The sequence below is a fragment of the Cyprinodon tularosa genome, unplaced genomic scaffold (genome assembly GCF_016077235.1).
Source record: "Cyprinodon tularosa strain WSP-4 unplaced genomic scaffold, ASM1607723v1 ctg8, whole genome shotgun sequence".
Classification (NCBI taxonomy): Eukaryota; Metazoa; Chordata; class Actinopteri; order Cyprinodontiformes; family Cyprinodontidae; genus Cyprinodon; species Cyprinodon tularosa.
Genome location: NW_024039562.1, coordinates 883,507 through 1,118,153, shown reverse-complemented (window position 1 = coordinate 1,118,153; position 234,647 = coordinate 883,507). Strand labels below are relative to the sequence as shown.

At 37.8% G+C, this 234,647-nt stretch overlaps 3 protein-coding genes across 3 annotated transcripts; 2 read left to right on the top strand and 1 right to left on the bottom strand.

The window, feature by feature from the left end:
* Positions 1–55,743: 55,743 nt before the first annotated feature.
* On the top strand, positions 55,744–72,027 carry LOC119774114 (EMILIN-3). Its single transcript, XM_038271475.1, has 6 exons — positions 55,744–56,415; positions 68,447–68,569; positions 69,407–69,663; positions 69,736–70,061; positions 70,160–70,510; positions 70,611–72,027. Exons 1-6 carry the CDS (start codon positions 56,231–56,233, stop codon positions 71,751–71,753), a joined length of 2,385 nt encoding a protein of 794 aa, XP_038127403.1. The 5' UTR covers positions 55,744–56,230; the 3' UTR covers positions 71,754–72,027.
* An 11,034-nt stretch (positions 72,028–83,061) lies between these two features.
* Positions 83,062–127,281, bottom strand: b4galt5 (UDP-Gal:betaGlcNAc beta 1,4- galactosyltransferase, polypeptide 5). The gene is made up of 9 exons (XM_038271482.1): positions 126,655–127,281; positions 95,113–95,232; positions 92,442–92,555; positions 92,062–92,189; positions 90,253–90,369; positions 89,929–90,116; positions 89,725–89,847; positions 89,259–89,360; positions 83,062–88,127 (listed from the first exon to the last, which is right to left on the bottom strand). The coding sequence occupies exons 1-9, from the start codon at positions 126,761–126,763 to the stop codon at positions 87,980–87,982; spliced, it is 1,149 nt and encodes a 382-aa protein (XP_038127410.1). The 5' UTR covers positions 126,764–127,281; the 3' UTR covers positions 83,062–87,979.
* Positions 127,282–129,557: 2,276 nt separating this feature from the next.
* On the top strand, positions 129,558–166,104 carry slc9a8 (solute carrier family 9 member 8). Its single transcript, XM_038271483.1, has 16 exons — positions 129,558–129,871; positions 131,837–132,021; positions 136,900–136,980; positions 140,314–140,372; positions 148,794–148,877; positions 151,228–151,329; positions 151,441–151,475; positions 152,212–152,355; positions 155,768–155,909; positions 156,003–156,108; positions 156,198–156,314; positions 156,404–156,486; positions 156,561–156,672; positions 158,391–158,611; positions 159,263–159,409; positions 164,854–166,104. Exons 1-16 carry the CDS (start codon positions 129,678–129,680, stop codon positions 164,965–164,967), a joined length of 1,926 nt encoding a protein of 641 aa, XP_038127411.1. The 5' UTR covers positions 129,558–129,677; the 3' UTR covers positions 164,968–166,104.
* The last annotated feature ends 68,543 nt before the right edge of the window (positions 166,105–234,647 follow it).

The following is a 234,647-nucleotide window of genomic DNA, read 5'->3' as shown; positions in this document are numbered from 1 at the left end:
GAGCTGATTATTCAGGTGAGACAAAAACAGAAACAGAAAGTCTAGAGAATCGATAGCAGGAAGCCCACTTACAAGAGGAAAAGAGGCAGGTCTGAGGTCCAGGCTTGGGTCATACACGACTGGCAGAGCAAGCCAGATGCGGGAAGAGGCATAATGACTTGGTCATGAAGCAAGGTAGGATGTTGATGTCCAAAGATCAGAAATCAGGAGTATCCAACAGGGGCAAGGCAGGAGAAAACAGAAACCAGACAGGTTGGGATCAGGAGATCTAAACAAGGATCGCTGGATGCTCTACTCGTGCGATTTGCTTTCAAGAATCTGTCGATTACCAACTGGGAGGGCCAGAAATATATAGTTTTCCTCCAGTGGTAGAAGCTGCCGCAGGTGTAATTGCTCATTCCTGATTTCCAGTGCAGCAGAGGGAGTGATGTCATGGACCTGTACACAGCAGCTTTTCAGGTAGAAACAGACCGGAATTATTGCACTTTATCCACCTTTGTCTGGTTCCAAAAATGGTGGATAAATGTAAACTGGATAAAAATGTTATTGAATATATTTAAAAAAATGGATGGTTATATGTTAAAAGGTACACTCTGATACAAGATTTTATCCATTTCCTTATAGTAGGTTGTTAGAGACATTCAGCTAATGAACAAGATCACTTCAGATCAAGGCCCAGTGAATAAGAGAAGGGGCCTGACATCTCAGGGTTGAAGCTCTTTATGAGGTGGCTGACGAGCTTCAACGCATTGCACCTGTAACAGCTAGGGAGACCTGAAACACAAACAGAGAGCTCTCTCATGAAGAGAGCTCCTAGAGGTCAGTGACCGTAACATAGGTCTAATTCAAGAGTTCTTCTAATGAGCAGCAGAATTATTATATAATGTGAGATGCTCACAATCAAAGAAAATTATTGTGAAATGGTTTTAATAAACTGTGCTGATATAAAAAAGGAATATTTACCCTTCTCCAGACATATTTTGCTGATGTGAAGGACAGTTGCAGTTGGTTGGGACAAAAATGAAAGCAGTACTATCCTCAAAATAAACCCACGTTTTGCTTTGGTGGGCTTTGTTTCTTGTATCCACAGGTGCTCTTGCTTTTCTGCTGTCATTTTCCTGCTCCTTCAACTTTTTTTTGCCCTAAATCCCTGTAAAAATGTTTGATCTTCTTTTGGAATCACGTTTTTACAATAATCTGCACCACATTTTAGTTTGTTAATGTCATGCAATGCAGTGCTTCTCAACATTTCCATTTGGACACCATCTTGCAGCCTGGCGGCATCCCTTCAAACAGTGACCTAAATCCAATAGGGATGCGATCACATTAAATCTGCAATGAGAATCATTTTCACACAACCCTCTGAGGCAGTTTGGTCGGCCTACTCCCTTAAGTGGTGACTGATTGCAGCTCTCTCTGTATTTACTGTTGCAGTGTTGATTCCAGCATTATTCAAAGAACCGAATGCTCTGCAGACCTCTGCACATCAGCCTCCAGTGAGCACTTATGTTGTTGCTGGTTTTTGCTCAACATTTTCCAACCAGCTCAATTTTCTTTCTCATTTGCACGGTCAAATACACGAAAACAAATGCTTGAACAGAAAATGTTTCCAACAGATGCTCTTTTTGTATTAAACCTAATTACACAAAATGCAAACAGGTTTGAATAAAGTATCTTGTTTTGGCATTGTGCTTCCAGCAGGAAGCTGATACAAACTTGTGTTGATTTTGTTCAGTGGAGCACTTACTTTTAATTTCCATTAGTTCCATATCTAAGGAGATTAGTTTCTAAGCTGTCTTTTTTGTCTACAATTACAGAGATAAGGGGAAGCATAACAAAAAACTTTAATTTGGGACTTTTAATAACTTCCTGTGTGAAGGGAGACTGCACAAAATTGCAACTTTAATGAGAGATTGTGTTTTGCAAGATAAAGGCAAATAAAAAAAAATTGATTACTCTTACCGGTACTTCAAAAAATAGCATGCTGAAGATTTATATCTTATCCCAGAAATATTTTTCAAAGTAGAACAGGGGTGTCAGAGCAGGACTAGTCTCTATGACTCCTGGTTGGTAAGTTTCAGATGATTTCCACTCCTCCATCAATTAGATTCAATAGTGGAGAACACATCTGTATATGGTTAGTTTGCTGGGCACTACAATATATTCTACCATCTGCTATTGTTTTATTAGGGTGCTGAAGGGGCTTTGTTAAAACTGGGTTGTAAAGCAGCATTAAGTACAATGAGCAAAAGTTAATCTGAATGTACTGTGTACATAAAATGTAAAATGAACTGTGTACTTACAATGTGACTGCAAAGATATCCAACATCACAGCATGAGATTTCATCAGTGATTAGAATGTTTACAATGTTGGGTTTTAAAACAATTCAAACTACATATTTAACCATTCAGTCTGACTTGTAAATGAAGTTTATTTTATTAGAATAGCTTTTATGGCCTCACTTCATTATAGTGAAATATGTGGGAAAGGTTTTCCCGGTATGTCAAAAATAAAAACAGCTGCTTTATGAACTTGACTGTAGTTGGACCATTAATGAAGGAACAGCAACTTGCTTAGTTGATGGCAAAAAAGTGAAATATAGAAGCAAAGTACCTTGACTCCTTGACTCCTGCGCCGTTTGCAGATACAAAGCTGCAAAGCAGGTTGCTCTTACTAAAGTTATGTGTTGAACACCAAAAAACAGTTTTAAATTGTGTGCAGCCAATTTAAGCCTGTTTTGTGGTTCCCATGACCCTATGATGTGGCATGATGTGTTATATAGTTTGCTTTTGTCCTTAAAATAAATATTTTGGATCTCATTGGGTATTTGGTCTTCATAGAAAGATTATGATTTGATAAAAGTGACATCAGTGATTGAAAGTCAGGTGAGATATGACCAAAGATGGAAAAGATTAAATTGTGTATAGGAGATATATAGGTGAAATAACCAGCAAAAGATTTATTTAATCGAAACAACCATGGTGAAAAGTTTAACATTATTTTTGAAAACTCATTTGGCATTCTGGTTCACCATTCTTATATTTCTTTTGCCAGAACTGACCAAAGACAGTCAAACTGATGAGTGTTTCTAATGAAAAGCACATAGTCTTTGATACTAGATTTCCAGAAAAAAACCTGATAAAGATGACAGATTGTCATTACCCTGTGTTTTAAAGACCCTTTGCACAGTTAACAGCGCAGGACTAAGCCCTCTTTCTACACCCTGTGGTAAAATATAGATTGGGATGACAACTGCTCTTAGCACATTTTAATGGCTTTATGGCTTGCCTTTGACTGAAAATTAACCCTGACGTTTTGTATGCTATGTTGTAATTTATGAGCATTATTGCATCTACACAGCAATTTTTAGTCTCCATCTAAAGCCAGCTTTGGCGGAGGGCCTATTAGTGAATACATGGCAATATTTTCCCATGACAATTGCAGAGCACAACATGAAAGATTTAATTAGGACCACTCTTCTTGGACCTGTAATGGTCATTGGCCATTACATGTACTGTTGTGTATAGGTAATTAACCAAATTCTTTTTATTTGGTATATGCTTGTCATGATTTATGGTGCTGATGGCTGGCTTGATTGCTCATTTCCTTCACCTGTCTAGCTCTGCCCTGTTCCCCATCAAATCCACCTCTTCCGGTTTCCTATTTAAGCTCCCTGCTTCTCATCCACCTGCACCAGATTATTCTTGAACCTTTTGTGAAGAGAGTTTTGTTGCGTCCTTTAGTGTTCTGATTATCCGATCCGTTTTTGCCTTTGGACCTTTGAGCCTGCCTGCCCTTGTTCTATTAGGTTGCCTGCCTGTCTCCGTCTCCTGTCAGTTCTGCAGCCTTCCATGTCTGGAAGTCTCTGGCAGCGCCTGCTGCCTCTATTCAGTCGACCGGCTGAACCACCCCTATTCTTTGGACACAGTACTGTACTGTTAAACCAGGTTAGTGACTCGCACATACATAATCATCCTCCATCAGATTATCACAGTCACTAACCTGTGTTTCTCTCCAACAGAACTTCAGTCATAGACGCCCTAGCCCCTGATACCATGGATCCATAGCCGACTCTTGTGTTTAATATGAACTCCTTTAAGTATTCCATTTCCATCTCGCCTGAATTCTGGGTCTTACGTTCTTAGCTTATTACCATACTAGAGTAATGGTTTAAATTGTTGCTTTCTCTTCACAAACCTCATAGTAGTTTTTCTGGGATCTTTGGCTGTTTTCTCACACAACATATATAGATGAGTAAGGTTTGTAGGCCACCTTTCTGAAGCATCTTTTAAGTGTTGCTTTAAAAAGATTCAATGTGAGACTTTGACAGAAAAATATTATACATTTTTTTATTTGTATGGGTGGTCCTCTCAGGCACTTTAAATCTGAAAACACAATTGTTTTCTCTCTAATGTACTTGCTTTCTTAATAAGAAATTTAACAGGTTAAATTCATTATTAATATATAGTTTGTGCAAAGAGAGGGTAGGTATATTTTCTCCGCCCAAAAATTACAATTCACTGAAGAAAAACAGCCAAGAGGTTACAATACAATTTAGTTCCAAAAAGTTTTTTGTGCAGCTTATATAACAACCCGGTCAGCAGCTGTACTTAGATCAGCAGCAGCAGCAGGACAGCAACATCCAAAAAGTTGCAAGCACAGCTGAAATCACAAAACCCACCACATGTTATTGGATTACACAGCCTAAATGGTGCTTGACATCTTTTTAGGATCATCTTGATGCTTTAGTGTTTAGTGGGGATTCTTTCATTTGGCCGTGTTGTCCATCAGATGGACCAATAGATTCACAACACAGGACTTATGTTTGGCTTGTGGTGGTTATGTGTTGTCTTGCTAACGATGGTCTGAACTAAACTCACAGATGGGAGGTAAATTAGCTGGAAGTCCATGGCACAGATGTTGGGTGAGGTTAGGAAAATTTATGAGGGAATAAAAGAGATAGCCAGAAAGGCGTGCAGCTAAGTTTGGACCTCCCATTAGCCTCTGAGTTTGACGTCAAACGCTGCTATTTATCTATTCAGTTTGCCTCACTTTTGCCTATAAACATTCATCTCAAATAATTTAACTTTCAAATGCCATTTGCTGCAGTAGGTCAAATAGCATTGTGGCTGAACAAACCAAAGTGTAAATATTAATGATGAGATTAAACAATTTTAGACCAACAAACTCATTTATATAGTCCTGCTGATTACTTTTCACCTGTAACCCCACCATAATGCTGGTTGTCAGAACAAATTTTTTTCATGCATTTGCACACTTAATGTTCTTAATTTTGCTGTTTAACTGCAGATCAAATGTGTTAGCTGTTGAATCTCATTTGTAATTTCAATTGCTTTGCATTTAACAGATATGATCAGATGTGTTGTAATCTTCTGATAGATTTTTTTTCATAAAATCATACGTTTTTCTTTCTCAGAATTTAAACCATTCATCTTTTAAAAGTCACACTCAAATTAAAACTTGGAAAACGATATAAAAACACAAAAAAAAACAGCCTTTTGATATATAGTGGTGATGCCTTACTGTATTTATTGTATCATAGGCCAACATTTTTCATCTTATGAAAACTATTGTCAGATTTTTTTCATCTGGTAATGTTCGTAAATATGTCAACCTCTTGAGTACTGATACTTAAATACTAGAGCTGTGATGTAAATTTCATCTGTCAGGGTTTAGTGATTAGCCAATGGGTGGTGGCTTTGTCACACACACATCCTTTAAGGACATCTGCTTTAGGATGGATTGCTTTAGCACACAATGACCAATTGATTTTAGCCACTTTTAATAAAGTCAAGTTTAAAACACTTCCTTGGAGAGAGTGTCAGAGTGCCAACAAAAGGAATATTGTGTCACCTCTGCTCTAAATACACTTGCACTTCTTACAGATTGAATTTGTGCAGACCCTGAATGTAAATACTTCTTCGTTGCACTGTGGAATTAAATGATATTATTATTGATTAGATTTGATTGATTTCTGATACAGATGTCCTTTATTTGCTGATCAAATAACAAGTATTGCATGCAAAACAAGTAGAGAAAAAAATGTAGATGTGTTGAAACCTCCAGGTGTGAAACAAAGTAAGGATAAACTAACACAAAACAGTCAGGTTGGAGATCAAACTGGCTTTGGAAACTTGGCAATCTAGCAGATGAACTGGGGTTTTCGTCTTTAAGGTCAGCTCTATTTGCTGAGATACCCAACTTGACATATGGCATCTATGGGTCAGAGAATGGTTATAGATGAGTTGCAGTTTGCATTGCTGGGGTGAGCAGTGAAAAAAGAGAAAACACCTGAGCATGTCACGGGTTGTTTATGAGTAAGTGAGCTGTGTGACAGTGAGTGTAACAGCAGCTCCACAGGATACACCTCCACATGTGACTGTGATATTGCAGCAGTGCTGAACTGGATACTGTCAAAAGGAGTCCTGTGACCTAATACACACAAATGCAAGAGCAGAGCGAGTAAGAAAAACACTGGGAGCGAAAAAAAACATGAAGAACTCCTGCATTCCAGCATTTCTGGACTCCCTGCTGTGACTCGGAAGCTGCAGGAAACAGCTTGGCTCAAAATCACTGGTTAGTGCAAAGTTCACTTCCTAAAAGGATATGCACCCATGCAAATAAGGTGGTGTGATTTTTTTTTTTGTGCAAAGTTCACTAAATAAGTTGTGTACTTTACTGTTATACAACAGTTTCCTGGGAGGTTTTCCAATATTTTTAACTGAGAACATATTTGTTGAAATGTTCTTTTATTTTAAACATCTGCTTGGGTGTTTCCCATTGATAATACTCAGGAGCTTTTCACAGCAAACATTGATAGATTTGGCCATGTAACCATTGGAGATGAAATGGTATGAGGAAAAAAAGTAAAAACAAATACCAATAACACATATATCTAAATAGGCAAATTACTCATTAGTAAAATTATGAAATACTTGAATATTGTGGAACTGTCTTTATTGCCCTTTGATGTTTTATGTGAGTCGCTCACTAAAATTAGCAAGTCACTTAGTGGTACTGGCTCACAAAAGATCATTGCAGGTTTTAACTGTTTTTACTCTCAGAACATAAGCAATGAAATTACTGCAAGAGGCTATTCATTAAGTCGCTTTAAAGTAAAAAAATGTATTGGTTGAAGTTAAAAGAGCATGAACACAAGAACAGGTCTTTTACAAATCCTAACTGCAAAAAATTTTTTTATTAGATCCAATCCAACTTGACTCATTTCAGATTAATTAGACTAAACTCAATTTATTTAAATACATTTCATGTATTTTATTTATCTCAAAGAAAAATATAATTCCATAAATCTTTGTCGTTTTTCAATAAGTCTTTGTAGATGTTGATGGCTTTATGCAGGAAGGATTTTCTGTAGCAGTCAGTCTTGCATCTGGAGAAGTCTTTGACTGAAGACACTCTGTTGGGATTGGGGGGATCATCTCCAAAGGTTCTAGGGGAGTTTCTTGAACAGAGATGATCTGCTTTGTCCCTTCTTGAGAACGGCTTTGTTTGTCCAGATAAACAGCAAAGTATTTATAGTCCTCTACTACTTCCCATGATGTTAATGGGTTTCAACTTATTTCTGTTTATTCCAAAATCTAAAGTCCTCTTTTTTGTTTTGTCTAAATTCAGGATCAGTTTCCATACAATGACACAAAGTTGTTCACCAGTTCCCCATACTCAGCTTCTTGTCAATATCGGATGAATCCAACTATTGAATATTCATCCAAGTATTTCTAAACATGACAGAAATCTGTCTTTTATTGAAGTCAGAGCTGTATAGTGTAAAATAAACGGTGAGAGTAGGATCCCCTGTGGTGCTCCTGTGCTGCTCAGTACTTGATTGGACAAGTACTGAGCCTTCAGTCTTCCCAAAAATGAGATCTGTTTTTGAGGTAGTCTTTGTTTCAGGAAATTGTTGATGCATCTAATTGAGTCTTCTAGAGTCTCTGGGCAGGAGAGAAGGATGCTGAGCTGGTTCCTGAACTAAACCAATTGAATGATGTATTCAAATCATTGAATCTGTCCAAACTTACATCTGTCTGATCCTTCTGAAGCCTGTAATCTTCACCGCTAACCCCAAATATCTTATATGGTGCTCTGCTGGAGCTTTCTTTCCAGCCTATTACTGTATTCCTCATTATTTTCTCTTATTTTGACCTTATGTTGCTTCTGTATACTCCTTAATCAATTAGCAAAATTGTGATCTAAACAGATTGCACGAGTGTTTAAGAAAAAAAGACATACATCACTTAAATTGTTTTTTTTTTAGTTCCAATTACGTCAAAGGGTTTTTAAGGAATCTAATAAATAAAATAATAATACAGCTCAATATGACTATCCCAAATATTTTGTTGTCAGTGAAAGAATACAAAAATATGTAGAATTTTGGAAAAAAAGAACAACAGAATCAAAAATATTCTTCTTCTAGCATCAGATCAGAAGCATGAAATTAGCTTATTTCATTTGTTTGTACCCCCCACCCCCCAATGGAGTCCATCATGTTCAAAACCATCATTGGAATTTTATCAGAAAGTAAATAATCACACATAAATCAATTGTGGTATCAATTTTGAAATCACGTTTAAATGTATCTCAAACAGTTTGAATTTTGCCCATGTTTCTTGCTGTTTGGGGAATCTTCCGAGCATATGGGAGCATGATGTGAGTTAAAGTATTTCTGAATGTTGGCGAGACATGAAAAGAAGTATGAGGGAAAAAATGTGAGACACTAAAAAAGGTTTAAATTCCTTTAAAAAAGGTCACTAGGTTTAACACACTCACCTTGGTCTAGGATGGCAGTGTCATGTTTTTACACCACCACCACAGCATAAAATATCAATCCAAAAGAACTTTAAAACATTATATTAAAAATTGGCTCTAAAGTTCAAATGCAAAAAACTTAAATCTGGTTTGTGCTTGGGCTTTCATATTGGGAGAGGTTGTGTTTTTATTATGTACAGTACAAGAAGCATGAACTTTTGGAATCAGTGTTCCTGGGTGGATCCTGATTTTTGAAAGCAATGATGAAATTGTTCTCTTTAACACTGACAGTTATCAAAATACATTTAAACCACCTTCATTTCCTCAAAGGATATGTGGAAAAGGTTGCTGCTGTCTTGTTTTGTTATTGTCAGACATGCAGAGAAATGTTCAGGGAAAGATAAAAAATCTTTCACAATCAGCATTATTTATGTTAACTGTTTTGTTTAAAGATATGCTGTAACAGTGACCTATATTTTAGAACAGCGAATCTCTCTTCCTTACTGCAGAGTGAAGACATTTCTCAAGATCTCCAAAAATGCCTTCAATTTTTCTCACTAATTTAATTTTCCATCCGAAAAGGCCACTCAGAAAAGGCTAAAAGGGTACAGACATGTCCAAATACCACCATCATCACTTCAGGCTCCATGTGTCAGGCCACGTTAGTGTCAGCACCCTGCACTGCACACATCTGTTCCATTGCATTAGGCTCCAATGCTAACCTGGGGCTTCCCTGGCCTGAGACAGGCCACACCTGGTTTAACCTGTCCACAGATATTGAGTCTGTTTGGATGAAGACTGAGAGGAAATCTGGTGGGATTAGACTAATTTGCTGGCTGAGCCCCCATGTTTGATTTCCTCAAACACTGAGGGAATTAATGTGCTTTAATAAAAAAAAAAAGCTAGTCTTTAATGTGAATCCCTCAGGTCTTTTCATTTAATAATGTTGGTTATATGCCGTTTCCCCCAAAGAATTTTTAAGGTGAAATCAGCCCCTTTCTCTCTGTAGGTTTGAATATCCCTAAGATACATGGAATGTTGAATTATAAAAATGACTTATAATATATATGAATATATTAAAGACTGTCAAGGTACAGAGTCTGGCAAAAGCTGTTTTGCATTTTCTCACATTATTTGTTCAAAGTTCAAAGTATTTTACTGGAATTTAATGTAATGACCTACACAACATAGTGCATAACAGCAAAGTAGAAGGAAGATGACTTTCAGTACATGGCACTGCATGGCTTTTACTTTTTAATAACAAAGAAAATAAAAAGGGAACATAGGGAACATAAATGAAGAAACAGCATAAGCAAGAGCAAGGAACTCAGTAAAACACTGAACTATAGATAGGATAGACACGCAGGGATACTGTAGATAAAAAAAAAAAACATTGATCAAAGACAAAGCCAATTTTACAGTAACTCTGGAGGAGCAGCAGAAATCCACAGTTAAGAAGGAGAATTAATGACAGGGCAACTTTTAATTGTGCACTCCACAAGTCTGGTCCTTTTTAAATTCACATCTGTCGTCAGTTTCAGAGCACCCCTGGGATGCCATTATACAGGATAATAGTCAGGAGATGAGTACAAAACATTTGGGATCCTCTGCAACATCTTTAGAAAATATGGAGCCACAATTTTCTTGCAAAATCATGTCTCCTCCAAAACTAAAAATACAGATAAGGCTCAAAAAGGCCAATGATGCTTCGAAGAAGCTGGTGGAGCTGAAGGATTTTCTGATAAATACTATTCGTGTGCAACATGTGACAAAAATTCAGGTGTTTTGTTTGTATAAAAGAGTAAACTTGAGAGACAGAAGTATTTGCCTAACTCGAAAATGTCCCACAATGTCTTTGGAAGAACTGCCCCATTGTGCAAGCCCTCCTCTATGGAAATTAAACAGCGACAAAAACAACAACAACAAAGTAACATTATACCCATAGTGAGTAAGAGCTGTGGCCATGTCATATTTTGGTTTGACTTGTTGAGCTTAGTGAAATTACTACCAGTTCCAAATACCACTCAGTTTTTATGCAGAACAGTAGTTTTACATGCATTGATCTGAGTTAAGAATTTTCAGATAAAAAATATCTGAACACTACATTGGAAAAAATCCAAATCTAAATAAATACATTTTTCTTAAATTAAGTGCATTTGTTCTCGGATTGAGGATGTAAAATAAACATTTTGCCAATGGAACAAGACGATTTACAATTAAAATAAGAAAACACAATTGCATTGTCTTATTTTAAGTGCATTATATCTAATTATCTTATTTTAAGAGTAAAAATACTTATTCCATTGGCAATCTATCTCATTTACCTACTCAAATTAAGGGTAAATACACTTGATGTAAAATTGTTTTACATATTTCTGTTTTCGTTTTTCCAGTGTATTTTTTAATCGGTGCCGAATAAGCAAATCTGATCATGGCATGTTTTTTATATGCACTAGAGTTTAGAACAGAGGCACTATGACATGTTCAGAGTTCATAAATGTGACTAAAAAACACAAGAGAAACTTTTGTACATCTATCTGTACTTTAAAAAAAGAAACAAACAACAAACATGGAAGTGTGTTGACCGTTCTGAGTGCTGATCACCCTTTTATTCAAAATGCTCCTGTCCATGTAATTATTCTTATTATGGTGTTAGCTTGAATTGCTACAGATAAAGAGATAATTTATTTTTCAGGGTCGTACTATGATAAAGCAAACATTCAAAATCTAGAAAACGAAGTTATGAAATGACCTCACAAAATCTGAAACTAGACCTGAAAACAGAAAATATGTGGGATCACCTGTCGGCATGTGGAAAAGTATTAGAGTTATTTGATAACTGTGGTATGTAGCGAGGTTTGAACAGTGATGGAGTTTCAAGCACAGCTGACTTTCTGCATAAGGGTGCATGTTCTCCCAATCCATGTTTGTATTTTTTCCTGATAATCTAACTTCCTCCCAAAGTGAGAAAACATGACTGTTTGGTTGATTAGTGTCTCTCAATCACCCTTGCATGTTTGCATGGTTGTATGTCAGTCAGTTGCACTGCCATGGACTGGCAATCTAAGAAGAAGGACTGGCCCACTGCCCAGGGTGTACCTGCCCTTTGCACATAGACTGCTGGAGATAGGCACCAGTCTCTCGTGATCCTGATGGACAGTGACACAAAATGGATAAATCAATATAGATTTACATAGAACTTTTCTAGTCCTCTAAATCAGTGGCTCTCAAACTTTTTTGACTTGTGTACCCCTTTGGGCACTCATTAAAATGAGTACCCTTAAGTAAAAAGTACTAATGACTGTCCAAAAGTGGAATATACAATAACTAGTTACATAATCAGTATTTTATTTAATCTTTTTAACTTGAGCATTCAATATTTTGGCATTTTATTATTTCTGATTCATATAAAAAAAACAACATAAATATGTTGCCCAGAACTCTTTTTCATGTACCCCTTGCAATGCAATCACAGACCACTAGGGGTACAAATACCCCCGGTTGGGAATCACTGCTCTAAACCTCTAAAGGGGGTTTCTACTATGTGATCCTACTAAAAATCCTACTCAGTTGACTGAATGCTGAAACTGAATTAAAAATTCCCTTCAACAAATATGAGTTAAAGTTTTTGTGGAGGGTTTAAAAAAAAAAATGCGTGTTCAAGAGCATGCATGAGCCCATTTCTCCTCGTGCATGCCCTAAATTAAAGTGTGCTGTTCTCATAGCTCATACAAGCTTACTGTGTCCACATACAGCAGGGACTATATAGTGGACATTATAGCAAACTCAGTTAACTGACCGTTCGGACAGAGTATCGCTAATTTGTTCCCCGTTGGTCACGTTGTTCCTCCACTGCATGGTGCCTGCGCCATCTTTATTAGTCGCCGCTGTCGGGTAGCAACGGTGGGCTGCTGTGACAGCAAATCCCCTAGTGCTTTGCAAGGAGAGCTCTCTGCGCAAAGCATTCTGGGATATATCTGCATCTTCTGTGGCCTTTCTTTTCTTCTCATACACCTCGTAGACACTTTTTTTCATATGACCCTTATAAGCCATTTTCAAAGAACCTCGGTGAGAAAGGTGAGTTTCAATGATTGTCTGAAACTGTAGCTCAACATTACATATAAAAGTGTGCATGCACAAAAAAAGATAGCTAACGGGATGATTAGATAATACAGCCTTATGTAAACATATCACCAGAATGATTCATAAATAGAAGGAGCACTTAATTAGATGATCCATCCAGAAATAAAAGATCATCCTCTATACCATTAAAGTGTGTGCATGTGTATGCAAACAGGCTTCTTTTTATTGGAACTGAATAGAATAAATGTCCCATTATATATGGAAAATATTTAAAACATTTTTATCATTGATTTGATTACGGGATGTTAATAATTTTTAGATGGTTTGATGAAGTTCTTTACAGTTTTGTTATTAAGTTTCCTCTTTACCTGCTTTTGACTGCATATATGAGCATTGTCTGAGGACAGGTCAGATATTCTCCAAACAGAACAGATCTGTTGGTCTACTGGGTTCTGATGGGTTCCAGCTGCCCTGTCCCTCCTTTCCTCATGAGTGCAATGTATCCCAGATGTCTCACAGCTGGCTCAGAGCAAAGGACAACAGAGAAAAAAAGAAAAGAACTATAATATGTGAGAGAAGGTGCGAGCAAAACCTTTTGCTTTCTGCTGGTTTGTCACATTTTAGAGATCCAGTTTATCTGCTTTAAATTCAAAGGAATCAAACACAGAACATGTCACAGCAAATAATCTTTATTTGTTGCATTATCTGCCAAAACATCTTTCAGAGATGAAGACCATATTTCAGTGCACACTCATTGTTTACATAACTGTACATTATTCAGATATATCACTTTGTAGTGGACATTATCAAGTGGTTACATCTGGTTCTACAATAACCACAAAACACATATTGTTTCTTCACCTGTCCAAAACATCTGGTTTCCTATATCTACAAATTACCTAATCAGTCATTTTCTATTTAATGTTAGAAAAAAGCTAAACTTTCAAGTATTTTTATATGTGCTGTGTCTCACCAGTTATTGCACCCACAGTGTCTGTAGCAGCTTAGGAGACACAAGACCACCTGCCTATTTAACTCACCCCCTTCCACATTTTCACTCCTCCTTATCCAGATTTCCATTCTGGGGTGTGAAACCCCTACAAACACCCACGTATGCACACAGGCAACCTCTGTCCATAGGGGTCTTTGTCTAGAGCCATATATCACCGTGCTGAACACGCCTTCAAATTGTTCCTTTGGGGAGATTCCTAATGCACATTTCATTAAATGTTTTGACATAATGTTATTTTATTTCTTGCTGCTGTCCTAGAAAAGTCTTTTTATGACATCTTTTTTCCATCTGAGAAGTGCAAATGTTGATACTGAATTTTATGGGTTTGTAGGTGAAAGAAGCAAAGACACAATTGTTGCTGTAAGCCTGCATGTTTTTCTATTTTCTCAAGCTTGACTTTAGAAATACATTATCAAAGAAAATAATTTTTACTTGCATTTCAGAGTACTCTATGGGAAAGAGATAAAAGCATGAGTATTTCATTGAACTGAGACTGGATGAGTGATGAAGTTACGGGACTTCTTTAAAGAGGGCTATTATTTCTAAGACAAACCACAAAGGAATACTTGCTCATTGCAAACTATACTATAGCGTTTAAGTTTCCTCTGTGGATTTTCTGATCAGTGCTATTTTACAACAATGCATACCTCTTCCAATGAATCATGGCGTTGCCTCTAGCCAGCTATGACTGTATTTATGTCCGATTGACCATGATAGTTTTCCCTGGGATCTACTGAGGTCTTTTAACAAAAGAAATATTCTCGGTCTGGCACAAACCAGATGGCCCTGCTATTACTTTTCACATCATAGCTGGAGGCCAGGAGATGGCAACACAGACGAGTTGCTAATGTCATGTGAATATACATCTAAGAGGGTGGAAGGCATTTTTGCAGCCATTATTTATATGTAAACCAGATCTGTTTATTGCCACATACACTTCTATTTCACTAACCTCTGCCTTTGTTACGTGAAGTTTCATTGAAATTGTAGTATGTTTTGTTTCAACAGTTATACAAGATGACACAAAACGGAATGTATATGAATATATTAGAGATCCAAATAAACATATGTAACCTACTGGCTGTCTTTTCTATTTAATTTCAAACGTTCCTGAGATCTGATGCGCATTTGGAAGTTATAATACTAGAGTACTCCAGCCTTGTTATTTACATGTAATGAAAATTAAATCCTTTAACAAGGTGACATGTGAGTTAGTGTAATGACAAGAAATGATGTTTTGTACCTGAAATGCAAAATAAATTACCTACACCACAAAACATTTGTTTCATTTATTCAGACAACCACAATCATCCATGTATTTAATTGGATATCTTTTGTGGCAGGCCAATATAAAGTTGTACAGTAATTAATTCAAGGAAAACAAAATATGGAGTAAATTTTTTTTTTCTCAAATTAAAAATCTCAAAGCTTTTTTTTTTTTTGCATAGGAGCAGTTGTAGCTTCTTACAGCCTTTTCTTATCTAAAGCCTTCTCTTATAGAGGATTTCTTATATTTCCTGGGCAGCAGTTGGCTCAAGAGTCTTAATTTGGTTGAAAAAAGTCGGTGTCTTTATCGTTATCCTCGAATGAAAATTTAGGGTGTTCACCAATTGTACTTTTTTGTCCCTCATATTAATAAATTAAGCTATTAGTATGATTTTTTTTTGTGTTTGCATGTGTGACATTTCTGAAATTGAAATTTCTGGTAAATTCTATATCAGCTCATCCTTCGTCTTTTATACTGTAATATGTTTTCTTTAACCTTAATCTATTCTAAACAATTAAATATTTCCAGATCCAGAGAGAACTGAGGTGACTGAGCCTTTTCAAAGATGGCTCCCTGTGTGGAACAACCTACTTTTGCCAGTTGGAGTTGGTGAGACTGCTGGTTTTTTATTTTTATTATTTTTTTTTATAGTTTTTAATCTAGCTGCACTAATTCCCTGTATTCAAAAAGCTATATTTTCTATGAAGCAATGATTGGTCTTGGGCTGAAAATATTTCCCAGTTATTTCTGGTCAAAACTATTTGGACCCATCAGACTATACAGTTTTTTTTATCAGTGGAATAAATGGTCAGCTAAGTTCAGCACTTTGAAGTAAAAAGTTGATGATGTGGCTTTTCCTCTTCCACATTTTGATCTCATTGCTCATCTTTTTGTCAGTTTTCAGCAGCAAGTAATGAGGCGCAGCTGCAGCTGCTAGATCTGGATATGGCAGGTAAAGCTGTGAATTGATGTGGAGAATGAGCAGATTTTGGCTGCTGACATGGTTCAGCGTGAGGTGCTTTGTCCAGTTGTTATTATTTGAACCTGCTTTGCCTCTGCAAAATAGATTTTGGCTACAGACTTTAAGTGCGTGGACAAAAGTAGCTTGAATTGTTCCACCAACACAGCTTATTTACCCACTGCTTTTATGTTAGAGAGTGACACTGAGAGTGGTAGTACTACTATATATAATACCTAACAGGTTAAATTCAGATTTGCTAAAATAAAACAGTTCAGTCATAGCACTGATCCTTATTAAAGCTAAAATCAACATGCACTGTATTTAGAAAGGATTTAATCACAACCAAAATCATTCACATCAGGTGTTTAGTCACTTTAATTATCACAGGTACAGCAACAATTCCACTAGTAAATGGAATTTTGTCACCATCACGATCAAATGTTCTGCAATCAGCTGGAAGTATTTAAAAGCATCAATATCTCAGCCATGCAGTATACTATATAATGAAGTGGCAAAGCAAGGTCAGCAGGTGCTGGTGAAGATTCTCAGTCATCCAGGTCATAGTCATTCCAAAAAAAAAGTAAAAAAAAACAATCCACTGGACTTTATTTCCAAGTTTGAAGACATTTTGCTTCCCATCCAGGAAGCTTTTTCAATTCAAAATGTCAGGAATAGCTTTGAGTTCGAGGCCAAACGACCCCATTCGTCCATTTCAATTAGCATGTTTTCGAAACAAAAACAAGGTTTTGATGGGCTACTGTATAAAACCTCAAACTTAACGCTATTCCTGACATTTGTAATTGAAAAAGCTTCCTGGATGCGAACCGAAATGCCTTAGAACTTGGAAACACAGTCCAGTGGATTGTTACCTTTTTTTTAGAAAGTCAGCAGATATTTAGATGCATTGTAAACAGAGGTCAGCCTGCTGTAGTCTATGGCTACAGCTCCCTGAACTTTATTTTCAGCTACACCCTCAGATTAGCTGATGCACAGTGCATAGGGAGCAGCTCCATCCAACCCTTACAGGCTAATGCAAAGCCTGCAATGCAGTGGTGTAAAATGATTTCCCACTTGACTTAAGAGCAGGGGAGATGTATCCTTTGGAGTGATGAATCATTCTTTTCTACCTGACCCTCCAATGGCTGCCACGTTTGACATTTGCCTAAAAAAAATCCTTTGCCTAGATACATTTTGTCTGCTGTTTGGAGCAGACAGGGATTTGTTGGTGTGGTTCTGTTTTTTAGGACTAAGCCCATCTAGTCCCTGTGAAAAGAACTATTATACTGCAACAAACTAAGATGTTTTGGACAGTTAAATACTCCCAGCTTAATAAAAACAGTTTGGAGAAGGGCCATTCAGCACCATCATGGCTTAGTGAACCAGTGCATGAAACAAGGTACATAAAGACAGAGGTGAGTGATACATTTTAAATACTATACTGTACAGAGCAGTGATCCAAACCTTATTGAACTTCGCCCCAACATCTGAGTCTGAACTATAGGAAGCTCCACCACCAGCCCACTTGTGGCGTTGTTTACTTGGGTTGAGTAAGCGACCCTTACATGAAGGTCTTAGCCCTTATCTCAGCCATCCATTTAATCCTGAATCACAGAACATTGCTGTATGTCTTCCTCCACCTTCTGCATCCCTTTGCTAAATATCTATCAAAAAATAAAGGCCACTAGAGCCACAAAAACCTAAAAAAAAAGAAGAAAAAAAAGAATGGGGAGTTCCTCACATAAGACAGACAACTTGAAACGTGTGAGTGCTATAACAGATAAGGCAGCATCTTACTAATATTTTCTGTGAGGCAAATGCTTAAAGTACCTTGTCACCTGACCTGAAGTCAAACATTTAAAACCAAACTATATACCACCTCTGCCTTTCTTCTGTTTTTAGACTATGTGATTATGAAAATATAAACAGAGAAGAAAACAGATTATTTTTCTTACAATTTTCTTTTTGTAATATTATAGGAAAATAATCCTTTGGCTGATTGTCAATTAAAGTAAATGAATTACACAAACTGAAGTATATTAATTTAATATTAGCTTGTTTTTTTTTTTTTTTGCTTACTTTATGAGAATTAATTGCAGTAATAATTGGTGGTGAGGAGAAAAAAATGGACAATCAAACATTTTTTATGAGTCCTCTGTGGAGACATACCCAGGCTGTTAAAACTCCTTGTAGAAATATCCCTCTCTCTATGTAATATATGATTGAGCCAGGATAGAAAGCTTGCTGCAGCAGGTAGGCATGCCTCTCTAGACTTTTAACAGATATGGTAACAACTGGCCTTTAATCAATAAAATTGGATGTTTATAATTAACCCATTTACACTGAAGAAGCTGTTCAGTAAATAGTTAATTTTTGGAAGCATATTACCTTGTGCAATTATAAGATATACATATTTAAAATGTAAAAAACATGGCATTAAAAAATGTTTTGTTTGTTTCATATTTTAGTAAATAAAAAAGAAACTGCAGCTTGCAGTTTGTAACTTTTACTTGATTGGATTTTATTTCATTATTATCATAATCTTTGTTTTTTGTCTTTCTGAATAAATAAAATGTTAAATTACATTTACGATAATGTCTTCTTAAGCTTAGTTGTTGTGCGTGATTTTTGGGAACACATTTCTCTAATAATAAATAACATCAAGATTAAAGAGTTTATTTCTAGCTCCAACATCAGATAGATTACTGAATCATTATGTGTTATAGATTGGCCTTTAATTGGTTATGGCATTGCTGAACCTTGGTAAACCTTTAAACCTCAAGTGCATCAGAGCTTTCATAAAATTCAGCAGCTCAGTTACAAGTACACAAAGCCTATTACTCAACAGAATAAACCATACATTTTTATTTGTTTGTCTTGTTTCGAATATTTTGATAACCTGAAAAGTCCCATGAGTTTATTTTTAAGTTTGCCTATACCAGCATTGTTTCTAGTCAGTACAATCAAAAGAAATCTGGATAATGCTAATAAGAACTTCCTGAATCTGGGTATGTTACTGGAATACCAGGTTTCTTATGTATTATTGCTCAAGGGTAAAGGAGGCTGAGAGGTGGCATTAAAAAGAAAAACTGATGTAGATTCCTTAGATCACATGGAGCTGTAATCAGGGGTTATATGTGTGAAAGAGCTCTTTGTCTGGACTCCAGGTTCTTGGGTTCAGCATATCAAATGGATTGGAGTCGGCTTTGAAAATCCGCCCATTGGAACCGACTGTCGGCACAAAAACAAACACAGAACAGTGAGTGCAGCTGTCCACTATAAAGATTGTGTCTGTTTGTGTTTTTGCCTGTTCTGATGTGGGTTTGCATACCAGCTCACTGCACGGCTGTTCCCTGAGTGTGAACCATAGATGTGGGTCCGTAAGCCTCAGGTGTTGATTAGCAGCCATATGATTGGTTGTCATTAGAAAGATGACTCTGAGAGTCATGTTGTGTTCCTTATTTGACCCAACAATATAGGGTGTGGTTTTTGTTAAATCATTTTAAGTTGTTTCAGAAGAAGGATCTCATCCTCTCATCTCTCTCTGTGATTTTAAAGATATAGAGGACGATCTTTGATTTCCGGGTGGATCATCTAAATAGGTGGTCCTCCTAATTGTCAATCATTCTAATGACATGTTTATGTAAGGTCTCCTACACGCTTGTCCCATTAGCTATCTGTTTGTGTATTTGCGCACGTTCAGGCATATATGTGAGGTGAGGTACGGTTTTAGACAGTCATTGAAGCTCACCTTTTTCACCGCAATTCTTTAAAAATGGCTGAGGGTCGTAAGAGAAAAAGTGTCTACGAAGTGTATGAGAAGAAAAGAAAGGCCTCACAAGAGATAGATATATCACGGAATGCTTTGCTCTCTTCGCTAAACATTATGGGATTTACTGTCATCTGTCCAAAGGGTAAATAGACTGAGTTTACTACTGTATATAGTCCCGGCTCTATACAGTGATTGTGGGTTTTAGAGGTTAGGGCGGACATTCGGACACAATAAGCTTGTATGAGCTATGAGAACGGCAACTTTTAAACAGGGGATGCATGAGGAGAAATGGGCTTGTGCATGCTCTCGCACGCACATTTGTTTTGATCCAAGAGGGGAGCCAATTGACTATGTTGTTCTTTCTTTGTGTCTTAAATACTTCAACAATAGTGAAGGCGTTTTCTTTTTGACATCTTTCTTACTTTTCCCCAAGTCTATATGCATTGAACCTACAATGTTGATGAAGATGTTACAGTTGAAAGGAACGAAAAACATGAGCTCCAATAGGTTTGGTCAAAGGGATAGTCGAGTGCTACTTTAGTCATACTTAGGTCATACTTAGGTATAATATTTCCTCCTTGTACTGTACAGAAATTTATTTAGACAGAAGATCTGATTTTCATGAAACTAAATTCTGAACCTATTTCTGAAACCTTTTAAGGGTTAGGGTCAGAGTACGATGTGAGGGGAGCTCTGGCTTATCAGTGAGGATACAGATTCTTTTACACTACTCCGGATCCCAAGGAATGATTATTAAGCTCTTTGAAAAAATGAAACCCTGGGACTTTCCATTTGATCCGAGCCTTGTTCGTGTGCAAATGTGTTTTTATTTTCCTCCAACGGAGGAAGAGTTTCCACTGTGTATTTTTTAAAGAGAAAAATAGGTCAGGTTATTCAGGACTCTGTTTATAGTGGTCTATCAGTCATATAATGGCAGATTTCTCTCTGCTGCTTTAAGTGAACTTTAGTCTGGAAACAGGAAAGGTTTTTGTCATGAGACTCTTCTCCACACAATCGTGATGAGCTAACCTGGACAAGGCAAGAAGTTCAGGAAAATCAGGTCTTCTATCCGAAATATGGACAGTTTTACACCATCGCTGGAAATTCCTCAAACACAACTCCTCATACTAAGAACTAATGCCAACCTAGTAACAAGCCTGTGGAAACAGACTGGACAAAACAAAAGTAAAACACAAAAAGTCTTAGCAATGTTATGATCTAATACAATAAGCTCTCTTTGTTATCAAGTTTTTTTATTAGAAGTAAAACTATAAGATGCCTGTAATGAGTCTGTTTTTTTAATTGTCGTTTTTTTTTTTTGCAATATCAGTGTTTTTGCCATGTGTCGTGCAGCTAAAGCTGTGATAATGAATCCCAGTAGATATTTCACATGTCTGTTACTCCTTTAAGTTCTTTGTATCTTCACTGGGTTAGGAAATGTAAACGTGTCACACCGCGTTCCTGTGTGACATTGTTTTTAGTCGTCTTGCTTTTCTTTTTTTCTAGTCTCTGGTCTACAGATGTGAACATTTGTTGCTGAGTATTGACACTAATATCAAAGCCAAATAATAAAAATGAAACAAGCTGACACAAAATAAAAAGACACAACAATTACATTCATTTTTTTTCTTAGTCTCTCTGAATAAGTCCAGGTTTTTCCTCTAACAGATTGCAAAATATCAGTCTTGTCCTCATCGTTTTCAGGACACCACCAAGACAACCAGTGGTTGAATGACGACATGCGGCGAAACATGTCATCACTGGTCAGATAAACAACAGTGGGGCCAGTAAATGCCTTTTACCATTTACCAGCTTCAGGCATTACTGGACAGTACCATGAGCCAGCAGCTCTAAACTGATAAGGCTTGAATAACTTGATAAGGCTGACTTTCTGGGCTCCACAAAGCCACCTTAAAAGACATATCTATGGCAATTCTACCAGTTTCTTTCTGTTTACACCACATGATTCAATACGACTGACCTAAGTTATGCTAGCTGTCACTTTCCCTCATCCTGACCTTTACCCCAACCACCCATCCCCACACCCAGCCCTCCCCCTTTGAGTCTTTGGCAGCCACCGCTTTGGTGACCTTTTTAAAATTTTGTTTTGTGGTGACTTACATTTTCAGCAGTAATGCACAGCCCTATGTGAGATTTAACAACATAGGCAGCAATTTATGACATTTAAGATGTTTATTTAAGACATTGATCTGAGACATTAAAAGATGATTACCTTGCATTCACAAAGAGCCACATATATACCTTCATATTCCAGTTTTATTCATTTCTTGCCTATATTCTTTTCTGAGCAATTCCACAGTGTCAAAGTTTTCAATGACAATGGGCTTAGTCACTGGTCACTTCCATCCAACATGTCTCTAATCCAGCAGATGTTCTGAATTATGTTGCTTTTGTCACATGTTAGGCCACCTGCGTAAAAGAAAGAAAAATATTCTCCAACTGCTTGACTCATATCTCTTTTGTTCCAGTGGCTCCTAGGACTCAGTAGCATTTAACTGGCTGAAAGAAACTGAACCTCTGGGATTCTTGATCGCCTGGATAATAACAGTTACGTAATTTTCAGCACCAACATTATATTAGATGCAGAAAGCTCTCCATCTCTGATGTCGTCACATTTTATTGTTTGAGGCAAAATGAGTTGTAAGAATGAGAGGGGTCTAGTTAGAAAGCATCCAAAACAGTTATGTTGTAGTCCAATGTGTAGACTCACACAGTGGTGAGATTTCCCCTCCCTACTCACCATTTCTACATCCACTAAAGGAGTTATTCACTTCCTGAAGGAAGAAGTTTTAAGACCTGTTTCCCAAATGGCTTTTATAGCAGCCATGGATGCAGCATGTCATGACATCACACTCTTGTAGAAGTAGATCTGCCTCTCAAGAAAACGCTATTCTCACTGCAGTGTAAGACACCTATTCACTATGATGCAGATGAAACTATGTGGCCTAATAGAGATGAACTTCTGGATGTGCATAAATTATTTACAGTGTTAATTTTCTATATGTACCATGCTCCCTGCTGCCATCAGACTCTACAATGCAATAACTACTGCAATAAGTTGTGCAATAACTATTGTGCAATCACTACTTAATACCCTTTGCAATAACCTGTGCAATAATCCTGTTAAATAAGAGACTTCAGCTGTTTTTTAAATAATTTATATATATATATATATATATTATTTAATGGAATAAGAGACTTAAATATATATAAACACTGTGTGTACCCCATGCACCTTTTCCTCCTTTTGGCACCTTCTTTTTTCATTATTGAGTCGATGTGACAAGTGAATTTCACATTAAAGTCTATCTTATCTCTTATCTTATCTTGTATATACTGGTGCCTTGAGTTTTTTCAGGCAGTGTCACCAAGGTCTGACCTTTTAGGCATAAAATAAAATTTCAAAAATGGCCCACTGGCAAGTCCTTTAATTTTCAGAAGACCCTGAGGGCACCCCATGTGGTCCTTGAGGGCCCCTTGGTCCCTGTGGCGCCACTTTGATGACCCCTGATTTAGAGGGTAAGCTGTTATAATGAAATCATGACTAAGCTGCTTGCCCATATTGTTCATAACCAATGTTGTCCGCACTTCATTGTCCGCACCGTCCATTTTGCAGTTTGTACTTATTGTTTAGGAAACTGCATCAACACCTGTGCTAATGTAAAAGGTGTGTTGAAAAATGCATGAAACAACCTGGGAAAAACAGAAAAATATCTTCTTGTTAAAAAAAACAGCTTAAGGTTTCTCACAAATTTGACATTCAGTAACTGATTCCCGCAAGAGATTGTTCTAGCTCAAATGTCCACATAGTAACAGGCAGGCCCCAGTAGTGTGGTTATATCATTTCTCACTTTACATCATTAGTTATCATAATTTCTGATGTCAAGTAGCTACAGTACATAACCCATTAATCAACTTAGCTGTGAAATATGTATGTTTTGAAAAACCCCAAAAAACAAAACTATTAAATTAAACATTGCCAACTTTTATTTCTACCTTCACACACAAACCTTGATCTTTTTTTAAGAATAGTAAATAAATAAATTTTCTTCTCTAACTTGGGCAACAATTATTCTCATGAAGGGTATTATCAGAAGAACTTTTCTGATACATAAGATCATAATTCCTAACAGACATTAATTAAAATACATTTTTGGACCTTAATTCATCTGTCTTCAGCTATTTTATGAATGCTTCTGACACAAGACAGTGGTGCTGTAAAAGCAGAAGAAAACCTGAATGAAAGCCAATAAGTCCAAGCAGAGAGTGGGGAAAGAATGCATTCCATTTGGAAAGGAGAAGTTCATAGAAATGTCATGGCACATCAATGTGCACCCTTTCAGTTCTGCTGTGTTGTGTTGTCCTGTCGTGATAGAAAAAGATTTAGGTTGGCATGTGCTTAGCTGGTATGGTGTGGTTGTTTTTTCACCTAGTCTTTCATCTTAATTGCTGCTATGATATGAAGACAGTCAATAACCTCTCAGCAGGCTCTGTTGTTGATCTTTAATAAGGCATTTTACTTTAAGCATCTATAATTTATAAGAATTTCAAGCTTTTCATCAACAAACTAAAGGGAAATGGATGCACACCGTCAGAGAACTGTACAGTGTCAGGTATCTTAGTCTCTATAACCACCATTGGATACTTTTATTTTTAGCACTGGTCTTCCATATGGTAATATTATGAAGAAAGGGCTGGAATTCGAAATAATTGCAGCATAAAATTATTCTGCAACTTAAGTAAATTCTACTAGGGGTGCCAACAAACACATCTCCTTCTATTCATCACCGACCAACAGTTTAATAGGACAGGAGTAACAGTTCCTTGCCAAAAAGAAAAGAAACAAAATAATGAAGGTGTGACCATATTTATACCAAAAGGTTCATGAAACCCTATTTTTTTATTTTTGCATAATAATCACAGTTACAAACTCTAGAATGTCTCATTACCACTTTTCTATCTTTATACATCTTGCAAAATCCTTATTTAAATGTTAACCTGTTTTGGACATTTGCGCTGCTTTTCTCCTCATCATACATGGCCAGTGGACAGATTCAATGAACCAGGGCCCCAGTTTGTCATTGCCGTGCAACCTTTATGTGCAGACTAGCACACTCTGGCCTTTGTTGTGTGTTTCTGCTGTGAGAGAGCCTGACAGTCAGGGTTTGAATGTTGATCCTCTGTGCTAATGGTAAACACCTGCAAAATGCCCCAACAAACAATAGCAAAGTAAGCAATGAGCATCCGTCTGTCTTTACTCTGTCCCTTTCCTGGTTCTATGTTTCACTATGTGTTTTGCTCTGGAAACCTTCAATGGATAGAGTGATAATAACATTAAGCAGGAGGCCAGAACTGACAGCATCCCATAGTTTATTCAAATGTCACATTGAAATGTCATTCAGCTTTGTGTAGATAATCATTTAGAACAATGGGACTCAAAACCAAAAGATTTCAGTTTGTTTCTACTTTCATTTGTTGTATTTGTAAATACATCCTTGAGTTCAAGTATTTTCCACATGTATTCCCCTTAGTGTAAAGTCACAAACAAATGAACAGAAGGACATCAAACAGAGTCAAACTGTGATGGACACTTGGTTCCATCAGCACTAATACAGCTGCGTTGGCTCTATCTTGTATCCATTTTCTTTTCCTTTCTCATGCAAGCATGCAAACAGAGGATTAGTTAAGTGCCAGCATAACTAAGCACAAACCCGGCTATGAGGTAGTTCATGGCAGCAATCCAGTAGCCCTGGTCCAAAAGGAGGCACTGCATTTTCAGTTGTGACCGCTACCGGTGATTCAGAAACCTCTGGATCTGTTACCAGATTAATGCCTTGTGGATTTGCTCTGATTGACTACAATTACCACACTCCCTACATTCCAGAGTTTGCTTGTAACCAAAACTAATCCTGTAAGGCCTAATAGATATTATCACTTTACTGTGAAACCCACATACTGTTTAATTAAACCCGGCTGCTCTGTTTTCATAGCGAAGCAGTCGTAGGGTTCAAAAGTAGTGCCAGTTAGATTTCATTGACAAATGAGCAGATATTTATCATTCAATATTTTAAACAACTTCTAAACACAGCTCTTCTTTAGATTCATTCAGTCTAAATCTTCTCTATGTTTATTTTGAGATTGCAGTGTTTATCTTCACATGAGTGTGCATGTTGTTTCAGAGGTCTGCTTTTCATTGGCTTTATTAGACCAACTGTAAATTCCTGAGTGTGTTGTGTCTCTCAGTGGACTCCATCCAGTCTTTTTCTTTTATTCCACAAAAAATGGGCCTCATTCAGTTTAACTGAGTGGCAAACACTTGCCCTGGCATTTCCTTTATGCTTTAAAATGACCCTGTCAAACCTCAAAGTATCAATAAAAGGTGATAATTATTCACTGCAGTGGATGATGGATCAGCTTTTATGGGAAATGATAGTTGCTGAGCCATTACCATTGAAGGTTTCTGGCTTCGTAAAGACATGCAGGTTTAATTTGTTTTACAGATGCAATGGAAAGACAAAAAGCCCTGACTGTATATTTTATTTCCTTTTCTGTTTCAATGATGTGCTTTTATGGTCCCGGTTATTTTCAGTGGAAAGATAAAAGATTTTCCCTTACAAAGCAGATGCTATAAAATAACAATATGCGTTAGAGAGATTATACAGTCCCTTGCATGCAATACTCCTCAAACTTAGGTAACTTATAACTACACAATAGGACAAAAACGTATTTTTTATTAGATTTTTCAAAATAAACATCATAGCTGCTAGTCTTCTATTTGTATTCAGGTTCCTTTGCTATAGCACTGCAACCCAAGTATAATGCTAATTAGTAATGTCCAACTGTGTGTAATATGACATTAGAATATATAACAATTTTACAGAAAGACTGGTAAGAAGACAGCCACTTAAAAAAAGGCACTATGTAAAACACACGGTTCTCAATTAAATAACATGAGATGCAAAAAACAAAAAAAGCCAGGTGTAGGTTAATTTAACAATGCACATCAAACTGGGAAACCACTTTCACAGCGAAACACAAAAGTAGCAGCACCATACTGTTGAAAAACCTTTTTTTCAGCAAACACAGATAAGCTGTTTAGAGTTAATGGGAAGATAGATGAGGTTAAGTGAAGGGCAATGCTAAAATAATTCTTAAAGAATGCAAAAGACTTGACACCAGTGTGGACACTCAGCTATCTTCAGGAGATGCCCTAAGCATAACATTACCACAATATTTTGAAGGCTAAAGCATATTCATATATTAGAATGGCATGATCAAAGTCCAGACCTAAATCGAAATTAGATTCTGTGGCGAGATTCTAAAACAGCTTTTCACAGAAACTCTCCATCTAATTTAACTGAGCTATCGCTGTTGGAAGGTTTTTAGCTGTACGAAGCTGGTAGCGGCACATCCAAAAAGTCTTATGGTATGTTGTGTTTGCTCAAGGTCTGGTCTTTGGGGTTCTGAATAAAAATAACAAACCATAATTGAATACTTTTCAGATTTGCATTTATAAAAAAGTTAATGTAATATTTAATGAACTTCCCAAAGTTCAAATTAAATGCTTTTGCAGGGCACCTAGTAAACATGAATTTTAAATGAGGTAGAGATCTTGCAGAGACAACTATAGGAGAGCAGCTTTTTTACAGCTAATGTCTTTTTGTCATTGAGTATCTGCATGTATGTGGCCTGTAGTTTTCAGCATTTCTGCAGAAAAGGAACTGTAAGGCACAACTTAGGAGGCTATATCACACAATAAGTTTAAGTGTGCTACAGTGAATTGGCCCAAGATCACTCTTTAGACATCTGTTAATGATTTTGTCAAAGTGTGCTGGGGACAGAGAGGGGTAAGTTTCACTGTAACAACAGAAGCTGCATTGTACTTTGTCTAAATGAAGTTGATTACATTCTTTTTTTTTAGCAGGAGAACCTTTGGCTCTTCGAGATTTCTGTATAGTTACCATCATGCAGAGTGAAATGTCAGAGCATCGTGTCAGCATGTGAACTAGCGTACAAAATCATTTATTGTTGCCTTCTTACACACAATTTTCAACGGAGACATACACATTTTAATAGCTATCCCTCATGGAAGGAAGATGCCAATTAGGTCCTAAAACAAAGTCTTCTGAAGGTGCATCTGTAACAGCTGTCTAATAGATACAAGTCAAGGGTCAGAGCAGTCCTAAAGTAGTGAGTTTGACATTTAAACTAAATCTTTCCTGCAGACACCACACTGGTTTGAATATTGAAACGATTAAACCTTGAAAAATTCCAGGTGTGATATAAAGGGTTCTATTTAATATGGTCAATTATTGCTGTTTATTGCTGTTAAACCTCCAGACAAAGAAAACCCTAACTTGGTGTTTTACAATGTTTTATTCAAGGATGCCCCCCTTCTTGTATGGGATATGCAATACAAATATAATTCAGTACAGATAAGTGATAGTCTAGCTAAGAATTTTTTTAAGGTTCTTGGGCGTTTAAAACCAGATGACTAACTCTATTAAAATCGCATATTGTGTTTGAGGCAATTGAGTGAGTGTTCAGCAGTCAGCGAATGAATGAGTGAAGGCTACCACACTTGAAGATGCCACTTAGACTGGCTAGCTTTAACCTCTCTGGACCATAGTTGAAAACAGTAGGATTTTGTTTCTGTGAGGCTACATGTTGTGCAGAATCAAGGAGGACATACAAAAATGTTGATGCTCTCAACTTTTTAGAAAACATAAATGAACAAACTTTTACTGTTTTGTTGTTCAGATTACTTTCTAAACATATACCACACTGAGTCTAAACAGGAAATTAAGGAGAGTTCATGGAACATCACACCCTGTCTTAGCTTTAACCTCTTACACCCTCAGGGGGTATAAATAAATTTCTGCCTGACAAAAACACACAAAAGTAAATCACTTATAGCCTCACTATATTAGGAAGAAAGTTTTGGTACCTCTGTAAAGGTAAGATGTCATAGAATGGTTTTCTGGTGTCAGCACCATTGTAGCTTTGACCCTGCCTGAAATATTAGGGACAAAATACAAAATATTTTGCATTTTTTGAACCTCGCCAAAATTTTCTTTGAAATAAACATTGCAAAACACTACCAAAATATTATTTATAGCACAAAAAAGTAGTACAGACTTTTAAATCTAAATGTTGTGTAAAAATATACCAAATTTGGACTCAATCAGATGAATCATATTTATTTTAGAATGGTATTAGTGAGAAATTTCTTAGGCGGAGAGGCCATTTTGGCACATTTATCCAAAAATGTCACCAAAGTGTGCCAAATGTGTTTTTTACATCAGTACTGGGAGTTTGTTAAAATTACGAGGTCACGTAGCAGCTGGACCCACCGGTGGGTCCATAGGGTTCTAGGGGTTAAGAACACGTGTTATTTTTAATGTATCTCTGTGGGGAAAATGTTGTATATGTGCCTTGGTTATGCTGTGCCATTACAGGGTTTGTTGTTTTTCCTTGACGGTGATATCTTATTCTATTGTGCAGGTTTTTATGTTGAATGTTTGACTGAATATTAACTAATTAAACTTAGTAACTTCAGTTCTGACTCACCCATAATTGAACTTTGCACCTCTGTCTCTCAAAGCACATAATCCAAATCTGCAAAGTAAACAAAAGCCATTGCTCATGGCAATGGTGACCACAGCCCACATTTCAGTGCAAGATCATGCACTCTTTAAGCCACACTAATTGGATGACTATCAGCTTTTATTTTCGCCCTTATCATACAAATGAGGGTGACAGAGGCCCCTGTATAGCAGAGATTTAGAAAAAGTGATGTTAAAAACCATAATAATAATAATAATAATAATAATAAATCCAATTTTGTACCGCACTTTTCATTAAGAAAAATCTCAAAGTGCTATCTGTGCCTATGACCGACACTTACAGTTTGACTGTTTTGTTCTTACTTAGCCCTGTGCGAATGTTGGATAAACTTTTTCATGGACTAAGAATTAAAACAAAACCCCAAAAAACAGTTTGCCAAAATTGTCCCAGATTAAGAAGTAAAATGAAAGTTGTATATGCACAGTTAGGTTTGTCATTAGTCAATTTATTTTTGCATCTAAAGAAAGATAAACCTTTTTTAAACTAAACAAAAGGCTGTACAGTAAGTGTCATTTAATGGAAATCAGCTCTTTTCTTTAACATATGGACCAAAGATGAGAAGTAAGTTAACTTCAATGGCAGATATGTATAGAAGGAAAATGGTTAAAGATAAAAGGGGACTAAATGGATGTAAGGGGCTTTGGAGAGCAATGGTATGGAATGGTCGATGGGTTGGATGATTTTGGTAAGATAACCTTAAGTCCATCATTAAGCTCGGCCTTCTTTAAGCCCAAACAAACATAGCCCACCATTCTAACGGCAGCTTTCAGAAGCACTTTCCCACCAGGATAACCTAGCCCTATCTTTAAGAAACTGTGTTTAACCACTTTCGAAACATGGGAGAGTCTTGAAATAAAGGTAATTGGCATCTCAATTGCTCAAGATTACACAACACAAACTCAAGTAATCAATTAAAACAATACAAATTAAGCATACATAAGTAAACTATATTAAAACTTAGTGTCGTCAGTATTACCATGAAAGTCTATTTGAGTATGGATAAATATGACCAGGATTAACAGGCTTTGATACTTATTTGTGCACATGCTGCTGCTGTGTAATCCTTGACTTTAAAGTTCTTAGAAAAAGAAAGGCTACAGGTGAAACTAAATGCTTTACTAACACCAGAGAAAATGCAAGGGATTGTTTCTGTATAATCGGTTAAAGAATATTTTATCCTTTCGCTTTGAACCTACACGTTGGGATAGTTGTGGAATGTAACCAATGTTGAGTTCATTTTGGGGTTAGGATTAACTTTAGCCAAGAAAAGGCTGGGAAGAGTGTTTTCTTATTCTCGATGGTCACAGTCCTGTATTTTTTTGATGTGCTTTTACTTAAGAACATTTCATCCTGAAGAAGGCTTGGTTAGCAGGCTGCTCAAAACTTTGTTTCAGCTTGAAGATAAAAACAAATCAGCCATTTAAATTAGGTGTAAAAGGACAGACATACAACTAAAGCCTGGTACCAGATGTTTTAGAATGAAGATGCCCATCTCTGGCAAACAGACCTAAAGAAATGCATTAAAATAACTGATGATTTTGACAACTTGTCAACTTCTATGTATTTTATTATGGTTTTATGTGATAGAACTAAAACATTTTAAAGTTATCACTGCAAAGTTTATTTTTAATTAGTCTTTATTTAACAAGGCAAGAAATCAGTCAAGGTTTGGAATCTCTTTTACAGGGATGTCCTTCTTCTTTACCAACAAGTAAAGAAGCACAAGGTCCAAACAAGGAATTACATGCAAATCAGCATTAATAATAAAAGTAACAGTAATGCTAAATTATTTACACACACAAAAAAAAATCATTAAACACAATAAGTGTAAAGTGTAAAAAAAAATGTAAGCAACATAACTTTACTAAAGGTTACAGGTGCAAGATGTCTTTAAAATGTCAGACAGCTGTTGTTTAAAACTAGATAAAGGAAGTGGAAGGAAAATTGGAGAAAAACATTAATATGTTTAGAAAATGGCAGGGCATGTACAGTATTGGGATAGTATTAAGATCATGTGCTCCACCTGTTCACTGCTACTCAATCAGCATCATGCCATTCACCTGTCCTTCACTTCTTATATTCAGCTCTCTGTCTGGCATTCAGTGGCAGATTATTACGAGCCACTGTATTCCTTTTACCTGCCTGATTCTGCCTCCTGACTCTCTGAGCCTGCCTGAACCCTACTGGACCTGTCATAGAGTGCTTTTTGGATATCTATAGTTTTTCTGTGCCCTGACCTCACTCTCGGATTCTCCCTTGGATTGTCTCTGGATCTTGGATCTGCTCTTGCACCCTGAACTCTGGTTTGTTCCCTTGACCATTCTGCCTGTCTCTGTTCTCACTGATCTGACACTGCGTTCCTCTGGACCAATGATTAACTATCAAAGAAAGATTCCTCCAAACCTAGCTGAACATATTCAGGAATCCTCATAGGCAAACCAGAGACATCACATGCCAACCGGCTTCTTCAGAAACTCTCAAAGTTTCTCCTCAACCTCAAAAGAAGGTTAGAGGCGTTTCTCTTTGAATTTACTCATCATCCAAGCTCACACCAGCCATTAACCAGCTTCTCATCCTCAGAGGTTCCTGATACATGGTCAATGTCTCAGTGTTCTTGGCCTGAATAAACTTTTTAACTTTACATTAACTCTTGCTGAATTCTGGGTCCTCTGTCCTGATCGTCAGAGATAGAATACAAATTCCTTTAACAATTGCAAAAAAAGAGAAAAGTTAAGAGTGGAACAGGTCATCACTGACTAAATGATACAAAAAAATGAAATTATATGAGTAAAACTCTATGACAGAAGAAAAAACTCTTCTCAGAACAAGAACAATGTTGTGCAGTTGTTAAAAAAATAGCATAGTCAGATAAAAATAACAAAACAAAACAATCAAGTTTAAAAGAGAAGAAAAAAATGGTTTGCAAAATAATTCAAACAAAGTTGTATAAAGTAAAATTATAAAAAAAAATTATATTTGTAAGAAAATTATAAATAAAACTAAATCAGAGCAGGTAAAAAAACATTGGAAACAGTCCATAACATCTGTGCAGACAAAGGCACGACGTACAAAAACACATACAGAGCAGATTCCAAACAGTTCATATAATGTTAGGCAGGAGGATTAAACAGTTTTTGGTCAAATAAAGAAACGGTGAATCTATCGTGAAAAATGTGTTTCAAATATAATTGAGAGAGAGAAAAAATATCTGTTTGCGAAGGTAGAGAATGTAGGGCACCCAGCAGAAGTTAATTTCCTAGATGTGACCAAAATACTACTGTATTTGTGGCAAGGGTAACACCATGAACACATAATCCCACTATGACACAGTGTGGCAGAATCATGCTATGGGGATCGTTTTCAGTATGCATATCGTATATTTTATGGTAAGAGTTAGAGAGAGATGGACCAAAGTAAGACACTAAATTTTGTTAGTAAGGGAAAAACCTAAACATCAGCAGAAAAACTCTAAACATACAGCTGGAGCTAAAAAAAATCATTTAAATTAAAATATTTTCATGTCTTTGGATAGTTGAGATTCATGAAGACTCAAATCCAGTTGAAATACTTAAAAGACTTGAAAATTACTATGCACAGTTTCGACAAGCACACAATGAAATACTGTACTAGTAGGACAGTATAGCATACAAACTGAAAATATAGCTTATTTCTCATTTCAAAAACAGTGTATCATTTCACTTTTATACTCACCAAGTTCCTCGTAAAACAGGCAAATAAAAAGAGAAACAGACTTTAAAACCTTTATTTCTGTTTTATTGACTGAACTAGCTACCCACAGGAAGTATAGGCTTTGACATGGAAGGACACGGTTTTATCTTTTGTGCTGAAGACTGTGATGATGAGTAATGAGCATGGTTGATAAAGTCAACAGAATAACTACCACAAATGAGAAAGGATCATGTTCAGGAAATGCTGCACAATGACACAAATAATTATCCCTTTCATCTGCTATTGGAGTTCATGCCAACATGTTAATGCTCTCCTTCTGTGCTTATTTTGTGCTGTTTGAGCCATGAATCACCCCATCTTGGTGTTTGTTTGGAGGTTTAGGAGCTTGTGTAACTTCGCTAGGTCATGACAGCTATAGTGGACTTCTGAATGCCATCTGAATGTAAAAATGAAATGCTTATAGCCTCTTGTCAACATAAATAGGATTTCTTTAGCTTAAACCACATTATTCTCTTAAAAAACACAATGACATCATTTAAAAAGAGCCCACATTTCAGGTTTTTTTTTTTTGTCATGCTATTTAATGCTTTCTCTCGCCATCCATCTGTGACGGGGCCACTTTGTGGGAAAGTTTAACATAGTTCTGGTTGGAGGCACCAGCCGGCATGGCTTCAACTTGGTTTCCTGGTTTTCTTTTATACCTAATTGCTCACCACATACGCAACAAATGATGCCAGATGCCACAATGAAGAGAAATCCAGCTCTCTGAGATTTATGAGCTGCAGTTGCCCTTATTTATAGAAGGCTTTTTACTAGACCTGGCCCCAGAGAGTCAAGAGTGACTGGTGCAAGCTGCAAATTAGACTACGGCACGTGTAATCCATTAAATATACCAGGTAGTGATGGAACTGCTTGCTCATTTTAAAGATTGGGCTCTTTTAGCTCAGATTTCTTAGTAGAACCTGTCCTTACGCATAATTAATGATTTTTGTTCATTTTGCCTAAAAATGAAAAAAACATGAATCTTTGTGTTGTTTCTTTTTTTTTCTATAGAGTTTGAAAAATCCCTTGTGTATAAACTCAAAATTCTGCAAAAATGTTTTATTAAGTAATATTTTATTAATTTTTTAGAACTAAAAAAGCTAGAAATTCAAATCTGGTTCCATTTTTCTCTATGAAATATCGTTTCAATGGACTGGGAGGTATTAGTGTGTGTATTAATGTTTCTACAGTAGATACTGTATTTGCAACCATGGGGAAACAGCAGCCATGTTTAAAGCTTACCGTTGTTAAACCAAGTAATGTGTTGTTCTCGAGGTGGCAAGAGAAACAGAAAGGGTTGTATTACCTCAGAGTATTCCTCTTTGTACAAAAGAAAGGTCCCATACACTGCATATTATGTAACTGATAGACCCACCATGATGTCAAACATGTCTTATATTAAAAAAAAAACAAAAAGATCCTCAAGACCTTGAGTAAATATTCCATTGACCAATAACACAAAAGTAGACATTTTCGGGTCTTCTGGAAATCTAATTTACAGTATCACAATAATTTTCAGTCCAATACAATTCCCTTCATTTACATAGTGCATTTAAACAGCAAAACATTTACAAAGCGCTGCACACATAACAAGGAAAGTATAAAACAATATATATATATATATATATATATATATATATATATATATATACACTATATTGCCAAAAGTATTTGCTCACCTGCCTTGACTCACATATGAGCTTAAGTGACATCCCGTTCCTAATCCATAGGGTTCAATATGACGTCGGTCCACCCTTTGCAGCTAGAACAGCTTCAACTCTTCTGGGAAGGCTGTCCACAAGGTTTAGGAGTGTGTTTATGGGAATTTTTGACCATTCTTCCAGAAGCGCATTTGTGAGGTCGCACACTGATGTTGGACGAGAAGGCCTGGCTCTCAGTCTCCGCTCTAATTCATCCCAAAGGTGTTCTATCGGGTTGAGGTCAGGACTCTGTGCAGGCCAGTCAAGTTCATCCACACCAGACTCTGTCATCCATGTCTTTATGGACCTTGCTTTGTGCACTGGTGCACAGTCATGTTGGAAGAGGAAGGGGCCAGCTCCAAACTGTTCCCACAAAGTTGGGAGCATGGAATTGTCCAAAATGTCTTGGTATGCTGAAGCATTCAGAGTTCCTTTCACTGGAACTAAGGGGCCAAGCCCAGCTCCTGAAAAACAACCCCACACCATAATCCCCCCTCCACCAAACTTTACACTTGGCACAATGCAGTCAGACAAGTACCGTTCTCCTGGCAACCGCCAAACCCAGACCCGTCCATCAGATTGCCAGATGGAGAAGCGCGATTCGTCACTCCAGAGAACGCGTCTCCACTGCTCTAGAGTCCAGTGGCGGCGTGCTTTACACCACCGCATCCGACGCTTTGCATTGCACTTGGTGATGTATGGCTTGGATGCAGCTGCTCGACCATGGAAACCCATTCCATGAAGCTCTCTGCGCACTGTTCTTGAGCTAATCTGAAGGCCACATGAAGTTTGGAGGTCTGTAGTGATTGACTCTGCAGAAAGTTGGCGACCTCTTCGCACTATGCGCGTCAGCATCCGCTGACCCCGCTCCGTCAGTTTACGTGGCCTACCACTTCGTGGCTGAGTTGCTGTCGTTCCCAAACACTTCCATTTTCTTATAATACAGCTGACAGTTGACTGTGGAATATTTAGGAGCGAGGAAATTTCACGACTGGATTTGTTGCACAGGTGGCATCCTATCACAGTTCCACGCTGGAATTCACTGAGCTCCTGAGAGCGACCCATTCTTTCACAAATGTTCGTAAAAACAGTCTGCATGCCTAGGTGCTTGAATTTATACACCTGTGGCCATGGAAGTGATTGGAACACCTGATTCCAATAATTTGGATGGGTGAGCAAATACTTTTGGCAATATAGTGTATATATATATATAGACTGGCTACGGATACCAATTCCAAAGCGGATAAATCATCAGTCACCTCCTCTACATGGATGACATCAAGCTGTATGCCAGGAGTGAGCGAGACATCGACTCACTGATCCACACTACAAGGATCTACAGCAACGACATTGGGATGTCATTCGGACTGGACAAGTGCGGTCGCATGGTCTCAAAGAGAGGGAAGATGATCAGAACCAAGCGGGTTGAACTACCAGAAGGCCACATCACAGATGTTCAGGACAGCTACAAATACCTTGGGATGCCACAGGCTAACGGAAACCACGAGAAGATGGCAAGAAAGACTGCCACAGCTAAATACCTACAAAGAGTAAGGCAGGTCCTGAAAAGTCAGCTGAATGGGAAAAACAAGAACCAAGCGATCAACACATATGCCCTACCAGTCATCAGATACCCCGCTGGTATAATAAACTTTTCAAAAGGAGTAGATAGAGGCTACTGACATCAAGACGAGAAAGCTCCTCACAATGCATGGAGGGTTCAACCCCAAATCCAGCACTCTGAGACTGTACACCAAGCGTAGCGAGGGAGGCCGAGGGCTAGTGAGTGTCAAGACCACTGTCCAGGATGAAACAACTAAGATCCAGGAGTACATCAGAAAGATGGCCCCCAAAGACAAATGGCTCGGTGAATACCTCAGGCAGGAGAAAACCGAAAGTGAGGACAAGAAAGAGGAAGGAGAACCATCATGGAGGGACAAGCCGCTGCACGGCGTCTACCACAGACAAATAGAAGAAGTGGCTGATATCAAAAAATCCTACCAGTGGCTGGAAAAGGCTGCACTGAAGGACAGCACAGAGGCACTAATCATGGCAGCACAAGAACAGGCACTCAGTACAAGATCAATAGAGGCCAGGGTCTACCACACCAGGCAGGACCCCCGATGCAGACTGTGCAAAAATGCATCTGAAACAATACAGCACATAACAGCAGGGTGTAAAATGCAGGCAGGAAGTGCATACATGGAACGCCACAACCAGTTAGCTGTCATAGTGTACAGGAACATCTGCCATGAGTATGGGCTGGAAGTCCCAAGGTCAAAATGGAAGACACCTCCTAAGGTAGTTGAGAATGACCGAGCTAAGATCCTATGGGACTTCAAGATCCAGTCTGACAAACAGGTGATGGCTAACCAACCAGACATCGTGTTGATCGACAAACAGCAGAAGAAGGCAGTAGTGATAGATGTGGCAATCCCAAGCGACAGCAACATCAAGAAGAAAGAACACGAGAAGCTTGAGAAATACCATGGACTGAAGGAGGAGCTAGAAAAGATGTGGAAAGTGAGAGCAGCAGTGGTACCATTGGTAATTGGAGCACTGGGGGCTGTGACCCCCAAACTGGGAGAGTGGCTACAGCAGATTCCAGGTAAAACATCAGAGGTCTCTGTCCAGAAGAGCGCTGTCCTAGGAACAGCTAAGACACTGCGCAGAACCCTCAAACTCCCAGGCCTCTGGTAGAGGACCCGAGCTTGAGGATGACACATACCACCCCACGAGGGGTGAGAAAACAGTTGTTATATATATATATATATATATATATATATATATTAATAATATATAATATATATTATATTAATATATAATATATATAATATATTATATATAATATATATAAATAAAACAGTTTAAAACAATAAATACAACAAAATAAATACAATGCTAAAAGCCAGAGAATAAAAGTGACTCTTAAGACGAGATTTTAAAACACTCTGCGGTGGGGACCATACGTATACTTAATGGTAGAGCATTCCATGGCTTAGGGCCGACAACAGACAATACCCAGTCCCCTCTGGTTTTTGAATTTGTATTAGGAGTCACAAGTTGGAGCTGGCCCTAAGACCCCAAAGCAAGCAGGGGATGGTAAACTTGGATGAGGTCTGTGATGTACTGATGTGCCAGTCCATTTAAGGCTTTAAAAACAAACAATATTTTAAAATCAATTCTAAACTTAACAGGGACAAGTGCAAAGACGCAAGGAAAGGGGATGATGTGTTCACTTCTTTTGATGTGAACACATCAAAAGTCATGCCGCAGCATTTTAGACTAACTGCAAGCAAGAAAAGGCTTTTGTGGCTGATGCCCAAATAAGGTGCGTTGCAGTAGTCCAGACAATTTGAACGCATGCACAACTTGCTCAAAAAGATTAAAAGACTATGAATTTGACAGTCATCTGCGTAGAAGTGGTAAGACATACCATGCTTCTTAAATATGTCCCAAACTGGGAGGAGGTATAAAGCAAAAAAGAATGGGTCCTAGGATAGATCCCCGACGGACTCCACAGTGAAGTGGGGCAGAAGATGAGGTGGAGTCTCCCAGCCTGACTGAGAAGGACCTTTCTGACAGGTAATACTTAAACCACTGCAACGCAATCCAACTGACACCTATGCAATTTCTTAGGTGGATTAAAATAATTGTGTGGTCAATTCAGTCAAAAGCAGCTTTCAGATCTAAAAGCACTAAAATGGCAGAGCCCCTTGAATCATTACAAATCTTCAGTGCAGATTCAGTACTATGTAATGCTTTGTAACCTGACTGAAATGGGTCTAAAGGGCCATTTCACCTAAAAAAGTCTGCAACAGTGCAAAAATGCAATTCTCTAAGAAATGCATTTCTTAAAGGCTTTTTAAATTCAACTTTAACATTGTTTTAGTTGAATTAACGTCTATTCTGGTTCATTTTACAATATGATGGTGGATGAGTTTTATACAATATGCAGAATAAAAAAAATGATACCATAAAAAAGTAATATGTAAATAGTTTACATATGATTTATATGAGTTTGGACTTTTGGGGTGGATTGATATTTGTTCTTTAAAGGGCCTAGCTCAGACTCTTTGTTACCTTGTATCCACATAAGATCTTATCTGGGATTCTTGTGCTAATAAAGTGCTGACTACTTACAATTATACATTATGACAAAACAACTGTCTAAAGTAAGAAATCTAACTCTGATTCCTTCTCTGTAAAACATTTTAATTAATCATATTCATTTTAGAAGATCAACTGATAATGTAGTTTCAGTTCAATTAATATGTTCTGTTTTTTTTTATGTACCTTAGCCTAGTACCAGTCTGTTTGAAGCTGCTCTTTTCTGCCCTTTAGCTCTTCACTCAGGTATTCAGGCCAGAGGTTATTGGCATCTACTGCAGCCCAGATGAGTCTCCTTATACTATGTCCGCTCTGCTCACAGGAAATTAACCAAAGTTTAAACTCAGACATTCTGTTGACAGTGCTTAAATCCAGGTTAAATAAAACTGGAGAGAAATATGTGATGAGAAAATAATGGCAATAAAAACAAAAACAAAAATGTTCAGTTTTGATTTTACTGCCAAAGATAATAGAATAATTAAAATGCCAAATGGATGAATATTGAAAGCAGCACTAAACAAGTGTGACATGAGTGTTTTAGGGGTAAATGAACCAGAATAAACATTGTTTATTCAATAAAGGGATAAAAGCCTTCGTCAAAATGCACATGGCAAAATAAAGATCCGTTTTGGCTTTCAGTTCCTTCCAAATGCTCTTATTCACTTTTGTCCTTTTCACCACTAAGTACCCCTTATAAATCATAAACTCAATACACACTCAAAGAAACAGTAAATCACAAAGTTGATACCAAAGACTTAACTTCCTTGAAGTTCTGAAATAAAACTTCTCATTAATGAGTGTTAGCAGCTTTGGTGAAAATTGTTTAGTTTATGAAATCTCTTTAGTTAACTCTTTTTATATGGAGGCAGTGCACTAAAGTTATAGCATGTTGCCTCTGTTTTTTTAAGCAGGGTTGTCTGCAACAAAAACCTATTCCTAAAATGATGTTGGTTTAAAGGAAGAAGAAGAGGACCAGCATGGAAAATGAGGTTGCGTTTAGGAACCTCAGGTGAATAGAGTACTGTGGACTTATTTTTTGAGATACAACTTTCCATCTTAGGTCTTCATAAACCACAAATCTGCGTTTAACATTTGGAAGAATCTGTCCTGCAAATGATCCAGCTTTCTATTTTTCAAGTTGTTCTTTTTCAAAGGGGCTTTGTTGCCTAAGGCAGTACAGAGAGGAGAGACAGAGAGGAAACGATTCTTTAAAATTCATAATTGCATTGTGATATGCTAAAATGAAACTCAATCTGTCCTGTCCTGCCGATTGGGGCGATTCTTGGCCAAATCTTTTGTAGTGCGTCATGCAGTACACAATGAGGTCAATAAAAGCAACTGGCACCTCAAGGCAAGCTCCCAATAAGATTGTAGGTTGCAAGAAACTCAAACCTATTTGATATTTTAGTCATGGCTCGTGACTAAATCACAAGTTAACACGTGGACACAACCAGGCTGAGAACTCTTTGGTATGAGATCTTCACATTACTCGTAAAGCATTCTTCTTCTGTTACTAGCTACATATATTTATTGCATTGCATGTCAGGATTGTTAAAGACCCCGACTTGTCTTTGAGGACATATACTGTGAGTAGTCAAATTCGCATCCGAGCGTCGGTTCGTACAGTGTGAGGACATCACAAGCTTTGAACTTTTGAACTCTTGATTTACAAAATTTTAGGTGAAACTGCGAACAATGATTATAAATATAGCACAGCGTATCCCAGGGTTTCCTGAATCAAAATTTGTAGACCCACAATTTCTTTAAAAATAAAAGGGGGACCTCTATGTCAGTCATAAATCTTTAAAGCCCCTTCAAGGTTTTTTAACTGGTTTTCCCTGATTGTTGAAAGCTGCATTAATCTTCTTAAAAACTTTGATCACCTTCCCCATCTCTGCTAAGGAATAGTAAACGTACAGTATTATGTTGGGTAATACACAGTTATGCATCAGCAAGAGGATAGTCTATTTTAAGCGATATGCAAGGCTAGAATTCTTTCACACACAATGCTTTGAATGAACACAGGACACATTTTGCTGTGTGTTTTCTGTGTTCTACAGTATACATGGCTTGTAGCCAAAAATGTCAAAAACCATACGGAAGGTTTGGGTTTTTGTGCTTCTGTTGAAACCTGTTTCTTTCTTTGCTGTTTACTGTCTTAGTGTTTACATTTAAGCTCTTCCAATTATTCAATAATTTCACAATTTCTTATTTTCTTTTTGTTTCTGTGTGTTGTGTTACATTTCGATCTTCACTATTAGATTTTTTCCACATGTGTCTCCCTTTATGCTCCTATGTTTTCCCCTTTCCCTTCCTCAGCCCCTGCTTTAATTAGCCCCAGCTGTTTCTCATACTCACCTTATTACTCTCACCTGCCCTCCCTGGCTTTTCTTCTCACCCTCGCCTGTATTTATGCAACCTTTTTTCTCCCCTTTTTTTTTTAAGAATCTGCCATGATCCTGCTTCTGTCTATTGATTTTCTTCCTTCTCCTTTCGTTACTCTGCTGGTATCCTGTCCTTGAGTTGGCATTAGTTTTTTATGGTAAGAAACAAAAATATTTTCACATTTGTTTTTTAAGTGTTTGATAAAAACAATTAATATAATCATATAATATTTGATTTGTTGCCTCAGGGCAACCTCATGTTATAAGAGTATGCTAAGATTTATGGTACTCTTTCTTGACATTTTCTGTCCATCCAGGAACGCCACCTGTGCCTCCTGTGAAACTTGCCTTAAACACCTACCATGGAAGGAAGAGTCATTCAGAAAAAAAAAAAATGCTTGAACCACCTCAACAGACTCCTCAATATGGAGACTCCTCTCAACGTAAAGGGGCAGAGACTCTAGTCCAGGGCCCTCCCAGATTGCCAAGCTCCTCATGCTATTTCTAGGGAAGACCTCAGCTATACTGGAATCTCATTTCAGCCGCTTGGATCTAGTTCTTTTGGTTATAATAAAAAAATTTCATGACCATAGATAATGGTAGGTATGTAAACCAGCGAAGCTCTCTCTCACCACAATCAACAAGGTGCAGTGTCCCCATTGTAGCAGTGGCTGCAACAATTCTTCCTTTTTACTACTGAGAATTCCATAAAACCCTTATTTGTGGAGTGTATTGGGTAGGTTTTAAGGGGTCCCCTACAGATAAGTAGTGCTCCATTAAATGTTCAGAGTTAAGGATATCACTCTTAAGGCTGGTTTATGCTCAGAAACCAGGTCGTCTGCGTGTGGGTCGTAGTTACGCAGATATGCCCCCGGTCCTCCCACAGACACGTTGGTGCGCCTCTCCAAAATTGTGGTGACCGCAGAAAGGAGGCCTGCCTGGGGCTTTGGGTCTCCCGGCGCTGGACTCAGTGCTCTGGGGGGTGTGCCTCTCCAGCTCTCCACAACCACTATTGAGTATTTTTTCTATGGATAAACTTTACATGCACAAGTTCACCCTCACAAACAATTACAGGTGCTTGGCTCCAGGTACTTAGAGATTCACTTCAATACAGAAACCCCACATTCATATCTTCAGGTAACACAGAGTACATGTCAGACTTAATAACATTACTTTAGCGATAGTTTCAAGGTGTTGCTTTATTGTATATCTCGTACCATGTCTTTCGGTTGTGCTGTTCTTCATCTCGTTACAGGTGATGAAGCAGACTGAAAATGTTTTGTCATTATCTCCTTTCTATCTCTTCTTTCTTTCATATTTTCTCTCTTTTTTTATTTTTCCTTTTCTTCTTCTGTTTTTCTCCTCTATTTACATTGCAGTGTCCATATAAACTGTAAAACTCCCTGCATAATTATAATAATAAGCAATTTATATGCATGAAACAAGTGGAGCTATATGGCAATTGCCATACTGCTACACTTGTGAAAGTAAAATCTGTTGGCCTCTTTTTGGCATCAAGACAATTATTCTTATTGCCACATTGCCAGACAGGACACTGTAAAAAAAAAAAGAAAAAAAAAAAAGAAAGGAGGCCTCTGATTGGTCAAATCTACATCCGCTCTACACTATGTGTATTTCCTGTATGGTACCTTACTGGCTTGTTTTGTTTATATGACGACCATTGAGGTACATTTGCAACAGAGCCAAATAAATATACTTGCCTAAGCTTAAATTAGCATTATAATTATTATTAATACTAATGCTTATTGAACATTGAAAATTCAATAATACATCTTCTTTTAGCTGTTATTTTCCTTCCATTTTACATTAATCCTTATCAACCCCAAAAAATTACAAGTGAAATACATTCACATTTCTAGTTGTTACACAAAAAAAAATGTATGCACATGACAACAATTCATGTAAAGAATTTGTGCTCAGCAGAGTAGCCTGATAACTAAAAGATCTGCCGCACATTCTACTTTTAGAAATTCTAGGAACCACAAGTAAAGGTGCAAATTCAGAGCTAATTGCACTGTTAAGAACATAGAGAATGAAGTTAGATGTGAGAAGGGGGATTTTAAATTTCATTCAGGATTTAACAGGAAGTCAATGAAGAGAAACTAGCATAGGAGAAATATGAGCACAACAGTAAAATGTTATCCCTTGCTGTGTACTAATCCTAACAATTTGGGGGAATAAATACAGTAAAGAGAACTGCCTCTAGCAATGATCCCTGGGGTAGTCCACAGGTAACCCTGGAGCATTTGCGGGAGGTGGCGGCATAGTGGTTAGGGCATAGGGCTTTGAATCCTGAGGTTGTGAGATCAGTCACAGACTGCCCACTCTGGGTCCCTGGGCAAGACCATTAACCCCACACTGCTCCCTGGGCGCTGCACAATGGCAGCCCACTGCCATGGGTTAAATCTCTGGGGTTATTAAAGTATAAAAAACACACACAAAAAAAACATGAGAAACATTGGTCAATGACATGAATAAACTGAGATAAATAAGATTTCAACTAGCATTCCTACAAAATGTTCCAAGTCTTTCTAAAGCAATATTATGATAGATGAAAATGAGGCACTGAGATCTAACAGGATAAGTACAGATACAAGTCCTTTATCTGAGGCCAAGAGAATCGATGATCTCTAAACCCTAAATGCAACTCTTTGAAAAGTTCATTATAGTGTTCAGTGCAGTGTATTAAGTGCTCAGACATTTGTTTAGCCACTATCTTTTCAAGAATTTTAGATGCTGTAATAAAGGAAGATTAGATATAGGTCTATAATTGATCAAATCACCTGGTTTCTTAAGGGAAGGCTTAAAAACAGCTACCTTAAAAGCCTGAGGTACATATCCCTGTTACAGAGATAGATTAATCATAGCTAAAATGGAGATATAAATGAGAGATAATACTTCCTTAAATAACTTGTTGTTGTTGTCTTTTTTCTTACAATAAGTGCATTAGTTTTTGAATTAAGAAGGGAAGTGAGACACGTTGCCAATGTAATAAGTCAATTTACTTTTAAAATAAGAAAAACTATTGCATTACATTATTTCACGTGTATGTTATCTAATTATTTTATTTCAAGAGTAAAAATACAAATTCCATTGAAAAATCATCTTATTAACCTACTCAAGTTAAGGGTAAATAACCTTAATTTAAGAAATGTTGACTTATTTCTAGATCGTTTTTGCAGGCTAAGAGCAGTAGGAATGGATGGTGAAAGGAATAGTACACCCCATGCTGAACAACACTCTGGAGTACTTTTTTGATATCTCAAATGCATCTGGAGATCTGGGAGGCTTCTTGCTGTCTGCTGACATTCAAATAATGGAGGTCTATGGCGCCCGAGGCAGAAAGGTCCATAAAAGTCCACAAAAAACGTTTCAATATTCCTCCATACTGCTCGTCCAATGTATTCCAAGTGTCCTGAGTGGGTAGCATCCAGAATTTACTCGAAACGAAGTCATTTAGAATGTTTTTAGAGCATAAACAGTACTGTATAGGATTTCCTGAAAGCGACGCTACGGAAACCGCGGCAGACCAAAGCAGATGAAAGTGCGCATTCAGCTCGGCAAAGAACTCATGCTCTTCCTCAACACTGAAGTCCTCAGACATTTTTCTTTCGTTGTTTCTTTCTTTGCACAGGTAAACAGCACATTTTTTCTTCTACGCTTGCATTATTGGCAGAGCAGACGCTGAATGCGCACTTTCATCTGGTTTGGTCTGCCGGCTTCCGTAGCATCATGAACGCGCAGGTGCGCGCTTTCAGGAAATCCTATACACTACTGTTTATGCTCTAAAAACATTCTAAATGACTTCGTTTCGAGTAAATTCTGGATGCTACCCACTCAGGACACTTTGGAATACATTGGACGAGCAGTATGGAGGAATATTGACACGTTTTTTGTGGACTTTTATGGACCTTTCTGCCTCGGGCGCCATGGACCTCCATTATTTGAATGTCAGCAGACAGCAAGAAGCCTCCAAGATCTCCAGATGCATTTGAGATATCAAAAAAGTACTCCAGAGTGTTGTTCAGCATGGGGGGTGAGTAGAAAATGAAGGCTAATCATGTTTTGGGTGTACTATTCCTTTAAGGACTATGGCTCTGTGTGAGTCTGGCAACTTCAAGGCAGACATCCAAAAATGGATCTGTGGTAACAACTGCTAGGGCATCTAAGGCAGGAAACTTTGCAGAAAGGAAACACAGGTTACTAACCTCTTAAATGTGACGGAGGATGATTATGAACCAGTGAGTCACTAACCTGGTTTTATGGTTCAGTCCATGCCCAGAGAACAAGGTTGACTGCAGCCAGTCGGCTGACAAGACGCAGTGGTTGCCGCCCCGAGAGTTCCAGATGCTGAAGCCTTGAAGACTACAGAACTGCCAGAAGATCAGATCCAACAGATGAAGGAAGGCAGGATAATCCAGAGGGAGAGGCCAAAGCCAATATCGAGGACGTGCTTAGGATTTAGAACCAGAAGATCAGAGGTCTGAAGAGATTCTGAAGGAACATGCAGGACGGTGATAGGAATCAGTTCCAGGTTAGGTTATCAGGCAGAATCCAGCAGGAGTCCAAAGACAGTTCAGGCAAACAGATCAGAACGTGGACAGGCAGGCTCAGAGGTCCAAAAGCAGAACAGGTCAGAATTAGTCAATCAGAACACAATCGGGTATGCTACAGAAATCTCACCAAAGGCTCAAGAATAATCTTGTACTGATGTCCGGTTAGAGGGCTGGTTAAATGGAAGCTGGAGCAGGTGGATGAGATGAGCGGTAAATGAGAAACTGGCGCAGCTAGGCAGGAGAATTAAACTAGTAATCATGCCAGTAATCAGCACCAAGATCATGACATTATAAAGAAAACTAGGAATATTCTTTTTCGCCTCTATTAATGAAGATTTTTATACACCTGCAGGTATGTAGTATGTAGAGCACGATATTCTCTCCAGTTTCCTAGCATTTTGCTTTAAAGTGCGCAGTTCTGTATCATACCAAGGAGCCAGCTTTCTATTTTTTAAGTTCTTCTTTTTCGAAGGGGCTATGTTGCTTAAATGAAAGATAAATGATAAATGAAGAATTTTGAAAATTATTTTTATTACTTTAGGCTTTTAAGCATTCCCAGGCATTTGAATTTTCCACTGAGCCTAAAGAAAGAAAAAAAAACATACAAATATGGAATGTACATTATCGCCACTCTTTTAGGGGTCATTGTGTTGTTTTTAACCTTGTCCTAAATGACAGACAACCAACAAAACAAGACAAAGACTCCATTGTGAGCAAGCTCTGCCTTAGACAGGGAAAGGATAATAGGAACTGAGGCCAATTTATTTGATCAATTCATTTTAGTGAGACAGTCTACTAGTCCCCATTCCATACTGCTTCCATCTAAACACCCAACCCAAACCATAGTAAGAATCTTAAACCCGCTGACCCTGAGTGAGAGAGACCTTGTTTAAATAACAGTAATCCTTCCTCATCATCTCTGTTTTGCAGTTGGAGAGATGTCAGAAGGAGCCAGGGGGAAAAAATGGTAAAGATTGTGTCTGACACACATGGAGAAAGTTACAACTGTTCCCACTCCAATCCAGCGTATAGTCACATCGGACTGGTCCCTCTATGTAAACACACAACCCTGTACTGTACATAACATTGTGAGTTGTGGAAAATGCCTGACTGGGCAGCAATAATCTTTGACTGCACAAACCTAACAGTGCGCAATTTACCTCAATAGTATTTTCTTTTGGGCCTGAGAATCATAAATATGTATTTAAATCCTTAATTCAATTTTGATGTGAGCAAAGTAAGGAAATCCTATTTTATGCTCTATCTCTAGAAGTAGGTGGTGGTATAATTTTCTTCAGTATGTAAAACCCTGTCAAACAAAAGTCCTTCATTTCTTACACCATCTTAATCCTTCTGGATGCAAAATTAATATCTTAGAGCCAGGATCTACAACATATGACATCACATAAAGAGTATATGGTCCTTAGAAAACATGAAACTGTAGACATGATTGGCCCTGTAAACTGTCATGCTGAGCAGGGTGAGAAATAATAACATACACAACCAAGAGGCCCATGGTAAGTGTATAGGGACTACAAACCAGGCCTCAGGTGGGATAATCTGCAAAAAAATAAAGCAAGTATTTGTTTGATTTAAAAATATGTGGGAAAGCGGCAAAAAGAGATGCATTTAAAAATCCAGTTTTCAATGTGCCAACATAGTGAGTGCAAACATTCCATATTACCTGAAAGAATTATAACAATAAAACTTGTTGATGGCAGCATCATACTTTGCTTTAGCAAAGGTTAGCTGCACTGAATTAACCGTAAAATAATACCTTGAATAATTCTTTAAAGGCTACAAAAGAGCGGAGGTTGACTTTCAGCAGAATTGTGACCATAAACAGGCATCCAGAGAAACAATAAAATGGTCAAAGAGTTCAAATACTTTTGAAAGGGTCTGTATCCTTGCTGTCAAAAGGTAGAAGTCAGGACTTTTGGGACAGGTTGACAGACTGCTATTGACTGTAACCATAGTGGCTTCAAATCATAATGAGAATGTGGTGCCTTTAATGAGCAGTACATTTTTATTTCTAATTAAGCTTTTTAAGACATTGAATCATACCTCTCTACAAACTGTTAGAAGGTTGCATTGATCTACAAAAAGGCAGTAGAATATCTTAAATTACAAAACACTCAAACACCTCCAGACTTTGAGGTTTCACATCTGAATTTTGTTAAGCCAGCCTGTTAATGACTTTAAATTCACACGATGTTTCTGTCACTCGTCCAAATCTGTGTGCGTTTATTTTTGTTGTTAAATTGACAGCCTCATACAGCGTAACCCCTGTGCTGCTGCTGATTTGAAGTCTTTCCCTTCTGGAAACTCTGCATGAGTCTAAATGATGTGTATATGTGCACATGCAAGCTGTACACAATCTGCACATGAGAATATGCGTGTGTGCGGGTCCATCAGTCAGTGGCTGGGCAAACCCAGAGGATTGCGTCACGTGCATGAAGCAAAAAGCAGCCCCTGCCAGTAAACTAGTCTTTAATTGCTTTGCAACTGAGAACACATTGCAGTGAAAACAAGGGGCTCATTGTAAGTCCATGTTCATCCAAACACACCTCGTATTTTCTGCAGATCACTGACCCCTTACAGCATTTACAATAAAACACAAATCCAGCAATTAAAATGTTTGTATGCACACTCACATGCAGACACCTAAAATGCATGCTTGCATCTCTATATGCTTCTATCCCCCCTACAGTAGGTAGGTTTCAAACAACATGGATTAAAGTGACTTTGGTTTGCTTGTTTTGGGATGTTTAACATAATGTTACTGTGATTTGTCCTGAAAGCTCTGCATGATGTCGTCATTTAAAATAAGGGATAGAGAAACTTGTCTGTGTTTCATGACAAATTCAGGTTCTGGTGGTGGTGGTCTAGCTATGATGTAAACCAGATGTAGTCTAAATGTAGAGTTTCTTACCGGCTTAGGGTGAAAGAGCCCTGTGTCTAAAAAAAAGTTATAGGGGAATTATTACTTTTCAAAGCATTTTATTATGATTTGGTCAAAATAATTAGTTTGAAGAAAAGATGGGGAGATTAATTTCCCTGAAAAAGCTACCTGACTATTTCCCTGAATGCTTATGGAACAGTCCCTTCACTACAAAACAATTAGCTTAATTGAATAAAAGATTTCTGCTTGATTGAGAGTTTTGCCTTTATCTGATTAACCTTTTTACAGTGTAGGTATTTTTGTCCACAATGTGGGCTGTGTTTGCGGCAGTCCAGATGTCATTCCATTCTAAACCAATGTGTCCTCTCTTAGACAGCAGGAAACGCTGCTGAAGTGAAAGAAAAGAGCCATTCAAGTGGTCAGATATTTCCAGTCGATGAAAACAAGCAAGCATGAGCTGAATAAATAGGGATCTTGAGTCTGCTCATTGGACATACAGCTTGTATTTAAAGTATGTTATCTGATCTCATTACTCTAAATTAAATTAGTTTTGTAGGACTGGACATGATAATGTCTATCTCCTCATCTGAGCCTCCATTGAAGATGAATGAAAATGTTAAAATAAGAAATTAGCTATTAATTCTTACCTGATAGAACAGATTTCATGAAGAACTTTCTGTGTTAGTAAAAAGCCAAAATACCAACACTCAACTATTGTAGAAGTATGGTATTTGGAGATAAATAATCCATTGATTTATGTATTTTAATTTAAAATTAAATGTTCTTGAGCTTGATTGCACAGTGGTATTTATGTGATTGGGCTGCTATGACTTACAGTTATGTTTACATTGTAATTTAGCTGTATACAGCATTAGTTTATACTGGAAGCAAGAGCAAGAGGCCCTCCAACATCATTATCCCTAAGCTTACACAGGATCGACTTTGCCAGTTAACATAAATATTAGTATTCATTTCTCACCACAATGTTAACGGCAAGGATAGAAATGTTACGATTTATCATGAGGCACTTATCAAACAACTTCCACAATAAAAATGACTTAACCTGCTACCAGGGATTCTCTGAAAAGAAAAGAAATTCCTGGACCCCTGGGTAATAACTAATGATCACCCTGTTTTATTTTATTTTTCTATTGCTTTTACGTATTCAGGATAACCCTTTTCTATTATTATCTATTCATCACCTATATTATGTATATAACCACCCTTGGGAGGAGGAGGGCATCACTATAGAGAACTGAAAAGTATTCATACACTTAGTCTAAAAACTGACAAATTTAATCTCTCAATATTTGACCGAAACCATAAGATGCAAGTTCTATGGAATAGCTATTCTTGTGAGTCAGACAAACCAGCCTTGTGGAATGCCACAAGAAAGAGCTGCAGTAGAGGAAGACAGGTTACCAAACATTAGACAGATGACCTATAAGAATTTCAGATAGCAAGGAATTAAGTTGAGAAGAAATTATGAAAGCAAGGTTACAGGATTAGTTCAGAGCTTTGCACTAGTGCTGTTGCAGTATTTATTTAGTAATCACAAAAGAGAAAAAGTATGGAACAAATGCAAAGCTACCAAGATGTTGCCATCGACCTAAACTAACTGGCTAAAAGGTTAAACACGGTAATAGCAAAAAAACATCGATATGCTTTTTTTTTTAGCGGCAGAAGGAATCAATTTTGCAAAATAACAATTAGAAAAGTCTCCAGATGTGCCATTTGTAAAAAAGACTAAGGTCTGTAACTGCGTCAAAAGGTGGTTCTTCGAGATATTGACTGAATACAACTAAAAGCAAGGTGCTTCAAAGGAGCAATGAGTAATAATGACACCTAGTGTTTCTAATTAGAAAGACACACAAAACTGACACCCCTTCCCCCATCCACCCCAAGAAGTAAACAAAGGCCAAACACTGCAACTAAAAGGTGGAAACTGTGGCGCAACAATGGTGGAGTAAGTGTTCTTTGTGTGTGTCAGGGCGAACACTGTGAAATGTCATTACGTTATCACACCTGCGCTTGTATGACTTCATATCCTTAAGGTCCTATTATGGAAAGAGACTGTTTCCATCACAGAAAAAGCTCCTTCGGCCACATTGAAAATAGTCCAATTTTCTCCTGTATTTATCAGATGCAGATTACTCCGGCCACAGTGGTTGTCTTTGTGGAATCTCACTGTTCATTTTCTGTGTTTCTGCTGCTTCTAAAGACCTAAACATGGTCTCTTATCACTGTCTGTTATCAATGAGCACATATTGGAAGTGTTGGCCTAGTGGTTAGAGCGGTGCGCCTGTGCTCTGAGTAGGTTGCAAGTACCTGGTTTGATCCCCACAGCCTGCACCCTGGGCGTACTCCAATGTGAGATCAATAAAGATCAATTCTTATTATCAATATAGGATCTGCCCAAAGTTTGGATCATTTTAAATTACTCCTTTCTTTTCTTTCTTACTGATGAACTAACCTTCTGACATGAAGAATCAAAGCACTGCCTGAATATATGCTTGAATGCTGAGTGCATCTTAAGTGCTTAGTTCGATTCTTTGTTATTCATTCAGTTCATATCAAATACAGTTAAAGACATAAGTTTACCTACATCAATGATTATCAGTGTCAATAGCCCCTTTTCTATTGTCACTCAAAAGCCCGGGGCTTTTGCAAGCCCAGGTAGCGTTTCCATACACATTTACCCAGACAAATTGACTTTCCCAGGGCGTTACCTTCCTAGAGCTTTGGTGCCTCTAGAGACGCACTACTATCTGGGCTGTTAGGGGTGGGGTTGTGTCCAGCTGCAGTGTTTTGTTTCACCAGCAGTAGCAGTAGTGAAGCTGTGTATAAATGATGTTTTTCATACCTACGTTTGTCACAAAATACGTTTTAAGATGTATTTAAAGAAACATTTGCAGACAGTACACCTCAAAACTTTCAAATCTGTGTCAAAGCTGCAGAACCTCTTATCTTTGGGGCAGGCTGGTGAAAGCTGCTTACTGAGCCTGGTTGTGGAGTGGAAGCGCCGGTTAACTGGTCCACAGCTGATGGGGGTATAATACAGATCACCAAGTGGATTCAGTTTGTTGGCTTGTGGCGATCCTTTTATCCTCAAATCCACTATCTGCAGCTGCTACTAGATATATGGTTTTGTGGATAAAAGGACCAACTTCAGTAATAGTATGTATTTTGACAAAAAAAAAAAAAAAAAAGCGTTTTCAGTTTGTGCTGTAGACTCCTGAAATGTACATAGTTATTATTATTAAATAACATAACAGTGAACATTATTTTGAGTGGTTATTTCAAACCAACACTGAGTAACTTTTGAACCTTCATAAAATATTTTCATAACTTTTGTGAGTATACATCAGCTTACAACTTGTTGAATGACTCCTCTGTCATGGCCCGAGGGGGTCTGTATCACTTTCACCAGCATTATGTTACTTTGAGGAGGGTGGCAGTAACCCTGCCACACAAAACAACAAATGGGCTGACTGCTTTATGGAATAAGTCACAGCCCCCTTTCACCATTCATTATAAAGATGGAAGTTGATGCAAGAAAATTTCCCTGAGCGACTGTACATTCATGCAAGGTTTGCAGGGTTTATATTCGGACAATGAGGCATCTTCCTTCTGGGATTTATGCAATTCTTTACAATTAAATTATAAAACATAACATATACATAACATATTTATCTGTTTCAAGACTCTAAAGTCAGCACAACAGTCGCTGATGAGTCAGGTACAAAACCAAAGTTAAACGTTTATTGTTTTCAGCATCGTCATATGACATTGTTTCACCACAATTAGATTCATTACCTCATCGTTATTCATCTTTCATTGCCACTGGAAACAGAGATGTAGTTTAATCCAACTGGAGGTGACTGGGAGATTAGGATTTTACCACACCATGCTCTGCTCCTCATGGGAAATGCTGTCTTCCTTTAGGCAAAACAACAGAGCTTTTGTCCAATGGGAAGAGCCAAAATCAATCAATAATTAAAGTTCTTTAAAACCCCCTTAAAAAAATTAGACTTTCAAAAAGCAACTCTGGCAAGATGCAGAATGATTAAAAAGTAAAAAATAAACTTTTTAAGCTCAGGGATTTAATTATAGCTGGTCTGCACTAAAGGTAAAGGGAGAACAACTTGTGTCTTCTTATTATTACCACTTGCTGCATTGAAGGTGTAGTGAAGTTTTTCTTAGGCTGATTGTTGTGGGTCATGAAGAGTAATGTGAGAAAATGATTCTTATTAATCTTTCTTGATATTTAAGTAAAAATCCAGAATATTTAAATTCCAGGGCTTTCAGTGCAAAGGGGGCTAATATCAATAATTGCTAAAGATTAATTTAGCAATAGTTTATATTCAGAGATGGCAAAAGTACTCACTTTCCGTACTTGAGTAAAAGTACAGATACTTGTGTTAAAAAATACTCTGGTAAAAGTGGAAGTACTGATTAAACTTCTTTACTCAAGTAAAAGTAACAAAGTACAGGCTTGTAAATTTACTTAAAGTATAAAAGTAAAAGTAGAAACCAATTTTTTCATGCCGTTGCCTACATTTTAAATGGATGTTTGCCAATAGGACTAGATCTCCGTTGTGTTCATTTTCAATCATCTCGTCGTCCATGCTACTACGCTAACGCCACCGCCACCAAGCTGCAATGACTTGCCGCCAATGAATACCGCCGAATCTGTCGATTCATCTTGTAGTGGTGCGTCAAATGCAACGTAGATTCCCATCCAATTAGATTGAATTTGGTATTGATGACGTGAAAAATAATAACGGTAACTCCATTGAAATGATTCAAAACTAAAGTAACGAGCCAATTTTTTTAAATGTAAGGAGTAGAAAGTACAGATATTTGTGTAAAAATGTAAGGAGTAGAAGTAAAAAGTCGCCATAAAAATAAGTAGTAAAGTAAAGTAAAAATATCAGAAAAATCTACTTGAGTACAGTAACGAAGTATTTGTACTTCGTTACTTCCCTTCTCTGTTTATATTATTTGGACTGCATCCCTTGAATACAGTCTCATACATTGCAAGCTTGCTACAGCTGAGGTTTACCTGTTAGTGGACTGGTAGTTGGCTTTTACACACAACATTATGCTGGCTGAAACAGACACTGCTTTGCTGCATCTGTCAGCCCTCACTACACCGCACTGCTCCTCTCCCACAGAAGGACTATCTGGCTGACCAAAAAGCAGGAGCCAGCTCTGAACAGACATTGCCCACAAATTTTCCATACCATCTTGAAGAACTATATATATATCTCAAGAAAAACTGATTCATAAGGTCCATGGTTGCCTGTTTAACATGGAACAATCATTTTAAAGGTAACTGTTAGAGATAAGAGTTTGACTTCCGAGTTCCAATTTCTAATTTTTCTAGACACTATGCACAAATATGGCCTTATATTTGAACAGTTTACATCAAGTTACCTTTGACTTGCAATGGTTGGAATTGGTCCATTGACAGCAATGCTTTCCAAATTTCTCTACAAAAACAATGAAGCCACTCTAGCCTGAATAGAAAAAAATATTAGAGTGTACCCATTCTAGTATTTTTTGAAAGGTTTTAAATCTATTTTCTAAATAATTTTTTTCTTCATCTTTTAAATGCTTCTTCTACATCTTTTAAATGCTTAAATCTGGTAAGTTTGTAACATAAGAAAAGCGATGTTCTCTCAGCTTTCTTTAGGTCAAAGTCTCTGAAATTATAGGATTGTTAATTCTAAAAGAACTATTGGGAGGTCTTTAACTGCAACCATTTTTGCATGAGTGGAAAAAATAAGAAAAAATATCACACTGGGCTGCATACTTTGGAATATCATGAAAGGAATTTGGAAGGATCTAAACATTCTACTCAAAGCTTTTGATCAGTGTTTTTTTTAACCTTTTATCTGCTATAAAACCTGTATCCACACTGTGTCAGTAGTACACAGCCATAATTATAGCTGTCTACGTTTCAGTGGCCATTGGTCAGTCATACATTCAGGAAATCAAGCACTTGTGTGATGTGTGTCTAGCAAACAGTGAAACAATTTTCTCTTTTACACTGTCCTGCAAATGAAGAGAAAATAGACCAGGTTGTCTACACAAAGTTGAGAAAGATGTTTCAGAGCAGCCATTTAACTTAGCAAACAAAAACAAAAAAAAACTAGATGCCTGCCAATTCCTCCAAGTGTTTCCCCTCAAAGCTGCACAGCAAATGATTTTTATCAAAAAACTATTTTCATAATTCTGATTTAATACTGTCAGATTGGTAAAAAAATGAAACAAAAACAAAGAACCAAAAAATTTAAAATCAAACATAAGTCACTAAATTGAAAGCAGGGGGACAGAGGTGTGAATGTTGACCAACAATATTGTAGGTATATTTAATTACTAACCAAAATAAAGCAATGAGTAGCTCCATCAAGTCCAGCTTTGGCGGGTTCTAGTGCCAAACATAGTGTTATACATTGGAATATTTCTCTCATGCACAGCAGCAGGAGATGCAGATGAAGACAACAAACTTGGCAGAGATGCAAAATCTCTTGAGAGAAAGAAGGTAGGCAAACTATGCCTTTGATAGAAGAAAGAAATACAACACAATAAGCAGTAAAGAGTAACTAAACAAGAAATCACATATTTTTCATCTGGAGTTCCCTGTATCTTTTCATGTGAAACAAACACTGAAACAATCACTTAATACTGCGACACAGCTCCTTCAGCACACAGAGGGACCAGGCTGGATTTGGGGTGGGATATGCAAATACCCGCTGTCTGTCTGCCTGCCCCTTCAGGGGCTGCAAAGCAGCATGCTGCTTCTCGTACTCACACACACACACCCTCACTCGTGCAGAGAGCAGATTGCTGGGAGGGTCGAGCCTTTTCAGCAGGTCCCAAACACTCTTGCACGTGTGTATATGGAGGCTGATTTTTAGACGGACGTCTTTACCTTATCCCATTCTTCCTTTCGTTCTTCTCCTTCTCTTCCTCTCCCCTCCTGTAGATCACCTTTTGTTTTTTTTCCTTTCCTTTCCCTCTTCATCCTCTCTACGTTTCCTATTTACATGTTCTGGGGGATGAGACCTTTTTGTATTACTTGGAAAACTGGACATGCACATGGGACAAGATGCTACAGCAGTTTGGTCTCCTTTAGGGTCTACTAAAGAAAACAAGAACTCCACTTGTGGCAGGGGATGATTTTATACCTTAAGGAACTAAAACTGCCGCTTTTTTAAACATATTTTTATCACCAGGCACCTGCTTTTTTGAGACTTCTGAATCAATTAGACTATTTTCTAAATTAAAAACAATGTGGACCAAATTGCGCCTGCTTTCTGCACAGATATTTTTCATTGGGGTGATGCTCTCTGAAGTGAGCAGCAAAGGAACTTTCTATGGAGGCCATATAAACCCTTTCTATGGAAATAGATACAATCTCTACAAAGCTGGACTCAACCCTCACTACTCACCAAACAAGCCAATGACCCGTCACAGGTATGTTTTACTTACATTTAGTAATGTACCAGTCATTTTCCCCTCCAAGCTGCTTAGACATCAGGCTTGACTAAATGCTGGAGCCAACCCATGCTGTACATCCCCTGACAAAGCCATGTCACCAAGGAGTTGCAAAGATATGGCTATTTAAGGGTTTAATTGACTTTTCTGTGGTTCAGTTTTTGGCCGGGGATGAAAAGTAACACTTTACATGCAGTGTAACAGTAAGAAAGCAGCCATTATCATATATATGAACGTTAATGACGGAGGTTAGGATCTCTCACAGTGAATGTGAACTGCAAGAGGAAAGCAGGGGGCTGAATGGCAGACTGACAGCACAGCTGGGTACTTTCTGCCAGAAGGGAGTGGCACAAAGGATTCCAGTCAATATTAAAACAATAACACTGTGGGCTTATGCTTGTTTGCCATAATGAATTCCTCCCGTATCCACATGGACTAATGAGGTTTCAGTATACAGTCTCATGTGTTCAATGGAACATTTGCTGAATAAACACCTGAGATAAATACCAAACCACGAGGGGAAGTCAACTATGAGGTTAATTACCTTTTGTGTTTGTATTTGTTTGGATAAAGGCGACTGTTTGGGCTTTTTAGGCTTTTCTTCCATTTCTCCTCCACCTTTTTTTCTTTGTGGTTGGCTTCCCATCAGAACTGTTATGTCTTTGGACAGCTCCCCTGCTACCTGCTGCTCCACTCAAAATGCCCCAGGAGACCGCTGATTGCCCAGCCTTACTTTGTTGGCTTTCTCATATTAAAAATACGGCTTCTCATCCCGTACAGCTCTATAGAAAGTTCAGCATTTTCTAAAGCAGGGTCCTGTTTAAAGATTAAAGTAGATGATATCACAACTTCAGTGTTTGCCTCTCTTGGTTTACTTATTTAGTAATTACTCACTGAAATTGAAGTTAGATTTTTTACTTAATGCTAGTACAAACATGATGCTGATACATCCCCTTTTTACAATGGGATATATCTGATGAAAATTTAGATAAACAATAAAGGCTTCAAAAGTTAAGGATTTTTACTTGGTGCTCTGTTTCAGGTTTATGAGTAGTAGATGTCTAATCTGCAGTAGATCTATCTGTGCAGTTTTATTTAGCTTATATCCTTGATGGATGGATGGATGGATGGATGGATGGATGGATGGATGGATGGATGGATGGATGGATGGACTGCCTCCTCAGCTTCTCTTCTATGTAAATAATTGTTTCTTTTTTTGCAAAAAGAGACACAATGCAAGAGTAGATATGTTTTTAAGGTCCATAAACAAGTGTATGCAGGAACTGTGATAACATATTTCCAGGTTAAAGTTGTTTTAATATGTTAAAAGTCTGCTTTGTTCGTCACCACTCTTAGATTACGACAGCCAATTAGGTTTACAGTAGCTGCCTGCATCAACTAATCTAAACTAAATGAAGGCACAACAAGAGTGATCCATTGCAGCTCATATGTTTTATCCTTGAAACAAAGCTCATGCATAGATAAATTCCAAACTACCGTTTTTTAAAGAGCTTTAACTCTTCTGCCTTTATTCTCTTTGTACAACAACATTTCCTGAATTCCTTCTGACCATAAATTTCTAATCTATACAAAAAAACTCTGATTTTAAAATGCTTTATGTCCCAAACGAAAAAAAAAAAGAATGGCTATCATGTTTTATATTAATTCTAATTGGAAAAAACTAAACAAGCACATCGCTCATCATATTGCTTTTTACAAAGTGACAGGGCTCACACAGCAGTTCACAATATAAAATATATCTCGATCAGCCAAAGCACAAGTGTCAGCAGCTTGCAAGACAACCATAGGGTACATTTTCACCCAGCTTGTAAAACAAGCAGGTTTCTTGTTGCACTTTGGGTGCTTGCAGGACTTTACTGTGAGCTCTGTGTCTTGCCTTTCATCAGCTCATAGGGAGCAGCTTCTAAATACTTGTATCTAACATAAATCACAAGGAAAAAAATCAGCTTTGACATCATGTCCATTAAACTTGAATGTAGCAAACATAAACCAAACATAAAGCATTTAAATAAATCAGAACAAAGTATTTAATACTCAATACAATGTGATTTATTTGTGATCTTCAGTCCTTTGGGTGTTTTAAACATCACTCCACACATCTGCAGCATGCCTGTGTCATAAGAGCCGAGCATCTATTAAGGGTCTGATCATGGGGCCAAACCTATTTCTGTCTTGGAAACAATTTCATGCCCAGATCTATGTATTAACTGATTAACCAGTTGCTTTAGTGTGTTCAGTAATTCATCACTAACATTTTTAATGACCAGTACACGTTAATAATTCTTTACACTTGTGTTTATAAGGTTTAACAAAGGTGTGTACAAGAGCTTATGACCTTGTCGGAACCAACAGTCCCCTGGGACTTCTTAGTGCGTGACCAACACTTCTTTTAGGTTAACTCAGACGTTGTCTGCCTCATTGCTCAGTGGAAATAGAGACTTGAAAATAAAATTTGTGCTCTGCTTTGTGCAAAACATTATTGTAAAATGTGTACTTATTTGTTTAGGTGAGCAGATTTGAGTTCAGTGGAGGAAAAGTCCAGCTTTAACCTTTTGTTTCTTGCTAAACACGTGGTCACATTTACGACACACATTCCTGCTGCTGAAGCATTTGAGAATTCTTAGCTTAGTTTGTCGTCACTTTGAATTATCATCTATGTTTTGGCAGCAAAGCGAGTGATTTGATTTCACAGTCATTTCTTTCATTCAATGTAACCACTTGCTGCTGTGAGACTGTTTATGGTCCTGTAGCCTCTGACGGTGGCACTTTTGACGGCTACAACACTGTACCCTCCCACCTTTACAGCAAATGTATTGTTTTTATTTTAAAAAAACTTTTTTTCTTCCTTTTTCTTCTTTTTACAGTGATACTAAAATGTTGCATTTAAAAACCTCTTATTCTCTCAACTATAAAACAATAGAGGATAAATACAGAAGCAATATACTGTATGGTATTTGGATGTGGGGAGTAAACACTGATCGGACTTGAGTTATATCTGTGTTTTTTTCAGTGATGTATGGGACAGAGATCAAGGGGCAAAGGTCAGCAAGATGATGGAGGTTAGAGGTTGTGGGTTGGTGTTGTAAGTTTAGGCTGAGTGCCCAATGGAGGACAGAAATGGAGCCAGTCTCCTGCTAAGAGTTACAAAGACTGGGCAGTTAACTCCTGGGCTCCCATTTACTGAGTTATTCATCAAATTTCATTATTTATCTGGTGCAATTTAAAGCTTCCAATGTATAAAAGAGAAAGGTGTAATTTTTCACTCCATGTTTGACCTCTTCATGAAAATAAGATGATCAGAATGTTCTGTGATTTTATTTTTGCTTCAGCCTAACTGAGGTTTTTGTGGGGTTTACTTGGGATTTACTGGTCTTCATGTATGAGGTGCCATCTTTGTAGGTTTTGTGTGAGAGCACAAAGGATAGTGATGAATCACCTGGATTACAAAAACAAGCATCCCGCCTTTTTTAAGCATCATTTTTCTACGTATCTATGAAGACGCAAGTCTTATTGTCCTCTTTTTAAACCAGTTATCAGGAACACTGATGTTTGATAAAGACAGCGGATCAAAGGCCGGTATCGCTAAGAGGTTTACTTTTTTATTTTGAAAGAGGGATTGCTGCAAAGTCATTTAGAAGCAGCATCCAGCTGGACTTCTTTAGATGAAAAAAATTACGATTGGTATCATATGATCCACTGACTTTGGCTGTATTACACTACGGTTTGGTCAAATTAGACTGCATGCAAGAGGACTCAATGCTAATGCATTGATCTAAACAGGGATTTTCTTGTCATACTGGATACTTGAAATGTTTTGCACGAGATCCACATTCACCCCAGCTGTACTCAAATAATACAACTCAGGGCTGAGAGTCAAGATAACCTCCTGGTATCTATTGAGGACCAAAAGTTAGCATCAAACTGAGCTCTAATGGCTCCAACCTTGTATTTCTAAGACAGGGTACATTAACAGTTAGGTGTATAGCCATCCCTGGCTTGATGTACTCCCCAGTCATAACAGTCCATTCTTGCCAGCATATGAATTGCAAATAAGCCAGTGGATATTGTTTCTGAAGGTTTAGCTGATTAGCGTGGAAATTAAGCTGTAATTATTTTGGCATTAGGCTTAGATATTTGGTTACTGTGAGCCCTTCTTCACATATGTTATCCACATTAAGTAAGTAGCCAGGGGGCTACTGTCAAGCACAAAAAAATGATTAATAATCGGCTTTATAAGCATGGCAAAACTAAATGACTTTTTTTCCTTTAAATACATGTTTTCCCTTAAATTTTGCTTCATCCTTTAGTTTTGCTTTGGTTTCACGAAACTTAGATCCTCTAATTTTAAAAACATGAAAACGGAGCTTCATTTGAAATGTGGAACTATGTATTTTTAATATTTGTTTTAGATGTGCTGAGGTTGTGGATTTAAATGAAAGGTTTGTTTCGTTCAGAGTCTCTATAATGTAGGCTGATATTTACAAACATTATTTAGTGACTCAAAAGGCGTAAACACTACACAGTAGTTGCAAGGAGTATACCTAATCTAGAATTACTTATTAAACCCTTTTCATCCAAAGGTACAAAGGCAAAGCTGATGATGTGCTTAGGGAAAGTGAAGAGATTTCTTTATATTCACCCAGGGCATCTTACTGTACCCTATTCTTCATCAACACCTACAAAAAACTGTCTAAATAAAGTAGAAAGTTCATAAGATGAAAAATAGATCCATTTTATTCAGGATAGTCAGAGTAAGGAATGTAAATAAAAAAAATGCTTTTTTGAGGTTTAATCCTAGGAGGCGACTTGTCTGAAAGTCAAATAGATTCTTCAAGGTCTTAAAGCTGAGAGTATCCTTGACCCCGATCATTAGCCAGAAGTAGCCGTAGTCAACCAGACTATGGAGCCTGAAGATATGCCAGCTGGCATCATTAAAAGCATTTATGAAAAGAGATTAGCCCTAAAGGGGATCTGTTAGCCTATAGACACAGCTGCTAAAAGCCTTATAAAAGATTGCATGGGTTGCTATCAGTCCCAAACCAGCTGTAAATCTGTCGGAGCTGACAGCGGTGGTCGGGGTTCAAACAGTCAGGAACCCCTGCAGGTGAGACAGTGGAAGATGAGCCACTGAGTGTCAGAGTATCAAAACAAGCAGAAGAGGATGGTGATGGGACAACATGGAAGCTTAGTGGAACCTCAGCCTGAAAGATAAATAATACAGCATTAGTTACGCAGGGCAAGAATGATTAGTATGTCTCAGCGTTTGCACATAAGTTGTCTGCAGAGTTTATATTTAAAAAGTGAAAGTAAGGTGAAGTGTGAAAAGAAGGGTTTAATAGTAAGTTGGTTTTAGCTGAAGAAGGATACATGATTTGTCAGACAAACAAACTTTTCAAACAAACATGAGATGGAAATTCAGGTTTTTCTTTTGGATGCTGTAAAACTGGTATTATGTGGTCTAAAATTTTTATTGTGGGAGCAGAAAGCAAGAAATAAAATTGTCAGAATACATGCATCAGTCAGGTGAGGAAAAATCAGAGACGTCAGAAGTATTCATGTTTATTACTCAACTAGAAGTAGAACTCTTAGTGTTTAAAAATTTCAACAAGCTTTCTACTCAAGTAAAAGTGTAAAAATACCATTTTTAAAACTACTTAAAGTATAAAATTATAAGTAATGCAGAAAAAATTGTTGAGGATAGATGCTCTACTGCACTAGCTTAATACAGGAAAATTTTTCCACAATGTTCCTTAAATGTTCCTACAATAATAATTTTTTTAGACTTATTTTTCTTAATTTTTTTACCTAATGGTAACACTGTCAAATTGAACTTTGAAATATCTTGAAAAATTATCAATTTTTGATATTTATTTATGGATATGTGGTGAACAACAAGTTGTTGCAGTACAGACTCCAACTACAAAAAAAAAAGAAAAAAAAAAAAAGGATTTTCTAGATAAAACTAATTATTTTGATGTTTTTTATTTTTTAAATACCAGCAGGCCATAATGAGAAAGGGCTTAAATGAAACAAAAGTAATGAGTCTATTTTTAAGATTTAAGGAGTAGAAAGTATAAATAATTGCAAGCAAATTATTACTGCAGTAAAGTATAGAGAGCCAAAATGTTTATTTTGTTACTTGATTTTGTTACTTTCTCCTCTGGGAGAAAAACAGGAGAGGTTAGAGAGTTTCAGATCAGTCATATGAGATATTGTTGGGTGGTACATCAAGGGTGTGTACCGCTGGACGGTTGTTGTTTTTTTGTGCTTTTCTGTAGATCTCAAGACAGCAAGGATATTTCTAATGACACAGGATCTAATACAAACTGATTGATGATGGGTTTATGTAACAAAACAGGGTTGTACTATTAACTTTTTAAAGCATACTTTGTTAGGCTTTCTAAAAAATTTAAGAGCATTAATTTGGAGAAAAGAATGATCATACTCACCAAATAACACTGAATCTAAACAGTATATCTTGCTATAGTATACAGTATTTATGCCAAAAAAATACAGTATTAAATGCTGGGAAATTTTCAGTTTGCTGCAAGCTACGTATGAGACACAATAATTCATGACCTTTTTGTAGGAAAACTAACATTGCACATCATCCTGAACAATCCCCACCCCAGTATAAGGCTGCCTGTTTTTTATGGAAAATAGAATGGAGGTAAATGTGGGAAAAGACTATAAAACATGGGGCCAAAAATCATCTTTCACAAAACAATAATTGCAGAACATACAGACAGAACTACAAGTGAGAATTTTAAATGAAAGTCTGAACATGTATTAGAACAGCTCCATCAAAGCCAAGGCATAAATAATCTGGAAATCAAGACTTTAAAAATGATGTTAACTGATAATCTCCATTCAGTCCAATTAAAACATCTTTATTTCAAAAGCTGGTAGAGAAATACTCCAAAACACTCCCGCCTGCCCGTTTTAGCAAAAAGAGGGTCTACATTTTTACTTTTCATTATTTGCTTCTTTGTGTTGGAAACATCCAAATAATTTGCAGTGAAATTTGGGCTGTTAGGAGACAAAATTAAGTAAATTAAAGACATTGTAAATCTCCATATTTTATAAACACTTGCAATACTGAGTTTATTTTATCAACAAACTGAACACAATAATAATTTTTTTTGGAAAAATTTCCAGTTTTTCACATGCATATAATTTTTGTGAAGGATGTATTTTAGCTAAGCGTACACAATGCTTGCATAAGCAAATTTATAAAGTGATCAAGGTTAACCATTAAAGAAATAAAAGACATAATGCTTTTGCCAAATTATTCAAACTCTGAGAACAACATGAAGACCTCCCAGAATGAGGTATTGATTCTAAAGCTTCTCTACTGTTGGTGCTGGGTCTGTTCTGGGTGACTGCTGAAACATAGTTTAGCATGGAGACTAGGAGGAAACGAAAGTAATGCCTGTTACCCCCTAAAACACACATGAGAAGTGGAAGGGAAGACTGAACCTCTGGGATTGGAAATGGATTATTTTCTTCTGTTATATAAGAGCATGCAGCTGAAGAAGTCTGTTTTATTTCACAAGATGATTTCTAAATTAGAAACATAAGTAAATCTGATCTGGGTGGGATTACTATTTCCAATTAATCCTGTGTGACCTATACTATTTCCTGTCATGCATGAGTGCATTAGAAAATACAGGAATGCATTTATATTTTTCTTCACCAGTCTGGTTCAGAGGTGAAGTAAAAAAAATCAGGGAATAAAATTTCTCATCTCAATTTTGTCACCATTGTTCTTTACATACATCTGAGATCATATGGATCAGATCTTTCTTTTTCTTTTCCCATAATGTTTAGATTAGCAATTCTCCCAGCAGTAAAGCGCACTTACAGGCTAAATTGAATCTAAAGACAGCACTCACCATGACCGTTTTTATATTCAGGCTCCATATTTTTTAAAATTGGCTTTATGTGGACTGTGCAGTCTTTGGCACATTATCAATGCCCACCATGTTAGAAGTCAAAACAAGCCATTCTCTATCACAATAAAAGGTGTAGATCTGCTGTATCCCTGCCAACAGTGCAGAGTGGAAGGACAGAATTGCTTTGTAAAATCATTCCAACTGATCTTTTTCACATGTGGTTATATAACTACCTCAAACTTGCATTTATTTCTGAAATAATGCAATTAAAACATTCATAATGAAGATTATACATGCTTTTAAAATGTTTGTATGTCTTTATACATCTCTAAAGAGCAGTTTGCATTGACTCAAACATCTTTAGCTGCAAATCCAGCAGCAAATATGTCAAAAATCTGTAGTTCCTGTGTATTTTCAAATTGGAGTTTGGTGTGAATTTGGACTGGATTTGTTTTAAAAAATGGATATTGTTTCATCTGAAAAAGCTTTATTGTAACTCTGGCTGCAATTCTATAATGCTGGAAGGTGAAGCTCTGCTTCATAAATTTTTTTCTGTTAGTTAGGGCTAGCTTTTATCTCCCTAGTAAAAGAAAACAACAACAAATCATCCACCTTAACAAAATGCTACCACTATACTAAAGTGTAATCATGGGGATGGATTGCGGAGGTCAGTCTCCATTGTGTGCAGTGATTTCCATTTATGCCTGGACGTTTAGTTTCCATCTCAACTAATCTCCCTGTTTTTCTGTGTCCTGCTAGTCTAATCCAACCTGAAATACAGGTATTGCAGAAGTGTGTGATTTAAATATATATTCAAAGGTGAAAAGGTTTTAGAGGGAGCAGTATGTTTGTTAGGAACTGTTTCCCAGCATTTTAATTTAGAAGTCAATTTTTTGTTTCTTTCTCTAGCGGATTTTTGCCATCAACTTATCATCAGATTGAACATATCTGTCTCTAACTGCCCTCCAGATGTGCACCTGTCAAACAAAAAGGTGAACAGGATCACTTTTTACTCCACCAAGCAGCTCTCTAAACATGTGTGAAAGAACAGGGTCACACACCTCCTGTGATCTATTACCACACTCACTAAGCTGCTTTCTCTCAGCTGTCACAAGTACAGTTGTCAAATTAGGCTCAGCTTTTACACTCTTCAAAATAAACTGCAACTCTTTCAAGATGTAGATTTCAATATTTTGTTCATTGTAAAATGCCCTGAAGATTAAAAACACGAGACGGCAAAAGGAAAAGAAGAAAAGTCTCTGGGTTTCTGTGTTTTCTCTGAAGTGCACTAAGCAACAGATGACAGCACAGGGAGTGATCAGTGTCAACATTTCTCAGAGACCATAAAAAAGAGCCTCCAAGGGTGGTCCAGGGAAAAAAGCAGCATGAAGGCAAACAGTTAGCAGTGCTGTAATATTGCTATACATATGTCATGCTGTTTTTTTTAGAGAACTTGACAAGAAGCTAAATATTCTATCACATTGACATTGCAATGCTATCATTGCAGCTTCTTTCTCCTGTACCATTTTGAAGGTTTTGTAAATGGTAGTGGCTTCTTTCAGATCTTTCAGACAGGAAATGTGCAGAGTAAGAAAGGGGGAAGACATCAGAAAATGTTCCAAGGTTGGGGAATAAACCCAAGATGGCTGCCGGGATCAATTGCCCCATACACCCATCAACCTCTACACTATATGCTGCCCGCTGATCTGAGCACCTATAGTAAAAAATGTTCTGACAGCCACATCATCGCAGGTTATAACCGCTGCCTCCTTAGCAACAAATGACTTAACATCAGGTGATCAGGATGTTGTGCAAGAGTTCTCTGATTCTAGTACTTGCCCTTTCCCTTTCAATGTGATTTTCTCACAACTGGCTGAGCTCCATGAACCTACTAACTTGACTCTTCTCAAACCATGGTTCCTCCACGCTACACCATGACTACTTTTCCTAAAACAGCTGTGAAGCGATGTTAAGTACCGCATGTGCTGCTAAATGCTCCCCTCTGAATGCAAGAAATTATTCACATATGAGCCTAAAGAGCTTGAATCCTTATTTCCTGAGTTTCAGCGAGTCCAGGGGAACATTCAGCAGTTGCTATAGTTGCGCTGGCAAGAAGGAAACAGAGAGGGGACAGAGAAGGCCAAGTCCTGCATCATGCAACAAGTAGTTACAGTCATATTATTATGTGTTGGATTCTAAGCCCATCTGAAGACTGGGAGAACTGAAACCCTGCTTTGATATGCATCTTGGTGATGGGTTGCCAAATCTAATAAAAAACAAGGGCATTCTCTGTTACTCCTGTTGCTGGGATTTTTTTTTTTTTGAATGGTTAAATACACAGCCAGAATTAAATTACCCAATAGAAATGCTGACATGTAGCAGAATCCTCATATAATTACAGTGGAGACGTTTTACTTTTACAAAGCCTTGAATGTATGCAGGCATCCCAACATGTATGTGCTTCTTTTAAAACAAGGGAATCTGATATTTTTAAAAGAAGAACTCAAACATTTATTGGGATTTTTCCAGACGTGCCTGTTCAGAACAGAACAAAACCTTTTACTCCAGAGAGGTACCTAAAATTTATCTAGCTCAGTACTCTGATGTGATGATGAAGATCAGAGTTCACAGTTTTCAACTCTTAAAGTACAGCTAGGCAACTTTATGTAATGTTCTATAGACTTGGATTAAAAAATAGGAGGAAAAAACATAACAGTTTAAATAAGCTTTCCTTCTCTAGTAATGCCACAGTGAGAGACTGCATTACAATTAAGGTTTGATTTAGTGGTGAATTTCTCCAGATTTGTATTTTTGTAAGTTTCTCACTATTATACACCAAGGGAAACACGGAATACACATCACTGATATTTGCATTAGATTACAGTATATGATAATTGAGGAGGTACATTTATTCTTCCTCTGTCCACATAATTGTAGCCAATTCGTTTACCGGTTGGGATTTGGATGCCGTATCTTTCCAGATTGTATCCAAACACCCTTTTCATTTACAAAATGCAAAACAAAGTAAAAACACCTAAAACTGATGAATGCCAAGGTGGTTTATAAATTACATGTTGTTGTTGGGCTATTTTAGTTAAAGTGTACTTCAACGATCTTCTTAATCTGTTCATATCTTTGGAAACATACGTTTATTTACAGTCACCCTTTTCCGAAACTGATGTAATGTTGAAAACACTAAATTAAATACCGGTACTCTTCTTAAAGAGGCGATATTTTCTCACAACCTGTTTTCTCGCAGTCTGATTTTAAATCAATTAAGGGTTTTCCCTGTTTAGACTTTGATTTCCACATGAAGCTGTTTAGGAAGGAGAAGGTGTTTAGTGTTCCAGAAAGGATCATGTTTTTCTATAAAATTCATTGATAAAGTTTGTAAAAGAAAGAAGAGAAGCATTCGACCACAAAGACAGATGGGGGTGGAGTGAAGGAAAGCCCAATTTCTTAATACATGTAGATCGGCCAAAGATTTAAAATTTTAGACAGAAATTAGTGCTCTAAGGAAAAAAATCAATATAGGGTAACAACTGAATTTGTTGCAGAGTGGCTTTAAGACAACAAAGTCATGGTCCACTAATCTGACCAGTTCTTTCAGGGGGAGTGGGAAACAACAATAATAATAGACAAAACTTACAGAAATCTAATGGGAAAAACCTATGAAAGGATAAATAAGATGTTTGAAATTTGTGAAATTTAAAAGTTAATCCTACCAAATAATGACATGTATGTTAATTTTTTGGATATCATCTTTCTCATAATTTCTCACCATTTTCCACAGAAGCATATTTCAAACACTCAAAACTCTGGAGAATCAGTTGGTTGTATTTTTATTAAACCTGACTGACCCCCCATTTACAATTCCTAACTGTATTAGAGTTACTTCAGCTGCTGAAACATTTAAAGTCTAATATGTGCAATTATATTTTCAAGCTGTGCATGTTTCCATTTTTCAGAATATGACTTAGTGACCCTTAAGAACATGTAGAGTACAACTTTACACCTTAAATGAAAAATATGAAGTTTAGTCTTTCTTTTTACTTCACTATAGCTCATATATTATTGTTGTTTTCTGTTCTCAGAAACCACTGTGCTTACATGGTCCAGAAGAACATCACCTGCATCCTGCATGATGGAGTGGAAACCTATGTGAAAGCTGAATACACCACCAAGTGCATCTGGGGACAGAAATGCCCTGTAGTCATGTAGGCTTTCTTGCTGTTATTAGCAAAATGCTAAACTTTTTAAAGTGATTCTGTCTTGTACTTTCAGTCTAATTTCGTAGGGTTTGACTTCATCATTTGAAATATGTAGATAAGCCTTTGGGTTTAAAAACGCATCAGGGAGCTATCAGCTCCCTGACAAACTATTTGCAAGTGCTGCCCTCTAGTGACCAAATCATATTGTGCTTTACAGGTGGAGGCAAGGGTTTTGTGTGTTTGAGGTTTCTTTTCTAATGTGTTACAAGGAAAATGTAGGAAATTTGCTCTTAATTTGCTTACTTTTTTCATTTAGAATGTAACTAGCATTTTTTAAGTGTTTACCAAACTATTAATCAGGCTATAAGTAAAAACTGCAAAAGGTGGATATTTCAATAAAAGATTGATGTTTTGCAACAGATGTTCAAAAATTTACTTTATCTTCTTTAATATTCCATGATATTCATTTCAAAAACCTACACACAAAGAAAAATAGCTGAATTTAAACTTTAAACAATGTCAGTTCAATTTGTGATTGCATCAAAATAATAGAGTGGGTTTGATTTCAAACAAGATAATATTAAAGTGGAGGGATGACCTGAACCCAATGCTCTGATGCCACACAATTTACATCGGAATTTATCTTAATCTCTTAATCTTATTTTAATCCTTGTTTAATACCCCAGAAAACAACTTCCTGCATTATTTGACTCTGTGCCATCTTTTTATCCTACATCCATGCTCCAAGCTGAATTGCTTGACAAAGAAAGAAGTTTCATCAGCCTGAAACATCTGTATATAACACTAACAGAAAGAAATCTGTTTCTGTCTTGATTCATTCAGGTATAGAACTTTTCACAGGCCAACATACAAGGTAGGGTACAAGACTGTGACTGAACTCGAGTGGAAATGTTGCCCTGGTTTCTCGGGTGAAGCTTGTCATGATGGTCCTACAACACTACCTGACATCATAGGCCCCCATCGCCCAGGTATTAAAGGGTTCCCTCATGGACCTAGACCCCCAGTGGACCAGAAGCCTGAAGGAGCACCACTGGATCCAGGCAAATTCTTCCCTGGTGGAGGTGGAAAGCCTAACTATGGTAAAAATTGACTTTGTTGTCTTGTACTCATAAATCTTGTGAATCTCTCTAAATAAGAAGTCGGCTTTTCAGGAGTTACAGGTGAACGCTTAGACCGCATGGAGCAGGACTTGCGTCGCCTCACCCTGGGTCTAGAAACCCTCACTGGGGTAGTGAATGGCCTTGAGGAGCGACTTCGAACATCCCTTCGTGAAGAAACCAACAAGCTTCTGGTGTCACTACTGCCTAACCCTCCAAGAGCTCCAGACTCCACGGTGGGATTTGGAGAGATCCCAGATGGGTCCCCTGATGGACTGGATGGAGGAGGAATCCTAACTGGATTTGGAGACTTAGTAGGAAGAGTGACAGAGGTGAAAGATGAGCTTCGAGCTAAGACTCACATTTTGGAAGAGATTCAGGTGCCCCATCTTGATTCTGTAAAAAGATCCCTTGCTATTTAGTATTTATAAACTCTTTTAAAATATTCCACCTTTTTTCTGTGTATGTGTGCCATTAGGGTATGGTCATCGGTCACGATGGCCAGCTGAAGAAGCTGTTGGAAGGAGCCGATGGTAAGCCTATCACTGGTCCAGGTGCAACGACTTATCTGGATGAGATCCTGGATATCAAGCTAGCTGGTGTGAGAGCTGAGATCCTCGATGGCTTTGAACAACGTCTCAATGGCATGGAGAATCATTGTGATGAGAAGATTGGGGAGGTACAGCGGCAGTGCCAAAGGGAGCACTTGGACGGCCAGGAGCAGATGCAGCAGTCTCTGCAGGGCAGAGAAACTGGGCTGAGGGAGGAGCTGGGCTCCTTGCAAGCTCAGATCCAAGGTCTCACCCTTACCGAGAGCTGCTGTGGACAGGTAAGAGTGGCTTCAATAAAGTTGGACATCAAAAAATATTCTTGATAAATAAATGCTTTGTCATTAAGGAGCTAATGAAATAAATTGTTGATAATTCCAGGTAAACAGCCTGTCTGACCGGATGTTGCAGTTGGAAGAATCAGTAAAATATTTAACAGAATCCCAGAGACAGCTGCAGACAGCCCTCACTGACCAAACCCTTCAAATAGAGACCCTAGTGGAGACACGCCTAATCGAAATGGAGGGTAGAGTCAATGCTACCAACGGTGGACTTGGTGGGGGTGAAGGGCCTCCAATTGGTTTGGATGGTTTCAAAACATTGCTTGAAGACAAGCTGAAGACTCTAGAGGAGAAACTGTTTGTGGCAGTGGAAGAACTGAGTAATGCAACTACTCCAGCCATTCTGGAGGGCCAGGTGGTTCCTGCTCTAGAAACAGAAATACAGTCTGTGAGGAGGAGATTGGACGGAGACCTAAGTGGCATTCAGACACAGCTATCAGAACTGAAAATCCTTTGCTCCACTTGTTCACAATCCACTCCACAAGAGGGAGCTGTCATTGACCCCTTAGTAGATGAGGAATGCAAAGGAATGGACAAGAAGATGACAAACCGTCTGGACTCACATTCTTACAGACTGGACCACCTTAACAGCACCTTGAATAACCTGTTAGTCCGCCTTTCTCAGATGGAAACAGAGGGCTCCATTCAGGGAGAGATCACTCTGCTTAAGGTCAACATAAACTCTGTGAACCGAACTCTGAAGGGCCTAAAGGACTCCATCAGCTTTATCGCAACTGAAGTAGGCCATGCTAACTCCACATGGGAGCAAAGGGAACATCAAATCGTCAACCAGATGCAAGGAATCACTAAACTGATGGGACATCAGTCTTCCCTTCTTGGAACTAGTGAAAGGAGACTGGCAGAGCTTAGGGTTGAGCTAGCAGCTCTAAAAAGACAGTTGTCCGGGGGGCTACAGGGCTGCCGCAGCACAGCAAAGGAGGTGCAGAAAGAGGTAAAGGACGTTGACAGCAGGGTAAGCCAGGTTGAGAGCCAATGCAGCAGCCTTGGGAAACTTGCAGAGGACTTGGAAAGGATCAGAGCAGAGCTAGAGAAACACTCTGTCGACATCCTGAGCCAGGTTAACAGCACCTTGACCACTCATTCGGAACAGCTAAATGACCACAAAGGCAAAGTCCAAGACTTGGCACTGAAGGATTCCCACAACCAAAACGACGACCAGTAGCATTTAAGCTACAGTGATTGTAAAAAAGACTCACTGTATTTGTGCTTCTTATTAGGCCCAGGAGACAAAAGTTTTGCTTGCTTTGCCTCTCTCGTATAAAAAATATCTATCCATATTTAAATTGATGCAACCCACAACATTTAATTGACATAAACTTTTATTTCTAGTATTTCATTTAAGCATAGCACCGAAAGAAAATACCTAAAAAAAAAAAACTTCCCAGAGCTTTTTGTTTTGTAGGGCATTTATTTTTATATTTTTTTCTCATAATTATAAGTGTTTATCCTTCTATTATTTTAACTTATATAAAGTGAAAGTATAATAATGATGTTGAAATGTTGTTTTATGGAGAGATGCCAAGAGAAGAAAAATTGCTGCTACAGGTTTCTGCTGACAAGCGTACCGGTGTAGGTACCAGATTGACTCGGGCTGCCAGATTGACTCGGGGGCCTGCGCCTTTTGAGATGCGTCAGAGCGTCCGCCATCTTAAATGTGGCAAATCTGCAGTTTCTCAGTCACTTAAACAGTATCAGAGGGACTTTAATCTCTGAATATACTTTGTATTCGTAGTATTTTTGGTTTTGTAATATTACAAGTTTATTTTTTGTATCCCTTTAGCTTCATTCTCCTGAATTTATTCTCGTTACAAATGCAGACCGCGGGCTCAATGTAGTTTGTTTGAGTGGCATTGCCATAATGTCACGTCATCGGGAGGCGCAAGGCCCATGGCGAATTCGGTGACGTCATCGGAAGGCGCAGGGACCATGGAGAATGTCTTCGTAAAATTGTCCGTTTACAAACAGCAATCCCGCTTTCGAATAAAACCTACACCCCGCTATAATTACTTTAGTAAGCTGTCCAGACCAATCAAAATGTTTTGCGCAATTGTGCAAACGTTAAAACAATTATGTATTGTGACGTCATCAAAAGGCGCAGGCCCCCGAGTCAATCTGGCAGCCCGAGTCAATCTGGTACCTACACCGGACATCATGTTGATATTAGCCTTGCCTTTTGTTAAACAAATACTGTATGTCAAACTGGTGCTATGTACATTGTTTAATGGTTGTTTTCATGTTTTTCAAGAATGCTTTACATACATATCTGTTTGGAGAGTGGTCTGTATTTCCTGCCGCATTGCTCTGATCAGAGAAAAGTTCCAGGATTAACCATTAGGGGACAGTGAGAACACACAGTGACATGGCCTGGAAATAATTGAGAAATAAAATCTGAAAGTTCAAAACCTGTCCTTTTTTATTTTTATCAAATCGGCTTTTATTCATAAATTGTGTTAACACTTTACCAAACAATAATTTGTAAGCTAATTTCAATATATTCGGTTGGCCATATAAGAGAAATTTTCAATATCATTTGGGTATATTAAGTATAATATTTTTTTCTTGGATTATTTAGAAATACAAAAAAATGCTTATAGATTTAAAATATGGCAATATATATATATGCATTTCAACTTTAATAAGTCATGAGTTCTTACATAAATATATGAAAATTCAAAGTAATACTTGAAAAATCTCAACATATCTAAATAAGTGAAGCAGCATCAATGCTAAACAGAGTCTGTCAAGCATTTTTAACCTTAAGCCACTTTCTAATCAATTTGGTGGTATAGTTAAGGTCAATCTTTATTTAGAAAGTCTATTTCTTTCATCTCTGGGAATGTACAGGCCTTCCACTAACCTCTGAAGTACCATCATGCAAATATATCAAATGTTGGAGGTAGGCATGTATTGGAAGAAAAACTTGGACCACATAACAGGTTTACTGGTTATACAGACAATATAGGTGGGAGGGAAAAAATCCCCTTGACATGAAAAACCAAAGTATTGTTCCTTCATGGAAAAGCTATACAACACACAGAAAACTTTAACAAATATCACCTTAATAGTCTGTAAGCCTATAATATTCTTGATTAAAAGGTGTTGAAGAGAAGATAAATTTATATATATTTCTCTATAAGCCAACCAGGAAGTAACAAACATTTACAGTAAATGTGTGTCCAGCACAAGTTTTCCCCTAAAACTAGTCTAGCACTGAGATGATTAAAAATAATAGTGTCAGTTCCTCTCTAAGCGTGGGCTTAGAGTTACAGCAAAGCCAGTTGTGGAGTTAGACTTGCAGCAGGTTTCATTTAATATAATCATACAGTTTGAGAAGGCACCATCTTTCATTAATTGACTCTCTGTCAGAATCTAATGTAGACCAGAAATGTGTTATGTATGCTGTGTAGCATATGGGAATTGAAGGAACTGCCGCACAGCTGCCCCAGACTCAAATAAATAACAACATGAAGATATTTGTCCTTATTTAAATAAATGTTTCCCAAACAGCTAAGGAGGTTCCTGCATGATAAATCTTCTCCTGATCATCTCCTGATATTGCAGTCACATCAAGAACTCTTAGCCTAAATTAAGGAATGAGGTGAAATAGAGATAGATATTTAAGATGGACATGGTTGCCAAATCATACAACAGTTCAGACTTCATACTAGTGCAGGCAGCATGAGTGAAGCGAGCTGTGAAATTTGGTTTAAGCCAGAAGCTCCGTCAGCAGGTCTTCTGTGGCCTGTCAGCATTTACTGTCTTTAATAGACAACAGTTCACAGTGACAAAAACAGGATAAAGTTATTCCAACATAATGAAACCCAGGGGCTCAGCATAAAAATATCCTGGAGGCAAGACTTCAATCAGATAAAGAAGGGTGAGGTCGAAGGAAAAAGAAATTGAAGATATGCAGAATGAGGACACAGAGCTGAGGCTAAGCTTCCGTCAAATAAAACTCAGCTCTTGGAGAAATTGCCTAAGAACTTTCTCAATCTAGCTTAAAAGTATCAACATTTAGAATTCAGTCAGATAACAACGATAAAATTTAATCTTTTCCCTCTCTTTATTGCTTTTACCTGTTTATCATGTCACAATCAACTCTTTTTTTTATCAGTCAGTTGATTACAGTACCAAGAAAACATATATTCAACTTTTAGAATCATAAACTTGAATGCATTTTAAAAGGATTCTCATGTGGTGCCTCAAAATGAATCCAATTCAAGAGATTGCCATCAGAATCCGATAAGTAATATAATTAGTAAACACTTCCTGTAATTTTCTCTATGTGTAAATTCAGAGATTAAATTATTATAGTTTGAATCTGTTTTTATCTGATGCACTTACATTCTAAAAAAAAAGGAATAATTTGTAAGTTGTATTGTTATAGAAAGTCTGGGTACATATTGAAATTAGACTTACTCTATCGTTGCTCACAGGGGAGATATTACAAGCTGAAAACTAGTGGCTACAGAGGCTTGGTAGGGTTGCATGAGAAAGTTTTTTTTTCTCTCTCGCTTTAACAGCATAATTTCCTTATTAGACAACTTGATATAAAATTGTTGTATGCTTCGCTAACAGCACCAAGTGATTCTCCCTATTGTAATTTTAAGTCGTCGTATTAAAGACGGAGTTTTCTCGTTGCTATCCGGTAGGGTTCTAGTTTACAGTGAGGAAAATAGTATGAGTATTTGAACACCCTCCTATTTTTCTAGTTCTCCCACTTAGAAATCCTGCCTGGGTCTGAAATTGTCAGCGTGGATGCATTTCCACTGTGAGAGACATAATATAAATGAAAAAAAAAAAATCCAGAGATACCAATTTATGATTTTTTTTAACTATTATTTTGTATGATACAGCTGTAAATAAGTATTTGAACACCTGAGAAAATCATGTTAATACTTGGTACAGTCGCCCTCATTTGCAACTACAGAGGTCAAATGTTTCTTGTAGTTTTTCACGAGGTTTGCACACACTGCAGGAGGGATTTTGGCCCACTCCTCCTCACAGATATTCTCTGGATCAGTCAGGTTGCTGTGCTGTCGCTGAGAAAAACAGTATGACCTCCATCTAAAGATTCTCTATTGGGTTTAGGTCTGGAGACTGGTTAGGCCACGCCTTGATGCTTCTTACAGAGCCACTCCTTGGATCCCCTAGATGTGTTCTTCGGGTCATGGTCACGTTGGAAGCGCCAGCCTCGACCTAACTTCAATGCTCCAACTGAGGGAAGGAGGTTGTTCCCCAAAATCTCGCAATACACGGCCCAATCATTCTCTCCTTAATACAGTGCATTCACATGTGCAGAAAAAAACCCCCAAAGCATGATGCTACCACCCCCATGCTTCATAGTAGGGATGGTGTTCTTGGAATAGTACTCCTCATTCATCTTCCTCCAAGCAGGGTAACCTTCCGTTCCATGCATGATTTCAAAACATGATGCCTTAGTGCATTACCAACAGTAACCTTGGAAACGGTGGTCCCAGCTCTTTTCAGGCCATTAACCAGCTCCTCCCGTGTAGTTCTGGGCAAATATCTCACATTTCTTAGGATCATTGAGACTCCATGAGGTGAGATGTTGCATGGAGCCCCAGCCCGAGGGAGATTGACAGTCATGTTTAGCTTCTTCTATTTTCTAATGATTGCTCCAACAGCGGACCTTTTCTCACCAAGCTGCTTGGCAATTTCCCCGTAGCCCTTTCCAGCCTTGTGGAGGTGTAGAATTTTGGTTCTAGTGTCTTTGGACAGCTCTTTCGTCCTGGTTAGTAGATTGATTCTTATTTATTTTATGGGTGGACAGGTGTTTTTATGCAGCCAACGACCTAGAACAGGTGCATCTAATTTAAGATATTAAATGGAGTGAAGGTAGACATTTAGAAGGCTTACTAACAGGTCTTTGAGGTCAGAATAGTAGCTGATAGACAGGTGTTCAATTACTTATTTGCAGCTGCATTTTACTAATAAATAGTTTTAAAAACTACATGCACATGTACCTACAATGCACCTACATTGTAGACATGCACCTACAATCACAATTACAGACCCCTCCATGATTTCTAAGTGGGAAAACTTACAAAATAGCAGGGAGATCAAATAATTATTGCCCTCAGTGAACCTTTTTGTTTTTTGCTTTATTGCAATCAACCTATTAACCTCTATTAACATACAATCATGATAACAAAGGAATAGTTTAGAACGGAGCATATTTAGGTTTTAGAATGGCCTAGTCAAACTTCAGAAATCTATTATCCAATTTCAGTGAGCTTCAGATTATTCAAAAGGTTTAATTTTGTAAACCAGAATTCTGAATTTCTGAAACATCATTTATGACTTGTTGATCTGTCCCCACAACAGAGAACCTTGTGGTTGCATCATTGTGAGGTGTGAATAGTTTAGAGGAACACTGTTTAGTGCAGTCATTTAGAAACCTGTTTTTTCAAACATGCAAATATGATTTTTCATCTCACTTGATTGAAAAAGGAGGTTCCTCTTATTAGTCGATATTTTAGCAAGATATATTGTTATTGAGGCAGAAAAGTATTGCATCATGGGGTCCAAGGCAGCTTAATAGTTAGATGAGCACATGTACATCCTTTAGAGATGTAATTATACAGTCAGGATAACAAGCACAGTGTCACATTCAGCAGAGAAAGAGGCAAGCTGAGGAAGGAGCCAAAGTCACTGACCAAGAATACTCCTGCTGATAGACAGGGATGTGACAAGAGTGGGGCAGACAAGGGGTGCCAAAGGATGGACACCCAGTCAGAAAGCACAACAGTGTCAAGCACGATGAACAGCGTGGGCGGTGGAAGTAGATGTGTTTACAGATTCCTCATTTCTCAGCTGTACGCCTTGTGGCCTGACAGGAAAGCCATAACACAGGCTTTGAAAAGGAAAACACTTTCCTGCTAAGTCACAGAAACGAGGGAGCTGAAGCTGCGCGGGTCGCAGCAGTTAGCTTTTAAACCCCAGGGGCCCGAAAGCAGCTGGAATCCCTGCAAAACCACAGAAACAGGACTACGTAAAGGATTGTCCTGTTTGCGACCTGGACAGGATGCAGCAGTGTGATAAGAGAAGCACATATGGGGGGTTGAGTTTTTTTCTTGTTTTTTTCCTAATGCTAATACATGACAAATGGTTATGTAATACCAAAGAATGTTTCAAAATCATGTGACCTCTATAATGGTTGTGTTGCATTTATCTTCTCCCACTTCTGTGTGAGCATGCAAAAAGCGAAACACACAATGCCATGAGGCATTTTTGCTGTGTATTAATGAAACATTATTTAATCCACCATGAGAGCAAGGGTCAGGGAATTTATGTCAATTACTCTTTAACATCCAGCAAATTCTGGAAGCTTTTCCTTTAGCATCTGGTATGTTTTGTGAAACATGTCACATAAATAAAAAAGCAGAAAGTCAAAAATTAAATATCAGTTTGTGGATTGATTTGTTTAGGGATCAAGGGTAGATTCAAAATGTAAGTCTTAATAAATGGAGCTTGTTTCAGGGTTTTCATAGAGCATATGAGATTTTCAAGCTGCATCTCGTGTTCTGTGCAAAATTATTCAGCTTCCTCATCTTTATCTCCTCACAACATCAGCTTCAAATCAAGAAGTATTCATAGAACCCATGAAGTGAGAAGTCACATGGTTTTCATGCTTTTTTTCTTTTAGGGTTAAACAAATCCTTCTTGGTACTTTAAAGTGCACAAACCTTCAGAGAGAAATAATACTTTAATGCTTTATATCCCAAAGAGACAGTTTGGCTGCTCATTTTGCACATTTTGAATTTTACATTTTGCAGGCAGGAGATTGTTTTGATGCCAGCATTTGTTAAACATGATTTTAATCCTTAAATATGGAATTTGGAAATAGTTTCTTTCAGTTCCTGGTGTGTGAAGTGTCTGCATTTCTCTGTGAACCATAATAAATTCATTATTTTTAGATGTGTAAGGTTATTTTCCCTTTAGCCTCTAGAGGTACAGACCAGAGCCTATTTGGCTTCTTTTTTAACCAATCCGAAAGCACCATCCCCTTGATTGCTTACTGGTCAACAATAAAGCCACTGCATGTGTGAATATGTGATTAGTTCATATGATTTCATTTTTTGTGTGTGTGTGTGTGTTTTCATTTTAATTAAAATAAACCATTTGGCTCAAAGACCCTGATGAAGAACCAAAAGGAAAAAAGAAAAACGTGGCTGCTGAAGAAACCAGTGCCTTAAGGATAGTTGGAGTGCTGTGTATCTCAAAATGATGCATTTAGCTTGCAGATTTAGCTTGAAAGTGATCTTTTAATTTTCTGACTGGAAATAATAATAAATTAAATGGCTCAGTCAGCGCTGGGCTGAATCTAAACACTCAGGGAGCTAAAGATCAGTGAGCGCATGAGGCTCTCCAGCCTAGAAGATGAGCAGTTCATCACTAACCTTTAAACACGACAACACACGAAACATTCAGTCAGTAAATGTTTGATTTCTGCAATGACATTAAAGCTTATGGAGAAAGAATACCAACTTGCTAAATACCTATTTTATTAAAATGCAGATATAAAAAATTATTTTTTATATATATTAAAAGTTTATACCCCTTTTGTGTTGTTATTTAAACAGTCTGTGTTTTACTTTATGGATAACTGTATAAATCCCTGATTAGACTGATCATCAGACTCAATTCTTGAAGTTGACCTCCTCCCTCCTCCAAAAATGTCTGCTACTAGTAAACTTTCAAATTCTTCAGAATTAAATGAGTTTTAATAAGCCTTTAGAGGAGCAAATATGATGACCCCTGATCTAAGATCAGCAGTTGCTCCAGCAGCGTTTCATCCTGTACCTTTAACAACAGAGTTTAAACTCCATCAATCTACAATCAGTCAGGATGTGGAGGAAAATCAATGATTTACAAGAATTTTGCTGCATGAAGCAAGAATCTACTAAAATATATCCTTTTGATACAGACATGAGTTTTCTTAGGAAATAAAGGGTTTAAGTTTCTGAGGTGCAACATCAGAAATATGCATGTATATTTTAGTAAATTAAAATCAATGGAAGGCTTATTTAGTAAGCTCTATAACATTTCCAGCTTGATGTGTTAGCTCAGTTATTCAAAAAAGATTCAGGAGTCACAGAAAGACTAGCTGCTGCTGTCTGTGGATTAAATGGACAAGTCGCCAGTCTGTCGCAGGGCAACATAGAGACAACCATGCATACACAAACATGCACAGAATTTAAAGATGCTAAGTCACCTAACAGTATTGTTTTGGACTTTGGTAAGAAGGCAGTGTCTAGAGAAGGAGCCCATGATGCACTGGGAAACATGCAAACTCCATGAAGAAAGGCCCTCAGCCAGGAGTCAAACCAGTAAAGCAACAACGCTACACATTGCATCATTCTGCAGCCCTAAAATTCAACTAAGCTAACTAAACTACCTTTTGATGCCTTAATATTGCATTTATTAAAACTAGTCATAAGATTGTTGGTTTGACTCAGCATTCACTGAGACAAACTGCAAAGGTGCATCGGCTAGAAGCTCAAAGTGCTGAACATAAACCTATTAATTGAAGGTTGAGTGAAATTAAACGGTGCAGAAAAAAAACCAAAAAAAAAACCTGTGTCCACCACCACCACCTATTTGATAGTTTGATTCAGATTTACGAGGTGTGGCCTGCTGCTGAAGTATTTGCTCCAAAAGCCAAACACACAGGTTTCCAGGATATGGGTTGCAACTGTCAAAATCCTTTTGTTAAATCGCTACTAGAGATTACTAGAGATAATATCAAAAGCCTTTTATCCGGGATAAGGCCTTGCCTTATCATTCAGAGAAAAACTAGACTGCACAGAATCTAAGTTTTTAATTTGTTCTAGCGTGAAGCCAGTTATGATTGTGGGAGCCATGTGATTTCCTGGTGTTCCTGTCCACTGGCAGAAACATAATCATAGGACATTTAAGAGGACTGAGGCTTTAGAGTGATGATTAAGTGATTACTACATTTTCCAGCAGGACTTGGACCTGCCCATGATCCCAAAGGTACTGGGTTCAATGACCATGCTGTTATTGTGCTCACCAGCCAGCAAACTTGCCTGGCGTGAACCTCTTTGTGAATCGATAGGGTGATGTGGAGAGGAAGATGAGATAAACCAGATGAGCTGAATAATGCCAATAAAGCCACCTACTGAATGTTCAAATGAAGAAAAAGTTATCCAAGTTTCTCTTAATGAAATGTAGTAAAATAATCTAAACATTTAATTAGGGCTTGAACAATTGATCGGATTAATCATGATTGATTATTAAAATAAACTAATTCAGTAATCGATTAATCATTATCTGGAGTATAGAGACGCTAAAACGTCTAGAGCAGTAATAAAAAAATCAAACTTTTTAAGATATACAAACATTTTGCACTTAAGATAAAAAAAAAAACGTTTTTGTCTGCGAATACAATCTATCCTAGACCCCTTAGGTGGAAAACTTTGGAGTTTCACCTGGTTTTATTTTGTAAAAACAATCTTTAAGGAACCTTTTACTGTCAGATTATTAATTGATTGATAAAAAAATAAAATAATTGACAGATGATCGTTTGCAAAATAATCGTTAGTTGCAGGCCTACGATTAACATTTGGGTTAACCTATTAGATCACAAACGGCAGCCAAGTGACAAAAAGCTGTATGTACTATTAAAACGACTGCTGTGGGAAGACAGAAAATGTTTTCTTTTTCCTTTTGCACGTAATATGTGTTTAAATGCACACAAGCAAACAAAAAGACAAAGGCAAGAGCTCAGTGAAAGTAAAGATAAAGATGCAACTGCAAGCTACAAATCGAGTAACAACTAAATTTTGTTGCAGATCCCAGTTTAAGACACCCTGTAGGGAAAATTGGACTGAAACAGATACACAAGCCAAGCACAAAGGCAGAAGCACTACAGATGACATCAAAGTCTCCAAGCGGCGCAACACTCAGGGGGTGTGTATGGATGATTCATAATGGATGTGTGTGTGTGCATCTGTGCACACATGCCAGGAAGGCTCTTGAGATCTTAAGAGCTGCTCTGTGACAGCTAAGTGATACCATGCAAGCATGCCATGGCCTTGTTTCTTAGATTCAATTGCGACATAGCTACACTGAACTCCTTTGTTTCTGTTAATTTTCTTTTTTTAACACAATGTACTATTATTTAATAGATTTCAATTTTTAGATATATAAATAGCCTCTTTATTTCCAATATTGTTTTAAACTTACCGTGGGAAAGGGTATACGTCTCCGGCAAATATTCTGAAAGAAACATTATTGTGTCCGATTCCTGCCGCACAGTATTTTCCTTTCTGTGTATAATTAAATCATTAGCTGTCACTTCCGTTAACCAGCAGGAATGCGCATCTAATGTGCTAAACGCCACAGGGCTGGAGCTGCTCTGATTCAATGAATCTTAAGGGGACTCCAGTGAAAGCGTCTCATTTTGCGTTTTATTTGACATACTGGGTGACGGGGCTGCAGGACAAAAACAAGAGCCACTTCTGTCTCTGAATGTGTGCATGGTGGAGGGGTTGGATGTCAGGATTCAGTCACACAAGTGTTGAATAGTACAATTATAGAAAGTTCATAATCTGAACAGGAATCTGGTCGGACGATGGTGGTAATTTTATTACAAAGTGGATAAAAAGGAACTAGGGTCTGAGCCAAAGGAACACGGACAAATAAACCTTTGTCAGAGCGTCAAAGAGGAGACATGATGCTGTTCATCTCTCTGCTGCAGTGCTAAGCTCCTCTGTGATGGTGCAAACAAGGATCTTAAAATAATTTTAGCGTATTGAAATGAGCTTTACGGCGCATTCCAGTTTTGCATCTACCCCACCAAAATAACCAGCCATTATCCAGTCAGGCTTCAGCTGAGTTTACTGTTTTAAATGAAATTTTAACACTCCTATTTGAGCTATTACCAGCAGCTTATGTCCATAACTGTGGTCAGTTAATCTTTTTGTTCCTCTGAGTGATGAAATGCAAACTTAATGTGTCTTTACAGGAAACCACAATGCAGGTCTGTGAATGCACTCAATTTGCAATGTGCGGAAAAACCACACTTAGCAGCGTCATGTATGTGTAGTGACACCACAGTGTGAGTTCTAAAGAACTCTTTTTAACAATGGAAAAAAAAAAAACCAACATAACCCAAAATAGAAATGATCTCTGCAGAAAGACTTCACAAGTTTCCATTTTATTGGTGTACTTCTGACAATAACAATGATGGTATAAAAGAAAATCTCCATCATACAAATTTCAATAATCAAAAGATAATATGCTGATACACAAACAGATCCACATAAGGCTGACATCAAGTTTTGACAAGTGGCTTCAAATGGCTTCAATTCAAGGAGACGTGTTACTCCTTACAATCAAAGAATAAATATTTTGAAGATTTTTAGCAAGCCGTCTCCTTTTTTCGGTTTTCTTCTTGAATAGTTTCATACAAAATAAAATGACGTCCTTTAGCATTTTGAAGTGAATTGTGTCGTTGGGTTTTGGTGCCTTTGTTTCTTTGCTATTTAAGACATTTTTTTTTTTTTTTTGCCTGAAATAATAATATAATCATGTAGTAATGCATTCCAGTGACCTTGCTGCTGCCCACTGACACAGGCATTCTTATTTAAGAATCCACACCCAAACTTGAGGCGTCTCATCAGTCAGGGAAGTTGCAGACACTGGAAGTCGCAAAACTTTGTGATCATGTGAGTAATTTCAAATTTTATATTTTATTTTTTTAAGAAAAAGAAACCGTTTGTGCTCGGAAGCAGTGATGTAAAAACATTGATGTGTAAGCTCCACTAGCATTTAAATGGCACCAGATAAACCCCGACCCAGGCACCCCCCCACCCCCCCGAAGCCTTGTTCTTTATGCTAGCATCTGTAGTGATTTAAGACCTTAATAGAATTTCTAAAACACTACACACAACAACGATATTTACAATTATCTTCTTGATATGCACTTCTTTAAATTTAAATATTCTTGCTTATAAAAAAAAATAAAATGAAAACTCAAGTGAAAAAACACAGAACAAAATAAAACCGCAATAAATTAAAAAGCTTTAAGGCTGCCAGTCTTGTCAGATGCCCAAAGAATGGTCCCTTCATTTAAACTGGCACTGAACGGATCAGGACAGGTGAGATCAAGATATGAAGAAGCCTCTTTAGGGAGCGGCAGGTCGTGCCTGCTATCTTCACACAGGAATCAGTTCCCAGTTCAACTCCCCTGATGAGTAAACTAGTGGCCAAAGCTGTTCAGTAGTTATCAAAGAAAATACATCTTTAAAGTGTAGAGCTGATGCGGCTGCTTGTGGTGTAATGTAAATATAGAGCCTAATACTGACTCTGAGAATGCTGAGGGCCTCTGTAGATTGAGGGTGTAACTCACAGTCTGAATCTTCACCTGAACACTCACACTAAAAACCATTTGGCTTGGCTAGATGTCCATTTAGCTTTTAATTTAAAGCAATAATTTTTTTTTAAAATGATATATATATATATATATATATATATATATATATGTTTAGCGATAGTATACAGAGTATCATGTACATGTCATTAACTACATGGAGAACTTGCCAGTTGTTCACAACCAGGAAACAATAACAACAAAAAAAAAACATAAAAAAAATGTGTTCTCATCAGTGCTGGTAAACAAAACGGAATTTTCTTTTTACAAATAATAATAAAAAAAGCTTGGAAAATAAGATTATATGGAGGATGGTTGCACCTCTGACAGGTTTAAGCCATTTCACTCAAACACACATGGAAAAGAAAACTTAACACAACTGCTTGCTATTGTCCATGACTTGCACTGGGCACCTCCCTAGTCTGGAGCTGGAAGGTAAATGCATGCTTCCTTTCTGGGAATAAACTAGAGCTTTTTTCTAAATATATATATATATACACACAGAGGTGCTGTCTGAAGCACACGCACTCATTAAAATGCCAGGTTGTTGTGTTAGAAAAAAGATTGATAAAGCATTTCTTAACCCTGTATCTCAAAGTGTTCATCCAGTGTATTTTGATTCAGTTTCAGCATTTAGTCGTTTCTAGATCAAATCTGCCACCAAATATTGTGAATTTGATTAACCTGAAATAGAAGTCAGATATTTTTTTATCTGCAGCATGAAGCCAGATGACAATTCTATTTATAATTTGCAAAAACCCTGTAATTGTAAAAAGGTATATATATTATATGTACTCCATGGTATAAGTAAAGATGAGTCATCGATACTTGGAGGACAGGATGGGGCATTGGTGACATACTGTACAAGGCAAACCAAGATGTTAACCACAGAGGCTGCCTGATGTGACAATATTATTCTCCAAGAAGACATTTTATACTAAATAAATTCAAGCCTTGCTCAATTTTCCTAAAATATTTGATACCAAAATGTTTAACAATTCAAAAGTTTAGGTCATTAAGGCTGTTGAGGATCAAAACAACACATTCTGCCAAAAACTGAGTACCAAATACCAAATCATGCCCTGAAGTTTCCTTTCTTCAGATGAAGCTGCAGCTTATTATATCAAGGCAGACGAAAGTGAGGAAAAACTCTTATGATTCATAGTTTGATCTAATTTTTCTGCTTTAAAGCTGAAGATGAGGAATGGTTTTATTTTTCCATCAATATGCATCCAAGCATGCCTCAAAGTGAACAAATGTGGAGACCCAGCATGCTGTTCTAGTACTTCCAAAGACAGAATGGCTGAAATTGTGAATCAAAATGCAGCTGGGTACACTTATTTGTAATTTTTACTTTGTCCAATTTTTTAGTTCCACTATACAGGACATATATGGCGAAATGGTCAACATATCTAAACAGAAACCTGGTATTTGAAAAAGGATAGCGAGCACTTCTAAGATCCTCTGTTCATACGATATATGTAATGAGAAATTATATTGAGCCCACATGAAAAATGAAAAGATGACGAAACTAAATGAAACAGCCAGAAGTCTCAATGTTTCTGCAGCTCAGTATCAGACTACTTGATGGTAAAATTGGCCCCAGTAAGCATGTCCCCCGGAGGGAGCTCCGGCAGGTCACTACCATCGATTATCATCAGCATAATGGAGGTGATCAGTGAAAGGCAATGGCCACTAGCATTTTTAAAACTCTGTCTTGCTCTTCCAGTGGTTATCACACAAAATGGCTTCCTCCAACGCGTCTGCTCAGAAGAGTAATAACACCAAGCTACAGTATGGGTGCTATTCCATCTCATTTCACCTCATTACAGCAAAACCATTCCTGCAATTCTTAGAAAGGCAAGATATCCGTCTCACAATGAAATGGAGTCACCCTCATTTTCACAGAACCAAACCTCAGGATCCCACGCTATTACACACACGTCTAGGTTTCAGTGCATCTAACACAGTCTGTCACTTCCTAAATCTTCACGTCAACCCACAAGAAAAAATAAAAACTGAACAATTAAAAGCAAGTAATTTATCAAATAAATAGACAAGAGGTCCAGCCCCTTTAGTTTGTATTTTATCATTGAAATCCAACAGCTTTGTCCATTACGTACATGTCTCCCAGGAGATTAGAAATGTATACAAGGCGATTTGTGTGAAATGATGTAGCTGCATGACAAGAAGACAGTGAGGATAGTATGTCTGTTTGACATATTAAAAGTGAAACTACATTAGTTTGGGGATATTCGACACCCCTCAAAAAAACAAAAAGCAAAATCAACACTGATAAACAAACAGGAGAGGAGCTGCTGCATTTCTTGAGAGGACTGACATTTTGTGCTGTAGAACAGAGTCAGGCCGCACTCCTCTCCAAAAATACAGATAAGTCTCAATCTAGATCAACACTTCAAAGTCTGATTCAAACAAAGGAGAGCCTGGACACAGCCAATCAGTACTTATTACATGACACATGTGAATGAGCATTTAGATCCGCCTTTTTCTCTATGTAAGCAAAACAAGTGTCAGTTTAATATAAAAGGGGAACGAAGGCAGCCGCAAAGGAGATGCTGGACACAAACTGTTCGCAGCAACCTGGGAGGAGGAGAGCCGATTACAAACACTAGACAATCGGAAAAATAAAGCTAAAGCTTCTGTAAACACCAGTGACAGTTACACCAGTCAAGTATTCACTACCTCCAATTCTCTGTTGTAAAAAACTGAAGGTGAGTAAACATTAGGAACAAAGGGGGTCTAAAAATACACCTATTTCTTTCTGGCCTAGATTTACAGGCTGCACACAGAGTGAGGTCTAAAGTCAGCCAGACAGGAGTTCGGAGACGGCGTCTCCTCCTTCCCTGGCGACCAGATGCATGCAGGCCATTTGCATAGCTTGCCCTCACTCGCACACAGACACAAGGAACACGTGAGTTCTGAAAAAGAAAAGGGGCACCACGTTTTGCTTAAGCAAAGCGTGCTGAATTTTAAGTTTGCATACGCAGTCACTCCTTTTCCGTAGTCCAACAAGGGAATGCTAGCACCCATGCTATTGCATCTGTACAATAAGGAAGTTAGGGCTAATTTCTGCTGTCTGATATTACAGCTTATTGCTAACAGGATGAGCATTGCACTCCAACATACAGCCACTAGCAGGCAGCCAGAACATTCAATGGAACGATGCAAACACAAACATCACAGTCTTTAAATGGTATGTTCACTAAACCAAAAACAGATGATCAAGGAAATTATATTCTCAGAACTTGGAATAAACTATTTCTCATACAATATATCATCTTCTCTAACTATCTTTACTTGCGGATTTGGCATAACCATTGCAGAACCAGCTGCACAAATCAACTAAAGTGAAGTTCCTGTGTGATGCTGCAAGGGTTCTGTGTGTGCATGCATTTTTTTTTCCACAGGCTTACTGCATTTACGAAATCAGAAGAGTAGAACCAAAATAATAATAATAATAAAAAAAAGATATAAATCCCAGCTCCTGCCCCCCATGTGAGCACATGCAAGTACATATTCCTGTGTGCCTACATGTATAGCCAGTGTGTGCGCGCTTGAATGTGTAACCTAATTCAGTAATCAAGCACAACAGCTCAGGGCAGAGCTAATCAAGAGCGAAAAATTAGGAACAAACTTGACAAATGGGATGCTGAAGGCCAAAATGGTGCAAAAGGCATGTGGAGACTGACGTGTACACAAGCCCAGATGAAGAGTAATGAACTGTGGCACGAATAAGTGCAGCATTTATCCCTATTTTTTTAGATGAATTATCAAACATACTAATTTTAGTCTCCTTTTCTTTTTTTTGCATACAAACAAACAAAAAACACAAAGCAAAACAAAAAAGAAAAAAAAATGTCCTAAGCAGTGCCGCAACTGGTGAGATATGGCTGATGTCCCAGAGGACTTTTTATTCCCAGGTGTTTTGCAGTCCAGCTCTGCCTACGTCAGTAGTCAGCCACGGGTGCAAGCTTTCTGCTCAAGCTGACTGTGATGTTGGTGAAGAGGGGACTTCTTGAAATTAGGGGCGAGTAGTTTAGATTATTAAGACCATCCACACTCTGTCTCTCCTTTGAGTGACGTAGTAGACTATACCTGTAGGTGTAACAAAAAAAGAGAAGTAGTAATTAATCTAAACATCAGAAAACTGCAAAAATACAAGTATAAATTAGATGGTGGCAAGAAATGGTGAAATGCAACACAGTATTGGTGAATAATAAAAAGTTTAGACAGATGTGAGGGAAATAAAACTCAGTGAAAAAGTATGTAGAATATATTCCAGTTGGTCACTTATAACCTGAAATTTGAATATAAAAATTCTTAACTTTCAAATTTGATCCTTTTGTTAAATCTGGAGAGCTAATTTGCCATTTTAAGTTCACACAAGCTATTTAACCAAACCAAAATGAGGAAGAAAAAAAAAACTGAACAGGGCCCTAAAAACACCATCTCCGTAGTGAAACATGGTGGTGGCGGCATTGATACAGGGATGCTCTTCTGTAACACAGACAAGCTATCTGTAGAGAGCTGATGATTGATGGGGCTAAATGCAGGGCGATCCAAAAAACTAGACACTGCGGCACCTTAGAGCAGGATAATGACCAGTTAGTGGCAAATATCAGTGAAAACATTTTAACGTTAGGTTCTCCCAATCAAAAGTGAAATCTTATTAGTAACCTGAAATGCAGAAAGCTTCCTGTTCTTTACAAACAGGAATGAGGAATAATTTCATTCTTAAAATCGTTCAAAGTGAGAAGACATACATCAAAACACTGACAACTGTAATTATAGAGGAAGAGGTTTTGAGTGTTGACCCGGGCAGGCCTAATTACAAATACACACCACAGCTATTCATTGTAATTTTGGAAAGAAATCTGGTCGGTCAGATAAAATTCTAATAAAACAAACCGTTGGTGGATGACAAAACGTGAGAACAAAGGGCTTTTGTATTTTACCCTCTTTTTATAGTTTCTCAGCGTAACAGTTATGACTCTGCTTATTATAAGTCACTTTAGAATCCAAAGAATTCAAGAACATCACATGAAAAGGCTTTAAAGGAGTTGAAACTCTCTCAAAGTCACCACTCTGCCTTTTCATGTGACTGGATTGAATCACATGAGTGTAAGCCTCGCTCGTCTTATCAGCTCCTTCTTCAACCACACGTCCTTGGGAGGAGGGGGTGGCGGGGTAATTAGGAATGAGCCTTGCGTGCATTTGAACACCCACCTTCCCAGGAACTGGGCTTCTCCGCGGTGATGATGCGGGATGGACATGTAGCGTCCCAGGTCTCCATACGGTCTGCTTACACTGTAATTGGCAAACTGCACCCTGTGCAAACACAACATATATATATATGTATATATATGTAACACAGTGTTGTTTTTCAACAACACAACATCGAAATTTCATTCCCAAAACTGGCAGGAAAAAAGTTCATCTGATAGAGATAGCAGATTATGCAGGAATACAGGATGCCCTTAAGGTATGCAGCAGTGTCGGTCGGGGGGTTGGGGATTGCTGCAAGGCTGAAAGTCACATGAAGGCAAAGAAAAAACTAACACAAAGGCTTGTTTATGTGTCGACTGGGCTAACTTATCTAAAAAAGATGTCTAAAGCCAACAATGTAGTCGGCCTGCTGCTGCAGCTCCATCAGATAAGCTGCAGCGTGTTTTTTCTGTGGTGTTTTCTCTACCTGTTCCAGAGGTCATCGTCCTCGCCTCCCCAGCCCCAAAACGCATTGGGAAATCCATTAATTCTTTTGAACTGCTTCACCGTCAGGCCACTGACACCACCAAAGAACTCATTATACGGAAGCCTTGGGGAGGATAATTACACATATTGGAGTGACTCGGTGTAAAAGCATCATTTTCTCCATAGACAGTGGACAGACACTCACATGTAGGAGTACTTGTCAAGTTTGACAGCAAAATGTCGAGGCATGTCTGTGCAGCCGTAGTAGTTCCTGTCGTTCTCCATGAGGTGGTCAACATCATGGAAGATCAGACAGTCCCAGTCCAGGTCCTTCATGGCCTCCTTAAAGCCCACGTTGAACAACATGGCTCTGTTAAATGGTTCTGTTCCTCCCTGAAATAAACATAGGAGGGAAATAAAACATCATTAAATAAAATATCAACCTGTTTTTCTTCCAGAAAAAAAAGGAGCTGAAATGGTTTCAGTTGCAAGTTTCTGTATGTAATCGGCTGTGCATGTGAATACATACCTGCTCAATGACATAAAAGGCAAACTGGAGTCTCTGCTTTTGCAGCACAGGCACCAGGTGTCTCAGTAGGATGGGCAAGTGTTCATGACGGTTCCTGAATGGAACAAGGACTGCCACCTAGGGATGCCAAGAAGCAAACAATCAAGCAGATATCAACTAAAAACATCAAAGAACAGAAGAAACAGCACTTATTGAGCATGCTGGTAAGCTCAACGGTTTATGATGGAGAACCAACTGCTCCAAAAAAGTTAATATTTAGGATCGTGACATGAAATAAGCCTGATGGAATTTAAGACCTGCAACTGATAAGACAATGGGTGATAAAGTAAGAATTTTAGCCAAAAAACAAAATAAACTCAACTTTTTGAGGAAGAAAAAGGATAAAATGACACGGATTAGTTTATAAACAATGAGAAAACAGCTGCTGCCTACAAACAAACTATTGATCTAAGAGTTTGTAGAGCTAATATAAAAGGCCCACAAACAGAAAGGAGCTTTTCCTGAAATAATAATAATAATAAAAAAAAAAAAAAAAACTGGGTTAAAACAAACAGAAATGTGTCTGCGGCATTTAGAGGCAAGGGATGGGTCTAATTGCTTTGCTCACTTCTTAAACAAGCTGCTGCATAGCTCTACATCAAAGAATAAACACCACATTACTATTAAAGTGAACAGAGCATATAAAAAACATGCTGGTTAATTACTCTATATAACATCCCAGTGAAACACAGACTCTACTAATCCACTAATAAACAGAAGTGCTGTGTTGCATTAACCCAGCCCAAAGAAAAAACAAGGGTGGGTAAGAAAGGAGAAGCCTGCTTGTGTCACAGTTCACCCTGCAGTCAGAGAATGAGCCCTTTAAACACAGTGAAAAAGAACTAATGTTACTAATGTTCAAGCCTTTTTTTCATATGAACTCATCCTCTGCAAGATGATTCCAGTGTAGGATAAATTAATTTATTTTACATATTTTATCTTTCTTCTTTTGAAAGTTAAGCATTTAAAACCAAATGCACTAAGGTTTGTTACAGGTTATAGTAAAAAAAAAAAATGCACAAAATCAGTTCTGGGTGATCAAAATTTTTGCTTTTATAATTTTAATTCATCTGGTAACCATCCTACTAGTGTTAATTTTACCAGCCATTTTTAAATTTAGTTTCAGTTTTAGTCCAGTTTCAGCATTGCTCGTTAGTTTTTATCACATTTAGTCGACATCATCCCATTTTTATTTTGTCTAATTTTAGTTGACTATAAGTCGAGCATTTTAGTCTTTATTTTAGTCCAAGAAAACATAATTTTATTTGTTTAGTTTTAGTCAACAAAAACTGTCAACGTTTTAATCTAGTTTTAGTCAGGACATCAACCTTTTACTTTAGTCTCATCTTGTCTCATTTTCATTCGGTGAAAAATGTGCGTTGACGAAAATATTTTCGTTTAGTTTTCATTAACGAAATTAATACTACATCCTACAGAGAGATTCTAGCTGTAACTTGCATTAGCTCCACAAATACAGCTGATGGGGGAGCTTTGTTTTGGTTTTACCATGGCTTTGTGTTTTTCATGATCACATATTTTTAGAACTCTATTATACTGTCATATAGCTAACAGTTCATGGCTTAAGGTAGAGGAATGAAAATTAAACATAAAAATTTTACCTGCAGATTGTAATTGGACATTGTTGTAGGAATTTATTTCTCCTATAAGTCCCACAATATTTCAGGAGCGACTGGTAAAACAGTTTGAGCCCCAAAAAGTAGCAATGTTTGTGTTTTTTCACCTGCTCTCCTCTTAAAAAGATCATCTTACCTTCCAGCGAGGTAAACAGTCTTTGGGCTTCCAGAAGCCTCCCCGGGCCATACGGGGCACTCTCTCCAGCAACGACCGTTCGACCTCCTCCAGAGATATTTCAGTCATGTTCACTTCCAACCTGCCCTCTGAGATAGGAAGGAGGCAGGGAGAGAGAAAAATAAATCAAAGTTAGACGATGTAGGAGGCAAAAGAAAATGCCAGAACAGGAGAAAGGAAGAGAATTGTGAGAATCAGGTGAAAACAATGACAGAAATGAATATTGAATAAAGGGTGACATATTTTAATCTATTATTCATTGCCAAATATCATTTTTTGCTTATACTTAAGGCAGAGCTATAAAACAGAAGTCTATCCCAGAATATGAACAGTGTGCTTACTCATAGAGGGCAGCTTCTCGGGGCAAACCTGCGAAGGGAGGTATGTGAAACCCTCAGGGAGGTATGTGGTGGGAGGAGCATCGCTCTCACTGAAGTTGAAGTCATAGGAATAATCTGGTGTCACAAACAAAACAAATTTAAGCAACGCGTCAGAAGGAAATTCACTTTTTTTTTTCTTCATTCTTCAGTATTTAGCTCTAGTGATCTTTTCTCACTTCCTTTCCCAGCAGTAAAATCTCTAAGGACTCAAACATACGTCATTAACGGTAAATCAGAAATTCTACAAAACTGGAACTCTTTATTTTTAACTTTCCTCTTTGAGTGACAGCAGATCTTCCTAGCTGATTTTTCATGAACTCAATCCAAAAAGTCAAACTCATTTACTTTATCATTATTTATTGGCAACAATGCATATCAGTGATCATCTGCGATAAATACAGCTGTAATTATTCTGTAGTTCCCAGAAGACACACACTAGAGACAGATTGCATAAGCACAGATAGACAGAATGTGAAACAATGGTTAAAGGGAATCACAAGCTAGATTTTGTTTCACGTTTTGAGATGTAGTTGGAAAGTTTGATCAGTCTGTAGGCCTCAAATTGCCAGTGGAAGGCTGTTTCAATACTTAGTTCCTCTAACTGACAGCACTTTGTCTGTTAGTGTCTTCTCAGGCTCTAGGTTCATTACATTATTTGTTTCCAGGAATTTCATGATTAGGGCTCACAAATCATAAGGGACTACATTTTATTTCTCACTTAATTAGAATTAGATCAATAAACATATATTTTTTTAACATAGAAATATCAACCTATTGAAAAGTGCATCCATTATAGTATAGATACTGAATGCATATCCAGGGCTCCCATTTATAATACTGTACGTTTCCTGGCCAGTTCAGGCCCATTTGGTCTCATCAGTAGTAAGAAGCTCGAATGAGCTAATGCAGCGACCCACTTGATCAAAAATGACCCTAATAGTCCTTACAATAAATGAAAGAATTTAAACGAGCAATTGCACTGCTACACGAAGTTACCAAGTCTGCTTCCCCCCAATTATCTTATTTCCCTTAAAGTAAAAAAAAATTAACCTCATCCAAGTTGTATTGTCTACTACCAGTGGATTTCCATGTTTTTAGCTAGAGATAGATTTGTACATCATAAATAAAAATATTGAACATTAGCTAAGAGTGACCGAGCCTTTAGGAGTGGTTTGAAGAGGAAAGCTCAGCCTGATAGAAGCTTCAGCCAGACAGCTAGGAGCAAACTGAGTTCAGAGCTATTCTGTTCACTAAAACATACTGTTCCAGATCGGATTCTAAAAAATGGAACAACTAGTTCAAAGGGTTAGTTTAATGAAGTAGGAACAAAACAGCAGGTAGCTTGAGTCTGCAGTTACAAACAGAACGTTTACTCCACCCACACTGATAAAACTGGATCTGTCCAAAAAATTAAACCACCTTTACCTTTAATCTAAGGAGCTGACACCACAATCTGAAGAAGAATTAATTAAAACAACTTTAAAAACATAAGATCCAACTGCCACAAAGTAAACTTCTATGATCCATGTCCTGTTTTTTTTTTTCTATATGTTGTGGCTCTAGAATTACTGTAGTTGATAACTTGAAAAATCTGCTGTCGTCTCTTTTGCTTTTGCATCTTTTATTACGACACCTGTTCCTTTCTATGGAACTTTGCTTTCATACACTTGAAATAAGGAGTCAGCGATGACTATTTTGCTAATGGGTGTGAATGAATGCCTGTTGGCTAACTGAAGCCAACATTCTTCCACGATTAGGTAGGATGCAACATTTATGCATTAATCATACTTTATATGTTGTTCTTAACAATAATACAATTTCTTCCCAGAACCTAATTCTGTTTATTAACTGCCAGCATCAAAACCATCTGAAATACATCACAGTATGCCGTAACTCTATGCAAAATGTACTTTTTGAAATGAATGAATGAAATAATTATCTTTTAAATTAGGTTCTAAATATGAGATCCATCTGTATACTTGACCAATTAGATATACCGTGATTTTTGGACCATTAGCAGTACCTGAATAGAAGCCGCAGAAGCTAAGTTGCATGTTTTGTACATATACAAGCCGCACCGTACTATAAGCCGCAGGTTTTTTATGTTTTATGTCCGTCTTTCTCGCTTTTGTTCTGTCTCGTACCACTCGCGGTAGAAGTCTGCTTTCGGAGGACCTCCTCATTTCCCCGCGCATGGCTACCGTACTTCTGTGTTGAAGCAAATGTGACGTCAACATGGTGGATGGTAAAATCCATAGATTTAGGTATTAACCTAGCGGCCGTTAGCCGTAAAAGTCCATAGATATGCCGCAAGGTCAAAAATGGGGAAAAAGTTGCGGCTTATAGTTCGAAAATTACAGTACTTTCCCTGCCCCACATAACATCGATTAGATTTTAGTGACAGACAAGCTGAAGCTCAGAATGAGCAAAGGGGAACAAAAGAGCTAATATAACCAGGCTTCTCTATGATGGATATCTCAACACTAAAAAGGTATATTATCTGGAAAAATACAATAAACCAAACCACTCATACATTACTCTGTTTGTAATAATTCCACCAAAATCAGCTTTTTAAAAGCATCATTGAAACAAATATCAAAGTCTACTTTAAAAGAAGCCTGTGTGTTCTTACCTGTGCCATTGATGCTGTAGGCCCCTCTCACAACTTGCTCCAGAACCTGAGCCCCTATGTTCTTCACGTTCTCTCTGATCTGAATTCCTCTGGCTTGGACCATGAACACATACTCATTCACTGTAAACAGAAGAAAGAAAAGAACAGTTGAGTAAATGCTAACTATTCATTTTTCTATCCTGAGCAAGGTCTTCCTCGCTTTCCTTTTCATGTAAGCAGATTCTCTACTATATTCAGCATAAAAATATTGAAATTAGAGATGATTTAACAATGGGAACTTCCCAAGCGTATGCCAAGGAGCTTTCAGTAAAAGAAGGGGAACTACTAAATGGTTAATATTTAAAGATGAAAGAGACAAAGCAGGAGAGAGACTGGGATGATGTTTCAAAATTAACTGACTGGCTGCTGCTTTTAGGACTTGATAATGGGAACATTTTAGCTCATGAAGCACTATGATTTCCTTTCATTAGCTACTGCACTGTCTTAAGTTGATTATATGTTTTGACAAATATGCTTATAGTTAGAAAATGGAGGGAAAACAGATGAGTGCGTAAAGAGGAAGAAAGACAAGATGTGAAGAAGGAAGAGCGTAAAACCTTTTTTTCTAAGTGCATTTCCATTCAGAAACCTAATGCTTAATGTTTCAAACATTAACCAGTGCATCCCATAACAGCATACTATATTTCTGAGTTTATCAAAGATAACATTTGGTCAAAGAAGCTGCCTCCCTTTAGAAAGTGGGTTGACCTACATTATACTCCTGCAAAGGTTAATCAACCAAAAGGTAGCAGTAGAACAGAACATGAGGGGATTTTGCGGTCTAAATAAGTCACAAATTAACAAAAAATTAACAAACCAGACAAGTCACTGACACTTTTCATCCATTACATTGCACAGATCCAAAATACTGAATGAGAAATTTTAAGGAACACCAAAGGAAAACAGATATTTTCCTGCCTTGTTGAACAGGAAAGGTGAAAGAAGATTTTGTAGCAGCACACCAAAGTACTGCCACACTAAGGAATCCTGAGTTATTTGAATCTACCTTCAGCTACACAATCAGCTGCTGAAATCTAATTAGCATCCATTTTAAAGCAATCCCAATATGATCTACAAGCTTCAGTACAATATATGTGCATGTAAGTGCAGTTTGCGAGGGTGTGCGAGTGCATGCCAGTGGAACACTGCTGAGCCAGAAATCCTCAGGATGCGATTTGTCATTAGTAATTGTATTACAGTTTCCATCACATTCATCTTATTTTATACAAACTGCCAGGCTTGCAGGACTTGAGACTAGTAGCTAAGCTCTAACTGAAATCAATGTTCCCGTTTACTTCTGCAGCATGCAAACACTGAAGCTCAACTGGAGCCAAATCTGTGGTAGATTATTTAAAAAAAAGAGAACCACAGTGACCCGACACATTTAGTTCACATCTTTTTAGAACATTTTTTGGTGAAAAGAAAAAATACTGCATTCACCAACTCGCTGATAACCGTCTGAAACAGCATATGATGGAAAAAGGCTTAGAGACTTCTGGGCGCCGATATCCGCTGACATGTTTCGTTCTCATGCCTTCCAAGCATATGGAGATTTATATATTAGCCTATCAGGGCAAACCTGACCTACATACATCCTGGCTGTTTAGATGCAGAGCTTTGCCAAAATGGTTTGACATTTGCAGAACCACGCAAAACAGAACCTCTGTGTGTTTTTCCTCCCTCAAAATGTCTGAATGTCAGTATTATCTCTTTCTGGCGGTTAGTCGGAAATTCTTTTTAAAGAATTTGAAACTGATAAAGCAAAACTGTTACTTAAGCAGTTCTAGAAGGACAGACAATTAAGGTTTTCATGTTAGATGCAAAGAGCATAAACATATTTTGTAAAGTTGTGGCATAACTACTGCTATTAGTCTCTTCTTGTTTTAGCATATGATATTGCTTTATAGTATGTTAACTCTAGTAAATGGTTTATCAATTCCTAAATTAGTTGATTATTAAAATAAAAAGATTAATCCTTATTAGGGCTGAACAATAATCAGATTAATCATGATTATAGATTACAGAAATAATAATCAACTAATTTAGTAATCGATTGATCGTTAACTGAAGTAGAGAGACTCTAAAATGTGATTTTAGCTGACAGAGCAACCCACTTAGAGCAGTAACTATACCAAAATTGTAAAAAAAATACATAAACATTTTGCATTTAAGATTAAAAAGAAAAGTTTAATCTTTCATTATTCTTTACCAAGAACTCATGTAGTGGAAAAAGTTTGAGTTTCACCTCAATTATTTGTAAAACATCTTTCAGGGACCTATGGCTATCCGATCATTAATCTATTAATTGAAAAAATATTCAACAGTGTAATCCATTTGAAAAATAATCATTAGTTGCACCCTTATGGCATAAATGTCAGCTATGTTTCCTGGAACTACCAGGCGAGGTTAACGGTTTTCTAAATCTAGAGATCGGTATCAGCACAAAGTGCAGTGTGGGCAAGTATTGGAGAGACTCAAACTAGCAAAACTGCAAATAAATTTTACTCCTGCAGCTGCTGCTAGTTTTAAAAATGTTCGACTTTTAAAACATGTTGCATTTTGCTTGGAATTCTGACTTCAGGAAATATTTCTGCTTGGCTTCTGGGTGAAATATGTGACGCATGATTGAAATATCAGTTCTAACCTTTCACTTTCATAAAAAACAAAACAAAAAGCAAAATGCAGCAAAATAGACTAAAACTTTCTAAAATGTCGGTAGGAAGTATTTACTAAAGTGTAACTTGCTATGAAAAAAACAAAAAACGAGTAAGTGATCTGCTGTTGGGAAAATTGGCCTACAAGTTCCCACACATTAAGCATGCTCGCCCTGGACTCTGGAGAAAGGCTTGCTGCCGACATCCTCTGCGACAGATTCAATGAAACATGGGAGACCTGGTCCTTAGAGGAAGCAATCATAATAGGCTACAACACAAGGCCATTAGCACTCCACATATAATACACACACATACACTTTAATGGATCACAGTCAGCTGCAACACAGGCCGATAGATTGAAAGGACTTCCTTGCCAACTGCTGGTGTGTTTTATCTCATCAGGCCCCCTACACCCACTGTAACCTATCAAGTATGGCAGAAGACCTTGAACAACCTGGTCTCTCTCATGGAACATAGTGTCCACAAACCAAGCCAGGTCCTTTTCTCCTCTACATAACGTCCTCTTACCACTTATCTGGATATCCCTCTATATCGCTGCAGCTCTTCTTCTCCTCTCAGTGCTGCTCTGTGTCACTCTTTGTCAAACCCCATTGTTCTTATCATTTAAGTGAATAATCTAAAGGGTGGCTGCAGGCTCACGGGGACAACTCCAAGCAAAGACCAAGCCCAGTGCCGTGCTACATTGACTTTAAAAGATAAAGGAAAAGAGCAAGCAAACAATGAAAAAGAGAAGATACACGGCATCTTCCTGTTTTTTCTCTGCAAGGCAATTAACTCTACATTGATAGCTCAGCAGTGGGAGGTGATCTGTCCCGTTCTGCTGGCGCCCCGATAAGAGCTGAAAGGCAGTTCTTCTTTAGTCCAGGCTGAATTGGATTCTGCGAGCACACATGCCTCGCTCACTCTCTTAGCTTTGAGGGTTTAAAACTGTCACTCTCAGAGAGGGTCAGTTTAATGCCGCGGCCTATCAGTGACACCCACAGATCCACAAATTCAAGGAGCTAATCAGGGGAGGACTCTGTACAGCACAGGAGCAGACTCTTCATAATTGAGTGAATGGTTAGGGTATATTATGGTGGTGTAATTAATTCAGCCGTCATCCACACCATCAGAAATGTAACCCATTAGGTTGCCTACTGATGACTAAGCGGGTCAATTTCAACACCTTATTGGAAAGTAAACAGGCTATTATTCAAAGCATTAACAGAAAATCCCTCACAATTAGCTTGTTCTGCTGCGATCTGGGCATATTGATCTACCTGCGATGTTGAGATTAGAACATAACAGCTGAGCTTTTTCTTTGCGGCATTTCCCTCAAAAGAAAACAAACCAAATGTTTTAACTTGTTTAAGTACAAAAGGTATCATTTAAATGGTTACCTGGTAAATTTCCCAACAGTTACAATGGGATTTCTTTTTATGGCATGTGATTGTAGCTCCATTTTGTTTTTAAATGTCCCTCTAATACATTGCACTTCCAACCAGAAGGAAGTGAAATCATACTGACTGTTTAAACCTCACCCATCACACATAATACTTTATACAGAAGGAAATGACACAAGAAGTCCTCTGCTTTGGGCCGCCACTGAAGGCTAAGTGGGGAATGGGAAGTGTGTCTTCCAAAACGTCTGGTTTATTTATCTAAGTTGTTACCATCTTGAAAGATGTCCTGGCCTAGCTTCAGAGTAACTGAGGGTCTGCTTATGCTCCACTAACAACACTTTATGCAAAGAGCGGTTCCACAAACATTTGTTAGGTGCAAAGCATTAACACGGCAGATAATCCAAGTCGTAACTTCTTTTATCTTTTACAATAAACGGTTTGATAAACACATTTGGTACTTTGCATTAAAAGATCAAAATTAATTACTTTTACAGAGAGAAATAAGAAATCTGCATATTCGTCATTTTGATTCCTAACAGTTCTTATACTCTTCGTCATTGACAGCAAAAAAAAAATTTGCTTATACCCCTCATCTAATAGAACCAGGTTTATTATATTTGGATTAAAATACCTGTAAATAAATGCATAAAACTGTGCAAAATACTTTGTTACTTTGTTCAATCTTACAACTAGGGACTAATGAGCCCATTTTACAGCACCAAGAGAGGACTAATATACCGACTATAGCCTCCTTTAGATTTTTAAAAATACTTTCTGGTAAGAATACAGAAAGATTTGTTTGAGTTCTTATATATATTAATTATTTTCTATGAATTGGCACCAATGGGCTTTAATGCTAGAAAATGAAAAATATTTCTTTGGCATAGTGCTTCAGATCCAAAACAATGGTTTAAATTCTAGGCCTCCTGTAGCTCCATAACACCTGCTCACACCGACATGAATGGATTGATTTAGGATTTATCAAACACCACTAGGTCGCCTTCATAAAGGGGTAACTCTTCAAGTCTTTATGACCAAACTGTTGTATGGAACCAGGTGAGAAAAAACTGCATATATTTATTGATCAGGCAGAATATCAATCGCTTTGCCGACATAATGGGTTTCTATTCATCATCAATACCAGTTTGTCAACTTAGATTAACAAAAAAGTAAAAAATTAACTCTCTAGTGTGTGATTCTGAGGGCACAGCAATACATGCTTTACGAGATGATGATTTTGGGGTAGCTTCTCTATTGATGAGGCTTTAGCTCTACAAAAGTTATTAAAACTCCCTCTGATTGGTACCAGAACATTGAAATACTAAATATAACAGACTCCTCTGTTTTATTACGATCAATGCTTTTTAGTTGTTACAGAGCCTACTGCTGCCCTGTTAGGGAAAGGTGAGGTGCAGGAGGTCGGCACATGAAGAATAAATCGTTTTAAAAAATGAACTCTGTTCAAATGAAAGCAGAATTACAGCAATTTAGTTGAATTTATATCCTTTTTTTTCAGAACTACATAAATCATATTATTTTTTCACCATCAGTGGTAAATACCTTATTGTTTAAGGGTCACAAAATAACATTTTCCAAAGATACATTTTTTTTTTATTGTTTCCCAGTTTCCTGTAACCGTATGTGACCAACTCAACGTATCAGAAATACACTCAAAAATACATTTACATCCCGTTTCCACAGTCTGCCCTTTAAGCCTAACCTCTGCTCTTTAACATGCAAAGACCCATTTTGCAATGCCTTTAAGACACATTTTACTGTCAAATGAGATTCACTGTCGACCATCACCAGATTCTCAAAGCACTTCTAAGAAGCAAAAAGATATACCTAGCAAAGGCGGACTACAAAACAATCCAATCTAAGCAGAGCCTTTGTGCCAGAGTACATTCACTTCTACTTGTAGATTCTTCTGATAGTAGTTCTCTTATTCTAAATGTTTGACCTGCTGATTAGATATTGTTTGGGCCTTATTTCTGCTAACAGTGGTTGTCCTACAGTCAAGGGTAGCAGCAGGTTATGTAAACAGACGTGTGTGGCGTCTGTAATTCTTTCCCAAAGGGAATATTTGGTGCCATGAAAGGCACACATGCAGATTCCAACTCAATACTGAAAACACTTAGAGTGATTGTGTTGTGCTGCAGTATCTAGAAAATCTTAAAAGAAAATGTTCACTGGCTTAATATTTAGTAACAGATATGATTACTTTTATACATGCATCTATAAAAGTCCAGCAGAATGTAATACTTGCCTAAACGCCCTGATGACTAACAGAAACAGTATGCTGTTGTTCCAACATGTACAGGAAGACAGGTATTACAATTTATCATTGCTTATAATAGGGTTACAATATATGTAATTAGCTATATTTACTGCTGTGAAAACAGACAGTTGGGGTGTGGAAAACATAGAAGCAAACATTGGTCGTATTAAAAGGTTTTAAAATCTGACTAAATGTCGCAGAGTGAAGGGGAGTGGTGGCCTAGTGGTTAGGGCATAGAGCTTAGAATCCGGAGGTTCTGAGTTTCGAGCCCCACTGCCACTCTGAGTCTCTGAGCAAAGACCCTTAACCCCACACTGCTCCCCGGGCGCCCCACAATGGCAACCCACTGCTCCCCAAGGGTTAAATGCAGAGGTATATTTCTTCAATGTGAGATCAATAAAGTTATAAATATTATTCTTATTATTATGTCAACCGAGCAGATAGCATGACTAAGCGGCTCATATCTGCCTGATTTATTGTTATCGAGCTAATCAGAGAAGGATGGAGAACTTACATGCAATCTAATGCTACACTTAGGAGTTTATTCACTAATTTTGTTAAAAAGTTAGATGACATTTTTGAAAAGAAATTCTCTGATTACTTGGATCCTCTCCTGCCCTTGAGTTCAACAATATTAAATAGCAAAGTCTGTCAAAAGGTTGTTTTTCAGAGCAGTAGAGGCTCACAGCTTATCAAGTAAAACATTGTTTAGGTGAATTAAATAATAAACAAACCAAATAGAACAAACCAATGACAAAACAGGAATTCCAGTGCTTATATGAACACATTACAAATATTGAAACTTTAGTAATAGTGTTTGTTATAGCTTCAAAAATGGTGTGGTAATGGTAATTTCCAGGCTTCCTAACTGGTTAAAAATGTCCCAGGTTCATGAGCCGCTGGCCAGTTGGAATGAGGATACCACCACATTCTGCTGAGAACTGAGCAACATGCTTCAAGGTTATAGAAGTTTAGGATTGTTTAAAATTGGTCAAACCAGGTCAAACAGTAAGTCAGTTTGACTGGCTGTTAGTTTTGCAATAGTTTGAGGTTAGGGTTAGGGTTAACAAACAAGAAAATTAGTCTAACATTGGTCTACTCCCTGAAACCAACAAAAACTAAACACGAGCAGTGGCAGCCCTTATGGTAAATATTAGTGTAGTGCAAGTTGCGGTCACATCATTTTCAGTCATGCATGAAACATGATGATTCCTCAAAACCCACTTTACTGCGCACACAGGCAATTCCACACGCAGCCCTTTCAGATCCTGTCTGAAGCAACTGAAAATACAACTGTGCCAGTGTGTGTGCATGTGGCAACAATGGCAGGAAAAGCCATGATGATTGCACAGAAAAGAATGAGCACAGCCATCCCAAAATGTTCTCAGCAAGCTCCATTTCTCAAACTGGCAAACTGATAGGCCAACTGAGTGGCAAGAGACATGAAAAGCCAGGGCCAGTGTCAGCCGGAAAAAAAAAAGATACAGGGTTGTAAGAGAGCAGATGTCTTTTTGACATGCTGAGTGCTCCTCATTTATCGCCACAAAAATGACGTCAGCACTTAAGAGTTCCTGGACGGCTGTCGACTTCCTGTAGCGATCAAAACTACTAGCACAGCAGTTCCTCATCACCCCTTTCCTACTCTCCTTTTGGACAGTGGCTGTTATTCAGCCACTTTTGTAAATCAACCTCAAGAATAGTTGCTTTGATTTCCCCCTACTCACTCTTCAGTGAGGTTAACCGGCTTCCTGTAAAGAACAAATAAGAGAAACATTGAATGAAACAATCAGCATCTTCTTAATGGGGTTCCAACTTCACCATAAATTATTTTATGTCCAACAGGATTTAAACGGGGTGTGCTGAGCAAACTTAAATCAAATGACTCATCTGAGGGAAAGCAGCTAAAGCAGCCTGGAGAACTGTTCCACTTCCCAAAATTAGTGTTATTTTACATACTGGGAGTTGCCGTTCAACATTACATTGCTTTTAGCCACCTCCACCCAAAAACCTCAGACAGTAAGGCAATGCAGCAATCGTACACCCAGTGCCTGCATGCACTTTGAACCAAACACTCCCACAGATTTATTCTTAATTTAATCAGCTACTCTTTTCCTATTTTTTTCCACCTGCAATAGTGAGACGAAACAGTGGTTACATAACCAAGGGTTACATTCTTTCACTATTTCTGCCATCGCAGGTCAACTGAATTCTGGCAACAAAAAGGGAAATAAGACTTCTGGTGAAAAAAAAAACTGTTAAATCAACTCAGAGTCAAAAGGAAATGTTATCAATAAAAAGCTTCTTCTGCTTTTTCATGAAAAACTAACATGCATCTTTAAAATGTGTCAATATAATGTGAAGCAGTGAAATGTAACTATTTTTATTTTTGTTTCTCATATTAAACCGTATAATAAATAAATATTAAATACAAAATCTGGTTTTGTGTATCTACTTTTTAACAGACACTCTGTTCAGTTGTGCGTGGCGTACTAAGCTGCATCATTACTAATACCCACTGAATTATTGATTGAATCTAGGTTCTTTTAAGTCCACGTTTTGTTATTCTTATTTTTACCCTGATATTCATGGTAAAGATTAAAGCAGCATGAAGCACAAAGTCACCAAAGATGACATTACTTATCTAAAGGTTAAGCTGCTAGTAGTTTTCAGGTAAAAAAAACCTTGGAGTTAAAGCTGATGTTTTCGATGTAAGCGTACGGAGAAAAAGCCAATCTCTGGATTAGTTTTGCAACTCTTAGAACAGGTTTTAATTCTTTATTCAGCTTGGAAATTTTCAAAGAGTACTCTGGATGACTCAGAGTTAATGAGTGACACTAACTAAATGACTGTTTCCATTTAGGGAAACTCTCTCTCAATAAATAGATCCTTAGTTATACATTAACAGAAAGGCAACAACAACACAAATTCAATCTTTATCATTTGATGATAAAGATGTGTTAGTTGGAAAGTATTAAATTAGCTAGGCTGATAGCATCTAAAAATGCAGTGTTTTGCAATCTGAAGTTTGTTGTGTAATGGGAACAGGTGTGTCATGGAAAATTTATAGTAGGAATTTAAAAAAACAGAAAGGCTCTCTTGGTTCCTAATTGTTACAGTGATTAAACCTCATGAAGGAGCACAATGAAACCAAAGGAGAAAACACTCCATTTTGTTCTACTGTCATAATACAAAAGAAGCATGATATCATAGAGATCGAGTGAGCGGAATAAGCTACAACTGTTTTGTTTTTTTAATGATTCAAGAGCTACTTCAGGTGACAAAGGTTACCATTTTTAAGCAACTCACTGTTTGTGTTAGCAGCTAACTGTGTCTGCTGCTTTGTCTGGGCATTCATTCTATTACACACACTGAAATACATCCTTCTATTGCATAAGGGGGAGGGGATGCATTAAGAAGTGTAAAGGAATCAAAACAATGCATATGGAAAAGAACGAGCACAAAAAAAGATATACCGTAGTAAAAGGAAATAATTCAAAGGCTATACTGGGAAAAAAAATAGGTAAAATTTATGTATGTGAAAAAATGTACAAAGAAAATTTTAATAGCTTTGTTTACTTATGATTTTTGTAACTTTCTGTCGACTATTTGAAAATTAGCTTAACATTATGTCATATTCTGCTGTCCTGAAGGTGATATTGGATGGTGCATGTGTGATTCTCCTGAAACGTTTGTAGAGCCACTGTCTGGCAAGAAAATAAAAATTACTTAAATGGAGCAGTGCTTCCTTAACCCCCTTTTTTAAACTCAGCTGCAAGCAAATGCTGGGAAGCAGATCTGAGACGGGAAAGTGAGAGATGAAGAGACTGGAACGGAAAGATTGTGTGTACATATGTATGTGTAAGCCTGGGAGAATTGGGAAACAAAAAGGAAAAAAAAAAGCTTTCTTCTGCTGACATCTATTATCCATTAGCTTAGTGTGGAAAAAGATAAAGGGCCGCATAGAGGAATATGGGTAGGGCTGGGCTATATGGAAAAAAAAACTATATCCCGATATGGATTATTTTATATCACGATAACGATACATATCACGATATACCACAACTGATTCATAGTCCGTCAGATGGACAGGGTTGAAAAAAATCTTTCATCGCCTATTTTTTTATAATATGAGAATCCCAACCAAGAACACCAGTTATGCAATTTGCGGCCATGACAGTGAACAGTATAGAATCTTGGCTATTGCGCTGCAGTAATTAATCATTTAATATTCGTTTGTTATTGACATTTTATAAAATTCCAAGGCCAGGTTTTTCTCTTGTCTTTCACTTACCTTGTTTTCCACTAGGAGGCGCCTCGCCTATTTAAGAAGAAATGTGTATTTACAGATATAGCGTGAAATAGCACCTGTGATCTGCTTGTGTCGCTGAGACGTCTTCTCATATTGTGATCCTTGGGCGAATGCTTCCTTAAGCTTCGGCTGTGAGAATTTCTTTCCAGTGCTTCCTGTATTTTCATCCCTTGTTTGTTTTGATCGGAGTGGTTGTAGTTTCCCGTGTTCTTGTTCATGATTTTTCTTCAGGTGGTAAAAGAGGCCGGAAGTATTTGCATCAGCCGCTGGAACGGCTTTGCTGCACAGTTTACATATCGGCTGCGTTTGTTCTTTATCAGATGGCTGAAATCCGAAATATAACCAAACAACCGAGCTGCCTCCCCTTTTGGGCAAAAGTGGTGTTTGTTGTGTCTGTGACATGGCAACCGTTTCGGACTCTGTAACCGCTGCTGTGGTAACATCTTCTTGGGTGTCCATCATTCATTTTTTTTCAAGCCAGAAAGAAATTTCGCGGGCTCTCTCCGTCAGTAATGTCGCAAACGTATGGTGCAAAGCCGCGTGACGTAAAGCGGTGTAGTGTCGCAAAACCACGTTCTCTACACATTATCTTTTTATTCTCTTTTTTTTTCGTTATATACACTTAGAGTTTGCATAGCAAAAACGCAAAATGTTATATTAACAAATTATATTAAAATGTATATTAGCAGTAATAATAATAATAAAAAAGTTTATCACGATAGAAAAAATAAAGGAGAAAGGTCACGATAGACATGTTTCTCTCGTCCTCACGATATATATCGCCATATCGCCCAGCTCTAAATATGGGGATTATTTGGTGAAAAAAAAAAAAACCTTATCAGTGGAAGTGTTTAAAAAAGTTCCAAGCTTGGTCTAAAAAGCCTGTTTACTCATTGAATGATTTTGTTTAAAGCTCATTAGTACTGGGCAGAAGAAAAAAATATGCAAAGCAGAAAGTAGGGATGCACTAATTCAATTCTGTTTTACTTTTGATCCCATTCTGATCTGATTCAAATTTACATATCTGCAGATCCCAATAACATTTCTGATTAAAAATAAATAAATCAATTGAACTTCATTGATCTCACAATTTAGGAATTAACTCTCTGCCTTTAACCCATCCCCTTTGGGGAGCAGTGGGCTGCCACTGTGCAGCGCCTGGGGAGCAATCAGGGGTTAAGCGTCTTGCTCAGCGTGGCAATCTGTGGGAGTGGGTTTATAACTCCGCTCTGAAATCAGAGCTGCTTGTTTTAATGTAATCATAATGACTATTGATCTTTTTAAGAGGCTGTCATAATCAAAACTGAGGATGTCCGAAGAAAAACAGAAATATGTAAAACACATTTCAGTAAATTGAAACCGTAATAGATAATGTGATTTGTCATAAGGATTGCATTTCACATATGACTCATCAATGATAACAGAAAAACTAGATGAAGCCCAGAAAACATGCTCAAATTCATCCTTTTAAGTTTTAATCTAACTCTTTCAGATCATAACTCCAGAGTAAAAAAGGCAGAAATTTGAGATGAGATCATGGTCTTTGTACTTTTAAATCATGCGGCTGGGAATAACCGAACCAGGCTGCAGCTTCAAAATCAATGAATTCTAGTGCTAAAACCCCTTATTATGGCTGTTGAATGCCATCGGTGCTTTAAAGGACAATTTACCCCCCAAAAAATTACCTTTTGGATGTTGAATAGTGCCGTCTACATGTAACAGATGTTTCTTCACATTTTGCTTCACCTTTATTCTAATCCTACTTCTGTGTCCATTTGGCGTCGTCCTTTTGTTTAACAAGTATTCAGCATTTGATTTTAAACCGGTTTTGGCATTTGCTCTCTGTAGAGAGCGTAGCGAGTCTAGATGCAGACGGTGGTTTTTACAGTTTATTCCAATCTGTAACCTCTCATCTAAAATTCTGACACCATCTCACCACTCAGACACAAACCCCGCTTTATGGCAATTCTCTAAATAGTAGATATGAGTGGAAGTAAGGCTAAGGAAGAGGATTAGTTATTAAAACACAAGTTGCATTTTGCGCACCATTCTCAGCATTTTAAGTGCCTCATATTACAGTGCTCGCCATATTTTTTCAGATGAGGAAGACAACATAAGACCATGTGCTGTCCTATCCTGCAGAAGATGAAATCTTACCTTTATGCAGAACACTGAGCCACAAATAAATTTTTAGCAATCTTTACTACCCCTTATAAGTCATAGTAGTTAACAGTTTGTTAATACTTCCTGAGGTGGATGAAGAGCACATTTAATCTACATTAATGTTTGTCATTTTCAAGGTTTAAAAACATATTTAATACACAGACTGAAAGGATGTTACGGCTTTAAGAGAAGGATCTATGGTGAACATGCACAAAAATACGATATTTACATTTTCCAGCACTGGATAGTCACATTCGTAGGGTTCATAGTGCTATGTTGAAATATTAAACAAAACTATAAAAAAGACCCAAGAGTTTCTAAAGAAAACATGACGAACAGTTTTCCTGCGGGCCATCCTACTTCTAAATGTTTCAGCTTGCTTGCATATTTCTTTTCAAGGGAGGTGAACTGCACTTCCCACTATCTGCAGCTGTATGTTATGACAGGTCACAAAATCCAGTTGTAATTTAGCCGAACACGTTATTAACCTGATCTTGATAGGTCTGGTCTTGTTTCAAATTCCTACGCCTCTTTCCAAGAACAGCATCTGCTAATCTAGTCCCTGTTATCTTTACTCTTCTTATTCATTCATTTTCTCTATTGCAAGGCGGCTACACGGGTTTATCAAGACCAGTTTGCAAACATGAGCTCAAACCATAAGCAGTTTTCCAATCCTTATTGCTCAAGGAACTCCAAGTTAACTCCAAGTAACAGGGAAGTATTTAACACCTTTAAGCTGGGATGATAAGAACAGGTATTGTCATGTAAACTGCCATTCCATTCTGCTTGGAGGCTAAAGATGCAGAGTGCTAAGATGACATAAATCAGGTACATTGAACAAACACGTCTCACAACTAAAGAATGGTGAGCCACCCCTCCCCCTGGCAGAGCCCATTCCTCCCTGTCCCATTCTCAACAACACATACCATGCCGTCCATTTCTCCCCCCCTCCCTTTTATTTCCTTATTCTCCAGGCAAAAGCATGACGTCTTTTCACAGTTGGAGGTTACTCCTGTTGACTGGGCAAATGGGCCAAAGCAGGCAGCCAGAATACTGCACTACCACAGAAGCTTCACGCATGGGAGCAAGCTCTTCCCTGTGGATTATCTAATTTCAACCTTTTGCTTTAAATCATATAGCTTCTAAGCCATAAGTGTTTCCTGTCTGCAAAAAATCCTTACAGACACCTCATTGTTACAAGATACTATCTTACAATGCAGCTAATCATACCAAGGCAGTTTTCTGTCTGATTTTGAGACATCTCAGGTTTTAAAGCTTAGGAGTAACCCAATGCATTGCATAGCATGTGGTGCACCAAATTCTTTTAATAAGAACAAAGAAATCATTAAACTCCAGGCATGTAAGAATCTAGAAGATAAATAAGTATGAGGCAACAGAAAAGGAAGATGGTCTGTCCAAGCAAGCAAATTAGGTTCAGCTCTACCTAGTCATCACGTATGGATGATTTTCTTATCATGCTTTAGTTGTATAGAATTGGCAGACCGTTAGCGCTGATTTAATTTGTACTACTTAGTGACGTTACTCCTACTGTTGTCAGGGCTATGCTTTACTCTCCTGGGGTTTTGTTAAAGAAGACCTCCAATAGAATCTTTCCACCTGCTACCAGAGAAACAGTACAGGTCTCAACAGAAAGAGTAGGGATTTAGTAAAAGTTCGTCAACTGAGACATAAAATGTACTTAAAGAAACCTATGGAAATATAAGCCAAACAAAATAAAAAGTTTAATCCACAAAACCCTATGCAGCCGATAGTCGAATGAACCATTCTTATGAATAAATGGCATAATATCACAGTGTTTGCCTATTGGTTTAAAGAGAAAACTACTACTACTACTACTACTAAGAATATGGCACTTAGTACAGGTACTACAATCGCAAAAATATCAAGTATAATCCATACTTTTAGTTAGTTTTGTGAAACTTATTACATTTTTTCCAATTTTTTCAATCTAGATATAACCATGCTCTATCTAATAAAACTAAACTATCTGCATGTGTAGCCATCCTGCAGTTAAAACAAACATACCAGATTATTTTTATTTGCGATCTTACAGGTACTGTCCAGTATGCTTTGGACAACTTATAGGCATGTTTGGAGGGATCTATATTAGAATTAGAGCTACAACAGGATTTATTTGTATAGTTAAACGTGTAAGATAAAACCCTGAAGTGATAGGTGGGGCTACTTCAGCACTCAATATGGGACCAAAACAGTTAAAAGAATCTCTTGTGTGGTAACTTTCTTTCAGCAGGGTGACCAATGGTGCATTGTAACAACTGGGGGATGGGGAGGCATTGCATTCCTTAATGCTCATTACAGGCAGATAAAAATCACAGCGGTTCCCCTCTTAAATATCTCAATAAAAGGCTTCTTAAAAAAGCCTTACAATTGATTCGAAAGAATTGTCTTGGGACGGCTTGTGTGTATGAATTTCCACCATTTAAATAAACTTCATTAAACTTTAAGAATGGATCAAAACAAAATATGAGAAATATGAGCGAAATTGAAACAGCGAAAACGGAAATGAATATTGTGAAACAAATTGGTTCTTTAATGGACATATTGCTAATTTGAAAAAAAGCAGAACAATGCAGATTTTTTTTTCAAAAACTTTCTAAACCTAACCAGATGGATTTACATTACAACTGCTGCATGGTTCTTTCATAAGCTTAGCTACAGCTAAAAAAGGAGAAAAACCATAGGGGCCATGCTTGAGCAGATTTCAGAGAACTGTGGCTGAAACCTGAAAGAGGATGCTCAGACTTGTCTGTAGATTGCTGCAGCTTCATATTACCTGTATCGAGCAGGCAGTTTTTAGTTCATTTGCCGCTATGCTCAGAAATTACCCTTTGCTTTCAGTCCAAATGCATCGATTACATTGATCACATGGATAAGAGCTGCATCATTGCAGACATAAAATATGTGGGTAATGGACAAAGCTAAAATTTAGGAGCCGTTTATTTTCTGCAAATAAAGCAAAAGGTCACGTTTAAAGGTGGTCAAACTGCGCTTTAAACAAAACCTATACTTTCAGCAGATTTGTGGACATCAGGCTTGCTCAGAAGTAAGGATTAGACAGATTGTTCAGTGAACATTTATTGAGGGCTAGGTGTAAAACCTCACAATAAAGATTCCTGACCGTCAGCAGTTCTCCATCGTCTCACTGTGTGTTTGAATTCTGCCTCACCAGCAACATCAGTGATGTTCACCAGTTTATAACGGGCTGCTGTTGCAGACAGCCCTCAAATGCATGACTAAAAGTTACCACGGTAACCATCTCAATAACAAAGGAAGGCTTAGTATGAGTTAACAAAGACTGGGAATCTCCTCAGGATGATTAGGTTACATAAATGATTAGTGCCTCCACGCGAGACCCCACGTCCACTTCTAAAATGACTCACCACTCTCTGTCTAAGCAGTGATACACCTCCACCCCCTCAGCTCTTCTACACTCAGCTCAGCCATCTGTCTACGGTCAAATATCAAGACTACAGGGGTTGGATAGGGCTCATCTTACAGACAGCAGTTTAAAACATAAAAGCATGATTGCTATTCGCGCAGAGATAACCTCTGATTCAGCAGCATTTTCTGTATCCGTTCCGACCTGCTAATTATACGAACATGCCATCATTATGAAGGAAAGCGGAGCTATGAGTTTAGCCCACAATGTAGAAACTCAGGATGTCATTTAGAACTGATGTAAGGAAGGACGTCAATCAATAAAACAAAGTGCTGCCATTCTTTTCTGAATAGACATTTTTCTATATATAGTTATTATTGAAATTAAAAAGGTCAAAAAGTATGAAAATCACAAATTGCTATGCGTTATGTTAAATATTCAGCTAAAAGCAAACTATAAAATCTACTTTATTGCAAGTTTGGCAGTTTGGTTTATAAAGATATCTTAGATGACTGATTATCTCACATTTTATCACATCTGGATGTCTGAAATGTATCCCTTGGTTGACCCAGGAATCCATAGATTATTTAAACTTAGGCCCCGTCCACACGAAGTCAAAACGAACACGAAACGCTGATATTTTCCAAAACGTTTGCCGTAAAGACGGAGACGTAAAATAAATGTGAGCGTCCACACGAATGCATGAAAACGCTGCAAAATGTATGCCAGGCCTGTAAGTGGCGCTGTGGTGCCAAAGCAAAAATAAGCGACGAAATGTAGGGCATGCGCACTAATATTTATACATGGTTGCCCTGCGGGTCTATTTTCGTGGTTAAGTCAGGTGCTGAACTATGTGGTCGATATTGCTCTGTTCTTCCTGGAGATATTCCAGAAGAAGAAGATTCTGTTGTAAGCCCGACCAGCCCGACAGCAGGGTGAGTAGCATTAGCAGCAACGGCGCCATTGTTGTTGTGATGTGTCGCGCTTGCGTGTTTAGAGGCGACGCTATGACGCATGCGTGTAAAAAAAAAAATGCGGTTAGGGTGTAAACATGGAAACGCGAAAACGGCGTTTCAGAATCTTCCCACTCTGAAGGGTGAATAAAAAAATGATCGTTTACAGACCCCCGAAACGCCGGCTTCGTGTGGATGAGAGGCTGGTTTGGTGAAAAATTTGTGCGTTTAGGCCAGGGTTCGTCTTCGTGTGGACGGGGCCTAAATCATGGACAACATTTCTGTGCACCTAGAAATATTTGTAACTACACTGACAGCTCTGTGCGGAAAAACACAGTGCACGACCAATAGCCGCCATCGCTGAGCGTTCTAAAAAAAAACCGCTCAGGGACATCTTGTGATTAAGCCCATAAAAATCTCAACGTTCAGCAGAGTGGGAAAACCTCTTGGAAAGAAATTAATGTCAATCTTGGATGATGCAAAGAATTAGTAAACAGCTGGGTTTTTTTCTCATATTTCCCTCACGTAATGAGGTATTATAAACTTGGAGTCAGACAGAATATTAAGTACAAGTGGAAAAGCTGCATGGAGTATAAAAGCTGCAAACGTTGCCAACATAGTTCAAGCATAAACCAAACAAACACAGAGCAGCAGAAAAAGGTTTATCAAATTCTATCGAGGTTCAAATGGTCTACTAATAAGTCGGCTCAAATAACAGATACCAATGTTGAGGATAGTCTGGCTAGCTAACAGCTGCCAATGAGGATGGAAATATCAGACTTTGCTGCTTTGTAGACCCATTTTTTGCACCAAAGAGAACAAAATCCAACATGGCTTGGCAAACGTTTTGAGATTTTGTTGCATTTCTACAGTTGGTGCACACACAAAAAAAAAATATCCAGATGACTGAACCCACTTTGAGTTTTGAGGTGTATTTTCCTGCTAAAAAAAAAAAAAACACAATTTTTTCCCAACAAATGTAAAAGCAAATACAGCCAACCACCTCTCTAGATTACAACAGTAGAACATAGCAGCTCAACAACTGGAGCATTGAGTGACGAGCATCCAGAACACCCAACGTTAAAGTTGATGTGTTCAACTCCTTTTAAAACGGGGTTTGGTTTTGGATGAAGCATTAGACAGATTAAAAGTGAACAGGATAAATCTATACTGGACATTTTGAAATTGAAAACTTAAGAGATTTAATCAAGCTTTCTTTGGAAAAAACAAAATTTATTTTATTTTATGGAGTTTTTATCTTCAACAGATGTTTTTCTCCAAATTACAGATAAAATAGTTTCAAAAATAAAACAAGAATGCATTAAATAAAAACAAGAGTCTGCTTATCCTAATGCAGCTATTTAGATTTCAGAGAGGTAAAAACATTTCCATAGCACTCATCTTTGCTTCTATGTAGGCCACTGAGTAAACTAGGAACTAAACTGTACAACGGCATGCATGTGTGAAAACATTGGGAACTAGCTGGTACACCAGGTGGAGTATTATACAGGCAAATGCAGGCTTTAAGGGGATTATTTTTGCTCTGTTCCGACTAAAAAAGGTGCAGTGGACTCTTGCTCTATCAATGTTTAACCAAATTCCTTTGTGAATAGAACGCTCAGGGTCACATGACCGCGCATTGTGTGCATGCATTTGGGAAAGCTGAGCTGCAGCATCACAGCAGAGCAATTTACAAAAGCAGAAAGGGGTCTAGACGGAAGCAGAAGTAACCATTTTGACATGTTTATTTAAATAACGGAGGCCAGGGCTGTCCGAAGCAGTCGCTGGTATAACACAGAGCAAATCAAACATTGCTCCGTGTTATTTATACATATTGTGGGGGGGCTGCTGTGCAGATGTGTGCAAGAAAAGGAAAAGCTCATCTTTGGGGGTAGGGGGGTGGAATCTGCTGCCAGCTACATCATCATGAGAACAAGGATGGCATGTTTCTGCAGTTGCATAAAACGGAGTCAGTCCTTACTGGGAACACGTCCTGAGGGAACCATGGCAACTGCAGAGAAAATGTCAAACAGCAGACCTAAAGCTGTCAAGCCAAAGTAACAGAGCCAGCATCCAGCTTTCTGTATTAACACTTGTATTTTTCTTTGGCTGTACATTACTTTACTGATTTTGTGTTTTGAGGGAATCGGTCTGAACCAGCATAAGAAAAAAGTCTCTAATCTATTGAAATTGGTTTAGGGAAGTTGACTGAATCAAGCTTAATGGATGGATTGATTTAGCCGAAGCAGACGGCAGGAAGACGGAGTAATGATAGGACTAAACAGGACCCTCAGAGCTTGAGATAGAGGAAGATTAAGATTACAGAAACACAGACAGGGAAGTGGCAGAACCACAAAGTGCAGAAGCAGGGCCACAAACAGCAGCGCATGTCATCCACTGACACTCACTAGCACATTAAAGCAGACACTCTCTCACCACTGCACTGCACAGAGACAGACACTGCCATTACCACAGACATGTGGATCTGACTCTTCCCTCTACTTAACTCTATGAAAACTGCCAACAATGCAATAAATTCTGATCCCAGTGAAAGTTGTGAGGAACACCAAGTTTACTCCACTCAGCATGTTGAGTCATTTAGTAACATAACGGCGAGTAAAAAGTCAAAGAAGGCAGGTGGTTTTATTTTGACACCACTGACCTTTGTTTGTAGTAGGCAGACATGAAATGGGTAGGGATTGACGTTCAGCAAAGGTGTGAGGGTTTCAGGACTGAACCGTGTTGACATGGTCGTACTTTACCTCTACATGCCGTACCAAGGTAGGCAGATTCAATTAAAAGAGTGACACAAAAGGCTTTTCATCTTCTTTAAAATGTACATTAGCAGCAATAATCAGTGATACAGGTCTGTCTCATGTAAACGCACTTAGCTACCCTTTAATAAACACCATCAATGCCCGTAAAGCCTTAAAATGCAGATAATAAATATTCTTTGGAATCTTAACAACACTCTTCTTTTCTGTTGTCTCTCAAGGTTTACTTTTTAAACAAATTAGGATTCAAATTCTCCTGAGGGGAGGTGACCATCCTCATGGTTACATTGGAAAAGGACAGGAAGTGGCTGAACAAATAACAATATGTAGAAGTGAGTGCAGCCTCGTGTTTTCTGGCACAGGTGCAGCGAAATGTTAATGGCAGAAAACAGAGTCCCCCCCCACGCCACCCTGCTCCCCTGGCATCTACTGCTACACTCTGCTGATTAATCCACTTACAGTTGTGTTCGAAATAATAGCAGTGCCTCAACAGCAGCAAGAAAATCACTTGTTTTATTAACATTTCAAACTCTATACCCCAGATAAGTTTCTGGGGGGTAAAATAAAGGTATAGAAAACCAACAAACCCAACAGGACAGCCATGCATACTGTGGATTCTGTGAAATTGAATGATTAACTGAAAAGGGTGTGTTCAAAAAAATAGCAGTGGTGAGTTCAATTAGAGAGGGCATCAATTAGGGAGGGTATTCTGGGAAAAAAGGGTGTTAACAGGTGATCCGTATTTAAGGATCAAGACAACTGGCATGCTGGCTGTGCATTTGTCCTGAAAAAACAAGGAAAATGGGTTGTTCAAGACACTGTTCTGAAGATGAGCGTTTCCTAATAAAAAAATTGATTAAAGAAGGGAAAACATACAAAGAGGTGCAGAAAATCATTGGCTGTTCAGCTAAAATGATCTCAAATGCCCTGAAATGGGAGCAAAAAACTGAAAAACGAGGAAGAAAAAGAAAGACAACCCCTCGAATGGACAGAAGAATAGCCAAACTGGCGAAGACTCAGCCAATGATGGGATCCAAGAGGATCAAGCAAGACCTTCAGTTGACAGTGAGTACTGTGACAATCAGAAGACGTCTTACTGAGGTTAACCTTCCAGCAAGAAGCCCCCGCAAAGTCCCACTGCTGAGAAAAAGACATGTGCAGAAGCGTTTACAATTTGCCAAAGAGCACATTGACTGGCCTGAAAAGAAATGGCATAATATCTTGTGGACAGATGAAAGCAAGATTGTTCTTTTTGGGTCTAAGGGTCACAGGCAGTATGTCAGACGCCCTGCAAACACAGAATTCAAGCCACAGTACTCACTGAAGACCATTAAGCATGGTGGTGCAAGCATCATGATATGGGGATGTTTTTCATACTATGGTGTTGGTCCGATTCACCGCATACAAGGGATCATGGATCAGTTCCAGTACATCAGGATCCTGGAAGAGGTCATGCTGCCATATGCTGAGGAGGAAATGCCTTTGAGGTGGACCTTTCAACAGGATAATGACCCCAAACACACCAGCAAGCGAGCAAAAGCATGGTTCCAGATGAACAAGATTCAACTGATGGAGTGGCCAGCACAATCCCCGGACCTTAATCCCATTGAAAACTTGTGGGCTGACATAAAAAGTGCAGTGCATGAGGCAAAACCAAGAAACGCTGAGGAATTGTGGAATACAGTGCAATTATCCTGGGCTGCAATACCTGTGGAACGATGCCAGAAGTTGGTTGACTCCATGCACCACAGATGTGAAGCAGTCATCAGAAACCGTGGTTTTGCAACAAAATATTAGTTTAGGATACTCAGCTAGGTTCACTTATCAAGAATTTCTTTGTTTGTACAGTACATTTTTGAGTTTCCAAGGAAAGATGGCAACACTGCTATTCTTTTGAACATGCCATTTCTTACTTTATTTGAAATATTATTATTATTATTTAAGTTTTGATGACTTTGCGCAATTGTTTTGCTTTGGAATAGAATGTACTGTGTCCCCAATGTATCTGTGTTCATTAAAGTACAATTTCTTTGAAGAATTTTGACATTTACTCATTTTTCTAAAGGCACTGCTATTATTTCGAACACAACTGTATGTAGACGGGAGAGGGAGGCCTGAGAAAACATTCAACTTTCAATTATCTTACTATATTAAAGTGTATTTGAGTGAAAAGACATTAAAATGAGCAGAACTCAGTCCTGTTCCTGCTGTTGGGTCGTCAGAGCCAGAACGTAAATTGCAGCACGTCAACTTTTTAGTTTGCTAAATCAATATTTTTTGTATTAGCTTTCCATGTCGGCAGATGCTGTTGCAAACGATATCATCAGCTCAGTCGTTGCCAGGCTACAAACACAATAACGGCACACGACCTCTAGAGATTTTTACCGCACCTACCACTCTGCTACAGTTGCAACTTTCCAACGGCTTCTCAGCTGCTTCAAAAAAACAGGAAAGGAGATCCTTGGATTTATTTATTCCAGAAAATTTTAAGATACAAACTGTTTAGTTCAATATTTTACTTTAATAAGGATAAAATGACATACCCACAACAGCAGCGAAACAGTTTTAATCTTTCTCCAAACCTAATATAAAAAAATATAGCAATGCTTTGTAGATCAATAAAGCACTATCCAATCAAATGAAACTACAGTATTTTCTTCATTATACATCAATTGTAAATAATATATAAAAGTCCTGAACAACATATCACAAAAAAAGGCTTGAGCTATCCCTTATCTTAGCTATCAATAATTCCAGCGATCACTTTTAGGCATCAATTAACGTGAATACAGATATTCCATGAATTACATACCTCAAAAACATTCATTGTGTAATAACATTTAAATGCATTGTAAATACTGAAAAGTTCAGGTATTCTTTATGAAGTATATTTACAGACAAAGAAGGTTTTTCATCTTAAATGCAAGATTACATGTTATCAAAGGTGTAACAATAAATTAATCCAAAAATGTCATAATTTATGATCCAATTAGTCAAAGCAAAACAAAAACATTAATCCATATGGTCATTTTTAGGATTATTTAGATATTCACAAAGCATGTGACCATCATGAAGTCTATTATATGTTATTCTATATGAATGCTGATTTTGATTTTAACGTTTGATGTCTTTAAGAGCTTAAAAATAAAATGTTTAAATCCTTTTTTGACTTGAGATGTTAGTAATTATATTAGATGGGGAAAATTACATCACATTATTTTGTTTACAGACGTGTAAACAAAGATGAATGGAAAGTGTATCCTGACATACAAAAAGAAAAAAACAAAAACAAAACATCCCATTCAAACGATTTGAACCCCAAAGATGCATTTATTTGCAATGAAGCAACAAGTTCATGCTCTGCATGTTAGTAATATACACAAAATGAAAAGAAAAAGAGAAAGCTTCCTGGAGAGGTGGCGAAACGTCTTCAAATCTTGAAAACCAAGTCCAGTGGATATTTTTTTGAATTTTTACGGAAAGAAAAGAAAAATCATGCTTTTAGCTGAGAGTAACCCACTTAAAGCATTATCAAAACTGTAAAAAATACATAAACATTTTGTATTTAAGACGAAATGAACTGAAAAAGGAATTTAGGTAAAAAAACCATTTTTTGTCGGTTGCCAAAATGGGAAACTTTTAGGTTCACTTGGTTAAATTTAATAAAAAGGTCATTTTTCAGGAACCTTTTGCTATCTGATTATTAATCAGGAAAAAAAGAAAAAAAAAACGTCGACAGATTAATCGATTTGCAAAATAATCGTTACTTGCAGCCCTTGTTTTAAATATATATACATGTAATTTTATGGTGATAAACTATCTATTGAAAATGTGTTATTTCTAATTAAAATGGTGGTGCCACATTTGAAAGAAAAATGCATTTGTTGGTTAAGTAGCTTAATCTAATGTGGATATTGCACCAAAAAATAGCAATGAATACGTAGATAAACAAATAATCTTCTCCATCAATGTCAAACTCCTTCAGGCGGATGCAATATGGGAATATGCAGTTTGACAATTACCTTCTGTTCCTCATAGACTAAATCCTGGCCTAAAATAGGATGACCTGCCTGCAATCTTTTCCTCCACCCTAATGAACATTGGTGGGATTAGCTTGAATCAACGACGAACACGACCACATTGGCTGACTGGTCCAAAAACTGTTGAAGAACAGGATGCCATCCCAAAGCGGGTGGCCAGCATGAGGGGCAGCTGCATGTCTACACCGTTTCATTACACATGAGTCAAAATACCACAACGTCTTCTTTCCCAGAAGAGAGAAGTCTTATAAACCAAACCCATCAAAAGTAATCTATACTTAGGGCTATGTGGCTGTTAATTTTTTATGGGTGTAACCCCAATACTCAACAGTAAAAAGAACATGATTTCCTTACACATATAGCACTGTTTCAAAGGGTAGAAACCAAGTTTCTAATTCTGAAATATGTATTGAGGAGAAAAAAAAAAACATCCAGCAAAAATGTATATCCTTATACTTTGTGTCCCTATGTTAAAGCAGCAGGAAAAGTTGAGAGAAAAAAATGAAGATGTTCTGGATAGCACATAACCTGTACCTCCATGCAACGAAGTTCAACAGCAGCAGACAAAGTGAGTTTTTTCATTAAAAGCATTTCGTTTAACTGCAGCCATTCATTTACAGTACCCAACATGAAAAGATATGGATGCTGTATATCTATTAAATTACCCGAAGACCCATCATCAGCTCAACATTCACAAACATTGATGCATGTTTTCCTCTGACATCAGGCTATAGTCGTTTCTTTTTTTCTTTTTTTTTTGTTTATACAATGAACGTGACAGAACTTAGATCCAAATACAGAGTAAATGCAAATACGCCGATGATGACGCACTGTTAATTAAATTACAGGCTTGCATTTTTGCACGGTTGTGAAATGAAATTACTTCTCATCTGGCTGGCTTCTGAGGCGAGTAAGCACTTGCTCTCATCGCGGTCACCTGTTCTCAGGAAAGGATGAGTAGGTGTGATTACGGCAGCCACCAATGCAATGCTGTTACGGTTCTGCATGCCACACACACACACACAGTCCACCACACTTAAAAAACAAAGCTTGCACCACTTTTAACACAGTGCGGTGTTGCATGTTGAGTAAAGGGGATAAGTTTGTCTGAAGATTCGTTGCAAAACTCTTCGCTGTGAGACAGCTATGCACAATTCACTGTAGCAACTTTAAACACGCGGTGAAATCTGATAATGCTTACCAACTTTGCGCAGCTATTGCTTCAGCACTGAAGCAACACCTAAAACACCATTAAGACCTTGAAATTTTGGCAGTCACACGTCTTAAAGAATCCGTTACTCTTACAAGGCAAGAGTTGTCGGCAACACAGATAGATACAAACCAAACAAGGGGAAGAGACCAGTCTTTTGTGACAAAGCAGGAGCACCTGTTCTCTTGTCTTTGTTGCACCCTCTCTGGATCTGCTGTTGTATATGTTAGTGTGTGTGTGTGTTTATCTGCATTCAAACCTATAAATAGGGGAAACGTCTTCCCAAGTGCTCACTCCAGTGGGATCCTCTCATGTTTTAATTAAATAAACTGCAGCAATAAGGCCCAGCTGTGCCCTGCATCCCTAGCCGACATTCGTCAGCATCAATGCTCAGGGGCGACATACGCTCTAAAGGCCGGGGCGATGGTGCATTTGAATACGTGAGGACGTAGGCAGATGGCAAAGAGAAACAGAGAGATGGATCCGGCATTAAAACTAGGGCAATGTGCACAGAGGCCACCTGGGTATCAAAGGATGCCCTGTTCAGGTGTTCTGGATGGGTTTCCCTATGTGCAAACCAGCAGCTTAATTCCTTTCATCACTCTCCTCATTTCATCTTTTCTTTTGTTTTAATCATTTATTATTCCAATCCCTAATTTGGGAGGGGGGGTTAAAATAAAGTATATTTGTACACACTTTTTTTTTTTTTTGACCCGGAAATAAGCAGAATGCATTATCAAGCTGCTTAAAACAAACATCGCCTGGTTTATTTTTCCAAACTTTAATGCTTGGTTAACCTGAAGCTAACATATCCTGAATGAATGGATTCTGTTTTCTGGAGTGACGGTGAATAAAACAGGGGTGAGCTTTTTCAAACATGCCGTGGTGCAAAGCCACACATTTCTACTCTTCACAACAGTATTTTTTGTTGTTGTTTTTTATTTCTGATGCAGCTAAAAAATGAATCCAACTTTGAGCATGGGCAGTGTGTGTTGCTGTGAATGTAAAGGTGCATAGGGCTGTAAGGGTTGTTTTTCTGGCTTTTCTGCAGAGGCTGGTTTAGAAAGAAGATGAAATTCTTCGGTTTAGGAGTTTTAGACGCGAAAAAACAAATGTTTTCCTTTCCCATTTGTTGTATTTGAATATAAAATTTTAAATAAAGCAGCTAAGAGACCTATTAAAAGTCTTAAATATAATAAAATCTAACCAAAATAAAAAATGTTAATGCTTTCGGTGCACAACACTGAGAAGTCACATTGCTGCATATGGCTAGAGCAAACAAACTGAAATAGCCAGATACAATGTTTGGGTTGCAACTATATATTGTACTTGAACAAACAAAAATGTTTAATCATCTTCTTAGGCTGTAAGTAGCAATCACTGAGCAGAGAGATTTGGGATAGGTCCAGTTGAACCAGTTAGCCTCACCCTAGCTCCACTTGTACAACAAACACCAATATAAAAAAAAAGGGGGAGGAACATATCCAAGGTAGGTTATTAGTTTGTAGCAGAGCAAGGCAAGTTGTCACGTGGTAGAGACCAAGTTTTTACAACAAAACTCCTGATTTGGTTATGTCCAGGTCAGAAAAGTAAGTCAATGGGTCCGTTTATGCACTTTATAGAGCCCTAAATGTGTGTCACAAGGGATTTACATAGCTGCTGCTCTGGTCTTTTGACAAATAGAGGTGGCAAGTATTCACACTAACAAACATTTATCACAACTAGAGTATCGTCAGACAAATAGTTTAACTTAAATCTCTCAGGCTGATCTTTGCCTTTTCTACTGTGTCTGAGTTTTATTCCTTAGGTGAAAATTCTGCAAAAATAAATGATAATCCCTTTACCAAAAAAAAGAAAAAGAAAACGACCACCCTGAATTTTAAATTTGACAATCTTACAGTTACCCTTATTCTTGTCATCAAGTGTAAGTTATTATTTAAACACCTAGAATCTGGGTGTGCTCTATGCAAAATGAATTTAGTTTTGATGCATTTAAAATCTGTGTATGCTGGAAAGAAAATGCACCTTTATTCTTTTATAATGATATGCTTGCAAATCCATGCATGTCTGCAGGTTGTGTGGGGTTATGGGCTACCTGCTTTTTTTGCATACAGGCTGGTTAACCATGAGGACAAGTGGTCTTTACAGATGCATTTTAGCCCCATATGTGAACAGGTTTAAAAGAAGTAATAGGTCAGTTCCTCTGTGTGGTTTTTTTATTGTTTTATTGCTTTTTTGGTTTTTGCAACTTTCAAAGTTACCATTCTTTTGCTATTACTTCCTTAATTCTTACTTGCAACACAAGCTCATTAACCCCTAATTTTACTTGAGAATTAACATCAACACAACTTCCTTTCCAACACTCTTATGATTTCCTAGCTAAGCAGCTGCTTAAAAAAAAAAAACACTTAAAAAGCAGTAATGATTGACAGAAGAAAAAAAAAGAAAAAGAAAACTCTGCTTCTTTCCTGGGTATCATGCATATTTAATGGGACTAGTGCTGCTGGTCCTTGTTCCGTTTTTAAACTAACCATCCAGTAAGGCATGTGTCCATTAAAGCCCCACAACGGTCAACACCCTTGGGATGAATACGGCCCTACTGCAGCTTTCAGTCAGACAACATCGACTCACATGCTGGAAAACCAGCCAGTAACTAAAAAGGATTATCTTATGTCATTTCTCAAATTATTTTTAATATACTTGTCACATTTTGCCTAATAACTGCTTTCACTTACTCTGACTTAATGCCATTCATGGAGCTTTTATTTAATAATTAATTGATAAGACTAAGTTGTCCTTAGCCTGTAAAAAGCAGAAACCAGTAGAAAGCCACTCAGATGAGTAACAGATACATTTCTTATTCTAAAAGGGCTAAATGTAATACAACTTAGAGATGCACCAATTAGACTTTTTCTAGAAGATACCAATTTTCTTTCAGGTCTTAATATTTATGATCTTCTTAACATGCAGCGATCAATCAATAGTTTGAAAGAAAGCAGCCTCGCCGCCAATGCAAAAAGAATGTAGCCATGCAATAAAAGTTCGCTGAACTGAATAAAGGACCATTTTTGAGAGCTCATTTTCAAGCAAGAAAAACTAAATCATTGTGAAGGAAATATGGAATTCTTTTACACTTAATGTTTAAATATAAAATAACACTATAAAGGTGGTAGGTTTGTGATTTAAAATTAATTTGCTGATTATTTTACAGTAATATAATTTGACTTTTCCTTGCTCAGGTGTCAAAAAAGATTGGGTGAAGGGGCGAGCAAAAACTTTCATTTAAGTCAAAGAGGAGCCCAAGAAAAGGTTTGGGATCATAAGCCACTATTTTTGTCTTAAACAAGCAAGATAACCCTTTTAAATTGATGTGTTTGGCTAAGACTCAAAGACGGATTCATGAGCAGTAAGTAAGAATAATGGTCAAATTCCCTACCTGAACTGGCATTTAAAATAGAAACTATCTGATCTCTAGGTGCAAGTTAATGCATAATAAAGGGAGTTACGCTGTAAATTCATCATACATGTTACCGTCCAACACATTTTGATGACGCAGATAAATGACTAAAGAGCATGGGATGTGTAAGTAATGTATGATTAAACGTGTTTCTGAGAGTAATCTTTATTAATTATAAATATCAGATAGAGTTTACCTACCACAGCTTCAGCTTAAAGATAACTTGAATGAAAGGAAATATACCTCAACTTTTTGTGTGGTCTGTTTCACGGCGACTATAATGAAACTGTATTTTGACGGTCCTCCATCTTCAGAAAACAAAAGTAGTAATAATGAGACATACAGACTCAAAGCCAGAGTATTTGTTCCTTTATACTACCTTTTCTGAACTCACTGATAGAGATGTTGAAAGGGGGAAAGAAGAACATGACAACTGAAACATCTCAAATCATTTATGATCTTTGCCATGGGAAGGGTATTGATTGATGTGTCAGAACGTGTAATAAAACATGTTGAATAAAACTCCATCTAGATCTGTATCTGCAGGTATAACACGGGATGAAAACGGGCCCAATGTTAAGGTTGTTACTTGTTTGGAGTTATCTGTATATTATTAAGATGCCAAATCCCACTTAAAAAATGCCTGAGCTTTAGTTGCACAAGAACCCTAACACATCGTCTGAAATCACTACAGATCACTGCTAGGATCACTCCTTTAGTTAGCTTCAGATTACTGACTTTAACCTGGTCACTCACCGGCTAATGCAGCGTTAAAGTACCGGCTGGTACAAACAACTCTGCCTGATAAATGCTTTGCTGACTATCACTGTTAGGAAGGGTGGAGTAATGACTTTAAAACTATTTAATCTGGTTTATCTTCTAGCTTGCAATGTTAAGGCTATTAATTTGTAGTTGATCTGTGGTGAAATCTTTTATTTACTCATGTGAATAAGTTTTGTGACTATTTTCATTTTGAGCTGATCTCTATCCACCAGGAAACTCTTTCAATTTTCAGCCTATATAAAATATAAAGTAATAATGAATAAAATCATTTCTGAAACAAATTCATGAGCCCAACTCTCACTGAGATTTGAAGAAAGTTCAGTGAAGCAATGATTCAGAATGAAATAAAAGCCAGACTTGCATCAAACGGCCTCATTTCCCTTGATTGGATCTGATCTGTGATGGCAGGTAGATCACAGCAGGAAAGGGTTTCTTCACATTTCCATTACATCAAGGCTAAAAACTCCCACCCATTTCAGACACTGACATTAGACAGTTCTTTAAAAAAAACTGAATTGGCAAATAAAACTTCAATAAATCATATCAACTGAAGTAGAAAGCCTAACAGACTCCTCTCTAATGAAAACCTTTATTTTCGTATTTGTAATTGAATGTTTAAACTTTTCCACTGGTCATCCGGCAAAACTACATAAATCACTGTATGCTAATAAAATTTTAGGCTCCCTTTTCAACGCTGCAATACTTTAAAACTTACTTCTTGTCTCCAATACATACTTTGCAGGTGGTTTTCTTCACAGACACTCCCATGTGTGTCTTACATATTTCTATGATTGAATTCACCTGATTCAGATAAATGCAGTTTAGCAAAAGCCATCTAAAAATCAGGTGTGCTTAAGCACAGAAGCATCTAAATAATAATAATAAAAAAAAATAAATCACTGTACTATTCTTAAGCAAAACAATAAGGAAAAATGTATCTTGCAGTCTTCCACAATCCATAACTCCTATTGTTTTTCCATTGTTTATCTATCATTAGCCGAATTATGCCTCCCTTGATTACATTTGGCCTGGCTGGTGTGTTTCCTGGACGGGGCCACCCTTTACAGCTGCTTTTTGTATCTCTGCTTCTGTCTCCTTGAACACCAGTCGGCCCTGGCAGATGGCCGCTCACACTGATCCTGGTTCTGCTGGAGATTTCTTCCTGTTAAAAGGGAGTTTTCCCTCTCCACTGTCGCTACAAGCATGCTTAGTGTGAGGGATTGCATTTAAGTCAATGAATCGATAAAACCAACCAGCAGAAAACTTTGAATCAGTTTGACCGTATGATCTGGTTAACTGTAAAGTGCCTTGAGATGATGTGCGTTGTGAATTGGTGCTATAGAAATAAACTGAATTTAATTGAATTTTCTAGCAAGCAAGCATGGTTGGGATTATGCATCTACCTGGTGAGAGGAGTGGAAAATGCTGTGCACTGGAGTGTTTAAAAAGGAGAATGGGCAAATGACTGGAGGTGACTAAGGTGACTTATGGTCCAAAGGGTAGATAGAGAGACTAACAAGGAAGCACAGGAGAAGAAAAGATACATTAATGAATTAATCATAGGAAATTCTGGACATGTGATATTACACAACTGCATGTGACTAACAGCCAGCATCATGATGTAAGGAACGCATTGCTAGGTTCACAAACCCTTCAAGAAAATGCCCTCAAAATGACACCTTGAGTACGTCAGTGGGGTGGAGGATGCTGATTATTAAATGGCTACTTAAATCTGTCTAAAAATCACGACCAAGATACAGCCTTTTTTCTTTTTTATTGCGGTCTCTAGGCTTTAGGCCACTGTAAGAGCTGTGATCACAACCAAAAGGCCCTAGCAACATCAGGCAGATTATAATAGCCATGATCATCAGCCGTTATTATGACGGCCAGGTACATGGATATTATGGGATCAGCATCCAGCCGGCTGATGATACCCAGCCTGAGCGGAGGCGCGTGGCCCAACTGTCACACATGACCTAACGGCCCATACAAACATCCTCAGCCTCCTCCTGTCGGTGGGCTAATTGGGAACAAAACCATCCATTCGATGGGACTTACCGATTCCGGGGGCGGAGTAGATGAAATAGAGTACCGAGGTGGAGAGTGAAAAAAGGAATAAAAGCCCAAGGAATGACCTTCTCCGGAAACGCAAATGTGTCGGCATCATACAGGCAGCGCAAGAAGCACAAAAAAGCACGTTTTTTTTTTTTTGCTTTTTTTTTTTTCCTGTATCCCCCAAAGATGGCAAAAGCAGCCCCGATGTGTCCAGATGCCTGAGCCAGTGAGTCTGCAGACGGTCTGGGCCAAATGAGTCAAATGAAGGGGTAGGTCTGCGGCAGCAGATGAACAGGCGACGAGGAAGTCAGTCTATTTCCGCGGCAAAAAACAAGGATGGGAACATTCAGCCGAGACTCTAGAGGTCCATTTCTGAGGAGAAGGTGAAGGTTTGGTTTCGTGATATTTCCGATGGAAGAAAAAAAAATGGCCAGCGAAGATTTCGCGGGTGTAAGGGGGGAAAGGCTGGTGGGTTTAACGCAAGACCATCGTTTCGGTTCCACACCTCGTCGCAGACGGTGTTTGTGTCGCTTTATGTTTCTGCTGCCAAGCCTGCTCGCCTGCCTGCCCTGCCCTATGAATGGAGCGGTCCCTCCGCAGAGAGAAAAAAGAGCAATACCTCAAGTGGGCGTTAACGCGGAGGCTCCGGATCTTACTCAGCGCCAAATACGTAGCGCGTAAAACGACGTGATTTGACAACGTTCGGAAAAAAAAAAAGAAAAAAAAAAATCTTCTTCACCTCAACATTTTTAGAAAGTTTACTGCTTTTTATTATTATTATAAGTATTATTTTTTATTTAATATGTTTAATATTTTTTTTATAATATTTTTTTGTTATTTTTTTATTCTATATATTAAAAAATTATTCTATAAAATAAATTAAAAAATCGTCATCTAGCTATTCGCCTGAGCAAATAATTTACGTTTTATCCGACTTAATTAGCAAAAAAAAAAATTATTATTTTTTTTATTCTATAAAATACATAAATAAATAAAATATATATATTAAAATATATTAAAGAAGAAAACTTAATGGTGATGCTATGGTTATAAGCGAGCTATTCGCCTGAGCAAAAATGATAAGGGTCTCATAAATGATAAATAATTTACGTTTTATCCGACTTAATAAAATAAAAATGTTTTATGTATTTATTTTTTTATTAATTTTATTTTTTTACTTTATTTTTTATTATATATATATATATATATATATATATATATATATATATATATATATATATATATATATATATACACACAAATAAACATGATTTGTGTACAATTTGGGAAGAAAAACAATAAACACTTATTTTAATGAAATAAATATTGCTAGCAACCCATGTCCTGCATCAGTTTTCATTTTATCACATAAATACACACAAATGGTGTCTAGTGGTTTTTGTGGGGCTTTTCCATTTACTTCCATTCTTTTCTACAGCCTAACTGTGACCCTTCCCCTAATCATAAGCATTACAGGTTCATACCTAACCATAACCCCACAATTCCCAGCTTAGTCCTAAACATGACCCCTGACCCCAAAAAAGCAATTCCCCATGTCGGGCCCAGCCATCAGGCCCCATAAGGAGCAGCTGATCCCCACAACATGAAAACGAGAACAGCAGAGAAGATCATCGGGGCTCCTCTTCCTTCCATTAAAGACATTTCATCTCAGCGCTGCCTGTCCCGAGCCCGAAACATTATCAATGACCCCTCACATCCCCACCATGGACTGTTCTCCCTTCTGCCCTCTGGGAAGAGGCTTCATAGCATTCGATGCAGGTTCAGCCGATTCTGAAACAGCTTCTTCCCCACTGCCATTAGATTGTTGAACTGTTGAAAAAACTAGATCTTTTCACAGACTCTGCATCACACTGTCAACACCAAACCAAAAATCTGCATATTTACACCATATGCTCTGAACTTCCATATCAATGCATTTTTTTTTTGCACCATAGTTTTTTCTCCCACACTGTTTACATTTAAACACTGCTGCACTTAAAGAAATGGAAATTTCATGAGAGGTGTACAAAACCAAATTTAGTTTTGTATACAGTCTGTGTATACAAAATTACGATAAAAGTTGTTTAAGTTTCTAAGTCTAAGTCCCTGAAAAAACCCTAGATTTGTTATGTTTTTTCTACTTTTATTTAATTTATTTTTTTTTACTTTTTCTGCACCCATTCACAACACATTTCATGTGTCTGTATGTCTGTCTGTCTGTCTGTATATCTATTTTTTTGTTCAGTATGAGTTACATGTAGGCCTAAATTATATATCTTTGCCTGCCTTTAACATAACATAACCCAATGAGGTTTTAGATTATTTATTTATTGGATGTGTTTGTTCTGCTTTGAAAGCAATTCATCAATAAAAGTGGTATAAAGACCAATGCCTTGAAATGATATGCAAGATAATAGCTTACCCAGGGAGCCACAAATAGGCTTATAAAGAAGCCCGAAGAAGGAACAAATAAGTGAAAGAGCTAATATATATATATAAATTGTGTCTTGGAAGCATATACACACAGATACACGAAGAAAAACAACAACAAAAAACAAAACAAAAAACAAAACAATACACACAGCTTATACAGCCTAAGATCGTAAGATCAGAAAGTGCCTTAAGTGATACATGGTAAAGCCAGAAAACTTGGGTTATTTATTAGACGCAGGCATTTGGAAGCGGAAGGCTGACGGTGCAGCGCAATGCCTCATGGGAAATTGAGTTATTAGTACTTTAACTCAACTTTAACTCGTTCAGATATTTTCAGGGTCTAATATCAACTACAAATAAAGATCATTTACAAATTTAGTTAAACAAAATGGTAATCAATCATGTCTTCTTTTCCGAGTCGGTTTATTTCTAATAAATTAAAAATCTGACAAGACTACAACTCCCAGCGAATGCTTTACCAGGAAGTAAGGGCTCCTGTGACGTCAACAGATATACGAAGCAGCAGATATGAATCCCTTAGTCTTTATTAATGTAACACATTATCATTAGATCTAAAGGACTTTTAGTTGAGGATGAGATACATCAAGTTTAAAGTCTTTTCGTGGTTCTTGTTACTTTTCATCTTGAATCTGTGCGTGTCAGAGGGACAGGATAAGGCTAACTCCTGGGACCTTCACAAGAGAGACAACAGGCAGGAGAATAAGGATGACCAAAACAAGCAGACAAACAGAGAAACAGCAGAAAATACGGAGAAGCACTCTCTCAGGTTATTCGATTAATTCATTTTTATGTTGTCGAAAGCAACTTACGTGGCAAGAGCTTTTTCTTGTCCTGTTTAAATTAGTCCCTTTTTCGACTTAAACGTATAATTTTCACATTACAGGTGCTGGTCATAAAATTAGAATATCATGAAAAAGTAGATTGATTTCAGTAATTCCATTTAAAAAGTGAAACTTGTATATTATATTCATACATTACATACAAACTCATATATTTCAGATGTTTATTTTGTTTAATTTTGATGATTACAAATGACAACAAATGAAAATCTCAAATTCATCATATCAGAAAATTAGAATATTACTGAAGACCAATAAAAACAAAGGATTTATAGAAATGTTGGCCAACTGAAAAGTATGAACATGAAAAGTATGAGCATGTACAGCACTCAGTATTTAGTTGGGCCTCCTTTGGCCTGTATTACTGCAGCAATGCGGCGTGGCATGGAGTCGATCAGTCTGTGGCACTGCTCAGGTGCTATGATAGCCCAGGTTGCTCTAATAGTGGCTTTTAGCTCTTCTGAATTGTTGGGTCTGGTGTATTGCATCTTCTTCTTCACAATACCCCATAGATTTTCTATGGGGTTAAGGTCAGGAGAGTTTGCTGGCCAATTAAGAACAGGGATACCATGGTCCTTCAACCAGGTACTGGTAGCTTTGGCACTGTGTGCAGGTGCCAAGTCCTGTTGGAAAATGAAATCTGCATCTCCAAAAAGTTGGTCAGCTGCAGGAAGCATGAAGTGCTCTAAAACTTCCTGGTATGTGGCTGCGTTGACCCTGGACCTCAGAAAACACAATGGACCAACACCAGCAGATGACATGGCACCCCAAACCATCACTGACTGTGGAAACTTTACACTGGACTTCAAGCAACGTGGATGAAGTGCCTCTCTTCTTTTCCTCCAGACTCTGGGACCTTGATTTCCAAAGGAAATGCAAAATTTACTTTCATCAGAGAACATGACTTTGGACCACTCACCAGCAGTCCAGTCCTGTTTCTCTTTAGCCCAGGCAAGACGCTTCTGACGCTGTCTGTGGTTCAAGAGTGGCTTGACACAAGGAATGCGACAGCAGAAACCCATGTCTTTCATACGTCTGTGTGTGGTGGTTCTTGAAGCACTCACTCCAGCTGCATTCCACTCTTTGTGAATCTCCCCCACATTTTTGAATGGGTTTTGTTTCACAATCCTCTCCAGGGTGCGGTTATCTCTCTTGCTTGTACACTTTTTTCGACCACATCTTTTCCTTCCCTTCGCCTCTCTATTAATGTGCTTGGACACTGAGCTCTGTGAACAGCCAGCCTCTTTGGCGATGACCTTTTGTGTCTTGCCCTCCTTGTGCAAGGTGTCGATGGTCGTCTTTTGGATAACTGTCAAGTCAGCAGTCTTCCCCATGATTGTGTAGCCTATAGAACTAGACTGAAAGACCATTTAAAGGCTTTTGCAGGTGGTTTGAGTTAATTAGCTGATTAGAGTGTGGCACCAGGGGCCATCAATTTTGAACCTTTTCACAATATTCTAATTTTCTGATATGATGAATTTGAGATTTTCATTTGTTGTCATTTGTAATCATCAAAATTAAACAAAATAAACATCTGAAATATATGAGTTTGTATGTAATGTATGAATATAATATACAAGTTTCACTTTTTAAATGGAATTACTGAAATCAATCAACTTTTTCATGATATTCTAATTTTATGACCAGCACCTGTATTTGCGATTTGTTGTATCTGTTTGTATAGGTGTATCTTTTCCTGTGTATTTTCTATAAAATAGTGGTGACTGTTTATGGCAGATCAAAGTGTCCCTGAATATGCTAGCAGCTAAACTTTATTTTTTTAGTCTAAGGGGATTTTATTATTGCTGTTGCTGTATTGCTTTTTTGTGGTCAGTTTATCTTTAGATTATCAAACCAATTAGGCTGTACCCTTGCTAACTCTCCTCTTGCAGCAAATCCAATGAGACCTCTGAAAACTACAGCAATGAGACCCTCCACACGACAGCAGCTGTTGCCAAGCCAACCACACCAGCCCCCCCAACCCCAAAGCCTATCCTGCCTGTGCAGACAGGGGTGAAGGCCCAGGAGGAAGAACAGTCCAGTGGGCTTACTATTTTCTTCAGCCTACTTGTTATTGGTGAGAGCTAATTCTTTACTTGTATCAGTGGTGTCAAAAGCACACACATTTGTTACTTAAGAAGAAGTATATATACTGTCGTTTAAAAACACTCTGATAAAAGTTAAAATATAAACTTGACCTCTTTACTCAGGTAAAAGTGTAAAGTATGTGCTCAAAAAACTACCTAAAGTATAAAAAGAAATAGCCAGATGCCACTATATGAATTGAAAGTTTAATGTTTCCACTATTTCGAAAAATTCTTTGAGATAGGGCCAAGGATGATGGAGGTCTTGTTGGTCTCCGACCTTTCAGACATTTCAACATCTTTTTCTGAATCAGACATTGTAGCATGGCATAGACAATTCACGTTTGCAGTTTGAAGAACACCTGCTTGCTTCTGATGATTTCCTTTAGCTAAACAATGAGTGCTTGCGTTATATGACTCATCCAATTACACTAGTTTTCACTAGATGCTGATTGCGCCAATGATCTGCATTGGATGGCGCACGTGACGTGAAATAAATATTTATAAACATTAAACCGAAGCCAAGAGTAACGAGTTATGTTTGTTTTAAAAATGTGAGGAATAGAAAGTACAGAACTTGTGTGAAAATGTAATGAGTAGGAGTCAGAATTAGGAAGAAAAATAAGCATAGATGCCTAAAAAGTGTACTTGAGTACAATAATAAAGTATTTGTACTTTGTTACTTGACACCTCTGACTTTTATGGATAATAATGTGGTGCTGACATAAATACATATTCTCTAAAAATGATAACTGTGAGGATAAATATATCACAGTTTCACATTACTTACAATAAAACATTAAACTAAAAATGTATAACCAGATATGCATTTAGTTAGAGTCCAATAGTGTTTCATCTATATAAACTATAGACTGTTAATAGATAGATAATATTGTATCCATATGATTTATTTACTAGTGTTATTGGTTTTAATTAGACTAGAGCAAAAAAATGAAAAAAAAATCACAAAAGAACTCATTTGATTTTGGTTTTTATCATTTTTTTTCCATTCCACAAAATATTAGATAATTGTGTTATTTTTTTTTCCTTAACCAAATGATGCTTATGCATAGCTATCTAGCTATGCTTATGCAAATTTTCACAAATTTTTTAAACGACCTGCCCTCTCCACTTTAAAAGAAAATGCACATGTCCAACCCTGTATCTGCTCCCGAGAGGGAATGCCTATCAAACTCGTGTGAGAGCATGCACGAGCCCATTTTTCCTTGTGCACGCACTTTTTAAAAGTTGTTGTTCTCATAGCTCATTCAAGTTTACTGTGCCCGAACGTCTGTTCTGAGGCCTTACTTTTCTTCTCATACACTTTGTAAACACTTTCTCTTATGACCCTTGGCCATTTTCAAAGACGCTCTGTGAGAAACGTGAGCTTCAAAGACTGTCTGAAACCGTAGCTCACCACAGATTTACACCTGACAGTGCTCATGCACAGAAAAAGATAGCTAACAGGACAAGCAATTAAGATGGCCCTCCCCCTGCATTCATGATGTGTAGATGTCCAAGGTGGAGGTAAGGCTACTCATGCAGTCCTCTGCACAGGCTTAAACAGCTTCTTGCAGGGCCATCTTCTCAGCAGCAGTGCAGCTGCCGTGTTGCACGGTGATGCAGGTGCAGGGAGGGATCTCCACCACACAGAGACTGAAGTTCCTCAAGACTGAGCTCCTGAGTCCAGCCCTCTGATGCTCCCTGAGGAAGTAGAAACACTGTTTAGCTTTCCTGACCAGGCAGGAAGTGTTGTCACTCTAGCTGAGGTTACTGGATATAAGCACACCCAGGTTCCTGTAGCTGGAGACCCCCTTCAGAGCTGCGCTGTCAACGTATAGGGGGCAGAGATGTCAAAAGTACTCACTTTCTGTACTTGAGTAAAAGTACAGATACTTGTGTTAAAAAATACTCTGGTAAAAGTGGAAGTACTGATTAAACTTCTTTACTCAAGTAAAAGTAACAAAGTACAGGCTTGTAAATTTACTTAAAGTATAAAAGTAAAAGTAGAAACCACTTTTTTCATGCCGTTGCCTACATTTTAAATGGATGTCTGCCAATAGGACTAGATCTCTGTTGTGTTCATTTTCAATCATCTCGTTGTTCATACTACTATGCTAACACCACCGCCACCAAGCTGCAATGATTTGCCGCCAATGAATACCGCCAAATCTGTCGATTCATCTTGTAGTGGTGCGTCAAATGCAACGTAGATTCCCATCCAATTAGATTGAATTTGGTATTGATGATGTGAAAAATAATAACGGTAACTCCATTGAAATGATTCAAAACTAAAGTAACGATACAATTTTTAAAAATGTAAGGAGTAGAAAGTACAGATATTTGTGTAAAAATGTAAGGAGTAGAAGTAAAAAGTCGCCATAAAAATAAGTAGTAAAGTAAAGTAAAAATATCAGAAAAATCTACTTGAGTATAGTAACGAAGTATTTGTACTTCGTTACTTCCCATCTCTGACAGGGGGTGAAGAGGATCCTTGTCCCTTTTGAAATCCGCCACCATCTCCATATACAAATTGCGATATATATTTATATATAATGAATTACTTTCTGCTCCTAGAACTAGGTAACACTTTGTGCAGTTTTAATAGGATTTACTGATTTGCTAACACAACTTTGCATTCTGTTTTTATTTAGACATGATTTATGTCTCCAGTGACAGCTGCTCGTATTTGAACTTCAAGTTGAGTCCGTTTACTGGTCCCCTAATTTGTCTGATTGGGGATTATTTATTTATTTTTTTTTGTACAGGGCAAGTGCAGCTGACATCAGTCTCCCAGTCTCTGTTGTAGAAAAATATATTCTGGCATGAATGTATAAAGATTTAACTCAGATTTATGTTACTCCCTGGGAAAGGGTGAGAACTTTATTTGATGTTTGCCAATTTGCTGCAACTATTGCTTTTCCAATAGTCAACAAACTATGATGCTTATGTCAAATAAAAGCCTTAAATCCTCATGAGCAACCCATGGCAAATAAATATCTAATCACTACATTTGTAGGCTGTAGAGCAAGTCGTTTAACTTTTGCAGCAAGGAAAGCCTTACAGTTGTGACACAAACTATTTGTATTGAGCAACTCAGCATTCTAGCCTGGCAAAATGTCTCAGAAAAAGTAAATGCTAAACATTTGATAACCGCATGTTATTTTTTCTTTTGTTTTTTTTCAAAAAAGCTGCTGAAGAAGGTTGTTTAAAGGAAGCATGGCCCCAAAATATGTAATCAAGCATGCCCCAATTTTCTAGTAAAATACTTGTTGACTAAAAAATCAGATTTAAAATAGATCATCCAGACTGCTTTTTTAACTTGTCTTTTTTACTGCTCATTTTTGTGAATTAATTGAGTTGATAAATAAAACAAGGGCTGCAACTAACAAGCATTTTGCTCATCAATCTGCTTATTATGTCTTTGATTAATTAATCAATAAGCGAAAGATTCCTTAAAGAGGACTTTTTACAGAGTTAAAACAGGTCCAACTAAATCTTTTCCACCTGAGGAGTTCTTGGCAGAGCATATTGTTTTCTATCTTAAAAGCAAAATATATATATTTTTAATAATATTTTTATAACTGCTTTAAGTTGGTCACTCTTTCAGCTAAACCATGTTTTAGAGTCACTATACGACACATAACGATTAATGGATAATCGTTAAATTACTTTCTTTAATTGAATAATCACAATTAATCCGATTTATTGTTTCACCCCTAAATAAAACAGAATTTTACATTTAATTTTCAAAAAATATCCTTGCAAAAAGTGACCAAAATTTAATTAATTGAATGTTAAAATTTGAAAATTAAAACATATTAACAGAAATGCTTTTCAGTTTTAAAGTCTTGCTGTATGGTTTTACTCAAATTACATTGCTTATTTCTTTTGCTCTCTAAATCCGCTATTTCTGTTACATTATTAAAATATTTAACAATATGATGTTTACCCTTTAATTTACATAATGTATTCCATAAAAAATGAACCATAATTCATCCACATGGTTAAATTTGTGTTATAAAATGCATTAGCAAAAAGCTGCATTTTTTTGACTCCTGTAATCGAAACAGCATTTCCTTTTCCAAGGCTGCTCATTTTTTAATCTAGTTTAAATTGTACTTAAAATGTAATATTTTATTTTCAAATTATGTACCAGCTAACAGTGATGAAAGCTCATTTTTAAATGAAAAACTTCAAAATATAAATGTATTCATAGAAAAGCTTTTTATATGAAAATCAAGCTGCATATTTTGTTTTATAACTTAATTTTCGTATAACTTAATAATCTAAATTGTATCTTTATTTTCTTCTTCAATACTGTATATTGTGTGACGCAGCTAGAGAAAACTAAAAGAAAAACACTTTTTCTTTTAACTTTTAAAAATGTCCTACAATCACTTCCAAGCGGTGCAGCCTAGAGACGTCTAACCCTAACCCCGCTCTATATCTGTCACCTTCTAGAGCCTCCAGCTCTTCTTGCAGTCTGATGTTTTCCAATTAAACGTTCTACAAACAGTATTTAAGACCAGGAGGGATAAATCCTTAAGAGCTGTTTCTCCAGTGTGGAATGATTCGCCTCCATCTTTGCTCTGCACTCTGACTGTCAATGCTTTTCACTATACACGCTATGTGATATGTGTGTATTGTCTTTATCTTCCATTTTATGTTTATCTTCTTTTCCTTTAATGCTTCTTTTAATCATAAACATCTTTTTGAGTTGTGACTGGAAAAAATTGCAATATAAATACACCATGCTTCCTTATTTGCAGCATATTGAGTGGAGCTTTTTAAGGCCCGATGTGAGAAAGCAAAGGATGATTTTAAAAAAGATGTGTTTGTCCTAATTATTCAATCATTCTCTCCTTTAGGTATTTGCATCATATTGGTGCACCTGCTTATCAAGTTCAAGTTGCATTTTCTTCCTGAGAGTGTGGCTGTTGTTTCTCTCGGTGAGTATTTCTCATGTCACCTGCTGCTGTTTGCACAAATATATCCATGGTAGATAAGAATTGAACAAATGAGTCATTTTTGAGGTATTTTTAAAAAGAAAAAATAACAATGTCCAGTTTTAGTATACACTGAAATAAAATTTTAAAAATAAATAATATGTCATTTACTGATGAACAGTTATCGAGAAGTTTATTTTAGGGCAGCAGGAAAAGATTCCAAACCACTGAGCCACCAACACCGCAAGTCATGTCGACAATTTTTGTTTTTGCTGCCATTTCCTGTTTTTACTAAGCCTTAAATATGTAATGATATAACAGTAGTACCTAAATCTAACCTAAATATGAACTGGATACCATCAAATCTAAAACCTAGTTAATCAATGATGTTGGATGTGCTTAAAAGCCTCCTAAGCTATTAATGATAAGAATAATTTAACTTTATTGATTTCACACTAGAGAAATTTACCCCTGCATTTTGACCCATCCCAATAAGGAGCAGTGGGCTGCTATTGTGTGGCACCCAGGAAGCAGTGTGGGGTTAAAGGTCTTGCTCAGGATCCCAGAGTGCAGGCTGTAGGTATCGAATAAGATACTTGCAACCTTCTCAGTGCACATGTGCACTGCTCTAACCATGTCAAGTCCAAGTCAGTACTCCCCTAAAGCTTGGGACAGTGGATAATCAGAAAGATATGATGGTTAGCTTTAATAAAAACTGCATAAATTCCTATATAATTTGATGGTATCAACATATTATCTATTGTCTGATGGTAAAAGGGTCAGAATTTCAAATAATTTAGACCTTGTCTTTGAATATCTGCAGAATGGAGTGTCCTAAACATGCCAAACCAAAATTTGCATAAGTAGCTTTGTCAATATTTTAGACCAAAATAAATAGCAAAAAAACAAACAATACTACATTAAGAGACAAGGTAGTAAAAAAACAAACTGACAAGATAGGACTCTGTGTACAGACAGTAATAAGATGCGCTCAGGGACAGTGTTACTCTTCCAAGATGAGAAAAAGGCATCGAGGAATCAAATCAGGACTAATTCTTTAGAATTAAAAATGTCAATATTTTTTTTTATAAGCAAAAAGACAAACTTTGCGACTTTCAGAGCCAGCTCATTTTATCAATCTTATCCGGTCTAATGTGGCTATTTAAGCCCTCCAAAGTTGCTCTTAATAACATTTCATGAAATTCACAGAAACAATGTAAAAAAAAAAAAAAAAAATCAAAGGCAGTATGCAGAGAATGCTGCAGTAGCAGTTTGCATGAATTTAGCTGCTGTCAGTGCAAACATAGAATCTTTGAAAAGGTTGATGACCCCTGAGTTAAATGTTTTTTTTTCCCCTTCACCCTTTGCTCTTGTCCATCACGCATGGTTAAAAAAAACAGACCTTTTATCAGTTGTCGTCATAAAAAATGATCTGGTTTTAAAATGATTTGAACTAAGATTAAAGGGTACAGACACAACAAGTCCGTAATTTCATAGTTTGGTAACCAAAAAAATAACAAAAATAGAGAAGCTTTTTACAACTTTAGAAGAGGAGGTGTACTTGTTTTTCACCATTGCTGCATGTTTTAGGTATCTGTAAGTGTTCAGCTCTGGCCCAGCTCTGGGTTTAGGTTTTCTTCCAAGGAAAGGTGTCAGGAAGTTTAAGGTATCACCGAGGACAGTGTTTAGCAGGGTGCAAAACCTAAAAAAAGCCCAGCAAAGGTTATCCCACTGATGGCCTTTGCAGCCTAACTTAAGAATTAAGAAGTGCTGTTATATAAGGAAACAAAATAGGGCTCCGTCCATTTTAAAAAGGTCTCTTCAAATTAATTCACCTCCTTAAAACTGCACTTCTCCTTTACGTGCTTGTGCGTGTGCTCCCTTTACACACCAGCGACACACATGCTTCTTGACCCTAAAGGGCTTTTCTCTTTTTATGGCCTGCACTCTGCACAGGAGCAGAGCTTGTTTGAGTGTTTGTCACAGCCAGGGACTCTGCCATGGAGAGATAACAGTGCTAGCAGATCAAGAGATGGCCTATCTGTCTAGGTTCACATTATCTCTTAACATCTCACACTAAACCTACATTAAAATCTTTTTCTCCGTCTGTCTCAGTTTCCTCTGTTCTGCCCCTAACGCAGACTTGTTTTCTTTAAATTGGTGCATTTGCAAAACCAGAAGAGACCTCTGTCTTAGAGCTAAGAAAATAGTATGGTATGGTACATAACCTGTTATCATTCTGCTAGTATGTAAAAAAAAATGCCCTTTAAAAAGCACAAGTAGATTAGATGCTATTTTTGAAGCATTTGGAACATGGAAAAACCCGGTATCTCTGTCAGCTGACCTGCACTGTCAAACATTCCTAAAAAGTTAGTTAGAAGATGTTTCTGTTCCCATCCAGGAAATCTTTTCCATTCAAAATGTCAGAATTAGCTATGAGTTTGAAGCTTTATAGAGTGGCCCAAAACAAAGCCTGGTTTTGGCTTAGAAAACATGCAAATTGAACTGAAAGAACTGGTCCGCCCCTTAGGAATGGGGAGTTGTTTGGGTTCTTTGTTAGACTGCAATATCTGATACTGTTCTATGCCTCTGAAAGGGAGGTTGTCACGGGGAATTGTTGTCCTGCCTGACCAGGCAAGATGTTTTGGTCCCTTTGCACGAGGTTGAGGGTTGAGAAGAAAAAGCCTATAAAGCCTGGAACTCGATGCTAATTCTTACATTTTGAATTGAAAAAGCTTCCTGGAGGGGAAGAGAAACAAACTCGGAAACAATTTCCCGTGGATTGGGTTTTAATTTTTTTGGTATGACTATGACCTGGATGACTGAGAATCTTCACCAGCATAATGTCAAACATTTGTTTTTTCTCACATCATTTTTTCTTTCATGTAGATTGACATTAACATTGCTAAATTTATGGACATCTACATTAAATGAGGCAAGAGTTCTAGTCTTACCTACTTCAAGTTGATCTTTAATGATAATGATCACACACGCACATCAAAATAAGTGTATTCTGCAGGTTTTTCTGAAGGGATGCCCGGAAATTTTCTTTTATCTGAAATACTATTTATAATTAAAACTAGTTTGATTATTCAGGGGAGACCATAGGGGGACTGGAGGCAAATATATTGTAAATATAAATAAAACAGTGAATAATGCAAATCATTGTTTTTACAGAATGCCAACAGGTCCAGGAAAATGGTTCAGTATAATATTAGTGGGCTCTTTTCTTTTGGAAAAATGTATGAATAAACGATAAGCTATCTTGATGAGGTGTGGCTTTTTTCTTTTTGTTGTTTTTTATGTGAAGCTATTTAACCAGTTTTTCTTTTTTAGGAATCCTGATGGGTGGATTCATCAAGATCATTGAGTTCCAGGAACTGGCCAACTGGAAGGTACAGTTTGACTCTTTTGTATAAACCAGACTCACAGTACTATGTTTTCTTTTTTTTCCACTAATCAGTAGAAACAAACTGGAATCACTGAAACTATCAGACGTCAAATAGACTAAAATGTACGTATATGTAATGAACAAGTTCAATACATTTTGGAAGGATTTGGAACCTAGTGAGGGATGTGAACTGGCAGAGTAGAGTAACATTTCCTCTTGTATAGTGGACTTTAACACCCTGCTCATTTCCTGGGAAAGCCCCCATTTCAGTCCATTTCCTTATCTCTTGGCAACTAATCTCATTTCACCATCTGTGTCTCACAACGTTCTCTGGTGACTGTCTCTTCCTCTTTATCCCTCCTCATTTTTTTTGCGCCTTTAATTAACATTCCTCATTCTCTGCCAACTAGTGAGAGAACGGACAAACAAGAGAGGTGGAGAGAGTTGCGCATGAGTTGGGAGCAAGTGAAAAAAAGGACAGGTTGTCAATGTTTCTTCCAAACAGGGGCCCATTGTTTTTGTTTTCTAGCTTTGGGCCCCCGAGTGTTGCTGAGTCATTGGTACTGTAATTAGAGCCCCAAAAGGCCCACTCCCCATACTGTCCCATCAGATGGCCATCTCTGTGTTTGTGCCTGACTTTCAGTAGTCAGGTAATAAATGTCATGTTAAAATCACAAACTTTAATCTATTTGGGATGCTTTATAAAATCTGAAAAGTGCCGTTTGCCTTCGTAAAACCCTCTGTGCATTGAGGATTTCTTGAACGACCCTGCCATCCCTGACACGCTTGGTGTTGTCCTTTGGTCCTAATGATACAGTGTGTCTCTAAAGCCCCATTTACACTACCCTCTTGAAACCGTGCAAGTCCGGTCTGTGCACGGTAACTGAGATAACCGTTGAGTGTAAATAGAACGCAACTGAACTGGACCATGCCAGACACAACAAGACCGCGCTAAATCTAGTAATAGTTCAATAGTAGGGCTCTGCGCAGTTAAGTTGTGGCTCAGTTCTCTGATAAAAAAGAGCGCGTGAGCAGACCATGTCATTTTGCGGATTTTCCGGCGTGTCCAGCTTTACCATTCACAGATCTCCTCACCTATTCACAAACTTCATCTCAGCCTATTATCAAAAAATGCATCAAAAGAGCGTGGTGCGACCTGGGATGATGCAGAGACTGAGGCTCACATTGAAATCTGGTCATAGGGCGCTATCCAGGCATATAAGTTCCTGAATGTTATGGGCGCCAGCATTTTTGTTTGCGTAATTCCCGACTTGAGAGCTGTAGTATCGTGGACCGCTGATAGGAGACGAGGAACTGTGCCAGTTAACTGATCTGAGCTCAGTCCGAACTCGGCACGGATGGGTTTCAGAGGGCTAGTGTAAATGGGGCGTAAGAGGCCTCTGGGGCGTTCACAGAACAGCCTTATTTAAACTGGCTGACGTCATGTCAAATACTATTTAGCAATTAAACATCTTAAAGGTATAGTGGAGTATTTTTCCGGATCTTTGAAAAGACCCGCCCTCTCCACTAAAAAAAACAAAAAACAGAACGTCTATTAAATGGTTGAAAGAGCGTGCACAAGCTCATTTCTCCTCGTGCGCACTCTGTTTAAAAGTTGCTGTTTGCATCGCTTTTACAAGCTTACTTTCCAAATGAAGATTTGCAATTTTTCCACTACATCAGACTCACCAATGGTAAGTGAAAATGGGGACAAGCGCGTAGGACGACCTTACGTAAATCATTTCACCAGAATGATTGAGGTTAAGGAAGACCACTTATTTTTATGATCCACCTGGAAAATAGAACATTCTCCACTATACCTTTAAGTAATTGAATGCACTGAATTATATTGTATTTGGAAAATTGGAATGAACGGGATGATTTACACTCAACATGTATTTGAAGTTTGAAAACATTTTCCTTAATTTGAAGGTTCTTCAGTTGCTTGTGCAGGGTTTCCGCAGGTCATTAAAAATCATTAAAAGTCATTAAATTATTATTTTTTAAATTAAGGCCTTAATTGGCATTAAAATTCATTAAATTTGATTACCGTGGCATTACAATGGCTTTGGATATATATATATATATATATATATATATATATATATATATACACACATATAAGTCATGGGTACTTGTTGATGGCATTACGATTATTTCTAAGAGCATTAAAAAGCATTAAATTAGAGTTACCCATTCATGCATAAACCCCTGTTGTATTGGTCTGTGTCACAAAAGTCTGTATTTAAAAAGTACTGATCAGAAAAGAGAGATTCTAAAACCTTTCCAAGGCATTGTATGTGAGGAAAATATAAAATAATGTTATTAACTTTTCTTTTCAGTAAACTCCCAATCTCAATTTCATGCATTTCTAACCATTTCTTTAACCGATTCGCCCAGTTTTGCCAAATAGTGGCAAGCAGAAGATACATTTTAGAAATATTTAGCTGTTTTTTGGTTGGCCCAAGTCTTTAAGCTATATCTCACCTTCAAAATTAAACAACTGCTGCTAAAGTTGTTGTAAATGCAACAGTCAAAAGATTGTACCAAATTCCCTGTTAATCACAGTTATCAAATTTATTTGAGGATTCATGTTTCCATTATTATTCGTAGCAGTTTTAGCTGCAATTTTTGTTATATTTTTATCATTCCATCACCAAGAGACTGCATCTTCTGTATCAATTTATATCAGTCAGCCTAAATGCAACAAGAACTTAGCATTTAGGCTATTGCGTTTTTATCAGCAGAACTTGTACTGTAAGCTATTTGAATTATCTTGGTGCCGTTTGAAGACCTTTATGCCCAATAAGGCTTTTATTATGGTTTGTTCCTTTGACACTAAAGCTAAATTAATAAAACACTGATATAATTAGATTTGGCTTTCCTGCCAATTGTATTCTGAACCTTACATATAATGCTGGCACTATAATAAATCTGATAAGCAGGAAACCAGATAAACAGACAAACCTCACCATAGTGTTGGCAGCAAACATTCAGCTGCAATCTTCGATTTGCTCACCACTAGGCTCTGACAACTCTTAATGTAATTTTTTGTACACAGAGTGCATACAATACGACATTTTGTTTTGAACAGCTTTCATGACATCTCCATTTCTTAAAGTGCAGCAGTGATCAAGTTTAAACAGTTTGGAAGAAAAAACATGGTGCAAAAAAACCCCATAAGCAATATGAAAGTTCAGAGCATTAAATATATTAGGTGTAACTCTGCAGGATTTTGGTTTGGTGGTGTCAGTGTGATGCAGTCTGTGACATTATTTAGAGTTTAGCAGGTAGCTGCCGCATGAGAGAAAATATTTCTTGGTAACTTAATTTTTGACTATTGTTTTATTATTGTAATCATTACGACTAGAGACTCAATCCAACTTGCACAAAAATGTGTGTTTTATTACATTGAGGGAAAACAACAAACTACTAAACATGCACCTGAGCAACAGAATGGAAGTCAAATAAATAGAATGTTCCACACGGACGGCCTCGTCTATCTGCTTTGGTGTGCTGTCAACATTTCCTAATCCTTCATGATCTAAGATGGTTATAATGTCCACCCGGGGTGTGATTCTTTCCTTGCTCATGCTTGATCCAAAGGCCTTTTTGTATTTACACATTTGGCTAAATTCCTCCTCTGACAACATCGGCTCCGGAGCTACCCTACTGGCCCATGTTTACGTCCCTTCAGGTTCTCTCCACAAGTTGACGAATGCTTAATACGGAAGCTTCCTGTTATCGCTATAGCTACACTAACGTACATGAGTGGATATGGAAGTAAATTCTTGGTGGGGTCTTTCCTTTCAAAGTCAGCAATTTCCTGAGCAAAACACGATTGTGAGAATTAAGTGAGAATCTCCTAATAGTGGAGGAAAAAAAGTCTTCTCATGTTATCAGTTTAAGAATTTAATTCCATTTTCTGTGCCTTGATGACCCCCCAACAACCTATTTGCTGAAGATGTCTAACAGTGATACTGATGGTTTGTAACATCTAGTAGCCCTCCTTTCTCTGATTAAGTTAAACTTGGGTCCAGGTTTCTAAAACTTATAGTTCCCTCACTGACTGTAAATATGAGCACATAGCTGTTTACTTTAAAGTGTTTCCTGATTGATAAAGATCAACTAGCGTCTGGTCGACAACAAGTCTAGTTCTCTTGTATCACATCTTGAAGTTTAGATTACTGCTTATAATTTCCCGGACATCATTGAAGCCAAGATTCATGATTAGTATTTGTTGTTTTGGAGATGTTTTTTTTCTTTTTGTTGTTTTAGTAGAAATGTTTTACTAAAAAATATAATATAGTAACCTGCAGCTAAATTAGTTTTCAGTTTTGTCTAAAGCAGATAGATTCTATTAGGATAAAAGGATAGTTTAGTTCAAGATGCTTTACCCTTCATACAAATTTGTCCATTGTTCATAGAGGGTGCATATATGCAAACACATCCCTCCAACAATCTATCATGGCCCTATATGATTTGGTGGTAAGTGCAAAGGGCACAATATGTCAGCTCTTATTTACATTTCATGGATTACTTGAACATACTTGAATATATTTATGTTGAAAAGGGCCTCTTCAGTGACCCATTTTTTATTTCACTGCTGTAGATTATTAGCAAATGTGTTTATTTGTACCATAATATCTTTCGAGCAACCAGAAGATTTGTTGATACGAGTCACACGAGTTCTTGTATTTTATTCTGGACTAGAACCTGAGTAGCTTTATTAAACAAGTGAAAGTTTGACTAACAGAAAAAATTACAGGTGAGAGACTAAATAGAAAAACAAATTTGCTTAAAACTTCTCAATTGATTGCTGCAAATAGATGACCACTTTTCTTTTGCCAGTTTTTAAAGAAAAACCTCCTGACGAGCAGAAACATCCGCCTATGCTCCCTTCTCGTTCTTTTTACTCCTTTCATTTTTCTCTCATCTGCCAATTTCTTTATTTTTCTTTTTCCCCTGTGCTCTGACACAGATTGAGGGAGAAATAGAGCGCTGGTACAAAGTAACCTTCCAGTAGCAATGTATCTCCTAGGCAGAGAACTGACAAAGATAAACAGGTGATTATATTTACACCCCCTGCTAATAATTTTCCATCCGGTTTTATTGTGTTCTACCGTCTGTACCGGGATAAACAGGCTCATCATTTTTCCTCAGTGGCTGCATTGGTGTGTTTTTAGCCCCAAAGGGCAGCACATACTTTTAATAGATGTCTCCCACGCCACAGTGCAAAAGAGAGAGGGAGTGACACATGGAGACAAGTTTTAATTGTGGTTTCAGGGGCCTTTTTCCCATGTGGTGATGTCACTGGTTGTCAAAGCCAAGCCTCCAGGGACCCTCAACTCTGAACAATGTTCTCTCCTATGGTCCCTTTTTTTTTTTTCCTGATATCTCTCAGCTCACTTTTAACTGCATGTCCTTCATCTTTAGGCATTCATCTTTTTTCAGTAACTTTGAGCTCAGACTCAGCACATCTGAGGAATATACCCACCCTCATGCTTTCTGGGTTTATCCATTTCATCTCCCTTTTCTAGAGTGTGCTTTTCTTTTATCTAATAATATGCAGTATTCAACCCTCTTATTTAATTTACGTTTGAAATCGTTTCAAAAATAGAAATTTGGATTGTGTAGAGAGCATTTGAGTTTAGATTATGTAAATCTAATTCAATTAAATCCAGAGCAATATCAGTTAAAGTAGCTGGTTTATGAAAAAGTAATATGCATCTCATTTAAACATCTCACTAACTCTAAACATAGTAAGTTATTCTCTATCCTCATATACGAGATGCTGCTAAGATCCAAAGCTCCAATGTGTAAACCTGCAGTGAGGATTTGTTAAATATGGCAAAAATTGTTTGCTTTAAAGAGAGAGAATTAAAAAAAAAATCTTAACAAGTTAGGTTTGTAGTTTGCAACAAGCTGTTTAGTGGACATATCAAACAAGCGATTTATTATTATTTTTTCCACCCATAAGCAAGAAAACTTTGTATGACTACCACTAACAGTGTGCATCCTCCTAAATTTGATATGCCTAAGGTCAAATATGGCCAAGGCAGCGTGATGCTGTGGGGGTGGTCCTCTTTATCAGGGATGAGGCTTATTGCAGATTATAAGAAAATAGACAGGGCAAAATAGAGGGTAATCCTGGAAGCTAATCCTCCAGTGGTTGCAAATGACCCTGCGGCAGTGCTGTGACCCTAAATGTAAAGCCAGAGCTTTAATGGAACGGTTTAGTTATGGTCTTATCTTTAGAAATAAATCCAATTGAAAATCCAAGGATTGACTAGAAGGTTTTTCCTCGAGGATTCGCTATAACCAGTCTAATGGCATTTAAACAATCGGTCTATTGAAGAATAGGCAGAAATTTCAGTCTGTGGCAGGGAGAGCTGGTAGAGGCATGTCTCAAAGGAGTAGTAACTATTTCTGCTACAAAAGGTGGGTCTGCAAATAAATCCCCCTGGCAGATTGAATAAAAAATGATTAAATATTTTATGAATTTATATATTTTTTTAAAAGGGGAACCATGAATCCCTTTTCATCTGCTCCACAATTACTATATTGCACCAAAGTGAGTACAGCCCCCACATTTTTCTTAATGTCTTAGATTGTTTTATGAGGCAACAGGGAGATATCACACTTTGTTACAATATAAAGTAGGCAGTTTAAGTTTTATTGTCCCTTAAAAATAACCCTCCACAGCAGCCTTTACAGCCTAAATCTCTATTAAAGGAAATGAAACACCGTTATACAAGCTGTACACTGACTACTTTACGTCATATCAAAGTATTATATCTTTATTGTCGTCTGATGAAAAGATATAGTAAAATATTTACAAATGTTAAGACTCTTCTCTCATTTGTGAGAGGCTATCTACTTATCTACTTCCCCCATTTGGTCTCACTTTTATTGTTAATCCTAACAGAGCCAAATCTGATAAAGAATTTTAATATAGAAATATTTAGGTTTTCTTGCTTGTCAAACATATATGTCCAAAACGCAATCTTCTGCGCTTATTTGAGAAGATGTTTTTATGCGTTTGATTCGTCACTCCAGTGGACTTTCCTGTATGTGACAGGGAAACATGTGGACCCATGCATGCAGCAGGAGTGCAGCTGCAGATGTCAAGTTGCAGTTCATGCACGGCGCATCCTCTTCTATGCGTGGTAGTAAGCTGGACTGAAAGGCGGAGCTCTGGCGGAGATAAATGTCAAGTTACGAACATTGAATTTGCCAACCTGGAAGCAATGGTTGGCCTACTTTTCCTGAAATTTGAATACATTATTAGTCGACAAACTGTCAGACCTTATCCTTTTACCTCAGTATACATTCTCTGCTACTGAGTGCTTTAAGTGGAAAATAAAGATGTGTTTGAGAGTTCTGTCCAATGTACTCTGATGTTCTACCTCTGTTTCATTTATTAGCCATAATCTGTAAAGCAGTGTTACCTTAATGTATAGATTAGAAAACCTTCAATGCTGCTCTGGTCAGAGTTTTTGCAATATGGCCGCGATAAGCTCCTTAAACCTTATTTTTAATTTTGATATCAGTTAAAAGATTTTTAAAGGTTTGCTTTAGGATTTTTAGCTTACAAAGGAATAAATCTTAGCAGAATTAAAGTGCTTCAACTTCATCTCTACTATTTTAGAAATGCAGAGGCGGTTTTCGTCATGTCCAGCTGCTTATGGGCTTCCTGAGGTTGAGATTCAGGCTCTACCAGCTGTCAAAACTGACTTTCAGGAAACAAAGAGGGATTGTTAAGCAGCTGCAGCGGACACTGACTCGCCATTTTGTCTTCCTCTGATGGAAAACAAAGTCAGCTTCCACCTGATCAAAGAATATTGATAACCGCTACATGCAAAACCTCTTTTGGTTTTTTATCTTACGAGGATGCGTTTTGCACGGAAAGGGCCCTGCTACAGAAAACACGTGCATCACGTGCAGCCAGAGCATATAGCGCATGATGCCAAAGCCTTATCTGGGCGGCAGGCCCGTTTTACTGGGAGTAACAATGATTTCATTATTCTGCAGAAATCACATAGCTAAGGTCACTGGGATACTGTGTACATCTGTGGGTGGCTGTGTATGTGTTTGTGAATGGATAAAAGACTCAGAGATGGAAAATATGTTTAGAAATGTATAGCCCCTTTGTATTGTTTGTTTTGCTAATGGAGGTTGAAGCCATGTGTTGGCGGGCAGGTATCCCCCCCCCGTCCAGTTGCTGATGTGTGTATGTAGTCATTTTGGACTCTGATTTATAAGATAAAAGGGCTGCTAAGAACTACTTAGAGTTTTTATTTTTCATATTTGCTTGTTTGCTAGTTAGATTTGAATGTAACTCATATCTGGATGCCTAAATACTCTTTAAGAAATGTTTGTATTTTTAAATATGTTTCTCCTTTTGCTTTTTTTTTTCCTGAAGGAGGAAGAAATGTTTCGACCCAACATGTTTTTCCTCTTGATTCTCCCCCCAATAATATTTGAATCTGGATACTCTTTACACAAGGTATGGTGACATATGTGACAATGTTTCCAGATTGTTTTTGTTTCCAGATTGAACCTCTGCAAACAGAATATAGCATTATAACACCAAAAGGCATAGTTGCACAGGAAAAAGTGGTGACTCTAAGAAAAAAATGAAGGAAACCTGCTGAATGGGCACGTTACTCACAAAGAATGATACGTTAAAAAGCTTTGGGCTGGGCTGCCTTGTGACTAAAAGTCAATACAGTTGGGCGTGCTTAGTTTCTGTGGGTTATTATTTATATTCCCCACCTTATCTGTGTCTCTACTTTAGGAGCCATACGTAGCTCTGATTGCTGTTCTTGAACCATTGCAATCAAACAATGTCCATGTTTATATTTGCAGCACCCACCACACCCCTGGGGGAGATATTAACAACGCAGTGGTGTAATTTCAGACAGATTTAAAAACAATAATTCAGAGGTGTGAAAAGATTTAACATCAACAAATAATTTTAACAAAATCTCAAACACAATTCCTGGCAGACTTCCCTTAAAACGACATGTTCTACCTTCTTTGCTTGTACTGTAACTTTTCAATTTTTAAGGATATAGAATCCTTGATCCTAATTTTTTTTTTATTTCTCATTTTTCCTACTATCTAATTATAATATTGACCATGGACAAATGTACGCTTCTGTATGATGAGCATTTTCGGGTAATTACTTTTTAAGCAATAATCCGGTCTAGAACTGGTGGAGGGCAGAGATCACCAAGTTTTACGAAAGGTCTACAGCAAGGATGTTTGTTGTTCATAAGTTCAATCTTAAGATGGTCAGATCTATGGTTTATTTTTCTTTTATATTAATTCAATACCAATAACTTTTGCTGAACATCAGCCAATACAGACCTGATGCAGCGGTCCAGTTAATGAACCGTAAACCTTAAAAAGCCATGTAAGTGAAAGCATCAGGCTTGACATAAACTTGGTTTAAAAAATAAAGGTTACTAATGAACACATAATGAGGTTTGCTTAATATTATTCATCACTAAATAAAGTATAGATTAGCAACACAAAATAAATATCATGCCCATATAAAGTTTAGGGCAAACAAACATTTTGAAATGTAAATAAGGTATAACAGCTGTATAAAACTGTCTGTAGATTGCTGTGTACAATATTAATAAAAATAAATAAAAGACTGGATCAGAATGGTGAATCAGCATCATTCATCCGATATTCGATTCAGCTAATTAGTCACTATTAAAGCTGATATACCATATAGGTAATGGATCGATGCACTTCTAGTACAGTCTTTGCACCAGCTGACAAAATTATGGCTTTAGTTGAAACACCAACACTTTATAAATTACTTTACATGTCTTATCATAAGAAAAAAATAGTTTTTATCCCCGACTTACCGCCCAAACAACCAGCTGGCACATTGCAACTAATCACACATTTGTAAAAGTTTGAACTCTGCTCTTCTCTGGAGTTCTATTACTGAAAGCTTTGGAGATCTTTTTCTTTTTTAATCTTCCGACCTATTTCCCCATCCCAATGCATTTTTGAATGTTGCTTTTCCCATTTTTAAAAAGTTGAAATGTGCTCTATATTTGTCAGTCGATACCCCCTTCTCCACTGGTTAAACCCCGGACAGGACACCAGTCCATCAAAGGGTAACAGGGAGACAGACAGGGCAGAGAGCCATACACATACTGATAATTAAGTTCAGTTTAAAGTAACCAGTTTTCTAACATTCATGTTCTTGTGAGAGAAAGCTGGTTTACCTGAGATGGCACTCCCACCAAGAAAAAACATTTCAAATCTATGCTAAAAGGCACCAGTGCTGACATTCGAACCCAGGACCTTCTTGATCTAAGACAACAGTGCAGACAGTGTATAATTAAGAAAACAGGCAGTCATCAAATAATTACTTAGCATTCTTAAAAACTAATGACATTCATAACAGATATTGTAGTTAAATATATTTTTCATAGTCTTCTTTTTTAGGGTGACAGTAAGTGTGGCCTCAGTCATTTTGTGGCTTAAGAAGGTTTTGAAATGTAGGATTAGCTTTGGCCACCTAAAAGTGATGCTTTAGTCTTAGATTAGATCAAGAAATGTTTTTCTAGAGTGAGAATCCACTACTGCAATAAAAAATGTTGAAGGTTTTGGGTGTGAAGGAGCAGCTGTGTGTCACCGCAGGGCTTTAAAGGCACTAGCAGTTTCCTGTGTTCAAAGTGATTTATTTTTTGTTCTTTTCATACCTGTACTGCAGCTTTCTTTTTATTTTAATGCTGGCAACATGTTATATAACAGTGCTATTTGACATTGCATACTGTTAATCTTATGAATATTTGATCTGTGTGTGTGTGTGTGTGTGTATTTAGGGTAACTTCTTCCAGAACATTGGCTCCATCACTCTCTTTGCTGTAATTGGTACGGCTATATCCGCTTTTATAGTCGGTGGAGGCATCTATTTCCTTGGCCAGGTAAGACATGCAGCTGCTAACGAGTCTAATTTTTGAAAATGAATAAATAAACTCTGATGTTCCCTTGGTTGGTTTCAGCATGTCTTTGTGTGTTTTCATGTTTTCTGACAGGCTGATGTGATTTATAAGATGACCATGGCTGATAGGTAAGGTTGTTGTTTTTTAATGAATTAAAAAACAGCTCTTTGTAAAATGATTTCTACTCCTGTGGGAAACGTGTCACTGCAAACCAGGAATATATGTTTTTATAATGACATTAAATGTCTTTTCATAATGGTGTTTCATAATCTTGTTCCTGACTGAAATTAACTGCCTATGGTAAGATGAAGTCTTTTTTAAACGACCAAGTAAGCAGTCAGATGCGACTCACACAAACACCCTCTGGAAGTCTGGGCTGTTTAATGTTTTTCTTGGTGCTCAGTCAAAGGTGTGTATTCTGGCGCAGTGTTTGCCCTTTCCGCATCCTTGCCAGTAAGGATAGATTTTTTTTTAGCCTTCCTGTCTGTATGCTTTTTTGTAGGATTGGTCACAACCTACTCTATGCAGTTGGATGTAATTTGCAGAGTAAATCCAGACATTGACCACAAATGAGCTGATGGATGTGCCAGAACAGCTCTGACTCGGTTCCTTCTTTCTGTTTCAGTTTTGCTAGCAATATTTTAACTTTTCTTGTACATCATGAAGCCTAAATTGCAAATATTTTAAAAATCATACCTGCTTTCTGGGTTCAATCCAAAAACAAATGATTTCTTTATCTGTACTCTGGCATTCTTAGAAGTTGCTAAACATGTTTTTGAAACAGTCTGAGCCTACATTTTCTTTTTTCTTTGTTATATATCAAGGTGTAACCTCCTCTTTCTTATTCCCATCACTACCTCATAGCTTTGCCTTTGGATCTCTAATCTCAGCCGTGGACCCTGTAGCAACTATAGCCATATTTAATGCTCTCAACGTGGACCCAGTCCTCAACATGCTGGTGTTTGGGGAGAGCATCCTGAACGACGCCGTCTCTATCGTCCTCACCAAGTAAGAGTCTCTCAGTATTCACACAAAACTCTTTTATTTTGCTTTTCCTATCTATATTAATGCAGCCATGTTGTCACAGGTTTCTATTGCTTAGGTTTGTTTACATCTGCAAAAATTATAAAGAGTAATCTCTGGAACCTTTGAGAAATCAAGATGTGAGTCAACTCTGCTTAATTAAGTTGACTTTTTGGTCCTGTCTTGTTCAGTCATTACAAATTGCAGTTTATCCACCCGTCTCTGAAACTTTCATAAACATCTTTCTTGTAGCAGACACCTGCCTAGCTGGGTACAGATTACCAGCTGGAGCTGCAGGGGTAATTGTCGCCTGTTTTTCACTAAAACAGTGCCTTTTATAACTGTGAGTTATATTAGTGAATTGGCCAAAGACTGATTATTAGTTTTAAAGCTGCTTGCAGCCAATACCTGTAACCTGCCTATGATATCATGTATCCCTACTTGTTTGCCACACCCCATGTTTAGATGGAAGCCAGTGTGTTGGTGGGTTTGTAGTTTCACTCTGATCTGTAAAATGTTCAAAGCCTGGATACCTGACCTAGTGACACACACCCTGGCTTGACTAGTGAGTCACTTTATTTAGGTTATTGGGTTTGTTTACTCAAGGTCTCTACCAAACCTCTAGCAAACAGATATATTCATACAGAGGTTAGATTGCTTATGGTTTATTCTTTTATGTGGGCCAAAAAGAGACTAGGCTAAAAGCAAACTGATCAAGATGCGGCCGCCCAGATAATTGGACAGGGTGTTTGAGCAAAAACTAATAAAAAAAACAGCCAAATAAATCCTTAGTAATTTGAAAGGAGCTACAGAGATCATTTAGCAGAATCTGTTGATTTTCACTGTCAAAATCAGTCCTTCAGCACAAGCAGTGCAGGGATAAAAGTACTAAACATAATCTATTATCAAAAACTAACACTGCACTTTACCTTCAGTATGACATCAGCACAGTGAAATACGGTTTTGGCAGCATCATGCAGTTGGAAGGATTATTCTCTTACAGTGACTAGAAAGCTGGTGAGAGTTTATGGGAATATGGCTGCAGGTAAAAATGGGGCAATCCCTGAGGATTTAGAAGAGTTTGTCCTTTAGAAAAAAAAGCCATTAGTCATAGAACCAGGACTGCAATGGAAAGGCTTATGTAAAGGCATATTGATATGCCCGAATGACCCATTCCAGGTCAAGTCCCATATCAGTTAAGAAGATAGAGGTGTAACAGACACTTAACAAAGAAAGAACAGACTTTTCAGCTTTATATATTTAAAGAAAATATTTGATTTACTCAAGGCTCTAGGAGAGGGTTAACCCTATAATAATTAATGTAGCATACATGGTTCAGGTTACAGACGTCACTCCTGTCATTCACTTTAAATGAGGTTACATCTTGCTTTCGGGAAGTTGCTTAGGTGTTGGTTGCTTTGTTTTACGTCATGCTGCTGTTATTTAGAAACGGCAACATTTCAAGTGACTATGAATCAAAACCACATAGCTGAAGGAGTGAATTATTAACATGATTGTTCTTTTTTTTTTGCGTATGTGAGCAAACTCTTATGGGGGTAAGTTTAATTACCGTACTGTACCTTGGTCAAAACAGTAACATCCTTGTACATCCTGATAAGATTAATTTAACAGTCATCACCTGAGAAGCCCTTTCTGGATGGCCTGCAGCAGGAAGTACTTTAAGGTCAACTGTTTATTTAAAATCAACCTGCCGTTTACCTGATACTGTGTTTTGTTCTAATCTAATATCTTGTATTTGCTTGGATCCAGTGAACGCAAACATACCGTAGGTTGTCCAGGTTTTCTTATTGACCTTGTTAACCCCATCTGGTTCTTTAGGATTACATATTAAACTGTTACAGGAAGAAATGATAGAAGAAGGAACTGTGGCTTGTATTATCTTCTCTTCTAAAAACAAAAGATTAAGCTAATTAAAATTCCCTGACACAGCCCTACTTTGACTCAACCACATTGTCACCAGCACAAAGTTAATTTGCTTTAATGTTCAAAAGAGTATCTGTGACTCACATAGATTCAGTTTTCCATTGCTTTTCTATTTGTTTATTTTCTATTTAGCTTTCAAAAGATATTTAGAGATAAAGTGATTTGCATACCCGTGTAACAAGTTTTCTCTGTTTAGAGTTCCTACTCAGAGCACTCAGACTGTTTAGACTTTATCAGTAAACACTGAGCCATGGAGAGAAACTCGTCAGACGAGTTTCATAGAAACCAAGAATTTACAATTTGCAGGCATCATCGTCACTCTGTCCTTGGATTTCATGCTCCTTTAATAACTGCCAGATCTCACAGTTGATTAATGATGGGAATTGATCTAAAGAGTGAGTAAGGGTGTCCCTTTAGAGTAAATGAAAACATTAATAATAGATGGGCTGAACAGACCTGGTAGTTTGTTTGCTACTAACACCTTACTGGGTGGCTTTTCTTAGAAAGCTACTTTACAGTCAAACAAGCTGGTCTACAGCAGCTGGGCAGCGGATCTCATTACCCGGAAACCTGATAGTAAATATTACAAAGGACTTATTAATTCAAAGGCGTTTTATTTCTGTTTGTTTTATTAAGTATGGTTAGATTTGAACCAACCAATAATGTATATCAATCGTTACCATAAAAAAAATCTAGGATAATTTGTGTTGGAATAAAAAAACAAAAAACAAACTGTATTTTTTATTTTTAGGATTAACACTTTTAAAATAGATATAAAGCTTTACATTATATATTCTTTTTTTCTTTCTTTCATTATCCCGAGTTAGTTTAAAATGTGATTTTAGTGACTCAGAGGTTCCTGTTATCTTGTTTTTATCAATAGTTCTTCAGGCCTCTTTTAATCTTCTCCAGTACAACCAATTTATTTGAACTGTTCTTTGAAATGAATGAACTAGAAATAGAAAAGGGCTAAGAAGAAGTCGAAGGCAGCTAGTATGGGGAAGATTTAAAAAATGTTAGTTTTATATAGATATGAAAAACATCCAGCTAAACCAGAATCTTTGAGACACTGCTTGGTTTTTCGATGTCCAGTTTCCTACTAAATAGGTTTTCCATATTTTAGGACTTTCTTGGAAGTACAATTTAACAAATGGGAGAAAATGTAGGCCCATTTTTAATGTAGTGCTGATGTATAAAGATAAAAATTGTGGCTCAGATAGAATTCAGGTTTATTTGATTATTTTCCACTTCATGAAATGAATGAAAGGGTTATGTGAAATAATCCTTTTTTGTTTAGCCAACATAATTGGATTACAAGCATTTTAATCCGCTCATCACTTTTCCCCTCAGCCTTTGTGGTGGAATTTTACTGCCCTCTACTGTCAGACTGAGGCATTGCAAGGCTAAGTGTAAATTTTGTCACCATCAATGCTTCTCCTTTTCTGTCTTTCAGCACAGCAGAGGGCTTTTTTTCCAGCTCTGATAACTCCATGGTAACAGGCTGGGAGACATTTGTTCAAGCGCTGGGGTATTTCCTCAAAATGTTTTTCGGTTCCGCTGCTCTGGGAACGCTGACTGGACTCATTTCAGCTCTTGTATCCTGAAATATGAACTAAGTGTTACTCTTTGCTTTGGGTGCACACCTGTTTTCCCTATTGTAGTTTTAAATTCCTTAACTCGGCTGCTAGTTTCTAAAACATTTTGACCTGAGGAAGACGCCATCGCTGGAGTTTGGTATGATGATCATCTTTGCATATATTCCCTATGGCCTGGCAGAGGGAATCAAACTATCTGGTGGGTGCAGATATGAAAAGTCATCCCGCTTATATAAGCAGCTGCAAGAATTCAGTTATTCTTCATTTTTTGCCTCCTCCCCCCACCAGGAATAATGTCTATCCTGTTTGCTGGGATTGTTATGTCTCACTACACACATCACAACCTTTCCCCGATCACACAAATCCTCATGCAGCAGACTCTGCGCACAGTTGCCTTTATGTGTGGTGAGTAATTTCCTGCTTAGCTTCCTAGATGTGCCCTTTTTTTTCTTCATTTGACATTTTCTCTGACTATTTTTAACTTCTCTCCTCAGAGACGTGTGTGTTTGCTTTTCTTGGCCTCTCCATCTTCAGCTTCCCACATAAATTTGAAATATCCTTTGTCATCTGGTGCATTGTAAGTCACAGAGGTCTGCATAAATTAAGCTGTGAGTTTAAGTGGATTGAAAGTGGCTGCATTTCTCTTTATAGTTCCTGGTACTTCTCGGTCGAGCGATCAACATCTTTCCTTTGTCATTCTTGCTGAACTTCTTCAGAGACCACAAGATCACACCGAAAATGATGTTCATCATGTGGTTTAGTGGTGAGATGACGCTGTAACTTTGTTGTATGATGTATATGAACGTTTGTGGACAAACATATGTAAAGTTCCTTTTCTTCTGAAATCAAGTAAACAGTTTCAATCTGGTTTATGAATCTGGAAAGCAAGAGTAGTTATCATATTTGTCTTTATAAAGAAATTGGAAAAACAAAACTTAAAAAATATGTAAACAAACAATTCTAAGAATGAATATTTAGTAAATATTTACTGCTGTTAAAAAAAAAATTCTGTCACAGATTAGAGAAAAACAAAGTCAACATGATGAGTTCAGTCCCAATCTAATACCACATTAAAACTCATAAAGATAATTGTCATGCATGTTCTGTCTAATCCACTACTCTAAAAGGCCAGTCAATAATAGATTTTTTTAAGTATTACCTTACCTTATATTACTATCTTTGATTTGATCTCAGCTCACCTAGTGGCGGCCTAGTGGTTAGGGCATAGAGCTGGAATCCTGAGGTTCTGAGTTCGAGTCCCACTCCCACAGCCTGCACTCTGGCTCTCTGAGCAAAGACCCTTAACCCCACACTGTTCCCCGGGCGCCCCATGATGGCAGCCACTGCTCCCCAAGGAGATGGGTTAAATGTTGAGATAAATTTATCCAATGTGAGATTAATAAAGTAAAATTATTATTATTATTGTAGTTATTCAATTCAATGTAAAAATAGTTTATTAGTCCCAAAGGGAAATTAAATTAAAACACACTTTACTGCAGTTCAGCTAATATATAATGCTCTAACACAGGAATGGAGTAAGTTAAGACATATATTATATTGTTTTGCAATAAACAGTGTGACATGGGCTTCCCTGTATCACTTGAATATATTTCACTCAACATATACAGCTCCAGTCGTCATTTAGGTCGTTTATTGCTGTTGCTAACAGCGTTTTCCACCACAGCTGATTCTTCTAAACTAACGCAGGCATGCTTGATCTGTGTTTTGAAGCGACTCATCAATTATATTGGTCTTTAAAGTGTTTCCATTGGATTCCATCTAAACTGGATCTCCTTATTGGCTCTGAACGTCAGAAAAAGTAACCAGTGTTCTAGCCAGACTGTGCTGCCATCGTCCACAGAGATGGCCATCTGAGTCCAGGTCACATGGCAGAGACGTGGATGTCGATGCTTTCAGTAACCAGTCCCTCTTGCTATTTTTACAATTCAGAGTCCGAGTATCTCAATTAACCGTCTTTTACTTGTATCTCTGTCATCCAACATTATGTTCTTTGTCCGTGCTTTTTGTTGGTCAAACTCAGTATTTGTTGGAATCAGCTCTGAAGGTTGGATGCTGCAGCTAAGTCTGTGTCAGCACAGCAGCTTTGTTGTTTCATGTTATTATTATCTGGAGGTGCATTGGATTGTGAGTCTTTGTATGTGGGAATTAGTTCGTTTGATGAATGTAAGAACTTAACCATGTTGCAAGCAATAACTGCTGATGAAGCCTTTTTTTATGTGTTAATAAATAATGCAGGTAATGACCTGTATTTACTGGTTTTATTTCAATTTATGATTAAAAATCTTAAAATGAAGAAATAAAAAATCTGTAATTATAATGATTGTTTAGTGATTCATGGTAACTTTTCTCCAACTTCTTTAGTTTAAACCAGAAGGATACAGATTTAAGACTGAAGAAAATGTTCCAGATAATCTAGTTTGGCAGCATTTTGATTAAATCTTCTTGTGTTTCTTTTGTTAGGGCTGCGAGGCGCCATCCCTTATGCTTTGAGTCTTCATTTGGGCTTGGAACCCATTGAGAAGCGCCAGCTAATCGGTACCACTACCATTATTATTGTGCTGTTTACCATCCTCTTCCTTGGGGGCGGGACAATGCCGCTCATCCGCATTATGGACATTGAGGAGAGCCAATCACGCCGCAAAAACAAGAAGGATGTCAACCTCAGCAAGACGCAGAAAATGGTAAAGAAATCAAAGCAGCACTGTGGTTTAACGTTTGCCTTCTTAGTCGATTCTAGCTGTGCCAAACTCTCATCTGCAGTCAGGCCCTTTCTGCTTGAAACCGAGTGGGAAACATCAAAGAGGCTGATTGTGGCTTTGTGAGAAGGACACTGAGTCAGCAGGGAACAAAGCTCTCTCCCCACATAGACGCACTCCCTGGCATCAATACAGTTTTCCCAGAAACCAGAAGACAAGCTTTTGTGTTTAATATTTCAGTTTGCTCTGTTGGCTCCAACTCTAGATAATGGATCATTTATTTGATGTACTGTCTACTATTGGGGGTCACTGTCAGCTTTCGGTAGTCTCTGCCTTACTTATATCTCTACTATTTGCAAAGCCAAGAATTCCCCCTGTGGTATCAGCTTCCAGATAAAAGAAATTCTCATTTTCCCTCATTACCCCTACACTGTGCTTAAATCAGATGTTGGTCCCTAATCTTTGTCTGCGTGCATCTCTCTGTGACATTGACCTTATACATTTTTAACCTTAACTCTTTTTCCAGCTCACTCTCATGCTTTGCTTCTCATTCCAGCCTTATTTACAGGGTCAGTCCCATTTTTCTTTCTTTCATATGCCCAACTACCTTCTTTCTCTTTGGCTTTTTTTCTCAAGGGTAACACCATAGATACAGAGCACCTTTCAGAACTGACAGAGGAGGAATATGAGGCTCAGATCTACCAGAGACAAGATCTGAAGGGCTTCATGTGGCTCGATGCAAAGTATCTTAACCCCTTCTTCACTCGCAGATTAACACAAGAGGTAAGAAAAACTAAAGGATCATTATGTTCAGTATTTATTTTTTTAATTAAGAAGTGAAAGCCATTGTTTTACCACATGCAGTGATGCTCATCTGGCTGCTTGGCTTAACGTAATGTACGTTTTAAGGCTCTTCTGGTGTACATGTACAAATAGGACTTATTTAAATAAAATATTTTGAAAATGGGGTTAATAATTGTTGACAGTTGTGGGTTAAATTTTAGCTTCTTCCTGCCGCATTTGATGTTCTGCTAGCCAATGCACTTAACGACACCCACACATCTTCACATCCATGTATGAATGCATGCTCATTTGCGAGTGCAAATGGATGAATTTGCACTCTGGTGTCAATTGCCTTGAGTGGTTGGTATGAGAAAAAAAAAAAACACAACATAAATTCACTTTGTTTTATGTTTAGCATATTGTCAGAACACTTAGCTACATTTATTTTCTCCTTTTATCACCTTTTTTGACATAATTATTATTTCATTATTATACATACAGCCATAAATTGCATTGTATTGTGTTCAGATTGTCTTCTCTAGACAAGGGGTCTTCTGTCTCAGACTGAGGTCCGGCGTCCTGCACCTTAAGTGCTTCTGCTTCCACACACCTAAATCAAATGACTGAATTACCTCCTCAATATAAAAGTCAAACTCTCTACAGTTCTGTTAAAGACTGTTTCACTATTGTTTAAAGGCAAAAATGAATCTAAAAGTTTCTCAACAGCAGCCCTTGAGGAATGGAGCTCAACTCATGTTCAACAGAATCAGATTTTCATGTTACCACTGTGTAAGATGTAGTATGTGTTCACAAAGGAAGAGGTTATGTAATGTATATTCGCCTGTGAGTGTGATGCACAGAATTGGCATCAAAACTTATCAAAGCATCAGTTAATCAAAGAAGCACCTAGGCATTAAAAATGCATGTACATCACACAGAGTTGGACAGCTTGCCTCTATGCAGTTGCTAAACATGGGCGCCACAAATTGCATGACTACAAGGTTCATTATTCCTCTGCTTTATCGTTTTAAAATAACCTTCTTGATTCTTTTAATAATGTCTCTGCATACAGTATGTACTGAGAGACAGAAAAAAGACACTTGGAGGTAACAGTTGGTTTAGTATAGGAAGCTCATATCATCATAGGCCTTTAGTAAGCTAATAAGGTTAAATTAGTCATTTATTGTAGCATTATTCCAGAAGACTGAAACATCACACCCAAAGCCTCGTAGCATTAATAGCATTAGTGTAATAATCTGCCTAAAGCAGGGTCTGACTGCTAAGGACCTCCACCCTTTGGGTATTCCTTTTCGTGCTTTTCTCTAAGAGATGCACACAGACATGTCTTGTTTCTCACAGCTTTTACTGCTTTAGGTTAAAATTTGCATTGATTTCATTTTGCCTTAAAAAGTAATCAGATAAAATTCTATTTATTGCAAAGTTAATGAAATTGAACTTTATCTCAAAAACCTCATTTGCACTGATAGTTAACCGTGCCTGCGTAACTTTAAAAACCTAATCAATAGCTTAGGGAAAGCATTAATGAGCAGTGTTTATCTTGAAAGCACATTCTCGATTAACATTTTTCAAATTATTTGAGCTTAAATGTCATTTAGTTTGAATCGCAGTTTTATCGTGTGATTCGTTTTAGTTTAGTCTTAATTCACGAAATATTTGTATAAGTAAGAAAATTGAATTTGCAGAGAATTATGTTGCCTAGAATCCACGACATATCCAACATCTGGGGCTTTTGTATCAAGAGGAAATTCATTTCTTCATGCGGGGTTGAATAATTGTAATCAGACTGCAATTAAATTGATACTTAGTGGAGCAGTGACATATTGACTTTTACTTTAGTTATTTTAGATTGAGTGTTACAGGTTCTCCCATCTTCTAAAAATTATGTTTTCAAGCAAAAAGAAATGACCAGCTGCCAAAAAAGTAATTACAAGCTACCGTGAATTCTCAACCATTTAATATTGCTCCGTTAATAATTATAACCATTCATTGTAATCTTCTTCATGGTATATTGGCAAAATGTACTCAGGTTTTAAGTATGTTCTGATATTTATTATTAATTTATTATTATTTATTATTATTATTTATTTATTATTAAGTCCTCAAGGGCAGTGTCCTAAACTTTTAGGCTTGTCCTACATACCTGAATCATATGATTAAAGTGCCTTACGTATGCACTTACCCCGGTAAGTATTAATTCAGCTCAATTCAGTTTATCTATATAGTACCAAATAACAACCCATATCATGTAACCATGTCAGCACTTTACATAGACAGTTCAAATAGATCATACAGCCAGATTAGTTAGAAGTTTTCAAAGGAAAACTATCTGATTGCATCGAAAGACTTTGCACGACAGGCTCCTCTTTGATGAGCATACGACAGTAGATATTTTCTTGCCTTTTGTTGTTGACTCTACAGCAATCCCTCACAACAAGCATGCATACAGTGACAGTGGAGGAAAAATCTTTTAATAGGAAGAAACCTTCTGCCAAGGTTGACTCGGAGTTCAAAGAGAGAGAAGAAGACAAACTAATGGGACATAGAAGAACTGATCCATAAATACTTTCTATGTTAGCAAAGGTAACGGTAAACTGGCTCCACAGGTGGCTCTGTCTAGGAAAGAAACGGTTAAACCAGACAAGCTCTGAGGCAGTTTTCGAGAGACTGCATACATTTAGTCCCAGTAAAAGCTGAGCCCATAGCTATGTTTAAGAGAAACAGGATTAAACACAGAAAAACAAGTCTAACTATTATGGAAGGTGTTGATGGCAGCAGCACAGCTGATATTTCTCTCCAGGATGGTATCACAGCGAAACAGCAAAAGACCAGATAACAAAAAGCAGAGAGAGCATAAAGTTAGGGGCTGAACTAAAAAATACTTCAGGTACAGAATGAAACAGAATGATGAAAAGTAGTCCCTATGTCCTCCAGCAGCCTAAGCCTATAGCAGCATTACTCTAGAGCAGGCATCCCCAAAGTCGGTGCTGGAAGGCCGCTGTCCTGCAGGTTTTAGAGGTTTCCCTGCTCCAACACAGCTGATTAACATTGATAGCTGATTAACAGGCTTTAGCTGAACTGCAATAATCAAAATCAGTTGTACTAAAGCAGGGAAACTTCTAAAACCTGCAGGACAGCGGCCCTGCAGGACAGCGGCCCTCCAGGACCGACTTTGGGGATGTCTGCTCTAGAGAAAGGTCAGGATAACCTGAGCAAAGCTAGCAATTACACTTAGAAACTCTAGAAAACTAGTCCAAGATACAGTTAAATGGTGCTTCCACCTTCAGCATTGGCATGATCATCAGATAATAAGTCTGAAAACTGATCTAAAAATTGATATAAAGGTCTCAGTAATAAGAATTAATGAGCTAATTTTTGACTCAATTGTTTTCGAGCAAACGCAAAGCTTAAAGTTGCAGGATATTGTCCTCTGACGACTTGAGTTTGAGACTTTTTGCAGTTTATTGTTATCACAGCAAACCCTTTTTTTCATAACTATATCTAAATAACTATTATCAACATAATAAAAACCCTTCCATAATAAATGGAAGTCTTTGAAGACAAACTTGGCAGTTGACTGGAGCAGAAAAGCCTCTTTTTCAATGAAATTAGAATAATAGTTGCCCACAAAAGAGAAGTGGTGCTTTTAAAGAAGTGTGCAGGCTATTGTATTGTTGCTAAATATTCTGAGGACGGTTTCAAATGCTGTGAAGAATGCTTTTGAGTTTACAATAAAGTACAGCTTGAGCCATTAAGAATCTACCTTTCTGAAAAAACAAAAAACAAAAAAAAAACATCTAAATAGATTTGAACAAAGCTCAAGGACTGCAGAGGACTGGGGTAAAGGTATTTGCCCCGATGCAGATTTCATAAGATTAACATCATTTGGGAGAAGAAAACAGGAATACTGTAAGGACACCAGTCATGTTTGTAGTTTGAATTTAATCCAAAGGAGTGAGCTCTCTCACAGCATTACCCTAAAATGACTCTGCTATCAATAATAAAGGATGAACTGAAACATCCTCAATGAGCATCTTGCCAGCTGTGCAAGAGAAATTTTGAAATGTGCAGCTTACTCTAGCATTGAACAACATAAAGTAAAAAAATTAATAACTCATCGGATTAGGATTTAATTGGGTGGTTAATCCCTAAATAACACTGTGACAACCTTGGAGGAATGAACAGAAAAGAAAGTTTTGCTCTACCTACCTACATTTCAAAATCAAAGTCTTTGAAATATATAATTATTTAACTTTGATATAGCATAAATAAGTCTCACCATGAACCTCTAAAGTTTGTATTAAAACCCAGTAATTTTATTTTCTTTGCTTCCGACTACAACTGTGAGGAGTAAAGTTAACGAGATGACTTAATTAAAGCATTTTTTCATCCTTATAAAGCACATAGATCTTTTAAAGGGTAATCTGTTTTGCTTTCTTCTTAATAAATATTTCATTGAAGCTTCGTAAAACAGAAGAAACTAAATGCTGAGTCACATTTGGTCTTGTCAGAGGAAATGCTTCTGGTTTCGTCCTTCCATCGGCTGTCTATGTGGGATTTTATCAGTGGACAGGTGACAGTCAGTCTCCCTGATAACACCGGCACACAACTTAGAAGAAAATGTGCTGAACTGAAGATAGAGCTTGGTTTTCTTGAGCAAAGGTCTCGTTGTTGACCTAGTTTAAAGCAGCAAAAAGGGATGCTATATAACTAACCTAAAAGTTTCAGGAAAAGGGAAACTAACCAGTTTGTCAGAAGCTGACCTTTGATATTTCGCTCCATTAATCCCAGACCATCTCATTGCGGCTAGCTTTATTTTCCTAACCACTTTGCAGTTGAAATGGCTCAACACTATTATCTGTTAAAGAATTAATGACCCACAATGTTATATTATTTCTAAGAACCACCATTGTGTTATTCTTCGTAGTTCATAATTGGATTAGTATAAGAATACATTAGCATCATCTCAAATGGCAAAATTCTAGGAAAAGGACAATCATTGCAATGACTTCTAAGTCAGTATGATGCAATACATAAGTTGCTATTATGAATTCTCTTGAAGCCTGTATTTTGTTTTTTCTTTTTAGTTTAATTTTAATTTGCCAAGGTCCCATTTATATTCATTTAATGTCTTCCAGGCCATCTTGATTGTAAAGGTTATTACTTGCAGGTTTAATCACGCTTTGCTGAAGAATTGCTAAATGGAACATTTTCTTCCAACAATAAAAAGCTTCTTAACCTCAGGAGGGATAATTTGCCCTTTTCTAAATGTGAATGTTTCTGTTTTTCTTCATATAAACTCTCTGCCTTCAATTCAACAATTCTAAAGTTTCATAAAGTATTGGTAGCTATTAAAGCCATGTTGTTTTTGACAATTCCTCTGTATAGAAATGTTTACAATCTCCTTCTCTCCTTGCATTTCACAGGACTTGTTACATGGGAGGATCCAGATGAAGACACTGACTAATAAGTGGTACGAAGAAGTCCGCCAGGGACCCTCAGGGTCTGAAGATGACTGCGATGAAGCAGAACTTCTGTAAAAAAAATGTGTTTTCTGAAAAAAGGGGGCAGATTTGATCAGTCCAGGGCTGTGAATGTATCCATTGGTGAAGAAGAGACATACTTTCACTGTTGCTTATAGTCAGCTCTCTCTCCACCTGCTACCAGAAGTAGGTGAACCATCTTGGTCAGTGCTTGTGGAGATTTGTTTTTCAGCATTGGAAATGTGAGGAATCACTTTCTAAACAAATGTGGAAAAACTGTAACACTGGGTTAAAAAAAAGAAAATGTATTATTTTGTTAGTTTGTTACAATACTGACTATTTTGTCTCTGTGGGCTGAATTTTGTGTATAATAAGCACACAGGGACATTTCCTGTCGTTCTTATTTTTATGAAGTTTTGTCCAAAGGGAAAACAGCGTAGTTGGGGGTGAATATTTATGTTAATCAACACTGCTGCACCTCCTCCCACTGTGTATTTGAATTTAGTCCCTCTTTATCAATATTTGGTTGAATTCCACTTAAAGTAAAAGTTTCACTTGGGATCGGAAAGGAGAAGGGGAAAAAAAAAAAAAGTCTTGCTCCAAGCAAGATTTCAGAAATTGAATTTTTAATAAGCTATGTGTTTCCATACCTTCTTGTTTCCCATCATTTAATTCTATCTGTGCCTCTTCATTTGTATGCTTTAATGCGTCAGAGTTAATTTATTTTAAAAACACATAGGTAAACATATGCCATGAAGCTGAAATGATGAATGAGCCAACCCCTCCAGCAACAAGGCAGCTGAGATAAATTCAGAAGAGGGTTAAAACAAGTGGGACATGTCAAGGAAAACTAATCATTTTAATTAGAAAGCTTAGTTATGGGAGCATGATTATGCCCCAGAAAATTCTGAATTACTTTCATTTCTGAGTACGATACCTGAACTCATTTTCTGGTGGTTTCTCTAAATCTACACTGTATGGAGCCACTTTTGAGAGTTTCTCATGCGTTTTGCATACAGATGTGTATGAAGGAATGTGGGGTTGATGTTAGTGGTTTAATGTTCGTTTGCTGCTCTTTATTTATTTATCAGAGGTTGATCTAATTTTTGTTGGATTTTGTACAAATTCTGTGATCATCACAGGATTACTGGAAAAGAGATAATCTATAATAAATCAGATCTTATATGCACTAAATTTTGTGCCGTTATCTCTTTCTTTGCTAATAGAACATAATGAACATAGTGAAACTCATACATTCACTGATTTCAAAAAACAAAATTTAATTATGGTCTATTTGTTAAGAATATCAGTTTCTTAGTAATTACCACACAAGAAAATAGAAAAAAAAAAAAAAAAAAATAGAAATTTCTGCCCCTCTCAAAAGTTTCTTGTTTCAAAAATACTACGTCTGCAAATAAATAGACAATTTTCTGTCTTAGTGTCCTTCAGCAGGTTATAGGTTCTACAGACCTCCAAACATCTAGTTGCAATAATAACAGGTGAGGAAATAACAGCCTTTTTCATATAGAACCACAAGAACTTCCTGGTCTCACCTTCACATTCAATTAATCACAGCACTCCTGTTACAGACGTCAAACAGAGCTGCAAACAGAAGGTCACAGTATATACTGAAGATAAAAGTCAGGGAGAACTGTTATGCATAATCATGTCATATAATCTCCCAAAAAATTTTATCACTTCTAAAACAGTGCATAATGTCTCATTCAGTCAATACATCACCGCTTTATTCTACATGTATATTCACCCCTCAGTGAATTCTCTCATTTTTACTCGTGCGATTTTTGTCTGAATGGCTCCATCATTAGGGTGGGGCGATGTGGCAGTCAGCCTTTGATTCTCCTGCAGTGTTAACACCAATGTCCCTCCACTCTGTTAAAACTGATTTCTAAATGAAATGCAGAAATTTGTTGTAACTGAGAAACCAGATAGTTGAACACTAAGCAACAGTTTAGTCCATCTTTCTCCCTTAGAGCTATTCTAATGCCTTAGGTCAGGGGTGTCAAACTGGTTCCAGAAAGGGCCGTGTGGCTGCAGGTTTTCTTTCCAACCAAGCAATAGCACACCAGACTCCTATCATCTCATCAAGTGAGTCCAATCTGAACATGATGACATTATGAAATGACTGGAGTCTGGTGTGCTATTGCTTGGTTGGAAAGAAAACCTGCAGCATCCTCGGCCTTTTCTGGAACCAGTTTGACACCCCTGCCTTAGGTTCTAAAGAGGTAAGGTAGAGGGAAAGCAGCAGGTTACCGGTCTGTGTGGGTTGGGACTTAAACCAGCACTTTACAATTTTCTCATGGCTGCAATTATAGGGTATGTGAGAGTCTACTAGACCTCTGCCACATCTGCAGGATTTCCCCATAGTATTTGAGATGTAAAAAAAAAAAGAAAAAATCTTATGTAGTATTAACATATGATGAAAAGAAAAAGAAAATCTCATTAGTTGTAAGTTCTTTCAATCAAAATTGACCAAAAGGAATATCTAAAATAGACTTCCTTGTAATGATTTGGTGTAGTTATAATAAAAAAGCAAAAAAAAAAAAAATTGCTTAAACTAATGAACTTTGGTTGAAAGTTTATATACCTTTCAGGAGATTTGAATAAATGAATATTGCACTAAAGCTGATAAGTTTTTGCAATCATCATACTGGTGGCTTTCTCGTTTTGGATTTTCTTTTCATATGATGCCCGAGCCAATTAGCTAATAGATTACATGAAGAATAAGGGAGAAGATTACAAGTGTCTGGCTGAGATGGCGAGCTGGACCAGCCTGCTCCTCTGTATAATTAAAAGACATAAAGAAGGTTAATGCATAGCCCTGCCTCAGAAAATATCCTGGGACCTACAGTAAAAGCTTTTATGCTCAACCAAAGTGTAGCTGCACACTGAGATGGCCTGAAAACAAACTCTCCTGAGATCTCATTAGTATATTGATGAGGAGGCGCTGGTGGTAGACAGCAGAAAAATAAATAACTTAAAGATACATATTGCATTCTTGAAATCTGGGGCCTAATTAATGTTGGCAGCAGGTTTGTGTCTAAGGGAGTAACATGTTTATTTAAAGTAGGAGGAGACCTTTGCAGTTTTGTATGAAGTAAAATTTACATTTCCCCATTAAAATAAATGAGACTATAGTCAATCCGTTTCCAAATACACAGTTAGATGTTTTAAGTTCTTCTTTTTATTTTAAGATTTCAAGTGTGAAATGTGTGAACTGCAAAGCTGCTGTTTAAGATTTTGTGATAATAACTGTGAACCAATAGGGGGCGTCTTAATCCACTACATTAATCCATAAAAACTAACAGCACATAGGAGTTAACGGTAGAGCTTTAGAGCTGGTGGTCCATTATTCTGTTATATATATAATAAATTATCAGTGATTATCCACCATTGGAGTGGAATAAATGACTGCCACTCATAATGTAATGGTATTATCTCTGCATATTGAAATAGATGGATTTCTCTCTGTTCAATGTGCTGGAGCAGTATTCTCTTTTCCAGAAAGTCTTACTGACATAATCTAGATGAGCTGGAAAATAGCTTTATATTTGTATTCCTTATTTTCCTTTTTTTTATTTGCTTCAGTAATCTAACAAATAAATCAGATGGCATCAGTTGCTGCGTTCTATTTTTGTGCTTTCATTTTTCCACTCCACCTTTTCTTCTAATGTGATGTATTCATCTATCCTTTGCTTCAGCCAAATGTTCTGTCTGAATGGAGTACAGATCATGACTCATGTTGTTCTACAACAGTGTTTAATGAAAGATTAAATGAAAGATGAATAATTACTCAGTGATTTAATCATGCCAGATCCCCAGCCAAATATGAAATATCATCACTTTGGCTGGAGAAACAGGAAGAGCAGGAGTAGTGATGTTTTACTTCAGTTTGCAAACTGGATGAGTCACAATCACACATGGATGGATCTTCATTATGCACGTTATTTATGTGTCCTGCTTTGGGCAGGAGAATGTGTGATGCATTTTTTATTTGTCACACACTATCTTGTGGAGATTTCAGGGCTTTAAATTTTTCTGACTGCAGTCATTAAGCATGGAAGACTTGTTTATGAAATAAAAGTTTGTAAAATAGAGTGTTGCTTTGTTCTTTTAGCCTGCTTTTTCCCCTCTCTTCTATGTTCTTCTGTTTGAGGATTCTGACTGGATGAAAAAGTTAATCACTTACTGCAAAGCTGACTCTGGGAGAGTAAATCTCTTTCACTTCTTGAAACAATTTTATCTCATCAATCTTCTTCAAACATTTAAAGTAAAAGCAAAACAAGTAAGAGCTTAGTTCTAAGTAAATTTAAGGTTTACCTTTAATTTTTCTTCTGGATCTAAGAATTTGGCAATGTTAGAATAAAGCTCAGCCTTTCAGTCTGGATTAGTCTCCACCGACCCACCCATTAATCTGTCATTTTTGCAAGTTTTACATTTAAAGACTAAAGATGTATTAATTAAATACAATTCTGTATTTAGGTAAAAGCTAACTCCCACACTGCAAAAACCATCTAGAAATAAGTAAACATTTCTTAAATTAAGTGTATTTACCCTTAATCTGAGTAGGTAAACAAGATGATTTGCTAATGGAAGGTATTTTTACTCTTCAAGTAAGATAATTGGAGAATGTGCACTTGAAAAAAAGACAACGCTATTTTTTTTATGTTAGATGTAAATGGTCTTGTTCCATTGGCAAAGTGTCTCACTTACCTCTTCGATTTAAGAATAAAGGCTGGTAAAGATTCTCAGTCATAGTGATTCCAAAAAATATTGTTTTTAACTTTTTTCGAATTCAAGAACAAATGCACTTATTTGATCTTTTCAAATCAGCTTTAGACACCTTTAATGGGGGCACATATTGCATGTAGTGATTTTCTCATAATGAAAGTATACATATTTTCCCCATGAAAGTAAAAAAAATATATATTTAAAAGTTTGAGGGTTACTGGTTTTTTTGCAGAGCAGATACATTTTAATGAAAGTAGCTAATTTCACTTAAAAAGACAAACAAGTACAACAACAATAAAACATTACAGACATAATCTATTTCCTACTGCAAGTTGATTTAGTGTGAGCCAATAGAATTGACGGACTACTGGATAGATGCTAAAAGATTTTAATAAAAACTTGACTAGAATTTAGTTGTCTCTGGTTTAAAGCTTGTTTTGGGGAAACATGATTTGTTGTAATTTTACTTATTTCAAAATAGTAATTTTGGGTGCTTTTTCCTAGGTTTTAAAATGTGTTAAAAAACACTGCTGCAACCTCCACTGTGTGTTGTCTGTCTCTCAGCTGGATATTTAGATGTTAGTGAAAAAATTAGGCGTGCAACTCTTCTCTCCTTTTATGTCTGTTACAAAGACAGCTGTACTGGTTTAATGACGCTGCGCCAACTAATATAATTTGGCTTCCATCGCTTTGGATGAGAAATTTTACACCAGCTGAGCAACTCAGTCATTTTTTGTCACTCAAGGTGATACATTTGTAGCGAGGATATTTGTATTTATTTCATCAACTAACAGCTTTCCAAGATAAAACACAGCCTTTTATTTAAACAACAGCGAGCAGTTGAGGGGCAACTGTGGGCAGTTTAGTGTGTGCTGACTCAATAACTGGTGTAAATGAAAGAGAACAAGGAGTGTATGTTTGCAGGTTGAATTGGCCACTCAGCAGAAAGAGGCATAAAGTCAATGGTGGCAATGAGAGTAGTGTAGCACAGGCTAATGAATATCATTCTGGTGGCAATGACATGATAGAACTATTAGGTTTCTCTTACCTGCAGACAGTGGCATTTAATGAGACATGCATCTAGATGGAACATCATTAGATGCAGTGCTGAAGTCTGAGTCTTTGCTCGATTATAAAGTCTTAGCTGTCTGTAAATTATATTACCCTTGAATTAACCAATCATTAGACTTTGACTGTCCTACAGAGGGGCAATGGTCCAGGTAGCATCTTGACTCAATTTCACTCCATTGGGAAGAAGTAAAAAAAGACAGGAACTGTAAGTCATTATAGCAGAGTCAATGCTAAAACAGTTTTTCTGCAAAGAATTGCATTATGCAGAACCAGAACTTTTGTAAATCCTCAACAAATTGCAAATTACTATATACATTGTCCCCAAATGATATGCATTGATAGCTGCCTATATCCTGTCATAATGCATCTGGGAAAACTTTGCTTTGCACAGTTTAATTAGATCACTTACACAGATCTCGATTAAATTATAACAACCAGGAAATGCTGTTAAAGCTGCAGTGTAGTTTTCAGAGTCAGTGTTCATCTGGTTAATATCATAATAATGAAGAGTCTTTTAGCCCTGTTTTGAGCCCTTCCATTTCCCAAACTAGATAAGACTTTATTGCGATTTCCCTTGTTTTATTTATGTCAAAGTAATTTATATTTTGAAAAAACTTTAAATAAAACACTATGTTGTTGTAAAGGTTGATGATAGCTTTTTGATGTGGGGTTAAAGGTCTGCAATTATTTATATTGTTTAGGAATTATTCAGTCTTTCAGGAGCAGCATGAAGGAATTGCTCATTTGACCTTGCAGCTTACCACCGTGGATCTGTTTGGAATATTAATTAAGGCAGAGATTGTTTTTGATAACACTCCTTTTTACACTTTAAACTGGGTCATTGAGTAACATGTTATGTAAATCAAAACAACAAAGGAATTAAAAGTAAAATTGGGAATAGGAGAATCCAGTTTTGATAAAACCATTAGGTTCTGCTTCGACATGCTAGGGTTTTTCTTCTTGGTGCAACGCTCTTCTGCTAAAACCCAAAAATATGCATTTTAGGCCAATCGCACATTTCCAGTCCTTATTGATCTAAGACATGTTTTTTGGTTTGTTTGTTTCATTTGCGCTATCTCTAATAAATTAGATAAAAAGTAAAACTGACCACTGTTTTATGTCACAAGAGTGATCATAAATTAAAAGGCAAATATCTTAGGATAAATTTTTCTGGGTAACTATTTTAATCATAAGTTTAGCTTTGTCTTCAAAACCACAAATAACACATTATAAGTTGCTTCTGTTTTATAACTTCCATTCAATCAAAATGCTATGCTAGATCCAGGGCAACCACCTTATATGATGCTATCCTCTCATGTGAATTTGTTAAAACTGTTGTAAAAGAAGGCAATATTATCTAGTGTCAATACCAAATGTGCATATTCATTAAAGATATTGGGCTAGTAGAGGATCCTTTCCAGCAGGACCATGTAGCCAACATTTTACCAGGCAGAGCATATATTTGTCAAATATATATTATATCCAGTAATGCATTAACAACATCTGTATGCCTACAATACTCCAGGCACATTTGGGAATTGTGTCAGTAGTTAGTAAGTAGTAAGCTGCTGACATTACATGCAGATCTGGGAACAGTTGATGGTGGAACATGAGGGGTTGCCTACATCAATTTGGAGAATCCTCTTGGTAGATAATAAGGCAAAAACTACTCGTATTGCTTATTTAAGAGAAATATGGTAACATGTTCTGGATTACAAAATTTTTGTTATCGCTTCTCGTCCTCAAATGGATAGTTTTTTTTCATAGGAATCGACAAATCAGGTTGTTTCTCTTTCCTTCCCACCAATTAGAACATTTTGAAGTGAATGGAGCTGCACAGGCAGTTTGCAATTCTCACTGGTCCAACCGAGAGAGATTGAGGTTCATGTTTGCTATCTCGGATTTTACCCCTGCATCAGAAATTTAGATGCAGGGGAAAAGTAATTCACATCCGCTTTGGGAAATATAGAAACTAAAATGGCCAGATTGCAGTGTGAATATTACGTAATTTCTGATACCTGAAGTTAAAAAGAGATCTTGTTTGAACTTCTTGGAACAGCATATGCAGTTTTATTTTTAGCCACAGACTGACTTGGGTTTCTGTGAACTTCATAGAAACTCAAAGAGAGAGCTCAGTACACTACATGTTTGAAGACGTTAGATTAGACTGTAGAGATATTTGGAAACAATAGTGGCAGCCGTGTGTTTCCTACATGGTAGCAGCTTGAGTAGCAGAAAATAAAAAAAAGAATTAGGTGCAAACATTTATATTTGAATTTTGACTTTGTCTAATCAACATAGGCACAGTCAATAAAAAATATGCATTGTTATCCCCCTATGTAGTGATTTAGGGTTATAGGGATTAGGGTAGACATTTGGAAACAGCCAAAATGTGAAATATGTTCAGCCAGAATTAAACCTTATATAGAAATTAGCAGGATATGTGCATAGATTTAAGTGAATTGTGTAATTATGTTTCTTTGTTGATTGGAGAGAAAATCAAAAAAACATTCAAACTTGTGCTCTCAAACCTTTTTTTTATGCCTTCTTTAAAGGAATAGTACACCCAAAACATGATTAGCCTTCATTTTCTACTCACCCCCATGCTGAACAACACTCTGGAGTACTTTTGTGATATCTCAAATGCATCTGGAGATCTGGGAGGCTTCTTGCTGTCTGCTGACATTCAAATAATGGAGGTCTATGGTGACCGAGAGAGAAAGGTCCATAAAAGTCCACAAAAAACGTGTCAATATTCCTCCATACTGCTCGTCCAATGTATTCCAAGTGTCCTGAGTGGGTAGCATCCAGAATTTACTCGAAACGAAGTCATTTAGAATGTTTTTAGAGCATAAACAGTAGTGTATAGGATTTCCTGAAAGCGCACACATGCGCGCTCATGACGCTACGGAAGCCGGCAGACCAAACCAGATGAAAGTGCGCATTCAGCGTCTGCTCTGCCAATAATGCAAGCGTAGAAGAAGAAATGTGCCGTTTACCTGTGCAAAGAAAGAAACAACGAAAGAAAAATGTCTGAGGACTTCAGTGTTGAGGAAGAGCATGAGTTCTTTGCCGAGCTGAATGCGCTGGTTTGGTCTGCCGGCTTCCGTAGCGTCGTGAGCGCGCATGTGCGCGCTTTCAGGAAATCCTATACACTACTGTTTATGCTCTAAAAACATTCTAAATGACTTCGTTTCGAGTAAATTCTGGATGCTACCCACTCAGGACACTTGGAATACATTGGACGAGCAGTATGGAGGAATATTGAAACGTTTTTTGTGGACTTTTATGGACCTTTCTGTCTCGGTCACCATAGACCTCCATTATTTGAATGTCAGCAGACAGCAAGAAGCCTCCCAGATCTCCAGATGCATTTGAGATATCAAAAAAGTACTCCAGAGTGTTGTTCAGCATGGGGGTGAGTACAAAATGAAGGCTAATCATGTTTTGGGTTTACTATTCCTTTAATTACCTTCCTAGTCTAAGAAAAAGAACAAGTCAAATAAATCACTTAAAGCTCACACTTAATTAATTTATTTGAAATTACTTTTACTAACAAACACGCTCAAGGTGTGAGATATCCATTATTACAGACAATCCTTTGGAAGCTTTCCTTTCAACGCAGTTATATTGCAAAAGGAAAGAATGCTCGCGAGTAAATAAAACATTATGATTGGCAAAGTGAAAAGTGACCCCTCTCTCGTTATGCTTCTCATCTGCTCGAGACTTGGGGCTAATTATTAGAAATCGAGCAAATGTTTATTTCTTGAGATCTGCTAAGCCATAAAGTAAAAAGATCAATCTTTCTTTGAATGGCACTCTGCTTGTGTTTAATTAGCTTTATTCCTTCAGTGATGTAGATTAAGAGCTCTTCAAAGTCTGCAATGTTTGAGCTGTTTTAGAATTTTAAAGTCAATGAGGAAACATCTGATCAGTCTCAGTCGTCTGTACTAATGATTTGAAAGAATCACAGAAGCTTTGAGAACAGACTGACGATAAAACACTGTCCTTGGGCTTTCTGCCAGCAAAAAACTTTCCCAAACTTTAGAAGAAAAAGAGAAGAACCAGGAGAGCATTTCAACAGAAAACAGAGATTAAGACGACACATTGCTGCAGCCTATACATGGTGACAGAACTACAGATTGATCAGGAGTTAAGGCAGTAACATTAACCTCTTAAACTATTCCATTGTGCATGCATTATGTTTACATGTGCAGTAAATGTGTTTTAAATGTCAAAAAAATAAATGATATACATAAACTTGTAAGAGTAATAAAAATATCCCTTTTCTTGCTGGGGTGAAAGTGGTTTTACTGTAAATTCTTGTCGGTAATATATAACAAAATCACTTGCCTCATATTGTTTTCTAACACATGTATTTTAAAAGATTTTATTTGCTCAAATATAGACAAATTTAAATTCTTGGTTGAGAAAAAAGATACAGAAAACCTCAGCAGTCATTCTAAGTCTTCATTAACATAAACTATACTTATGGCTATAATGGTTTCACACACTTAATTTATTTTAACCACCAGATACAGTGATCATGCAATTACACAAAGAATCTCCAAGACTTGCTATTTCCATGACACTCGATTTATAAAGCATGTAAACGGAAATGTTAAAGTAGTTAAAGAAATAGAGAAAATATCATTATGACAGTGCAATAACACATTTTGGATAGATAGAAATTGACGAACTATGAAAGAGAAATATTTGAAGAAAGTATATGTGCCTTTTCATCTCTTCATCCAAAAATCCAAAAACAGTAAGGTAATGAGATATTTATTCTGCATATGATTTAGGGATCCCTTTGGTCGACATTAAAGAAGTTTTTGCACGTTCTCACCAGAGCTGGAAGAAATAAAATCCTGAAAGTTAAACTAAATATTTTTTTACACTTAGCAGATGCTATTATTCAGCCACATATAGTTTTTTTTTTTTTTTTATGCAGAGACAACTGAACCCACATATGATGTTGCGAGGTCAGTGAGCTTCTGAGCTCACTACCAGGGTAAAATGAAAGAGCAGATACTGAGCTAAGGGCGAGTAATGACCAAATTTGCAACAGAATAAAAGAGTACAGCAGTAACACATTCCATTTCACTGAAAGTTTTTTTTTTTCCCTCAAATGTCTGCCTTAGTTTCAGAGCAGATTTTGTTAAATCTTTAGCAGAACAAAATACCGTTTGGGCTTTGTTAACTGATGTTAAGGATAAACTGTACACTAGATTCTCTCCTTCCACTGACATTATGCAACATCAACCATGCTGTTTCCTGCCACAAATGGTCTCCTACAAATACTCTATCAGTTTTATTATCTCATACATGTCACACAAACGTATTACACTGCATGCCTCTTGGGGCTTTGCAGGGTTTTGGCTGATAAATTATCGGGTCCAATACAGGGCGAGAGAAGCTGTGGCTGTGTTTCTATGGATGAAGGGATTAAGATTAGACCTGCCTTCTCCTCATAAGTAGACAAGAAGCATGAATGATTCTCCCTCTATGTCTCTATGTTCCTTTATATATATATATATATATATATATATATATATATATATATATATATATATATATATATATATATATATATATATATATATATATATATGTACACCAAGGAGCCCTCAAGGACCAGCGTAAAATTTTATTTTGTGCTGCTGGTCTTATTTTTTATTATTATAGAGCATTTCATCATATCAATAATTTAGAACATTTAAGCATCTATAGGGATTTATACATGACAATGTCTAAAGTCAAATAAAAAATGAAAAGAAAAAATAGAAATTTTTTTTATTATCTATGAAGTTTAGGTGAAGGCTGACTCCTCCTGTTCTAAGGTCAGTATTGGTAGCCCATCCTATTACTCAGTAAGCATGAAGTAGCCCTCAGTTCTTAAAAGGTTGGTGACCCCTGCCTTAGATTATCTTTGTAAAAATCATGTACAGCGACATAGAAAAGAAGATTTAAACTGGAATGATTTAATGCTTGCTCTATGATTAACAAGTATTTTTCTCTCTCTCTTTGTGCAGACAGTTTAGCAATCTCTCCTTTAAATCATTGCTTTTATGCTTGCATCAAGTGATTTTCACCAATCCTCAGCTGTTTGACAGGTGGCCTCTCTTTCGGGAGACACTACAGTATACATTGTTATGCAGTCAGTTCACTGAATCTGTAAGTAGTCCGGGACATTTTGCAGATAAAAAGCCCCAAATTTTCCTTTATTGTGTTTGATAACTGATATGAGATGGTTGCAAATACACTTCACATTTTGTTTTTGCCAAACATGGCCACACATTTTATGATTTGATCTTATTCTTGGTAATAATTCTAATCAGACCATAGTTATTAACCTTTTTTCTATTAATACCGTCATGTCCGGGTTGCTCAGTGGCGCAGTGGGTAGCATTTGCCTTGCAGCAAGAAGGTTCTGGGTTCGATTCCCAGCCTTTCTGCAGCCTTTCGATTTCCAGGTCTTTCTGCATGGAGTTAGCATGTTCTCCCTGAGCATGCATGGGTTCTCTCCGGGTACTCCGGCTTCCTCCAACTGAACAAAAAACATGACTGTTAGGTTAATTGCCTTCTCTAAATTCTCCTTAGGTGTGAGTGTGTGCGTGCGTGACTCGTTATTTCTCCTGTTTGTCTCCGTGTTGCCCTGCAATGGACTGGTGACGTGTCCAGGGTGTATCCTGCCTCTCGCCCATTGACAGCTGGAGATAGACACCAGCACTCCTTGCGACCCCACTTGGGATTAAGCTCATTAGAAAATGGATGGACTGTCATGTCCATTCGGTCAGTACAGCTCTCAAGACATTTCCATTTCTTAAAGTGCAGCAGTGATAAAAAGTAAACATGGTGATCGAATGTAAACATAAGACTGAGATATGATTTACAGTTTTTCCAACATTCAATGCTTTTCTTTTCTCGTTTTATTCAACATTCAGCAGTCTGGAAGAAGAAGAAGCTGTTTTGGAATCTGCTGGACCTGCATCCAATGCTTCGAAGTCTCTTCCCAGAGGGCACCAGGGAGAAGAGTCCATGTTGGGGGTGTGAAGGGTCCTTTATAATGTTAAGGACTCGGGACAAGCCGCACTGGGATGAAATTTATTTTATAGAGGGAGGAGGAGCCCCGAGGATCTTCTCATCAGTTTTCACTATTCTCCTCACTTTCTAATAAAGTATTTCTGATTCTTCCAGTCTGCGGCGCTGCAGCCTCTACAGAACACAGTGAGCAGCTGGTCAGAACACTCTCTATGATGCTTCAGTAGAAGGTCAGGAGGATGGGGGAGGGCAGGTGGGCTCTCCTCATCCTCCTCAGGAAGTACATGCGCTTTTGTGCCCTTTTAACCTGTGAGGTGGTGTTCACAGCCAAGGTTAGGTTTTCTGTAGTGTATACCCTCAGGAATTTGGTGCTGCTGACCACCTCTACAGCTGAGCTGTTGATGGGCAGTGGAGCGTAGTTAGGCCGGGTCTTCTCCTTCGTTTTCTCCACATTCAGGATCAGGTTGTTGTCTCTGCACCAGTCCACCAGCTGCTCCACCTCCTCTCTGTAGTCCTGGTGGTTTTTGTTTCTAATGAGGCCCACCACTGTGGTGGGCCAATGTGATTAGGGGTAACCCTGGGGACACAGTCATGTGTCACCATGGGTGAACAGCAGGGGCTCAGGACTCAGCCCTGAGGGGAGCGTGTGCTTAGGGTGATGACATCAGAGGTGTTCTGTCTAGCAGCCAATTGCAGAGGGGTGCACTGAAGCCCAGCTATTCCAGTTTGCCTATCAGATATTGTGGAATGAACAGGAACAGCATTCGCACAAGGGTGTTCTTCTTCTCCAGGTATGCCTGACTCAGGTAAAGATCAGAGGAGATGGCGTCCTCGGGGGACCAGTTCCATCGGTAGGCGAACTGGAAAGGTTCTAAAGTTGGGGGGAGACTGAAGACGATGTTTTCTTTAACCAGCCTGTTGAAGCATTTCATTGTGATGGGATTCTGTGCGACAGGCCAGTATAGAGAGTTGACCTGAGGCTTTTTTGGGACCAGACTGATAGTGGCAGACTTGAAGCTTGCTGGCACTATGGACTGGTCCAGCTAGGTGTTGAAAATGTCTGTGAGGACACCAGCCAGCTTATTTGCACACTCCTTGTACCACTGCCCAGGTATGTTATCAGATTTTTCCTCACTTTAGCTATATCAAGGTTGAGTGCCTCCTCCCCCTGGTGTGGAATTACTTTACCTGCTGGATTAGCTGGGGCTTGTATGCAGGAATAAGCGTGACAGAGAGGTGATCTGATGACCAAAAGTGGGCCCGGGGGAGCTGCTCTGAATGCATCTTTGATATTGGAGTAAACCAGGTCTAAAGTGTTTTCACCCCGAGTTGCAAAATCCACATGTTGGTAAAAGTGAGGGTGCAAAGTCTTCAAATTAGCCTGGTTTCAAATTTATGAATGAATTTTCTAAGCTTTTAGAATGAAGTTGCTGAGGCATCCCACTTTGGGAAGATAGACAATTTTCTTTTTAAAATAGTTGATCTTTTGTGAATAATGCTTTTCTATAGAAAGATGTTCTTGAAGTTGTCAGAAAATGTCCCTATGATTTCCCCCCGGTTGATGAACTTTAATAATTACTTATCTGAAGTAATTGCTGATAATATGCTGGTGAAGGTTCTCAGTCATCAAGGTCATAGTAAAAGTTAAATTTAAAGTAAAAAAGGTAAAAAAAAAAAAAAAACTGGACTTTGTTTTACGAGTTTGAAAACAAAGTCCAGGGGTTTGTTTTATAACATTTTAACTTTTTTGGAATAATTGCTGATGACTTTGCTGTATTGAATCTCCATCTATTTGCCTACTGCTCGGGCAGATCAGTGGACGATGCAGTAATGCTATCCATTCATCAAACACTAGAGGGCATGGATAACAACAGAGGAGCATACAGGGTTTCTTTTCTGAATAACAGTCCTGCCTTTGACACAATCCAGCTCATGAAACTTGTTGAAAAGCGAGCAGATTCTGATGTTCCAACCCTACAGAATTTTGGGTTTCCTGGTGGATGACGGACATGTTGGGAGGGTAAGGGACAGACGAACTGCTGAGCTGACAATCAGGAAAGGAAAACCCCAAAGATGCTGCCTCAGCACAAACTGTTTTAGTGGATTGCAGATGACACCAATGTGCTTGACCTCATCATGGTAGGGCAGAAAATTGAAGGAAGAGGTGAAAAGAGCCGTCAAATATAGAGGACAAAACCCTTTTGCTCAACATGCAAAAGTCAAGGTAGTGTATGGTGGATTGAGGGAGGAGAATCCCCCTCCTTTGCAGGTTATATTCATAAAGATAACTGAGGTATAAGATCAGTGAAACCCTCTGCAAATATCCTCAGCTGGACTAAACAGACCACTATAACTTTAAAGAGGCACCTGAACTTCAATATAAATAATTGTTGACCTTTAACCCCACATCAAAAAGCTATTATCAACCTTTTCCACAACATAGTGGTGTGTTTAGATTTGTTCAAAACGTAAATTATTTTGACATATTGGCTTTGTGATCTTAGCTATAATGCCCCCAAGTGGCATCACAGTTTGGCACGGTCACACTACCCAGACAGAGAGAGGGACTCTGCAGCGAGTCATTAGAGCTGCAGGGAAAGCTATCGGCTCCAACCTTTCCTCCAAGGGCAACTTAGACACACAGTAAGGGGAGGACATGCAGCATCTTGAAGGACAAAATCCTTCCGCACAGACGCTGTTACAGTGGAGAGACTCTGGACTTCATAGACCAGCAAGCATTTTCTCCCACACACCACGGTAACAGTTTATTTCCCTGCTACAATCAGACAGAAAGCTGAGAAAATTAAACAGGGACACTCTTAGTTATTTATATACACACAACATCACAGCACCTTACATCTAGTAGAGCAATGCTTGACCAAACTGATTGAACTAATGTCATGTTATTAGTTATATTGCTCTCTATGCTCCTGTTGCTACACTCTTTTAATTTAATTTCTTCTTTATGTAGTAAATTATTCATTAATGTTTCTAAAATTATTCTGTTCACACTTCTTAAGGAAATCCAAAACCTTTGTGTAATTGACCACAAAAAATAATATTTGCTTCTCCCTTTTGGCTTAACCAGCACACTCCAGAAACTCTTCCTTTGATATAGTCACTTGCTTCTTAGGGTAACAGTGTATTTAATTATCAGCACCGTGCTCGGGCTTAAATCTAAAGCTAGCAGCCAGATTGTACACATAGCTTTTCTATATTGGCTTCATTGATGTTTCATAGCTGGAAATGTGTTTTGTATTTTTAAACCCTACAGGGTATGGTTTTAGACCCTGTTAAGTAGCAGATGATTTTTATTATTTTCTGATATGCAAACTTGAAAGAGAGTGTATATTATTTATACTCTGTCTGCATGCTCTTACATTTTACCTTTGATCCTGATTGTGAATGAAGTTAGGCATTCGTATATCGTGAGTATGCTGTTCCAAAAGGTTGTTGCATCAGTAATACTTAAAGAAACACTATAATTTGCTAATTATTAAATTATAAAATATTAGTAGCAATTATGATTTAAATAACACAAAAGTTAGAACAAGAAAAAAACACGGCATCCTTCAATCACATGACCAGCAGCACCACCTCTCCCCTACATTTATTTAAAATCCCCCCTCATTGTTTATTTGTTTCTGAGTAAGAATTAGACAAACATGCGGAAATTTCAACAGCTGATGTGAATATGTATTTCTGTTTTAAATCCCTGTCACTCCAAATCAGGTGACCTCTGTCATCTGTTCTCAACCCTCAACTTGAGTTTCTAGTATACAAATTTCCTGCTTTTGATGCATGAAAATGCAAACTGATTCTGAAATGTGTCACTTTCAGTGTGCCTGTTTGGCTCTTAGCAGACTTAACTTGTACTGTCAGCTCGAGCATGCACGGCAATCCCAACATAATGGGTGGATGGGTGTATTTTACAAACAAAGCTTGCAAAGGGGCTAATAGGTTCTGTATGTAGCAACACATAGCCACAGTATATGCAGCAAAAACTATTTCCCTTTGGTATTATTGCATAGTCTTAGTCCTCCAAATTATTGCTCTAATTTGTACAACTTTCATATGAGCTGATACAAAAGTTTTTTTATTTTTTAATATTCATACACTAAACTTTTAAATTCTGTAATGTTCTAACCCAAAGCTTTAATTTATGTATTCAGAACATTTTAATAAACAACAAAGACCAGAAATAGGAAATGCAAAAGGCACAGAATATGCTGTTTAGTTTTTATAAAGACAAATCTATACGGGCAGCTTGCATTTGTATACAGCCCTTCTAAGTCCATACTTTTCATGCCCATCTTTTGCTATGACAACAGCTGCAGGTCTTTAGGATTATGTCCTTACCAAAAGATCACATCTAGAGGCTGAAAATATTCTCTGTGCTCCTATTCAAAACAACTTAAGCTCAGACAGATTAGATGGAGAGTGTCTGTAAAATGTTATTTTTTTCTTTATATAAATTCTCAATCAGACTTAGGACATTTTAACACATGGATACACTTAAATCCAAATCCACCTATTGCCTCGGTATGGCTTATGTTGACTGCAGTTGTCATGCTGAAAGGGGAACCGTAATCTAAGTGTAAATTCTTTTGTAGCCTCAAATATAATTTTTCTTTTTTAGGATTGCACTGTATTTAACTACAAAATTCTTTCCATCAGTTGTGAACAGCTTCTCTTTCCCTGTGGAAATAAAGCATCCTGACAGCATGATGCTATGACCGCCATTTTTATAAAGGAATGGTTCTCCTCAGGGTGTTCTTGTTCCTTTACAAAAACCTTTTCCGGTAGGTCAAAAAGATGAAAGAAAACATAAATGAGACAAAAATAATATTTTTATAGAAAAAAAGGGTGAAATCAGTCATCCTGAAAAAAATGGGATCTGTGGAAACACAATCATGTGGATTAGACTAGATTAGATCAGATTAGTGAGGGAACAGGGGAGATAGATCTGTATTGAATAAACATAAAGGTAAAATGAATAAACAGAATTCATTCAAACATAATAAGACTATACATAGTAGAGCATCATAAAAGGGTAAAACATACAAAACACATAAAGCATAATTGGAATGTATGCCCAGAGGAGATTTGGAAGGAAAAGAGGGTGTTTCCCATCAAATCTTTTTTAATCACATCATCTCTCTGGGGATATCATCTGTATCTTTATGTCTGCTTTTCAGCGCATTTACACCTCATGGCCACCTTATGGTTGACCATGAGGCTTAATGCTGATTTATACTCAGAACCAGGTGGTCTGTGTGTGTGTCGCAGTGAAGCAAAGTGCCTCCGCCCCTTCCGCAGACAGGAGGCCTCTGATTGGTCAAATCTACATCCGCTCTACTCTATGCGTATTTCCTGTTTGGTACCTTATCGGCTTGTTTTGTTTATATGCCCACCATTGCGGAAAACGACTCCTGAAGATGGACCAGCTAGAACAGCGAGGTGCACGAGAACGCTGAGACCCTTTTTCCACCTGGATCCCCGTTCTTCTTCGCCCGCATGTCCCTCCGTTGTTGCACAAACTTGCCCCCACTTCCCCACCGCCTCAGCCGTATCTAGACCCACAGCTAGTTTGTAATTGTGCCTCTTGCATTGTGGTGTGGAATAAACATAGTGCAGACCACGCTTGATTATTGGGCATTAATCAAAAATATCTGCGACAAGCTCACTGCGACATGCTTCCCTTAAGACTAACTTTGTTGTAATTTTGTATGCACAGGGAGTATGCAGAATGAAACTTTGTAGCCTATGGCCCATGAAGAGGTAATGAATGTTAAGTGAAGCAGCAATAGCGGTGTATGTTAAAAGATGCTAAAAATAAATATTCAACAATGTTCACAGTGCAAAGAAAAGAATACAATGGAAGTATAAGTACAGTTATGGTCATGTGTGAAGCAGGGCACAGTTTAGAGTTCCACAGTTCAATATTCTCTGGCAAGGGGAAAAAGCTGTTGCAGAACATACTGGACCCGCAGCGAATGCTGCAAAGCCTCTTTCCAGAGGGCAGCAGAGAGAACAATCCATGCTGTGGGTGTGAGGGGTTGCTGATGTTATGGGCTCAGGACACGCAGCTCTGTGATGAGATGTCCTGAATGGAGAAAAGAGGAAACTATAATAAAGCTTCATAAACCAACTATTACAATAAAGTCAGACTCAATACCTGCATCTTTATTTTGCTTTTAAAATAATGTAAACGTTCCCTCCCCCTCAGATTATCAGTAAAGCTGCTTCACAGCTGAGAGCCACCATAAGAATGCGCACCTCTTCGTCATTTGGAAAGACCCTGGACAAAAAACCCAAGGGACCTGCAGATTTTTTGTTGTTGCCAAAGACAAGTGTTATTGATTGGGTGGACTTATAGATAGGGTAAGATCAAAATGCTTGCTAAACTTCATTTAACCCAGAGAGTGAGTTTTATATCTCTCGGAACACTTATTTAGTCTAATGAAGCAGGATCTGTGAGGGCAGCACATGTGCTGCACTATGTAAATATAAATAAATTAAGAGGACCAAGACCCATAGCTTTGTACCAAAAACACTGACCCTACAGTATGCTGCAGCATGTATTTAAATATCCTTTGACTATCATCCACAGAAGTGAGGTAACCTTGGATTTTGCATCATCGACAAATTGCTCTGACCTAATGTGATGACAAAGTGCTAGAGCAGAGCCATGCAAGTCAGTGGGAGGCGGAGGTGTTAATGAGAGGAATATGAAGGCTGACAGAATGAGTAACAGAGAAAAACACAAATGAGAGACAGAAAAAGGGGCAGAGGTCAGTAGAGATACGTCCACTCTCTTAAGGCCACAGAGTGTCATACCCTCATGGCCACATTCCCTGCTGGCATCGCTGAGATTAAGCGTTTCCTTTTTTATCAGCAGGACTTTTTGCAGAACTTTGCAGCGGTTGCATTATTTTATTATCATGTGGTGGATGCTGAGGCAACAAATCACAACTCCATCATCTTGATACAAAAAAAATTATAAAATTTGAGGTTCAACTGAGGTTACTGCGGCTGCGGTTCATCATTCAGTTTCTTTTTTGGGCCTCCCTTGAAATTAAATCGTTTGATCTCAATTATGAGTTTTCTATTTTGATAAATAAAACTCACCCTAATTTTGTACTTAATATGGTTAATATTGTCATGCAATAGGATCCATGGAACTGTTTATCACAGAACAATGCATTTTACTTTCCTGTATGAAAGAGCCTTTTTTCCCTTTAATTATTCAGGTTAGTTGTTTAAGTAGGAAAGAACATCTGCTTGGATGAAATAAAAAAGAGTACTTGCTGCTCTCTCAAGGCAATTGATGTCTTGCACCATTAAAGATAATGCTAATAAGGTATTCTTAATTATCTCCTCTTTAAAGCAGTAAATCATTAAATCTCCAGAGAACAAAGATGTGAGCGGTAGTTTTTATTTACATTGTGAATTAACATAATAATAATAATAATAATTTTAATAATAAAAAGAAGCAAGGAGAACTCATTAAGCGTTGCTGTTTATATAAGCTAATGTGCATTTGCTATTTAGGAAAGTCTTTTTTAATTTGCATTTGTTTCACTTGACTAAGGCTTAAACACCTGACAGGTTTATCTGTTTTGCTGAAGTTATATTTCTTGGCTGATGGTGGGATACTGTACCACATTTTGGAAATAAGTTTAACATTAGAGTGACATTACAGCCATTTTAATCTGAAAAACTCACATGAAGAGAAAAGGCAATTAAAAGAAATTTATTGATATAATTACTTGGCCTTTGGCACTCAGACCTCGGCAGGAAACATAGCACTGAATTTTGATAGATAAGCATGAATAGGAGTAAAGAACAGGGCTGTTCCTTCCCCCAGGCCTGAACCTGGTGATGGAGTGGAGATAGATGAAGTTGGTCAGTCTGTAGACTGCTGGTTAGCGAGCCGGTATGCTGAGCTTTATGGGGAGATACAGTGGACTGCGTGAGCTGATACTAGAGCTTCACTCAGGGACCTGGAAGATGGAAGTCCAGTTTGGAAAACACAGGTTGAACCTTCTGTCGCTTCATGCTTGCTCATCATGGACAGGTAGAACCTGTCCATGATGAGCAAGCATGAAGCGACAGTGGAGAGGAAAAACTCCCCACTGGGAAGAAAAATCTGGCAGAACCAGGCCCAACAGGGCGGTCTTCTGCTGGACCGGTTGAAATGAGACACGGAATGCAGTAAGAGTCCGGGAGGAATGACACTGATGAAGTTTATTTACGATGGTGGAGGAGGGGCTGGAGGTGGTTTGAAATGGGGTCATCTGAATGAAGTCACTCAGTGCATCCACCACCTGCGCACAGGAGCAGACAGTGTGGATCTGAGGCCTTTTAAGATGAACTTTGGATGCCGATTGGCTTTCATGGAGGTGTGGTTCAAAGCTGATTGGCTGTGTCGCAGGTGGATGTAGGGGAGCAATGATTTTCTTCAGTTAAACTTCCACCTAGGCTCCATAACAATGAAGAGGTTAAAGACTACACAGAGTCGTTTGAATCTGATGATAGTCATTTGCCAGTGCTTACTTCAATGCCATAGAAATATTTGACAGAAACATGGGTAATATTGTTTGACAATCTATTTCTATAGTTCTATTGTTCATAAATAAAAAAGAACAAAACCATTTCCATCATAATTATGATCGCTAAACAAAATGCTGAGAAATTTAAAATAAAATGCATAAAGCATATTTCAACATGAAAATCTCACACAAAGAGTGAAGGCAATTAAATTAGAGTTTTATTCATTCTATTTCCTTTATGGAGGAGTTTTATTGATAAAATATTTTAATATTTGGTGCTCAGGCCTCGGCGGGAAACAAAAGGAATGAGCTGAGGAGTGAGAATGAGATTAAGTCCCTCAGGCCTGAAGCTGGTGGTGAAACGAGGAAAGAATGAAGATGGCCGCCTGCTGGAATAAGGCGCAGGTTCACATGAACCTCCATGATAAGCATGCAGGTAACGACAATGGAGAGAAAAAACTCCCCGCCGGGAAGATATCTCTGGCAGAACCAGGCTCAACATGGTGGTCTGTTGCTGGACTGGCTGAGGATGCCTCATGCATTTAGGAAAGACCTGAGATATCCTCTGATTGGACAAGGCAGAAGCGGTGTGAAAAGGGTCAGATGGAGCTTGGAGATTGGATTTTGTGGAAGTGTGGTCCAATGTTTATAGGGTTGCTTCAAAGATGGATGAGCCTCTGATTGAATGGGTAAGTGATTCCGATTATTCAGCTGAATTTTTGCCTAGGCTTCATTATTATTTATAAAAATGAAAAAAAATGCTGAAGATGGAAAAAGTTTGACCCCTCTCCAGTCTCTCCTGTGGTGTCCTACACTATGTAATCAAGTAAGGAAAAAGATAAATCACAGGTGATGAGTTAATTAGCTAACATGTAAATGCAAATTTGTTCATCTTCTTTTTAACACCATTAATTTTATTTCAGCTTGAAACAATGCTTTCATACATTTGGAAATCATCTGCACTGCAGTTTGAATCATATTTTGTTCTCTGCTTCAGCTGTTTTGCTTGTTTCTACCACTTCTTATAAAGTCGGGAGACAGCTGCACTTTGTCCTAAACCTCAGTTTACCTCATCAAGCTCAAAGAAGAGAGAGTAAAAAACTAAAACAATGTTTGAAGCGTGTTTCCTTTTTTTTTATGTTGTAGAAAAAAAACCAAAAATCCCAATAAAAAAGAGATAAGCAGGATTTCAAGATTTCGCATGCAAATATCCACTACACAAAACATGTTTGAATAAATGAAAAACTAAAAAAATATATACATGCAGAGCTACAAAGATATGAGAAAAAATCCAATGTCCTGCCTTGGCAAGGAAAAGTCTGTGGAGAGTAATATCAAATGCAAATTGTGGATTGCATCATGCATTGCACTGTGCTATAAATATAAGCGAGTTTATAACATTCCAGGAACACGGGGAAAAAAAATCTAAATCTAGATAAGTCATTTTTTCTTAAAATAAGTTAATTTGTTCTTGGATTGAGGAGGTAAAAGAGACATCTTGCTAATGGAACAAGACAATTTAAACTTAAAATTAGAAAACACAATTATATTGTCTTATTTCAAGTGCATGTTATCTAATTATCTTATTTTAAGAGTAAAAATACTCATTCCATTGGCAGATCATCGTATTTTCCTGCTAAAATTAAGGGTAAATACACTTAATTTAAGAAACTTTTACTTATTTCTAGATCGTTTTTGCAGTGAAGAAAATTTGTAAATTTCAGCAAAACCTCAAGGTTCGGTTATCCAATGCAAATACACATAAAAAGCTGATGTAGAGCAGTGATTTATTTATTGGGCAAATATAAGTTTATTCTATCAGCTTAATTCTAGCAGCACTTTTAACAGGAGTCCTAGTTCTGCATTACACAACAGGTACATTTTAGTCATGTATTTGGTTTGTTTCCTTATTTTAATCCCTCTTAAAATGTGTCATGTTTGTTATTTAGCTTCATAATAGGTACTTATTTTATCTGGACATATATGTAACATTGTTGGTTCAAAATTAGATAAATCTGTTTTCAATTGTTAATCTTTCATTTATTTATTGCGGCTACTTTCAAGCTCCATTGGATTCGTTAATGCTAGCTTGTAAACCTGCGTTTCCTCATGTTAAGCATATTTTAGTCTTTTGCTGATGGCTTTCAACTCTGCTCTGGTTGCTTTGATTTTGACCCAGGTAAACATCACAGTAAAACATAAAAAATTTTAATTTTTTTTTTCTTTTAAGAGTGGTAGATATGTAATTATATACATTAATTACTAGGACTGATGTTGTCAAGTCTTAATTTTTTTTATTCTGATTTTTTCACATGCAAAAAAAGCGTAAAAAAGCAACATTTAAGATTATAATAAATCTGAGCAATTATATTAAAACAAAATATACAGAAACGTGGGCCGATTGAAAAAAGTATGTTTAATATCTGTCTAAATGTTGTTCAATCAGAAGGTAATTTCCATCTTCTTAAGCATCCATTTTAAGCTCACCTGGACGCCTACCTACGGAGGAGGCCCAGGGGACGAACCGTGACACAATGAAGGGACTATGACTCTAGGCTGGCCTGGGAGTAACTCGGGCTTTCCCTGGAGGAGCTGGAGGAGGATTCTGGAGACAGGGAGATGTGGGAGTCTCTGCTGAGACTGCTACCCCATTAACCCGGTCCTGGATGAAGCGGAAGACGACAAGCATGAGTACAAGTTCTTTTAATCTGACAAATGAGCTTCATTGGAAAAAGTATTTTCATTTATTGAATATGATTGAATATTATTTCTCTCGTCAGAAAAAATACATGATAGATGAAGGGGAACATGAATCTTATTCAGCTCCTTTAAGCCTATAATCTAAACTATTTGCACAACTGCAAGTGAACAAAAGTTTGTATAGTGTTATACTTATATAGTGTTATTTATGTGTTCCCTTTCTTTTTAGAGTAGTATCTATATCAGTGGTGACAAAAGTAAACACATTTGTTAATTAAGTGGAAGTATAGATACTGCAGTTTAAAAACACTCTGGTAAAAGTTGAAGTATCAACTTGTCCTCTTTACTCAAGTAAAAGTGAAAAAGCATGTGCTCCAAAAACTACTTAAAGTATAAAAGTATAAAGTAACCTAAAAAAAACAAAAACAGCTAGATGCCACTATATGAATTGAAAGCTCAATTTTACGACTATTTCTAAAAATCCTTTGAGATAGGGCCAAGGATGAGGGAGGTCTTGTTGGTCTCCATCTCCCGATACGCTCTCGCCTGTGTCCGACCTTCCAGCCATTTCAACATCTTTTTCTGAATCCGACATTGTAGCATGGCAAAGACAATTCCCGTTTAGAGTTTAAAGAACACCTGCTTGCTTCTGATGATTTCCTTTAGCTAACCAATGAGTGTTTGCATTATACGACTCATCCAATTACACTAGTTTTCACTAGATGTGGATGGCACCAATGATCTGCATTGGATGGCGCACATGACGTGAAATAAATATTTATAAACATAAAACCGAAGCCAAGAGTAACGAGTAAAGTTTGGTTTAAAAGTTTAAGGAATAGAAAATACAGATACTTGTGTGAAAATTTAATGAGTAGAAGTCAGAAGTAAGAAGAAAAATAAGTAATGGAGAGTATAGATACCTAAAAAGTGTACTTAAGTACAGTAACAAAGTGTCTGTACTTTGTTACTTGACACCTCTGATATATATATATATATATATATATATATATATATATATATATATATATATATATATATATATATATATATATATATATATATATATATATACAAATTTGGAAGCTTAAGCTCTGATTTCTTGTAGGACGGCTGTACAGCTGTACAGAGTAGCCAGAAAAAATGTAGCATCCTCAGTTGCTGTCCTAGTGAATAAATCTCTGAAAATTCCTGATGTCTCGCTGCTTTTGTTTCTCTGCAGTTGCCTTATCATCAAGATAAAACATTACTAATTTATTTATGATTTGAGGCACCAGCATACTGTAGGGCATCCAGAGTTCAAAATAATTATAGATCTAATCTTTTATGAAAAGTAAATTGATTCTATCCAAACCTTAAATTCCTATAATTAGTTTTAAGGATAATGAGATCAATATTTATATTTGACACTTTGAGAGACTCAAAAAAAGAAAAGCAACAATTAGCAATCTTATTGACAGAATGGATGCTGTGGAATGAAGGTGGTAAGGGGGAGGAGAGGAGGAGGGTGGCAATAATATCAATGAAAGTCTGGGCTCTTTTAGTTGTTATTTTATTTTTATGTTACATGATTAATCTCTATAATTAATTATACATGTAGAAATGTGTCTGCCCCTTCATAGGTCTTGTGCTTTATTGTATTGATTGGTGACTTGTCCAGGGTGGAAGAATAGCAAAATAAAATTTGATAATAATTTTCTGTTTTAATGTTTATCTCAATAATATCTGATAGATGTTTGTGCTGCCATAGTTCACCTATGAGATAACACAGTGGTTATTTTCTCTTTATATGTTATGAAAGCATCTAGCTCCGGCATGAATATTTTACTATTTAAAGACTAAATTCAAAAAGTTGACAAAGATTTGGGAAACGTTTTAAATGTTATTAATCTTATTCCAACAGTGCATTTACGTTTCTCACAGTTTGTTGGTGATAAGAGCCACAAAAGTAGGAAGCAGACAAGATAATACTTAAGTAAGTTTTAATGAAAAAGCAACCAGATAACAGAAATAGAGGGATCAAAGAGAGAAAGCAACAAAGGGGAAACCAGTGAGATATGAAGATGGTAGCAAGTTGACCTGACAAGGAGTGAAATAAAAGCGGGACGGCACAGAGAGGGGAATGACTTCAATGGAACAGGTAAAATAACTGACTAATCCCCATTTCCTACTATTTCCTCTGAGCACAAAAGCAGCAAAGACTGTATTTTTACATGGCAGACATTTTAAGCAACTTTACGAGCAGCTGCATAGTCATAATATTTTCATGCTAAGCTAATAAAAAGCCTGAGATTTTATATCTATGAGAAGTTTGATTTTAGTTTTCATGTGTTTCATTGTATTTACACACTCTAAATTAGACATGGCAATCAGTAGAGCATTTGATGGCATTCAGTGTGGATAAATCAGGAATACTTGTGAAGCAGGAGGGAGGGGTTGACTGTCATTGACTCTGCAGTAGCATGTCCTTGAACATAAACAAAAGATCCCTTGCCGTCCCCCAAAAAAAGAAATAAAAATGGAAAACATGTTGTAATTGATCATAAGTTAAGGGTACTGCACATAAGTCACCAGATGAGTTGATATTACTTATAATGAGATGCAAAGGCCAGATCGAAGGAAGGCAATGTTGAGTAACTCCTCCTAATGGTAGGGTACATACTGTACCTCTATTATAAAAACTCAAGATTCAAAAGCAGCCCGTTTTCTCATGTGACACCCACCTCAGGAAAATTACAGTTAAACTGATTCCTTTCCCCACATTAAATTTTAAAATTAACAAGACACTGTATAAAGAAGATAAAAAACCAGAGCGTCATAAAGATCTCTCTGCTACTCAGTACCTATTTTAAGAGCCCAAACGGTTGTTTGGAAAACGTACATCTAAATCTTGAACTTCCCACATTTTTTCACATGACCGCCTTAATCTTCAGGGAACTCTACTGTGACAGTTCCACACAAAGTTGCACAAAATTGTTTAGAAAGAGAATGATAGATGGTTTTCCATTTTTTTTTACAAATAAAAATCCGGAAAGTGTGCACTAGTGTTAAGCTGGGGCAGAAGTTCACATTTGAGGCACAGCTACAAAGGAATGGTTTAGATCAAAGCATAGTCATGTGTTAGAATAGCTCAGCCAAAGTCCAATCCAAAAAATGCAATTGAGAATCTGAGGCAATACTTGAAAATCAATTTCCACGATTGTTCTTTATCTAACTAAGTTCAAGCATTTTTTATATGAGAAGGGGAACAATTTTAATCATCATCATCATCATCATCATCATCATCATCATCATCATCATCATCATCATCATCATCATCTCACAGACTTGAGGCTCTAATTGCAGCCGAAGGTAACACTTCACAACATTGACTTAAAGCCTTAGCAAACATTCATAGTTTCAGATTCTAAACTATGTCTAAATATATTTGTAAGGTACAGTAGATTAAAGAAAGGGCCATGTAAATTTAATGTGGCAATTTGTAGCAAATGTAACAAAAGCTGCTTAAGTCCCTGGTTAGATGGTCTTGTGTGTACCTGATGGATTAAGGGGATTATTTTATTTTATCCTTATTTTTCAAGCAATAGATTAGATTCTAGGTATGATGTTATTAGGCATGAACAGTTTTTTTTCCCTCCTGCACAAATGAGGTGTAGTTATGATGTGCATCACAACAAAAAAGATCAATGTGAGCTGAAAAAGCCCAGCAGCACCATGGACAGATGTGTAGGCAGGTCATAAACAATACCTGAGAGGCAGAATGAACAGAGTGCTTTCAGCTACTTTAAATAGAAGGACAGTAGTGATTAATGTGATTTGCCTGACATACAAACCATTCTATAAAAGATGAAGGATGAGCAAAGCTCTAGAAAAAGACTTCAGAGACAATAAATACAGTAGCGCCAAGCTTTTTTATATAGCTTAGATAACCACAAATTCCATTAGATGTGACAGTAGCAGCGGTCTTAAAGTGTACTTTCAGTGTCAAGGATTAGTATAATTGGCAGTATTGTACTTGTCAATCATAACTGTATTGTGTACTTCTATTATTTTTTCTGTTGTCTGTTATTTTATTTTCATGACTCAAGGAGAATATTCTGTTTGTCATTAACATTACAAGCAATCGGTTCGTAATCTAAAAATTTTAGATCAGTTTATTTTTCTGTCTTAAGTCCATAAGTTTTGAGATTCATTTTTTCTTAAGATATTTTCATGGTCAGTAAAACATCAGTAGTTACAGAAAAAATCACAAATTCATTTTAAAAGAAAAAATTACCTGGTAGGTTATTCACTTTGGACCTAAAATTTCAATGTTTGAGTCTGGTAGCTTATTGATGCTGATTTCTAAGATTTGTTTTATTAATTAAAAAGTCATGCATTATTAAGTGTATTTAGTGAGGTTGGGTGGGTTTTTTATAGCTGTACTGTCTCCAAAGACCTGTTAGCAAATAGTTTCTCAAGAGAAACCATTAGACTGACTTATTTATTGACACAATCACCAGAAGAGAGGCAACCACATATTTGGATTATCTCAGAATGCTCATTGTGACCAGATCTTCTTCAATGGCCAGTCAATTTTAGTATTAGTAATTAAAAATGAATAGAAAAATACATTTCGTCTTTTACTAATTTCTTCTTGAATTTTTTATTTTCACTTGATTATATTGCAGATAAGCTCCCCTAATCAGATTGCAATATCCCTCAGTAGCTGTGTTTGAATAGACATAAGTATTTGAAATTCAGGACAGAGAATACTGTGATTGCATTAATTTTAAATTGGCCTATTTTGTTCTCAACCAGATGGGTGGTTTATCCACCTCCTCCATTCAAACGGCATCCATTAAAACACCTGCTGTGATCATGTCATTAAAGTTAGGGCATACTGACCTAACTGCACATGTGTGCAATGATTTAATTCACTTTGACTATTCCTTTTCTCATTTATAGCACCTTCCTCAGTTTTAGGAGGTTCTATTAGGGCAAATGGTCTGCAGCACTTATTAAAGCGTATTGCAAATCAGGTGTGGTGGTCTGGCTCCATCCCTTCAGAACCTTCCCTATCACCAGGTGCATCAATCTCAACATCACATTTCAATTCACCGCTTCCAGTATCAGTCCCACCCTACTCCATCGCCTTTGCAGGCATTGTGCTAAATCAAGCGTTCATAGTTAAGCTCTCATCTTTATCTATGCTTTTGCAGGCCTTCCTTATTAATATGTTTTGTGGGACATATCCCAGCTTTGCAACCTGAAAAATGTATTTTTTCTTGCCATACCCAAGTCGCTACAACTTCACCAACGAGGTTCAATTCCCTTAAAAAAAAAAAAGATATACTGATCAATATGCTGATGAAGGTTCTCAGTCATTCAGGTCATAGTCATTCCGTAAAAATTCAAAAAAATATCCACTGGACTTGGTTTTCAAGATTTGAAGACGTTTCGCCACCTCTCCAGGAAGCTTTCTCACATTTGAATTGAGAAAGCTTCCTGGAGAGGTGGCGAAACGTCTTCAAATCTTGAAAACCAAGTCCAGTGGATATTTTTTTGAATTTTTACGGAAGGATATACTGATCAAGTACACTATATTGCCAAAAGTATTTGCTCACCTGCCTTGACTCACATATGAGCTTAAGTGACATCCCGTTCCTAATCCATAGGGTTCAATATGACGTCGGTCCACCCTTTGCAGCTAGAACAGCTTCAACTCTTCTGGGAAGGCTGTCCACAAGGTTTAGGAGTGTGTTTATGGGAATTTTTGACCATTCTTCCAGAAGCGCATTTGTGAGGTCGCACACTGATGTTGGACGAGAAGGCCTGGCTCTCAGTCTCCGCTCTAATTCATCCCAAAGGTGTTCTATCGGGTTGAGGTCAGGACTCTGTGCAGGCCAGTCAAGTTCATCCACACCAGACTCTGTCATCCATGTCTTTATGGACCTTGCTTTGTGCACTGGTGCACAGTCATGTTGGAAGAGGAAGGGGCCAGCTCCAAACTGTTCCCACAAAGTTGGGAGCATGGAATTGTCCAAAATGTCTTGGTATGCTGAAGCATTCAGAGTTCCTTTCACTGGAACTAAGGGGCCAAGCCCAGCTCCTGAAAAACAACCCCACACCATAATCCCCCCTCCACCAAACTTTACACTTGGCACAATGCAGTCAGACAAGTACCGTTCTCCTGGCAACCGCCAAACCCAGACCCGTCCATCAGATTGCCAGATGGAGAAGCGCGATTCGTCACTCCAGAGAACGCGTCTCCACTGCTCTAGAGTCCAGTGGCGGCGTGCTTTACACCACCGCATCCGACGCTTTGCATTGCACTTGGTGATGTATGGTTTGGATGCAGCTGCTCGACCATGGAAACCCATTCCATGAAGCTCTCTGCGCACTGTTCTATAGCTAATCTGAAGGCCACATGAAGTTTGGAGGTCTGTAGTGATTGACTCTGCAGAAAGTTGGCGACCTCTTCGCACTATGCGCGTCAGCATCCGCTGACCCCGCTCCGTCAGTTTACGTGGCCTACCACTTCGTGGCTGAGTTGCTGTCGTTCCCAAACACTTCCATTTTCTTATAATACAGCTGACAGTTGACTGTGGAATATTTAGGAGCGAGGAAATTTCACGACTGGATTTGTTGCACAGGTGGCATCCTATCACAGTTCCACGCTGGAATTCACTGAGCTCCTGAGAGCGACCCATTCTTTCACAAATGTTTGTAAAAACAGTCTGCATGCCTAGGTGCTTGAATTTATACACCTGTGGCCATGGAAGTGATTGGAACACCTGATTCCAATAATTTGGATGGGTGAGCAAATACTTTTGGCAATATAGTGTATATCTTAAACGATCAAAAATAAAACTGGTAGCCATAGTTACCTTAGATGTTCAAGGTAGTTGCTTTCCTTCGCCGGCATATTTCATGCATAATCAACACCTTTGCAGCTTCTGTAAGTGAGCCAGCCCCAATGCAGGTGCTTTTGGCAGGCAGCCTGATGCTGATTGTCTTCACCTTATTTCTATTGCCAGCCTTTTACTGTTGGTCTTCATCCTGCCTTTCATAGGCATTTTCTGTTCAACCTCTTCTCACCTGTTGTAGAACCTCTTCAAGGTTATTTCTGATATGTCCTCATCTCACTGTGTTTACCTCCTGCTTTTTGCATACAGCCTTCCGCAGGTCTCATTTAGCTCAGATTTGGGTCTTGGGACCCACTGCCCTGTATGTTTTAGATGTTTGTCTTATCCCTCCCACCACAGGCTCCTCATCATTCAGTTATTTAAGTCAGATGTGCTGATTCATTGAAATACCTAAAACATCCTTCACCCATGTCTAACATTTTATCACCATCTACCTGTACAGCTTCAACCCCAACCTCAGCACCCTCTTCTAAGGGAAAGACTTCTCTAACTCAGAGCTAAACAGAGCAACTGCATTTAGCATCTACGTGTTCTGCTTAGGTTTGAGATATCAGTTTCTTCATGGATTCAAATCTTTCTAATTGCTACTATTTCTCCGTGTGAGTTTCTCAAGGTTAAAATCAAGCCTAGACTTTAATACAAACTGGAAGGCTCTTACCTGCTACCAGTTTCCTCATTCCCCGTCTCTGCTCCAGCCCACCAGCTCAGCTCCACTCATTCAAATCAAGCGATCATCGTTAAGAACTCTTTTAGCACACCAGACTCAAGCAGACCTTTGTTTTTCTGCTGACACCCTCCTCCAACCCTTCGTCTGATTAGTCCCCCTAAGGCTCCCTGTTTAGGCAGAACAACTGCATTCAGCATCAACGTCTTATGTATGGGTCTGAGCGCCAAATACTTTTTCATTCTTGATATCAAAAAATCTTTCTAGCTGCCTTTCCTTTCTCCTTGTGGATCTCTCCAGGACAAAATTCAATTTGTCAAATCCAATCATAAAGATAAATTCAAGATCAGTCACAGACAGTTTAATTTTGTCCATGATGTAAGACACTGCCATCAAATTTATTTAATCATGAAAACCATTTTAAGGTTTTCTAAGTAGAAAAAAAATATTGAACTTCAAACAGGCAGCAAATAGTTATCATACCTGACCACCATTCTTTAACATTATAGGCTTTTATCTTGCCAGAATGGCACATCTTTTCAATTGTTTTTAATTTTACATAAATAAAAAATCTTGACACCTGTTAAACAGATGAAAAAGTTAACTATCACTGCATAGTTTTCAAAAGAAAATAAATCAACAGACACATAAATAGGTGGACACCTGCCAAAGGTCATTGGCAGGAGTGCAACATATAGTTACGAGGGAAAGACAGCTACCGTAAGCTTTCACTTGGTCTACATGAAAATGGTCCATACTAATAGCAATGGGAAGCATTTTCTCTTAACCAGATCGAAGCGATTTACAAAAGTAAGATGTTTTCAATTATTTTGTCTGAACACATAAAGGGATACAAAAAATGACGTATGAGCCAAAGTGATAGAAAGATAAAAGTGACCTAGTAGCGGCTTACAGCCTAGGAAGACCACAGTGGTATGATGTGTAGTTTGAAGTAAATTTGTTTGTCAAATAAAATGACATGGGTGCTCTGTACTGGTTTGCAATGATTCATTTTCTTGGATGTCTTTATGTGTTTAGACTGCATTATTGTTTCATTTGATCATATTTTGTAGATTCGGTCAATGCAAAAGGAGGAGCATGAGGTTAAAAATGCAGCAGTGGTATTTTAAAATGTGTCTTTTAAACTAAAGCTATCTGGACTCTAAATCACTAGTCCACAATAGTCACTTTATTAAGACTGAACCTATGATAAAATATTTACTTAATACAGTAACTTAGTCATGTGTCAGGGCAGTTCAGTGCACAGACTGTTCCTGCTGCTTATTTGTCTTCTCATACTTAATGTTGTTTTTTTATGTCCTAATTAATATGGATTTGTGGCAAATCATTTAGCCAATAATTGGACTAGATGCTTGAAGCAGAGCTGAGCTGCTTTGGAAACAGTGAATATGGCAGATACTGATTGCTTCCCATAAGTTTTCACATTTTTTGATGTTCCCACAAAACCCAGCTGTACAATATTTTAGATTCTCCAACAAATACCTAATAAAGAAGCAAAAAAAAGATATATATATATATATACAGTATATATATATATATATATATATATATATATATATATATATATATATATATATATATATATATATATATATATATAAATATTTTAAGTGCTAGTGAAAAGAATACTGACTCCTCTACACATCTAATCATACGAGTAGATATTGTCCTCCAGCATTATAATTTTCACACAGATGTGTGACACATTTTTTTTTTCATGTTAGTCTGATTTTGTGCATGTGTATTGTGTTAAAGAATGCTTGGTACAAAATCCTCAGTAAACATCCCTGCTAAGTATATTTCTCTGCCTTGGAATGAACTCATTCTCCCAGCTTTGTGTAACTCCTGGAAGCCTTTGTAACTCCTGGAAGATGCAAAATGGCCCATGGCTTGTGACTTCCCATTGGACACTGAAACATCTGCTCCCTCCAGATGTTTCACATAAAAATACATTCAGGGAAAGGCTTTACAGTTTTGGAGATCTAAATGCTGCAGTATGCATGCACACTAGGAATGCGAGCAGAATACAAACAGATGGAAGTGAAATTATTCAGAGAAAGTAGATTTAATAAAGATAGAGATAATTTTACAGGTTATATTTCTGAGTGACTATGCTAAGAAATCAGATTTCCAATTATATGATAAAACAGCAGTGAGACACAGTGAGAAGTGTCTGATGGAAAATTGGTCCAATCCCATTATAATGAATTTCGTCAAAAACTTAGTTATTAGTTTTCTGTACCTTTGAAATGCTCATGAATTAGTACATGGAGGGAAAACCACATGAATTTCTGGATCTACAAAAAAGATAATTATAAATTTAATGATACCTTTCTTTTGTCTTGGTTGCAAAGGGCATTAGTGTGGTGGGTACTGCTGCCTTGTGGTGTCTGAGGCAGATTTGCTCTAAAACAGCCTGAAAAAAATGAAAAGTTGTGTTAATACCACATGACTTTATTAAATTAATGGCACCACCGGCCATGTCTGGCTTAGGTAATAAATGGAACTTACTGTGGCAATTTTAAAACAAAGGCATAGAATGACAGATAAAAATATATCCACAAGTACTATTCTAAGAGTGTGGCAGAAGACCAAGACAGGACGAATTTTGAAAGTATGAATACACACGGATTAAACAAATAAAATGTAAGTATAACTATAACGAGTATGATGTCTAGATTAGAAAATACAGATAAAAGCAAACAGAGTCTTTGAGATCATGACAGTTTAAATTAATTAACAGTTTCATTGAAAATCTTACTATTTGCCCAGTATCCGAAATAGGTGAAATCCACTGAAAATGGGTTGTCTGTTCTTGGAAAGGAACAAAACAAGTACATTTATCATATTCAATATTATCTGTCAAAGCAGTTTGAGGCAAATAATTTGGGCCACAATATTTGAGCACCTTACAGTATCAGAGTAAACAACTGAAACAACACTGGTGCAAATACATTTACTATTTCAAAACTGAGCAGCAAACAGCAAAACAGTCAAGAAATGGTTTAAATTCCTTTGATGACCTTATTACGAAAGCAATACACCAAAATTAAGCGGTGCTCTAAAAATAGTTTGGTTAAAGATCTTTTCCATATCATGTAGTAAAAGTTTGGTGTGAGGACTAAATGTCTTGATAAAGTTGCAATGTGATTTCCCACTTGGGATGTTGGACATATATACTGTAAACTCTACAGACATAAGAAAAATGTTTTATTTAAATTACAAATATCTTAAACTATGGGCAGTAAATACAAAATAAACAAAGTTATATCTTAGTGCATTTGAATGTCAATTGTTTATATTTTCTTTGTAGGGCATTGAGGTGATTTTTTTCTTTAGAAATTACACAATAAAAAACTGAAATCTATCTGTATATCTGGACTGAAATTCTGTATCTACTTTGTAATGAAAAAGAACTGCTTTAACTATCAATACTCTATTAACTCTTTAGGAAAATAACAATAGAATTTTTTACATTCTTCTTTTTTTTATTTCTCATGAAAATGTTTATATCAATCCATGCTATACTATAATGTGTTGTGCCAGTACGAAGTGCACGCAGTGCAAGTGTCAGATGTCATGTAATCAGTCACCACACATGCTTAGTTAGTTTATGTGTGCTACTGAAGGGCCTTCCATGTGATGTGCAGGACAAAAATAGCCCCATTTAAATGAACCATAAACAAAGCCTGGCACAATAAGATCTGTCTGGAGACAAATCTCCATATACTCTATGAGCTGCCATGCTATGATGCAGTTGATACAGCTATGTCAAAATATAAAATGTTACCATGAATCTCTTGATTCCCATTTTTTTTTCTCCTTTTTTCTTTTTTTACTTCGCTAGAAATGGATAAGTAGGCCTACATAGGATCAGTGCTGAAAGGGTATACGCATCATCCAAATCTTCTTCAACAGTTTTGTCATCATACACCTGCATAGTGCACACTCTTCTTTAGCTGGGACCCTAGCTGTGTGTGTGAGGTGTGCATGTTTTGAAAAACCTGATAAGAGTTGCTTAGACATATTCTTTGGATTTCACAGTACCCTGAGGTAGAAGGTGTCACTAAGGAAAATATCAGCCAAAAGACCGAACGACTCTGCCTCCTGATTCTTACATCTTCTCATTGGCATCACCTGCACACAGTTTTCTCACATTTTTTTTACTCCAGTGGCTGAAAGTCAGATGACATTTATTCCAACGAGTGTGTGGAATTTTGCTTTTACAAAAAAAATTCATGGTGATCCTTTTTGAATTTAGGTCATACATTTTATCAGAAATTACTGCTATGCAAAACAGTATAAATCAGAGTTCTACAGTGTTGGGTTCGTTACCACATATTTTTTATTTTTTTTTTAAACAAAATAAAACTACACATGTAGTGCATGTTTGTATTCATTTAGTACATTTTCTTGAAAGTAGTCCTAAAACCCTGTGGGTTTAACAGATTAAATCTTCATTTGATCTGTAATTGTTACTTCAAGGCTGGACTATTGTAATTCTTTACTATCAGGAAGTCCACAAACTGTAGTTAAAAGCCTTCAGCTGATGCAAAATGCTGCAGCCAGAGTTCTGATGAAAATTAAAAAGAGAGATCATATCTCTCCTATCTTGGCTTCTCTTCATTGGCTTCCTGTTAAGTCCAGAATAGAACTTAAAATCCTCCTTCTCAGATATAAAGTCTTAAATGGCCAAGCTCCATCTTATATCAGAGATATGATTGTTCCTTATGTTCCTAACAGAGCACTTCGCTCTCAATCTCCAGGTTTACTAGTGGTTCCTAGAATTTCTAAAAGTAGAATGGGAGGCAGATCTTTTAGTTATCAGGCTCCCCTCCTGTGGAACCAACTACCAGTTTTAGTCCGTGAGACAGACACCTTGTCTACTTTCAAGGGTAGCCATAAAACTTTCCATTTAGATAAAGCTTATTGTTAGAGTGGCTCAGGTTATCCTGAGTAGGGCTGCAACTAACGATTATTTTAAAAATCGATGAATCGGCCGATTATTTTTTCGATTAATCGATGAATCGGACAAAAAATATTTTTTATATTAACCTCTTTATTCCAAACTAAACATTTTAGACAGAACAAACAAGCACACAAGTACAGGTTGCTCATTAACTGTACTGGTGCAATATGAAAAATAAATGTTTGTGTTAAAACTATGCAAACTTACATGAGAAATGTAGCTGTACATCCACAAAATATAGGGTACTTTGTTTCATAAAATGCAAAAAGAGACTTTTTTTTTTTAAAAGCCCCTAAGGGGTTCAAACAATAGGTCCCCCCATTTCATGAAATGAGTTTTTTTTTAGACTAGAAGAGTTCTGCCTTTTAAGACAGGAAAGTATAACAGTTAAAGTTTCTACTTGAGAAAATACTGAACCATAGAGATAAAAATAGCCCTGTGATTCAAATTATAAATTGCATTTGGAATAAAAATGAGAGAACTAGGGGTGCTAAAAAACACATCCTCCAAAGACAGATATTTACATGGAAATGTGGCATATAATTAATTGACATATTACTGATCTTGCTGGATTTTATTCTGCTTTACTTCCATAAATTGCAGGATCTTCTTTACTTTATTTTTGCCAGAAGATTTAAACTTTAAAAGCCTTGCCCTCATAATTTGCAAGTTAATTTATTTATAAAGTAAATATAAACGCTGCTTAAGCTAATTCAAATGAAATTAAAAGTAAAATAAGTAGCCAACCTTATCACTGTCTGTAACCTACTAACACGGTAAGGAAAGCATCAGATGAGCTACCTGAGAAACTAACGTTACGTTTCCCCACTTTAAAACTAAACAAACATGGTGGTTCCGTGCCATGTTAATTTGTTTTTACAAAAGTTGCATGTTACGACTTTTTTCACTGTTCAAAGCGCAGGCTATTTTAATTATTGTGATGAATTTGCGCCGTCAATCCCGGCGCATGCGTGCTTCATTTGCAGTCTGGACGCTGAGGGTAAACATCCCGCTGCTCTGACTGCAGTGCTGAGAGGGACTCGGGAGCGGGGGGAGGCGCCCCACGGCAGAGTGGGAACGATACATGCTTTCACGTAAGAGTCTCCAGAAGCCGCCAGTGACACCGTAAAAAGTCGGCAGATTTGTCGCTAGTCGCTTTTTTGAAAAACAGTCGCTGGAGGGGTCTGAAAAGTCGCTGAGTTGGCAACACTGCACCTGCACCGCTGGCTTGCTCTGCCATATTTTTTCTTCTTCTTCCCCCGCTTCAGTCAAGTGGATGTGATGACGGCGGCGGCAGATGACGCATTAATCGCGCGACACAACTAATCGATGATGAAATTCGTTGCCAACGCTTTTAAAAGTCGATTTTATCGATTCGTTGTTGCAGCCCTAATCCTGAGCTATCTGTTAGGACATAAACCATGATAAAGTTTTGAACATTGAGAACCAAAATTTTCACTTAAGTAGAGGGTGAAGTTCTGTTCAACAGGCTTCTGCCCTCTTAAAGCTTCTGCAAACCTTTCCCTATTGTGCTCTTCAAGACACCTCCCTCAGAAATGTGCCTTGGCCCCCCACAGAGCTGAGAACGGTAAAAAAAAAACAGAACACAGGAAATTTCACTCTCTCTTCCGTGACGCTGCCCAGGGGTTCACATTGGAAGAGGACACAGTAGTGATCTCATAGTAGCTTCATCTGCTCTGTTCCTGTTTGGCTGTGACCCCATCCTGCTTAGGTGTGCCAGCTGTGCTGCTGCCATCAACGCCTTTGTTTTTGGAAGTTGGAGTTTGTCCTGTTTTTCAGTGTAGTCCTGGTTCTCTGACTGTAACTGACATGGGAGGTGGCCTGGATGTTATCTGCCTAGCTGTTTTTTTTTTCTTGACGGGCCCGCCTGTGGAGCTTATTGCCTTATGTATCTGCTTCTTTTTTATGTCTGCTTCTTTCTTCTTGAACCCCAGTCGGCCTCGGCAGATAGTGCCCATTACTATAGCCTAACTATGACCCTTACCCTAAACCTTACCATTACGGGTTCATATCTAACCAAAATTTAAAATAAACTCTCACCTTAGTCCTTAAGTTGACCTCTAACCCTAAAAGAGCAGTTCCCCTTGTTGGGTCCTGGCCTCCAACTCCAAAAGGAGCAGTCGTTCTCCAAAATGTGCCCACAATATATCAAGGGAAAAGTTATAAACAAGAGCACACACACAAGTTTGAATTATGTTGATCTATGACCAAAAAGATTTGATGTTCTTTATTTTGTAAGAAAAGAGAGTCTCAGAAGACTGAGAACACTTTATCCCATATCCATTCAGCCTGAAAACAGGAAGTCCACAGAAAAAGACATGGTTTACCCTTTGATTCTGCAGCATGTTTTCACTTAGTGTAATCAAAGAGTTACTTTGTCTGAAAGAAGTATTCATAATCCTTGAACTGTCTTACATTACACATTTAGTCACACACATAACAACTACAAAGTTCAATCAGCTATATTGGTATATTATGTGATGGACCAACACAAAATAGTGCCTCATTATGAAGTGAAAGGCAAATGTTAAATGGTTTCCATCTTGCATACGCATATTCAACAGTCAGTTCTCTCTGGAAACACCACTTCCTGCAATTAGTTGCAGTTCTTTTCATGTATGTTTACTAGTGTTTCAAATCTAGAGACAGAGATGTTTGCCATTGCTCAGTCAGACTTGATTGAATGAGGCTGTAAACAGCATTTTCATGTTTTTTTTCTGCCAATTTTCAGATGCATTTAAATCTGGACTAGGCTATTCTACTACATTGCCATGCTTTGATCGAAAGCACTCCACTACTCTGACTGTATACGTCCTTTTCCAACTCCAGCCTGCATTTTCTTATGAGAATGATCAACTGTTTGGTTGACCAGGCTGGTAAAGGGTTATCAAAAGGGGAAATTCCACTCAAGTCCTAAGTATTTCTCCGCCTCTAACATGTTAGCTATGCCTGTCATAATTTTCATTGGTCTATTACATAGAAAAACAATAAGATTATTTGAAAATTATGGTTTAAAATGTAAAAAAGAATCCATGTGTGTGAGTTTTTTTTGTGCATCAACATATGCTTTCTGAGTTTTTAAAACTTGCTAGATTTATAAATGCGAGTTGTCTGGCTCTGGGATTAAAGTATTCAACCCAGAGTCTCCTCAGATGTCTGAACTCTTTCCCTTGTTTTCAGTGCAACCTCAGAAACAGTGATGATACAACAGTTATTGAGTTAAAAGTACAAAAAGAGGTACCCCCTGCTTAACACTTTGTGGTCAGACAGGATGGATTCCTTTTTCCTAAAGTCGTAGATCCGGCTGACCTCTATCAAGGTAAGGACCTCTTGTTCTCTGTAGTGATGATCAGTGGGTTCTTCTACACTGCAGTGAAAGACACATACTTTAAGAAGTTGGATACAAAAAACAGAATAATAATAAAAAAAAAAACTAAGGAAGCTGGCTCAGTGCTTTAAAGAAGGCTGATCTCATAAAAAATGTTTGTTACTGCGGAGAGGAAAGATCCCAGTTAGCAAGGCAATTTTATTTATATTGCACTGTTCAGAACATGGACACTTCAAAGCATTTTACATGAATTAGATAGTAAAATAGAAGAAAAAATAAAAGAAGAAAAATAAAATCAGAATAAAAGCAATAACTTTTGTAAAACAAAACAATTGCACCACAAGAAAAGCAGAATAAAAGCAAGCAAAAAAAAAAAACAACCATAATGACAGCAGGTAGAGAAGAAAATAAAACAGTTGGATCACAACCTTAAACTAATAATATCTTAGTTAGCAGTTTAACTTCAACAGTCAAAGGCAGCTCTAAAAAAAATTGTTTTTTTAACTTTGACTTAGAAAAGAAGCAATAAGAAGTCCTGGCTATAACATGCACACATTCAGCAGGAATCTCTAAATACTAATATTCCAGATTCCCCATTAAAGGATTGAAGTAGACGTATACAGCTATCCAGCCATGCATAGTTTTCATATTAAGCAGCTTTATTTATTTCCCCATCTCTTTTTTTTCTTTTTTATAACATACAATATTTTGCTCTTGGCTCTCTGAGCAACACAGAGAGTTATTTTAAGTATTTTTTCCCATGTCTGGTTCAGAAGGTCGGAATAAGTCATATTACAGTATGTTGCATATTTTACACTTTCCTGCACGTAACGGCTCTCTCTACCATGTTTATAGTTATATAACTTTGCTCAAAGGAGCAAAGACACAGATGTTATTCAAACTGATGAACACAATTTCTCAAGTGCTTCACATAGAGAGAGAGAGCTATACTATTTTTTTCAATGAGAGCTAACAACTTTCCTCAAGGCAACACTCAATGTAATAATTAAGCCATAAATGTTAATGGTCTGGCTTTTGGCCCCAGAAAAAAAGGAAAAATGTTTTGTCTTATGCAATGAATATAGCACAAGAAATAAACCATAGAAATTACACTTCATTTGGAGGGGGATGGGTGGGGGTAAAGGTCAACAACAGTATTTTGGCGGTAAAGGTTTAAGGAAATGTACCATTGCATAAAGTACAACAAGAAACCTACCACTTTATACAACAAACTGAAAATTTGACAATAAAGCTAGTTCCAGGCATGTCCTATTGGGAGGATTCCTCGTGGAAGGCCCAGGACAAGCTGGAGGGACTATGTCGCTGAGCTGGCGTGGTGTCACTTTGGGGTCCCCCCAGAGCAGCTGGAGGAAGGGTGTGTGGATCGGGAAGTCTGGGCATCTCTACTTAGACTGCTGCCTGCACGACTCTGCTCCGGATAAAGTGGAAAAAATTGATGCAAGCTGGTTAATATAGCACTGTCAAAAATATTTAATAATTTGACTATCTATGATAATTATTACAATTCACCACTTTAAAAACCACATATCATATAGGATGATTCAGCTTTAGTCATCATTTTTTTTTGACATTTTGTATTCTCTTAGTATTTTTTCCTGATTCAAAATATTTAAGTATTTAATTATTCTAAAAATTGTTGGTACATAAAATGTGTTTCATTTTTGTTTTTTGTTTTAAGGTCAATAATATGGACTTGACAGACAAAGCTCCTTTGCTCCTCAGATTGTACTGTTGTGACTGTTTGCGGCTGTTGGTACAAAGTAGCACACTGTCCTGCATAAAAAGGTGAGGTGGTATAATAATCTATTGGGCGAGGGCAAGACCACCGTGTGCCATGATCTTGGCACTGATGACTGGCTTAATTAATCATCTCATTCACCTGTCTAACTCTGCCCAGTTTATAATCACTATTCATCTGATCCACCTGCTCCCATCTGCTTGCATCCAGTCTTCAGTGACAGATTATTCTTGTTCTCTCTAGCCAGTGGTCACACTGTTTTTAGACTTCCTTGGTGTTTCTGATTTTCTGCTGACCTGTTCTGCCTATCAAGTACTGAGCATGCCTGTTCCCATCTGAACATTTTGCCTGAAATGTCTTTGGACTCCTTGATCTCTGAGCCTGCCTTTTCTGCCTGTTCCTGTTCTAATCTGTTTGCCTGACCTGGCTTTGGATTCCTGGAACTCTAAGCCACCCTGTTCTTACCTGTCTGGCCTGAATACTGGGTCCTTCTGTTCTGAATTATGAAACCTTGCCTTTCCTTTGATTTGCAAGAAATGATTTTTCCCTACCCAGACAAGTTTCAAGATAGGTGGATGTGTATAAAGAGAAAAACATTAAGAAATCATGAGAGATAGCAAGTTAATTTATTATACAGAATTTTTTGAATTTGCCCTGTCTTATTGTAAAAATCAGTTTTACTTAACAGTATTATTGACCACAATAAACTACAAAGCAGAAAGGTTGGGTGAAAAAAAAAAGAATCAAATGACAATGAAAAAGTGTTAACACAAGCTCTAATTAACATTATATAGTTAAATGGGACATTAAAGTTGTAAGGTATGATCAACCAACATATCTTTATATTAAAGTGGTTCAGTACATTGAGATATAAAGAAAATGATATTGCTGATTTTCTTTAGGATTACTGCTGTCAAGTAATATAAACTAAATAAAAGCTACACTCAGGACCCTTTTATTAGATATATCTATTCATGTTTCAAATTAATCTAACTGCAGCAACCAAATATACTGAGACATGTAGATTTGATGATGATGGAAACAACAAAAACACATGGAACACTGACGATAAAAGAAATAAAGGGCAAGGGAGAAAGGTGGTATATTTTCTATTTTGAAAAGACAAAGACAAGACAGGGCTGTGAGATCAACAGCAAGTCCAACCTCGTGTGTGTTGGAGGCTGGAGAAGTTCCACCCTTCTCCAGCAGAGTCCGCCGTGGATCCTCCTGAGCAGAGCCTCCTGCACAGCTGCTGCTCGTTACCATCATCAGAGGATCCACTACTTAAGCTGTCTTCAGACCTTGCCTCAACGCCGCAGTGTTGATCCAGTTGGTTAGCACCTAAGCCTAGAACCTCTGAGAACCTTTTGTTGACTTTTGAATCCAAGCTGGATTCTAACGTTATCTCTGTCTTTCCAGGAAACCAGTTTTTTCCCGCGAAGCTCTGGAAGAGCTTAACCTGCCGAGCCTGCCCTCTGAGCCAAACCTGAAGACTCCCTCTGGTTTTCTACGCAGCTCTGGACCAAGAGCTGGAAACACTAACCAAGGTCGGCTACCTCCTGAGAAGCAAGACGCTGAAACAGCTAGCGGACTCTGCTACCAAACCTTCTCCAGTTCCAACAACCTCCCTCTCCAAGCTTCATTCAAGGACCCACAAGGTACCAGCCAGAAACAATCCTAAAGACAAGTTCCTAAGTGCTCCGCTAACTAAACTGTCCTCCACACAGACTCCGGTGTACCTGTCTCCCAGGACCAGAACCAGAACCCGTTCATTGTGCTTGTGAACAATAAACTCTGTTAAACCTTTGAAACTGTTTCCGTCTAGTGGTGTTCTGCATCATTGGGTCACATTTGAGAACCAATCATGACAGAACACTGCGGCCAAACACAAGGCCCAGCGGATCACCTCACCCGTCATCTGGAAGAACAGGCGGCCCAACTCAATGGACACGCCTTGGCCTTACGTGAACTAAACACCCGCAGTGAGATGCAAAACCAGGTAATCCAAGGCTATGCTAACTATGTAAACAGTGCTAACGCCACGCCAGCAGCGCAACCATTTCCGGGTCCGGTTCCCCCTCCGAGGTCACCAGCCGTGACGTCACCTGAGTTCCGTCCTTGCCTCCCTGAGAGATTCTCCGGTAATATGAAGGATTGCAAGGGTTTTTTATTTCAGTGCCGGTTATTTTTTCAAAATTCTCCCAACAGTTTTTCCACGGACTATAAAAGAGTAACCTTTATTCTTTCCCAACTTACAGGAAGAGCTTTGGAGTGGGCTCAAGCCAGATTCCCCTCAGATCAAAGTCTCAACTGCCGATATGCTGACTTTATTTCTGAATTTTCCCAGGTTTTTAACCAGGAGACGGACCAAACAATTGACTCTCGTTCCCTTTTCAGTTTAAAACAGGGAAATTCTTCTGTGGCTGATTTCTCAATCAACTTCCGGGTTAAGGCAGCCGCTTCCGGATGGAACCAAATCGCTCTAAAGGGGGCTTATTTTATGGCCTTAAATGAAAATATTAAGGACGAACTTGCTACTCTCGACGAACCAGCCTCCCTCGAAGAATTAATCAAGCTGACAATAAGATTGGACAACCGAATCCGAGCTAGAAGGAGTTCCAAGCCAGGAAATCTAGGATCTCATTCATCAGCTCCTGCTTCAAATAATGTGTCTGTTATTTCTCCTCCCACAGAACAGTTGCCTAAGTTGAGACCTAAGGTCCAGTCTCTCCCTCTGCCTGTTCAGGCTTCTCATTCTGGTGACATAGAAGAGGTACCTATGCAGGTTGGACACACTAGGCTCACTCCTGAAGAAAGACAAAGACGTTTTCTGAGTAAACTCTGCATTTATTGTGGTGAGAGTGGACACTTCATCGCTTCCTGTCCGGCTAAGTTAAAAGCCTGGGCCCGCCAGAGGATCTGAGGAGTTTGGCGGGCCGAACAAATTCTAAGAAATCTCCTCGATTGTTTCTTCCAGCCACCTTGTTTTTTGATAATCAGAACCTCTCCTTCTCTGCATTTATTGATTCAGGCTGTGAACGGAACCTCATTGATTCCAACCTCGTTCAACAATTAGGAATTGAAACTATTCCACTTTCTCAACCACTTCGTGTCTCTGCAATTGATGGGAAAAAACTCCACCAGGTTACCCATCAAACTTAACCCCTCGAGCTACTACTCTCAGGTAACCACCGTGAAACCATCACATTTTCTGTTTTTCCCTCTGCATGTTCGCCCCTGGTGCTCGGCTTCGAATGGTTGGAGAAGCACAATCCACGTATTAACTGGTCCGACCGTCACGTGGAATCCTGGTCTACATTATGTCATGAAACATGCCTTCGTGCGGCAGCCCCTATGGTGGGGCCTCCTAGAGGTGGGGGGGAGATGGACTCTCCTGACCTTTCTACAGTTCCCCCTGAGTACCATGACTTGGCTCCGGTCTTCAGTAAGGTCAGTGCTACGTCCCTTCCACCACACAGACCATATGACTGTGCCATTGAATTACTACCTGGAGCACCGTTACCCAGCAGCCGTCTATACAACATCTCCAAGCCCGAACAAGAAACCATGGAGAACTATATTAACGAGTCTTTAGCTGCTGGAATTATTCGCCCATCTTCTTCTCCTCTGGGTGCAGGGTTCTTCTTTGTTGGCAAGAAGGATGGTTCTTTAAGACCTTGCATTGATTACAGAGGTTTGAACCAAATAACAGTTAAGAACAAGTACCCTCTGCCTCTCCTAGCCTCTGCCTTTGAGCCTGTCCAGGGGGCTACAGTCTTTACCAAGTTGGATTTGAGAAATGCATATCATCTCCTCAGAATCAGAGAGGGAGACGAATGGAAGACTGCCTTCAAAACCCCCTTAGGTCAGTTCGAATATTTGGTGATGCCCTTTGGATTAACTAATGCCCCCGCCTGCTTCCAAGCTCTAGTGAATGACGTCCTCAGAGACTTTCTAAATGTGTTTGTGTTCGTTTATATAGACGACATACTCATTTATTCAAGAAACCTATCTGAGCATAAGAGACATGTCCGCCTGGTGTTACAGAGGTTATTGGAGAACAAGTTGTTTGTCAAGGCTGAAAAATGTGAGTTCCATCAACCTTCAGTGACCTTTTTGGGGTTTGTGCTCGAGGGCGGGCAGGTTAAGCCTTCTGAAGACAAGATAAAGGCGGTTTTGGAGTGGCCGGTTCCTGAAAATCGCAAACAGCTACAGAGATTTTTGGGATTCGCCAATTTTTACCGCCGGTTCATCAGGAACTATAGCCAAACAGCTTTACCCTTAACCTCATTAACGTCTGTTAAAAGAACTTTCCAATGGTCTCCCGAAGCTCAAACTGCTTTTGAAAAGCTGAAATCTTTGTTTTCCAGAGCACCCGTGTTAATTCAGCCTGACCCTTCTAAGCAGTTCATCCTGGAGGTTGACGCTTCTGATTCTGGCGTTGGAGCCGTTCTGTCCCAGAGACTCGACACAGACCAAAGGATCCATCCATGTGCTTTTTTCTCTCGTAGGCTCTCTTCAGCAGAACAGAACTACGGCGTCGGAGATCGTGAGTTACTGGCCATTAAGTTGGCATTGGAAGAGTGGAGACACTGGCTAGAGGGAGCTGAGCACCCGGTTCTAGTTTGGACAGATCACAAGAACCTTGCTAGCATCCAGTCAGCCAAACAGGCCAACCCTCGTCAATCCAGGTGGTCCATTTTCTTCTCAAGATTTAATCTCATTATCTCCTACAGACCAGGATCTAAGAATGTGAAACCAGACTCCCTCTCGCGTCTTTACTCCGTCGACCAACCTGAGACACCTGAGCCTGTCCTTCCGGCATCATGCACTGTTGGAGTTGTGAACTGGGAGATCACTGATCTCATTAACTCCGCCCTGGCCTCGGAACCCGACCCAGGTAACGGTCCGGCTAACAGAACCTATGTTCCATCTTCCGTCAGGTCCCGATTGATACAATGGATGCATGCTGCCAAATTTTCTGCCCATCCGGGAGTCAGTAGAACCATCGCTCTCATTACAAGACGTTTCTGGTGGCCCTCGCTTCACAGGGACGTAAAGGAATACGTGCTGGCCTGTCCCACTTGTGCCAGAAACAAGGCCTCGCACCAGCCACCCTCGGGTCTGCTACAGCCTCTTCCGACCCCTTCTCGCCCTTGGTCCCACATTGCTATTGATTTTGTCACCGGTCTCCCAGTCTCTCGAGGTATGTCCACTATATTCACCATTGTTGACCGTTTTTCCAAGTCATGTCATCTTATTCCTCTCAGGAAGCTCCCCTCGGCATTCCAAACGGCTCAGCTTCTTGTGAAACACGTCTTCCGGTTACACGGAATTCCCCAGGAGATTCTGTCAGACCGTGGTCCTCAATTCATATCTCAAGTCTGGAAAGCATTCTGTGCAGCTCTGGGCTGCAGGTCATCTCTGACTTCTGGCTATCACCCACAAGCTAATGGTCAAACCGAACGTATGAACCAGCATCTCGAATCCACCCTCCGCTGTCTAACCTCCAACAACCCCTCCGACTGGTGCCAATATCTACCTTGGATTTAATACGCCCATAACTCCCAGAGATCTGCATCCACCGGTCAGTCCCCGTTCCAGGTCAGTCATGGTTACCAACCTCCACTTTTTCCCGCAGATGAAAAGGAGATATCCGTCAGAACCATCAATCAGCACATCCGTCGCTGCCAGAAGATCTGGAAGGAAACCATCACCACCCTCAACAGATCCTCTGAAACCACAAAACGCTTCGCTGACTCCAGGAGACGTCCCGCTCCCGAGTACTCCATTGGACAGGAGGTATGGCTGTCTACCCGAGACATCCCCCTCAAGGGTATGTCTCGAAAGTTATCCCCAAGATTCATTGGTCCGTTTAAGGTTTCCCAGGTCATCAACCCATCTGCAGTTCGTCTCCAGTTACCTCCTACTCTACGCATACACCCCACCTTCCACGTTTCTCAGATTAAGCCCGTGGTTTCTAGCCCCCTGTGCCCACCATCCGACTCCCCACCACCCGCCCTGGAAGTCGATGGCCATCCTGCATTCACCGTCCGTCGCATAGTGGACTCCCGTCGGCGAGGTCGCGGCTGGCAGTACCTCGTCGACTGGGAGGGCTACGGACCAGAAGATCGTCAGTGGGTTCCTGGCTCTTACATCCTCGATCCTTCCCTGATCGAGGAGTACGAGCGTTCCTGCCCATCAACTTCCTCCGGACCGCCAAGGGGCGGTCGTTGAGGGGGGGGTACTGTTGGAGGCTGGAGAAGTTCCACCCTTCTCCAGCAGAGTCCGCCGTGGATCCTCCTGAGCAGAGCCTCCTGCACAGCTGCTGCTCGTTACCATCATCAGAGGATCCACTACTTAAGCTGTCTTCAGACCTTGCCTCAACGCCGCAGTGTTGATCCAGTTGGTTAGCACCTAAGCCTAGAACCTCTGAGAACCTTTTGTTGACTTTTGAATCCAAGCTGGATTCTAACGTTATCTCTGTCTTTCCAGGAAACCAGTTTTTTCCCGCGAAGCTCTGGAAGAGCTTAACCTGCCGAGCCTGCCCTCTGAGCCAAACCTGAAGACTCCCTCTGGTTTTCTACGCAGCTCTGGACCAAGAGCTGGAAACACTAACCAAGGTCGGCTACCTCCTGAGAAGCAAGACGCTGAAACAGCTAGCAGACTCTGCTACCAAACCTTCTCCAGTTCCAACAACCTCCCTCTCCAAGCTTCATTCAAGGACCCACAAGGTACCAGCCAGAAACAATCCTAAAGACAAGTTCCTAAGTGCTCCGCTAACTAAACTGTCCTCCACACAGACTCCGGTGTACCTGTCTCCCAGGACCAGAACCAGAACCCGTTCATTGTGCTTGTGAACAATAAACTCTGTTAAACCTTTGAAACTGTTTCCGTCTAGTGGTGTTCTGCATCATTGGGTCACATTTGAGAACCAATCATGACAGTGTGTCTGTGGTGTCATTTTGATTTCCCTGCACAATAGATGTTTTATTCTCATCCCTACTCCACATTTCAAACTTTTCATATCTGCCTCTTATTGTTTTAGTCTGTAAGTCGATCTACAAAAACGTGGAAACACGTTTTGAAATTTTTGAAACACAAATCCTGTCAGATATTTTCAATTAATAAAAAAATTTTGTCAACTGATTTGATTGACTACTTTTTAATTTTATATCAACCTTTATTTTTAAGTTAGTTATTTACATAATAACAAATGGTTTTAATAATTTGGCATTTATTTAGCTTCTTCTAAAATTGGGAGATTTCTAATCAATGTGAACACCTTTATCCACTTTGTTTCTGTTATATGAAAGCAGGTATTGCACTATAAACATTGCTGTGGTTTCTTTGTTTTTTCTCTCTCTCTCTCTGCATTTTCTAAAAGTGAGTATTTTGAAAAAAAAAAAAAAATATATATATATATATATATATATATATATTTTTTTTTTTTCCTTCTGAAGGTTACATAGGCACCTTAGTTGTTGCCTTCCACTGGTCAGGATGTGGCAGTCTAAGACTGTTGCCCCAAAGACACATATGCCACAGCCAAGATGCATCAAAACGGATCCTAAAAGAAGAAAATGAAAAAAGAAGTGCTCTAAAAAGAAAACACATTAAAGACATCTAGTGCTTTGAATTGGTGAGCGCCATACCCTTTCGTTCTATTCTATTTTTCTCTTCGAAATGTAACTTAATACATACATATATGCTTATATAAGCAATAATTCATCTGTCAGAAGAAAATTGCTTGTGAAACATACTTCACTTTAAGTATGCGTCAAGTTTTCTAAAAGGAATTAACAAGACGTAAGTGAATCTTTTTCTCTGGTATAATTGGTTTTTGAGGTTGAATGAAACTTCTGAATTCTTTAAAGTGTCTGCAGTGTTCTCCTGTATTGAGGCTGCCTTAGTCAATACTGAATAAAAACACTTTTTGCTGCAATTAAAAACAAAAGTCTTTGGGAGTATTCTTCTACTAGCATTACAGATCTAATAGAAAGTTAGTCCCATTGTTCTTTGTAAAACAGCTCAGTTTCAGATGGACTGGAGGGTGTTCATTAATTTAAAGTTCTTGTTGCAAATTTTCAGTTTGCTTTGGGTTTGGACTTTGATTGGGCCATTCCACCCCATTGTGGTGTGGGTTGTAATTTAGCTCATTGTTAACCGCTGCCACAGTTGTTTGTCTTTGTGAGGCTCCAACTGATTTCCCTCCATGAATGCCCAGTATCTGACCAGATCCATGTCCCTAAAAAGGTTTTCCAAACAAAATGCTACCAGCACCATGTTTCACACTGAGAGTCAATAATTCATAGTGATGTGCAGATATCATTTTCCTCCATACATAGCATTTTCATGTAGGATATAGGGGTGTGAAAACTTACATGAGGCCATCTTTGACCCCTGTCTTTCTATATCCCTCTCTACCAATCATGTGTAATTATACTACAGTTGTTGGATATTTTTAGAGATGTTTTGGATTTTTTTTGGAATATTTAGTACTTTTCTATATTAATGAATAGAAAAAAAAGTTAATTGGGCACCCATTTAAAAAAACAACAATATTTTTCAGTTTGTACCATACCCTACTGCATTTCAGCCTTGTGTCTTTTAAAATCACTAAAGAAATATGGACTCTAAAAATGAATGTGGGTACTTGTTTTGTAATCATTGAAACTGGATTTAAACCTTTTTAATTCTTGTTCTTTTGTTTTGGGGCAATGCAGTTACTAAACTTGTAGAGTATAACTAAAACACAGCAGGAAAAAGGCAGAAAATGACTCAGAAATCCTTATATTTGGACATTCCTTCTTTTTTTTTTTGCTGACTTGTTCTTTAGCTTAACCTAATTTAGTATAGAATAAATTGAAATCATATTCGTTCTTGTTCATTTCTCCGAAAATATTAAACCCAGAGAGGTGCAGACAGAAAGAGATGAGGTGGGAGTTTAGGAATCAACTTTCACCACACCTGTACAGCCAGACAAAGTGAAAATACAAGAAAAGAAGCTGAAATAAAGTCAGCAAGGTAAACAAGTTTAAGAACACTTAAGAATGCTTGGCTCCCATGTCACCTACGGATTTGTGTATGTTATAATTAAAAAAAAATACTATGCTGTCACTCTTGTGAAAACATCTGAGCAAAGGGAAAATATTACTTTATTCAAAAGACTGTTGATTATGTAAATCTCCCAGAGCTTGTTACTAATTGCTGGCTTAGTCTCCTTCTGGCATAAGTTCTTTGCTGACTACAACAGTATGTATACTTTTTTTTTAAAGAAATCAGTAAACTGAAATAAAGTTCAAACTAAAAAAGCCTTTTACACATAAATCAGCAAAAATTTTGACCTTGTAAACACTGAAAATATTCATATGGGCCATGGTAACTAAGCTTTAATCATTACAGCAGCATTGCATAACTATGCCCATGCCAGTGCAGTCATAGAAAATTGTTTGGCTGCAGAAGAGATTTGGCTCAGTGTTTCTTTGAACCCCTCACAATCATCGTGGCTGAAAGAGTCAGTTACTATGTTCTTGCTAAACAAGCTGAAGGGCTCTTATTAGGGAGGTTTATTGGTTCGCAAGAGAAAAGATGTCCATGTTTATTATGTTAAAACTACATTCTTTAATGTTTTCCACTATCACTTAAACAGTACTGGAGTTTAGGGGTGGATGAGGGGGGATGAAATCCATCTTCTTAAAAAAATCTTAAAAATCATTGCTCTTCTAAAATGACCATCCCCCCATTCCATCCTATGTGATGTTATTACTAAATTTGTAACATTTCTACTATATATTACCAGTAATGGAAATAATATTTCCCTTTCAACATTTGGCTGGGCTTACGAGTAGCATGAGCAAAATAAATAAAACCAAAGAAGTGGCCTACCATGACTATGAAGCTAACTACAGTATGTAAGGGCAGTGATAGCCATGCCAGTCCAGGTTTTGACTGCAGTTCTACTGTAAGATGCCTTGGTCAAGGTCAATGACCAGCGTACCTGACATGCAACAATCACACCATGCATGTTGCTTTAGGTTAATAGACTATATTAATTAGGCTATATATGCTTCCCAAAAAAAGTATTCCACCATCCCCCTTTTTTTTTTTTTTTTTTTACCGCCAGACTACTGCTTAAACACCAAGAAGGTAAACAAAACCCAAGACTGCCTAAACTAAAAAGTGTTAATAGGAATGTAAAACTTTTCAGGGTTTTGTTTGCAGCCGCAGAATGTCTGATATTCTCATTTTAAAAACTGTATTTTAAAAAATATCTCTATGAAGAAGAATACCTGCAGAGAATATCACACACAGTAACATCTTAAAGCAGAAATCAGTGTATAAGGAATCAGACAAGGGTAATCAAAGTAATTAAATGTTTTCTTAAGAAAAAGCTGTATTTAGTGGCTTCTCATGTGAGTGAACTTGCACAATTTCTTTTAGATGCAAAAGATGTTGATTTAGCTTTATCGTGTAAAGCTTTTCGGGGATGGATTTTCTATTCACTGCCTGCTTTTTTATTGAAGTTACACTAAAGACTTGAACGGGAAAAAAACTGATTCTTTTTTATCCCCCTGACCTGATTTTGGGCTCAGAAGTTTTGATACATAATTGCAGGTGTGAGTTTTACATTCTGCATAGGTTAAATTATTTTAAACTATGAAGACTTTTTTGAATCCAGATTTAAATAAATACCGTATTTTCACGACTATAAGGCGCACTTAAATGTCTTTTTTTCCCCTCAAAATGTGCGGTGCGCCCTATGGTGCGGTGCGCCCTATGTGTGTTGTAACTGCGACTTTTGAGACCACCTCATTGAGCAGATGATGAAAGAGTGGCTGAATGTAAGGAGACCAGGTGTTTTTTTTTTTCCACCCCTCACCATCGCTGTTAATATGTAACTCCATGCGTGCCCATCTCACAGCTGATGTGAAAAACATGGGGAAACAAATGAATGCTGTGCTCGCTGTTCAACCGCTCGACATCGGTGTGAACCGGACCCAGCAGGTGCAGCAGAAGCAGCGAGTTTACATGCAAAGTCAATGGTTGACGCGCGTATAGGTGCAGCAAAAGGTCCCGCAGCGCGTTTTGGTGCAGCACTTCGGGAGCGTTTAAGCATCTGAAGCGCCGCGCTGCTGCTGCGCTGCTGCTGCTCGAGATGGAAAAATTGAAGTTTTGCTGCTGGACGCGCCGCATCAACCAATCAGAGAATCTGATCTGGGAGCTGACAGCGAGACAGACACAGCGCTCCGATGACATATGATATTAAATGAAAAAGGCTGGGTGGATGCGTGGCTGAGGCAGGTGTATCTGAGAAGACTAGGTGGTTTTTTCCACGCATCACCATTGCTGCGTGCCCATCTCACAGCCGATGTGAAAAAAAGGTGAATCAAATGAACGCTGTGCTCGCCGTTATCCCGGGGGTCTGACAAAGGAACTTCCACCGCTCGACATCGGTGTGAAGCGGCCGTTCAAAGTAAGGCTGCGAGCGGCGTGGGAACGATGGATGACAGACGGAGACCGCAGTTTCAGGATAAGTGGAAGGCAGCGCCGGGCAAGTTACGCCACCGTTTGCGGATGGATTGTAGATGGACTGTGTCTGCTGGCTCTGTTGTTCAAGCTTTTGCAAAAGCCGGCATTATTTCTGAGGAGCTGCGCTGCACGGAAAGTGACTCTGACAGCAAAGAAGGGGAAACTGGCACGTCTGATTTAGCGCAGCTGTTTTATTCAGAAACATAGGATGATGACTTTGATGGGTTTGATTAATACTTTATAATAAATACATGAATAAAGCACAATCATACTCAGATTTGCTCCCGCTCTATTTTTCTACCTGAAAACTTAATTCAACAGCAGCCTCTGGGCGCATCTCCTCCTCTTCAGCGGTGGCTGGCAGGTGTTTTTTTCATCTAAATAATCTAAATCTTGCAGCTATATTTGCTGTGATCAGTGGGAATAAAGTAGTTGTAATATGTTTTTAAGTGAGAAAGTCCACCTGAAAACTTAATAATTGCAGTCAGTTCATCCAGATTATCTATTTCTGTCGGAGCCGCTCAGACCCCCACATACCAGCGGTGCACCGACAGTAAATCCCTTCAACAGCAGCCTCACCGCGGCTGCTGGCAGGTGTTTTTCATCTAAATAATTTAAACTGCAGGCACCAGGATACCGGCAATAAAAGCGAACATATTCCGTCGGCAGGTTTCAGGATTTTAAGTTAATTTAGGAGTGACCACAGCGCTGTGTCATCTGCGATGTGTCTGTCTCATGGCCAGCTGCCAGGTTTGATTAATACTTTGTAATAAATACATGAATAAAGCACAATCATACTCAGTTTTGCCCCCGCTGTATTTTTAAATACGCAGTAGAGCTATTTAAAGGTAGTAGAGGACATGTACCTGTATATAAAAAACGCGCCCTATAGTCCGGTGCGCCTTATGTGTGTGTTAAATACAGAAATGGGACACATAACTGAGAGTGCGCCTTTTAGTCCGGTGCGCCTTATGGTCGTGAAAATACGGTACCATTGATGCAGGTTACCGTAATATCACTTTGCCCTAGGCAGGCCACATTGATATTACAGTAATCTAACGGATCTAACACATAATGTACACTGTTAGGTTCTGCTCCATTGCATTTGTTGCATTTAGGGTCATCTTGATATCTGTTGTTTTCTTTTATATGTGCACAAAATCAGGTTTGTTGTCCATGAAGAGTGTTCAGTGCTGACTGACATTTGCCAAATTGACCTGTGAATGCTTGAATCATTATGCTAACCACCCTCTCTGAAACAATGTACAAGACATTCCCACAGGGACATCTGATCACACTCCCCACCAAGCCATGCCGTGCTGTTCCATACCATACCATACCATACCATACCATACCATACCATACCATACCATACCATACCATACCATACCATACCATACCATACCATACCATACCATACCATACCATGCCATACCATACCATACCATAGAGGAGTGTGGCTTTGAGTTTAGAGCATTGCGCTTTTGTGCCAGAGGTTTTTGAGTTCAAGCCCCACACACTCCCACAGACTGCCACTCTGGGTATTTGATCAAGACCCTTAACCCCAGTCACCAACAGTGACAGCCCAGTGCCTCCCATGGGATAGGTCAAATGAAGACAGTGACTTTCCCCATCGTGAGAAAATAGAGGATTTAGACCATACCAAATTTATTTCTAAAGCACTTTTAACACCCAACAGGACCAAAGTAATATACACAATCATGAAATATACATAAACAGTCATAAATACAATACATAAAGTGGTGTGTAAAGTAGTAATAAAATAAATACCAATTGTAACATAATAAAAGAAACACAGTAAGACAAAGTCAACATCCCAGTTTGTGTTAAAAGCCAAGGAAAAGAAATGTGTCTTAAGAGATTTAAAATCAGAAAGTGAAGAGACCTGTCTAATGGCCAAGGGAAAGTTATTTCTTAGGGGTCATTCCACCATGCTTGGGAACAATGGCAACTACTACGTGCTTACCCAACATTCTTTTCTCTCTCCCAGGAGAGTCCAGCGGGGACATCAATAACACTATTTCTTCTTTGTCTACTTTACCAACAAAAAATACTATTCACATTATCAATGATTTTTTTATCCATCTATACTATCTTTAAATACTGGTATGTTTGCTGCCAGACCTGGGCCCATATCTACAAAAATTCATATTAAATTCAAAGGCTATTCAAAGTTTATTGTAATTATCACTATTTCCTTTAACAAAATAATTTCACAGATCTTATTTTACTTTCTCATTTTTTTATTGAACAAGCTTGCTATAATTAAACATGCTCAGTATAAATAAATCATGAAATTAAAAACTTATTAAACATCAGTTTTAGAGTGTAAGTACTGTAAAATGTGAAATAATGTGAGCTGAAAGGCCATCATGGAAAAATTAATGCTTTATGCATTTGTCAAAATTATGAAGATTATGCAATAATGTTTATACTGTTAAATCCTAAAGAACTGGCAGTTATTGTGTAGCTTTTAAATCTAGAAAAAACATGTAGCAGCTGAAAAACATTTGCACCAGTTTTGAGTGCAAAACGAGGCAACCATTAGTTTCCGGTATTTTAAATATATGAATTTTTGGTTTTCAGCATTGGCAAGTCATACTCACCAAAATTAAAAGACATCATGGGTTGAGATATTTTATTCTGTGAAATTAATTTGTGTTATACACAAGTTTCAATCTTTAAAGTGAATAACAACAAATAATAAACTTCTTCCGAAAAATGTTAAGTTGCATGTGTGTCAGTTTCTATTACAATTTTTCATACTCCTTTTCAGACATTAGCACAAAATTATACATAAAAAATACTGACATATGTCTTTATTTATACATAATTCATTCATTCATTCGTTCATTCATTCATTTGTTCAGACAGTCATTCTCTTTTAAGATATACGAGAAGCAATTGAACCAAAGGGCTTGTTGTAGTCTTTTCCTGTCTTTCACCCTAAATAGTATATAAAATAAGTGTGAGAATAGCTTCGACAAAACGTGCACAGTTGGAAATATCTGATGAAGGCAATACTCAATCATCCTCTTTTTGAAGTATGAATAACACCTTGGCTGTTAGCAAAGATGGATGAAAGCACAGATTATATCTGACTGTCAGATACCGTGCACTGCCAAGTCACAGAAATTGTTGCATAGCGGTTTAGAAAAGAAAAGAGAAACTACAAAGAAAAAGATTTCCAATGTCATTCATGTAAATGAGGACATCTATTTGCATGAATAATGAATGGGTGCTTTATTGAGCAAACCTGTGGCAAATGTATACAGTTTGTTTACTCTTTCCCAAGGTCACTGCCTTGTTTTGTTAAGTTGTAAAACTCAATTAGTTATTAATCACTTTGTTTTAGTTGGCTGAGCAGATAAGCTGCTTCTGAGGCACTTGACTCAAATGGACATGCAAATTTCTCTCACCCATAACTACAGTGAATGTGGCTTTGGATTGAGTTTCCCCTCGATTTGAATCAATATGAAAGCTCCTCTTTGAAGAGAACAAAAAGACTGACTAGCAGTTGTTTATGTGAGTCATTTCTTCTTCTGTTTGCTCTATGCAAAATAACTGAATAATTATAAAATATGTTTCCATCAGATTTTAGATTAATCCTTGCTCCAACACAGCTGAATCAAATGACTGGATTAACTGTTAAGGATGCCAACAGGTTTGGCAAAGGGGTGGGGGTAGTCATTCATCTCATTCAGCTGTGTTGGAGCAGTGATACATATAAAACCTGCAGGACACTAGATCTTGAGGACAAGGGTAGGAAACCCCTGCCATAGCGCATAAGCCTTCTGCTGCAAGAGCTGCAAGAGCATGGAGTAGCTCAAAGAGGAAACCCATGGAGGAATAAATGCAACTCATGAGCCACCAGCGTTTCAGTGTCAGCAGGACTCATTGACCAACAAAGCCTGAAGTCCACTGATGCATTTTGTCAAACCCATGTCCAGAGGAAATGCACAGCAGCAAAGACCAAAGAAAGATCCAATGCAGATAACACAGGATGTGATGGGCTTTAGCAGTGGGCACTTGGGTTGGGAATTGATAAGATTTTTACGATTTCGATTCCCTTATCGATTCTGTGAAGCAATTCGATTCCTTATCGATTCTCCTATCAATTCTCGTCACAGTCATCTAAATCTAATGGAGAAGGCATATGTTTAATGAAAAAGCATTACTGTACAATTTTGGGGATATAAACTTATATCCCCCTGATTTAAATAAACGATTTTCACCTTTCTCTCGTTCCCTGACCTGCAGAGCAACTTCGTAGCATGTTTTGTTACATCCATTGCAATAGCTAGAATCATGTAAGAAATCCAGCTACCAGTAGTTCTAATTAAACATGTTAGCAATGAAGGGCTGGATTAACGAGAAAGACAGACTCCCTCAATAAGCCCAAAGAGAGGCAGGAAATTGGTTTATTTCCAGAAATGGAATATGATTTACGAGGAACTACATTAAGCACAGCCAGATATAAAACTAGTTACTTACCACCAGAGTTGCCTTCTATGCTGGTCGTAACTTTAGCTTTTGTCGGGAAGGCATCAAAACTCGGCATTCGTTAAAATGTATGCCATGTTGTGTGAGCAGGTGTATCTGCATGTTTGATGTATTTCCTCCCGCGGATGTAATTACCACTTTACAATGATTGCAAAGCGCCTTGTTGCAATTTTTATCCTTCTTAAAATGTAGGGTGACCAGATTTGGGATTCTGAAAAGGAGGACACTTTTTTTGTGTCAACTGCTGGGCCACTGACTGGACCGGACCTAAGCAGAGAGCCATGAGCCTCCCGTCCTCAGCTTAATGAGGGTGGCTCGGGACCGGAAAGGCAGGCGGGGGAAAGCATGGGGAGCCGTTGTCCAGGCTACAGTTACAGAGTCAGGCCCGGCTACTCAGTCCCCTGCCACGTCTTCCTGTTTCGACTATGTGCTGCACTGTAGTCGACCAAAATTCCGGATGATTTTGAAACACACAGAACCGGTTCTAAACAGGAACCGGTTTTCGATTCCCATCCCTAGTGGGCACCCCTCAAAAACAATGATACATTTTTTTTGACAGCCCACCGGGTCACCACCCTGGTATACATGCAAGATACATTGACATATACCATAAGCTGTGATGGGGACAGACCCTGGTCAAGAACCCTCTGGGGGAAGTGTACAGTAACAGAAACAGGAATGTGCGCAGGATTAAGATTCCTGGAGTGGCACTAGAATGCAAAAACTTAATACTGACAAGTATACAGCAACTGCATTGAAGGAGCCCAGGCATTGCTTAAGGTATGATTAAGTCGCCCATCATACTGCCCATCAGACAACACCAAGGTCAAGCTGAAAGGCATGTTCTTTGTGTCAGTGCATGTGTGTAAAGGGTAGTAAGTTCGAAGCTGGGTTGCATGTGCAACAAGCCAATTTGTCGCTGGTTATCCAGATAGTGGTATCAAGACAGAGCCACTCCAACATTATTCACCCTGGGTTGAGGTGTCAAATATACTTATTTTATGGCCACTTGGTCTGGAGACGGCCCCTTTCTATCTACGTAGTTTGTCATATTTACCCAAGATAATCTATATTGGGATGAGCCCTAATTCACCTAGCTGTCCAAGGAATATCTTAGGTTTCATTTTGAGTAGGAGCTGTGTGTGGTTGTAGGGATGTTTGGGACTCTCTTCTAAGATTTCCAGATCCCTGTTAGGTGGAAGACAATGAGTACAAGTATGAGGATACCACCAGTGTTGGTAAAGTTCTCTTTCTACGTGAACTAGTTCAAAGTTGAGTTCACACATTTTAAAATTAACTAGTTCAGTTCATAGTTCATAATTCAAAATTTTGAACTAAGTTCACAGTTCCAAAAAATTAACTAGTTTATAGTTCTTTTTTTTTCATATATTGCTCAATTACACCATAGTCTACTGTAGAACCACTGTAACAATGAGCCATTGTTAATTGTATATTGGCCATAGTAGCAGCTAAACACAGGATCTGGTTTTCTACATTGGTTTATATTTGTTTGGGTTTTGGTTCTTTGGTTGGCCACATCTTGTTTTTATTTTTGTAAAAAGGTAAATTGATTTCACTTTAAAATATATATATATTTTTGTTTATTTATAAAAGGGACATTAAATATTTAAAATATTTTGAAATACTCACCTCTGCTGTTTCACTCTCCAAGCAGGTGTGTACAGGACTGTACCATTAGATAATTGAAGAGGGAGGAGGTTGATCTGATGTATGGTATTTTCTTTATTGAGTTTGAGTATTTGTTTGGATTGAATTAATTTATTTGTTTCTGTATTTATTGGTAAAAGTATTTCTTAAGTAGTTGTTTGTTTAAACCAAAATTTCCTTTTCTTCTTATTGTGAAGCTGAACAGTCTTTTTAAAAATGGTTTCTTCCAATTTAGTTCCTCCTCTATTTAAGAAACATGTCTGCCATTGTTCTTGGTTGGTGTGGTTTGGTTGATGTCCTGCACAAGAAGAAATTAAAATTTTGTCTGCTGAAAACTCTACAAAGCATGTTCTTCTTTCAACCAGTTTGGGTCCCACCTCCAAGACTGCTTGGCCTCCTGACAAGCATGTGACAACCACAGACAATGAATATTTTATCAGTTGTAACACTGAAACTGTGCGTCAGATTTCATCTTCATATCCAGTTTTGAATCCTTATCCAACCAGGGTTTACATTAGCATTGAGGGACAGCATTTCCCCATTGTTGCTTTAACGCTTTGTTGCTGTCCATTCACTTCACACTAGTAGCAGCTGCAGCTTTCACCCCTACAGTATATTCTCAAAAACATCAGGAAAAATGTGCTGCTTGAATGGTCTTTTTTATGAGGAATTATTAAAAGAAAAACAGGAGTCTTTAAGGTGCAAATGTTTTTTTTATTTATTTTAATTATTTTTTCCATTTGAAATTTCATTTCAGTACATACTAAAAAGGAATCCTGGAATCATGGAAAATTATACCAGGCAGGTTTAAGTGTGGATGTTTTTACTGAAAGCCGGCGGGCAAAGTTTGCAGAGAAATGTAAGATTGTTGCCATCATCCTCACCGACCACCTGGTCATAAAACTGTTTTAAATGATCATACTGCTGTTTTGTCGCATCCACGGTCGCTTCCATGCTGCTGTGGCTTCCACGCTGCATTTTGTTTTGATGACGCACGCGACTGTAGGCTATGACACTGGTAGCTGGTGTTGCCAGATTGGGTGTTTTTCCCGCTACATATTAAGGCCTGTTTACGGTGTGATTTAGCCGGGGTTTCGCCTGGAGGGCTCTATAGAAATCTGGCAACCTATTGAACGAAGTTAAACTGAGAGAGAGTGCCGTTCACAGACACCAGAATGAACAAGTTCACAATAACGTTCATCAGGCAGTAATACAGTACGTTCAGTTCACGTTCGCCCAAAATATGAACGCGTTCATTGAACTTTCGTTCAATGAACGCGTTCAGGCACAACACTGGATACCACAGTGTTATTACTAATACATATTTAGTTTCATTTTACTTTAAAAGCATATACATGGCATTCATTTTTTAAGGTTAACAGACTAGGATACTATACTTTCAAAATACCTTGTCATGAGGGGTTTAGAACAGTGGGCAAAGCTAAGAGCTAAAAAGTTTTAAGAACTGTTTTGTACAGTCTCTTATTATATTTTTTCTCTTATTTTTTTACTTTTTTGTAAACACCTTGCAGTTGGAACACCTACCGTAATCAAGGTTTAATCTGGACGACTCTTATCAGCTTAACCTAAACCACCTATAATTCCCTTGTTCAGCTCCAGCCAACCAACCCGGGCCCGCATCTTTCATGATTCCCTTCATTTAGCTCCTGGCCTAGCTTCTCTCTCCCGCATGCAAGCATATTGTCCATCATCACATGCATTGATACATCTTTTTTTTTTTAACCTGATGTGCAGCCTCTGTTCCTCATCCGTGAGCTTCTAGCACCTGTTGGCCACCCGCACTGATCTCCCTGCTTCTGCTCTGACTCACTCCAAGCAAGTCCACACAGGCTTCTCCCCGAGTTCACATTCGGTCTCTCCTGCACCTGCTTCAGCCACCTGATTCCATCCTCTGTTGATCAGTGCAACACCCACCAGCCATCATCGGTCTCCTTTCCTCCCGCTCATCTTCATGAACAAGTGTAACCCCTCCGTCACAAGTCTTCGCTCAACTGATTCATGGCTCCTCCACACTTTTGCTCCCTCCGCCTCAATTCAAGCCTCCATATTTCCCACAAGACAGCAGGCTGGTTCAACTCGCAGAAGCCCACACGTTTCTCTTCAGGTAAATAATAATTTCTCCAAGACTCACTATGTTTTCCTCATTCTTTGCTTAGAGGTATTTTTGTCTTCATCAGGAACAGCATTAATTCTTGCACAGGTGTATCTCCAGCCCACAGCTTCGTGGTGTTTATCAAATCCTCTGATCCCTGCTTCCCAGGAATGCCAGCCTAATTTTCAACATGTTTTCACCGTCTAATCCATGTAATGGCTGAATTATCAGCAGATTGCATCTTGCTTCTAATTGATGTATGCATGTAAGCTTTCTTTTACTTCTTCTCTCAACAATTCCTTCGCTCTACCAGCATGTGCCACTGTGCTGTCTGTTTTCACCTGTCTCTCTACATCAGTGCAATCGACTGCACTGTTCTGCGTTTCTCTTGGTGCGATCAACTGTACAGCTCAGCAACAGTGCAATCAACTGCGCTGCTATGCCTGTTTCTATCACTTTGCTCCCTGGCTTCGGAGTCTAGCCTACTAGCTCTGCCCTGGTACCTTTTTGAGGGGGAGACTAATCCTTTTCTAAGTTACTAATCCAAGCTAATATTGATTCAAAGCATCAAAGGCTTCTACCAAGTGCCAAAGAACTTATTTTATTTATGTCATTATCTGTTTCCATCTCCTTGAGTCCCGGTCGGCCTCGGCAGACGGCCGCTCTCAATGAACCTGGTTCTGTTGGAGGTTTCCTGTGCACTGTTGCTACATGCGTGCTCAGTGTGAGGGATTGCAGACAGTCAATGAGTCCTCGCAATCGGCTAGTTCTCCTTAGATAGAAACATTTTTAACATTCTGACTGTGTTACCTGTATAAATATGTTGAATTAAGTAAATCTTTTCTAATTGCAGCTTTTCTCTGTGTGAGTCTCTGCAGGTTGAAATGACAATGGAGTTGTTATTATAATCAAACCAACTGTGATGTGTAACATTCGTGTGTTTGTTTTTAGGGAGCTGTTGTATGCAGTTTCTTGCTATTTAAACAGTCTAAATTATAAATAATTCTTTTCATCTTTTATCATGATAAAGTTTAGTTAGAAATTTGCTTCACCAGTGCTTTACCAAATGTGGTGGTAAATGATAAATGGCTCCTTGATGTCTGGAGTAGTACATCTGCATATTTAACTTGTGCCAATAAACAGTCTGTTAAAGTTACATTCATAGTCCTAAATTGAAAGAAAAATATCTTATATTCTCAATATTCTTTCCTTCCATAAAGTTTGTAAAATTCTTCTGCAAGTTTTTCAGCCTTTGCATGATTTCTTGCTTTCTGATTGCTAGTACAACCTCCTGTGTTCTTTTTATTTTGTTTGTCTTTGAATCTGCTTGTTGCTTTTTTTTTCTTAGAGATTTTGTGACAATTGCTGAACATAAATTGCCTCAGCCTTTATGATGAGACTCGAGTCTACATCAAACACCCAGGCCCCAGCTGAGATGTAACAGATGCTGACTTCAGTCGCAAGAAAAATAGCTTTTTGTAAAAGAAGTCAGTCTTCCAAATTAATTGATCATAACATTAGATTTGATCTTTTTTTCTTAAATCAAGGCAATATCTTTTAACATTTTTTGTTCTCATAAAACACACCTTCTGATTATTCACTGTTCTGATAGAAAAAGGCAAAGCGGTTGGATTTCCAAACCTGTGGTAGCAGTACCCTCAAACAAGTGTTTAAGACACCTGCGGATAAGACAAATACTTGTCTTTACTTCTCCGAAGTAAAGCCAAGCACTCTAGTATCAAATATTATACATAATTATGCTAATGTTATAATAGGGTAAAAAATTATGGCCACCTGTTTAAGGAGACATTTTAGAAAATTAACATTTTCACTATTTCTCCTCACCAACTTTCTGCAGGGAATAATGTTAAAATCTTAGCTGCAGGTCTGATCCTACCTGACTTGTAGTGAACTTAACCTAGTTATCTGGCGCATTTCTGTTTTTTTAAGTACTTATGATAACCTTTTATTAGTATAAATTCATATATAATCATGTTGGAATGAGTAAGTGATAAAACACTATTGAAATAATTACACCTGGGTTAGTGATACACCATCTTTTTTTTCCGCCTTCACTGTTTTCAGTTGATCACTGCTACACTTTATGGAAGGGAAATGTTAATTTACTGTCTGAAAAGTCGACTAAGAGTCTGTATATTCGTGCAAATTGACAGGCATTGAAGTACCTTTCTACTGGGATCTACATGTGTGTTTATTATGAACTTATAAAACATAACATAATTTTTATTTGATTCAAATATTATATTTGACAGCGGATCAGTCGGTGAGGTTGGGGGTGGTGGTGGTAGTACAGGCATATGGTACAAACCAGAGTTGAAAGTTTTTTTATTTTCAACATTGTAATTTGACATTGTTTTGCCATAATTAGATTGATTACCTCATCCATGTTCATGTTACACACAGCCACTGGAAACATAATTGTAGTTCAATCCAACTGTAGGCGACAGGGTGATAAATATTTTAGGAAATACAGTTTTGTTATAATGTGCTTCTCTGGACTTTTTTGTTTCACTTTAAGTTTTTTGTGTTCTCAGTATGGTTTAATTTCTGTTATTCTGTCTTGTTTTTAGTTGTACTCTTCCCCATTACTTCTTTCAGTTATCTTTCTTTCAGCATTTTGGGATTTATTTATTCATTTGTCTTGTTTTAGTTAATGTTATTCTTTCTGTTATCTTCAGGTTATGTTTCCCATGGCTTCATAGCTATCTTAAGCTCTCTCTAGTTCCATTCTTTTTTTTCTCCTTTGGCTCCATTTAAGTTATTTTCTAGTTACAGTTAACCACTAGTGCCCCTTTCCTTTACCATTAGCTCCTTTCTAGCTGCCTCTGTCCACACCTGCTCCCAATTAGCTGATTACTCCAATTATCATTCTGTCTCCTATATACTGTATACTCCTCCACAGTTACTCAGTGCTGGATTCTCCTCATTCTTTATCTGTTTTTCCCGAGTGTCTTCTAGTTTTAGTTCCTGAGTTCTTTGCCTGTATTTTTTGAGATTATGCTTCTGTTGCCATCTACCTCCTCATTAAATCTGTAAACAAATAATTTCTGCCTTTTGTCTTTGCAATTTTGTCCTCTACAAACATCCACTAGCCCTGACATCTTCAGGAAAAAAAAAAATCATAATTTGTCCTGTCAACCAATTCGACCAAATTGAAAGTTCTTTAGTCCTGCTTCAAAATGTGGTTTAATTTTTTTTTTTTTACTGTCTATTTTGATTGCAGCTTCCTCTTTTGCAGTGTTTTTGTGAGTGAGTTTTGGTGTCTGCAGCATTGTCTTTGTGATTGCAACATTTTCTTTCCGATCTTTTTTGTTTATTTTGTTTTTTGTGTTTTGGAGTTTGTATCATAAACAGGGTTGTGCTAGTTACTGAAAAGCAGTAACTAGTTTCTGTTACTAGTTACTTCATTTCAAAAGTAACTTAGTTACTAACTCAGTTACTTACACCATAAGGTAATGTGTTACTGTGAAAAGTAACTATTTAGTTACTTTTTTTTTAAAGGTTCACATTATGCCCTTATAGCCTTCATTTCAGAAATGTTATTGCACTGGAGAATAATACAATCTGTTGAAGAACTTGACATGCATTTGCATCATGAAACTCTGCTAAGCAATTCTATATACAAGCAACAAAGATATGTTTCAAAGTGCCAATTTATTTCAGGGCATAGTAGGTAGTTGCCTGCAAAATTGCCCTTTACAGCAGGTGGCCTGGTATAATTTGTTCCCCCCTTATAACTTTAAGAAATAAAGGTCCATCACCTCCAAAGTTTCAGGAATAAATTGTCATCGTAAAAGATGCTTATAAGCCAAAAATGAAAAAGCTGGGACCTTTTTTGTCTGATTTAGACAGGGGGAACAGATTACAGCAGGTTTTGATTTTGAAATAAAACGGCTGATGTTAGAACACAAACTGTTTATTAAGGATAGTACAACAGTGATAAATTGTAAGTTAATATACAACACAAATATAGATTTAAGTATTACTAGTATTAATGATTACACATGCACTCCATTTTCTATTTCATTTTTATTACAAGTATATGGTTTACAACAGTTTTCAATGGGATGAGAAAATTTGGACACTGTGAAACAATGAGAGATTTTTTTAATGAACGTGTGGAAAAGAACAAGGATCTGTTTGCTTTCAGAGGAAGGAGTAGACACTGCTGTCAGTGACCAGCTTTCAAGCAAACGTTTGTGTTTTATTATTAGTTTTAGATCAATATCACTGGCGATGTTCTGCTATAACATGTGAAGTAAAGAATAAAACAATAAAGCTCAACTTTCATACTCGTAAAACCTTTCAAATTTCAAGTTCTGCACGTTGGAATTGAGGCGGAGTTAAGTCGGGTTGTTCGTCCTACTCCATGAACGCTCCCGACGAGGGGATACAAATTTTCCCAGGGATAACTACCTTGGCACGACACCGGTAGCTTCTAGCTTCGTCGCAGCATGTTGCTTTTGTAGGTGTTTCAACAGATTACAGTTGCTGTTCTGGGCTGTAGAATCTTTGATCCAAGGCACAAATTGTAAATTAATGAGAATATCTCCAAGTGAAGAAACTCGACTTGGGCTCTGCAGCAGCTGCCATGATGACTAGTGTTGGTAAACACAAACACGCCTTCAGCATGTTTCCTTCCTGTCTCCCTCACTCTAACACAGGAAGACAATACTTCACTGCAGCTTTTAAGTCTCTAGCTGATCCCGAGACTATAAAATAACGCAGTAACGCATCAAGTAGTAATGTTAACGGAGTTACTGAATTTAAAAACTAATGCGTTAGCATACTAGTTAGTGAAAAAAATACTGCCGTTACAGTAATGCGTTAGTCCCAACACTGATCATACATGTATTATCCATCACTTGTTGCAAATGAACACCTGTTGGCCATCATAAACTACTGACTTTGTACAGTAGAACCTAATGCAGATTGAGCAACAAAGGGAGTATTCTTGGTTTAAGAATAAAGATGGAGTTGATCTATCTTGTATGTAAATTACTGGGTGGTTGAAATAGCACTGAAATTAACAAATTCTTTGTAAATGTTCTGACAACCATTTCATAGCACGTTGCAAGGAATGTTGATCTGATACAGCATCAGCTCAAATACTTAATTAATCACAATAACTTTGTGAAGCAATGCTAAGTACCTGGAATATTTTGGGGGTTTTTGAAATCACAGTTCATCATTTCATTTTTAAAACAGTGCTCTGTGTATAAATTTTTCAAAATCAAAAATGTTGCACACAAGGGGTATCAGCAGTCATATGATTCTTTCCTCTCATAGAGTTCCTCTTTGTCTAGGAGTCAGCTTTTCCTTCCCCTGGCTTTCGTACAATAAAACACAAAGTATAGTGACCCACATATTGAAAGAGTTGCTTTTCCCTAACTCATGAATAAGACAAAGACAGAAAGACAAGAGGGATGCAATGAGACATGGATTGAGGATTGGAGAACTTCAAGGAATAGGCATACCCACAGTTCATGTATAAAAACACAGTGTGGCGTGTACCAACTAATGAATATGCAATATGTAGAACTGATTTCCAGAGAAAAAGTATGAAGCACAAAAATATATTTGTGTTTATAACAGGTAAAATGCCTTCTAAGACTTAGCATAAAAAAGATCAAAGTGAATTCATCAATCATGACCATCAATTACAAAGAGGCTGCATGTGCTTGCTGTTCATTAAAAGTGCTATGTAGCATCTAAATTTGTCTTTTAATTTTATTTCCCATGCTAAAAAAAACTAATATCTTAAAGTGAATGATTAATTTGACCAAGAAATAGACTTGAATGATATTTTCTTTAAATCAACGATCAAATTCATTTACACACAGTTCATATATTTTCTTACGATGTAAAAGTCAGAACACATCACAGCCTGCTGGGCTGGATGGGATGGCTGCAATCTTTTTCCTTCCTCTTAATTCCTCTATGTTCGCATGATTTATGGCTCTGCTCAGGACTTTAAAATCAGTCTGATGTTCTAGTCTTACACTCAATTTTATATAACAACTTTGATTCTGAAAATACTTTGAACATTTATATATATATATATATTTTTTAAGTTTGTAGCTCAAATGCCAAATATGATCATATTATGAAGACAGAAAACCTAGTGTTTTAACAGTCAATGATCCTTTCAAGTGGATCGTTTTTAAGAGAATTTTAAAACATATTTTTCATACTCTCAAAACCGGAAGTACACTTCATTATATGAAGGCATTTGTAATGTTGAAATCTGTCACTGTCTGTTTAAAAAAGAACAGATGGTTTTCTTTACAAAACAGCTCCTTTTCAATGGGGTTATGTAAAACAGATGTGCAGCGTCTAACTGTTGATACAAATACGGGATAGGTTAAGATGTTTTATAACAAGGATTTACGAGGATGTGAAAAAAATTTGTGAATTCTTTAGGTGTAAACAGGTGCAAAGGACAGATATCTATGGAGGACGATGGGTGCAAACAACATGAAAATACATAAATTCACAGCAAATTCAAAAAGACCTGCAATCACAAAAATGAGACCAGTAAACACAAAACACATGGAAAGGAAAGATAATCAACTACCACACCAGACAAGACCGCAGGTGCAGACTGTGCAAAGAGGCCCCTGAGACAATCCAGTACATAACTGCATGGTGTAAGACGCTAGCAGGGAAAGCTTACATGGAGCGCCATAACCAAGTGGCTAGAATAATGTACAGGAACATCTGTGCAGAGTATGGGCTGGAAACCCCAAGGTCAAGGAAAACACCTCCAAAGATGGTCGAGAATGTCCGAGCCAAGATCCTGTGGGACTTCCAGATACAGACGGACCGAATGGTAATGGCAAACCAACCGGACATTGTGGTTGTGGACAAAAAGCAGGAAAGGCATTGTGGTTGACGTAGCAATACCAGTTGACTGCAACATCAGGAAAAAGGAACATGAGAAACTAGAGAAATACCAGGTGCTCAGGGGGAGCTGGAGAAAACCTGAAAGGTCAAGGCATCAGTGGTACCCGCGTTCATTGGGGCACTCGGGGCAGTATCCCCAAAATTGAGGAGTGGTTACAGCAGATCCCTGGAAATACATCAGACATCTCGGTTCAGAAAAGTTGTGGAACAGTAAAGATACTGCGCAGAACCCTCAAGATTCCAGGCCTCTGGTAGAGGAAATGCAGAACCCTGTGCAAGCGTGGGTTCTTTCCGGGTACTCAAGCTTCCTCTCACAGTCCAAATACATGACTGTTAGCTCAATTGGCTTCTCTAAGTTCTCCTTAGGTGTAAGTGTGTGCATGAATGGTTGTTTGTCCTGTTTGTCTCTGTGTTGCCCTGTGATGGTCTGGCGACCTGTCCAGGGTGTACCCCGCCTCTCCCCCATAGAAGGCTGTAGATAGGCACCAGCAACCCCCGCAACCCCATTTGTTATAAAGCGTGTCAGAAAATGGATGGATGGATATATATACTGTATATATATATAGCCCATTATCTACCCTAGGACACTCAGCTTGTCTCCAAATCAGAACTTCTTCATTAAAGTTTGATAAAATTAAACGAAAGTTCAAGTCTTGTATTGGCAGGCAGGGGTGTTGAGGTTACTTTTGATTTAGACTTTTACACCTTTTGGCAGCAAATCCATCATAAAATCCATTGTACTTTTCATTTGAGTGAGGCAAAATGAGTGAATTTAAAACTGTTGTTGCATACTGTATTTTATCTGTTCCTTTGTATACAGTGCAGGCACCAGATGTCAGAAAAGCTGTTTGTCTGTTGGTCAGGTGGGTTTCTGTAGCTGCTGTCTGTTTACTGATGATTTAGGGGAAAATCTAGGTATTGTAGCCAAGACTGAACAGGTGGATGAGGCTTAGAAGCAAACACAACATAAAGACACTGCCAAAACATGCTTAGAAAGAAAGATAGACTTTAAGCATTTGAAATATCTCTCAAAAACAAGACATCTTTGCCTTTGATAGTTGTCTGTTTTATAGACTATTGTATACTCAGAAGCAACAGAACAGACAAGCTGTATTGATTCTTTAAAGTAATCATTGCTTGTTTTTTCTTACTATAGATCTTCCATCACATTGTAAAATACATTC

Bases quoted from the DNA above. Each gene is read 5' to 3' on its own strand.
- LOC119774114 (XM_038271475.1), top strand. From the start codon at position 56,231: ATGTGGACCAAATTGCGCCTGCTTTCTGCACAGATATTTTTCATTGGG. The intron at 68,570-69,406 runs GTAGGCTTTCTT...TGATTCATTCAG, and splicing joins CAGAAATGCCCTGTAGTCAT to GTATAGAACTTTTCACAGGC. The intron at 70,511-70,610 runs GTAAGAGTGGCT...TGATAATTCCAG, and splicing joins CCGAGAGCTGCTGTGGACAG to GTAAACAGCCTGTCTGACCG.
- b4galt5 (XM_038271482.1), bottom strand. From the start codon at position 126,763: ATGATGCCGACACATTTGCGTTTCCGGAGAAGGTCATTCCTTGGGCTT. The intron at 92,190-92,441 runs GTAAGCACACTG...TTCCTATCTCAG, and splicing joins CGAGAAGCTGCCCTCTATGA to AGGGCAGGTTGGAAGTGAAC. The intron at 89,361-89,724 runs GTAGAGAAAACA...GTGTTTGCACAG, and splicing joins GACGATGACCTCTGGAACAG to GGTGCAGTTTGCCAATTACA.
- slc9a8 (XM_038271483.1), top strand. From the start codon at position 129,678: ATGAGATACATCAAGTTTAAAGTCTTTTCGTGGTTCTTGTTACTTTTC. The intron at 148,878-151,227 runs GTATGGTGACAT...GTGTGTATTTAG, and splicing joins CTGGATACTCTTTACACAAG to GGTAACTTCTTCCAGAACAT. The intron at 155,910-156,002 runs GTATCCTGAAAT...CTCGGCTGCTAG, and splicing joins CTGGACTCATTTCAGCTCTT to TTTCTAAAACATTTTGACCT.